Here is a 288,358-nt window from a genome sequence, read left to right on the forward strand (position 1 = left end):
TTGGTCTCTTTCTCATTAGCAGACAGAAAATTGTACCTGTGAAGGTAAAAATTCACTGATGTCTATGACTTCTGCTGGGGTTATAAACCATGCATTTCCAATTGGTAAATGCTAAGTAATTTCTCTGAGCCATTGCATTAGTTTTTCAGAATTTGTGGTTTACAGGTAAAGAGGAAAGACTATCCTTTTACCTGTCATGTCAACATTCACATTTGAGCAACTTACAATCACAGATTCAATGCCTCACTGTTTTTTATTTTTTTCTCCCACACAACTACCTCTTTGAAAGAGTAAGGGTCATTTAATGTCTGTGCTTTACTAATAATGGGTTGTGTGAAAAACAAAAATTGTCAAGGTAAAGGGTATGACCTCCTCTAGTCTCTCTTTAGTCCTATGTTGCAGCACTGTGCTTCATTTACCTTACTGCACTTCACTGCAAAAGCTAATTACAGTTAAAATTAAACTCTGTAGAGTGTGTCCCACTGCCTTTTAGCTGCTAGACACAAAGAAGAGGCTGATTCCTGTGTATTCACCTCTTGTTTAGAAGATTCATGTTTATCTAATGTGAAGTCAATATTATTGTCCTGAAAAGAGTTAGAGTATTGCTAACAATCCATCAGGGAGTGCTTCTTTATAGCACTGACGCTATGCTCTAGTGGCTCAGAAACCATTTAACAGTGCTAAGACTCTGATCTACCTTGGTGTATTAACACTCAAACCATCATTTATCTCTTCTTAAATGTTTAACAATAAAATAGTTCGTGTTTAACAATCAGATATTTTGTAAGTGGAGGGAAGGGAAAGAATGAAGTACCAATAGAGGCAATGGAAAAATACAGAGGAACATGAACCAAACTCCTTAGGTTTCCCTCTATGCAACACATATATATATAACATTTATTCATATATATTCATATATAGCATAGGAATCAGGAGGTCTGGATAGGTCCATATCACCTAACTTTAAGTGTATAAATTTATCTGTGATTGAACTGGAAGCCCTATGCTGCCTTTATAGTGAATGGAGAGAACTAGACCTCCAGAAAGTGACTTATTTTAGGATGAGAGAAAAGCTGCTTTAGATTGCTCTTTTTTCTCCATTGGCCATAGACGAACTTAGGCTGAGTAGCTGTGATTTCAGAATTTAACTTCCAGGTATCTAAGTTAGGGCAGGTGAATCAAAGTCTGGATGTCTATTGCTTGCTCTGGCTTTGTGAGCATGGACAAGTCACTGAATTTTCTTTGTGTAATGTATAGTCTGGTGTATAACCATTATCTTTGTATTATTCTGTCAATGATATTGATATTCTCCCCTCTAGACCGTTTATGAAATGTTATATGTATATATTTACGTATATCTATATCTATATCTATATATTTGAAAAAAAACCAAGGAGAGAGACAGTAGGACACTGTATACTGGAAGAAAACAATTTTTATATTAATACTGATATGTCTACATGCAGAAGACCTATAGAAATGTTTTCTGTGCTTTGTTGCACATGATAAAGTGGGGCTGAAAATACAAAGGCTATTTCAAAGGATTAGCCTATGCAGAATTTGGCAGAGTACAAGAGAGATGCATGTTAGGTCCAGGAGCAGGTATGTCTCACAGCACAGTATGATGCCATTATGGCTTAATGGAGTGGCCATGCCCTGACCTGCCCTTCTCACAACTTCAGTTGCCTGCTTTGGTCATCAGTCCTTTGAAAAAACATTTGAAACACAGAGATATTCCTCTAGTGGGGACCAGCACAATTCTGCCTCTTTATACAAGTTCAGTTTTTCCACATCTGTAGATGTTGTGCACTTGTGAAGGGAATCTGTATTAAAATTTACTGCAAGTAAAAGATATAGATATTTTAAATTTAGCTCAACGCTAATTTCTAATTAGTTCTGCCCTTCTGATACTGTTTTATTAATATAATTTTTTTTTTTACAATTTACAATAAAACTATCTTTGTTCTTTCTCCAAATTAGTGAGAAGAATTGAAATACTTTTTGGGGTTTTGTTTTTGGTTTTTGTTTTTGTTTTAAATACAGCTGGATTTTTCTTTTTTTATTTGCATACTGGAAGTAGTGTCCTAACCTCTTGGCTTTCTCATTTCCAGTAGGAGAAACCCAAGAAACAATGAGGAAATAAGGCTTTGACTGTGATCTCATTTCTCCCATTGTACCTCCTTTAAGATCATTAGAATTACTCCCACTTTACTGGAACTGCTTTGTGTGAGATTAAAGTCAGGCTTCACTGCTTTGTTTTAGACTGTAATTTTTTTTAGAGACTTTAACTTTACATTGTTTATTTTTGCTGTCTCCCCATTTGTTTGTTCATCTTTCCATCTGCTGTTTAAAAGATTTGACTAGAGTGGGAAGATAAAAAATTACAATCAGCACACAAGCTGCTCATGTTCTGCTGAGGAACAAAAAGCAAGACTATTTTTGGTGGCAAAAAAACTGTTACAAAATAGAGAGATATTTTGGTTTTTTTCCTGTTAGCAATGCATTAGTTTTTCTTTTAGCAGATAATACTGTTGCATTTATTCTTTGATTTTAACAATGTCACATTCACAAGACAAGGTCATTTAACATGTGTTTAGTAGGCAAACACATAAAGCTGCAAGATAGCATGTAATGCAAACTATTTTCAAATTGGGTTTGGGAATTAGAATGATAGAATGAATGAACTCCAGATTTAAAGAGCAAACATTTAATGTGGCATGTTCAGCATTGGCCAACTTGATTAGATTAAATGCCATATTTTCATGCAAGGTGTAAATATTGAACTATAGCTCTACGCTGTTGATCAAAGCTGTTTGCTTGGCTGAGATGATTAAATAAGGGTTAATAAATATAACCTCTGTTAAATCTTCTATAACCAAATTTATCTCTCAGCTTCACCTACCGTAGAATTAATAACTAAAGCTGGCAATTGTGAGCCAGAACATTTAGGCACAATATCTCTTGAGCGGAGTGTTTGATATTTGCTCAGAGCAAGAGTTGTAATTGATTGACAGCCGTAGCAAATGAACTAGTTCTCATTTACTCATCTGGGCAGAGAAAGGGGCAAGGACAGTCTGACCATCTCATTCGTGGTATGCCAAAGTCTGATATATGGATTAGTAGTTGTGGGCCATCTTCTGCTACGATGGGTTGTATAAAAAGGTACAGGACATTTGCAGATACATTGATGTCTTTGATCAAGTAGTACCTGAAGAAGACGGCTCCCACCTTTTCCAGAGCAGAAGACCCACTGAGGATGAAAGGTGTGAGAAGGAGGGGAAAGACAACATGACTACATATACCCACATGACAGTATGCATGGGACAAGGCGCAATGCCACCCAGGACTAACAGACTGGGATTTTTTTCTGTGATCATGGAGGAAGTTTCAGCTGACAACTGTAACTTGGTGTGTATCACACCAAATCATGGGTTTACCTCTTACAGCTTCTGAGGCTATTTGACCTTAATTGGAAAAGCTGACTACATCTTACTAATGAAAACCTATCTGGAGGGCTTTCTTATTCTTGAGCTGCATAATTAAGACAATTTAGCATGTCTCATTTAGCAGGCAATAAGCATCAATAGGCAGGGAGAGACAAAGCTGAAAGGTCATGTTCAGTGTCCCTGGCTACCTTTTTGCTGTGCCCAGCTATGTTCCTTGAGCCCATATTGTGGTCAGTTTGGCCCTCTTTGTTTTCAACATACAAGACCAGACTTCTGGAATTTCTGTTTACCTATCAGTGGGTTTCAAAGAGGCCTTTCTGTCACTGTTTTAGAGTTTGGAAATCTAATCATACTCTACCGATCTTGACAGAATTTATCATAAGACAAATAATTACATTAGAGTGATGGATGAACTATATCAAAAAAGATGATAAGCAAGTGCATACTAGTGCTGCCTGAGATATGCAAAGATGGAGCATACTGCATGACAGCTCACCCCAGATTGTAGGATAGAAGAAAGAAGATTAATTATACGGGATAAACCAGCATACCCAGAATTTTACAAAGTTTGTTTCAGAATTTGCGTTTTAATGCTTTGGTTGGTGTCTGGTACTAATAGCAATTTTCTAAAAATGCATGTGCAAGCTATTTTTCATCCTTGAGGACGGGACAAATAAAACAAACCGAGAGGGTACCCTTTATCCAAAAATCTTCCAAGACCTTCTAGAAGTATTAAAAATTGAATTGCTATAGTAGCACAATTTCAATACAAAATTTTTCTTTCCTGTTCATGCAAGATAGTTTTATGGAATAATTCTGGATATTTGAAAACTACAAAAACTAAACAAAATATTCTAAATCTTAAAAAGTAGTTAATAAAAAATCCTGCCTGATAAGTACAGAACACTTACCTAAAAATCAGAAGAATGAAGCAAAAATGCAAACAGATTTTTGCTGAAGTCACGTTGGAAACATGTGACATTAGACCCTGCTGTGGAAAGGATGGTAAAGTATGATGGTGAAGACTGTAAACATCTAGTAAACAAATAAATTATCTGTGTAGAGTTATCTGATGATAGATAATGTATGAATAATAGACTTATACACAGGGGTTGCTCTAATGTTTTTAGCTAGTGAGAACCCCTCCAACTGCCCTACTGTACAGCCTCAGTGCACCTCCTGTTCCAGCACGCACCTGTTGCTCCAATTTGCAGATGCTGCCCTGGTGTGTTTGGTACCAGGGTTGGTGCCAGCATGTGTGCTGTCATGCTTAGTGCTGGAGGGAATAATGCTTAGGAAGATGTTACTAAGGGTTAGAAAGCTTCCCTGAGTGTGAGAGCTGCCTCTGGTTTCCTAATATGTATAGAAAGCACAATTTTGGTTTTGTAAATGGGGATTGTTTTCTATATAATAACACAAAGATAATTGAAACATATAGGCATGTCATGAGACTGAGGTACTGTAAGAACCTCCATTAACTCAAGTCTCTATGAAAGGATCAAAAATTGCTCCCCCACCCCAGCAGATTTCTGAAACCCAGTCCTGGATAAAGGTATGAGGAGAAAATCAGTGGAAAAGACCCACCCTTTGCAAACTTCTTAATGGTCTGAGTTAGAAAAGCGACAGAGTATTAAATTTTTGTTTAAAGAATCTCCTAAAATCTCCAGAAAAAAAAATCCAGAATATCAGACTCTTCCTGGAAATGTTAGGCATTCTGGCTTTACCTGGGAATGGTATTAGAACAATTATGACCAAACTTTGGTGTCAGATATAAAGTATTATATGGGAAAAAGCAGTGTAACTATGACATAAGTGAGTTCTGTTATCATAGCAAATTGCTTCTTACCTCCTGCTGCTGACTTTGATGATGTTGAAGGTGCCATCAAACTTTGCAGATCATCTCTGCTAATTTTCCTCACCCTCTCTTAATGTAAAAACAATAGATATTACTTCCACTGAGACACCTTGTGCCATCTGGAAATACTTAATGTATGCCATGCCTTCCTTGATCTAGTGCAGGATGGAACATGTTTTCTTAGTAGAGTCATGTCTTTCTCTGATTGCCTCTCTCTGGATCTCAAGCTTTTTTACAGAATCACCGAGGAGGTGAGGCTGGAAGGGACCTCTTAAGATCATAGAATCATAGAATTGTTAAGGTTGGAAAAGACCCTTAAGATCATCGAATCCAACCGTTAAACTACCACTGCCAAGTCCATCACTAAACCATGTCCTCGAGCACCACGTCTACCCTTCTTTTAAATACCTCCAGGGATGGAGAGTCAACCACTTCCCTTGGCAGCCTGTTCCACTGCCTGACTGCCCTTTCGGTGAAGAAGTTTTTCCTAATATTTAACCTAAACTTCCCCTGGTGCAGCTTGAGGCCACTTCCTCTCGACCTGTCGCTTGTTACTTGGGAGAAGAGACTGACCCCCACCTCGCTACAACCTCCTTTCAGGTAGTTGTAGAGAGCAATAAGGTCTCCCCTCAGCTTCCTCTTCTCCAGGCTAAACAACACAGCTCCCTCAGCTGCTCCTCATAAGACTTCCTTTCTAGACCCTTCACCGCTTTCATTGCCCTTCTCTGGACACACTCCAGCACCTTGATGTCCTTGTAGTGAGGGGCCCAAAACTGAACACAGTACTCGAGGTGCGGCCTCACCAGTGCCAAGTGCAGGGGCATTATCACCTCCCTGGTCCTGCTGGCCATGCTATTCCTGATACAAGCCAGGATACTATTGGCCCTCTTGGCCACCTGAGCACACTGCTGGCTCATGTTCAGGCGGCTGTCAACCAACACCCTAGGTCCTTTTCGGCCAGGCAGCTCTCCAGCCACTCCTCCCCAAGCCTGTAGCGTTGCATGGGGTTGTTGTGACCCAAGTGCAGGACCTGGCACTGAGCCTTGTTGAATCTCATACAGTTGGCCCCAGCCCATCGATCCAGCCTGTCCAGGTCCCTCTGTAGGGCCTTCCTACCCTCCAGCAGATCAACACTTCCATCCAGCTTGGTGTCATCTGCAAATTTACTGAGGGAGGTAAAGATTATCTAGCCCATCCCTCTTCTCAAGCAGGATCAGCTAGAGCTGGTTGCCCAGGACTGTGTCCAGTCATGTTTTGAATATCTCCACAGATGACAAGTCTTCTGATGCATCTTCTCTACTCTCCACAGTTGTAATGCACTTCTGTGCCCGTGGTGCTGGGACTTATTTTGCAAGAAAATCAGAGTGGTTTTGTTCTTCCTCATCTAGGAAAGTGAGGATTTTTTGGGGGCATGGGGAACAGGAATGACTAACAGTCATCCTGCTGTGATTTCCTGCATTGGATAAAATATCTCTTAAAACTGATTCTAGGCCTTGGGGAGGTATGGAAGCATGGAAATAGAAAAGATGAAGGAAAAACCACCAATTCTACCCTCGGCTTTCCTCAAATCCCCTGGTCATTGTCCAAATAGGTAAACTTTACCATGACAGTTGGTATCATGCTGTGTCCAAGGGGCTTACTCAGTCCTGTTAGCCCAAATGGGACTCTGGTGCATGGCATTATGAATTTGTAACAAATTTAAAGAGAAGAGTATCACAAGTATCCTCATTGTGTGAATATCCTGTTTGTGACTAACTTGATTGCTTTGAGGCACCTCTTGCTTGCTGTGATGGTATCCTGATCTGGCCATTCCAGACCTGCAAAAATGTCACGGGTGACCAAGCCCAAGGGAGCGCAGTCAAATATACTCTGATGCTATCACTGCACATGGTGTTTGTGGAGAGGCTCAGTGACTTGAACTCAGTCAAGGGAAAAGGCTATTCTGGTAGGGAGTGTTAGGGATATGTTGCTTTGCTTTCCCAGGTTGAGTTTAGATTCTAAACCTTACACATCACAAGTAGAAAATGCTTTTTGGGTTTTAGATAGGACAATATACTCCATGCCTTGCTTCTCTTTTCTGCATGAAAATCTGTTTGGAATATTGTCTGTGCACGTGCTGCGTGATTCAGCTATGACAAGCCTGGAAGGGAGAGAGTGAGAGATGAGGCACAAAGGTTTAATGGCTCCGCGGGAACTTGGCAGCTTGTTAAGGCAGCGATGTGTAGCATGGGCAAGTAAAGTCAGCCAGGCACAGCACAAAGCATGCGTCATAAAGCCAGAATTTTGATTGGGAAGATCTGGCATCCAGGACATGGCATTATTCCCAGAAAGACAAACAGTTACAACGTGAAAGGTCTGCAACAAAGGCTTTATTTTCTGCAGCCAGGACAGCCTGCTTAGATTTTGACAAATGAACCAACGTACGTTGGCCTGAGCCTGCATACGGAAGAGGACAGTGATATTGCAGGGATAGCTGGGGCTATGATCCTGGAGTTGCCGGATCAAAAGGGGACAAGAAGGGGCAAAAGGAAAAGCCAGGGAACTAAGTTAAGGAAGCGCATTCAGAGAGCAGCACACAAAACAACGAAGCTGTGCAAACCCTGCTGTGGTGACAGCAAAATTGCATGAGAGTCAGACTAACACCCATGTACTGGCAAAGTAGCCAGGTACAAGTTTAGTACTGGTAGCACTTTTGATCCACCCTAAACTAAATCAATGAATGTGACAAAAAGATCAGGACTGGGGAATCAAGGTTTCTGTTAATTAAAAAAAGGGAGGCATTGGCCAAAAAAATATCCAACATAACTACAGTTCTTTAGGTTTTAGAAAGTTTTCATAAGTTTTTTTTATCCTAAAAGAACAAGTTACAGAATGGCACAGTACTTCTGTATGCATAAGAAGGAAAAATCAAAGAAATAGGAAGAGGAAATCTTTTCTTATAATTCTTTTAAAAAAGGAGAACAATGATTATATTTACAAAAGAGCTGTTTTCAGTGCACACAAATTCAAAAGGACAGGAGGGAAGACTTAACAGTGGGCCTGTGCTATTTTAATGAAATGCAAATGACTACTTTTAACATATGCACCTAATAATTCAGAAGGTGTTGTCTCTGATGAGACCTTCAGGGCAATTTCACAGGAAAGGTGGAATATTTCTGTCGCGTAAGAGGACTTCATCTGCACTTCATTCACTGAAAAATATAGAGATGAAAAACTATCCTGCAATCAAAGAAAGGAAAAGAGCTAGATAATGGAGCTAAAGCTTGTGGGTTGTCAGAGAGACTAGATTCTTTATGAAAAGGCTTACAGTTAATTCCTCCAGGCACAGTTCATATTCCTGGCAAGACAGCCAAACATAACGCGTGCATAAGTGTAAATGAAAGTGCAACTGGAAGTGATACAGACACACACATGGCCACACACAAATACACATGAGCACTTGTGATAAATAGACTATACAAATACATACTGTAATAATGTGATATTTTTAGCAGGTTTTTGTTAAATTCTGAGCAGGGTTCAAATCTGTCATAGAGGATTAACATTATGAGTCTAAAAGTCCTTTTTGTGCAGCAGGATATGTTCTTTATTCACTGCCTAAATTAAAAAAAATAATATTATGACACTGTGTTCATGCAGAAATTTAACCCAAGATAATAGGATATGTGAAAATACAGGTTTCCTGAAGCCATGGGAGGTCTTCCCATGGCCTTCCCTTTCCAAGAGGGGTGCTGGATCATGCAGATAAAGTTTGCCAGGGTTGAATCCTAATATTTGGCACTGCCGACACTGTTAGTGGAGCCAAACTGACTCTGTACAGCTTTACACAGGAGGACTCAACTCCAGAGACTCCTGATCTGGTCTCCAGTTTTAGGTACCCCGAAGGCTGCCGCTGCCCTGTTTTCTTCAGACTTTTACCTGTGACAAAGGAGAGTCCTCCTCTCCTTTAGATATGTTTGAATCACTTTAAAAGTAGGAAATAAAACCAGTTTTATTCTAGCAAAGCAAGTGGTTGAGGCTTTTTTCATGACTGGATACAAATTTCAAGCCTATACCTGACAGGGAGACCTTGGACCTTGTTCGACAGACATTAATGTAGGGTGCCTCTGAGGTATCCTTCAGTGCTGGAAACCATGGAGCCAATTCAGCTGCTAGTCCATCCATGGTGAAGATCAGATATTTATGAATAGGTCTCTCATTCACAGCTGGGGCTACCAGAATTTTACTGCATCTTTCCCTCCACACTAGAACCTTTCCTCTTTATACTTTTTATTTACAGAGACATTACTGTGGCTTTGATTAGAACTGCACATTTGTGAGAGTGCAGATGAAAGATTTGAGGGGATTGTGTATGGCTTTTTCAATAAATTAAAAGTCTTTGATGTGTGGATTCTTCCTTCTAAGTTTTCCTTTCTGAGTGTGCAGTAAACTGAACTACAGTGTAACCTCACTCGTCTGCCTTCCAAGAGGGTGTGATGTGCACTGATGGTTTTCTTCATAGTCTTATTCTAGCTCAGAATTATAATAAGTATCAACTCTACAACATTTCTAATAGAATCAGCCACTTGTTACTTACTGCAGAAGGCAGGGATGGTATACGAAAAAGCAGGTGACAAATTTGACATTTAGAATGCTTTTTCCAAATTGGATCACTTGTTTGCCCTTTGTCACATTGGGTTATTCTGGCTGACACAGGCCAGCTGAAGAGATAAGAAAATCTCTCACTTCTAACTGGAAAAAAAAAAAGAAGAAAAAAGACACTGATAACAGGTATAACAGATAGCATCATATTTTATTATTAAGTTAGAAGCAGCACAATTTGAATCAATTCCATATTGCTGCTTCCTTTATGCTGTATATGACATTTAGCTTCACAAGAAAGAAAATAAAATGATAAAAAACCAATGTTGCATATTTAATGGACTAAAAATTTGCTAAGTGATGATTTTTGAGGTATATTGTAAAAATTTCATATAAACATATAAATGTAAATGGGGAATTGTTAAGAAGCAGTGTCTTCTCAGAGATTTGTTTTTCACCTTATTGAAACTTTATCAATGATTTAGGAGAAAACATGACAGTTTGCATAAACAAGTATATAAAAATGTATAACAAAATGTAAGCAAATAAGAACAAAACTCATGCTGATGCCTATGCGTGGTGGGTTGACCCTGGCTGGATGCCAGGTGCCCACCAAAGCCGCTCTATTACTCCCCCTCCTCATCTGGACAAGGGAGAGAAAATATAACAAAAGGCTCATGGGTCAAGATAAGGATCACTTACCAATTACTGTCACGGGCAAAACAGACTCGATTTGGGGAAATTAGCTTAATTTATTACCAATCAAATCAGAGTAAGGTAATGAGAAAATAAAAATTAAATCTTAAAACACCTTCCCCGCACCCTTCCCTTCTTCCCAGGCTTAACTTTACTCCTGATTTGTCTGCCTCCTACCCCCGAGCAGAGCAGGGGGATGGCCAATGGGGGTTGCGGTCAGTTCGTCACACGTTGTCTCTGCTGCTCCTTCCTCCTCAGGGGGAGGACTCCTCTCACTCTTCCCCTGCTCCAGCATGGGGTGCCTCCCACGGGAGACAGTCCTTCATGAACTGCTCCAGCATGGGTCCTTCCCATGGGCTGCAGTTCTTCACATACCGCTCCAGTGTGGGTCCCTTCCACAGGGTGCAGTCCTTCAGGAACAGACTGCTCCAGCATGGGTCCCTGTGGGTCACAAGTGCTGCCAGAAAACCTGCTCCAGCATGGGCTCCTCTCTCCATGGGTTCACAGGTCCTGCCAGGAGCCTGCGCCAGTGTGGGCTTCCCACAGGATCACAGCCTCCTTTGGGCATCCACCTGCTCCGGCGTGGGGTCCTCCACGGGCTGCAGGTGGATCTCTGCTCCACCGTGGGGGACACAGTGGGCTGTAGGGGGACAGCCTGCCTCACCATGGTCTTCCCCAGGGGCTGCAGGGGCATCTCTGCTCCAGTGCCTGGAGCACCTCCTCTCCCTCCTTCTTCACTGACCTTGGTGTCTGCAGGGTTGTTCCTCTCACATATTCTCACTCCTTTCCCTGGCTGCAATAGCTGTTGCACAGTTTTTTTGCCCTCTTTCTTAAATATGTTATCCCAGAGGCGCTACCACCATTGCTGATGGGCTCAGCCTTGGCCAGGAGTGGGTCCATCTTGGAGCCGTCTGGCGTTGGCTCTATGGGACGTAGGGGAAGTTTCTAGCAGCTTCTCACAGAAGCCACCCCTACAGCCCCCCTGCTACCAAAACCTTGCCATGCAAACCCAATACACTATGGTATATGGAGATTTGGTATTGGGGACAGTAACTCTGAAAGGAATTGAAAATAATTCATCCTACCTAATTGCAGGGGATAGGAGATTATGCTCTCCTGAGGTTTTTTTCAGCTTTGTATGTCTTTGATTCTACAGAAATGCATGATTATACAGAAAGAGCTCCCAGTTCAGCACTGTAGCTACAAGAACTAACATGTTCTTCAAATAATTTAACAGGGAAATACTTTACTACAATATAAAGTAATATTACAATATTATAATAGTTTTCCAATATAAACAATGCAAAAAAGATATTGATAACTTTGAGAGGTTTTGAAGAAGAAGCATGAAAATTATCACAGCATTGTAAGATGTGCTCTTAGTAAAAGATGCATTGGCCATTATGGATATATTAGAGCTGACTATCTCGAGTATTTTGAACAAGTACATGCTTTGGAATACATCCTTAAAAAGTCTTTATATTGCTTGTAGAATATTGGTTATCTACTGTTTTATGATAAGCTAATTATTCAGTATTTCTTTTATGGTGGATCCCAGAGACTTAGAACATACTATATACATACACATTTACATATATATATATACACACTTCACTATAAGAGTTGTGCAATCAAATAGTCTGAATTCTTTCTCACTCTGAAGGGTGAATCTGGCTCTATTGAAATCAGTGGTAATTTTGCCTTTCACTTCAGTGGAATTGGGATTCCCTTCCCAAGAAAACCTGCATGTATTATTTGTATGAGTTAGAATAATCATGCTTTTTATAAGTGCCTTGTGCAACTGCATTGACTATGAATTTGATAACCTTTTAACAGACCTGCTAGCTCATATACTTGCTATAATGTTAGGTTTGGGGTTTGGTTTAGTGTCTTTTTTAAATGAGTCCTTTAAGAAACAAAGACCAATCAAAATGTGCATGTCTAAGGCTTACACATTCATGGGTTTGCTGATAGTCCCAATTTACACCATCCCCTTTTCCCACTGCTTATACCCAACCCCACCGAGATCTTGAAAAAAAGTTTTATGCAGCCATGAAATGAACTGGAGCAGGGAACTGGTCTAACAAATGCATATTCCTTTTTCCAGGAAAAACAGAATCTGGAACAAGCAGATGAAGAGTGAGGAGACTGCTGGAGCTAGCCTCACATACAAGCAGTATTGTTTCCAAATGTACAGCCTCACCTCTAAGGCACTCAAAATGATGTTTGACTTTCTGTTAGAGGGACACTCACGCTTTTAAAAAAAGTAAACAATGTGGGGCTGAGTTTAATGGCAGGGAAAAAGGGCAGCCTGGATCCAGTTCGAGAGATAGGACATACGCTGAATGAATACATGCCATCATCTGTGGAATTTTTTAGATTTGAAGAAACACATTTTGGAAATAAAGAAAGGGGATGGGGGCATGCTGCTATTATTGGGAGCGTGATTTTGTATATGGCCCAACATGTTGGCTGTCATACTGACTATTAACCTCATTGCAGTCTACAGCTTCCCAAAGGCGGGCAGTGGAGGGGGAGGTGCTGATCTCCTTTCTCTGGTGACCAGCGAGAGGACATGAGGAAATGGAATGAAGCTGTGTCAGGGGAAGTTCAGACTGGACATTAGGAAAAGGTTCTTCACTGAGAGGGTAGTTGGTCACTGGAACAAGCTCCCCAGGGAAGTGGTCACAGCACCAAGCCTGTCACACTCTTAGTCATATGGTTTAGTTTTAAGTAGTCCTGCAAGGAACAGGGAGTTGGACTTGATGATCCTTATGGGTCCCTTCCAACTTGAGATATTCTATGATTCTATGATTCTAACTGTTTTCAAAGGCATAAATATTTGAATGAAAATGGGAGGTAGAAGTCTTCGGAGGTGCATAGAACAGCAGAACAACTTTTTAAAGGACAAGAGGTTGAAAGCAGATGCAAATATCTCCTTATGACTATTTTTCAAAGAGAATTTGTTGCAGAATTCTGTTATCCAACTTTGTACCTGAGCACTTTCCATCCAAGTATTACATACCAGAAAATAGCAACTATGGCTCTTCTGGTTAATCACCTGAGAGGCAGATCCCTCAGGCACTTTGGTTTGCAGATGCTGTGTGAGGACTGTGTAGAGGACTCCCTAGGGAAGGGCAGGCATTTTATTCTGTCATTCTGGTCTTATGACATTATGCAAAGGAAAAGCAATCCTAGCTTGTTACTGGGTTTTCAAAGGAGCTGTTGAGCTTTGCTGTCTTCTCAGCCAGCACTAACTCCTGTTCAGTTCAGTTGCACCCCTCCCATTTCTTACATTCAGGACAGGGATGAATTACTTAGAGCTTAAAAATCCATACACTTTAGGACAGAAGAGGAAAAATGGAAGACAAAATGAAAGAACCCTCTCATTGCTATCTCTATGGTATAATTTTGTATATTAATTCCCTCTCTACCTTTCTCCCCACTTTAAAACACATGGTAAGGGTCATTACCAAGTATGAAATACCAGTTAAAGGTATATTTGGTACACCATTATAGCACAATGTTGTGCAGAAACACATATTTTCTAAATTGCAGCATTATAAATTGCAGTCTGCAGCTTATCTCAAATTGATTTCATTTGTTATTTTTCCAAGATCCCTTCTAGAAGAAATAAAATCTTAGAAGCATTACCTGTAATTGCTATTTAAGAATTTTAAATTGACACCGCACTTCTAGCTGAGACAATTAGTTGTGTGGAGTAAAACTTCAGTAGATATAGATATAATTCCCTTGGCTTCACTGGAGCTGAAACAGTGATAGCTAGCTGAAGATCTGTCTCATAAATCTATAAAATTTCAAATAATTATTTTTATGAACTCTGTAGTGAAGCTTATCCACATGTGTTTTTTTTTTTCCAGAGGAGTTCTGCTTCTGCTGCTAATTTCTCATATATCTTTCACATAATATGTTCCTGCAAGTCTCCTTGGATAAGGTGATTAAGTGTTTGCCAAAAGGTAAGCCAGTGAAGACAGTTTTTAAGGCTGAATGGGTGCTGTTCTGTATAATAAATGCTTTAATAAAAATATTTTAGTCATTGAAACTGTGTGGAGATTCAGAAAAGCAAAGGTATAGGTTACCTCAGTAATAGTGCAATTTTTTCTCAAGTTTTGGGACAAATCCTTTTCTTATTCACCCTAGTCCAATGCAGCTGTCTGTGCCATCAAGACACACAGCATTAGGAAAGCATTAACAGGACAGTCTGGAGAAAAATGACAACAGAATGAGTCTGCTGTTTTTCAGAGGCCTTGCAGGGATCAGTACAGAATGTAGCCTTGTAGCCGTGTAAATACAGGAGCAGGAATGGGTATAACGCCAGAGAAAGAAGACATTGGAAAGTTTGTGTATACCTCACTTTAACTGTATGAATTTAGAACCGTAGGCATTCGTGTCATTGTCAGTGGACTAAAAATTCTTCAGTTAGACTAAGTCTAGCAAGATTAGACTAACAGTAAATTCTTGGCTTACATACAAGGTTTGTTTCTTTTGCCCATAGCAAGATTTTGAGTGCAATAACTTCTTGGGGATTCAGGCAACCTGTCCTCTAACTCAGATGAAAGAAATTGATAACATGGTACACCAAATATAGATTTTTTTTGAATTTTCTTTCCTGCAAACAGTTAAGATTAACCTTCATTTGGCTTGGACTGAGAAAAATTAAAGAATTAGTGCGATAATTCCAGATTTGTAAAGGAGAGAGACCAATCAACGACTCATAAAAATTGAGTGCATTATATTAAATTATTTTGTGCACACATTTTAAAGTGACAAAACTTATAGTCTTACATTATTTCTTCACTTGCCTCAAGCTAACATTTGTTTAAATCTTTTATGAGTCTAGCAACTACAAACATCTCACCAAACACTGTAGTTACCCTATTACCAAGTCAATGTCTATATAATTATAGACGGCAAATCCCAAGAGATGCTGTTAAACATATGTTTAGCTTTTTGTGCTCTGAACTGTTCTGCAGCTTTCTTCTACCTGAGAGGCTGATCTCTAGTGTCACTGAACTGCTGTTCTCCAATACTCTTTTTAATCAGCATTTTTTACTTTTTTATCTCCATCTTTCCTTTTGAAACCTTAAGCCACTAATTGTTGCTCTCTCAATAAGACATTTTTGCCTATGTCTTTACTTTCCTTCTGTGGGGCTGTAGCTCACATGTTTTTTCACACTTTGACAACAGTTTTCTGTTTTCTCCAGTCTTTTGTACTTCCCTGGACTGTGGAGCACAGGTAGCTCAGCCCCTGGGCTCAGGGTTAGTGGCCACCGTCCTTCATCCCATTCATGCTGAATGCCAAGATGTAGGTTGAAATCATTTTTTTTTCTTTTGTGGGACTCAAAATTATATCTTTCTGTCTCTCTGTGAGACATACATATGAATGAAGCAGCGTGTATAGAAATAACTCCTCCCTCTTTGGTTTTTGAAGCCTAATTCTGGGAGAAGATCCACAGCTGTGAAACCTGGCTGAAGGCAGCATCATCCTTCAAAGCTGAGCACATTATCACCTGCAGAGTGTGACCTTCTTTTTGACATTTTCTACTGTTGAGCTCAGGCCATCCATTGCTTGACTCACTGAACTCTGAGAGTTATATCTGGAGGCTGGCAGGCACAAGCATGTTGTAGGCAGAGACCCGGTGCCCAGCCTGCCCTAGGATACCAGTAGGCAACAACACTCTTGAAAATTACACCCAGCAGCACTGAGCACAGCAACCCGCAATCCTTGATCCTTTCCTTGAGAGTCTAACCCTGAACTAAGTATGCAATTAACTAAATGGGCATGTTAGTAATCATTTTGGGTATGGAATGGCCTGGCTTTTGGCATGCAAATATAGAAAACACACATATGTGTGGTTTGACACACACTTTTTATGGCATGTGTGCGTGTGTGTTTGCACCCCTTAATGATTTGGTCCGATGTTAGCTGTGGTACATCACAGTGATAATGCAGAAATTCCTCAGAAAATAGCAGGAGGTATCCAATTCAAACTAAATTACAATTATAAGCCTGCCATGATCTTCATGGAGCTTGGGCTGCTTTATTAAGTACCCACTTAAATTTACACCAGGCTAATAATGTATTTGCTCAGCTTGAGATTCTCCACAATAAGGAAAAAATGTATTACAAAAATCTTTGTTTTAATTTACTCTAACAATTTCCAGAAACTGCTGGAATCTCACAGGTATGATCCAGGATAAATTGCTGGGGCTGTCACTGCTAATAATGCACTGGAAACACTCTTAAATGTAGATTTAATTTAAGGTTTCTGTTGGCCACTAAGGATTTTTAATTCTTTGGATTAAAAAGAAGAACTAAATTCCGTACTGTTACTGAGAAGAGATATGTGAGCAGCCTCTTCTGTGTTCATTAGGATTCATCCATAGCAAGTAATAAAACACTATCACTGGGCTGACAGAGATGGGAAGGGCTGCCATAGTCTGATGTGTTAGAACCTGATGTATTGGGCCATGAAAACAAGATCTTCCTCCAGAGCTGCTAGATGTGGACTGTAATTTTTAGAAGAAACTGGTTTTGTCTTTGTTAACAAGCAAAATTGCTTTTGGATAAGACTTTTCAGTGAAAATTTGAAAATAGTTGTGTAAAAGCTCTTAAATTTTCAAGGAGAATGATGTAATTGCTAGGGTTGGGGAAAACACTTCAATCTTTTGGTTGGAATTTTTTTACATCTGGGAATGTAGGGTAAATGTAGAATAACCACCATAGAAATAATATGAAGGTTAAAATAAAAATTTGAAATTACTTAAATGATTTTTTTAATTGATTTTATTTGATTTGGATTTCTTTCGAATATTTTTTATTCACAATGTTTTTTAATTTTTGAATCTTTCATCCTGGTTTGGAACTGTAGATGGTTTTAGAATCCTCCAACTTTTCTACGTGATTCTTCTTTTAGCTGTTGCTCCTGCAGCATGTGAACATATCTCCTCTTTTATTAGTGTCTGTTATCTATTTCATAAGCTTTTAAAGAATAGTCAGCTGATTTCTATTGCATGAAAAGTCTTTCTTCATTAGGACTTCATTTTAGAGAAGGACTTATTACACTCAGACATAGAAACTGAATGAAGTCAAAAGCTCATTGATAAGGCACCTGGAGGAGAAAAACTAAGTGGGTAGCAAAGCAGGAAGAAAATGAAATTCAGTAAGGCAGAGTACAAAGTCATGCACTTAGGGACTAATAGGAATTACTGCTGTAAGCTGGTAGCTTTTCTTTTGGAAACAATATAGAAAAAGTGAGTTGATCAGTGGATCATTATACAGAGATACAGGTGTATTAAAGTCATTGTTGAAGGCGCCAATGAGACATCACCTGGCTGTTGGGTGCAACCCTCACTGCTCGTACTCAGGAAGGATGAGTTCTAACACGAACAGGTTGAGGAAGAACTACGACGATGATCAGAACAGAGATGACACTGAAATAGTCTTTTTAATTTAGCAAAATGAAAAATATACTAGGGTTAGAGCTGCATATTACTTAGAATCATAGAATGGCTTGGGATGGAAGGGACCTTAAAGATCGTCTAACTCCAACCACCCTGCCATGGGCAGGGATGCCATCCACTAGACCAGGTTGCTCAGGGCCCCATCCAACCTGGCCTTGAACACTGCCAGGGATGGGGCGTCCACAGCCTCGCTGGCAACCTGTTCCAGTGCCCACTCCTTTGATTTATCAAAGAAGTGAGTACTACATATCAAAAAGATGTAAGAACAAATGTGCCTGAACTGTCTGAATAAATTTAAGCTGGACTTCTGAAACTTGTCTCACCATCAGGGAAATAAAGGCCTGGAGTAGTGTGACGTTTTGAAATGGAGCTCAACATAAGGAGTAGGACTGTTTAATTTTGTTGCTTGTTCAGCAGGAAAATGAATGTTGATCCAGGATTTGCTATGCGAAAACTACTGTAATTGTAAGAACAATATTGCAATTCTTTATGCAAAAGAACAATTACAACCATAAACTTTAAACTTCAGAGTGTCATGAATCAGTTATTGACACATCATGACATTTCCTTGATTCCAGAGAGATCTGTCAAATCCTTTCAAGATTTCCTCAAGAAGCTAGTAGCACTTTGTCTTTAATGAAAACTAAGTTTCTACGGTAATGTCTTGTCTAGTCCTTTCAAAGTAACAAACAATTTTGTCTCTTTCCAGACTCAATCCCATTGCCCTACATCAAAGCAGGGCTTTTCTTCAGTCAATGATAGGTTTGTAGGGGACTGATCTGCCATCCACCTGCTTAAATCTGTCTCCTCGTCCTTAACGCATGCTTTGCTTTGGTCTTTTATTTTATTGCAGTGACAATACATATATATTCTCTACTTGCAGTGGCAACATATATATAAATGTGTGCATATTCATATATTCTCTTCTTGCAGTCAAATTGCATCTTCATCAATGCCTTCATCTTCTCAGTGCTGGACAGCTAACAGTGAAAAGCATTAGCAGTTTCCATTTTTTTGGCTGGCCAGCCAGAGGTCAGGAATGAAGAGAGACCCTCGTCCTCTCTGTCTGCAGTGTCTGTAACAAAGACTAGGCAGAGGAGAGTCCCCTCTCACAGCTGACCGTGCTCAGCACTGGGCAGAAACAGTGGATTTCCATGCTTTTTTCCTCAGAAACTGAAAGGATCCACCAGTCAGCCAGCCCCCTTCAGCCTTCTTACTGTGTCTTGCTCATCTATTAAGACTTTTTGGGGAAAGAGAAAATGAGGGTGGAGAGTGGGATGGCTCATTTTTGCTAATAAGAATACTAGATATCAAATGGTGAAATGCATGCTGGTGTTCCCAGCTTGTAGATGTCGGTTTTTGGTAGATTTCAAAACATTTGATGATACTTTTTTCATAAAAGACCTATCTTGGAGCATTTGGTGAGGTGAATTTTAAAGAAAGCTTGTTTTTCAATCTCATCATTCAGGGGAAAAAAAAAAAAAGAAAATAAAGGAGGATGTTATAGTACTCTAGAGACCAAAGTACTGGTTGGCACATGTGTATGTTCTAGTTAATCTTTTTAAAATGTCACAATTTTTAAAGCCAAACTCATGATTTTTAACTCGAATACTTTATGTGACTTGCTAAGCAAGCATTTGTTCCACTGGCTCCACTGGTCCATGAAGTAACACGAAGGAAACAAATGAAGATTGAAATGTATAAGCATGTTTTAAAATGCAGCCTGTGTAAGGGAAGAGTGTCTTTTCTGTTTACCATTAGTAACACAAACAATGCAAGATCGAAGAATGTCTGGAGGCTGTCTCCAGTAATCAGCTATTCGGTAGCAGCTGATAACTCTCACAGAGAAACAAATGAATACCATGTCATCCACATATATTTGGCAATTAATATCACAGCATTAGATTTCAAGCAGTAACTACAAATTTTGCTTCTTTCCTTTATTTCCTTTATTCCTTCCTTCCTTTATTTCATGACAGCAGTATCCAGCAGTATCCAGAAGTGAGTAACATATACCTCCATAGTATTGTGGCAAGGTAATAACAAGCTGATTACTTGTTTGGGTTGGCCATGTAAAATACTGCTGAAAAGGTAACATTTTCTACTGACACTCTAGTGTTTTGAATTCTTAATGTAATGAACTTCTGGAAGCTCAGACTGTACATTTTCCAGCTGTAACTGGCTTTGAGAAGAATAACTACTACCTCCTTACTAACAAATATGTTAAAAAGGGTTATACACTGGGTGAAATTGAGTGTTACTCCTACTTTGATGCTTTATCATGGAAAATGCTATGAAACGTGTATAGACTAAAGCCACCCTGTTAACTTGTTAGTTATATATTGAACGTTGCATGGTGGGATTGTCATGCAAATCTTCTACCTATTCTATTATCCCACTCGACACTAAAAAGAGCCAAATATTCCAGGTTGTGAGTCTCACAATTTTGTATTATCTTGCTTCTTGGAAAACTTTTAAATGAACTTCATTTGCAATATATTGTTCATCTACAAGCTCCTAATTCCCCGACATTGTGATCGCTTCCTTATTTTATCCATCTCTAGTTCCACCTCTTTGGCTACTAAAGTCAATTCAATTGTTCAAATAAAAGTTAACTCAGAGTCCACTTACTGCTGGTGATGAAGAAAAGTAAGTCTAACTTCTGAAAACTGTTGTATCCAAGAGAACAGATAAAACAAAAATCATCAAATGCTCTTAGTATGCAAGTAAATAGATACTAGATTTATTAAGATAATTTATTTTATATCATAAGGTCACCTGCCAGAAAAATAAACATTGCAGAGTAGGGAACCCAGGTCTGTATTTTCATGATTTGTGAACTGGCTGCTGGGGTAAAAGTCAGGATTTCCCTAAGGCCTTTTGCAATATCTTTTAGCACAACTGACAACTATATGGAAGCACTATGTGCTGCCCCCTATGTCCCTTTTTATCTATTTCTGTTAGTTTCATGAAATCATCACATCATAGAATAATTCAGTCTGGAAGGGATCCCAGGATCTCCAGTCCAGCACGCTATTCAAAGCAGGTTGCTCAGGGCTTTATTCAGTCTGGTCTTGAAAACCATCAGGAATGGAGATAGCACAGCCTCACTGGGCAGCCTGTCTCACAGCCTAACCATCTTCACATGGGAACTGTTGTTTTGTTTTTTTTTTTCTTTCCTATAGCTTCATTTCCACATTGTTTCTTTTGTAAAACCAGACGTTAAATTTTCCCAGGGCCAAAAATACTGTAAGAGAAAGGCAAAATAAGAGCATCCAAACTACCATTCCTTAGATGAATGGCAGTGCATAAAACCCCACATGTTTAAGGTTGAAATGCTCTGAAAATATTTTTTGTGTGGTTCAACAAATTGAAATACATTGACCTGAATCAAACAACCCAAAACAAAGTATTTCTGTGGTTTATGGAAATGGGATTTGTGGCTGAATCTGAATGAAATATTTTCCTCAATTTTTGACAGCTTTGACAAAAATGTGTACATTTCTGTAGCAGAAGAAACTGCTTTTAAGCCAACTCCTTTGGACAGAGCATTTAGGAAAAATATCAGAAAGACTCTTAGTGACAAACCACTTTCTCTCTTAAGACCCAGTCACTGGGTTTGAAAATTTAAATAGTTGGGAAATAGGGATATAGTGTGGCAGTAAGTTGGACTACTGGAGTCTCATTTTATTAAAATATTAGACAACGACTGCTGTCTTCAATCTGATTTATTTTTTTGTATGTTACAACCTTCATTTGAAATATTTCTAAGTCTTTAACCCCTTTTCTGTGATATTAGTTTGCCTTTTAAGCTGAAGTAGTACAGAAACAAAACACACCTTCAAACAAAACCAAGAAAGTAATCCTTCACCCTGAAATAAGCTTAATTTTAAGAAATATAATAATTTATTGATCGTTCCATTTATGAGGAGATATAATCAATGGATGTCATTTTGCGAAAGGGTACAAGACTTTCTTTTTTTATACAATTTAGTTGCAATCCATCGAAAACCGTCTCAGGAAGCCAGTATTTCAAGTATTGTGCAGCATATAATCATTATTTTAAAAAGGACTCATCATACTGCTTGGATGAAAAATTCACACCGAACAGACAGTATTTAATGAGTAAATCAATAATGTTCATTTCAGGAAAAAATTAGGTATAGAATATAGCTAGGGAAGATAATAAAACAAGATCAAATACTAAATCTCAGAACTGATGACCCATTAGGGATAATGCAATTCACTGCAGTATCAAGCTGAAGTGTATTAGGAAACTTACATCATAAAATTTGCTGTGTAAATGCAAATTTAATCTAATTTGTCATATGATTAAAACTCAGAAAGGAATTCTACTATAGTGTAAAATAACAGTACTTCAGCAGAGCTATGCTGGTTAAGAAGAAGCAGCGTAAAAGGTTGGTGCTCATTATTAATAAACTGCTATATAAATATATCCTATTGGTAAGGGAGAAATATACAGGTCTGCTCTCAAACACAGTTCTGCTATTTAAAGATAATGCTCGATATGATTTAGCTCAGAAATATACTTTGTTGCAAAGACCACCTTTTCAGGTAAGTGCTTTTTTTTTTCTCATCTGTGTTGCAGTAAATAGCCCTTAGAGAGCTGTACTTTGGGAAAGTGGGAGAAGGAGGTTTCATTTCACATGGGATTCCTCCTGAACATCCTAACCTGCAAAAATCTTGCCTATTCCCTGAACAACAACAAAAAAAAAAAGTAGAGTAAGAGCAGTGAAACTTGCTGGGTCTTTTAATTAAATCCCATTAAAATCATAAGGTAACAGGAACAATTTCATACAGGCACAAAGCTGTTTTTTTCTTCCAGCCATAAAGAAGACTTGTCCTCATAGAAGAACCATCCAAAGCACAGGTTGACTGTGCAGGGCATGATAGAGAGAACTGACTATTAGACTTCGACGTTCACACTTCATGTGCCCTACCTGTGTCTTAAACAGCTTCAAGCGTTATCTCATTTTAGTTTATATGGGTGTACACATATCTGCTGGTGCATATGCTTCCTTTGTACTATCACTTGAGGGTCAGCCGAGAGATACAATTATGAAAATCTCTGGGTAGGGGAAAAAAAAATCTATACACCAGTAGGAAAGAGTTTGAATTGCTTTTGAGTGCTTAGAAATTCATACGATAGTAACCTCCAAAAATACAGGAGTATATCGACACGTCTCATGGAGAACATGATAAATGCTGCCAGCATAATTCTTAAAAACAAAATGTTATATAAATCACTCTCTGTGAGTGGTAGCACTATGCTGCTGCTGCTGAAGCACAAGGGTTCAATTGGTATATACCTGTAACTGCGTTATCTGAGCGTTTTAGATATTTATGAGGACCTCATTTTTGGAGTATCTGCACTTTGCCTACTGCTGCACTAATATGTAGGTGTCCCAGCTGAGATCATTGACCCCATTTATGACTTTTTTATTACCATTACTGTTCCTAAGATGTTGTCCATAAAGGTAAGATACATGCTGGGATCTCATCCTTCTGCATAGTTAAGTATTCAAGTGTTTGGCCGTTCATCTGTTCATCTTGGGTAACCGCAACTCCTTGACTGTGTCACAGGGCATGAGATGTCATCTAGGACAAGTCAGACAACAGCTATTGTTGAAGGCTGCCTTAGACTCTGATTGTATTTTCAGAGATGTGGGCCGAGATACACTAAAAAGGCAAGGGGGAGAGGAATATTGTCACATTATGAAATTAGGTGTAAGAAACAGTTGTCTCCTGTTTCATACAAACTCCTTGGGTTGGAGCTAAGGAAGGAAGGAAAGCCAATATGGTCCTAACTTCCCATCTTATGTCTGGAAGTCAAATGCTGGCTGGGGATGTAAGTTTTCAAGGACTCGAATCCTTGTTGGTAGCATGACTTTCTTTTAGGGAAGGCAAAACCATAACTTATTCAGAGAAGCAACCCATCACAAGTGGGGTCCCGCAGGGATTGATATTAGGCCCAATGCTATTCAATATCTTCATAAGTGATCTGGATAACGGGATTAAGTGTAGCCTGATGAAGTTTGCAGATGACACCAAATTGAGTGGGGAAGTAGACACTCTGGAAGGGAGAGCCACCCTGCAGGAAGATCTGGATAGGCTGGAAGAGTGGGCTAACAAGAACATTATGAAGTTTAACAAAGACAAGTGTAAGGTCTTGCACCTGGGAAAACATAATCCAGGAGTGCGGCTCAGACTGGAATCCACCTGGCTAGAGAGCAGCTCCGTGGAAAGGGACCTGGGGGTTCTGGTGGACAGGAAGCTCAACATGAGTGAACAGTGTGCTGCTGCGGCCAAGAAGGCCAATAGGATGCTGGGTTGCATTGAAAAGGGCATCACCAGCAGAGATAAAGAAGTCATTATCCCTCTCTACTTGGTGCTTGTCAGGCCACACCTGGAATACTGTCTACAGTTCTGGTCCCTGTTATACAAAAAAGATGTGGACAGGCTGGAGGGGGTCCAGAGAAGGGCCACCAAGATGATCAAGGGTCTGGGAAGCCTGCCGTATGAGGATAGGACGAGAAAGCTGGGTTTGTTCAGCCTTGAGAAAAGAAGGCTTAGAGGTGATCTCATCACCACGTACCAGTACTTAAAGGGGAGCTACAAAGAAGATGGAGACTTCCTTTTTACAAGGAGTCACATGGTGAGGACAAGGGGTAACAGGTACAAGTTACTCCCAGGGACATTCCGATTGGACACGAGAGGTAAATTTTTCACAATGAGAACAGTCAATCATTGGAATAATCTCCCCAGGAAAGTGGTTGACTCCGTTACACTGAACATGTTTAAGACTCAGCTGGACATGGTGCTGAGCCATCTTGTCTAGATTGTGCTAGAAAGGTTGGACCAGATGATCTTTGAGGTCCCTTCCAACCTGGTATTCTATGATTCTATGATTCATGATTCTATGACAGTTCGGGAGGATGAGGAAAGGATGGGTAACTCAAACTATTAGCTCATTTTCAATTAAAACAGTAACCCTTGAATGTTAGACAAGAATAATTGTTTTGTTGTCTGTTGTCTCTTATGAAATACAAAACCTGTGACAGGATCAAAAGAGAGGTTTCAAAATTCCTAGTGTAATTGAATGAATTGGCGGAAAGCAAAACATAGAGGCTAAAACCATCTACTCTTCTGTACATATTACAGCTGTATGCAACATTTATAAACAAATATAATCACAAATATTTTTCTCTTACTCTTCAGAGATGCAATTTATGTATGTTCTCCCATCATCAGTTGTTGCTCCAAGCTAATCTGGTTATTGCAGCTTTGTGTAAAGTATTACATTTTCTATTTTGGCAAGCTTCAAACGATCTTTCTGATATCATTTACACTTAAATATTTGTTTATCTGAAGAAGCTTGGAATAAATGGTGCTCTTTTTTAGCAGGATGTGATACTATGCCAATAATTTTGATACAAAAAGAACTAAAAAAATATGAGTTTTGAGTGACAATGCAAAGTTCACATAATAAATAGCAAGTTTTCTTCATATATAACACTAGAGGGTTGTCCTGGTAATTTTTCTAGGTATTAATTATTGTAATAATTGCTCACCTGCAGAAGTCATTAGGTGATAGACAACCTATAGTTATGCTGTACCATCATGACAGGGGAGCCTGAAAGGATTAATTACAGCATATTATACAAGCAGTGGCATCTTTGTCTATTGTAGAAAACTGTAATCATGTTTATAGTTGGCTCTTTTCCTTTTTACTTGTAATTTTATGACTTGCGTAAGTGTGTTCTTTGCAAAATACGAAGAAAAATCCCCTTTTTAGTAAAATAGTCTTCTAAGCTTTTTAACCTGTAAGCTGCCTTTACTCTGACTACTGTTACGAAAGTATCTTTTTATATCCATTATTCAATTTTCCCTCTTTGTTTTGGATTTATTGGAGTGACCAGTAGGAATTTAATTCGTATTTTTCAAGCTTAGTCTTGCACTCATTTTAAGCAAATTACTGGCTAATTCTTTTCCCTTCCTCAGAATCATCACCTTTCTGTTTAGCGTGGTTTCCTTTTGGAAGTAAGCTCTAAATGATCACTTTGTCTGTCATCCCAGCTTAAAACATTGACTCTGTTCCACTACAATAGATGGAGAATTTCAAACAATCTTAGCAGAAGGATTGGGAAGTTCAAGATTTTTTTTTTTTCTGGCAAATTTTAAGGACCTCATTTAGTCTGTTTCTCCTCTTTGGGCAAGTTCATCTTCAGTCACTGGAGGGTTTATTCACTTTTTTTCTCACATCTCTAGGTATTGCTCTGAAAACATACCTTTTTTGGTAGGCTTTTTACTATTAAACTGGCTTCCTACAGTCACAAGGTTTGCATAATCATTCTGTGTTTCTGTGCATCCCCTGTTAATAATTTCAAAGCTGCATCTCATGTGTCATCAGTTCAGATTTTAGCTGTCCTCAATGCATGGGCTCAGCTCTACCTTTTTGTCATAATCGTAGCATATCCTTTCGTATGGTTGCGAGGGTTGAAGAGGTCCTGGGAAAGCATTATCTGAAGGCAGCCAAGCCATGAATGTAGGTGAAAAGGAATATAGAATATGCATGACAGGAATATGAAATATGTACGATTCTCCTTCTTGGAGGATTTTATGGTGTTCAACCAGGAAAAGCCCCCGTTAGAAACAAAAGGCTTTTTTGCTCATAAATTGCATTAATCTGTTCTTAAAATTTTCAGTTCACAATGTTCATGCTGTTTTTATGATATTTTAAAAGATCTGACTGTTGATATCACGCTGATAATGTGAAACTAAGAGCTGAACTCTCAAATTTAACTTACAGCTGTTGGAAATATCAATGATGATGTTTGTGACACAGAAAACTGAAGGACAGGAGATTTTCACCATCTCTTAGTGAATCCCTTGGAGAAGTCTGGAAACATTTTTCTCAAACACAGGCTCAGATGTCTCTCAGAAGCTTCTGCTGATGAAGGTGAGTCCTTATTCATCACACATAGTAAGAGGAGTCCTTACTCATTACATGTGGTAAGAGCTAGGAGGTCAAACTGCATAAGAATTTTCACTTTCGTTTTTCTGTTCTTCTTGGTGTAACTTTCCTTCACTGATTAAAAATAGTCCACTGTGGGGTTTTTTGGTTTTTTTTTATTTTCTGCACTGCTACTCAGTTTTAACTTCCATTTTTTTAAGAAAAAAATTTCCTTAAAAGGAAGCAGCACATGAGAACAGTAGCTGTCATTCATGGCTATCAGGTGTTCACATGTCTGTATGTGTATTAATACAACTGTATACCTAAAATTTAGTTTTCTTTGATTTAAAAAAAAGTGAAAGACTCCATTCAAATAAAGAACTTTTCATTGAACACTTAATACTTTTCAATGTTATTTCTACTTTCTTAAAGTGTTGTCACAGGTCATTACATCTTATCTTTTGTTTTTAAATTAACATCTTTGAGAGGCCTACTATGCTACTATGCATTTTTTTTGTCAGCACTCATGGATCTATATGTAGAAGTAGGAGGGCAAGGTCCACTGGGAAGGTTTGGAAGTGGTGAGTACCTTCAGCTTCAGCTTGAGACAACCCAAAGAAACCTGATTTCTGGAAAATGTTGACTCTGACATGTCTTTCTCCTTGAGCTACCTCAGACTGATTTATCCAAAGCAGGTTTGTTCATTATCACTAGTCATTCCTGAAATCTTATCCATTACACCTGGTAATAGAGACTAAATTGTTATATAAGCTGAAAACCTGACTTTTCAACAAGACTTTGTCATTTCCTTGGTTCAGAGTGCAACGGACGTACAAGCAAAAGGAAAATGATACTGTGAGAAGATCAAACAATTTTTATTTTAATGTTTGCAATAGAAATTCAGTTGCATTGCAACTTGTTAATTGTTTCAAACAAAGAAAATCTGTAATCATTTTTAGAATACAAAAATAGTAAAATGCTTTCTGAGCTTGGAAAAGCTGTTAAAATTGAACTGCCTGTGGGAAGGGTTTTCATTTCTGTCAATTAATATTTTAGCAGAAATCATTTCATGATTAAAATTTCCAAAAGTTTCTATTTTCAGCACAAAGTGCATACTTTTTATTCATAAAAAATGAAAGAAATGTCATGGAATCATAGAACGGTTTGGGTTGGAAGGGACCTTTAAAGGTCATTTAGTCCAACCTTCCTGCAATGAGCAGGGACATCTCCAGCTAGATCAGGACCCCATCCTAGAAGTTAACACTTAAAAGTGAATGAAAGTAATGCTACAATTTAAGTATTAAAACTTTTTACTGAGCCCATCCTCACTGAAGATGTATTAGCTAGTAACTAACAATTAACCCATGACCATTGTAACACTTTAACCAATATTGTGATCTCTTCAGCTTAATATGACAAAATCTATTTTCCAAAAAACATTGTTGACAAAGTATTTATACACTTACTTAGTTCTTAATGAAAATAATCTCATGTCAGCTAACCCATTGTTTTTCACAAAATTGTTGTCAGGATGGTTAGCTTATTTAAAAAAAAAAAATGGAAATCATCTCTGTAACAGAACTTCTTCAGCACTCCAAATACAAAAGTTCAGAAGCATTTGCTACTTGTATGTGTTTTTTTAATATTCTTTGACATTTCTATAGTTCTTTTCTTTGATGTATACTTTCTGAAAATAGGACCAAAATTGACTAGCATTTCAGTCTGTGGCATAATTCTAAAATACAATACTTAATCTGAGCTACCACAAAGTTTAATTCTGCCTCAGAAAATCAATGTTCTCTTATTCTTATTTTTATCAGAATTCTAAAACAAGGCATGTCAACATTGTCCCGAATTCTAGAGCAGGTAATGAGGTATACCTCATCCAGTGAAATTACAGGAAGAATTATATAAGAAAGCTGTAATTACTTATATTGGATTTTAGCCAATGTATGCAAGTTAATAGTTTTATGAAATGAATCTTAGAAGCTTTAGTAACTTGAAAGGGTTTAGAAAATGGTTTTTTATATCAGAAAAAGTGGTATTGCTCTTAGTGCCATCCAGTTCCCTGCAGAAACTGCGTTGGAGAGAAATACCACTAAATGGCCAACTTCATTTGCTGTGACACCTAAAAATTTTATGAAGCTTTCCTACCTAGGTCTTAAAGTTAGCCCATGCTTATTTAGCTCTTTATGAGAATTCAGGAGACTATATTTACAATTACATGTTAACTTACTATTTACTTTCTATTTATAGAAAGTATGTAGAATAAATCACAATTAAGAAATTTTGTTTATGTAAAGAGAACCCTGCTATTTTCTTTTGGCTACTTAAAACCCTAAAATTTGTATGTGTTCTTGACATTAATTGGACATGGAATTATTTTTATTTTCACTGTTAAGGTACTGCAGTGGAAAAGAAGAAATCTTGATCTTATAATTTATGCTAAACAAGTTTTACTGTAGGGCACCTGAGGGGTGCCTTTGGCTGGAATGCTCATTTCCCTCTACATTGCAGGTTCTAGGACATCTCTAGAGCATCACAGATCCATGTAGTGTACATTCATGAAAACATTTATCATAACAGTATTTGTTGTACCTCCCTCAGAACACTTTTTCCATGAACCACTTTATAAAGGACTTTGTTTGTCCTTCCTTAAGAACTACAGTGATCTACCTTCATCAGAAAGCTGAATGTCAAAATGGCCATTTTGAAATACGTTCACTACGTTCCCCTTATGCTGGCCTTAACCTGGAAATTTGAATATTAGTTTAGGAAGGTCAACATTTTCATTAATTTTCTGCCTTGCATTTATCTCAGTACTAGGCATAAAATCAAGCACCATTTTAGCTTTGCAAAATATGCTAAGGATCATAATCTGCACTTTTATTTGCACAGATAAAATCTTACTGATATAATCAGCATTGAGCTGTCTGTTAGGACATATACCTCTTCCCATCCTTTTAGTGAGACTCCAGCCAATAAAATACTGAGATCTGTGATAAGGAAGAGTCAGAAATTATTAGTTGAATATAAGCATGTTCCTCAAAGTCATATACAAACAGAGACCACAATCTTTAATAAATAAAAGACTGAATTAGGGTTTAGCAGCTACACATACAGCCCTCTGGTTTTTATGTCTTTACCTGGCTTGATATGTAGTTGTTACATAATGGCTGCTCAATGCTTCAAATAAAGAAGTATTGACCTCTTGTAGTGCAAATATGGCAAAATCATAAAAAAAACCCACATAAGTGCAGTTGGAACTAATTATTACTTTTACTGACATGCTCAGCTGATAGAGTGTAAATTATGTTGTAGTCCACCACATTTCTACAAGACGATTCCTCCATGTCAAGAAAGAAACAAATAGTTGGAACAGAACAGTATGCTGTTTCTTCTATCCTTTGTCTCTTCTGGATAAAGTGAGCCTTTTATTTTCCATTGTTCTTAAGCTAGAATTTCTGATGAATATGAGGACAGTTTTCTTCTTTCTATCCCACCTAGATCTTTGAGCTTCAATCACATGACAAGAAGAGTTGAGTCTCTCAAATCTTCAATAAAGATTAATTTTCTGATAAAACTGTATATTTTTACCAACATTCTGAAACAATTTGTTATTCTTTGTGTAATAACTTTGAAAAATAATGAACTCATTTATTATGTTCATATTCTATCAGAGTCCTATTGTAACTGGGCATTAAATAATATGCTATTAAAATAATATTTTTTACAGATTCATATGCCCACTGTGGAAAAGTGTGTCTTTGTCTTAATGGATAATGTCTTATCAGTGCCAAAAGGAGTTAAATAATCTGATTTTTCTATTTTCTGATTGCTTCCAGAAATTAATTTTAAATTGTGTCATAAGTAAATGGAATATTTATAGCTTCTTGCTTGGAGTATGTCTCCCTAGGGTGAATATGTGTGAGGATGTGGGAGGAGAAGATGAGAAGATTAATATAAAGACTTTCCAATAATCTAAAAATGAATGAGTTCATGCATTCTTTTCATTTTCTTCCATTCTGTACCTGTGGCAAGATTATTCAAAGCTATGAATGCAGGCATGTGGTTTAAAGCATGTTGAGTAATGTGAACTGGCAGATGGGGGAGCTTTGCTACAGCGGCAGGTCAGGGTGCTGGGATGGTATGAAGAGGAGCTGCAGATGAAGGTGAAGGAGAGGCTTGGGTCACTGCTTGGGTTCTTTTTCAAGTAGGGGAGGATCTGAAATGAAAGCATGGAAAACAGAGGTACTCATAAAATCTATTCTCATTTCTAAGTTCTGTCACTTCCCTGGTTATTATTTCAGGTAATTATTTAAAAAAACCCAACAACTCTCCGTGCCTCAGTTTCTCCAATTGTAAAATGGGGCAAAGGTCTGCTTCCGTTCTTAATTCACCCATGTTGGTAGAGTAAATTGCTGCTGACAGTTGACTGTGACAATCTCAAGTGCAAGGTGATATGAAGGTGATATTCTGCATGTCATTATTTAATGATAACACAATATACAATTTTAAGAATGGATCCTTTTCCTTTGTGTCTTGCACACTGTAAATTTAATGTCTCAGTGCTTTCTTGGTGGTATAGGAGCGAGAGATCCTTCATAAATCATAACTGTTGTCTGAATAACATTGTCAGCCTTTACCCTGCTCCTTGATGGGAACAAATTATTTTTCTATTCATTTTCTCTTCCCATAACTCCACACAGCATAGCCTGGTTATTAGATCAGATACAAAAGTTTGCTTAATTATTATATCACAACTTGGTGGGAGGAAATTAGTACCATGATCTTCTAAGTACTGTTAGAGTACAAGGAGAAAATACTGATCAGTATGTACTAGTATCGCAAAGAATTTAACAAATTGGTACTGGGAGGGAGAAGTCACCACACGGTGCCACTGCCATGAGGCAGATATATAGAAGTAAGTATTTCTTTATTTATTTAAATCTCACAGGGATTTTTGTTTTAATGAGGAATGGGATTATTCTAGGAATTAGTACTGGATCTCACAGGTAGGACTGTCTGATTCTCATTTCTGATTACCTATGTGGCAGTACTTGTACTGATACACAAATAAATATCAGTTTAGAATTTAGCCACACCTTCTTTTACTGATTTCTCTTCTCTTTAGCAACTCTTTGGTAATGTGATAACGTTACTGTTTAAAAAAGGAAAACACTATTAATAAACATGTAAGTCTCTAGGACCTATTTTTCTGGACATTTTCTTGATATACTGAAGACAATCTAGTAAGACCTTGAGAGACTGCAATTTACAGGAACATGGGTGCGTAGTGCTCTGCTATTTCCAAATTTTGGGGAGATGGTAGGTAGAAGGAAAGAAGATACAGAAGATAAGAAGGGATGGTGCCAGAGCTAGAGAGAATGGTAAAGCACTAAAAACCCCAGGCCTGGGCATTACAGTGAAAGTATACACACATACATAAGGGGATCTCATTTCAAAACTGTCATGCTGTCCTTTTCACAGCCACACAACAGGATGACTCTGTTCCACCTCCAAGGAATGGTCTGAGCCATATTTTTAACTCTTCAGGTTTCAGAATTGGAGAAAGCCCTTGGCTGCCTTTCGCTGTTCATGGCCTATTGGGAGTGTCACGGTTTGTGTGTCCTCCACATCTCTGCACTGCTCATCATGTCTATGGGGACTTGGCAAGGACTGAGTCCCTCCAGGTGCCCCACAGTACAGGCAAGTCAGGGTGAACTCAGTCACTGCTTTCTTTGGATTTGCTGTATATGTAAAAGCAGAACGTCCTTAACTTCCCAATTTAACCCTGATTAACACTTAATGACAAAGGAATAAAATATTTATTAAATGAGTCTTAAGGCCAGGCTTTGAACTGCAACAGGAGAAACAAAGCGTTTCAAGCACAAAAGCCCATAATTTGAGTGTACATTTGACAGTTTCTATTTAGCTTCCCTTACAGAGGAGTTCCCAAAATGCCTCCTGGGTGCCATAACTAAGGGTGTGAGTCTGCAACAGCACTTCTCTGTCTGAGAGATGCATTCCATTCCAGATCGCCTTGATCTCTCTCTAGTTTCTTCTCCATAACGCGGCAATTTACAGATGGGAAGACTTAAATGTAACAGTGATCTGTCTCTCATGACTCCCACGTTCACTTTCTAGGGGTGGATTAGGGAAGCTAAACTGCAGGTGTATCCAGGTATCAAAGCTGATTTTAAGCCTATCTTTTCCTGCACCCTATCCCATGAATCAGCTACTGCAGGGAGAGGCATCCTTCATCTCCGCCTCACAGGCTGCCTGTCATCCTGCGGTAGATGGCTTTCTTCCAGCAGCTTTGTGCTGCAGAATTTTGGTGCTTAAGAGCTGTTCCAATGATGTAAATAAGCCTAACCAAACAGAAAATATGTTTTACTTTCTTGGTAAAGCTATATGTAATCATTTTATTTATTTAGCAGCTAGACTCTGCATTCAAACTTCAGCTCAACATTTGACTGTAATATATTTGTTTTAGTAGTTAAACAACTGCATTTGCTTTAACCCAAATAGTTGGCCCTGTACTTTTCAGAGATGAGCTAAGATTGTTGGAGCTCTGAGACTTTCAAGGTTCACTAGGGTGACAACATCCATAAAATGACATTTACAGGTTTGATAAGCATAATTTTTTCATAAGCAGTTATTAAGAAAGCAATGTTTAAATACCAGTTTGTTAAAGAGGACAGCAACAAGTCTGAGATTTAGGGAATATAACAAAAAAACGCAAAAGTAATTTCTGACTCTATTCAATTAGCATATAAAGTTCACTTTTTTCAGATTTCTGTAAAAAATAACTTGCACTGTGATTGCCATTGACATCTACTTCTAGAAGACAACAAAGGCCATATCCCATTCCTGGTGAATGCACAATCACAGATCAACAAAAGCTTTTTTTTTTTTCTTAGCAGTGACGTAAAGTTCAACCCCAACTCATCTGAGAATCTGCATCAATGCTGGTCTTTTGTGGTGACTTCATGATGAGAAAAAGCTTGGCCACCTCCCAGTGAGTACAGATTCACTATATTTGGTGCAATCTGTCTATAAGAAATATCGTAAGGCACTATGTTAGGCCCTTATTATTAATCAGGGATGTTATCACTGGTGTTCCATACTGTACTGCAATAGTGTAAAAGTATCATATAAACATTTACAAGCAAATGGCTTTTCTCTAGTGATCTTTCTTTCCTCATCCTTATTTCCTTTTCTGTTCTTCAATTCATACGTTACTTTATGTCCTCGGTTCTTGTCCACTCTAACCAAGTGTTTTCCTGTACAGGTCATTCTGCCTAGTGTTGTCCTTTCCTGCTTCCTCCTCTCCCCTGTACATATTTCCTACATTCCTTAATCTCCACTGTTACTTCTCTCCAGTCCTAGCCCCCAAACTTTCTGGCATTTTAACTTGTCTTTTTAACATGGGACATAAATGAGGAAAAGTCAAGTGGGAACTATTATCATGGTTGTCTGTATGTTACTGAGCTGATTATCAGAAGGCTGTATCTAGTTCTTATATACACATGTAAAAAATAGCAGTGAGAAATTGGAAAATCAAGCCATTAAAAGGTTCCCTATCCCTACCCTATCACAGAGAGAATTTATCTTTATCAACAAGAAAGTTAAGAGATTATTTCATTGGTTTGCTGGCAGCGTAGTGGAAGTGTTCAGGTGTAAATGGCTCTTTATTATAGCAGAGGTTCAGTGGATGGAAATAGAAACCTGGAGCCAGAGCACCTGTTTTAGTGGTAGAGGTCAGTTAGCTGCTCAGTAAGCTAACTTCAGCAATCTCTCACTAATATATCAAGTTGATATAAATTATATTTCTCTTACTCTGGTGATCACCCATTGATGAAATAGTGAAGGGCAAACTGCATCAGAGGGATTGTATATGGAGACTTTTTAATATGATGGAGTGTCCATTAATAACCAAGTGACTATACTTGAATTCCCTTTCCACGTAATTTACAGTGACTTGCAACAGAAATAATGAAACCCTCTGTTATTGTAATTAAAAAATTAAATATGTAGTTTAAAATAAAAAATTCTTCATCCACAATCAAAGCACTAGAGGCCAAATTTTTATACCAATTGCACAATAATTTTGGAACAGCTGTTCCAAACATGGGGAACATGGGAAAAAGGGTTTTACTTTTGAGTAATAAACAGTGAAATCTTGACTAACTGATCAAATCTTTCCTGACCTTAAAATAAAAATTAAGGCCAGTTAGTTAAGTTTGTTCTTAGCCTCTTTTGAGGCAATTTTCAAAAAATTATTATCTAAGAAAAAAACCCCAAACACTTAAAACTAGAATTATGATATTTACATCTTGAAAGTTAATTCTGCACATAGTATAAATTAAAAACAATGGATCAAGCTTGCCAGGGTGCTATTAAAAGGCAGTTTTCTTTACCTGACAGGTGACTGAGAACGTAGACTCGAGATCAGTAAACTTGAGTACATCTATGTTAATCCACAGTAACAGAAATCATGCTTATGTACCTTCTTTTAGCCCAATCAACCAATTCCTTAAGCAAACACTTAATTTTAAGCATGGCTATAAGTCTTATTGATTTTATTGGGACTTAGGCATATAATTAAAGGTAAGAATGTGCTTAATTAACTTGCAAATGTTCGTATCTTTTTATCCTTGTCTTTGCTAAAGTCAGCACATGTTGCGTCTAATTTTGTTTGCTTGTTTTAATCTTGAATATTGCCAGTTGTCTCTAATATAGCAAAACTATTCATCATGATATATAAAAATCTTAAACATTTAGGATCCTCATTTTATTTTAAATTATTGGAAAGGAGAAAATTTCTAGAAAGTTTCTTGAGTTTTTTTATTTAAAAGAGACCACAGAAATAAGAAAAATAATTTCATTTTACTCAAGAGTTTCCTGTTTTGCTAGAGGTTTTGCTAGAGGTATTCACAAGATTCATTTTTCAAAACAGACAAATACAGATTTATGTATTACAAAAAAATGGAAAACTTAATGACATCATTACGAGTTTGATATCTGATGATGGCTGCAAATTTTTCTCACACAAGCTTTCAGTGGCAAAGAATTCCATCAATTTGATGTATCAGTAATTTATCTTATAATTAGCTCTAGAGAGCATCCAGTCCAGGTGGCACGGCAGCAGTTCTGACTGAATACCACTTTTCACCTACCCATGCAATGGAGGGTATTGTCTACTCTTTGGTGACAAAGGCAACGTGCATAACCTGCCACTCTTTCCCCTGTGAATTGATGCCTGATCAAACTGTCCGACTGTATAACGTTGTAGTTTAATCATTGTCTTCCAGCCACAAACAGAATCTACATTCATAGACTTAACTAAAAATTATTCGCTACTACCTGTCTTGGCTGAATTTTTTTAGTCTTTTGTTAAAAATATTAGCACTTCAAAGGCATTTTGCCACTTTTATTCTTGCTGAACAAGATCTTAATCTCAATTTATTCCTCAAGTCTATAGGTTTATACACACAAGTTAAAATGTTGGTAAAATGTGTCTTTAATTCCATTGATGACTATAGGATTATTTCAAAGGAAAGTGCCCTCCAGCTCCTGTGGTATGGTAGATTTTGTCCTTCAAGGAGTACCTCTGCAAAGAGGTCAGATGAATTCCTAGAGTCTGGTCAAAATATTTATGAAACAACCTTAAAAAACTCAGTAAGATGTTGAGAAATCTTGTACTAATGCATCCTGCCTGCTGGGAAGGGGACAAAAGTTATACAGGGTGTTAATTTGTTATGTAGAACAGAAATGACACAGTGAAAATTGGAAGTCTTTTTACATCAAGTGAAATATGGGTTTTGCTCAAAGATACATTATAGCTACCCGCTGAGTACAGGGAGATATCTTACTGCATGAAATTTTGGTGCAATATGTTGATTTCTGAGTATCTTGCCACAAACTACTAATTAATATAAAAAGAAAGGTTCTCTCAATCTGTAATGGACTAAAAAAAAGCCCACTAAAATTACTAGTGAATGGCATTTCAAAGATGATAATTAATTTTTGCCCTGAACAAGACACTTAAAATGTTTTCAAGGACATCACGTCTTCAGGCTTTAAAATATCAACTAATTATCAAATCAATGATCATTTGGGAGAAAGTAATGAAGTATGGAAAATAACCACTTCAAATTATATAAGTCATTACTGTAAAGTATTTAAAACTGGTAAGTCATTAGCAAAGAGATTTAATATGTGGGTATTAAATGCTTTAAAATTTTGATAAAAAAAGCAAATTGCATTTTAATTGTCATAATTTCCTTTAAAATAAGTAACTTGCCCTTTAAGCTCTTTATACTTATTTATCACTTGTTTATTTTTCTAAGGAGGTATTCATTCATTTATTCAAATTATTTTCAGCTTTTTTAAAAAGTTCACACCACTTTATGTTAACGTTAAATATTGGGAGGTATGTGAAATAGCCAGCAGAATGACTCAAAGTTCAAGACTGGAATTACTTAAAGATACGTTTAACTCTAAGTTCGTGGCTAGTCAGCCCTTTGGAGTTCAACATATGCATAAATATTTCCAGGTTTGGGAACCTGTTTATTGTATTTTAATATTTTTATTTGTTTAATAAACCATTGATTTACTGTGTCAATACCTTCAAACCTTGCTACACATTTCAAAGCAACTTTCCTTGTGTTTCTTTTTGCAAATAATTTATCCCATGTTTGCTCATGAATGCACAGATGTGGAGATACGGAGTGAGGGGGAGAAGGAAGAGGCAAAACAATTTCTAGGGCTTTTCTTCATTATGATCTTTCTTTTCCTTTTGCCTCTAAGGAATTTGTCACTAATACAGTTTCTAGGTAATGTGATAAGTGTTATCACCTCAGGAATTTGCCTGAAGTCCAGCCTATCTGGTGTGCTTTTAGGAGTGTAGAAATTGAGCCAAGCACTTGCTAAAAACAAGTAGACTCCTTCACACTGTCTCCATGCCACTTTATCACTAGGAAAAAAAAAAAGATTCCGTATATTCTCCAGTCTCCCAATTTATCCACTTCCTATCTTGTATGTACACTGCTGTGGAGCAACCCTTTCCTTTTTATGAATTATAGGAAATAAAGATTCTTGTCATGGGACACATGCAACTCACAGACACAAGCAACATTCAGGGTCTTATGTATAGTAATGAAGGAGCTACTACATGCAAGATCTTATCACACTTTGGGTAGACAAGTCATGAAGACTGCTTTTTCTCAAACGCCAGCTGGCTTCTATACAACCAGCTGTACATCACTGAATATAACCTACATATTATATATGTAATAGGTATACAATAGCTAAACTATACACCCCCCTATAAAACAGTTTTAGTCACATACTATGCATATTCCAAAATTTCACCAACTTTGATAGAAAATTTGGGAGTGCAAGTGATAAGGAAAAATCTGATTTAACTTTTTAGACAAGAGAAGTAAGTAGGATGGTGGCAAAATTCGCTGTCATTACAACAAAACGTCTCTTTTCTGTCTCAGAATGAAATGGGGAAATAAAGTTTTTTCTCTAAACCTCTCTGCCTCTTTGTCCAACACTGCTAGTTCTCTGCCTCTCATGTTGGTGGTTTTAGCCCTGACTTGACTCAGACTTTCTATTTTCCTCAGTTATCCTTTAAACTGTAAAGATCTGTTGCAAAGTCACTCTACATATTGTCCTCTGGTTCAGATCCATGGGAAAGACAGCTGCTTAAGATAGCTAAATTAAAATATATATATTCTGTATATCATACATGTTGGGAGAAGACTTTGGGCTTATAATGAACGCAAATACTATTTTTTCCCTCTGACAAGAGAAAACATCTATTTGTGTGGTCTGTCTAGATTCCTCCATAATCTTATTATAACACCATATTTGAAACTTCCCAAAATACCAGTGATAAATTTCTCTGTGCACATGGGAAGAATCAATGAAAGAAGGCTGAGGTATAGAAGAAAACTTAAAAGTTGGATTGTGTCAAGATGATGCAGCTGATTATAAAGTATGTGCACTGCCATGTTGTTCCAGCAGTAAATGATTGTGTTTCCTACCTAGTAGCAATTTACACCCAGGTATGCCTGCAGTGGATCACTATCTGTCCTCTCACACCATGCTGTCTTACTCCTCCTACACAAAACCTCTTTTACCCCTATTGCTCTAATGAGACAATAAGCAGGAATAACCCCCTTTATTCCATCAGACATTGGCTCACAATCCAGGTGGGTAATGAATAGGGTTATAATCCTGTCTAGATCCAAGGGGCTTGCTTCAGAAATATGTGTCACAATCATAATGTGAACCCAAATCTCCCACAGCTATCCCTGTGTTTTAGCCCTACTAATAAAAACTGTAAGGAAAATTTGCATAGTAATGTGCTGGTCACATTTGCAACATCCTTAGTAATAATGCTAGGACTTCCTGGTAGCTATCTTGAAAAGGAATTACACCATCGTTTCCCTGACAGATTGAGAACAAATCAAGCAGCATAAAATTTTCCCTTCCACAGTGTCAAAAAATTTCATTACAAGAGGAAATCTCGAGCTTCACTCAGTGAATTACATTGTTGCATGTTCAGTGATTCTGTAATTAAAAAAAAAAAATCAATTTCCATTGTATTTTATTTTATTAGGTAGTAAGAAATACATTAAAAATTGTAGCTCTAAACTTAAATATCGCAATGAAAACATATGCTATAAAAATGTAGTTCCTGGCTTTGCCTTTTCTGTAGCTTGCTTGTTTATATTTTACTTACTTTGAGTACTTTTACGAATGGTAAGGAAAGATTTTGGATAAACTGCTCATCCAAACCTACTGAAGCTCCTTTAATCTGATCTTTTGTGGTATCCAGACACAACGTTACCTCCCCAGTCAACCCCAAATTACTTCCAACTTTCAAGTAGCTGCACTGTGGGTGACCATGAAGGTCATCTTACCTGCTCAGCCTTCTAGCTGTACTTCTAAAACTTGCAAGATTATGAAATGGCCTAACAGACCTTTATTACTCTCAGCCATTTGTGCAAGTGTCCTCATTTTGTCAAAAAAGTCAGGTGCAGATTTTTGCTTCTGAGAAAAGAAATTTTTACCCCCTACACTGTGACGGGGTGTACAACCAAAATGTAGGCAAATCTTCATTTGGTTTCATTGTCTTATCATGAGGAAAGATTTGAAAGTGGCCCTCCCACACTGATGTTGAATGCCTTCAACAGTTCCCAGGATGCTACTGCAGAACCAGTGGGACTGGATGCACCATGGGAGCTTGATATTCCTTCATCTCCAGCCTGATCTTTTGAAAATACCTTGCCAATGAGATATCTTGTAGAAAACTCCTATGGAGCAGTGTTTTCCTCCCATAATTTTTCTCCCACCCTAATATGAATTAGTGATGAGTCTCTCTGAATTTCTTGCACACTGCTCCAAAGGTGAGCTGTACTGCAAACTGGCAAACTGAGGTGCCCTCTCAGACACCAGAGCCAAATCAGTTATGTCACAGAGTTAAATGAAAAATATATTTGAAAAGGCAAAACTGAGCTGTGTTGTAAACTACTGCAGCTACATTTACCTTCTGCTTGCTTATATCACATTAGAACTAGATCCTAAACTGTGTGTTAAACATTGAAAAAAAGTTCCTTTTCATGCCTTACCTTACAAGCCAGCTCTTAAGTGGCTGTTTAAGACAGTGTTGATTGAGCAGTTAGTTTCAAGATTCTCCTCTGAGCGGAAAACAAATAGTGGTCCTCTGGAGATTCCCAGGGATTCCAGAGTAGGTGCTGCAGGGATCAATGCCACTTTCATTACTGTTTTCATGGCTAATCAATGAAGCACATACTGTGATTTAACTGTAGTTCTGAACACACATGACACAACCCTTGAGGAAACAGGAGTATAATGCTCTAGGATGTTCCTATTCTCTGCACTGAAAGACTGATCTACTGAGTCAAAAAAAACCCATCTGTTATTACCTAGCAAATTTCCTCCTAAAGAAACATGTGCTTCAACAGATTGCTTTACTTCACTACTCTGAGAAGATTAAAACAAGCACAACTGTTTAGATGACAAACACTCTGATACTCTTGCAGAGTGTTTTTGAGATATAAAAATGATATACTCTAATAAAAGGTTTTTGTGGATAGTTTTTCATCTGTGTGGGGCTGGTTCTTGTTATGTTTTGGTTTTTTTTTTTCTTCTGCATTTGTAAGAATAATAAAGAGCCAACTCAGAAAAAAAAAAAAAAGTAGAACCATTAATTAGGGGAAAAAGCCTCAGTCAGACTGCAATAATTGAGAAATAAGTCTCCGGAAGTCACTTTAGTTGAACAGATTTAAGGTGAGTCCAAGATCATAATCACACAGGGGTATTACTATTGTTATTCCATTAGGAAAAAAGTGATGAATAAAAGTTAGCTTTTTAAAATGACTATAGCTGGAGCTATAGGTGATTGAAAAGTCAAGTCACATGCTACTGATGTTCTCTTTCATCATTTAGCAAAATGACAGCTGTGATTAGAAAATCAGGGATTAGGCTTTGTCTGTTTTCTAATGTGTAGCAATATTCTGCACCTTGTTATACCATTCTATAAAATGGATCGCTAACAGTAAAAGTTGAGACCGGGTTAATTCATATTGTAAATATAATTGGACAGCCATAAATTAAATGCACTGTATAAATGTCAAGTACTGCTAATACTGCCAAGTATATTTGATGAACTTGGTAATTAAGGCAGAATTTTTCCTCTGGAAGCACATTTTGACATCTAATGTCTGGAAAGAAAAGTTCTGATTTCTTCTTCAAGATGTCTTCCTCACAAAATTGCATGATGCTTTCTGATCTCAGACTCATTATTCCTGGTGATGGTTTGTGAGGATGTGTCAAGGACCAAAGAGCGCCTGCTGATTTCTAGATTCTAGATTCTGGCCCTGAGAACATCTCATTTTGATTCATAAATTGAATAAATCTGATATGAAAGTTACTGCTAGAGAATTATTATGAACCTCTACCATATCTTAATTTACCTTATTCCTTGTCTGTTTTGCTTGGTTTTAATATAGAATTATCTAGTATAAATTAAAGCCAAACCATCTCCCATATCTTGAACTGAACTACTGTGTACCTCTGGGAACAGATAGGTCACAACAATAAATCTGAGTTGGAAAGTTGTGATAGACAATAAAGTTTGGATTTTATCTAAAGATATGGTAGCCTTGCCAGCCTTAGCTGAGTGATCAAATAATCTCATGAACTCATGTGCTCAGTATCCAATATCTTCCCTTCTTTTTGCTCCTAGTCTCCCAAAGTTAACAGACAATTGATACTGCACGAGTAAATCAGTGTAACAACAGGAGGTCTACTTGCTATGGACGCAGAAGTCTTAGGCTTTATATTGCTAGCCATAGGATCACATATCAAAAGCATAATCCCTCAAAAAAGGGGATACTGTCTTTTAAAGTACAGCAATTTTAATCATAGGTGATGAAAACCAGCTAATAAATAAGCTTTTCTGGTGACCATGAAAAGCATCACATGATGTTCTTTTATGTATTGTGCATTAAAGAAAGATCCCTTCATCACCAAAGTTAATTTCTGTTTTTATTGAAAAGGTATAACCAAAAGAAAAATGAAAGCATTTCTAAGACTCAAATCCTACATGCTTTACATACTCACCAGAGAAATTAACAAGACTGACATAAACTGCAGAGTACACAGAAAATTCCATGCACAATAAACAATAATAAAAAGTTAAATTATATCCCCTCTGTCTTGCAATGAAGAAGACTGTGGTTCTCTTATGTGAGACTGAAAAAAAGAAAAAAAAACGAAACCCAAAAACAGCCTGGGGAAATGTTTTTCTCTTAATTGAGAGTTTGGATACCCTTTCTGAATGTTCACTGTAGTTTTTAACAAGCTGAATAAGAAGTAATCCCAACTGAGCACCACTTTTAGCCCCAAGCAAAACAAAACAAAACAAATCTGTATAAAAAGTGAAAATGCTAAGAGCTTTCTACAAAGAACCTTGTTCAAGCAGGAAAAAAATTTTCCTCTGCAGCCTCAAATCTGAGCTTCTCTCCTTCAAACTGGGCACACTGACAAACAACTAAAGGAATTTCAGTTATCAATAGCCTACTGCAATTGCAACACATTAATGAGGATCTGGTGTCATTCCCCTAGTCCTGCTGTGAACTCAATGTCTCAAGCACAGTGCACGATGGTATTTCTTTTGCAATCAGCATCATATTATCCAGTGTAACATCAGCATCAAAGGTTAAGAAGCTTCTCAGTGGAATTTCTGATTTGTTCTCCAAAAGTTATTCATAAACAATTGATAACTATTTTGCCCTTTCCTTTGTCTTACTAATGATATTAAAGTGCGGAAGTATGAATTTTGATAATGTTCACTAACATTTCGTACACCAACCTGAAGTGAAGTGGAATGGCATACTTACAGTTATTTTTGTGTATCTATCTCATATATTTCTTTAAATGACCATCAACGGTCCTGCAGCAATGTTACCTCTGGAAATGTTTCCATGGTGAGTGCAGGGAAAGCTTCCTATCAGAAATACTTAGTTTTATTATATGATATAGAAACCAAGATAAATGGTAAAAAACTAGTCTATGGATACTGCATTCTGGGAATTAGAGTAAAGACTTAAAAGGCTTTGATGTGAAATTAAACTAATAAAAGGTTATTTCATGTGACAAAGTGTTAGGCTCAAAATCCTATTTATGGTCAAAGAGGAAGCATACCTATTCTAAATTCCAGAATTTATTTATTATAACCAATATCTTAGAAGAGTCTGATCAGTATTAGTCTGGATTTAATTGTTACAGAAAAAGAAAGAATAATAATGCAGTTAACATTTTAATACACACACTTTCTAGGTTCTACTCCTTTTCCTGGTGTTATGATCATCCTTCCCCAGCTCTTTTGATCCACAAGGGCAGTGCACTCATCCTGGTGGTGGTAGTGGGGTGGATGCTACAGTGAGTCATCAGCATCTGGACACCTTTGCCAAGAGAAGCATTTCTAGCCTTGCTGCAGTCTCTTGCTCTCCATCTTTACTTCTCAAATATTGAATGACAAGTGCTAAATAGTTGCCCTTTATTTTCCTCACAGATTTCTGTAGCATTCAGTTATCATATACTCTACTAATCTTGGTATATCTCTAGTTATCAGCTAGCTAGTTGGATGAGCGTAAATACATTTTGGTAATACCTGCAGATACCATTCAAAGCACAGACCCTGGAGAAGTTGTTGTGAAACCATCATAGCAGATCAGCTTGTCCAGTTAGGCATTCACAGGGTCACACCGCTGTGAACACAGCCAGCCCCCACAGCAGCTGACGGAGGGACACAGAATAAGAACTTTAACCAGGTCAGAAAGAGCCAGCAGCCATACCCCTTATATTTACTATATTTTAGACCCTTTAGGAAGGCAGTAATGATCCCACTGAAGTTTATCAAAGCTTACAAAAGCTAGCTCAAGTAGGTGAGAACAGTCAATGGAGGTTTTCAAAACAGCATCACCAACCCTCAGGATGACCCTCAGGAGCCCTGTTGAGTTGCCTGAGGGTCTCTACCACTGTGGAACAGCTGGCTCCCCTCTGAATGCACTCATAGGGAGACCTCCAGTTGATCCTTGGGTCTTCCTATCCATACAAATGCAGAAAGCTCAGTGTGACTGGCCCCCACATGTTGCAGGGATTAAAGCAACTTCTGTGTCTCAGCCCTAGTCCCTCACCATATTCATACTGAGAAGAATGCAACCAGCTTGGGATTTTTAGTTTGAGAGCTTCCCATTTTTTTCAGAAACCACAGTGGCATACTTACTTTAAATCCACATCAAATCAGGAATATGTGCCAGGCCCTCTAAGCTCATTAAAGCAGTTATGGAAGTGGTAGATATGCCTAAAGAACTTGTGATAAGATGACTAAGTTATCCCATGTATTTTGAAATGTAGTATTGATACTTCGTTTAAAAGAAAATCCACATAAGGATCATATCTTTACGTGTGAAATAGTGACTTCAGTGTTCAGTGAATTAATTGCTTCATATTTAAAACTGATAAATTCCTTAGATCGGTCCTGAGTTACACATAAATTGTTAATTTTGTCTTTATGTTAAAGCTACAAGACAAAAAAAATGTGTTAACATTAATCATTTGAGCTCCAGCTACTGAAACAGAAAATTCATAGTTGGAAAAAATAATCATTTGTCCTTTTTCTGCTAGACTGTACATATTTTGCTTAAGGCTGTGTTGTGTGGCTTCAAGCATGCTGAAATCAGCAAAAGTAAAAAATTCTAATAATGTTACACGCGTGATTATAGAAATTTGCTCCCTTCTAACCTGCAGACTTCGAAAATTAATGAACTGTATTAAAAATGCATTGCAGCCTTTGAATAATTTAGAATAACACAATAGTACACCATGAATTGAGTTTCTCAAACAAACTTTTTTTTTTCCTGGGAGATCAGAGATTAAATAAACATGATGCTTTCCCTGTATTTAAATAAGTATTACAGTTATTTTGTATAGGATTTTAATTTGATAACTTATTGCAGTATACCTTACTGAAAATTGTAGTTCACTACTTAGCTCATAATTAATATAAAGACTTAAATGTAGCATAATTCCACTGAACCTGGGAAGAACATAATCCATGAATAGTAACATTCTTTTTGCTAAAAGTTATTTAGAAAAAACATGTGAATTTTCTCCTTATAAACAGGTCAGTTGGCTTAAACTCTTTAAGTAGTTTTGTTAAACTGTCAGAATGTCTTTTCTGATGTCTTGCCTGTTTAACTTGCTTGAGTAGGAATGTGATAGCAAACCTATTCTCTATTTGTGGATCTTCTTTCTATTCTTATCCATACATTGTACAATGGGCCATCCACATGTTGTGACAATAGGACATCCATCTGTTTCTCACGTGAGTCCTGCTCCTCTGTAATCATTTATTATCCGTCCTTTTGTAAGCAATGAATGCTTTACACTCCTTACAGATATATTCACTTTTGATTTTCCATATTATCCTTGAAATTCTCTTGTAGTGCAATTAAAAAAAAAAAAAAAGAGCAAAACAACTTCTTAGTAGAAATGTCCCATGCATATAATTGAACTAATAGAGCAATAGTAATAGCACTTAGCAGTAGAAAAGTGAAATAATAATGTGTTTAAATTCACATTTTAGTAAGCATAAGCAGTTAAAAACACAACGGCCTTAATAATATTGACATTAAACTACAGCTGATCTATAACTTCTGTATGCTACACCATTATTCGTTATGAAGGCTGGTCTACATTCCTACTGTTAGATGTAGTGAGTGTGTGCATGTGTGTGAGCACGTGTGCATCCACCCACTCCCACCATTAAACAGTTTCCACAGGAGAACACAAACAGTGTATTTCCTTTCAGAATAGATTGAACTAAATGGTGGTTACCTTAAGCATAACTGCTGTTCTCTAAAGCCACTAGTTTCATGTAGAGCTATGGCTATACTGCTTCATTTTTCAATAGACTGTCTTCCATCTAGACTATATTTTTTATGATACCACCACTGTGGCCTGCAAAGATCAATCATGTGTGCACATTATGGGAAGTACTTTGGTGCAGTGCCCAGCAGGAGGAATACTTTGGTTCTTGCTCTTAACCTAATCTAAGGATCTTATCAGAGGATTCCTGCAGAAGAAACAATCTTTTGCAGGACATAAAAGATGATTGTAAAATACATTTTAGAGGTATCTTACAGATACGTAGACTATTTTAATGCATAAAAGCAGAGAAGAGTGAAAATCACAGTATATTAGTTAAAATACTATCCAAACCATTACAAATATTGGGCAACCAATATGGGACAGAACTGTGAAGGAAGTGGTGTTTCACAATTTTATATACAGTGAAAATTTTCTCAATTATAAAAGCATTACATATAGTGTACCTTTCTTTTTCAACACATACTTCAGGCTAAACATAACCATGTACAAATTTAGGAAGAGAATTTTGTATTATAAAATCACAGATCTGCCTCACAGGAGACTAAAATTATTTCAGATTGCTTTTTTTGTGTGTTCTGCTTAGAGGCATACTGTACATAATATGAAACATGACCAATGGTTTGATATACTTGTTAAGAATGTCAAATAGCCGTTTTGGGAAACTGCTGTTACCCTGGAGACCAAACGTAGACTTTATCTGGACAATTTCAACCTCTTGTGGAGTATATGAATCAGAACTTGAACAACCCCCACTGAAAAATACAGTAAGAGGGGTATAGAAAGTTGGATAAATAATAATTGGTCTAAAAATCTCAATTTAAAGTTCAGGCTAATCAGTCAGGGAAGAATTTGTCTCATAGCTCTGGTCACCTGAGCTAACCATCCCCTGCACTCACTTTATAGTCAAAATAGAAAATCAGGCACTTCAAGCATCATTTTGCTAGACCTGTTTTGACATTTTCTTTAGGATGACATGAATAGTGTCCTAGATTTCATACGTAGGATTCATTTCACTTAATGCACAGAAATTTAAGGCACTCTATAACTGAACAAAAGGTTCAAGCTCCAGTTGCTGGACACCTCGCCAATGCAATCAATGGAGTCTATGATGTCTAATGAGCCTTTGTGACTCTGAGGCAGACACTTATATCTGGTCTACTGAACAGCATTCTAGGTACTATTTACTGAATTGCATATCCAGCGCACATACAGACACCTACAAGTCAGCATCTAATCTGCAAGCTGAATGTGACTAAATTAATAGTAGTAACTATGAAAGGAGTCTACTCTGAGTAGTTCGTATGTACAAGCCACAGTGCAGACACCTTTGTTGAATCAAACCAGTTGCATCACTGGTGGGCAATTAAATTTTATGCAACTGTCTACTGTTTGATTTGCCAATAATGTCAACCTTTATGTGCTGAATGTCCACCTCTCCTTTTGTCTAGAGCCATATCATATTCATATACTCTTTGTATTTTTGGTTGATAACTCTCCTAGTTCTCATTCTAAACAATCTCTTCCATTATCTTTTCTCCTCTGGTATCTGTTCAAAACGAATCAATAAACAAAAATTACCTTAAGATACAGCTTAATGTAATTTTGAGAATATGGTGTAACTATCCAAAACACGTTAGTTCTTGCAATGCAAAGACGACTTCTCTTCTGCCTGAATTGTGAATTAATGGATTGTGGTTTGACTACAGGCCATTGACTTTTCCTGCAATTCGTTCTCTATCTCATTTCTTTACAGTATATCTTAATGGAAGCTGAAGATGTGGTAAGAAGGTATGAAAAGAAAATCTGCTTTATGTAAGCAAAGTTGTCTAGGTTTTCACGCAGCTTACATACAAACTGTCTGCAAATAGTCCAAGTCTCTGCTTTGTTGCAGAAATCAGTCATCTGGTCAAATAAATTTCAAATTAAAGTAGGATCACCCTATTGTCATTCTAGAGTCATTTCAACAAAAGTATATCATATGCATAATATTATTATAATATATAATATATAATATATAATATATAATATATAATATATAATATATAATATATAATATATAATATATAATATATAATATACGATATACGATATACGATATACGATATACGATATACGATATACGATATACGATATATAATAACATTATAATATTATATATTATATTATGCATAAATTATTAATTTAATATTTCTCTTTTTTAAAAATGAAACCACAGCTGCATACCAGACTTCAAGAAAGGAACTAATCTTTCAGTCTCTTTTTGAACAAGAAGGTGAAATACATGTACTGGGTCTGGCTGGGGTAGAGTTAATTTTTTTCATAGCAGCTTGTATGGGTCTATGGTTTGGATTTCTGATCAGAACAGTGTTGATAACACATTGTTTTTCAGCTATTGCTGAACACTGCTTACACAGTGTCAGGGCCTTCTCTGCTTCTCACACCATTTCACCAGCGAATAGGCTGTGGGTGCACAAGAAGTTGGGAGGGGACACAGCTGGGACAGCTGACCCCAACTGACCAAAGGGATATCCCATACCATATGACATCATGCTCAGCAATAAAAGCTGGGGGAAGAAGGAGCAACCAGGGACGTTTGGAGTTATGGTGGTTGCTTTCTGAAGTAACCATGTGGGGCTGAGCTGCTGGCCAGGGTTAACCCACCACAGTCCTTTTTGGTGCTCAACTTATGGTGAGACTCTATTATTCTGGAGTCCCTTCAACTTCCATCATCCACAAATAACCCTATAGGGAACAATAACAATCTCACATCTCTGATATATGTGTTGATTGTATTTTGATTATTGAAGAATTTCACAATACAGATAGTTCTTTTTTTCATCTATAACAATAGTTGCCATTTTTCAAGGTCTGTCTTTTCAACTAATTGCAAACTAATCAACAGGATTTCACTGTGTATGGATGAGTGGTCAGTTTGAGCTGTATTTGAGCTGTACAACATTTCCAACTGTTAAGAAGTCTGCTTAAAAGAGTAATTTTCTGCATGTTTTATAGTTTGCAAGACAGTTTGTATGCTGTAGTATTTAATGCCCTGACTCATATTGTAAACATATTATACCAAGTGCCTTGTAGCCACACAGTAAAGGAGAATTTCTCCAAAGAACTTTTGTCTATAGACAAAAGGACACCCATTTTATAGATGGACAAACTGAATATAGAGTTTCTAGTGGAAACTGGCCATATTTAAGTTGATCCTTAAGCACTTCTAAAGGTCTCCAGCTTGTGTGTTTTCTCAAGATCACAGGACTAAGTATGTGAACTGAATTCCCCTCTCCTGAAGGAGTGACCGAGATCTTAATTGGGTCACTACTGTTCCTTAGTGTGTCTGAAAGGCAGATGACAGTAATAATCTCTGCACATGTTCTTCCTGGTCACGGATGGCACTTTTACCGTGACAGAGCTAGTTGCACCTGCAGTTCCAAGAGCAGGAAGAAGACAAAAGGTTTTTCAGGATATCAGTTTATTTATTTCATAAATATTGGCAACATCCATAACATTTGCATTGGTTAGTCCTTCAGTGTTTTTTCCATATACAATGTAAATATTTTCTACATGTATCTGGTTTTAAGTAGAGGTCAATTTTCCTTCTATGCCCAAAAGATTTTGAAGCATTTATTCTTTTATGAATCACTATTCCTCCTTTTGACCTGCTGGAAGGTTGGAAGGCCCTACAGAGGGACCTGGACAAGCTGGATTGTTGGGCTGGGGCCAACTGTATGAGATTCAACAAGGCTCAGTGCCAGGTCCTGCACTTGGGTCACAACAACCCCATGCAATGCTACAGGCTTGGGGAAGACCGGCGGGAGAGCTGCCTGGCAGAAAAGGACCTAGGGTGTTGGTTGACAGACGCCTGAACGTGAGCCAGCAGTGTGCTCAGGTGGCCAAGTGGGCCAATAGTATCCTGGCTTGTATCAGGAATAGCGTGGCCAGCAGGACCAGGGAGGTGATAGGGCCCCTGTACTTGGCACTGGTGAGGCCGCACCTCAAGTACTGTGTTCAGTTTTGGGCCCCTCACTACAAGAAGGACATGGAGGTGCTGGAGCATGTCCAAAGAAGGGCAACAAAGCTGGTGAAGGGTCTAGAGAGGAAGTCTTATGAGGAGCGGCTGAGGGAGCTGGGGTTGTTTAGCCTGGAGAAGAGGAAGCTGAGGGAAGACCTTATTGCTCTCTACAACTACCTGAAAGGTAGGGAGGTGGGGATTGGTCTCTTCTCCCTAGTAACAAGCGATAGGATTAGAGGAAACGGCCTCAAGCTGTGCCAGGGGAGGTTTAGGTTGGATATTAGGAAAAACTTCTTCACCGAAAGGGCAGTCAGGCTTTGGAACAGGCTGCCCAGGGAAGTGGTTGAGTCTCCATCCCTGGAGGTATTTAAAAGAGGCATAGATGTGGTGCTTAAGGACATGGTTTAGTGGTGGACTTGGCGGTGCTAGGTTAATGGTTGGACTTGATGATCTTAAGGGTCTTTTCCAACCTTAATGATTCTATGATTCTATGATTCTTTTATTTGCCTATGCCTATGTTCAGAACATACCAAATACAAAGCTAGATGTCTATCCAAAGTGAAGATATCAATAGGAATGGTTTATAAACTCAGACCAAACTAAATAGAGCAACTCAGCAGCAACTTCCATTTTATGAACTAATAAGTATTGATTTCTTACAAAAAAATTTACAAATTTTCAGAAGTGTTCAGCTTCTACTAAAAAGGGAAAGGGATTGGAACTGATAAATAGATACTAGAGCATTCTTGAAAGTCTGTTTGTTTCATGGTAATTGTAAAAATCTGGCCTTGCTTAGTTAAGATTTGAGGATCCTTCACCATCCTATCAATGATAAAATTCTGTTGCTAAAAAGAATTTAAAAAAATCTGTATAATTTCCTAGCAGCTTGCAATCAAGGGGAACTGGGATCTGTAATGTGAATACCTCCGACAATTCTTTACAGATGATAATTGTTAATTATCATCACCTGTTCAGAATTTCAGTTAAGAGGGTACTTTCACTAAGGATGCTGACTTTTAGAGGGTGTTCATACTTCTTTCGGAAGTTAAAAATAAATCGCATCAACTCTGTGATATTAGGGCTAGACCCTTTTTACTTGAAAATAGCGGGGAAGCTGGTTTCTCTAGGTTTCCATATATGGGGAGAAATCAACACATCCCAAAAGCAATTCAAATCTCAGTTTTTTAATACCTGTCACAGTGATACGTGTTATGTATCCCAGTCTTAGCTGAAGCTCTTGGGTCTTACTTGAAGTAAATATTATCCAGTTAGGGCCTTCACTGTAATGCTGTGCCAAATTTTTTACTAATCAGAATCTCCACTAAGATTTCAGTAATTTATAAAGCACATATATAGTTAAGTTGTTGTTGAAGGTCTAAATGTAGCTTTACAAAATCTAACTCTAAAAATGGGAATCCATATTAACAACCAATTTTAAATCTGGTGAACTGAGACATGAAATGATTTCATTTTTTGGTTTGGTTGATAACAGAAAGAAAAGCTTCTTGAAATGTAATTTGGTCCTTAAAAGTGCCTTTTCTTTTCCTCTCTCACTGGCTCCATATATAAGAAGAAAATTTGTTCTAGAGGTCTGAGCTCAGATCTTGCAACAATAATATTAAAGAGCTTTGCCATTGCCGTGCAATAGCACTGGATCAAGCACATAAAAGGCAACTTGGTCATGAATGAAAAAGAAGGGTTATAAGCCTTCAATCATAGATCAGATTTCTATTAGTCTAAAAAGATAATATTTATGGATAAGATATTCAACAGGAAGACTATCTTTTTCTTTATATATTCAAACACAAGTGTGATTTTCTTTAAAAGATACATTGATGTAGCATAAAAGGAATAAAATAAATGATTGTAGTTATTTTTAACTATGAATCAGTTAGAGATTCAGCATAAATCTGAGGAAAGGCTTTATGGTTATCCTCAGATTCTTCTAATGTTGCAAAGATCTGAAAGGAGGAGTTCAGTTCATGTTCATATTAAGCTGAAAGTGAAATGCATTTAAGAAGAGAGTTGCAATGCAGGTTGAATGAAAGACCCCAGGAACCGTGGACTTCTGCTGTCATTTGCACAAAGATAGTTTTTAAAACCAACAGCTTAGCTCTTCTGGAGTTAAGGTAAAAAGAAAAAAGGAGTCCTTAAATTAAGGCCATCAGTCTAGAGAGGATGTAAATACAGTCTGTCAATGTAGTGAGTGTTTTTCTTTGATTCAGTGAAAATCCTTCACCGGGGACTCTATTTTTAATATGTGAGTAGTTTTCTGAAGTCTGTTTCAACCAGAACTATACATCAGAGTGTTGGCATGTATATAAAGGTTACTGGGTGGTGGATGGAAGCTGCTAGCAGGATGAACCTGTGGCTTGATATATATATTTATTTTGAAAATGTAAGAAATATCTTAAAAGAGCAAGAAAGAACTGGCTAGATGAGAGCAATTCACCTGGTATATAATTCACCTTGATGCCAAGTTTAAAGTGTTTGAGGCTCTTCAACAATTTGTGAGAAAAGAAATACTACTTACGTTACTGAATGGTATGGATAGCATACATCTGTCCAGAGACCTACCACAGAATACAAAACGACCCTGATTAAGAATTCAGCAACTTGTGCAGTGAGCTTGCCTTTATCTTGTTCATCATGTTTTAGCTCTGCAGAGATGACTTCTTTCATTATCCTTTCTGCCTTTCCAGTTTAACTTGACATAAACAGCACTTAACACTATAAAACATCCTGCTCACTTCCAGCTAGGATTTTTCCTGAGTTCATTTGTTTCATTTGTCTGTGGAAGAGAGAGATGGAAAGGAGAATAGGAGGGAGGCTTCTGTTTTTAATTATTTAATTATTTTATTATGACTATTTAGTCAATGAATTTTTTTAGTGACTAAGATGTTTTGGAGCATTTTTTGGCTCACACAGTGATTTAATCTCATACAACACTGTGCAGGCAGGTATTTTACCTCTTATTTGAATGAGCATGTTTGGGAGTGCTAACATGAAAACACAAAGATGGTTTTTTGTGACAATTTGTCCTTCAGTAGCATCAGATATGTTGAAACACACAAAGTATTTTTGTTCTACCATTACAGAATTGCAGTAGAATAACAAGACCCTTTCTCAAAGGCCCTTTTATTTGCTCTTTTGAAATAGCATACAGTGTAATGTTACTAATGCAGGCTGTAGGATTTATTACATTGTCAGAGAAATGGATGTAAAAATCCCTTTGTGCCAATGAAAATAAACTTTATGCTGAATAAAAACATACAAAAATTTCATCTTCCTTTTCTATGCAAACAATATAGGTCAAGTCTGGCATTGTTTGCTACATGTTGGTACTGTATGTATTATTTGCAAATAGACATGAAAAGCTAAAGAAAAAACATGATAGACTGTAAAAAATGATATTTGAAACAGAACAAGAAAAGGTGTATAGGAGTTCATGCAGACTTATACAAATTAGGAGCAACCTTATGAATTATGAGGTATAGAAATTGCCTAGTTGCTAATTTAAAATGATAACAAATTTAATAATTTTTTAACATAGTAGCTGATAGACATCTACAAAATATAATTGAAAAATTGATTAAGAAGCAAATGTTTCTTCTATATACATTTTACAAAAAACCCTCAGTTACACAAGTGAAAATCTAAAATAATTTTAAGTTATTCTGGCATGAAACTAAGAGTCCAAACTGTAGTGTGGTGTTGTCAATACATAACAGACTGTGAGACAGTTATTTCTTTCCATGGCATTTTGTTAGCCCTGCTTTTCAGTACTGTATAATTAACTTTCTTTGAAATATAATAGACATGTGTAAATGAAATCAAATGAAATGAACACCTATGTGGCGACATTTTCTAATATAATCTTCATCATGACCTATTGCAGTCAGCCCACCCACACAATGATATTTTTATTGGTTCTTATGTTGTTATCAGAGGTGTACATGATTATATGGAAAATATTGGCTCATCACAGATTACTATAGGCTAATATAGTTCTTTTATGATTCATAAGTCTTTTCGAAAGGTTTTTTATTTCATATGTTATGGAGACAGCATTAAAAGCACAGATCCAATGCTGTTAAATCATACATTAAAGAAATTTTGCTACTTATTAAAACATTTAATGGGGAATCAATGTTTTCCCTCCTAATAGCAAGGAACAAACAGGTGATTTTACAGAGAGATTTTTAAACAACATTCTTTGAATTAGCACATGCATTATTGCATGTTTTATACTACAGAATAAAAAATAAGAACTGATGCTATTCAGTTAATTGACAATTCGCCTTGACATTAAAACAGTTTTGTATGTAGAAAGACTTCTGGATTTTTCAGTATTGGCATTTATTTATTATGCAAAGACTAAATTTTGGTTAAAGATATATCAGCTTTTAGTAGTCTTTATCCTTTATCATATTTTATACTATGATATTATACTCTATGAGCTAAAAATTTAGCCATGTAAAAAAACCTAGCTCATCTTCAGATCCATACTGATTCATACCAGAGAGACTCTTATGTGCACTCACCATTTTGATTGTCTTGATCTAAAAGCAGAACTTTCATTCAGTATGTTTATGTAATAGTTTCACCCCAGAAAAAGTATTCCTAAATACTAAAACCAAAATAATCTCATTTAGTGATAAATTTATAATACAAAGCAGCTCGGTGTTTCTGATTGCAAAAATTCTTGAAAGTTTAATTAATCCCATTTAAATTGCCTTCAGCCCTATTGATCTCAATAGGATTTTTCCATTAGAGGGGTTTCATCACAAAAAGTATATTACAAACTGCCTTCTGCGTGATTTCTGGTTGTTCTTTCTGATGCGTATTTTATTTACTTTATTCTTTGAAAATAATATCAACAATACCAGAGCAATTTATCTCTGAAACAGGGATCATGGGATCATGTGGGTAAAGAAATCTGGATATGTGGTTGGAGTTAACCATAATTACATTGCTGATGCTACCCATGGAATGAAAATAGCTTTTCAGTAGGTGTATATGGTGGATTGCTCACCACAGCAAATACATTTAATTGACTCGAATGTCCATGACTCATTCACAGCAAATTTGGTTTTAAAAGGATTCAGCATATGATGTTTGAAAAAGGGTTTTCTTAAGTAAGTTCCTTATTTTCAAATCTATTTCCCGTAAAGTTAATCAGATTTTTTTTCCAACAGCATACCTTCATATTTTTCGTTTGATTGATCCTTCAGCAAAAGAACCTCTAGGGGCAAACACTATGGCTTAATTTTTGGATGAGCCTCCAGATTTACTTCACTATGTGGAGGTGTTCCCCTTCCCATTCCACCTATACAGAGAGCTCTCCTCTACCGCAACCTCACTTTTCCTCTTCACATTTGCCTGTATACTTTTACCCTACACTCTATTATCAGTCTTGTGCATGTTAAAACAAAAGATTATCCTAACTCCCAGGGGCAACAAAATTTTTATCTTAATCCAGATTTTTTAAAATCTGAAGGGTCTTACACATATGGGCTTTTGCAAAGGTGGGGAAGGTTGCTAGGTAGGCATAAAAGGAAGTTGTCTTTTGTAAAATTCTCTCATTAACTGAGGATTTGATACGATAGAAGAACTTATAGTCTTCATTCTAAGAATCTTTAATTATCTTTTTCTAAGAGAAAATGGATGGGTTGGCAATTTGGGAAGAAATCAAAAGATTCAGTTTCTGTGAAAATTATTTTTGACTAAGAAATATAACAGAAAGTTACTCAAAATGGAGATAGGAAAGGCTTTTAACTAGCAATTAGTCATAACAGCTTTTATTTAAAGACACATTCATTCTAAATACAGGGCGATTTACAGCAGCCAAAGTTCTTTTTTGTATTGGTATCATTTCCTCTGTACATAGAAAGCTATGACCTTGGATCATATTTAATAGATTTTTCACTTGGAGCTTCCAAAGACACCATCAATTTTGCATCATTTCTCTCACCAGCTGCATTTTTGTTCACAAGGTTTACCGCATATGCATGGATAGTTATAGTCTTTATTCTAAACATGACAGTTTGTCCTTTTACACTTTGATGTTTATTTTGACAAGACCAAAGTAACAAGCAATTCCCATTAAAAAAAAAAAAAACAAAAACAAAAACCAAAAAACCTCTTGCAAGAGCAAACTCAGCAGCATTGCCAGCCCCTACATTCACATTTACAAGAAAACTTGACTCACTTGTTTGAAGAGAGCTCTCTCAATACAACTTAAAAATATAAGTTACGTTCCTTTCCCAAACTGACAGTTACACTGCTATTTAAGGAGAAAGATTATTTAGGTTCTACTGTTGAGGAGCACTTAAAATAATTCTATCTGCTATTGAGTTTTTAAAGATGTATTTCCAAACTTAAAGTTAGAATTTTTTTTATAGAGTAATAAAAAAAGAAACAGCATTCACTTTTGTTTTCTTAAGGATGGTCTTGCTTGGTACATTTGAAAACACTTTGGTCCCTACTCACAGAAATATTCAGGCAGTATCATGGGAAGTATGTCTTTTCTCACAGTCACATATTGGAGCTCTGTGGCACCAGAAATAACTCTTATGTTTCCTGAGATGTAAGACAATGACCCATCTCCTGGATTTCACTTTCTCTCTTGAGACAGGACCTTTTTCCTTATTGTGTAAGTCAGTGATAGGGCAAAAGAGTGATTTATGATAGGATGCACCTGTCCTTGCCTAAGTTTAGCCATTTAAAAGTTCATCTTATCCCAAGGTAGGTGTCTCAGAGAGGTGCTTATCTGCCTCCATTGACCTCACAACAAGTCTTGATGAGTCACTTAGATTAGACATCATTTCACTGACAGGTAAATGTGAGACAAATCCTAACCTCTAACTCTAAAACACTGCAGTGTCAGCCTTTGTCAGGACCCCACTGTGAAACACAGTTCACTCTCCCAGTTTTCAGACTCGTATAAAACAGTAAGTGATGTAGAATAAGATTTGTAAAAACAAGCACAGTAATGGGGAAACCTATCTATTAAATAGAAAATCACTCAGTTTGTCAAAGTAGAGCCTGGAACACATAATGATTACCTGGAGATGCTGGCAGATTTACAAGGCTTCATCCCAATATGTACTCAGATATCTAAAGTCAAAACGGACAAATTTCAAGAGCATAGTTTAAGAGTTTTCCCAACAGTTCTGTTGTCTGGTGTTTTAACTATGATTAACACTGCTAGGATAGTGGATGAAAAAAGTACACTACCTCTTCCTCTGGCAGGTTTTTTTGTGCAAAACTCAACCTTGTAGGCTTGATTCTACAATGAGTACTGCAGTCTGGGTCATGCCAACTTTATGAACTCACTAAGCCCAGCAGTAGGGTTGTAGTGCTGGACTGAGGGGATTCTTAACAAGGCCTTTGGGTACCTACAAAGGCAGGTATCTACCTCATTTTTGCATATGTGTGAGTGTGTATAACAGATGCATACTTAAACATGAGAGCCATGTAGCTATTTAAATAAATTCATGCTGCTGTGATCTGTGCTGTGCCCCTCTATTTTGTTCTTCTTGATTATAGTTAAGGTATGGAAATTAATTATGGATTACACATACACATGTTCAGAGTCTGAGCCCTTTAGTTGACTTCTAGAAAACAAACATTTATAACATTACATTGATCATCATGGTGTGAAGTTTGTTTTTGGGGTTTGAGTGGAGATTTTGTTTATTTTCTTACTAAATCATGAAAATATATAATTTAGAAGAAAATATTTTCTATACACTAAGAGTAATGGTAGTTCACAATTAGTAGAATTAGAACACATCCTGTAATAGCTAATGTTTTTTTGCTTCAGCTTGGTAAGTGGAGCTTAGGATGTGATGGGTGAAAAAAACATTTTTCATGATATTTCAGAGTGTAGCCCACTACTGTAGTAGAGTTGTACCCAAGAAGCCAACTGATGATGGAAGAGAAAAGTAGGTTTCATAATCTGGGTTTATGAAGATGACATGAAACTGGAAGTGGTGTCATAGAACACAATAATATAAATTTCAAGGTGCTGTCTACATTGAAAGAATCTACATGATAAAGCAGCAAACTAGAAGGAAAGCATGGAAATGTAAGGCACGTTCACAAGTATGGCCACTTAAATACAAATAAGCTGCATTTTTAAATTAAACTGGCTGTTTACCTGGGTATTTTTAAATAGTCTTCTTTAGGGTTTTCTTTCTACACGCAAAATAATAATAAAAGCTTTGAAGAGGGCTGTTTTGGAAGTGATCAGGTAAACAGCCAGCTTAACCCCCAATAAAGTCTATATAGCTATATATATGTGTGTGTATATATATATTTTTTACCCTTTTCTAGTAACTTGTCAATTATTGCCCACCTATTACACTCTCTTTTCTGAGTTAGCTCCAGTTAATCAGATGCTGATTGGGGATTCTAGAATACACTTGCTGATGATTATGTGTTATTTTAACAGGAGAATGACAATAATTTCCTGTAATGCCACTTGTTAAGGTAATTATGCTGTAATTGCCTTATCAAGGTGTCATAGAGGAGAGAGGAGAAACTCTGAGATTTCACAGCTGCTGTCATGCTTTGGTAAAGTGTTACCTTGAAAATATATTATCAGTCATCAAGCTAAATTTCTACTAGTTGTTTTAAATCAGAAAAATCTGTCTCGAGTGGGGCATATGACCTCTGCATTTGATGTTTCTCATTCTGATAATTAGGGAGGATGAATTATCTTTGTTTTAAGGCATAAACCTAACAACAGACTTGCATAGGTAGGAGCAAATAAATGCAGATTCATGAAAGTGCCTTTGGGGTTTTCAAAGGTGAGAAGCTGCTTCCCATGAAAAGATAGACTTCAAACTGTAATCTTGGTTTTAGAGTAGATACAGCTACAGTTACTTGGATATTGCTTCTGCTGTAGAGAGAGAAAAGGGAAGTGAAATAGAGAATGTGATAGGTCAAAAGTAGGAATATGATAGGTCTCCTATTTTGTTTATTATTTATTAAAGACTTATGAACAGCCTTAAAAGAGCACTTACTTCAGACTTACTGAGATCCACTTGCCAGGAACTGCTCATCAGGAACAAAAGCTTGAGTTCTTTTTCCCTTTGGTCAGAAATACAGGACACCCAGCAAGACTATAGGATACATCAAGTGTCTGGAATCAGGGCAAAATCCAAGTAAAATGTACTTGTTAACTGAATTCAGACCAGAGTTTGCCATTTACACTGCCTAGCTTTACAATGATATCTAAAGCGATTTTTTTCCCAGACTGTTTAATCATGCAAGAGTGAACCGGGAAATGTAAATAATGCTCATGGAATATACCCATTATGCAACTGATCCTGCACTGCCAGCTGTTCATGCGGCCACTCATACTCATGCCAATCTAACTCATAGAGAAGAAGTGACTACTTCAACTTGAGATGACTGACTGTCCTTTACATGATTATTAGTAATGATAAGGTCAAAAGTAGTGCAGAACTGGGCTCATGCAACCTAACTTCTTAAAGTATTTAGCTTCACATCTGATGTCAGCAAGAATTAAGTGCTGTGCACCTTACTGGATCTAGCCCAAGTGCATACTCTAAGAACAGCAAATAAATGTGCATATATTTTGTACATTTGCATCTGTTTCATACCGTCAAGGCAGCTGATGCAGTACCATGGTAATGATTATATGAGCAATGCACAGATAGGTATGCTAGCTTGATTAATGTCAGATCTTGCACTGAAACACTTCCCCAATCAGAAAACGGAGAAACTAAATTTGGAGGATGAAAAATTTTTCTCCTATTCTTCCTGACATGTCTTTCTATCTCTCTGAACTATTCAGAGATGTGCTGCTAACAGTGTAATTTTCTGGGTGAAGGTTCCATGCAGAATATCTGCTTCAATTCCTTGGATTATATAGTGCAAAATCCAGTAAAAGAAGCATCACTGACAGTTTTGAATCAAACTTAGCAAGCCATTTGTCAGCTGGAGAAAAAGAAAGAGATGCATTTCTAGCAGTGCTGCTGGGACAATTTAGCTGACCCATTTGTGGAAACTAATACTCTGCCAAATTTGCAAGGGCGTGCACTCAAACTGATGAAATTTCTCTATCTACTTGTAACAGGTTAACTTCTCAACATTAAAACTAATCACTACCAAAACCTCAGAGAATGTCTGAGAATGGGAAAGCGACCATGAGGTTACAGCATTTGTGACTCTAATAATAGGAAAGAATGAAAACAAGAAAAAGAAAGAACAGAATTCAGCAAACTCAGGAATTACCAGAAAGGCTCTTTGGGGAAGACAGCCTGAGGAACAAAATGTGAATTTGCATCTTTAATATGTGGAACTAAAGGCACAAGAGCAATCTATATATTCTGAGACATTCTCAGGCATAAAAGAGAAAGAAAAGCTAATGGTTTTCCCAAAATTTTCTAATTATCTGAAAGAAAGAAGATATTTTCCAAAAAGTAGAAAAAAAAGGCTCACAATCAAAATAAACATAAGGAAAAAAACCCCGACAAACCAAAACCACCAGGTAGGCCTAAAATGAAAATGGACAATATGGAAAAAGGATTGTAGATAACAAAAATAGAAGCAAAAATAAAAGGTTCCATAAAAAGATTAGAAATAAATGTAAGCCAGTTCCATCATGTGACTGGGAAGGAAAGAAAATAAGGCATTTCATAGAGAAGGCAGAAATATTCATAACTTTCTACCCTTTAAATTTTTTAAACAAGTACATAAATAAAATTAGGGCCTGAAACTTAGTATATCTCTAAGAAAGGGAATATGAGAGGAAAAGACTGTTGAGAAGAATATTAGCTAAATTAAATGTACTCAATTTACTTTGATTATACTCACTTTTAGCCCCAGAAGAAATTAAAAGCCTAAGATATTAAAAAAACCACTGAGTTATTGTCCTTAAGAATGCATAAAGAATGGGAGATGTCCAAGTGGACTTCAAAAAGATAAATATATAATAAAAGAGGTTTGGGGGCATCAGAACTTTCTGATATATGATAAGCCAATTTACCTTTTTAAACCTTCAGGAATACCAGAACAACATGGATTTCTAAGTGTAGCTGAAGTCAGACATGATCTGATCTCATAGTTAAGTAAAACAATAGATGAGGTATATCTTACCAAATTCTTTGATACTGTCCTATATTGTATGCTCAAGACCAAAATACAAATATATTAAGTTCATGTGCAACTAATTAAAAAACCTAACCAAGTGTTTACCAGCAATGCAACATCAGACTAGAAGAATATTTCAAGAGATGTCTCAGATCTGGAATGAACCATGTTCTACTGATTATTTTCATTAATGACTTAGAATAAAGATTGTATTTCGATACAATCACATTGTTCTGAGATGCACAAGTAAAGGACACATGCTGCAACAAAGGAAATTCTGATTTAATGTGAGGGAATATTTTTCGCAATAAACATGGTCAAAAATGAACAGGTTGCTCAGCAAGGTTGTGGAATCTCCATCCTTGGATTTATACAGAACTTGACTTGACCCTGATAAACCTCATCTAACTTTGAACATGCTCTTGCTGGAGCAAGAGGTGAGAGCAGAAGTACTTCTCAACGCAAATTATTCTTTAATTCTACAATTACATCAAAGTTTTGGATGAAAATTGAAAGAAAACACAGAAAGTTTGGAATTAAACACAACCGTGATAAATTGGCAGAACCATTCATAATTAGTAAAAAAACCCTCAAAGAAGGTGAGCACAGAAAATTACTTGCGGGAAGGAGAAAACACTCACAACTTTACAATGGGAAGAGATTTCTAAGCAGAAGCATGGCAAAGGATTTGAAAGTTAGCTTCCAAAAGTTGGTCTTTTCAAAACAAACAAACAAACAAACAAACAAAAACCAAAAGCATCAACCATGAGGCAAAGTTTTGGCTTATGACCTAGATGTCTGTCCTTTGAAAACAAGAAGTCAAGTTCTGTCCTGGGCTATTCTGTTTGCAAGACAGAAAACTAGTTGTAGAAAACTAATGGTACCATTCTAGCTGGCATTTCTGAGGCCTCGTGTTGAGCATTCTGTCTGGTTTTAGAAACATTATTTTAAGAAGATTAAAGACAAATCAGCAATAGTTCACAAAATATCAGTGAGAATGCTGAGGCTGTTAAACACACTTTGTGAAAAAGGTTAAAGGAATTTTTCTGAAGTCTTTTAATGAGAAAGTGAGGATGATTTTGGTGTACTTCCAGTACACAAAAATCTCCTTATAAAGAGAATACCGGTGTGCTATGTACCTACTATGTCATTGGACAATAAAGCAAGAATTAATGAGCATAACATGCACTTAAGAAATTTTTAGGTAAAATTCTGGCAAAGATAAATTCTAATTATAAAAATACTTAAGCACTGGAACCGATTATTGAAGAGAGTCATGGAACATCACTAGCAGATTTCTAAAAAGAAGTTAGACAAGTATCTGTCAGTGATATAGTCTGAGAATACTTGATCCTGCCTTGATATGGAAGGATAAATCAGATAATCTCTTGACATATATTCTATGTTTGCAATGCTGCCGATGAATAGTTACCAATTGTTTTTAGTGGAATCAAAAAAAAATGCAGAAGGAACTGGCATTCACATAACGCTCTTTCCTGTTTAGCACCATGAAAACTTCATCCATCCGCAGTCAGATGTGGTTCAGTGACAAAAACAATGTCTCTGTCTCAAATGGTACTCAAATGCAGCCAAGATGGGGAGAGCCCACATGAGGTTTATCACCGCCCTTTCTCACACACTTGTTTCACAAAAGTCTCACCCAAGGCTGCACTGTGGCAGAGTTGACCCGAACCACAAGCCTCTGCACCTCACTCAGGGCCCTGACGTTGCCTTTTCTCACTATGCCCCTCCTTTCAATAGTTGTTATATTGGTCTTCTGATGACTTTCCTCTAAGCCATAAAAATGGCACAAAAGAGGGAGGAGAAGAGACCTTAGATATTAACACAAGAGCACGAATTTATAACCTGATGAGCAACAACCACATGAAGGCTGCAAATTAGAAGAACTCATGAAAAGATGGAAAATGGGAGACACTGAGCATAGTCACAGGGAGCACAGTGAGGCAGAGATGCTGCGAGCAGGATGTGGTGGGAAGACACCAGCCTTCTGCCAGGATGGAAGGGTGCTGCCATGTCCAGCCAGGCTGGCCTTGACAGCAGCACTCCTCCCACCTCAAATTCCTGGCTGGTAAAACAAGTGGTAGAGGGCTGGAAGAAACAGATCAGGGATGAAGGACAACAAATGGAAATGCTGGGTTGTTTAGTTTTTGTTCCTCTGTTTACACAATTTTAATTTGTTTTAGTTATTAGCTATCAGTTATTGATTTAGTTAAGATGCCCTCCTGGGTATGCTTGTATGTCTAATTGACAGCATGTACTTTAGTGAAAAAATTCAGGATGAAATGAGTTACACACTGACACACGCACTGACATTTAGACCAACAGAAATGCATTTCTAAGGAAGCACGTTCTTTTAATACAGTATTTGCCCACTGCTGGCTTTATGGACAGAGATACTGCATTGCTCCTACATTTCTGTTAAATGACATAAGCCATCATTTTATATCATGATGTTGATCTATTTTGCTTTCTTGCTTTTTGAATATTTGATGTCCCTGGTACATGTCAAACCAGAAATTTTCTGAGATGTTTTTTTTTTATATTCACTTTACATTTACTTTGATGCTTTGAAGCTTCATAAATATATTTCAAGTGTCAAAGGTTTTCAGATAGGGGATAGAGGTCTTGCTAGTTTTAAAACAGACAGCTAGAATGCAGATATTTTGCAGCCAGAGGATAGAAGACCACTGGGATAGTCAGGTTCCAATAATCAGAATATCCTGACAAAAATACCCCTTGGAGATATGTACTGGGTTTTGCTAGAATAATACTAAAAATATACAGTATTCCGATGAGGACAACTAACAAATACTGACAAGGCTTGGCCTTGTCTGAAGGAAAAACATGTAGTGATTCATTTCTGCAGGAAACCCTTCTCTGTGCTTTAACAGTATTTGAACACTAATAAGATTTAACATCCCCTGCTTGTGTGGAGAACTGCTTAGAAAAAAAATATAGTTTTGATTTTCCTTTCTTGCAAAAATGCAAGAATGGTTTAAAATCTGAAATATGGTCTTTTCCTGGATTTTACATAGTTTTGAGAGGGGACAGAAGGAACATTTGTAATTTTTGTTTTGCTAGTAAAAGAAATACTATTTTTTTCACGTAGTCAAATTTTTATGTAACTTGCCTAAGGAGGGAGTGACCGACCATCACTCATCTTCTCTCCAGACTATTAAAGAATGCAATAAATACAAAATCATGATTGCAAGCTATGCACATCTGTTAAATTAACTAAACAAAACACAAACTGAGCAGGGTTGAAAGTGTCTATAACAACAGAGCATGTTGCCTGAGGCTCAATGATTCCATCTGAACACAAGTGCAGTGTTGACCTCCCAGAGTTTTAATGTCTTTTACTTCACCCTTGAACTGAATAAAGGCACTTAATCACTTGTCGGAGGCTTCTCCAGTTCTCAATAAAATTTTATCTTGCTGTTATTCTTTATCTTTGTTCTAAAACCGTATGTAAAAAAATATCAAAAAAATAGAAAACCTCTGGTTAGTCTTAAAAGATGGAAAATTATTCAAGAGATTGAAGCAGACACTGATTGAAAATAATGTCTTGGTTGTTCATTAAGAACAAGATTTGCAACAATAACTGCTAATTTTTGAGGTGGGATGTTCAAGTACTCCTTGAGACATTTTAGAGATTCAAGACATTCATAGGGCTGACCAGCATGATATTTTATGGCTTGAATTCATATAGTGCAAAAGATTTTCTTCTTATTTATACATCATGAATCCTTTGATCAATTGTGAAAACAAGAAAAAAATGTTTGTTTGAAGTCACAGTTGCCCAAGCCGGTTGATTGGAGAGTGAATGCATGGATGTGAGTGGAATTGCGTATTTGCTAGCATTTTCCATCATGTAGTTCAGCTGAAGAGATTTAAAGAAAGATATTTGTAGTAATAGAAGTAACCTGAAATGCAACTGTGTTAGAAGGAGTATGCTAGTATAGCAGAAATGTATACTTGCAAGTTAAACATGTCTGGGAAGATTCCCAGGTACTGAGGTGGGCTGGAAGGGCTCATGTCTAGCCTAATATCCTGCCTGAGCCCTCCACAGCATTGGTGTTGCTGTGAAGACTGTCTTCTGGGATGTTCTGGTCTCCTGAGACATGCCAACAAACTGGTGGGTTGGGGGGGACTGGTGGGACTATGCTGGTTCGCACATGGCAAAATCATGCCATGGAACACCACGCTAGATGAAATTTAGACATTCATACACCTTGCACAGCTGATTTCCATATGCAGTTGACTGGGGCTGATATTTAGGGAGAGGCCATTGTAGAAATAAAAGCGGCAAGTTCTACTAAGAAGAGCTTTGTCAGAGTCCCGCATCATAGATTTGTAAATTACTGTTCACTTGCTTATTTAGTGCTGATGTAAGTTCTCCTTCGTTCTTTCACTTCATTGATTAAAATGATTTAGTCTTGGATTAGAAGTTTAAAGACATAGATGCTGATGCAAAATATGTTCTCCAGTATTTAAAATATTTCTCCAGTATTTCAAGTGGTAAAACCAGACCATTGACTTCTAAAATTAGAAGAAGAAGGCTTGAATGAGAAGAAAATTCAGTTTTATGATAAATAGGAGGACAAAATGAATTCTTGACTTTATTTTGTTGTGTTTTGCAGATACCTGACATAAATGTTTCTCTTAGATTGCTCTTTGTGCCTCTTGCTTTCTCTCAAGATTCAGTTTGATCATCCCACACCTTAACCTACCTGTCCTTCTTGTGGACATACATCCATACTGGTAAAAAGGATAATAAAGGAGATAGACTTCATTGAAAAGGTTTTTTTGCACTACCTGGAAAAATTATTGGATTCTGGTAGCAAAGACACCTAACCTCTTCCTTATTGCTGTCTACCATTGTTGTTCCATATCTTGTGAGCTAGGAAACAATAAAATGATAACATGGTGTTCCCCCAACTCTGTGAGATTTTCTCCTTTACTATACATCAGGGAGGCCTGACATAATGTGGCACAAACTTTCTTTTCCCCTCTCAAAAATGGAACCCCTATACCTTGTGTCCAAGCTTTGGGGATGGAATGGTGCTACATAGAAACTTAATTAGTCCTTTGATCTGGGTGATAAACTAACTGTTCATTTCCCAGTAACAGAGTATTGATGTTTAGCTGGCACAGATGGACTCACTGACAGTAACTGCCTGGATTTAAACTAGCAAACCTCTCTCGCAGTGTCCTGGAAGGCCACTTCCAGGTCAGAGTTAGCTAAGTGGTATTTTAGGCTAGGACAAAGTGTGATTCTTGCTTTCTCCTGAAAAGAAAATGTTCTTTTCATCCTCTCTTTACTTGTATTCTTATTGCTTATTTATTAAATAACCCCACAGCTTTGTGCTATAACTATGTTTAGCTTTGGGGGATTATCTGCAATTTGTTGTTTGTTACTTCAGACACAACAGCAAAGAATTCTGTTAAAAATGTTATCTTGCTGTGTTTATGTTTCCTTAAATCAATGAGGAGTCACACTGCAACTCAAACTTGGAGTATGAATTCAGCCCAGACAGAACTCCTTTGGTTGTTACAGTTCTTGAAGTGAACAGAGCTCCTAAAGCCACATAGATGCATTCTCACATAATTAATTTCAATTCTTTGTCTCTTGTAGTGAGGAAAAATGGGCATACTGTTTGTGAGTGCTGGAAACGTACTTATTACCTTTTTGCTGGTTTATTATCTAGAAGTTTCGCTGGTTTATTGACATCTTTGTTTCATCCTTTCATGAGTTTGAGCTCTATAAATATTAAGGTAGAGATACACAGCTGTTATTTAACGTCATGATTATCATGATTTTTTTTTTTAAAAGATGAGTTATATTTTTAATAATTTTCTTTGGAATTTCCTACTGTTACATATTCCAGTGAGCACATATCCTAATGAAGGCACAACAGACTTAGGGAAAAAATAATGGAAGGTGTTGTATTTATCTATTTTTCCTCATCCTTCCTTCATAAAAAATTGATACCTAATGAAAAGCATCATCAATATTTCAAACTCTTGAGTATTTCTCATTGAAGGGTTAACAAAATATATTAACAAATATATTAAATTAAAGCCATGAGCTGGGTTTGTTAGACAAAAAAACCCTCAAATGCAGTACTGAGTACTTCTATACAGAGCATCTTTCACAGTACTACAGACATCTTATTCTGCTGTTACTATTCAGATTAAGCACAGAGTGATGCTTTGAGATCACGATTGTCGATTTAAGAACTTAAAGTGGAAATTAATAGAGATTTGGAGCATCACTCCAGATCTTAAACCAAAGACAGAGTTGAGGTTCCCTCATTTGAAAGCAGAGAATTATCTTTCAACAAGCTATTCCATATTTCTTTTCAGACAAAATCAGTCAAATTTTCTTCCTTGAATATCTTTTACTTCTTATTGCCTGTGCAAACATATGCTTAGCTCCTAGCTGAGTACTCGACATTGATTTAGTTACCTTATCAAATGAGGTGAACACATTCTGTTTACAAAGAGTTTTTCTATGGCTTCCAGAAACATTAACATCTTATGCTATAATTACATTAAAATATTTGAAACTGCCTCATGCTGGCTATGAGTTCCAGGGCTTTGTTTCCTTTTTTGCCAGAGTTTTCTCATTGTTACTATACCAAGATTCTTAAATTTGCTTTGCATGACGTGATAGCATCATGAAAACAGAGCTGGACAAATTACATGGCCAAAGCAAGATGAACTGTAAGAACTGGCGTCATTTGAACAGGTCTCATTTTTCTTTTACTGCTGGAAAAAAAAAATAACAACCTTGTAATATTTTGCTTTTTCATCTGTCTTTCATGTCTTACTCCAAAACAATGGAGATATCTTAAATGCATCACAAATCCTGTCCTTGAATACTAACGCTTACATAAGGAAATGAGAAAATCCCCATCCTCTGTGCTTCAGTTTTTGTGATAGTACAAGGTTATGTTGAGTAACTCCAGAGATTAAATCCTGAAAAAAAAGATTATTTATTTGAATTACTATTGCACTTACTAATACCAATCCAGACCCCTGGGTGACAGATGCTAAAAAGACACTCTTTGCCTTCAGGAACTTAAAATATGGATTTTGACCAGACATAACGGGAAGAAGTAAATCAAGGAGGAAATTGAAAAGCAAGTAGCAGAAAAGCAAGTAAATCATCTTACAAGGGATATGTGTCATGTTTTACAGTTTGCTTAACCACAACCAACATTTTTTAAGGGAGCTCTTTTCACAGACTTTTTTTACTAAGAAAAGGGTTATTTGCATTATATGGTAAAAATTTGTTGATTTCTAGTTGTCCCTGGAGTCCTAATTGTATTGTTGTTGTTGAACCCTAATTATATTGTATTATTATTGTTGTTGTTGTTATTATTATTAATTTTGATATTATGTAGCTTATAGCTAGCTTCAAGTTTAGTCCTGTGTTGGCATCTGAACAGTAGTTATCAAGCATGAAAGCACCCTGGTGCTAAAAGTATACCTCGCTTTTTGCTGACTCAAGATGAGAAGATGATCCAGCCTGGTAATGGAATTGTAAATACCAACTTCTTTTTCTCTCTGTGGCTTTCAGATATTAGCTAGGTGTGAGCTAAAACCTGTGCTGTTGTTAAGCAAATTGGTCCTCCAAATGAATCTGTGGCTTTCTGAAGTTAAGCAAAATCTTAGAAAAGTTTTATTCTATTGAATAAAAAATGTAGTGATATCTCAAGTTCTTCCTAAACCATGTAGTCAATCTCACTTTTGAGGAAGAATAAACAACATTAAAAACCGTCTTAGCGTGTTCACAGTTTATTCGTCAAGAAAAAATAATAAATCTACTTCCACCCACGAAATAAAAACAAACAAACAAAATGCATTTTCAAACACTTTCTACTGGAGACTTGTTTCTCAGAATGTTCCATCTTGTTAATGTGTATGGGTATTTTAATTGTTCAGAAGAAATGAAGGGGAACTAGTTACCAAAGGAGGTGTCTCTTTCTTCACTTCTCTAATTTTTCAGCAGCTTTGTATATAATTAGAGATTGCTGATGCAGTGATTATTGTGAAATAAAAGAAGCTTGATTGCTGCACTATTATACATTGAATGAGGGGGAAATCATTTGCCATGATTGAATTTACTAATAAATATTTAATGGAATATTCTGTCCTAACATATTTAAACAATACACGATGCAGGGGGTGGTAAGTGTTAAGCAGAGCAATTTTAAGCTGTACATCTTTTTTTTTTTTTTTATTTAATTGGACATCAGTCTCATGTCATAAATACTTTACTTTGAATAAACATGTCTCCTTGTATTCCAGTTCATACATTATGAATTGTGGATTTTCATTCTCAGCATTTATTTTTTTTAGCATCCTGTTAGCTATAACTTATCCTCTGCATTTATGAGAAAGCCAAACACAAAATAATTCACTTAATTTTAAATTTAACAACTGCTTTCTTTTTTAACTTGCTAATACTATCTCTCTGAACCAATGATTTTTTAGATAAAAGAAAGGAAAAACAAATGTACAGTTACTGAAGATTTAGTTTAAAACAGTCCTTAACCATGTGTTTATCTCTAACTTCATATCGAGTGTCAGATCCGTTGAGGACTCATTATGGCATTTTCATTTTAGACTATTAACCCTCAGAGCAGTATCCAGGCCCAAGTTTGGTTCCTTGTGAAATGCATAGGAAGATGTGGCCTTTCATTTGGCAATCCAAGACAGACCCAAATAAAAAGGACCTGTCTAGAGTATGAAAAATGAAGTACATTGGTGTGTATGAACTTGTGTTCCTGTTAGGCATCTGTATGAAAGATAACATGGAGCTGCCTTCAACTGTTCATGCTCAAAGGTCCTCCATATATTCATATCAGAGGCCAAGAAAAACACTGCTTTTTCCAAGAAAAAACTGGTGAAACTATTCCCCCTTTTTGCAGTGATCTAATTCAATAAATAAAGAAGGAGAGATTCACATTTGTGTTCTGTGACAGTTTACATGTCTCCAAGTCCATGTCTCCCCAGGAACTGTTTTAACCAGCAGGCTGTACACATGGCTGAAAAATTACTTGTACACCTTTAATTGCCTCCAGGCCCTTAGGTATTAAAGAATGAAAGATTCCTCGTGCTGTAAAAAGCAGAAAAAGTTTGAGTCTGCAATCCAGTAATAAGGGCTCTATTTCAGGAATGGCAGTTTGAGCCCCCTTGGGCTGCAAGGGAATTGAAACTATGGCTCAGTCCTCCTGGGCAAGCCTTGCAAACCAGTGGCTCCGGGATGCTCTTCTGGCAGTCAGCCTGAAGCCAGGCTGATGAGAAATGCAGGATGGTCCACCAGAGATTTGGAGGATTGTCAGCAGTCCACTGGTCCAAAAGTGGGTGAAATGCTTCATTAAGCACTGCCACAATTGCACCTCTCCCCTTTCTTTGGGGAGAGTTTTCGGTAGAAAACAATGGCATCAGCAATTTGGAGACGGTTTCAGCATGTCAGTGTGTACAATACCTTCTTTGACTAGGACAAAAGTTTGCTTTTTATTATATGCCAGTTTTATCAGTATTTATTATTTTGAAAGAATTTTTGTCTCTTACCACGTTTATGAGATATTTTCAGTGAGCATAAATCATTCTAAAATGTATTTGATGTGAATTCAGATGAAATTAATGAGATATTTCAAAGACCTGATGTATTTAGTTAGTGTGTTTTGCACTTACAAGCAAAAGCTACATATATATATATATGCAACTGTGTGCTGGCATGAATGGCAAGACTTGGATGAGCTTCTCATTATATAGGAAAGTCACCATGTGAAAAAATCAGTTTATTTGATTTCACAGATAAGTATGTCTCTGTGAGAAGAATAAAGAGACATAAAGCAAGTCAATCAAGAATAAGAAAAAAACGACAAGCAAAATAATTTATATTATCACCTTGACCTTTAAAAAGCTGGACAAGGCTAAGTTTTAGCACACCCAGAGAAACCCCAGCCCTAGAATTCTCTTAATTCCTTCCTGTAATCTAAATCCAGGAGCCCGCATATCTGTTTTTTGTTCTTTTCCAAAGCTCTATGCTAGAATTCTCCTTAGATAACACATCTATATAAATATCATTATATATACACATATCCATGTACACACACTGCATGACTTCTAGATCTATTTAGTCTTTTCTCTAGAATCTATTGTCTTACAAAACAGATCTAAACATTGTTTTCTCATATGCTACCTGAAAATCTGGCCAAGCAAAACACAGATTTTTTTTCTTGGAATATTTACAAATATTTTTCTTTTTTTTCTGTTTATCGTGATTTTATGCTTTCTGACTTTATTGCCTTCAGTATCCAGAGGCAGCTTGTCCCTTGGATGTTAAGATTTGTAAGAAAGTAAACTTTTATTAAACCACTTGATAAAGATGGAAAAAACAAGCATTTGAGCAGCAAACCTTACAAACCTCGTGTCACACTTTTCCTCAGCCATACAGTTAAAATCAAATCATCTATTGGATTGTTGTTGATATGTTGTTTTCCAAACACAAATACAAAAACATGAGGTCATTTGTCACCACGCTTTCTTCTTAAAAAATTTCCTTATGTGTTGTTCGATTAATGTATCCATTGATTTTCCTCTATTTAAATTTTCTCATATATTAAGAATCAGTTAACTTTTGTCTTAGTATTCTTAGTTAACTGACCTTCACTTCTGTGGTTAAAATCAGAGCTTGAACCTCTCTGTTTCTTATTGTGCCAACCGAAATGATCAGGCAGCTAGTTTTAAAAGCCGTCTTTCTGTAATCAGTTTTTCATTCTTAAAATGTAAATAGTTGATTTTTGAGTAGTTAATTTTTCAGTGTCATAGTAATTTTTTAAAACTAAACTAGAGGAAGAAGTATTTTTTTAAGTGAGCTGAAAATATTTCTGTGAAAATTTTCAAAAGCATTTAATATTATTTCAAATGAAGGGTTTTTTGGAACTTCTGCAAGTGCTTATATTTTTTAATATTCAATTTTTTTCCTAAAAAAAGTAATTGCAAAATAAAAAAAAAACTTGTTTTGAAAATAGGTTTAAAAATTCATTGTGTATGAAAAACTGTGGAAAAAATGACAGTTTTGAGGAGTGACTGGTCAGCCTAAATCCTTGAGACTTTTTTGACCAAAACATTCTGTTAGCATTATTCAGTTACATTTATAGTTTCTTTGGCCAACTACCTGAATTTCACTGCTGTTTTCTTCAAATATCTTGTATCTTTGTCCAGGATTTTTATATTTTTTAGTTTTACAAAAGCTCTTCTTCCTTAAAAGCAATTCTAATTCTATTCAAAATAACATTTACACAACTACTTTGCAGTTTTGGGGACTACACTATCAATGCTTTTCCCCAAATGCTCCTTCAGAAGTTATTTATTCCCTCTCTACCTGGATTTATTCTCTCTTGACATGGCTGACAGATGTTGCTATAAAACCAGATCCCTCCCTGTAATTATTATTAAAATGAGCACTGTCTCGCTCCTGCCCACTGTCTCACTCCTGCCTTTTTTTTTTTCCTTTTTTTTAATCACTTCACTTCAAGATTGAGTTATCCAAATGACCTGTGGCAGATTAAAGTTCTTGGTTATGGGCATGGCTCCTAAAGTAACAGCAGTAGTGTCCTCTGAGCATTTCAGAGAATGCTTCATCACCTTGATCCTCTGGATGGTAAATACTTCATATAAAAGCATTTGGCTCCCTGCCCCAAAATATGTCATTATAAACAGGCTCTATATCAATTGTGCATGGCCTATCAGTCAGGAGAAATGGCTGTAAATGGCAGTGTGAGTGAAGCGTGAGAACCTGTTGTATGAACTAATCTGTGAATAAAAAAAAAAGTCCTGCATTGGTTGTTTACCATTCATTGTTGGAAACGCAAAACACTGCATTTCAAAATTTCAGTCAAAACTGAAACTTTGGAAAAGATCTTCCAGTTGTATCTCATTCTAAAGAAGACCTGAAGAGTGAAAAGTCTTTTCAGACATGTCATTACCACTGCCACATCCCTATCCCTGCAAACAGAGGTACCACAGAGTTTCTAGAAAGATATTGTCCTTTAGAAGTGCTGGTTCTTCTTTTTACCCATCATACTTCCCAGTGACCTACTACTGCCATGTCAAAAGCAGTGCTGGCCCCTACCAAGCCATGATTCCCTTCTCGGTCAACTTTTTGGAGCATGCACCAAGTTTTTATTTCTTAGTTCTGTGGCAGTCAGCACAACAGACCCCTGGTCAATCACTTCAACATCATGACATTAACACAGGTAAAACACCACTAGTGATAACAGATGCCTCACTCTAGTGCAGAATGCAGGAGAAACACATGACACTTACCTAGTAACTAAATAAAACAGCTGAAACCCAGTTCCAACAAATTTCTCCACTCCCATCAAACTCAATAAAAATAAACCCCTTTGGTAGGCACTTGCTGAGGTGTAAGAGGATACTGGTAATTCTGTGAAGATGATTAAATAAGTGGAGGCTGCTGTTTGTAGTACTGTTATGCACCTTCTGGGAAGGCCAAAAGGGCAGGACTATATATTTTGAAAATGTTTTTCTATTGTTTGGGACCATGGACAGCCTCTGTTTTGCTCTGCGGTGATTTTTCTTTCTTTTTTTCCCTCTCCTTTCCTCTCTCTTGCTTTCTATCTTTCTGTCTTTCTTGTAATACAGATTAACAGAAAGCACTCCCTTTTAAAATAAGATTTGCAACATTGGTTCATATTTCCTTTATGTTATTAATGAAGTAAAATTCTATTCTGATTTCACAAGCCTGGATTTTGAATAAATTGAGATTAATTTTGGGGTGATGATGAAAACTTGATTATTTCTACATGCTGACATCATGGTAATAAAAATTTCATTGGACATAAACTTTTGAGGGACTGTCTGTCTCAGAAATAAGATTATTTTTTAAATATTTTGCTTGTGATTCTGAAATCATACCATGTTGTATTGTGTTTTCTGCCTTAATTTCTTTTTCATGACTAGAACTCTTGGTTTGAAATCTACCCTCAATGCATCTCTGGTGACACTGATCTAATTTCTAGCATACATTGACTAATTCAAACTCTTCCATTTACTATGGGTTAACCTGAGAGCTGGCAATCTGCCCCACATGAGCATTCATTTCTGTCTCCAGTGTAAGAGGGACAACCAGAAGCTGAAATAATCCTCTCCAAGTTGAAAGTCTCCCTGGATTTCCTTCTTTCTCTGGAAAGGGGGAAAGGAAGAAACAAGCTCCATTATTCTTATTCTCCCTGTATTAATAAGCTGTGGTCATGTCTTCTGCTATAGAGCTCCTTATCCGAAGCTATCTCAGTTTACCTGCTGTGTCAGTTGAAAGAAGTTTATTGATTCCCTTCGTTTGAAATCTTAATCCCACCAGAATCAAAATCTCACATGTATACATAATTTTGAATGGTAATATTTTAGTGCAAATTGAATAAACTCAAAGCTAAGAGAGAAAGGAAAACACTTGTGTTTCATTTTACTTGACAATTTATAATATTTAAGAATGCTCTCTTTTACATTTTCAGCACTGATAATATTTCCTAAATTAGTATAATCTTTGTAAACAGACTAAGCTTCTTAAAAGTACAGAAAAAGTAGCTTACTTTTGGACAAGGTGTCACTATGCAGATCTAGTTTCCTTTTTCACTCTGCTTAAGGTGATTTTCTGCAGAATTATTTTTACAAGATCTTATGCTAAAATTGTAAGAACATGGAATATATTTTTCTGCATTTCCTGACCTTTATGTCTCACAGGGATTGCAAAGTCTGCTTGATATTTAAAATAATATCCTAACGTCAACTACGCCATTATTTCCAACAAGTTAAGTCAGTAGCATCAGCACTAAGTGTTTATCTTATTTCTGTCCTTTCAGCAGCAGAGTTCAGCTGGTTACCAGTGACCTCTGCTATTCTGTATTCCTGCCAGATAAACATCCACAACCAAAACCCTTCTCATTAGCTTGTCTTTACATTCCAGTGTTTAAAATTAGCACCTGAACACAATTCTGTGGGGTCTATGGGGAAGCAGCTTCAGGTAAATCAGCATTTTGTACTGTGCATGCTGGGTACAGGCTGGATCAAGCAATTATCTTAGTAAGTGGTCTTCCTTGTTTATTCAAAACAGAGTCCTTCCCATTTTATTGTTAATCTACTGTGGGATTCTAACAAAGTCTGTTTAAAGTAGCAGTATCTTGCTCGTAAATATTTTATTACTTCAGTAACAAGAGACTTAGAGTTGAGAGAATATTTCCTGTTAGATAATTTAATCAACTCATAACCTCTCTTAGGTTTCTCAGTGTTCTTTGGATATGTGCTCCTTAGCAAGAGCATGTACTAAAATGCTACTATATAGTCAGATTTTATTAGACAATGGAGCCTTGACAGCAGACAAAATAAAGATGGTAAATTCACAATGACAGCAACGTAAATCAACATGTATGATATTTGGCATTCAAGGGAAAGATCCATGGGAAGGAAGAATTTTCAAAAGGCCGTAAGTAATTTCCATGAATTTAAAATGTTCTCACAAATCTGCTATAAAGGCAAACTTTTATTCTACTCCATTATAAATTATCTTGTGGTTTTTATGTCAGTGTGGCACTGTAGAAACTTAAAAATAATATATCATTATTAAAAAGCAATATATTATATACCAAACATTGCTAAGAATTTAGAAAGATAGTCTAATTACACTAAATGTCAACTGATTTCAAAATCATGTTTTTTAAAGACATATATGTAGCCCAATATTGACAGAGATATTCAAAACTATCAAATAGTTGACTAAGGCAATTTATAAAACCAATGCTTTTGAAGCATTTCTAGTTTATCTAGGATTTCACTATTCATGTAAGTTTTCAATCACTTTAAACTAAGATTCAAAGTACTATAAAATCTTTACCTAAATTAATTCTAAATTTCATTATAGAAGAGTCTTTTATCTCCAAAATTCCTGAGATTTTAGACGATTTTTTTCTTTTAATATTCAAGGTTCTACATAGGTAACACCAATACTTTACCTGTTGCATAATGCTGAAGTTACTAATGTGATTAGTTTTCCCAAGCTTCATTTGTGATTCAAGTTCATAAGTTGCTGTAAATTTGTTAGTTCAGTACATTGAATGATATGGAACATGTTTTAGCTATGCAGAGGTCTTTACATTGAGTAATTAAGAGAAGCACTTAGCTTAATACTATCAAGCTATTACTGAAGTTAACAATATATGTACAGAAGTAATTTCACTAAACAGTAGGGCTGTTCTGAAGTTTCCCCATAACAGTTTTTTGTTTGCAACATCCATTACAGACTCTGTGGATATGATGTAGAGAAAAAGCAAAAGAAGACAGAAATATGTTATGTCTGTTTTCAGTAGTTCACTTGATGCAAAATAAGCATGATTCATTTAAGCTAGCTTCAAGGTATCTTGCCATATAATTTAAAATATCTTTGCATACTCCTACATCAATGTTTGGTTATTTTCTATATTTCACTGTAAAGGTTACAGAACACTCCATATACTGAAGACATCCCACAGTTACCAGTTTTATGTGATTGGGCTTTACATTTTACAGCAAGGTGCACTTCCCATTGTTTCTCTTTTTAAAACTATTATCTTCTTCGAAGATCTTTCAGAAAACAAAAATATACCAATTTATTGACTATCATTCTATTTAAAATGGCAGTAGAGTGACATATCTCCCTTGTTGGATATATTCAAAAGCTGTCTGGACACGGTCCTGGTCAACTGGCTCTAGGTGGTCCTGCTTGAGCAGAAGCGTTGGACCAGATGACCTTCAGAGGTCCCTCCCAACCTCAACCAATCTGTGATTCTGCAATTATTCATAAGCAACAATTTTCTCAAACTACACTAGCTTATTAAAGATATAATTAGCTTTATTTTTTTAAAATATGGCTTTAGATATGTTAGCAGAATTCAGATTTATTTTGGCCAGCAAAAATATGAATAATTACTTAATATTAATTAAAAAATTGAATCTATCTCTATGACAGATTTAGAGGCAGAGGAATAAAAAATAGATGAGGGGAATGAAAGATTACCTTGCAACTCAGCAAGATTTCTTTGCTAAACTTAGAGTATTAGCTGTCCTTTATTGCTCATCCTAAAACTTCTCTGTGTGATACACAGAAATAACATCTGCTGTTTGGATTGCTCTAGAATGTTAAGAGAACATTACACTGACGTTCTTATTTACTTATAGGCTTAAATAACATTAATCTTTACCAATGCAGCTCTGTGTTTACTGTACTGTTGGTTAAGGGTATAAGCCAGTCACCCAAACCTAGGAATCCAGGACCATTTTAGAAGCTTCCATGTGTCCTGCCTGGCCTCTGGCTGCTGTCCCAGGAGGGTGTGTTAGGACTTGTCATATCTGGCAATCCCACATAAGCATTCTGTATTTTCTAGGGAATCACCCTTTATTTTATAAATAACTATAATGGGAGCTGACATATCCATCACGTGGGAATCCGCATGTAGATGGCTACATGCAAGTGTGCTGAAGCTCATCTCTGATAATACTCATATATGCTGAAGCTAATTTATTTTCTATGTCTGCACTAGAGAATGCAAGAAGTATTGCTGGTACTTAAACTTAGCAAACCAAATTCAGATTTAGACATGAAGAAAAACTATCTCACAAAATGGATAGTTAATGACTGGAATAGATTGCCTGAGGAGTTTAAGGAGTCTGCCTCCTTGGAGACCTTTAAGAACAGGCGAGACAAACATTTGTCAGGAATGAAAGATATAAAGCTAATCTAGCCTTACAGCAGATTTAGACTAGATGATTCCTTCAAAAGACATGGACAAGATGGAATAGATACTCGTTTACCAGTCTCTGGTGCCCTAAAATCAGTCTCCTCTACCTCCACTTTTGACCTTAATATATATGTCCTATACTATATCTCTGTCCCTCTGTTTTATTAGTTAGAGGAACCTGCCATGCCACATGCCTCTCAAATGTAGCTGTCTGAAAGTTGTCTACAGTATGCAGTCATCAATAATCAATCAACTGTGATATTGTTTCAGCTGTACCTCAAAATCATTGTTTAAACAAGCTTTGAAAAAGGATGATGCTTTAAAGATGACTATGGAGTGTGCAATACTCCAAATGCAGTTGTCTTTTATGGAAAATCTGTATACAAAAGTTGTTTAAAAATATGCTTTAGAATTGCCACATAAGGGTGACCTGGGGTAGGCTTTTATTCTCTAATTGAAAATAATATCTAAGATTATTTCAGCATTCTCAATTCCAGTGTGCTAAAACTAGTCTTTTCATTTAGAATCTCTCCATAAAATAGTGAATATGCTGACTGATACAAGTTCTGTCTTAAGTCTTCATCTTCCCTTCCTGACCAACAGTAGAGAGCACTGACTGGTCTGTTGGAAGCAGAGTTGGCTGGCTGGTGGCAGTGCATGATACGAGAACACATACTGCACTGACAGGAGCTCAGATAGTGAAGATCTAGATCATCTCTAGCCTCTCAAATAATCTCTGCTTTACCACCAGGCCAAATGCCAAAAAAAGTGGGGAATGTAACCTGGCCTGTGGAACTCTGTCAGATGTCTCCAAGGCAATGTGACACTCAAGTGAACTCTGAGCAATGCTCAAAAGTTTCTGAAAAAAACCGAAACACATTTAGTTCCTGTTTTCTTGAAAAGATATAAATGAGGTCTTGTTACATCTGACCGTCTGCAAAAATATTTACTGGGACTGAATTCCATTTTCTGATGTTTTCTGATGTGAAAGAATTTTAAGAATTTTTTCCAAGCCCAAGTAATTATTACACACTCTAAGTACCATGCTCTATGATTTAGTATAATCACTGAAAATATATTATATCACATCACGCTCTTCTGCAGTTTTCATAGAACAGATTTTTCCATGCTGCTATTTTAAGATTAACACAGTGGAAACTATGGGATAATTTAAAATACATTTATACATAGTGAAGACTAGACAGTATCGGTAATATGTCAGCTCCATTTTGCAAGACAGAAAGGGCTCATGGTCTTAATATCTACAGCAAGTAGGGAAGGAGCTGACTGATGTCACTGCAAGGCCATTTTTGATTCTCTTTGAAAGGTCATGGCAACTGGGGAAGGTTCCTGAAGACTGGAAGAAAACAAATGTCATACCTGCCTTCAAGATGGGCAAGAAGGAAGATTGGGAAAACTATAGGCTGGTCAGCCTACCTTGATACCAGGGAAGGTGGTGAAATGAATAATCTTGGATACAATTCCCGAATGTCTTAAGGACAAGACGGTGATTGGGAGTAGTCAGAATAGTTTCACAAAAGGGAAATCACACCTGATCAACCTTATAGGCTTCTTCAATAAAATGACTGGCATGGTGGGTGAAGTGAGAGCAGGGGATGTTGTTTATCTTGACTTTAGCAGGGCTTTCAACACTGTCTCCAATAATCTCTTTATTGACAAACTAATGAAGTGCAGACTTAATAAGTGGACAGTGAAGTGGATTGAAAACTGGCTGAACTGCTGGGCCTAGAGGGTTGCAGTGGCATGAACTCCAACTGGATGCCAGGCACTAGTGGAATACTCCAAGGGTCAATACTGGGGGCCAACACTGTTTAACATCTTCATTAATGACTTGGATGATGGAACTGAGTGCGGCCCCAACAAATTTGCAGACAATACAAAAGTGGGAAGAACGGTTGATACACCAGATGGTTGTGCTGCCATTCAGAGGGACGTTGACAAGCTGTAGAAATGGCTGACAGGAATCTCATCAAGTTCAGCGAAGGGAAATACAAAAGTCCTTCATCTGGGGAAGAATAACCCCATGCACCAGGACAGGCTGTGAGCTGACTGACTGGAAAGCAACTTTACAGAAAAAGACTTGGGATTCCTGGTGGACAACAAATTCATCTAAACATAAGAAAAAAAATCTTACTGTTAAGTGTGGTCAAACCTTGGAACAGGTTACCCAGATAGATTGTGGAGTCTCCATCCTTGGAGACATTCAAAAACCAACTAGACCTGGCCCTGAGCAACCTGCTCTAGGGGACCCTGCTCTGAGCAGGCAGTTGGACTGGATGACCTCCAGAGATCCTCTTCAACTCCAACTATTCTGTGGTTCTGTAAAATGGCAGAAAGCACTGAGTGAGTGATACTTAAGTATTGTAAAGTAAGACACAGTGAAAGGTAACATGTAATCATCACTTTGACAGCCAATAATTTTGTGTGATATGCAAACAGTCATGTGATGCAGTGACTCTGTTTTGTCTACCTTATTCAAAGGATTTGACTCTAAAATAGCACTTTTGGAGCACTTTCTTTACTTTAAAGTAGGTAACTGTAAAGCAGGGAAGAGAATGAACAGTGAAGATTCTTGTTAACAGAGGTGGACAAAATACTTTAGCCTCTAACATTCCTTGGTACTGAACACAATGTTGATTTTCCTGTTCAGAGGAAGCTTTTTAAATACGCTGCCTGGTAGTGAACTTCTGACCTCTAAACTTCACAATCCAGGATAAGATGTCCAAGTTCACTTCGGCGATGTTATCCTTTTCAGAGATGCTCTAGAGAATTGCCATGGTAACCCAGGCATAATTGTGTGAATACAACTTTAGATGAATTCCTCACAGACGTTTCTGAGGGCATTGACGCACAGTGGGTACTAGTGATCTCACCAAAAGCAGAATCCATCACTGTTTGCACACAGGAGCTGTGTAAGACTCCCACTATCGTCTATCACAAAGATTGACCTTTCCTTGATGATAGGCTCATTCTAGATCTGCATTATGTGGTTTCGCAGAATTAACCACATCTGGGAAGATGTCATTCAACTGTTTCATGCCATACTGGGAGAAGGAACACTAAATGTGACTACGTACAATATACTGAATACTTCCACATATTACATAAGGGCATTGCTTTCTTTGATAAATAATAAGAGAATTATGTGACCAGAAGATTATATTCAAGGAGTAAAGAAGGGAACTGCAATGATCAATCAAACGGACAAATCTGGCATGTGACTTCCCTACATGGAGGGGACAAAAAGTTCATTTATTTAATATTTTCAGCCTGGGTAGGTCTGAGAAATGATGCTCAGATCGAGGTCTGTTATAAACACCAGAATTAAACTGCAAAAAAAAGAGGACTTCGAAAGAAAATCCATGATATTTTGATGAATAAGCAGTTGGGAGAAATACTGCTGGAATTTGCAGCATCCAGTAATAAAACTTCATGAAGAATTTCTACTAAATATACATATTTTTCCAGCAAAAATCACTGCTTGACTAATAGCTAATTCTATTGTTCGTTTATAAAAAAGATACAAGTAATCTGGCGTTGCTGATTAACTAGGACCAGTGATTACATCTGGAATATGTTCAATATTGACAAAGAAAATGTGGGTACAGTAGTATATATTAACATTTTAAAAGAGTTAATTTTCCCAAACCTAGGCAAATTGGGAGTTATGAACGAGACTGCCTTGGAAGAAACACTTAGCTAAAAAAAAAAAAAAAAAGTGAAATTTGAGAGTTATGCATGGCGAAGAAAAGACTATCTCATAATCCAGAAAGAACATAACTTTGATTAAAAGCTTATTTGTTTCAGTGGTAAAACCAAGAGCTAAATCAGAGGCAAAAGAGAATACATCAAAAGTTAAAAAAAAAGCAGGAAATCATTAACAATCAATAGAAATTAAAAGTTATGAGATAATTAAAATTGATTTAAAAAATCTGAAGAAACTCCATGGATGGCAGGGCTTTAAAAAAGCCCACTTAAAAAAGTGCAAGAATAAACTTAAGAATATTATTTCTCACTGGTTTTGAAAATAGACAGGCCATGCCTGCTGAAGCTATTTTTTCAAAAGAATTATTCAGGAAAAGATGTAAGGATTATGGTGAACAGTGTAATTGTAAGCAAAGAGTGTGATGGTGATAGTTGGTGTATAAAAAGGGAAGCATCAAATACTTTAGTGTAGTCAGAAGAATTAAAACTAGAATAAGATACTGAGTGTAATTAGCCTTTGATATAAACTTCAAAGAAGGTGGCAGGTTCTCTGTGTCTTGCATGCAAAGACAAACAGAAGTCACTGGTCTCAATGGAAAAGTTAACATGCAAAATAAACCATCTTATGTTATACAAGAATTCAATCTGGCACATTTAATAGACTTTCCTTGGTTTTGGTTCTGTGAATCTTTTCTGTATTTCCAGTTATTTTTCTACTGTGCATTGATAAAATGGGTAACTTTTCCTTTCACTTTCACAATGCCAGAAACTGTATGTCTTATGTGTTGGAGAAGGACCACAGACAACCCTTTCTAGATCAGACCAAGACTATCAAACTCTTGTCATATCTTTATGTTTTTCATGTACAGACCATTGTCTATGCCAAGGTTCATCAATCTGGATTGTTTTGAGAGAACGCTTTATTTTGGCTTGTTTCATATTTTGCAATGCAATTGGTCTTTAATCAATAGACTTAGCTTCATAGAAGTATTGCTGAAGGAATACCTTCAGAAAAGTTCAAAAAACCTCGAAGTTAAGAAGCTACCTAATCTTTAAATTAGGGTCTCAGAACAGTCATGTCTGCTGCTGCAGTTATCTATTACATTATTATTATATTAATTATCATATTAAAGTAGTATATTTTATTATACTATTATATGTGAACTTATGGTGATTCAGTACCCATTTTTAAGAGAGTGACTAAAGAGTGTGAATTTTTATTTGCAAGTGAGTACAAATACATATTCTTACATAAAAAATCCTACATAAACATGTAAAGGTAAAATTCCCTCAAAAACCTTTTATTGTTTTAGGACAGCAATAGTATACACACTTAGTATATCTACTTGTGGCATTATACTCTATTTATCGTTCTTTGACGAGAGCACTGCATTAGCAGGTATGCACTTCCTTGATTTCACTGTCAACCATAGAGGAAAATTCTATTTCTGAAACATACAAAGTAATTTCAGTGAATGCTTAACTTCTGCAAACACACACAATGCATCTCTTTGCTTATAACTCAATATTTTTCTTTTCTTAGTGAAGTCTCTTTCACCTCTCATCCTCCAGTGTCCAAAAGAACGGAAAAATAAACCAAGATTTATGCTACGAGATGACCACTGTTGAAGACTATTTTGTGTTTTTCCACAGGAGTTACTTTTTACTGCTGAGTTTTTCAGGAAGAATAGTTTGCAAGAGGCTATTCACATAGGTATACCACTGCAGGATTGCAGCCTTAGTCTGCTAATCTTTTTCTGATCCTTTGTATCCTATTACTAGCATTTACAGAAAAAAACCAACCTGTACAGACATGTAAGAAGTAGTACTTCTTTCTTTTTTTTAAAGCCACTTACACTTTACACTTTAAAAATTGTAAATAGCTTTATTTCCTGTTAATGGAGTAATTTATATAGTACCTACTATCTACATTGACAGCACTTTTTATCCACTAGCAAATGTGCGGCATTTACTGAATCAATTACTTGAGTTATGAAGAGGAGCACAAAGCCTCATTGCCACTCCATTCTTCTCAATAACAAAGGAGAAAACACATTAAAAACTAGCATTGATGGGTTGTTGTGAGATTCAGTCAATGAGCACTCCCAGAGTTGAAATTAAAAGGCAGTTAGGAGAAAATTGTTTTCTCTGGTCATCAGTCACAATGTGAAAGGCCTTTTTCACAATGATTAATTAAAAGCTGAAAAAAGACTGAGCTTTAATAAAGTGTCTGGATGGGTTTTTGGTAGCATCATGAGTTAATGGACAGTGGCTTGCCTTGACTAAGTGTTATTGCTCTAGTCCATAATTTCATCTTGAAAATGGGCAAGGGAGTGAATCTTCCTCTTAGTAATTGAGTATTGATTTGAAAATAAATGGCACTGAAACTCCCACTGAACTGTCAGGATATATTCTGGACAGCACTGACAAGAAATGGCTTTTGGTTGGTGTGAAAGTTATGGATCAGCTTGATACTTAAATGCATAGAGCTCCACTGCAATCTATCTTCTGATTTATCAAGTTTCAGATGGTCAATATATGACATTGCAGAGGAAATAACATTTATGTGCCTGAAGCAAGAATAGAGAAACATTATGGCCTTCTTTTTGAAATGTTTCCTTCAATTTGTGAAGCTATTTAAAAAACAACAGCAAAACTTTGGTTGATGCCTCAAATAACTATTCCCATGTATAGACGTTAATCTTGGAACTATTTTAAATTTGCTTAGCATTAAAGTGATTAATTTAACATATGCACATTATCTTAAAATAACTGGGTGGGATGCAAGTGATGGCAGTATGGACTGTGTAACCTGAGAGATTATAAAACTGACAGTCACCACCTTTAAGGCTTTAAGTGCTGTAGTCTGTCGACTGTATTAAAAGGTATATAACCTACACTACAGAAAGTCTTAAAACTTTCACTAGTGGTATAAAATTGACATTGGATGTAAAACTAAAATACTATAATGAAAGGTTATAGCAAGAAAACAAAATTCAGTCAGACTTTTTTAACCTAGTAAAAATAAAGCAGAGTTTGAAAGGCATTTAAGTGCCAATCTGCCAATGAAATTAGCAGGTATTAAGCATTTTAGACACTAGAGTCACAGGGGTCTTTACTCCCCTCTGAGGTAGCTCTAAGCTATGGATGGCAATAACTTTCCATTAGATGTGAGATCACCAAAATGAATTAAAGAGTTAAGCCCTAGGTTCCTCAAAAGAAAGTGAAAAGAGCTCCAGATACAGATGCTGAATGGGGAATCACCTAAACATAGCCAACAAGAAACAAGCACAACTGTATCTTCACAGCTTTCACCTCAGTGAAGACTGCCTTTTTTTCCTTTTACAAAAATGATAGAACCTCATTAGTTTTGTTGCAAAGCTTGATGGTACTTGCCCTTCTGTGAAAGATTTGTATAAAAAATTGTACAACTGATATGCGTGTCAGCTACAGCTAGCATTGATAGCATGGATAGCATACACCCAAGAAATGTAAGCTCTCATTTTCTAAGTCCTCCTCTCTCTGAGAGTTCAGACTCCCAAGTCCTTCAAGGCCTTCTGAGCCCCACTCAGTCCTTCGAGGAAAAACTTCATTGGGTATGTGTGTGCACGTGTGCATGTATGTTCAGAAATGATGGCCAGATTATAGGGTCAGGAAAACAGAAGGGAATATATCTCCACAGGACATTGTGTATGAATCTCACATAAAACCTAAAAATTTCTGCTTTCTGAATGAAAAGTCAAAACAATCTAACAATCTGGAAGAAATGAAATGTGCTTTCCTTTTTCCTATTCTTGACTGGGATTTTACCCTGTTTTTACTGATCTTAATTATATTAGACAAATATCTGTGGGAGATCTTCTTTGGCTACAACTGACACAAAAAACCTCAATAAGTACTTTGGCCTTGATATCATTTGTCAACAGATGTTCCTATCCACTGAGCAATGAACATACATTTTACCTGGCATCATTTTACTGTTAATTTAGAATCAAGCCCTCATACACTGCTTTAGAAATTCACTGTTTTGCCTTGATGGGAAAAAATATGTTTATTTTTTTATGTACTCTATAGGTTCTTGCCTGAGAATATATTTTACTTGACTTTTCCCTACACACACTCATTACCAAGCTGCACAGTTGAGGAAGTTAAGGGATATGGAGTGCAATTCCTTCAGAGAACATGGTTTGGAGTTGCTTATGCAAGTCATGGCATGAATGGAAGCATTGTAATACTGATTTCACAAAAAATAAAGTAAATTAACAGCATTAATTGTTTACAAGTGTGTTCTGTAAAAGACAGAAACTGGATGATTACACATTATCTTGCAAGAATGGAATTTACTTTATTTAAGTTATTAATGATAAAATAGGTTACTTTGAATGCATTGAGAAAATTTCCAGCATATTTAACTGAATCAAGTTAACATGCTAAAGCAACAATAGTAAAATGCAAATCTTAATTAGCTGATCATCATGATGTCTTCTGAACTGTATTTTACTTAAACATTATATCTTATAAAGAGCTATAAAGACAGAATGAGAACAGCAGAGATCATCTGTTGAATTAGAAACAGAAAAAGGAAATATTTCCAGTAGGTCAAGTTTGGTAAATCTACCTAAGTATATCTGCCAGATTTAAGCAAATCCCTGATATTTCTTAGTCACTTACAGTATATGAATACTTCTCTCTTGCCTGAATTTGTCTTCAAAGTGCCTTCACTAGATAAACACTTTCTTCTATTCCCATTTCATTTATTGAAAAGTTTGGAAGAGCAAAATTAAGGCCCAAAGTTTTGGAAATATTTCTTAGGGAAAAGCAATGGGTGTTAGATGCTGCTTGGTGTCTAAATATATAAAAAAAAAATTGGTCACAAGCAATTTGACCAAAACCACATAGGATGCCTATCAAAATCTTATTTCCCAAGTACTCAGCTAGTACTTTAATTTCAGTAAGCTGTAGTGGGTATGAATTCAACCACAGTATTCATAAGAAGAAAATTTGGAGAACGAGAATTTTGAAAACACAGATGGACATTATTAATGGGTGCTACAACTTAACTCAGGGTTTGTTTGGATCAAGTTCTACACTGGATTCAGAATAGACACCTCTGAAGACTCCAAACTGACTTCTACAGGTTTCCCTTCTCCTTTTCTTCCTTTTCCTTCCTTTCCTTAGTTTTGCAGCAGTGAGAGGACTGTTTTCTGACTCCAGTGTAGTGGATCACTAAGGGTAGTAATGTAGAAAACTGTAATAGAAATGTGAATATGCAGAATTAACTGGAACATGCAGTGGGGAAAGGACAAAAAGAAGTTCCTTAAGAAGAGCTGTAAGAATGGCATGTGTAAACTGCACCTAGATCAAGGTTACAAGGATCCCTGTACAATTACATGCAGCATCTCTGGACACCTAGATCAGAAGACAAAGAGTAATGAATAATCCTAGTGACTCACAGAGGAGGGACAGGATGGAGAGAACAATTTCTGTCAGCTTCTAAAGTGTACAGGAAAGGCATATCCAAAACAGCAAGCACATAGTCCCCAACCAAAGATGAGGTCGGAAAGCAAAATGAGATCCAGTTAGTTGGAGTTCTGTGTCCTCTGCGTCTCATGAGGAACCTGACGACAACGCTGGGGTGCGCATCCCACTGACTGAAATCTAGACGGACTTTGAGTACACATGCATCTCCACATCAGTGAGGGCCTGGGGGTATTAGAGTGTGTGAATGGGTGAAATCAGTTTTCACTTTCAAACAAGGTCGGGTGCTCAGAGTTGCTACATTTTTGCTACAATGTTACAGCAGTAGTTCTTGCAATGGGGGAAGGCAGTTGCTCTTGGTTTTCTGGTTGATCCTCGGAGGTCACACAGGGTACAGTGAGTATGTGGGCACACCCACTAATTCTGTCAGTCTGCTCTGCTTATATTTGTGGCTAGTGACAGTACATTTAAAAGGATGCCTAGAAAGACATTGTTTTCACAAGGACTTGGCAGGTTTTTCTATTCAATTGTCAACCATCTTAAAGGGGTCACGAAGTCAACTGTTTCCACTCACCAGCACAAGAAAAAGCAAACAATCTTGTTTTCATAAGAAATCCTCCTTTCAAGTTTTTACTCATGACACATACATTTGCAATTGGCAGTTTCCAGCATTGTCTGTTCCCACTGCAGCAGAGAATCCAACAGGACAAAGAAATCACAAGTTAGACATCACTGCAGGGCTGGCTCCAGTTTGTGAACAAATAGCAAACAGAGCAGCAGGAATCATATTCAGTGCTAACTTACAAACAGATGGTAGTGATTTTTTCAGAGCTTCAAATTTTACTTTATTGTGCACTACAGTCTAGAACAGGAATGACTTTTTCACTCAGGGATATGAGAGAGCATTCTTTGTTCTTTCACCATTTACAGCCCTGAGCTCTTTTACATTCACATCTCAGCTTTTACTGAAGGAATTTAAATCAATAGCTCTGACTTCTCAAAAATATATTGTACTCTTGTTTTGTTAGCAAGAAAGAAGGGAAACAGGAAAGGGCACGTTAGAATCATCCCATTGCTGTTCTACCACTGTGAACAGAGAATTTAAAATTCACAGGGCTGGAAAGATAGCATACTTTTGTATGGATCATGATCCTTCCACAGAACCAGAATCTGAAAATGCAATTTTGCAAGCAATGTTGAAATTAAGTATGTACATGTGTGAAGAAAAGGGAAATATGTTTTCCAGTTAGCTCCCTTTAGAATGCAAAAGATATCAAAAAGAGAAAACAATATTTGTTTGAGACACTTTTTTTTTGGTTTTTGTTTTTTTTTTTAATAAAATATTTCTGCTATATGTTTTAGAGATTTTCCCTTGGGTATGCAGAAGTAGAAAAGGTATACTTATTTTGGAAACATGATTCCCTGACTCCAGCTACAGACTATGTTGAGTCCTAACGGTTGAATAGTTCTGTACTGCCAGTGCAAGTACCACAAGCAAGTGCTGATTCATGAACACTTAGATATTTTTGCTTGATGACGGTGACCATAATGCAGATCATTGAATATGAATTGAACATGGCATAGTGCAAACTGCGAATTCCTGTTATTAGAGATGGCAAATTTTTGCAGAATAGCTGTCAATATTGTTGTTTATCAGCTGGATGGCCAGATGTTTCCAACAGACTTAACTTGGTACTCATATGGGTGGTTGGAATATCTGAATCCTTCTGTGACAGAGACCTCCATTTTACTCGGATACAGATGAATTAAGCTTTCTTCATCAAAATATAACTTCTATAAGATGAACTTACAAAACACTTGAACACTTGAAGTTCTCAAGGCCAGGTTGGATGAGGCTTTAAGCAACGTGATCTAGTGGAAGATAACCCTGCTTATGGCAGGGGGGTTGGAACCAGATAATATTTAAGGTCCCTTCCAACCCAAACCATTCTATGATTCTATGATTCTATGATTTTATGATTCTATGATTCTATGATTGTGTGACCTAACTAAGGCCAATATTTTTTTTTTTTATTTTACATGTCTTACTTTTGCTAGAAATACAAGACATCATAGAAGGCTAGTATGGAACAGACTAGTGCTACCTGAAAATCTGTGAGAGTTTTACTTTCCCAGGACTTGCTGCATAACATTGCACTGTGTCACCCACCAATTCTGAGAAGCACAATAGTTTGTAATGTGCTATACTGCCTATAGCTGTCTCTTTGACAATGTATCTTAACATCATAAGATAGTACCTTAAATGGAGATACATTTTTTTTAAAGAAGTTCGGCAAATTGTTTTTGGCACTAATAAGATTCTTAATGAACAGCTGCCATATGTAATTTTGCAGTGGCTCAAAGTGACAACTAACAGTTGTTAGTACGTAAAAAAACCCAAGAAACAAAATGTAGTTGTTCAGTCCATTAGTCACCAAGATTATCAGTTGAAAAAAAATCTCATTTTAGACAGAATGAAATGTCTTTATTTTTTCTTAATCCTTTTTCACACTTATAAAATTCATATTTAAGCAAATTGTATTCTCATATTCTTAGACTGAGTCTGACAGATATAATTAAAAAGAAGAAATCTTCTGGTGAATGAACCAATGCTTTCGTAAATCTCCTCTCCCTTGCTTAAAACTATTTGTTTCGAGATATATATTTTCATGTAAAGACAAATTCCTTTTACTATTGTTTTATGACTGCTTTTATGCAGCTAATTTTTCTGAAAGATTGAATATTGACAGTAAAACATTCAGGATTTGTGACAGAAACATCCTGACTATATGAAATGCACATTTTGTCAGTCATAAAAACCTCTCAATAAAACTTCAGCTACATTTTTTAGCAGCATGGTTTTTGGAGCCAGAGATGAATTAATGCACGCATTTTGTGAAGCAGAAAAGAGTATTACTACTTCATCAATACCAATCACAGTAGTTATCATTTTGAAGTTTCCTGTAAGTAGAGTAATTTTTTTGTGTTAATAGAGAATTATAAACCCAAGGGTCAAGTTGCTTCCAAGAAGAGAAGAAGTCTAGGCAAAATACAGGGATATCCAAACTGTTCCATCATGAGAGTGCTTCTTGCTAATGCCAGAAAAAGACAAAATGGAGCAGCTTGAAGCCTGATACACCATGGTAGACACTGGAGACTGTGGGAGCCCACAGGCAGGGAAGATAACCCGTTGTGACTACAGTTATGTCCAAACCTTAAGCAGGCCTTGCATGTTCCACAGCCAGTGCCTGACAAGCTCTTCCTCACTTCTGAATCCATGCAGACATATGTGAATGGGCCAGACAAGTATTGTTTATGCCATCCAGTTTTCACAATTACATTTTCTCTCCTTGCTTTAACGTATTTTTGCCCACTCATTCTGTAGGCAGCAGCTTTTTGCAGCATTGCAGTGAGTTCAGTCAATCTGTAGCTCATCCCACCTCTACCGTATAAACAGCACTTGTGGCTTACAGTGTCTGTGTTCAGAAAAAAAATATTCAGGTGGGTAGCAATAGGCTTTTATAATATCTATAGGTATCTCGTACATACTATAAATACATATCCATCCCTGCTTTTTGATCATTGATGATTTTTAACTAATTGCAGGAGCATCAAAGAGTGCAACTAAGCAAATTTTTTGAACGCCATTTGTTAACAATCAATAAACTATTAATTTCTATTATCTTGTGTATTGCCACAGGCAGGAACATTGCTCCTAATTTTAACTCACATGGAAACACACTGATCTTTTTAAAGCAAGACAAGGCTTGTAAGTGATACCTTTTATGACCAAGTAATACAGTTGGAAAGAAAACAGACAATGTTTTGGACACACAAGCCTTCTTCAAGTTTGAAATAGAAGCAGCAAACTTCAAGCAAAATACTTCTGAGTTTTAGAGCTTAAGAAGGAATTTTGGCAACATTTGCAATAACAGGTAAAGTACTGATAAAGTTGAGAAGTGGATGTTGATGTGTGAGTGTACTCAGCCAGGAAGTGAAACAGCAGCAAAGACAACCTGTGATGACCTGAAAACGATGATACCTGAAGTAAGTACATTAAAGGATGAAAACAACAGCAGTTTAAGCCAAGGTAAGGCAAGTAAGTATGGTCTTACCTCTTTCCTCTATTATTTTTCTCCCTCCTCCATGCTTCTGCCTCCTTCCTAGCACAAACATTAGCATTATTGTGAACTGGAAGAGCTTTAAACTAGATTGGAAGGGGGAAAGGGGTAAAACCAGGCTTGCTAGAGATAAGCCTGGGGGCAGCACACCGACATTTGAGGGATGGTGGGCTAGTGAGGTCCTTCAGTCTGCCATCTCATGGAGATGGAGATGGAGGGGATGGAGGGGATGGAGGGGATGCAGGGGATGGAGAGCCATGCATCAGAAAAGACACAAGGGCTATGGACGTGTTAGAAACCACAGAAGCACCTGAGAATGGTCACGTAGGAACTAGGGCTTCTCTCCCCAAAAAGGTGGCAGGAGCAATAGCCCAACTGAAGTGCATTCATGCCAATGCACGCAGCATGGGCAACAAACAAGAGGAGCTGGAAGCAGTTGTGCAGCAGGAAAGCTATGATATAGTTGCCATCACGGAAATATGGTGGGATGACTCTCACAACTGGAGTGCTGCAATGGATGGCTATAAACTCTTCAGAAGGGATAGGCAAGGGAGGAGAGGTGGTGGGGCAGCCCTGTATGTTAGGGAATATTTTGATTGTCTAGAGCTTAATGATGGTGATGATAGGGTTGAGTGTTTATAGGTAAGAATCAGGGGGAAGGCCAACAAGAAAGATATCATGGTGGGAGTCTGTTACAGACCACCGAACCAGGATGAAGAGGCAGACAAAGCATTCTATAAGGAGCTGGGAGAAGTCTCACAGTCGCTAGCCCTTGTTCTCATGGGAGATTTCAACTTACCAGATGCCTGCTGGAAATACAATACAGCAGAGAGGAAACAGTCTCAGAGGTTCCTGGAGTGTGTGGAAGATAACTTCCTGACACAGCTGGTGAGGGAGCCAACTAGGGAAGGTGCCCTGCTGGACGTCTTGCTTGTGAACAGAGAAGGCCTGGTGGATGATATGACAGTTGGAAGCTGTCTGGGGCATAGTGATCATGAAATGATAGAGTTTTCTATTCTTGGAGAAGTAAGGAGGGGGTTCAGCAGAACTGCTACCTTGGACTTTCGGAGGGCAGATTTTGACCTGTTCAGGAGCCTGGTTGACGGAGTCCCTTGGGAGTCAGTCTTGAAGGGCAAAGGAGTTCAGGAAGGCTGGACATTCTTCAAGAAGGAAATGTTTCAGGTGCAGACCGTCCCCATGTGCTGTAAGACAAGCCAGTGGGGGAGAAGACTGGCCTGACTGAACAGAGAGCTTCGGCTGGAACTCAGGAATAAAAGGAGAGTTTACAACCTTTGGAAGAAGGGGCAGGCAACTCAGGAGGACTACAAGGATGTCATGAGGTTATGCAGGGAGAGGATTAGAAGGGCCAAAGCCCAATTGGAACTTAAACTGGCTACTGCTGTAAAAGACAACAGAAAAATGTTTCTACAAATACATTAGCCACAAAAGGAGAGCTAAGGAGAATATCCGTCCTTTATTGGATGTGGGGGGAAACACAGTGACAGAGGACAAGGAAAAGGCTGAGGTACTTAATGCCTTCTTTGCCTCAGTCTTAATAATAGTCAGACCACTTGTTTTCAGGGTACCCAGCCCCCTGAGCTAGAAGACAGGGACAAGGAGCAGAATGAAGCCCCCATAACCCAAGGGGAAATGGTTAGGGACCTGCTACACCCCTTAGACATACACAAGTCTATGGGGCCGGATGGAATCCACCCAAGGGTACTGAGGGAGCTGGCGGAGGCGCTCACCAAGCCACTTTCTATCCTTTATCAGCAGTCCTGGCTAACCAGGGAGGTCCCAGCGGACTGGAAGTTAGCAAATGTGATGCCCATCTATAAGAAGGGCTGGAAGAAGGATCTGGGAAACTACAGGCCTGTCAGCCTGACCTCGGTGCCCAGAAAGGTTATGGAGGAGATCATCCTGTGACCATCATCATGTGGCACGTACGGGACAACCAGGGGATCAGGCCCAGTCAGCATGGGTATATGAAAGGTAGGTCCTGCTTGACTAACCTGATCTTCTTCTATGACAAGGTGACCCGCTTAGTGGATGAGGGAAAGGCTGTGGATATTGTCTACTTAGACTTTAGTAAGGCCTTTGACACTGTCTCCCACAGCGTTCTGCTGGAGAAACTGGCTGCTGGTCAGTCTCTTCTCCCAAGTAACAAGCAATAGGATGAGAGAAAATGGCCTCAAGTCCTGCCAGGGCAGGTTTAGGATGGATAGTAAGAAAACTTTTTCACCGAAAGGGTAATCAGGCACTGGAACAGGCTGCCCAGGGAAGTGGTTGAGTCCCCATTCCTGGAGGTATTTAAAAGACAGGTAGCTGTGATGCTTAGGGACATAGTTTAGTGGTGGACTTGACAACACTGGGTTAACAGTGGGACTCAATGATCTTAAAGTTCTTTTCCAACCTAAACGATTCTATGATTCTACGATTCTATGATTCTAATTCATGGTCAGTGAGAGCTGATTTCTGACTAACTGTGGGTCACACTGTTATGCTGAACATTGGAGTTTCAGAAAACCATTCAGGTGCCTGTGCCCCACATCATATTGGTTCCTGTAATATAGCTAAAACAGAAAGGTCATTCAACCAGTTCACAGGACCTAGATGTGGTTACTCAGAACAGAGAAAAACAGTAGATGACTTAGTGGCACTAAAGCTGCCCTTCTGGAGAAAGATCAAACCAGCAGTCTTAAAACAATTGTGTGTTTCTATCTCTATGTCTTATTTGTTCTCATTATAAGGATTGTTTTTTCATTATAAAGCATATTTTTCTGAGTGTATTTCAAGCTTAGCATGCATTAGGCACAGTAATAAATGTCTGCCTTAAAAAAAAAAACAGAAACAACAAAACAGTAACTTGATGTGCTGCATAGAGGTTACCGTATTAAGCTTTCCCACCATGGACAGCTTTCCTGTCGTTGCTGTGCTTTTGCCTATAACTAGCAAAAAAAAAAAAAAAAAAAATTATTGACCTGATGTACTAGAAAATCATCTTACCTCTTTAAAATGGAGAGGAGTTTCATAAACTACTTTCTTACAATAACCAGGCTCAAATGCACAAGTAGTATAGGGACAACTCTTACCCAAGATCAGAAGTGATGGGTGCCCCACTCTCAGCTTCTGGCAGAAGTCCCCCACCCCGCAGGCAGCCACGTGTTCTATTTGCCCAGAAAGTTGCACCCCTCCTCCGATCACATGGTCTCACATGTTCTCAGGCCACCCTGTGGTTGGCTGGCAGGAGCAGCCACCCCTTCTTGCTTATCCCAGAAGGAGGACAGAGCAGGAAGTTCCCCCTCCAGTTCACAAGGTCCACTGTGTGGTTTCAGCCACCATTTTACAGCCAGTAGCCACCATTTTCACTAAAGTCATGCCCCATGTGTTTTTATACTGCTGCGTAATCGGTGCTTATGTAGAGGGAAGGGTCAGGAAGAGGGGAGTGATTTCTGGGGCAATAGGTACAGTGCCCAAAGCTCTTCATCAGGACAGCTTTGGGGTCTATAACTTGCCCTTGTCTGAGGAACAAACCTGCCTGGCCCAATTTTCAGGTTGTTCTCTCAAATGAATTGAAACAGACTGTCACTGCTGAGATTGTCTGGAGATATTTCCCTGCACTGCTGTGCCTGTGATTCCTCTTTTTAGTTCATCTGACTCACATGATCATATGTTTATCTCCTCTATAATATAAATGAAGACACCATCATGGCTGTAGCAGGCTGTGATTGTCTCCTGGAATTAAAAATCTATAAGTTATTTTTAAATGCCAGTAAAATGCTTAACACTTGAAGAGCATTAGTATGGATACTGTCTAGTTGCTTTGAAACAGATCTAATCATACAGAATAACATTGGTCTAGTCTTACACTAGCACTGATTGCTGTTTTGCTACCATGGTAACTTGCAGCAAATATTAGATTTAGTACAATAATGAAATTTTATTTCCATAAAAATTCAGTTGGAAGGATTTCTTGCAGGTTTTTCCATTTGCAATTTCAGTTTTTAAACAAAAGATTTGGGAACAAAATAAAATTTTCCATATAATTTTTGTTTTGAATCATCATTTTAATTAAATCCTTATTTTAGGAAGTAAATTAAATGACAATTCAAAGAGATAAAAGTCACTTCAGTGTGGTTTTACTTTGGCACTGATTTTTTTCCCATCCGTCTGCTTCCATGAAATATTAATTTCTTTGTTAATTTTTCTGAGAAGCAGGTGAAGGACCAGTCTAGTATAAAGCTGCAGTAGAAGAATCAGCTCCCTGTTGCCACTGCTAAGAACCATAGCATTCCTGGGAGGGCACCCACGAGGGGGCAACAGGATCCCTGCAACTGGAATAGGTCAAACTTTATCCAGATAAGAACAGTATTTCACACACATACATTAGTACCTTTTGTTACAGCAGAGTTTTTCTGAAATTCCTTTTAAAAGCCATTCTGTGTATAAAACCTGCTGGTGGTATAAATATTATGTTTGCAAAGCGTCACAGAACAAACTTACATTTCAATGGTCATATTGCGCAAGAATGTGCTTCCATGGAGTTTGTCACTGAGATACGAAGAAAATAACCAAAATCAGGAAAGTTCTGCACTGAATTATGTCTGTGTGTTTTGTAGTGCTCAGTCATAAACTTTCAGGCTTCATCTTACAAACACTTGAAAACAGAAACACGTACATGCAATAAAACCAAATATTGGTTAATCTGCCCTGTGAAACTATCTTTCCTCTGTCTGTCAGAACCACCTTAATTTCCATGTAGTGAAAACATCACTAATTAACTAATCTGATTTCTAATCCTTTACCTTTTATTCCCTTTTGCTACCTTGAAGGATTCAAGGCAGCACTTTTCCCTGTCACTCTCCCTCCCATACTGTTGCCATTGGAGAGGTGAGCAGAGCTGCCATAGCCATTGTCCGTTCCCAAGGATACCTGAAGGAAACGTTTGATTCTTGTGGCACTCTGGTCACACTGTTTTGACCTCTGGCTTCCTGATAAGACAAATGCATTGCATTTTCAGGCTTCCAGGAAACTTGAGGGGGAATTTTTTTGTTTTGGTTTGGTTTTTTTCCCCAATGGAAAAAGACTTTTTCACACATGCACACAAGATTGATTTCTGTCAATAAAATAGCCTTTTTTTTTTCTCTTTTCTCCCCATCCACCCTCCAAGGTGAAGTAGGATGGTTAAAATCTAAAATATTTCAATAGGGGGATTGTGATGATGTTTCAGGGGAGTTTTAAATCACTCACACCTCACTTCATGGCCAGGCCCCAAGTGGACACTGTATCTCTTATTATGGGCCATGAATAGGAAGTCTTGTAGTACAACCATCATTGTTTACTGCAAATTTGGTTCATAATTTCTCATGTGATCCATGGCAACAAACTCTAGCATAAGACTGGTATAATTGATTGAATTTTGCACAAGAGGCTGATAAATTGAGGGCAGTGCAGACATGAGACAATTGAATTAAAAAAGCTTGAGGTGCCCCACCATTTCCAATTTTAAATATTGTATATTTTCTCTAAAAGAAAAAAAAAATCTAGTTTCTATATAAAAAGGTGACAAAACTGACTTCAAAAGTTTTCCCATTGAAGTTAATTTGTCCATGTCAATTTTCCCCCTCTCCCCTACTGCAGGGTCTAGTTTACATGCAAAGGACTTAGTGCAGAGGACAGAGGAAATGGCAGCATGGGGGAGGCATCCCTTTCAGGTCTGATGTCTGAGTTGCAGGGAGAAATGATCTTTAGTATTACTTATAATTTCCTAATTTTCCTCCCATTGGAGCTGTGTTTAAATATTTAATGTGAAAATGCCACAATTCTGTCAAATCCAATTTTTTTAGTAAGTTTTCATTCATAAGAAGTACTCAAAGGCTCAAAGGAATATATTGGAGGGAATGAAACAGGTTTATGTTTTGGGTTTTTTTTTGTGTAAATATGAACTTAGACATGTATTTGAAACCAGCACTGTATAGTACTGTATGCCATCGTATGCCTCTCCTATCATATCAATGTTAACAATAACATAATATACCACAGGGAAATATGGCAGCAAAAGATAATTGACCTGCCATTTACTGCCCCCTTTTGCCTGCAGTGAAAGACTGGAAAAATGCCAAGCACCAGACTGTTGAAGGACCTGTGTGATTGTAGCAAAAGACACCTTCTCAGTAAAGGCAGATTGTCAGGGGCCTACAAACATCTTTTCAGTACTCAGTAACTTTAAGCAATTTGTCTCAATTCTTTACCACATCAGATGTTTTTAAAAAGACAATTTATTGCTTAGGCTTTACAAAATGGAAGATGTCAATAAAGGGCACATGAGAAAACACCTACTTTAAGTGATTTAGGCTTCCTTTCTTTTCCTGTTTCAGGGGTCTTGCACTGGGACTTAGGAAAGAGACTAAATAAGATCAGAGAAAAAGAAAAATTATTTCTTGTTTAGTCATGTTTAAAGAAGTAAAGTCTATTCCTTTGACGTCTTCTGTCATTTCATGTAATACTTCTTTGCTTCATATATCTTGTCCCAGACAAGTCATTAACTTCAGTTCGCTCATGTAGATAGTATACCGATGAAAATAACATATACCAAGGACAATGCAGTTAATAAAGCTGAATGGTCAATTCAGATGATGTGAATGAAGGCAGTAAGGATTTTAGGGCAGGCTTCATTTTATTGCCTCTGGCATTGCACAAATATGAACATAATGGCAGCGTAGGTCATGGCAGGCAATAGAAGGTGCATTTGCTTTGTAAAAGTATTTACAATTGGAATAGTAATTATTGTGACAATAAAATTTTCATGATTTAATATTTTTGTAAACTACTTCAACTTGTTACTTTCTTATTTTTCTGATTTAATGGTCTTAGAATGTATCTGCTCCTAAAAAGATTCAGCAATTTTAAATTATTATTTATTTCTGTATTTAGTGCTTAGAAGATATTGCTGGCAGTAAAGGTTCCTAAATCTTTTGTCAGGTGTAAAGGAAGCACTCAAATGCCATATTAGATAAGGATTTATCTGTGCTTTCATACTTGTGCACATGTAACCTATCTTAAAAGAGGTGATCCGGCCTCTTTCTGTCATGAGCATGTCCTTATTCACAGGGAAAGATAAGGACTTCTGCCAACAAGCTGAATTAATCCTTTAAATCAAGCAGTACTTTGCTTGAACATTTAACGTTCACCATCCCTCACAAGATGACCTGTGTGAGAAGTTGTTGGTCTCTTCTCCCAAGTAACAAGTGATAGGACAAGAGGAAACGGCCTCAAGTTGTGCCAGGGGAGGTTTAGATTGGATACTAGGAAAAATTTCTTCACTGAAAGGGTTGTCAGGCACTGGACAGGATGCTCAGGGTAGTGATTGAGTCCCCATCCCTGGAGGTATTCAAAAGAGGTGTAGATCTAGTGCTTAGGGACATGGTTTAGTGGTGGACTTGGCAGTGCTAGGTTAATGGTTGGACTTTATGGTCTTAAAGGTCTTTTCCAACCTAAACAATTCTATGATTCTATGATTCTAAGTTGCTTCGTGCATGTTCGCCACCCAATTTTGCCTCTAATGCTAAAGAAGGCAAAATATCACCAGATTAATATTTTTCTCATATTTTTATATGAAATTGGGTAGCTGTCCATGAAGCGAATTCATACAATGTGTTATCTCCTGTTGGAATCAAAGAGACCTTGCTTGGTACAGCTGTTTTCCTAGCAGGTTACTCCAGGCTCATGGCCATTTCTAAGTGCAGATTAGTTTCTGTATGAGGTGCTATCATATTTAGGAATACATAAGGATCTATGAGAATGAAAAATGCTGCGTCAATTAATTATGTTCTTACTGTTTCTCAGCAGCAAAAAGCTAAAGATGACAATGAAGACAACATTTCCTTTAGTAGATTTTAGCTATAATAATCTAAGTGATCTAATACGGAACACACAAAAACTGTTCTGTACATGATGTTGATGTCAAAATAAAACTGGTTTAGGTCTATGTAAAAATAGAACGATAATCAGCCTTTAATGTTTGACATTGTCGGGACAATAATATAGATTTCCTATACGAATGATGAAGATAGTAACACTTTAAGCAAACTTGGTTCAAATCATTACTGTTATTCTGTTTGTGTGCATATATAATACACATTGACTGAAATCAAGGTTACTAGTGGGAAACCAAAGTGCATTATTGACTGCTGAAGGTCACTTTGCCAATCAACCGGGCCATAGTTTTTTGATCCCCCGACTTCCCTCCCTTCCAGCTAAAAAGTTTGCTTACTATGCACTTTGGTTTTTCTTCTTTAATATTTTATTCACCTTGGTTTTGTTGATAATACTGTATTTCAGTTTATTACGATTTAGATCATACAGTATTCTCATTAAACTGAAGAAGTTTGCAAGTAATAAAATTTACCATCTTGAGCAGAACATGCCAAACCTTTCTGCACCTTTTTCAATTTCAGCTTCTTTTTTTGACATTAACTTTTTCTTATTTTTCATTAGAAGAAGTCCAAATATATATACTTATGCTTTGGAAAGATCTTTAAAATGTGTATGTCTGACAACATGTCTCTCAGCACATATTTGATGACACTCAGAAAAAACAGGGACTCTGCCAGTGATGTTGCCAGGATCTATGTAATACAGCAAACCAGATCCAAACAATGCATAACAAAGCAACCAAACCAAGCAGCAAACAAGAAAACATGTACATAAACCACATAGCATGTTACGGCTCAAAATGTTACTTGAAAGAAATGACACAATGCCATTGTGACACTATCAGTCTCTGTTAAATTGCTTGATTCTACTTTCCCTGTTGTGTAACCTGAAGACAAGAACTTTAAAGGACATATTTACACTCTCTTACTGATATTTTCTAATCGTCTCTTAGTTCTCTCTTCCTAGAGACAGATTTTTTTTCCTGCTTGCTACCTTGGAGGGACATGAGAATGGCCATAAGGAATCAGAGCAAATGGATTCCCTGAGCTGCAGGTTTTGTCTTTGTTTAACATTGTTTTTTCTTCTGTTTATACCTCTGGCATTCTACTCAAACCAAATCAACAGAACACTGACAAGAATTAGAAAGCAGAAGTGGAAAAGAGATGAAAAAGGTTCGCCATTACTTCCTCAAATTCCTGAAATATATTTGTCCATGTATTGCTAGGGAGACCCATTCCCTTAATTGATGAGATGCAAGCTAATCAGCCAGCTTTGCAAACTCGAACACAGATTTGTCCTAAATGGCTTGTGCACCAAAGCTGATTGACAGACTTCTCTGCTTGGACCTCCCTGCTTGCAGTGATCTGGACTCCCTACATTGTGCTATGGAAAGTATCAGTCTAAAATCATCAGCAGAAGAAAAGCTGGAGAGTTCTTCAGGGTTTAGAGATCGCTTTTGTACCCATACAAAGTCTTGAATTTAAATGAGGTCAGATATGCAAGAAACAATATTTGTAGAAATATAATATCATTCATTAGTATTGTTTTATAGTGCCAAGCCAGATTTATAGGACTGCCAATCCATTATTTTTAAAGCTGATCTTTAAGGTACACTATTCATTTAATGCAAAGCAACAGAAAATACCAATGTGACCTTCACAACATATTAGACTTGCTAGAATGCAGAGGCCTATGTTCTAAACTAAACATAGAGAATACTTTTTTCTTTGCTGTATGTCTCCTCCTCTTCCTTTTTTTTCCCTTTGGTACCTATTTAGATAGTGCAATGAAGTACCACGTATACTAATAAAAGTTGTTTTGTAGCACTTGGCATTTGGAAGTGTTTATAATGGGTCTTAGAAGGATTTAAATATTTTAAGATAACAGTAAAAAACAAGTCTGCATTATCAGAGGTAAGCTGTTAGAAACTCTAAGGGTATTTTCACCTTGTAATGTTGCCGATAATAGATTAGTGTCTAAGAAGCAAGGAACTTAGAGAGGTATTACATGTTTAATTTCCTACTGTGGGCATGTAACTAATGAATTAAAGTACACAGAGATGTCTCTACTTTGAGCATAATCTTGGTTTCAAGCAAAGTCTCTCCTCTGCAAAGTCATTTTGTTAGCTTAGGATAGTGGAGACATAGACATATTTCCTCACATAAATAATTGTTTCTTAACCATGAAACTCTGTGAAACTGCATTTCCATATTCACTAAGTTTCCACTCTAAGCCTTTGTTAGGGAAAGATTATAAGTTGTAGAAGTTTGTTCTGAGAAATAAACTTTGGTCTCTTGTTCAGGTCAAATGAAGTTCTGTACTAAGATCATGACCTGATTAATGCAGAAATTCTCTTAAGTAATGACTGTCTACTACGAGTAGGCTGGAAAACATGTTTGCAATTATCACTTTATTAGTCAACAGAAGAAATTGTTTGATTTTAGATAAATGAGAATAATCCTTACTAGCAGGATTGGAAATATGTCCAGCACACTCACTCCATCCCACAAATTTTAGTGGGATGGGTACAAAGAAGAGCCTGAGCCTCCTTCTGGCCTTGGCATCCCAGGAAAAACTTGAATGCATCATTTTTCTGTATCCCTTTTTGTTTCAGTATGTAAAGAGTTCCACGGCTTGTCTGTCTAAATATGAAACTTGAAATGCATAGCTGACTGTTTGCATTCATATAAGGACAAATTCAACAATGTTGTTACTGTGTTTTTTATTGTGTGATACTTTTTAAAATGCACAGTTCTGTCCTTTCTTTCTGGTATATAGCTTCTCATAACGTCAGTAGGGGCACATGTTGGTACAAGCATATGCTTTTCAAAAAGACATGGACAAATAATAAACAGCATGAAATATGTTTGTTTACATTATGGTTACAGCAGGACATACGTGTTTTGATGTTTGCTATGGTGACTGGTTGTTGAATCATCTAAGATTGCTTCTATTCCTTATTGAAAGATTGGAATGGTTTTAACCAGAGAAAAAGAAAAGAGTAGTAGGCATTTCATTACATTCTACATTTTATGTGAGAAGAGAGTCTTACCTTCAGCTGCTCCCATTAATGAGACTGCTTGTTTCCAAGCTGTGCAAACCCCAGTAAATCAGAAATTAAACAGGTAGAAACAACTGTACAGGAGAAAACAACCAATATATTTAGGAAGATAATATTCTCTGATTTTCAGTATTGTCTATACAGCTATTCATGCTACCTAAGGACTACTGTAATTGTCATATTTCATTTGATGTTAAGCTGAATCTTTGTTTTGCTAAAATAAATATGCTGCATTTTGCATTTTTTTTTATATTGCTACTTAAAACATATTACCTTGAAGTTAAAAAAAAATACAAAACAAAGTGATGGTGGACTGGTTTGAGAGGGAAACATTCAAGAGCAGAGATGGAAGTTAAAGATGGTGTCTGACTCTTTTGGTGGGTAGGTCTCCTTTATTCATTATTGTGTGCTTTGTTTTGTTTTTAAATGGAAAATAGAGCAACATCAGGAAATCAGTATCTATATCTAAAACAGTATCTGTATCTATATCTAAGCATGTGATGATGAATTTTCATAATCTTGAAGCACCATAGGTTAGCCACTGAGGTGTCACAGAAAATTTGTCACCAGCTTCTACAGAGTGAAGCTATTATCCCATGTTCTTGCCCCTCAGCACTATTACAAATAACAAAAACATCTCTTTTTTTTCCTTAATTGACAAGCTAGATTTAGAATAGGTTATTCAAGAACAACTCAAAATTGTTGAAATCAACTTTTTATATCCACTTAAAGAACAATAATTTTTCAATAATTCATTTACAAGAATGTTCCTTAGAAGTGGATGCAGAAGGGAAAGTAATTTCCATTTCCATGATTTACACAATCAGCTATAGTCTGTGTTTTCAGCTTCTACAGTGTACTTCCAGTTTCACAATTCAAGTAGAGCAATTAGAAATAATAAGTGCAGTCTCTGAGACAAAGTGTTAAAAAAGACTGGGGATGGATCTTTTCAAATTCTCTCAAAATATTTGGATTTTTGCTTATTCTAAATAAGCCTCTGAACTCCATAAGCGTTGGTCAGGCCAATTCAAGTGCCTTGTCAAATTCTGACTTTAATTGTCACCTAGATTTGATATCATTGTCCACATACAGCCAGGCTCAAATCCAGTCTTTTATTCTTCCTTCAATTCTACAGTAACTGGGGTTAATGAGGAAGTGTGCAAATTATTACTAAAAACTGCAGAGGTCATCCTTACAGTAGGCTTTGATCAGTGTCTTTTTTTTTTTTTTAAGTCCAGAAAGTGCTTGCTCCAACAAGCTTTCATAAATAAAAAAGAATTTTCAGTGTTACTATGTCTTCTTAAATAAAAGGAGTTTCAATTTTTTTTAGTGTTGGAAGTTGTAGAAAAAAAACTATTCATAAACTCTCTTGGATGAAATTAAATAGAAATAATTTGTTTTCTGTTTGCTAAAATTTATTGCAACTTGTTCAGCCAGAAGCTCTAGCAATTCCAGATGAGGTAAGTGGTGATGGAAGGAGTGAATAGGAAAGTGTCTTGCTTTCCGTGTGAAAATGCAACCGAGTTTAGTAGCTGCAACTAGATTTATGAGAGAACACTGTCTCAGTTAACCATACCCCATCTGCACACAATTCCTATTGACTGTATTAATAGGCACTATTCCCATATTAATCTTTCTCACAGCTGTGGTACCAGGCAGCTAAAACAAGAGCTGCAAAATTTTGTCATGCTTACAATGCATGTTCCCACCCCTTCTCCACAGGCAGCAGTTGTCTGACTTTAAAACAGAAAGGATAACAGCAAAATGTCTTGGGAGCTGGGACACTGAGAACAGCTGTGACAACATTTCAGGATATGATGTGACAATTTTCAAATATCAAGAACTACTTAAAGTTTTACCCAAAGTAAGGGAAAGCCTTAAATTAAATTAAAGACTATATTTCGGCAGTTGCTAGCATTTTATATTTTTGTTCAGAGATTCTGCCCTGCAGTTACTAATAAAATAATTTAATAACTAATCCTGAATTTGGGATCTTTATGTATGAACACAGGAAACAGCTTGTTGTAGGCTTGATTCAGCAGTAAGTCTGTATTTTATGGATCATATTTAAGACTAAGTCGGCGATTTTGCAAATAACTTTGTAGAAATATCCAGTTCATTTTCTGGTTCCATTGAAATCAGTAGATGCTCTTCCATTCATTTCAGTGGTAGCAGCAGTTTTTAACAACTCTTTTTTTTTCAGTTTTTATCAACTGTATTTTTCATTTGAAGTAAAGTAGTATTATATCACTGCTTACATGGTTCAGTTACAATAGTCATTGTACTGACCTTTCAACTCATTCTTGATTTACTACAGTAAAGTTTTATTCACTTTTAATAATTACTGTTTTCTCATTTATAGTGATCAAATTACACCTAATGTTTCCATTTTGCAAGGTAATTCACCACCCCTGCACCTACAATGTATTCTCCATGAAATCTGATTAAAACACACAATTGACTTTTGATTAATGCTTGCAGTATTTCAAAGGACCACAGCAGGAGAGACAGACAGTACAATTTTGAGGCAATGTAAGTACTAGCTGACCTCAAAGCTTTGAATCATGAACAGATTTTCTGAATTTCAAATCACATTACAGCTGTGCTGTGAAAAACCTGTCAGTTTGCTTACCAGCTGGTACGTATTGTGTCCATGCAGTACATTGCTGTCTTCTAAGATATCAGCATGGCCTGTGACTCTGTACTTTCTGTTTGCAAGAAGGCAGAAATTTTTCGAGTTATCAAAAATGAAGGCCAGTTGCTACAGTTTTTACTTTCTGTGGCTACAAAAAGATTTATGAAGATTATCCCAGAACAATAATTGTGCTTTCTAACAATGCTGGTTTAGGCATACAGAATAGTATTCCTATACCGTGGTATAATTCTTAAATGTTCTGTTATGCTGTTGTGACAAGTATCTCAGAGGCAACCACATAAAAAGTGTAGACCTGTAAAATATATGAATGTCTTTAATATAATCTCTAAATATGTTAAAATTCACTCTAAGGGGGTGGCAATAAGGTACTTTAAAAGTGAAACTGAAATGTTCAGTAGAATTGTGAGAAAATTGGTATGGTATTAAAGGAACTCAGTCATGAGGTAATATTGATTCCCACAACATGTTGCTAATCCAGAACATTTTGGCATGAATCACTTTTAGATTAGTGAAAGTTCTTATTCTTGCAAGGTGATGGGTACCAGTACAGATGTGTAGCTTTCAGATTGACTACAGAATGGTTTAGATTTAAAACAAGAATAAGACATGATTACATTGGACTACATGCTAAACACAAACAAAATTAAATACAAGTTTAGAATAAACTGAGCAGGAGTGAAACAGCAGATGTGTCTCTTACCTTGTGGTTACTGGGCTCCAGAACCTTATATATTCTGGCAAGTCTTTCTTAATCTCATCTCCTTCTGCACTGAGCAAAACAACATACATACTACCATCACGCTTGGCACCACAATGCACTGGAAGAGAAAACACACATATCAGGAATTCTAGAAGGCAAACACACCAACTTTTTTTTTTTTTTTTTCTTCTTCATTGGCTAGTCTTCCTAGTGGTAGTCATCTTCCAGTCCGCTGCCTAAACGTAGGGCAGACTCTTAATCCTGGGCCACAATCATTTCTAGAGGAAAATAGCATACACTTAGGAAAAAAGCTTGGAACTCAAAGATCCTCCTTCCACTGAAGACTTTGGTAAACTCTGTCTGCTCGCAAAACTGAATGTAACATTTTACCTCAGCTTCACCAGGCTGCTTAGAGACTGGAAATTTACAGCTCTGCATTAGCCTGGGAGCTTCTCACCTCTCAGGTGGTGGGCAGTCTGCTTCATCATCTTGGTAAACAAATAAGATGAATTCAGAGATGCTTCTGAGGGCTTGAAAGACTCTGTTGGAAATATCACGGAAGGGAATATCTCCTGTCCCAGTTTAGCACACCTGAAAAGGTTATAATCCCTGTAATATTCAGATGGACTATCTAGAAGCTTTTGCTTGGTCTTTCCTAGTGATGGAACTCATATTTACATCTACAGAACATTGTCTCACATATTTAATTTATATTTGTTTGGGTTTGCTTTTCTTTAATCAACTAAGAAAGTCAGTTCTTTCCTAGGACATGTGTAGTTCAATCTTTTAAACAAACATAGGGAAATATGCTGGCCTTGCTGCAGACCTTGAGAGCTAATAAGCTCCATCTTCACTGGATCAAAGGCCCAAGGACACCTCCATCGGGAAGTCTTTTACTTACCATTTCTGTTAGAGGGATGTAGGCATATGAATTCAAGTAGCTCCTCATTAAATGCTTTAATATAACAGCAATGAAGGCTCCATATCTATGAACCACTTCTGAAATATATCAGCATCCTCACCAACTAGAATAGTACTGAGAAAGTGCTTTTGTCTTTGTCTCTCGCTTGTGGCATAAAAGGATCACTAATTATTAACCCCTTAAATTAGCCCTTTACAGTGGAGGATCAAGGCTTTCTTATATAATTTTCTTCAAGTGATTTTTCTGTGAATTTGTCCATTAGTTCAATGTTGTCTCTGCCTTATTACCTGAGATTTTTTCTAGGAACTCATATCTGGTCTACATCAAGACTGGATAAAAAACTGTCCACTAGCAAAACTTTTCAACAGGTTATCTAAACCAGAGATTTGGATATGAAGGCTCTGTGCTGAAGAAACCATATTTCAAAGTGCCTCACAATGTCTTTTCATGTTTCTATTCTCCAAATATTCAAATATATATTATGAAAAAAAAACTCTGAATGGTACTGCATTTTTACCCAGCCTTGCCTTGATATGTAGGAAATAGCAGCTCCTCCTTATTAAGTGGTTAATAAATGTTGGCTCAGAAAAAAAAAAAAAAAGCTGGAATTCCTTTTCTTGGAACAAATCTACAAATCTTTAAAAAATGGTAACAACCTGGACATTTTGTATGTCCCAGGCAATTTTTGCACTCTTATAATCCCTAGCTTTGGAGACTGTTGCTTGGCTTCCATTGCAAGATGGTGAATGATAAAAACCAAACATGATGGACAGCAGACTATATTTTATCATTAATCCTCACATAAGCTTTTATCAAACATCTTAATCTCAAACTACTACAAACATTGAGAGATTCTTTAAACAGAACTACAATGGTACCAATTCATGTTGAAAGGCATGAAGTTCTGAATTTTTTTCATAAAATAATCTGTATTGCTTATACATTTCTGTATTGCTTATACATTTCTTCATCATTTCACCATTTTAAATGGAAAAATGTGCATGGAAGAAAACAAGAAACAAACCATATTTACATTACCAAATTTATCCAAGAATCTTTCTGGCATAGGTGCCTGTGTTTTAAATGCCACCATATTTACTTACAGATCTTTTTATACTTTGGGTGAATTTATTGAATGATGGTTACTGTGTACATATCTCACTGTCTTGCAGACAGGAGGAACAGAAATATTCTTCATAATTCTGAACTTTATGTGTTGACAATGTTTAGTAGTTACAAATGTTAAAATATATCAGGGACGGTGAGGGATTTACTCTGTCTAAACAAAGTGAGGACTGCAGAAAGCCATACAATTTCTTCCTGAAGGGATGGGTGGGAAATAGCTGGTGGGATTAATGGAGGTCTAGAGATGACTGTTCAGCTGTTGTCTGAAAAGTCCTCTCCATTCAAGTTCATCTGCTAATATCCATAAAATAGGGTGGAAAAAGTTGCTGACAATTCCAAAAAGACTTGGTCTAACTGATGAACAAGCTTCATCCAAACTTCATTTATTCCCCTCACTCAATTGTATTCAAGCTGAACAACACTATGGTGTGTTTCTACTCTGAAGACTCAAGCAGGCTGAAACTTTTCCTCCTTTTAAAAAGAACAGCCTACCTGAGATGCATGTGATGATTTTTGATGGTTATCTTTTAAGAGATTCTCTGCTTCTTTCATGCTGACTGAACACATTTGAAAATGCTTATGAAGACTGTGTTTGATGTAGATACTTTGAAAGTAAATGTGCACTTAGGGGAAAATAGGTTTCGAAAATATCTTTGCAGTTGGTTTGAAGGGGAATAGAAAAGTTTGGAAATAACATGAGAAATATGTTTCATAGGAAGCATTTCACCTGCTTATGTCAGAGCTATTCAGCATTGATGTAAATAGTTGTAATTTCTCCTAAATCAGCAGAGACCCACAGATTCATACCACATAAACTGGCCAGTAATATCAAAGCAAGACAGAATCAGTGGGGCACAAAAGAAAATTGGGGCTGTTTTACTGTTTTCTGTCCCTAAAATTTAAGGTCAGAGGGTCAGAGGTGATAGCACCTAAATGAGAAATTAAATAATCTCTATAAGAAATTAAGTATCTTCTCTATCAGAAGAAATTGTCTCAAATTAAATTGAATCTCACTACTAGTATGAGGAACTTGGTTCTATATCTACAGAATATCTGTGAAATGTTCTGCAAAAGCTGAACAGATTTCTATGTCATCATTTGACATACCTTGCCTGTAAATTATTATCCTGATACTTGGATTTGCTTTAAGAGTGCAAATGCTTCTTTTCCCAAAGAACTATGTCTAATCAAATAGCACTAAATCTGGAGACATACAGTCTCCTCTAAATCACGATATCCCTTTTGCGTTATGAGAGTCCTGTTACTCCTAGACTCATTCCAAATCTATAATGCATACAGAGATCATGAAGACTGAAGATTTATAGAGACTTCAGGTCTGATACATGCAATGTGCCCTAGTGCAGAGGACTCTGAAAACACAGCTGGTAGTGATAATGTTGGTTGCTTGGGACCACAAGCCATCCTTTCTCATGCTTCACTGACGAGTGATAAGAAAATTCACCTTACATGTGCGAGATGGGAGTCTATTCCTTCTGACATCTAATGAGTCACTGCTTGACTTCTTTCAACTTATAAGCAATTCCCTATCTATAGGCTACTGGACCCAGAGACAAAAGAGTTTCTTAATCCTTTCTCTTTCACCTGTTGTGCTTGGCAAGCAAAAATCAAAGAGTAATCCGGTTAGAAAGCATAATGATGAGTATGGATTTCTGACTTAATAGTTGGGCACTCCCTTGAGGAAGCATGTATTCTGATCAGTGCTCCAGAAATGACCAATGGATAGATAGATAACACAAAGTTATCTACATCTAAATTATCATTGAAATGAGAAGCAGATCCTATGGGTCACCCTCCACACCCAATCTCCTAACAACTAGGCTGGAGAGTTACTTTTATTAGGTTTGGTTTTGGTTTGGTTTGGTTTGGTTTTGGTGGCCAATTACTTGTAGGTTATTCTATGCAAGTTGAGACAGCTTGAATTGGGACACTACCAAAATGATAAATTGTGTCAGAAGTGACCTCACAACCTCCCAAGCAAAGAAGGGAACTAAATCTATTAACAGCTGGGAGCTTTGACCAATAATATACCTGTGTAAGAGTGAACAGACACTACTAGCAACACTAAAAAGAAAAAGACTGTAGTTATGCAGAATTTTAAAGAACTTAAAAATTTGTTAAGGTGTTTATTGTCAAAAAGAACTTGAATCCCATTTCAGTTTTTTGGCTGCATGATTTGTTACATTGTTTTCCACAACCTTTTCTATGAATGAACATGAGATAAAGCAAGAATCCATCATGTACAAGAAGAGGCTACAGGGACAGTAAATATCTACGGTCCTAGTACTGTTTAATTAGGAAACTTTTTTGGTGGCTTTAAGAAATTTTTTCAGAGCTTGATGTGAATTGAGGAATACCGAGCGTAACGAATCGCATGAAGCAGCATGTGTCCTCTTCATCCTCTATGGTACTGCAAATTCTTGATAATGGAACATCATATCCCTTCCCTATTGAGACAGAAGCCTTCCCGGAGTTCACTGTACTCAGCGGTACTCTTTACTAAATTTCAGTTTTGAGCCACTACCTGTTTTGCAGAGGTTTCAGCAAAGAAGAAAAGAGTTAAAAGCTGATGTCAGGCTAAAGACCTTTGTGGAAACCCTGTTAGTTGTTCAAGGTGAAATGGAATAGCTATCTTTATAAGAAGAAAAATTCCATTCAGCATCCCCTGATACTGCTCTGTTCTCTATATCTGCCTTGAGGTTATGGGTATCAACATAGAGAGCTTAACACTCACTATTCCATACACTGGCAGTAATCACCATGTCTCTGTGAATAAACAGAAGAGATATGGTGAAACCAATCTCTACAGACCATGAAAACCTGAATGTTTACTGTCATCTATTGGTATACTTGTGCTAACTCATGCGCACATATAGGTACATATATATATACATAGGTACACATGTATATATGTGTGTGTGTATGCATACATATATACAAATACACACACAGTAAACCAAACCAGACTGTGGACTGCAGAAAAAATAATTGTGAAGTTCCTTACTCTGTAGAAGGTGTAAAGTATCTCACATACAGTATGAAGTGTGAACAGACTTTCCACAGAGTAGCTACTCTACTAAAAATCCAAACCCTTATCTCACAGAAACCCATTTGTGTACCCATGTTGAAGAGCTACAATTTTAAAGAAGATGGTTTGGGCTATCACGTTATATAGTCATTTGAGTGCTGTGAAATATCTGGTAATTCTGACTGAAATATAATATAATCCAGCTGTCTTTTCACGTAAGTGGCGACACGCACTTGCATATTGTGTATTCTGTAGGTATACAAGTGAGAGAGTTGCACAGGTGGCTACGTAGACTTTGGCAGGACTACTTGGTAGCAGAGTGGGTACAAGAATTTGAGAGTCAAGTTCAAAATCAAGTGGGGATTTCAGCCTGGTTGCTTATATCTCAGATTTTTTTTGAGCTATCTATTTCAAATAAATTCACTTATGTTTACATTATTGAATAATCATTCATGAAGAGATTTGAACCTTGACTTCCCATGCTTCTGCAGTGTGCCTTAACTGTTGTCAATGCAACCTACCTCTCCAATTATTTTTCTGATTATAGCTAGAAATTCCCATCCTTAGTTGAGAAACTCCGCTTGATTATATGTGCACTGAAACTTGAACTGTGGAAAGTTTAAATTTCAACAAATTGACATTTTCTGTTAAAAAAAAATAATGCTTCGTAAAAGAATTCCTGACAATTTCCAACCACAAAGTAGAGTTCAGGAACTGACACACACTCGCAGCCTGTCATAGAGGTTATGCTGGAAGTTTCTTTATTTAAAGAATATAACACCTAATTTTTGATTATACATGTGATTTAAGTTTAGAAGTCAAAATAAAATATCACGGTGATAAATAGCAATCTGGAAAGAAATGGCAATAAGAGTGAATGGCAGGAAGAGGTTAAATGGTAAGCTGACATTAATTCTCTACCACATCCTCTATGTGATATAAAAAGAAAATTCATCATCAAGATAAAATCATAACACAAAGGATCAGGCAGGTAATACTAAAGGTGAACCAAAATGCAGTGACAAAGTTCAGATACCTTCCCACTTCAGCAAAGATTTTTTGTGAAATCTAACAAAGGTATCTTTAATTGTTAGTATTTAAAGAGAGATCTTAGTCATTGACAAAATCTTGATCATTCACTGAGGACAAAATTCTTCACAGACTGCACTTGTTTTTTCTGTTAATCCAAATTGAGTTTCAGGGCAGTCACTGCATAAATTCTCAGTCCCAAAGGCTGACAGAATGCTGGGGAAATGCACTTGGTCTAAATCTATTTTCATTTAACCTTGCAAAAAAAGTACATTTTGCAATACTGATCCAGCGTTTAGCAATCATTCTTTTTGTGCTGAGAGTTCCTGCAGGCTGTCACACTGGAGGAAACAGCAGAAGAAACACAAACCACTTGAAGCTCAAATAAAATTATTCAGACTGGTTATTAATTGCCAGTAGTGTGACCTGGCTCACTTTGTGGCTCACAGAAACTGTGTTCCCTGTGGTTTATGCAGATTTGTACAGGGCTGAGTGCTTGCCCCTGCTTCTGCCTTTACCTTTGGAACCATTAGGAAAATTCTTCATATTTCTGTGTTTCTTCCTTTCATAGAAGCATGAACAATGTAATGATACAAGTAGGGTGGTGTTTTGAAAGGATTAGTGTTATAAGCAGGTGGTAAAAATAGCTGATGCTGTAAGATGATGTCAAATTCACTGCAGAGCCAAACAAATATATGTTTGGACAGGTGGATGACATACATTGAACAGAAAGAGCAGATGGAGTTACCTGGATGTCAGAGGATCTCACCTTCTTCCAACGAAACTTTTCAGCTGAGCTTTGCAGTCAGATCTGGGCAAATCTCAGAATTTCTCCTCTCTAAAGAAAATGTTTTTATTCTAATCTGGCACAAAATCAAATGCTTTGCCCATTTTTTTTCTTTCAAGTGAATATTTTTCTACAGAAAAATCTAAATTTAAATTAAGAATTCACAACCCAAGACATTTATAATTCTACTCAATGTGGTTCTTAGGTTTTTTTGGGTTTTGGTTTTCTGTATGCTACCTTATGATATGTCATGATACAATGCCAAGTTAATTGAAACTAAATTATTTAGCATGCAACTATACAAGTTTGAATTCCAAGATGGCAAGAGATTCCTTGGGTTTATTTCAGCTTTTTCCCTCTGACAATTATCAATGGAACATATAGGATTTAAACATTTGGATGGAGTTAGCATTCAAAATTTAAAAACAATTGTCAGTGGAAAAATTTCTGCCATCTCTGGCCAGCCAAAAGGTTATTCACCTCGTATCAACTACTACTCTTACAATTCATTCTATTCATTCCTAAACCCATTTGTCCTTCTCATATACAAACATTCCTTAGGATAGGGCGTTGTTTCAAAATGGTTATTCAGGCTATATGGCATCTTTGGTATGTCCAAATGAATCTAAGAGGGGCTCAGCCTCTGGCTAAACAGTATGCATGTATGCAACTACTGAAAACTCAACACCTTGACGTTTGCAAAACACTGCACAAGCTTCCACATTGCTAGGTGATGGGCCACACATTAACAGTCTCGTCTCTGTTGAGTTGGTCAAATTATGTTTCTTTTTTTATTTTCTTCACCCCCCTTGAAAACCAAGACAGCAATCAGGGCAATGATAAGGGTTGTTTTATCTTTATGCCAGATAGGTAAATCATAATGGTATTTCTTTTTTCTCTTTTAATCTTTTCAGCAAAATTGTCACCCAAAATCTAAGTCAGAGGACTGGGAGAAAGTTTGATCAGTTGGAACTTCTTTGGAAAACAAGGTTTTCTCAGACTTAGCAAAAACTGAAATTTGAAAGGGAAAAATATCCACATCCCAAACTTAGCTGACAATTTGGTAACATCTCAGACACTTTTGGTAAAATAGAAAAATAACTTTAAAAACAGTAGGCCAAATTAACTAATAATTTAGCAGGGTTTTTTATGTCGTCTTTTTAGACTGTCAGTACAATTTCTAAGCAAAAAGAAGCATTCTTAATTTAAAAATAGTGATCTCTCAGTAATAAAGTTTAAGATGGACATCTTTAAAACTTAATTCATGTATGCATTTCTTTAAAAAGCACATTTAATACCACCTCTTTCTCACAGTTTTCAGATAGTGTTATTTTCTGATTAAAAAAAAAAAAAGAAAACCTTTCCAACCACTAATGCATCTATCTTTCCTTACCTTACCCAGCAGCCCTGTTGTCAGATAAATTGCCACTGACTAGCTCTTCTTGTTTAATTTTGATTTGAACATGGTGAGTATGGAAAGTGCACTTGAATGTAGATAAACTTAAGTAATGATCCTTCCTGACTGTATCTGTCTTTACTAAATAATTTAGCATTCACTAAAGCTTATGAACTGCTTCTTTTTTTTTCTATGGTATATACTCAATGTGGTTGTATAAACAAAGCTAATTACATATATACAAAAGCCCTTTTTGAGGGGTAGTCCAATGATCACAGTGCTGAAAATCTGATACACTTGGGTTAAAGTCCTTTGAGTATATATATTACTTGAACTTCAGGTTTCTTTCTGAAGGGCTGAAGCTTCATGACTGTGAGGGTGACATTCTTGGAAAAGTCTGTAATTTCCCTTGACGCCAGGCTTCATTTGCTCAAAATATTCCATTCAGTGATGCCTTCCTTTTTCCATCAGGATTCTGATGTCTTGTGACATTGATGATAGTGGCAGAATAAATTTTGGGGCGTATCTCCTTGATTTATTGCTTCAATATAATATTTTTCTTTTAACATTCATAGCTGTCCCTTAGGAAAAAATCCTTGTATCCAGCTCTGTGTATTCTTCTTTATAGGCAAGCAAAATGCTTAAGATGAAATAAGAATGGGATCCTAGCTTCTCCATATCTTATAATAATTTGGACTTTCAGTTTATCTTCACATATGTTTTGATATCTCTTACTTAAGTATTTCTTACTTTTAACAAAGCTGAAAAGAAAAACCTGTCCCTGAAATTCACCTCGTCTTAAAAGATGCATGCACCTTTTTCAGAGTAAAAGGGCTGAGGTGATAGAATAATTTTGTATGTGCCTTCATAAACATAGGTCACGGACATTTCTGAAGACAGTATATACCACTAAAAAGGACCGGGCAAGAACTGTGAGGTGAATGAAGAGGAAGTAAAGGAAATACTGGAGGACAGGAGACATCAAGGATGAAGTAAGGACATAGAAAGACTGACTTGGACAAATCGCTGTTCAGAGTAGGACGGCAAAAACATCTAACCATCACTTCTTGTCTTTTTCTTTTCCCAAGCAGCCTACAGGTCTAGGTCCTTCAGGCTTTCAAAAATGGCCCTGTTGATGAAAAACAGCAACTATCATCAATCATGCTGATTCAAAGTCAAATACAGTGAAGTAGGAGACTTCCCAAAATCTCATGGCCACTGCATCAAAAGCTACAATAAACATGTGTATGGACATATGCAATTCATCATTTACAATAGCCATGGTACCTCTGATATGGGTAGCTAAATAAACCAAGAATCTTCAATATGCAAACTGAATATACCCAAGTGGATATGTTTATTTTTAAAGGAGAATTATGACTATTCCCATTAGTATCTTTGCAACCATTTTGGTAATGGTTTATCTAGTTTGTGATTATAATTTTTACAGTTAAAAATAATATCCTAGAGGTCATGGAGTATTTAGCAATTAAATCTTCAACCTTAATTCCATTCAGACTGAAAGTGAAAAATTCATCATGAAAACACATTAATTCCAGTTGTATAACATAATTTCCGTGAATGCTTAAAGAATGTCAATGACAGTTTCAAGAGAAGTAGTATCTGTGGAAGTTGGGTATTAAAAGAATACTTGGAATTTTCAGTTATATCACATTTTAATGCATTTCTCTGAGGTTTAATCATTTGTAATGGGAGGGTTTTGACAGTATAGTCTACTTATTTATTTTTCACGTTGCCTGATAGTTAAGAAGCATGACACACAACTCTGTCATGCTGGTTGCCTGTTGATTTTGGGAAAGAGTAGTCTAAATATAATAAGCAATTTTTAATGGTAATGTAGAACATTTAGCCACATGATGTTTAAACTCCACAGAATACATTAAATGGATGCTCTTGTGCAATCACAAAGCAGTGAGGTGGTTCCTCTGCTATTTGGTAGTGCTCTCTGACAGAAGGCTGAAACCAGTGCTTCAGAGCAACTAGAGAAAATGCAGTATCTGGACACGGAGCAAAGCCAACAAAGATCTGAAAAACAGCAGTGCTGTTTAATTAAATATTTTAGGTCATAACTTCTTGCAGACAGCTGTGTGCTGCTTTGTAACCAGCTGATTACTGTTTTATTTGAGTGAACCACACTGCACTGAAATAAGAGATCACATGAAGTATGAAAAAATAAGCTCAGAAAGGGAAAGATGAAAAACAGGGAAAAAGTAACACAGCACCACCTGTGCAGCAGCCAGAAACAGATTCATCTACTCAGTGTACATGGTCAAAAGGAGGTATGTTTGTTTCAGATTTTTTTGCCTTTTAAAAAAAATAGTTAATGGAAACAAATGTTTCCACAAACATTTAGTGTTTTCACTGAAATATTCCTAGGAAGAAATACTCTGCTTTATTTGGTGAAAAATATACCATTTTTCTGATGTGATTTTCTAGATAGTATAAGAAGGGGGAAAGTGAAAATATAGGGAAAAATATGCACCCCTACTTATAAAACAAGCAGGAAGGGAAGATTTGAATGTTATTCAGTACAAAATTATCTTTATCATACTCTTGACATGCAGTCCATTTCATCCCAAACTCCTCCTAAAAAGGGAAAGAAATGGTTTTCCTTCTCCCTTTTCTTTTAAACACTATTGTTGTAATCCTTTTTACATCAGATATTGAGCCTTTTTTGTTATTGCCTTTGTGTCCAGCCATTTTGTCAAAGCAACTAGAGGACACAAAGTGCATACTTACAGTCCTATAAATAAAACTCTAAACCTCCTTTAAAGGTGAAATGTGTGTATATTTCTAGCCTGGATGGTATCAGAACTAGCAGTAGAAACAAGGACGTAGGGAGTCATACATATTTACATGTATTTTTATTATCTCCCTGTTTGCAGGGTACTTACTTTGATGACATATATGTTGCCCTGATGTCTTTGTGTCATTAAAACGACAAGCCTGAAAAATCTCTGAGCTTCTGCCTTTATCTGACAAATACATTTCTCTAAGGTGGACAATCCACTTTCCTTGCAGACAGAACCAAGACGTTCTAGACAATGAGAGCAAAACACGAACTCAGGCACGTAAAGTGGTTTTGAGTGTCATGGCATTAAAAAAAGAGGCTGGCATGGTAGAATGAACAATGTAATGCAGAGAGGTGAGTGAGAGGTTTGGTGGGTTTTTTTTATTTTCTCCTTAAAGAAACAAGATTATTACAGTCTGAAGGATTATGTAAGTAATTTTTAAGTATATATAAATTTAAATTTTTATACCATATGTCTTTATACATATATCATACACAGGTAAAAACATTGAGTGGGAAAGTTTTAGAATGCTCATGTGGCTGAGACCACCACATCCATGAAGGAGCTGTTATCATGCTTCATATTTACTTAATGTTACATCCTACACTAACTTCATTAAGAAAAGGTAAAAAAAAAAATAGAGAAACACTTCATATCTTCATTAGATACGGCCTACTTGTTAGAGAAATATGAAATTTAGAATGCATATATTCCAAAAAAAGAAGTAAAATATTATTGATATAGGTCCTACTCAGATTATACGGAAAAGCACTTCACTCCTCAAGTAGGATCTTAGCCACCAGTACCAGGTTAATCTCACCCCCTCTTTTCCTCCTCACCTGTGTTCTAAGGGTTGTTTCTACATTTTACTTCGACAGTCATTGGATGAATCACAGAGTATACAATACTTAGCACAACAACAGTGGGAATTGACTTCCCTTGGTAAGAATACTTATTTTAAAAAAGATACTCAACAGAGAATATTGATATTAAGAATCAGATACAAATGGTAGCACAGAAAGTCCCATGTTATCTTTTTATTAGCTGTCTTGGGTACCAGGGTAATCTACAGCTACAACAAGCTCATTGTGAGCCACTTTACCCTGCTGAGGTATGAGCTCAAAGTAGTTAGTTTGGTTATCTGTGCATGAGACTGTGGGATTTAACTGGTTGGCTTGAGTACAGCAAATACAGCAGGGTGGGGAGGTGAAGGAAATGAGGGCTTAGATGCAGACAGGTTGCTGTTGTGAAAGACTTTCAAGGAAAGGATGAGAAACTTGAATTGAAGACTGAAGGAAACTAGAGATAAGCAAAGGAATTTGCAATAGGGAGTAATGAAAAAGGGAATTGAAATTGGAAATAAAAAAGTGCTGTGTTCAGAGTATCAGGAGGGGAAGATGAGTGCAGCAGCAGTGCTCCCGAGAGACTGGAGGTGTAGCGAGACAGGGAGGCTGCTGTGTTTGAGATGGACAGTGTTACATTTCCAGCAGAAGAAAAAAGAAATATGAAGAAAGATACTAAGCTGTTACCAGCCTCTGACTCAGGACAGCTGTAGTGACAGGCCAGAGACCAAAAACTGTTGCAAAGGTTCACAGTAAGAGAAATGAATTCAACATAAGAGGTACAAGAGAGAACAAATACAGTATGGGAATGGCTCTTCAGTGGCATCTTATCTTTGGCTTCATAAACATGAAACAGCTGAGGCAAACATCAGCCCATCTCCCAACAGTCTTCCAACATCATAACCCTGCCAGTAATGTTTATCATCAGTACTGCCTCCAGGAAGGAATCTGATCAATAAAACATATTTTTTAACTGACTGCTTAACACAGTATGAACAATGCCATTTAGCACTTACATATCAGCTTATGTTCATGCTGCTGCACACACATTGACTAATTAATCAATAAAAACAAAAGAAGTAAAACCTTGCTTTCTCCCTGTCTAACTGCTGTCACCTGAATCAACGGCAGGTTTTTTTTAACAATTCAATTTAATAAACTGAAGATCTCTCCATTAATGTAGCTTGACTTGTACTCTTGCCTCTTACATGTTTTATATGTGTGTGTGCCTGTAATAGTACTCTTTGTCTGCACAGTATTCTGAATATTAATTTAACATTAGTGTCACTTAGAAAGCTATCGCCCTTGTCTCAGAGCACTCAGGGATGTATACAGTTATGTCTCAGTGACTAAATGTCACAGACACAATGAAAACAGTGAGGCAAAGAAATCATTCATAAGAACAACCTGATTGAAGGAGAACAGGATTTTCTGTAAGGGAAGAACTTTTAGCAATGAAATATCTTTTTAAAAATTAAAAGAACTCTTCCTACGTGCAGGGAAAGGTCTTCAATATTGTGAAAAAGAAGAGAGGGAAGAAAAGAGGTCCCAAGCAGGAGGGAGTGAGTGCCATTGCTCAGGAGAAACAGCAAGGCTGACTGTCAACCTAAGCTGTCACAGTTTCCCATGAATCTGCAGGTTACAGTGTCAGAGTGCAATTAACTGTCACTAACATAGTCTTAAGCATGGCTAAGGCCTGTGCTGCAAAACTCTTTGGAGACCACCTAGATGATGTAGAAATAATCATTTAAATGGAATATCCACGTTCTTTTAATTTAGGGTTTGATCCCTCAGGCCTCCTTCCCTGGAGTAAATCTTTGTGAGAATCTTACTGAATCTGTCAGCAGCCCTTGCCTTGGTGCCAAGAATTGATCTTACAAGTATTTCAAAAGAAGACAATGGTTTTTCATGTAATGTGATGCTAACCCATGCAGATAAGGAAGGTGGATAGGCCAATAAGTAATTAGAAAATCCTTTTTTTTCTTTGTTATTATTTTTCATGTTGAACAAATTTTATTGAATAACATATCTAATTTTTACCTCATATGAATTCCCTGGTGATTTTTGCATGGAACAGAAGAGAAGATAAAACTTCAGTCTCAATGAACTTATCAAATCCTGGTTTCAATTGCTAATGGGAACAGTGAAATGCTTTAAATATGCACACAAATACATGTTTCTTCTCTTGCCATAGGGGTATCTATTTTGGTGCTTCACAGTACAGTGATTATGTGTGTTCAACCATTTTAAAGTGTTCCTCGCAGTGAGAACACAGAAAATTTTATGTCAAGCTGACCAAGATAGTAGTTCGTGATTCTGTGGGAAAAATTAATAGTCCTACATCTCTAATTCTTTAGTGTAGGCTGGCTGCTTTAGGGCAAACCAAACACTCCAGAAAATCTCATCCTATATATTTTGAAGGAGCACTGCTAAAGAAAACAAGACAGGCATTTTAAGTGCTGAAACAAGAAAAGAAATACTCATGAATATGAGTTCCAGGAAAGGAAAGCTCAGACTAAGGCAATACAGGACAGTAAGATTAATGGGTGGCTGGAAGGTGGACTTTAAATGGAGAAGAGTAAAAATGAATAGTTTTCAATATGAAATTGTCTTCCATCAATATGTCAATAAATGGTTCCAATTCAAAACTGAAATTGCAGGCTTCTGAGGATCACCTATTACTAATATTACAATACAGTACAGAAAATATACAGAAAATGTCTGTGAAAACTAAGATTGAGACATTATGTGATACAGGGGGTTTCACCACTTGTTATTTTTGATGCCATTATTGAGTGTATTGCCATTGTTCCTACAAGAATCACAGGCCAGCACACCACTGTGTTAACTGCCATAGAGTTTTACTGTAGAAAACATCTGAAATGTTAGGTAGTTGTAATGATTACAGAAAGTGATTAATTTCTGTGTTGTTCCAGTAGACATCTTCCCCTGTGGACCGTATATGAACTTATTAAAATGATATAATATTTTAAACATTCATGACATCAGGTCATGTAAAGAATCATAGAATCATAGAATAGTTTGGGCTGGAAAGAACTATGTTTGCATTTTATTAAAGGTCTAAGTTTTTACACAGCATTACCCGTTCATTACCAGTGAAAATATTTATTGCTTCAAATACTCCTAAACATAATCATTATCTTTTAATTCTGTGTAGTGCAGTAAGTTCCCAAAAACTAGTGGTTTTAGCATAGTCTTAATACCCTCACATGCAAAAAAACAATAGAAATTGGGGACAAAAATCTGAGTATAAAATAAACACAATCTTTACAAGCCCCCATGATTCCAAACAGTTTTAAAAATATCTCATGGGTGTCAAGGCAGTTTAAGATCTTTACAAAGTAACACTGCTGTAAAGCCATTTGTTTTGAATTAATCTCCTGACAACGGAAGATGGGCAGGGAGAAAGAAGGAATGGTGACGGAGCTGGTAATTCTATCGGCCAGCAAATTAGTTATGAAAAGTCAGGTTACAGGAAGGACTGAAGATCTATTTAATGTATAATTAAATATCCCTTTTAACAAATAAAGCAGATATAATACCAACAAAAGGAAGCAGGAATTGTTTAGTACAAAATATGCTGAATGAAATGGAGATTCCTTTGATGTGAAGGAATGAAACAGATTTCTGTAATCGCATTATCTCAGTCTGAAAAGAAAAGGCCTCCTCCCCAGCACACTGAAATGTAAGAAATTTCAAGAGAGCGTAACAACAAAGACTAGAATGAAACCAAAGTAAAGTCTATCTGTGGATATAACTGTGAAGGATTATAATATAAAGAGACAGTCCAGAGCTGCAGACTGTAATACATCTGAGAAGAATCGAAGCTCCTGGTTTTCGCTTTCCTGGTGATTAAAGCTCATGAAAGTAATACAAATAAAAATGAAGGCAGAGATGTTGTTGCAAAAGGGGTAAAGAATGATAGGGAACTGCAGGTTATCTAAATATTTGGCATTCTTTTGGACTGAAATTATACTTCTAGCCAATATGAAATTGTATACATACGCATGTACATAAATATATATGTGTGTATTTATAAAAGTTAAATGCAGACTTTTGTAACAGCACACAGTGGGAAAAATACTTTTTGCCAGTGTACAAAGCTGCTAGATATTCCTTGAAAGGCTTCTAGTATGAGTGTCTTCTTCTGACCCTACAGTGGTTATGAAATGAACTTTAGGATGTTCTATGAGGTGTATTTGCTTTGCCAGGCATTTGAAAAGAATAAAGGTTGTTATTCTGCTGCTTTTACTTCAGCTGGGTGTGGTGTAGTCTGTGATCTAAAACTGGCTTCATGAATCACTATTCCCAGAGGACAACAGAAAGTCTTCAGACCTAATCCTGTCTCCTGTCTCTTACAGAAGATGTCTTCTGGAAAAATATTCTCCAATGGACCCAAGACTTTGGCTTTTTTTTTTTTTTTTTTCCTTTTTTATAAAAATATGAAATAGTCAGAATTTAGTGACTTCCTAAGCATGCTGCAAAAGACAAAATAATTAGCCACTGTAAAAATTTATATGGCAGGGTGGCAGATATTTATTCCTCAAAAAACCTAAAGCCAGAATAGAATACTGAAGGAGAGCAATATTTTGCTGAACAAGTATTAAAATTAAGATGATTGGCCAATTATTTTTCAAAGCCCAGCTGTATAATTATAACAGCCCCTTCCAGTCTTGAATTTCTATGTCAGGTTGGTACCTTTTTCAGACAGAGCAAATTCACATTTCCAGGGCAAGGAAGGTGGAACAAGAAACTTTCTGGAACTGAACAATTTTAAGAGGCCCTTCTTAAATGATTTTAAAAGATACTAAGTTTTAACTTCAGTGCTATTTACACACCTTAATAGGGTTTCTTTGTCCAAATATCATTGCCTTAGAGCTTCCCAGAAAATGCAGGTTTGATCTTGTCACAAGTTAAAAAAATGTGCTCTATGCATTGTGGTCCATCTTTACTGCTCAAAGCTGAAGTAAATCACTTTCTTTCGATATATTCAGAATGTAACAGAAACACAGCATCATTCAGCCTAAGTTAAAATAAAGCCCTTTTAAAGTCTCTGAGCAATATGACTGCATCACCTGACTGGAAAGATGTTGCAATGTTTCTTCACTCTTTCTACCAGGAATTTTCTACTAAAGATAGATACATAATAGTCAAATTTGCTGTAAATGTTCACTTCACTACACAAAATATAATGAACTTTTTCTGATTCACATCTTAAAGGTTATTTTGCAGTTCCTAGTTTTTTTTAAATCATTCTGTTTTGAGTCATCTAGTAATTTCATATAATTTCTGGAACATATTTAGACAAGCAGGGCACATTCCTCTCATAGAATTTAACCAAACTGCCTAAAAGAGGCAAGTTCCCATCTCTGCTCCTACTTGATTTTCCCCTTTCAGTTATCAGAGAATCAGCTCAGCTTTGTTAGGGCGCAGCATTGCTAGTAGATATGAGCTCAGTTTTTTATTCCAGGCTTTCCAGAAACTGCATGCTAGTATTTGGCACAGCACTAAATTTAATAAATCACAACGCTGTCTTTGGAAAATGAGTGGAAGGAGATCTTCCTTACCCATAATGCATTGTATAGAAACACACTTTAGGCACAGGATTCCTTGAGACTTCGTAAAAGTGATCATTTCTGGCAGCTCCTAAGTTCTTCTCTCAACCATTCCTGACCTAAGACATCCTTTATGTGTTCTTAGTTCCTGGAAAAATCATCATGTATCTAATTTCAAATGCACTTTTTACATTTTTAGGATTGCAGGATTTGGAGTCTAATTATACATATTGTGGTAATGAAGAAAGAACTTATTCATGAGGCATGAGTGCAGAGTGGAGTGAGCAGGAATCCAAGTCATGCTGTAGGTGCCAAGGCATTTGCACATTATGATGCTGCCATTAAGATATTTATTTAAAAATAAATTTAAAACCCCCACAACTGTTTCTGTTTTGGAGCTTCTAGAATATAGTTTAAATGAGCATATTACACTCTTTTTCTCTTGCTGTCTCTCTATATATTACAGAAGTCATTAATGATACCAGGTGGAGATGAGGTTCCAAGACATTTATAGCTTTCCTTCAGGAGAGGTTCAATTTTACACTGAAACCTTAATCAGAAGCTTTTTTAAATTTTCCTTTTTTTTTTTCTCTTTAGTTTTTTAAGTGAAAGAACTTTGATCTTGCATTCATTCAATTATACATGGCTGATGATATTTCAGTACTTCACGGATATTACCCTGATTATAACAGCACTTCATGAGTTTTAATGCAGATTTTAGGACTTCCATTGAAATTTGCAATGTTTTCCAATTTTTAATATTTTAATTCCCTTATTTGATCAGAAACCAATAAAGAAAAAGTAGTTATTATCCTTAATTCTTAAATTAAAACTGTACCTATGCAATACTTTGAAAGCAAAGAACTTCGGTAAAGCTAAAGACAGGAACATAAGTTTTGTGGGCTAAGCTTATCTGTTAGCTTATCTGAAGTTAATAGATTTTTCACGTTAACTAGTAGCACTTTACAGGTTGGCAAATTTCTTGACAAAGTATTGAGCCTAAACTTATAACACCTAAGTTCATTAAAAAAAAAAGTATAGGAAAAAGGTATATCAGATGAAAAGAAAAAGAACAGAAAGCTAGTAATGAGTTTACAGGTTTTGGTCATCATAGATTCACGGAGAGGCAAGACTCTTTAGGAGCTGTGACAGTATCAGGACTGTAATAACCACAGAATAAAATACAGTGGTGGTTATTTGGCGTTAATAGGATTCTACTTTTGTGAAACATGCTGGGAGATTTAGAATAGGCTACAAAGAGAGACAGAATGACACAAATTGGATTTAGCTACTAGTTTCATATGAATTTATGGGAACAATAAAGCAGGTGGAGTCACACTTGACAGTTTTAGGGAATTGAAACAAGGGAGTTCCAAGGCAAAAGCTATATAAAACATACACTTAGAAGCACAAAGTTCACAAAACAACAATAGAAATATGTGCACATCCAAAAGAAAATTTCAGCATTTAGTATTGCATTTTTCTTACAGGCATTTACAGATTTTTTTCTTAAACCACAGGTCAGTAGTATTAACATTTTATGTAAACAAATTGACCACTAAACTCTGTCACTTTTTTGAACACTGCTTTTCCAACTGCTTTATTTATCATTCACTGCTATTATTTGATATTTTATAACACTGATAAAATATTATATCATGTTATCAGTATGTGTTTACTCTGTTACTATAATAATAATGGTAAAATAATTGGGAGTAAATGAAGAGGGAAAAACACGAACGAAGAAAACAGTAACTTAATCTTTTTATCATATATTTCTTTATAAAACAGATTAATGAATTTCACTATTATTTGTCACAAGGCATCCAACACAGTGCCTAACTGGCCACCTGAGAGAGTGATACCTAGGTGGTAACTAGCAGTGTAGGCAAGAAACAAAAATGTGTACAGAAGTCCAAAATTTTGCCCAAGACTAAGACTTTTTCTAACCTTTAAAAGTAAAACATGAGTTACTAGATTCTGGAGAAGATTAATATTAAATTCAGCATTTTCTGGAATAAGTATTGAATACTAAAAATAAGTGCAGAAGAGGTTAGAAATTATGAAACTCTATGTACAAAGCGGCTTTTCCTGTAGACTTATGGCTTCCTCCCTTTGCTTTGTTGCATTCTTTGGAACTACCAGCTATTACTGAGTGAAATGAATAGTAGCAAACCAGCATCCATACGAAATACAAAATCTACATTTTTGCTAACATTTCTGCATAACAGTCTTTCTGACCAGCATCTGGCAAAGATGATGAAACAGAGCTTATTTAAAAGAAGTGAGAAAGGTAGAGGAGAAAAAAGATATAGAAAAGCAGTTGGTTGGAATATTGAGAGATGATCTTAAATGACAATGTACTGGTTAATGTGTACGAGAATTACATCAGCACAGAGATTTTACACTTTATATACATGAACAAAGAAAAGTGAATATTTAATGAACATTCTAACACTCCAGTTCTAACGTTTAACTCAGTATAGCTTATAGATTTCCTTCTTTAACTGGGGTTAAAGGAAATGAGTATATATGTGTCTGTGCATATGTAAAGAGATATAAAAAAGGTCTTGTTCTTGAGTCTATGACCATTTTATAATTATGAAATCCATTCACACCAGACAGGTCAAAGCCTTTCTATAACTATCTTTCTCCTGTCATATATTCAGATTGTTTGTGGGAATGATTTGATACATTTTCAAGCCCTGACAGTAATATGAAATGGCCAATCAAAAGTTCATTATAAATCTCAGATGATGTCCTTTGAGTATTTTAAGGTGGATAAGGTCTACTTCTTCCAAATTGTCTCATTACAACTGTCACAAAATCTTCCCTAACCCTGATGCATTCAAACACTTGTATTAATGATGAGAAGCATGAAATCTGGTAGATTTGGACACTTTTTGACTTGATTGAAGATTATTTGTTAAATAATTCATTCCTGGCTGTCCTCATTTGTTTCTTGCTTTTAAGTTACACATCAAATTTAATTGGGGTTTGTAGCTATTTCTTTTTTAACAACAAGTTTCTCAGTAGAACGATTTTTCCAGGCTCTTCCAGCTTTACCAGAGGTAAACGTCTGGGTGATTAGCTGAAGAAATGCATGATTGAGCCAAGATATTTGCTTGGCTAGGTGGGAACCCGTGAGGCAAATTAAATGACTCCCTTTGCTAAAGCCATTTTAAAAATACATATCACGAAGAAGAATACACTGTGTTCAGGGATTTGAAGGTAGTCAAGTGCCGTCATGTGGAAGGCAAAGAACAGGGGTGTTAAGCAGTGCAGGCTATGTTTGTAGATTAGATGACAACTAGCCCTTAAGACCTGCTGCTGTTGGTAATGCCCGAGACAAAGGAATCCCTGGAGGGTATACAAGTACCATGCATGCTGTGTTTGAAAGACTTGCTATTTATTACTTTTAATTTCATAAGCACAGGATTTTCTTTGCTTTTACTGTCTTTCTTGACAGTCAGATGTGATACATTGGCTTTATACAGGCAGATATTCAGCAAAGTAGCATAGCTATTGCAATGCTGAGCACTGCAACATTTCTGATTTAGCAGCTCAACTCCTGGAGTAAGATAAAGAAAGCCAATCTATGTTTCCAAGGTCTTAGCACATTGAATAGGTAAACAGGTATTAGACTGGGATTCATACAAGGCAGAAAATATGCACCAAAGAGAAGCATGCCTGAAGTTCTGCTTCATAAAATTTTGTCTTACAGATGTTGAAAAGCTGAACACAGAAGAAGGCATTTTGATGAAGGGTAGACAAACAATTGCAAAATACCTCTTTTCCGCCAAGGAAAATTCTCAGTTTCTTTTTCTTATTTTCCATCCTGGGAAAATCAAGTAGGTAATTCAGTTTTGATCATTTCTGTTGTTATGTATCCTTCATATCTCGAAATCAGAATTATATTCAGTATATTGATAAAAACTACATCACATAATTATGAAGTAGGTGTGCTTGTCAATGCAGTGATTCTTTGGGGAAGAAAATATTTGAAAGACTAAACAAAAAGGACTTTTATGAGCCCTTGACCAAATCTATGATTTTCACTGATAATCAAGCAAGACTGAATCTGCTTTTTAGCATATATTTAACTCTTCCATGTGGAAATTGACTTCCATGGCTAAAGTCTGAAATTTTTTTCTCTACATTAGATTGGCACTTGTATGCATAAACATATATATCTGCATGCATGTGCAAACATACATCCCATATTCCACGCACTTTCATTCCTGGTAAATCCTGTTGCTTGAGAGGTGAGTGGGTCCAAACCTTCAGGGTGAAGAAATCTTTCTCCTTTTTAAGTGAAGGGTTGTCAAGCAGGGCTCAAAATGTTGGCTCCTTAGGAGAAACAGCTCTGGAAGTCAGAACAACCCAGGGCTCAACATGAGACCTCATTGTCAAATGGGCTTAGGTGCACATAAATTAAAGAATACCAGGTATGAAGTCTATATTTGATGCTCTTATAAGGGGAATTTTGTACACCACTTAGGTTTAAAAATCAACTTATTGTGATATACAGGAAATTTGCCTAACACAAGGGAAGAAGGCAATGGAGGTATTTTTAAATTCAGCTCCAGTCAGCCAATAGTCTAAGCAGAAAAAAAAAAGGTGTGGGGAACAAAAGGATTCTAAAAGAATGAAGGATCTCAGGTTGTTTATCTTACCAAACAGAAGGTTAAAGAGCATGCTTCTTCTGCAGGAGAAGAAATTTGATAATAGAGGGCACTTCAATCTATTGCACAAAGGCAAAGACAAAATAAGACCCAGAAGTCTGACAGATGAAGACAGTAATGGTAATGCAGCTTTTAGTGAACATAGTTAACCACAGGAACAACTTAGAAAGAATTTTGGTGGGCTCCATGTCAGCGGCAATTGAAACAAGATCTTTCCTCAAGGATGTACTTTACGTCAAGTAGGAAGTATTTTGGGGAAATGTGTGACCTCACATGCAAAATTTCAAACTGGCATGGTCTCTCAGCATGTACCTATAGCATAATTGCAGCTAAGAATGAAATAAGCAGAAGTAAATCCTGTAGATGTTCCTTCTTTCTTTCCAGATCCAAGAACACATCCTCATGACTTCTACACTTGACTAAGGAATATGTAATCAGAAGAATTTGTCTGTGTCTTTTTTTTTTTTTTTCTTTTAATGTAACTTTGAATATGCAACTCAGGAGTATAACATAAATTTGCAAGTTAATTTTTAAATTAGATTTCACTAAGATTTGAGAAGGTGTGACTCTTGAATTTCCAATCATCTGTTTCCCATCTTATTCATGCTCAAATGTTAATGTGATCATCTAAACTTTCAACTGCAATATAGAAATTGTGCCTTCTAACCTCCATTTAAAGAACGAGCACGTAATATGTGTGTGTGTGTGCTTGCACACGCATGTGTGTGTGTGTATATACACACAAACATACAGTAAGATGCAGGCAATTTGTCATTTGGGCTCTGCTTTGCAATACATGCCATGTGGTAGATGCACTCTCTTAATATTTCTAGGAAAGTGGTACGGCTGAGAGTCTGTAATGTCAGTTCTGTTACAGGCTTGGTGTCTGAGTGGGTCTTTCTTTCTCAATGCTTCTTCCCATTCTGCCAGGCTCATCTAATGACCCCTGAGGAAATTCTTCCCCGCTGAAAGCCAAGAAGGGTGTTTTAATCTGTCGCTAATAACAAGTATTTAAAATGTGTTGAAGGAAGGAATAGAAGTTGCCAGTAGTTGCTGTCCCTTTTCCAGATGCTGTTGAGTCTTACACATTCTGTCATCCAGTCCTTCCCAGTAAACCATTACTACTGAATAATAGCCAGACAGCTGATGTACTGTTATCAGTGCCTGCAATGTTAACTCCCAGTAGCCTTGTGTCACTTCATCTGGCCTTTGAAATGTATTTATACTTAAAGTTGGGATGTTTTTGCATTTATTCCTATCTAATGTAATGTAGTGTAATGTATCTAATGTTTAAAATCAGGATTCTTCAGGACTGCCATAAAAAATAGCGAGAGTATTAATTACTTGTGAAAGTAAATACTGGGTTTGGGTTTTTTTTATTAGATGCTCCCCCTGGTGGAATGAAAGATGGATGCTGCTTGGTAGAGTTTATCCTTGTCACAAATTGTCAACAAAGTGATTGTGGATGGGCTTGATCTTTTTTTGTACTCGAACAACACAAAGGAACCTGAAAGCTGGAAGATGAAGTTGCCAGAAGACCTCACTTCGGTTGGGGAATTTTCAGCTCACAAATCAACATAGCAGTTTCTCAGCTGCTCTTTTTTTCAATATTGAGACAGCAAGAATGACCATGATAATTTAAATTGGGAATCTCTATGTACTGCTGGCAGCCCAAACTGTTTTAATTGTCCTTTCATGGGGCTGCTAATTGAATGTTTTTTTTTCCCAAACTTAATTGGGACTGATCAGAATTATAGCATCTGGCAGTTTTTTATGTCCTTGTTCAGTTGTGTTTAATGTTTCATGGCCTCAGAGGGGGATACAGTCTCAAGCTAGTTCCAGGTCATACCTGAGCCAATTGATGAAGATGTGATTGGATCTTTGATAAGTTTAGCTACTAACATCCTTGAAGATCCTTTTTCCCTAATATGATCAGCAGATTCTCTCTCCATCTAGCCTCTATTGTTTTCTGTACAGATACTTATAATACTCATTTTTGTTATGTAGGTTGATGTGCAAATAAAAAGCTCCATCTCAGCAAGAAATTCAAGCCAATCCCAAAGCTTTGCACAAAAAGACAACACAGATGAAGTCAAGTAATTTTTACTTTTTAGCTAAGATTTGTCGAAATATTTTTCACTGTTTGACCAGCTCCACTCAACAGGAGCCAATATCCTCATGTTGTCAGTAGCATGCACAGCTGCACTAATCAGATCTTTCCCTGCACTGCAGTTCCTTTTTTGCTTAGCTTAGCTGGGTTCTTCATCAATAGAGCTGATTGCTATGGTTACAGACTACCTGCTGTATGTTAGGACTTAAGAGGCTGTAAAAGAAAATATTTTACTCCAAATAGGTAAATATTACCTTTTCCTTGTTGGAATCTTGCATACATTTAGTTAAACAATGGTTAATGACTATTTTTTATACCAAAAAATAATTTTTGGAACAACTGCATGGGCATTTAACAATTAAAACAAATAATGGCTTTTAACCAAACCACAAGACTCTGACAACATGGAATATCTTTCTTTTCCTGTGTTCTCTATGATGACCTGAGGAGAACTGTGTAGAGCCAGTTAAACACAGAAGAATATGATATTTTTGTCATTTTCCTTCAGGTTTTTGTTATTGTTTCCTCATGTTTTGGAGGTGGGAATGCAGACGATTGGAATGGTGGAGCCGACATCAATGTGCGCAGCATGGATATTGTTGTGGCAGAAGCTGACAGCAAGAATGAAAGAAAGCATCCAGACTTCCCACTCTTTGCAAGATCAGGACTGTAGTGGTCCGTTGGGTATTGCTGCCAAATATATTTTTTGCTTTAAACAAACCTGCTTGTTGCATCTATCTCCTTACATTCCTGCATGTAAAATTTTCAGCAAGGGGATCAGCAAGGGTTTCAGCAGGGGGAATTTAGTTCATTACCAGGGATGGGTAGAGAAAGGTGGTTAAAATGAAGTAGTTCTGTCTTGTCAACTTTCTCCAATCACTCATTACCAAGGCAACACATCAAACTTATCCTCTTGTCCAACCAAGCAACCTATTTTATAAGTACAGAATGTGAGCTATGAAGATAATTTTTAAAATATTTGAGACCTCTTTTATCAGGTCAAGACCTGAACACAGGAAAGAACAATAAAGTATAAAAAATATTCACAATCATCCTCAAGTACCTCGTACTAGTTCATTTACAAACTGTCATTATATATGTACAATTCAAATTACTTTCAAATTATGTTTAATTTTAGTCAATATATTAATAGCCACATAACTGATTCTGCTTGCAAACTTTATCACTGATTTTCTAGACTGGGAAACTGAAGCAAAATTGTTGATGACAACTCAAATCCTGCAATACTTGAATTCTTAGAGTTTCATACCATGTGTTTGACTTGACGTAAAATAGTTAGAGGAAGTAAAAATTAGTTGAGAATTACGGATTATTCATGTCATAGGATTAAAAAAAAGATACCACATCTTGTCAAAGAAAAAGATATCAGATTTTTTCTTAAAGGAAGTTAATTCTTGTTTTATCTCAGTTTATTTGTTCTATTGCAAAGCCCTCTTTCCTCCCAGTAAAGACACTACTTGTCTCTGTGCTCTCAGTAACTACATCTCATAGCAGTGAACTTCTAACAAGGGAAATGCTGTTTCCTCAAGCTTCCCTGTTGCAATCATTGTAGCTAGAACTTTATTTTCACAGTAAACTAACCTCAAGGAAACCAGCTATGGAGTGAGCAGGGTCAGAATGAAAGCCTTGGCAGCTGGAGATTTTTATTAGTTTTCACAAGTCAGTGGTTCCTGTGCTCCTGAAGATACTGGAAAACTGCAGGACAGCCCTGGAAGGTGTACAGAAAACGATCTACCATTAAGCATTTTGTATGTTTCTCCAAATCAATAGGTGAAAATTTTTACCTCACATTTCTGTTGCAATATGCATTTTTTCAAACTGTCAGGTAATGGAAGGGAAGAAGTCAGAGATGCCGGGATTTGTGAAGTGAAATATAACAATGTTTTATTAAATCACAGAATCATTAAAGTTGGAAAAGACCTCTGAGATCAAAGAGTCCAACCATTAACCCAACTTCCAGGTCCACCTCTAAACCATGTTGCTAAGCACCACATCCACACATTTTTTGAACACTTCCAGGGACTGTGATTGCACCACTTCCCTGGACAGTCTGTTCCAATGCCTAACCACTCTCTCCATGAAGAAATTTTTCCTAATGTCTAATCTAAATCTCGCCTGGCACAACTTGAGGCAATCTGAAGCTAGTTCCCAACATGAAAACTGGCATGTGTAATTGGCAGGTATGTGTAATTGGCAGGTATGTGTAATTTACATTACCCAAAAGCAGGCATATATAGTGAACTATTACTAGTCTACTTTGACTGAAGGAAATTGTCCAGTACAGGCAAGGTCTGATGATCTTAATGGAAGATCAGAAAAAATCACGGATCTCCAAAATATGTACCAATCCAGAGAACCACATCCGATGGTGCAGAACAGCTCTTGCATTCTAGCAGATGCAGTGTGGCAAAGTTTCTACCTACCACGTTATTGGTGTGTCCAGTTCTTATCCCATCCCTGTGGTGTACGGGAAGGAACAGCAGTGTCCTAGTCAGCATGATTGGCAAAGGTCCCCATTTCTGGCTGAAAAGTAATTTTAAAAAGTTGCAGCTGAACACTACAATGTTTCTTTTCAACTTCAAATTTTGAGCAAATGTAACAGTGTCATTCAAATTTCAAAATGCAGTGTTTCTTGAATTCCAACTGTCTAATTTTGTTTGTTAGTAATTATTTAGACATGATCAAATGAGACATTTGATGAGTACAAACCTTTTCTATCAGTGAGAGAGGAAAAAATACATGTAAAATGATGACACTTTCATCAAAATCTCAGACAAAGATGTTTTTGATAGAGCAGGTGTTTTCCTAGCAGAAAAGGTCTCAAGAAATGCATTTTTATTTATACAGTTTAGAAACACATGTGAGTACAAGTCAGTGTTTAAATCAGATTTTGTACCAATGCTTTTGACATTGGTGGGGTTGGTGGGATTACATTCTTTTGTAGTGCAATAGTGATAAATTGTTCTGTCATATTTAAGGAAAAGTGTTAATTCATTTGGAGAATTTCAGTTCAATTTTTAAGCTTGCTTTTGGATGGATGTGAATTTATTTATTTGCAAGAATAGTGCAACTTAAGATGAAAATAAAGAGTAAGGCAAACAGAGGTCAGAACTTCAGTACAGGTAAATCATCCTGGTGCTCTTGAATTCATGTAGTGTCTTTCTGCTGTTGGGCAGTGATTTACATCTCTAGCCCTGTATGTTTCCCAAAGCAGATGTGATTAAACTCTTCCACTTTACTAAATGTCATATATTTTTATAGTAAGTCCATATGTTTAGCATAAGATTTAAGTAGTAGTCTTAAGAATGGAAGAACTGAATATTTTTATGTCTATCAGCTTACCTAATTAATTTATCTCTTAGTATGAAGATAGAAAATATTTTAAAGCTTAGCCAGTTGAGAGGAGATAGAATATATTAATCTCAGATTTTTTTATAATGTTTGCAATTATCTGTTTATTTTACTAATATTAAAGTGTCAAATAATTTCATTTTGCATAAATAAGCACTTGCTAATAGCTCAGTAGAACTAGGCGTAAGTAAACAAACTACAAATTAAAGGTCTTGTCTACAGCCGTAAATCCTTGCAATGTAGCAACATGAATATGCTGAATGTGAGAAAAGCTGAGAAAGACTTAGATGCTTAAGAACCCTTTTGTACATAAATAGCTGTAAGTGCATGCGTACTTTATAGACAACTTGCATGTCCAACCATTCTATGACTCTTACTGAACCCTGAAAACACTCGTGGTTATTATATTTCACATCAATATACAATCATACTGTTATTACAATATCATGACAGAATTATTATATTAAGCATAATGCAATCATTGTAAGTTTATAGTATTATGTATAATATAATAAAGTGTTGTACAAATCAACAGTACTTTAAAAGTGAAGCTATCAAAATTTTGATTGCCCACTCAGTTTCAAGACAGCTTATAAAAATGAAAGCTGAAATTACATGAAACTGTGAAATGGAAATACACTGACTCTTTTACTTGATATCAGCATGCCTGAAAGCTTTGGCTGCATAACATAGTCTTCTTCACTCTGGGCTACTGAAATCTTGAGAAGCAATGGGATGGCTGTTGTCTATGGAGAGCAACCACTGATCAGCCTTCAGAAGGGATGAAATACTCAGTTTCACTTCATTTGCAGGCTACAAGTGCAGTACCTTAGTTATTCTGATTTCAGTTCTATTTTTGACAGGCTCTGCTAATTACCAAATCTTCTCTCCATGTCTCTGCAGCCAGTCTGCATCTATCATGTCAATTTGGGAATTCACTGTGAGACAATGATTTTTTTTGGGGTGGCTGTCCTGATTTGTCATCTTGGTCTCTGACTAGGGTGTTTAGGCATCAATACTAGCAGGCTCTAATGGCACATGTGCATCTGAAGATGGTGATGGTCTTTTTTGACAGAAACTAAAACAAGTCAATAGATAACATTTAAGACTGGTATTTAACAACAGGGGGATGGCTATCTTTTCTTTTCTAAGCAAAGATAAGAAGATATGTTTTATTAAAAGCCTGTACCATTATAGACAAAAGTGTTACCTAATTGAAACCAATTAAAAGTACAGTTTTCATAAGGCATCAGACTTGTACTTTGTAGAGTAAATATTAGAGTGCCATGATACAGAAAGAAGTAGTTCAAAACGAACTTCAGATGCATATCTTGTAAATGAGCCCAGTGGTTTTGAAGGGTTCAGACTGCTCCTTGTCATGCAATTTAAATTTACTAAGAGGTTAGACTACTCATTTCTAGGTAAAAGTAACCCTTCAGTACTAATACAAATATACATGAACACTTGACAGGGAAACCTCTTCTCCTTTCCATAGGAAACTATCTAAAAATGAAAAATAGTTTCCATGACTTTAATTTTAAAATTGGATCTGAGATTTTACTGTTTACAGGTGTTTGTCCTTTCATTTAACTTAGTTTGATCAAACAAATGAACTAGTCTCCTGAAATCCACTAGGTTGCAAAACAGGTTTTAGTTACTTGGACCCTAGCTAAACAGTAAGTGAAAATCAAATATTTACAGCTACATGGGTTTTACTCAGGGAAATTCTTACCCTTCTTGTAAGAGAGTAAAAAAAGACCAAACAACATATTTTTCTTTTTACATCTTCAGGGGTCAAGAAAAATAAAAGGAAGAAGAATGTAAGGACACTCCCAGAACATCGACTGCTATAAATCAGGGATGTATAACTAACTAGCCTACTGTATTCAGTAAAGTACTGCAGGCCACACTTGTTTATGGTGTATGACTTTTAGAGTCAAATTAGATTATTTTGTTTTACTAGATTTTGACAGCTTTTATTAGATCGGTAGGATTTGCATATTTCATTGAAACTGTATGCAGCTACAAATAAAACCACAGGTTTAAGAATGCTGGGAATTTCATAGGAAGGATATTTTCATCTTTAAAGAAAAGCTGTGGCTTTATTTTAACTACAACATTCAGAATATTGTTCATCTTTATGCTCTCAATATATCCCCTTCAACAGTACTTCATAGTATCACTATACAGCAATACGTTCATCAGCAGATGCAATGGTCTTTATGAAGCATTTCTAAAACACCAACCAGCCTCTGTAGCAAAAGTTCTTTTAAAACATTCTCAAAAGAGTGCAGGCAAAAAAACAAACAAACAAAAAAAACCAACATAGAAGTTGGAGCCAACAGCTAAATAATAGTTTTTAAATAGTATTGGGAGCAAGCCAGTAGAACAACTGTTCTTGCACAGAATTCGTAATATGTTTTATCCTGTGCTGAATGTTGTAAACTATCTTTCTAACCATGCTCAAATGTGCTGCAAGCTTATTCAAGAACATAGCATGCCTAAACAGCAGTATTATGTCACCTGGTAATTTAAATTTAGACAAATACTGAATGGCATTCTCTAAAATTCCCTCTCTCTAAAAGATGTGCAAAAGTCTGGATGCACACAAATTTTGATAGGAGAGATGCACAATGCACAGACTTTTTCCTATCATGTCACAAAGGATGCCAGATATATCAAGCAGTGATAATAAAGGATTTGCCTTCCAGTCCTGTGACAAACTGGCCTGTGGTGTGTCCTGTATGTCACAGTGTTTAGAAGCAGTGGAAAGCAGAGTGCTGCATCTACTGTTTTAGATGTTGTAATCTTCTCCTATAGGTAGACTATATCTATGCCATCTTTCAGAGGTGGATGAACGTCTATGGCATCATAGGATAGCTTGAACAGAAACTCTGGAGCCCCCAGTGCAAAGCAGAGCTAGCTTCAAAGTTAGATCAAATTGCTCAGGGATGTGTCCAATCAAGTTATGAAAGTCTTCTAGGTTGCAGAGACCAACCTGTTTCAGTGCTTAACCATCTGTATTATTACTTTTTTATTATATCTGATTGGACTTTCTCTTGCTGAAATTTTTGTTCATTATCTCCCTTCTTTTTGCTTCCTTTGTCCTCTTTTGTCCAGAAGGACTTTCTCCATCTTTAAAACTGTTTTGGAGCAAAGAGCAGCAATTAATTTGTTCCCATTACTCTTCTATAAGCTTATCTGTGGCTTCTCTCTATACATTATATAAACCCAAACTGATGCTCAAGGAATGCCTGAGTAAAAGTCCTTTACCTGTGATAGTGTGGACTCATATCTCTATCTAGTGTGGACAGGAGGGGTACACAGTGTCAAGCCTAGGTGTTTCCATCTACCTCTTCTGTCCCGATGGCACTATTATATTATCACACCATCTTTCATGAGAGGGCCCTCTTTTTAGCCAGTTAAATGAAAATAGGTTTTGTACCCACAAAAAGCTCAGACTGCCAGTAAAACAGAGATGACAGGTTTAGACTAGCTATGGTGATCCTAGATGTAGCAGAATGGACTCATGAAACTAGGTTATGGAACAAATTAAACTTGGAATTGCTTTTAGCTTAAGCTCAGTCAACAGGCAAATACAAAAGGCAAGAGTTGGCACCATATTTCCACATTTCTTATGAAAAAAGGTGGTCACTAGAAGCTCTATTATGTTCATAAAAAACATAGGTGGCAATCCAACTTTTTAGCTGTCTGCAGAGATGCAGGATGTAAACCCATGCATGCATACTGCTCAGGAGATATTTTTCTCTAACAGTCTGTCTTCTGCACAAGATCCTGTTGGAAAATAGATGCTTTTACCTATACTTATGTGTCTAAAGCTTTAAGAAATCTGTATCCAGGGTCATTTCCAAAGGGAATGATTCCTTTGAGCAGAAATTTCATGTCATGTAGGCAAGAACAACCATTTGCCATGTGAAGTCTTCAGAGGTTAAAACTGCCTGAGCAATACCATTTTTGTAACAACTACTGGATTTTTTTAAAACATGTCAGTCCAAGCACAAAAAAATTAGACTTTATATTTTGCAAATTGTTCATTAAAAGATTGCATATAATATTGAGATCATAGACAGAATCTGCATTTGAAAGAAGTTTCAAAATGCTTTTAATAAGGAGGAGGAGAGAAGGAGGGTGATGAAACTGTGCACAATTATTAGTTGAAAAAATATCCTATATTTTCTCCTGTATTTATTCTGATGCCACTTGGGTCTGAATAAAAGGAGTATTACTGGTACTAACATATGGCAAGTTCTGAGTGTTTACATGATTGCTGCACCAATTATTACTAACCTTTTAGGTAAAGAACAAAAGGCGTGAATTTTTTATCCAATTATATGTTTTTCCTTTTCTCAATGGTTACATGAATAGTTCTTTCAAAAGGATTCTTTTTTTATTTTTTTTAATTTTTTTTTTTCCTAGCAATGAAACAATAAGGCCATGTCTTCACCAAGATGTTACATTGATCCAGTTTGTTCTCTCTAATTGCATTGATTTAATGTTATTGAACTGAAAGCTCTTACTACCACTGTAATGAAGTCTTAAGGTGGATTCTTTTATAATTCATACATCCACTTGCCTCTGTTTTTTTTCCAATTCATTACGTCCTTTCTTGTAATATACTGTGTGCAGCCTATCACAAACAATAAACTATGAGCCCAGGGATGCTGCAACTGAGACTAAAAAATCACAAACTCCAGTAGTCCCTTCCAAGTATCTATTATCTTGCCAGCATAGTGTGTACCATATAGTATACTCATAATATGAAGGAGATTGTACCCTATGTGGAGTGTTATAAGGCCACAGCAAGAGTGTTGTAAGGCAGAGCAAATGGGCACATACCTGCACACATGAAGAAACAAAAGCTCTGCCAGTCTTATTCTTTTCTCATGCCCTGGACACTAACCATGACACAGCTTCCTCAAAAGATTGTGCCATTTCCATACAAAGGTCCTGCAAAATGAAAATATCTAACAACTAACAGACTCCTATGGTGGGACTATGGCATCATGCCAAGCTTTGCCAAAAGGCAATTCCTTGTATTTCCTGTGCCATTTTTGTCTACTACTTGGGAAACGCGGTATTTTATCCAGCAAAGCCAGGCACACATTGGCAGTGGCAGTGGTGTCACTCTGGATAAGTTTTGTATCTTGGGTTTTTTTCCTATTACATACATGAAGTTTGATGAATCGGGTTAAGTTATAAAAGTGTGTCAAATGGACAAGGAAAGAATCATCCTCCTAAATGTGATCTTGCTCTATGTGCCATACTCACTTGCTGGCACAAGTGAGGTCTGGGCTGACCTTTAAAAGTGACAGAAATTCAGAACATTGAAGGCCGTTGTCTATGTGGGCTTTGGTCTGACTTTTAATGATCAAATACTGACAAGAAGTATATTGCAAAACCACCTAAACATTTGGTATTAACATTTATTGCTTGTTTTGTTACCATCTTTGCTGTTAGATAAATTGCTAAAAATCCTGGCACTATCATTTATGATGCATTGAAGATGGTGGTGCTGTCTTGTCTGTATCTGTAGAAATCAGATTTTCATATGGGGGCTATTGATTGGATATACATCTATTCCCTGACTTCACAAAAGTCCAAAGACTTTACCAACACATGAATGTGTTCTCCCACAGTACTTCAAGAAGTGATTGATCACTGTGATCATTGTGATGGTGGATTATTTAAAAAGATATATATTCCAGCACTTGAGGAATAAAATTTTAAAAATGCTAAAGGTATGTTCCAGTTGCTTAAACAGAGACACGTAGTGTCATGTGAACCTCAAGTCTCCATTTGGGAAGATATCCACATGGGGCTGAAAGTTATGATACAGAACCTTACCAGCAGTGTCAACAGGCACTAGGCAGCTATTTCTAGGTAACTGAATCCTACCTTGACATCTACTTGTAGACATCAATGTCTTGGCTAATATCTTTGGGCTGTTCTCAAATTCACAATGAGGCGTGATCACCTTTAGGGTGCAAAATATATGACCTATTGAATAGGTCTACTTTGGGATAGCAAGAAGTGGAGTCCAGAACTGTTGGTTCTATGGAGTCGATATTTGCCAAATATGGAAGAATTCTAGGGAAATTGGTTCAAATACTGATCTCCACATTGCAAATAGCATATATGATCAGATTACTCTCACCCTTCTGCCTGCATGCTGGAATGAGAAAGGAAATACTTTTGCCTTGCAGACAACACAAATAGAGTTGTGAGACCGTCAATCATTTTTGAAGGTCCAGTTTACCCTCTGCCCCCATGCATTTTGGAGTCTTTCACTGGGCTGATGTCCAAGAGAAAGGAGGCATTTAACTTTACCCTAAGGACCTTCAAGAGTGTCAGTGATGTGTACTTTGGAAGAGTGATACAGAAGTGATGATGCTGTATGACAAGACACATCATTATGTGCTCGATGTAGTGTCTGCTTCATTTCACCCAACATCTGTGAAACATCAAGAGAGATCCTGGAGGATATGTCTGCTAAGTGGACAGGAAGGACTTGGAAGACTAGAGTTGGCTAGAAGGATGCACTGCAGAATGTCCTGCATGATCATTACAGTGAAGTGCATTATGTTTCTCTGGAAGTTAGAAGAGAGAGTAGGTATGGGTAATGGTAACAAATAGGTTGCAACCAAGAAAATGTTACGTGAGGGGAGCAGGTACTTCATGACAACAGTACTTGATGACTTGTCTTTCTGTATGCCAAAATGAATATATTGAGGGAATATAAAACACAAGAAACATTGTTTCGCCACAAAAACAATAGAAAAGGTCAAACTTGAGAGTAGGGTAACTACATTGGGATAAGCTTTTAAGTATTCACAGATGCCTACGAGAAGTGTGCTCCCCTTCTGTGGAATAAAATATTTTGGGAATATTTCAGACCTGGTTTGACTAATAATTGCCATTCCCAGTATTTTGTAGGACTTTTGCGCGCTTGCATACAGTAAGTAAGAAATGCTGTAAACTAAAGGTACTGCTCTCTCTCTTGTTTCAGCTAAGATTTTTCACTGTGGTGGAAGACACTAAGTATATACATTTAAAAGCATACTGCTTATAGCACAAAGCATATTAAAGAAAACAACATGCTTCTACTATAACTTAAAGATTTCTGTAGAGGCATTCTCAAATGTATTCATTCTCCTGGTAACCATGAGTAAGCTTAAGTCTCTACAGAACTCTAGCAATAGAAATGTTCTACTATAAGGTTATAAAGATTTTATAAACTTCAGGAAATTATTCTTTCTTCTGTGTATGGAGGTTGCTGTAGGATGTGCATTAACAAAGGTAAATTGCATCCAGAATTAATGCTGTTCTACCACAAAAAATGTTCTCATTTTACTAAGGTAATCAATGGCATTGCTCCAGAGCTAGTTGCTATCTGTTTGCTCATGTGCTACATATTGATATAATGTGATTAGGCACCCTTCTGGACAGGCACAGCGGAAGGACACCCTTCTGCTTGCTTGCTTTTAAAGGGTGAGCATATCTCAGTCTTCCTTGAATCCTCTAGGCACTACATATAAATAATATTACATTCCTAGAAAAGTTTATCTTTTGCATCCATTTTGGCTGCTCCTCATCTGCAGAGGAAAGAGGACCTGGGAATTAGTATGAACATACCCAGTGTCATTCTGCAGGGATAGGCCAGGCTTACTGTGCTGGCTCAGTCTGCCTGTTTGGGAAGGTGCGTACACTGTGAAGGTCCCAAGATACATGTTCATGTGGAGTAAATCAGGATTTATGGCGCATGCTTCATGTGATTACTTTGTGAATAGCCTTTGTGATCACTCTGTGAACACTATTTGTGAAAGGCACATGCTATGCCACTGACTATGAAGGAGGCTTTGAAGGCATCTGAAAGCATTTGCTGCAGTATAGACATGGCAAGTCCCTAATCTCAGCACAAGATCAGATACTTTACTATTCTAGCAAAGGGTTTCAAACAAGCTGTAGAATTTCTTTCCTTTCCCTGTAGTTAATAATAAAGAAGTGACATGAAGCTCAATGCAGCATTAGTATCTTTAAGTGGCAGATAAGCAAATGAGCATTAGCTAGTTAAATAAACACACTAAACAGTCATATTTTGCTTCCACAAAGTATATTGAACAACATTGCCCTTTAGGGGTTATATAAAGTGGAACTAAGCTACTACAAATGTAAATTTATTCCTCAACATATTGCTGTTCAAACTGGGAATATTCAGATGTCTCTAAGGCCTTTCTGGATAATTTTATCAGTTTATGGCCACAATACTTCAGGGCCAAATAATAATGTTATTTTCTTAAAATAAAATCAGCTTGTCACCTTAATTCACCCGATTTCAACCTGTTTAAGTTAATATATGGTGTCAGAATACAGGGAAATATGAACCAAAGTTAAGTAATTGATAGTGTCATTTCTAATAGGTTTTTATTGTAGTTTTGTATTATATGCATGCTATAAAATCTAGGACCAGCTTGAGACACTTTTGCAGAGCAAGGTGAGAGAAGCTTTGAACTTAATGAGAGTTTTACAATTAACAACAGTAGAAACAAGATCTGAATTTTATATTCTACAGCTGGAATTTATTCTTTCATTTATTCATTCACTCATTAATCCATTCATTGAAAGTATTCTCACTGACTTCCTTGGAAGCAGCAGTGCATGTTATAAAGAAGAACTACAATAAGGATGGAAGAACATGTAACATAGTTTCAATTTGACATTCTCCATACCATGTATTACTGTTTTGTTAAATTCAGGTTGGATTTGGAGACCATTATGTCTTGATATTTGGTGTAATCTTCAAATAAGACCACCAGGGAAGCTGGTTCCACTCATGTTCTGAATGCCAGAGTGGCATTACTCATAGAGAAGAAAAATAAGGTTATGATTCCAAGCAATGTTAAATATTTTCTTTTTGATAAGCTTAAGGCAGCCAGAGAAAAGAATTGTGTCACGGCCAGACAAGAAGAGAGATAAAACATGCCACTAGTGCCCACTTGCCACCATCTCCTCCCTACACATGTTTAAAGAGGAGAGGACACACTGGGTTAGATGCAACTAGATGATTTTAGCATGACAATAAAAGATTTTATTTTCTTCACATTTCTGAAGTCTGCTTTCTGCATTGGAGGTTAATGTAATGTTAATAGTTATGAAACAGAATAGTAAAGCCCCCTATGATCTTATAACATTGTACGACATTATTAGTTTTAGTACTCAAATAAGTGCAAAAGAAACTTTCCAAGTTTAGAGTTTGTTTAGCCAGTGTTAGCTAATACAAAAATGCATACATAATTATCTACAACAGCTGTGTTCCAGACATTGTCAGAGATAAGTGAAATTAGTCCTACTGTGTCTCACTCTCTATTATGTACAATCTTTTTCCCCCCTAAACTGCAAAGACTGAATAAAAAGGTTAAGTAAGTATGATGGAAAAAGAGTAGAAGATTAGTTCCTCAGATCCACAGATGCAACTTGCAGGTAGTCTAAAAGCAGTTCTTAATTTGAGAAGATCTATGGATGTTAAAAATACTGCCTATAGTTGCAAAAAGAGAAGCCTAAAAAAATAAAGAAAAAAAAGAAAAAAAATAAGGAGCATTCAGGCTACTTAGAGGATTTATTACTTCATGTGACATAAAAATGGTTGTAAGCTTTTATTAAAAGGGGAAAAAAAAAGAAAAAAATTTCCTCTGGTAAACAAATATGTGCTTGGTATCTGACCCTTTTTGCCTTTGACAAAGATATATACATGCAAACAAAAATATTTCTGGTTGCGTTTTCCTCCCATATGTGAGTTTCTCCAGAAACTCTGTTTCCATCATGCATTGCTTTCACCACATACTGAGAAACAAGGGCCAGATTATTTACTGTCCTACTGTCCAAAGTTTTGTTTCTTTGGTAAACTCTGTCAGGAAAACATTAAAAGGCACTAAAATCTGACAACTGCTAATGTTTCTAATGAATTTTTTTTTTAGATGGTATTTATATTCCACAATGTAAAGCAACAGCATCAAACCCAAGTCTTTGTTAAGCCCTCTTACTGTTGCAACCTAGACACAACTTAACTTTTGATCTAGTTGTCAGCATGAATTTCACCATTCTTTTACTTTTTCAAAAAATGTGGATCTCATCCACAGCCATAGTATCTGAGTGCCTCCTGATAGCCCATTCTGGTGCAGTCATGAAGCTGTCAGTGTCATACAATACTCTGTTCTGGGATCTACACTTCAAAAATGATGTTGACAAATTGGAATGCATTCAGGAAATGACCTACAAGAATGCTCAAGGTCTGGAAAGCCTGCTATAAAATAAAGAAACTCTGCAACTGTTTGATTTATCTAACAGATTAAGAGCTGTCTTGATCCTATTCTACACAGGGAAGGTATTTTAGATAGTAGATTAATTTTTAATCCAGCAGAAAAAAGCATGAAAGGATCCAGAAGTTGAAAGCTGATATATGTCACATTCAGCCTAGAAATGAGGTGAAAATATATAATAATGAAATAATTTAGCCATGTGAACAATTTACCTTGGGATGTTGTATATAATCCGTCAGTTGAAGTTCTAAATTTTGCCTTTTTTTCTTTTTAATGATGACCTGCAGTTAAAGCAGAAGTAATGGGATCAGTGCAGAATTTATTGCTTGTGGTTCTAAGTGCCACATTATGCTGGAGGTCACGAGATGATCTTCATTGCCCTTCCACTTTCAAAATTTACGAATATTTCACATGTGGGAAAGGTATTCCCTCCTTTTTCTTCCTCTCCTGAAGAAGTGGGTTTGTTTTTTTGAAGAGCAATTTTTGATAGGTTATACTGACGTGTTCTGTGCCATGCATTTTCATTAGCAATTACTGTAGCAAAGGAGTATACGTAGCAATAGCACTAAAAATGGAGTGTTCATAATGGTTGCAATGGAAGAAATTAAGGCTTGTGGTGTTGCTTGGACCTTGAGAAAGTTCTTTGCTGACTGACTCAGCCACTCATCAGTATCTTACACAAACAAGTGTCACCCATCTTGTGAATTCCCAATTGTGACATTTCCTTGCAATGTTCAAATTTTATATTCAGCAAGTGATTTTTTTTTGGTCACTTAGAAGAAAAAAATACATTTTCAAAGTTTCCGTTTTTCCCCCTGAAGTTCATATAGTAAATGTGCATATCAGCATAGTGTGATTTGTTCACATAGTTCTAACAGCTCACAATAAAATACTTGTGACTCAAAATTTGGGGCTTACCCTAATCAATAAATTTATGCTGTCTAAATACTTGTCTTTAATGTTCTTTCCTAACTTGAAGCCTTGGGACTACATTTCTGGAAAAAAAGGAGAACACACAGAAGTTTCTTCCCAAAGCAACCTGCAAATTTGGCAGAATTCCTTTTACATCCCCGTGGGGGTCTATGCACTTCATTTATTTCCTGAACTCCCTTAACCACATGATGCAAATGTACTTGGTAGGACTTGGTAGTCCCAGACTTGCTTTCTGCACAGCTGCACCCTGTTCTGTAGTTATTTCTCTCCTCCACTTCTCTGTGCTGGCCATTAAGAAACTGTAGGCCTCTTCTTTGTCAGTCCTCTAGAACCAGCACTGACCTGATCATCCCAAACTTGGAGATTTGCTTTATAGCCAATTTAGTACTAACGGATTCCCCAAAAGCTCTTAAGGTTTGTTACAGATTTGTCTTAAGGGGTACAAAGTGGTTGTAATATTCAAACAACTATGTCACTGTCCTAATTGTATAATGTGACATCAATCTGGATGACAGTTCCCTTGCTAGAACAGTATTTTTCATGCTGTCCTAGTGATCTCTCTGGGCTATTTAATAGTACAAATAATAAGGTACACTTTTTAAGTGACTGGGAGCATTCAGCTGAAAGGAGAAAACAGGATGTTCTGAATGTATGCTGAAATATAAGATTTTCCATGCTCATATCTGATATGGAGAAGTGTAATAAAGCTGAGTACTGTTACAAGGAGCTCTAATAGACCAGTGACAAGCTCTCATAGCCCATAAATCTCTGAGTCTCTAAGGACTATCCCCTGACGGCAAATATTGATCACAGCTGCGGACCCTTTTCTAGGGAGAAAGGCAATTGTTTACTGTGTACCTAGAGTCTGATCTTGTCTTTTCAAGGGAGAGGGTGTTATGAGGAGCCGGGTATATTTGGCAGACCAATAGAATTTGCTTGAATACCATTTGATCAGTCTTATGAATGGTGAGTGGAAGCTGACTTGCATTAGTAATTTTATTGTGTGCAATTTATCAAAGGATTTAGGTGACAAAACATGCAATATGTAAGAGGAATCCAGTGTGCCTTGACCCCTCAAAATTGGTATTTAAAATCCACTCGAGTTCCATATAATGACTGAATCTGCCTGTCTTTCAGGACCCAGTGTAAACACCCATAATTCAGTAACACCAGTGCATAATTTAGGGTTCTCTTCTTTAGGAAAGAGGCTACCAAGATACTTAGGACACACAACCTATGAGGAGAGGTTGAGGGACTTATGGTTGCTAATGGAAACTGTGGAAGTGAGTGTCTAATTACATCCTACTGGTACTTGAATGGAAATTAGAAAGATGATGGATCTAGTCTCTTCGTAGTAATGACAGTGGCAAAACAAGGGGCAGTGATCACATGTGGATGCTTTGGAGGTTCTTGCTGAACATTAAGAAAAACTTTCTCCCTGGGAAGGTGGTTCTGTATTACACCAGTTTATCCAGAGCTGTGGAGCAATCCCTATCCATTGAGATTTTCAAGATTTGGTAAGTCAAAGTCGATAATCTATTGACCAGTGCTGTCAACAGAGCTTCATGGAGATGAGGCAGGAGTAGATGACCCCCAGAGATCCTATTCATTTGTCTTAGGACAAATTTTCAGCAGATTTCTCTGATTCTATGAACCTCCATTTTAAAGTGTGTGAGTAGGCAGGTGGAAACCCAAAGAGTTACATCACTTCATCGAAGACAGTACTCAACTTTTGCCTTATAATACAGCTTTATAGCATTCACTCAAGAATTGGGACCTCTGTTCCTTCTGAAAGAAATTGAACTCTCTTTCTTCTACGTAAAAAAATATCCTCACCACTAGACCATGATGAATGTGTTTGTCATCTCTTGTCCTGAAAGAGAGTAACTAGACAGACAGGACTATGAGTATAGCTTACTATCCATAAGTGTATATATTCATATATAATAGAATATGCAAAAGCTTTGGTTCTGGATTAGTGGATATGTCACTAGAAATATCAGAAATGCGGTTCTAGATTCTGTCTTCTGGCACATATAAAATTTTTATACATTAGAGCATCTCCAAATTTGTAGTTAAAAATAAACCAAAAATCAGTATAAGTACAGGAGCCAGGTCTCTAGATCTCCCCACTTCTCTACCTGAATACATCGAGCTCTAGGGAAAAATCAGGCTTTTCCAGTCTGGTTGCCTTCTAGCTAAACAGTGAATCTGTTTTAAGAGGAGATATGGAGATGGCAGCCACATGAATTCATGGATAAGGGCTTTTTTTTCTGTGGGCTGCATAAACTTTATATCACTGCTGCTTACCTCCTAAGGGAATGAAGCTACTTGCATGAAAGGCGTGGTTGTTGGGGAAGCTTCACCTACTATTTCCTAAGAGTTCCTCTGCGGATGTATGTGATTTCCCTATGTACTGACTAAAAACATATAAATTGAGTGGACTAGATTATTCCTTGCAGACTTCCAATACACCCTCCTCTTGTCAGTGATTACACAGAAAATTTGGGTCATTATGTTAGCCAGACCATATCACCTCTCCCTCCCTCTTCTACCTGCCGTCCTCACATACTCATGACCTCCAGGACAAAACATTAGTGAAAACACATCTTTGTAGACAATAGATTATAAGGGAAAGGAGGAAGCTTCGATTCTATTCTGTGTTCTAAAAACTGTTTCTTCGTTTTAAGTGAAACTGTCATTGTGAAATGCGACTACGTTATTCTTGGAGCAAACTACCTCCCCCCATTCTTGACCTCTTCAGGTGAACACCCTAACAAGTAGCATGCGGAGAAACAAACACCTCTGGTGCTCTTATGGCCCAAGATATCTTGAAGTATATTCTGCATAGTAGGACAAAGTCTGGTACAATAGGCACAGCAGACTCATAGCCATGCTAGACCTATATCCAGACTATGCTATAGCTTACCATTTTTCTCACAGGTGAGATATGTGGACCTCAACCTCAAAAAGCAAGGGGGGTTATAGAATCAGTTGCTTCTCACTGGGCAGTTATAAAATACGGGAAGCAACAGCAGTTTCTCCAAGTTTGTTCCTTCTCCACTGTCTTTTAAAAGATATAGCCACTGCAATTGCTTTTGCTAAGGAACTTGAATCTTCAGATTTGTGATAGGTGGTTCTGAGCTCAACTCCTGGACTCAATCCTTAGAGGACTTTGTAAGAGAAATGTCTAATTTCGAAGTCCTTACTAAGCTTATGCAATGATCAGATTTTTCAGACCTTTCAAGTGACAATTTTAGGTACAGAGAATGACCCTGAGCACTCACAAAATTTTCATGTGTAAAGTGGGCACTAACGAGTTTAGATGACTAAACTATAATTAGTTATAGTTGAGCACCAGGGTCAGGGTAGTACTATTAGATTTAGCAGCCTAAATCTCACTTTAAGAATATAAATACTTTTGCCTATCTGGACCTTATACTTCAGGATTTTAAAAAAGCTCAACACCCTGCTGCTCCCAGCTAGAGCCTTGGGTACTCTGCTGGATATTAGCCATTCCTGTGCTATGCTGCACATATATAATCTACTTGACAAGAAGTCGCACTGACTGACCCTCCTTGAGGATACATTAGTCCTTCACTACTTTTATTCCTCCTACCTCTTTGTTTCGCATCGCTAGTCCTTTTTTTTCTCATATTCTCAAATTTCCTATGTACCACTGGTTTTAGCTATCCCTTTTTTTTTTTTTTTCTTTTTCTGCTTTTCTTTGTTGACCACACTGTTCAGTATTAGCCATTATACTGGCACTGAAGCATATTAACAGCACAATGTTGGTTTTCCCTCTCATTCCTGCACCACTTACATCCTCATTATGTGACTCAGACACTACTGATCTGTGAACTACTTAAAACTTAAGTGTTTGTATACTGTTTGCCTTTATTAAAGTAAGACTCCACTTAACTCCTGAACTGGAACCCCTGGCAAACCTCTTAAGACTTCATTTTTAATAAACTATTTTAATAATTAGTTTGCTACATAGTTTTATATCAGTTATTGTACTGTATAGTCACAAATACAAATATCTTTAAGGGTTAAGTTATTGTTTATACCACAACTGTTCAGGAGGATTGGCGGTGAATCGTGTTGAACCATATCTCATTAGATAAGAAAATAAATTGACTTTTAATAATAAAAGCTTCCCCCTCACATAGTATTTTGTTTCTAGTAAAGCTAGATCTTAATCCAAGATGTGCAAATAACTTCTATACAGAATAAAATATGAACAAATAAAACATATTTTAGAGATTGACTGAAAACAGTCAAATCTCTATAGTAACACTATCCTTATTATGTTTTCATGAGAGGAATTTTCTCTCATGAACTCTGATAATAATATACTCTAGCATTTTTTGAAGGTTTTTTAAATATTAAGAAAGTTATGGTAGAGATCATATATGAATGTATTCCTATAGCCATGTACACACACTATGGCTAATGTAAGTTTGATAGGTAACTACATCATTTTAACCAGTGCAAAGATGAAAATCAAAGCTGTCTTGTCCTTGTATGATTTCTCCCAACAAACTCGACATGCCAGATTTTCTTTCATTCAAAGTTCAATCATTACATTGCTATTTACCATTAAAGCCTGGATGGTTAATTTAAAATTTGTTTGGTAGCTTTAATAAAACAGAGCTTACACTCTGAGTTTAGTTGATTTTGTTGTTTTAACATAAAGGACTCAGTTGTACCATGCATCATGAAAAATATGCCTTTTTTTATAATGTGTTTCTCCCTGTTTTTATGAAATCCTGAATCTATGTGCAGAGCTGCAATTTATTAAATGTCATGGATGGGTCATCTGACCAGTAGTTTGAGCAAGAAATTCATATCCCATGATTCTGAAGGCTGAAAGGTTAATACATAACAGATGCTGCTTTGGAGGAAACCATTACAGGCAATGCTTTTCAATCAATGAGATGCTATTATGAGCAATAGAGCCAATTTCTTTTAATCAATGAACCTTTATTACGACATTTACTAAGAGAATCTCTATGCAGTTCTTATAAACCATTCTGCAGTCTTCTAAAAATAATTCCTTTTATTTTTGAAGTCTTTTTTATGGTTTCTCTAGTTTTGCTGGTTTTAAGGTAGCACACTGGATTTACACTCTACTTTCCCAATTAAAAAAGAGAAAAAAACCCTGTGGTACAAAACATGCATTTAAACCTGAGATGCAATAATGGCTGTATGCGAGTCCTGCTAAGGAGTGAGTTGCAGTGAGCACTACCGCACAGCTATGAAATTCTGTCACAAGCAGTTCAGCCCACACACTTTTGAACAGAAGATTTCATTCAGCAGGAGTGCAGCCAGCCTCCATCCTCAGTGCAGACCTAGCTGGAGGCTTGCGTGCAGCGTGCACTATACTTGCCTGTGTGCCATCATCATGTTTTGCACCTTAGCTTCATATTGCATGTTGAATGAAGTGATTTACTGTTTGTTAAGAGTATTTTTCAAATTGAAGAGAGACACCAAGAAAGCATGTCCCTCTTTAGAGACACCAGGAGAGGTAGTAATCTGTCCTACTGTCCATCCCTCTCTCCATTTGGGAATACTCAGTCCCTGCTGGCACTGAGGAATCTTACCATGAGAGCTGGCATGGAATTAACATCGTTTTTTCCCTGTCTTTTAATTTGCAGCTGTTCTTTCTCCTCTGGGCAGAGCATAAAGCTCAGCAGTTTGATCCTGGATGGCTAGCACCCCTGGCAGATGCCTAATATGCAGAAATTAATGTAGTCCCTTTTAAAGACCTCACTTTTTTAACCAGATGAACAATCTTTTTTTAAGAAAAAATGTGGCTAAACAAGGTCAGGAAAATTTTCAACTCAATAACCAGAGGAAGAAGCCAAAGGCTGAAGGGATGGAAGAGTGGACAACCTGGAGACTGTGCTCCATGTTTTTTCCAGGGACCAAAGGGAGCCTGACCAGCCTGTAGTTCCCTGGATTGCCATTTTGGCCTTTTTTTGAAGACAGATGCAACATTTGTCTTCCCCAGTCTTCAAGCCCTTTCAAAAGTGATAGAGAGCAGCCTTGCATGGAAATTTGCAAGTTCACTCATACCCTCAGATGCAGCCTGTTGAGTCCTGCGGGCTTGTGTGGGTCAAGTTCTGCAGGCAATCTCTGACTCCATCCCCATCCATTGCTCCTCTAAACACAGAGGACTGGGAGACCTCATTGGTAATGGCTAAGACAAAAAAGACACTGAATACTTTAGCTTTATCTGCATCTGCTACCACTGGATTCCCTGTCCCAGCAGTGGACTGACATTTTATTTTTTCAGGTTTTTACTGCCAGTGTGGTCGTAGAAATTCTTCTTGTTGCCTGTGATGTTCTTGCAAATTTTAACTGCATTTCAGCTTTGGCCTTCATAACACCATCCGTACGTGCCCAGGAAACGTATCTTTATTCCTCCTTTACAACCTGTCCCTGCTTCCTCATCCTGTGTGTTGCCTCTTTGCATTGGAGCTCTGGCATGAATTTCCTGCTTAGACAAGCTGGTCTCTTGATAGGTCTTACTTGTTTCCCTGAGTATTGGGATAGATTATTCCTGTGCTTGCAGGATGTTATCCTCAAAGACCTGTCAGCTTTCCTGAGCTACTTTGCCCTTCAGAGCTGCCTCTCACAGAATCCCACTGACCAGTTTCTGAGTAAGTTCAAGGTTGCTCACCTGAATTCCAGGGTTTGGACTGCACCATGGTTCATCCTGACCATATTTAGGACCTTGAACTCCACTACCTCAAAGTCACTAGAGCCAAGGCTATTGCTAATTATCATATTCCAAATCAATTCTTCCTTTCTAGTGCTAATAAATATCATGAGTCCTTGGAGTCAGGGATAGACACAAACCAACACCATCTATCCCTTTCTTCTCATCTTCACAGAATGATGATTCCCAGGGAGTGAGGTGAGGCTGACTGGCCTGTAGTTCCTTGGGTCCTTCTTCTTGTCCTTCTTGAAGATAGGAATGACATTTGCTTTCCTCCAGTCTTCAGGTACTTCTTCCAGTCACCATGATCAATCAAAGATTATCAATAGTGGCCTTGAAATGACATTTGCCAGCTCCATCAACACCTGTGGGTGCATCCCATCAGGGCTCAGGCAATGCTTCTGTATCTCTCCCAGGTTACCCATCCTTGTTTCCACCCTCTGTATGGTTTCTTTTTGCATCTGAATTTGGCTAGGAGCTCTTTGTTCATCCACATAGACCTTCTGGCATTTTTTCCTGACCTCATATTCATTGGGATGGACTGCTCTTGAGCTTGGAGGAGGTGAATATTAACCAACTTTCTTGGGCCTCTCTTCCCTCCAGGGCCTTATCCCACAGGAATTTTAGACCTTTGAAGAGGTCAAAGTCTGAGAATATGTTGTTCTCAGTGTGCGACGGGATGCTGTGACTCTGTTGCTTCTCTGTCGAAGTTACTTAAAATTCTTTAGCTTCTCCATGTTTGAAATCTTATTGATGGATTTTGTGGCAAAGCAAACCATTTAAAACCCTACAAAAAGGCCATAGATGTGATTTTTCAGCATAGATCCTTTATAGAGCATATGTATTATATTCTGTATTGTAATACATCCATATTATACCCATATATATGAATATACATGAGAAGTGAAATATGCAAGACTCCCTTGAAAATAAAATTTCTACCCAGGATTTATTCTTAGTAGTGCTGTTCTCCAAAAATATTGAGCCACTTTCTTTTAAGTATGTGGATTTTATAAGAAAGATTTGTCCTAAAAATAGTCATAAAAAAATTATGTTTGCTCCATAATTCTCCTCTGTGCTTATTTCCATTCTGTATATTCTGGAGACAACAGGGAAAATTTCAAATGAGAAAGAAGGAAAAGGAAAAGTGTTAAAACAGTTATATAAAACATGGAAATGAAAATGCTTTCAGATCCTTTTCTTTTCCTCAGGATGTCTCCTCCCATTTTTGTAGCAGTATCAGTCTCATATAGTATATCATCAACTACATGTAGAGAGCTGAAAACATAATTTTTACCTGCACTAAGAATATGAAAAAAGTCAACTTTCATATCCAGCCTTCTAAAGCAATGCACCAGTGTTCCTTTTTATTGTGTGATTATCTAACTGAAGACACCACAGAAGCAAAGAGAAGCAGCAAGAAGTGGAGTTGCACGTACAAAGGAAAAGTTCAGCTTTCATTCAAGGATGTTTGCAAATCACTGGACATCTTGCCAAATGCAGTCTTTTATAAGAAAAGAAAAACAGTCTGTCTAACACATATTAGCAAGGCACCCCAGGTAGGCATTTAAAAAATAAAATAGAGCAACGCAAGAGCAGCAAAATGACATTATTATGTAGCTCTGTAAACTGGCAAGGAATTTACCCTAAGGCTGCCAGCAAGGCTTCCTGATGTCCCTTATTGAATAAAGTGTGCTGTACCGAGCCATGGCTAACAGTTTTCACATCAATATGAAATTGGACTAGGAACTATGTGATCACCATACTTGTCTGAAGGATACCCTCTGGGTCAAGTCCAGGGGAGTAGTCAGAGGAAATTTCGAAGATATGGCTGTAGTCCCTTGAAACATTCTGTAAGGAATGAGAATCCCCTCACTTCCACTTGAAAAAGTGAGATGCTAGAGAACTGCATGCACAATGTTGTATTTCATATGTATAATGTCTTGCAAAACAATCATCACAGTCTGTGCTGGCTTCTACTGTGATCATAGGAAGAAGAAAATAAATAGAATATTCAGTCTTCCTTTGTGGAGCCTTAATTAATGTATTTGTTTTAGAAGACTATTTTAGGATAGAAGATTGATTTGAATACTGGCACCCAATTCCACATATCTGTTAGCACTCACTGGCTCAGTTTTGGTGTCTCTTCCAGAAATTGGAAACTACGTAAAATGTCCTGCATGATCTGGAGTTCTTTGCTCATTTCAGTGAGAGCTATTGCAAATGTAGAGACTTGATGCCATCATACCAGGTGGGACCTGATTCCACAGTTTGAAAGAGGGTGCCAATAACTAGTTATCAGTGCAGAGTAGCTCGGTGATGGGTACATCAGGCTAAATACGTATACATAGAAGAGGGTAATTTGCATGTGAAGGGAATATGGACTTACTATTTACAGAATAGCCAGGATCTTATGGACTGTTTAAATGAATTCAAGCAGGCTCACTATCTAGGAAAAAAACAAAACCAATCAAACAAAAACCCCAAACCCCCGAAACTCTTACCTGTAGGCTTTTTCATATTTCTTTCAATCATTTCCAAAACAGAAACTGAGAGCAACTCAGGCTGCTGGCTTGCAACAGCGCTTTGACGTCTTTCTAACTTAGTCTGGTGGAAGAAGTGACCCATTTCTTGTTAGTTTTCTTACCACTGGTTTCAACATACAGTATATGGTACATATACAGTAAATAATATTTACCCATGCTGGAAATGAATATTTCTAAATCCTTGAAATTGTCTTGCAGTCCTTAATATATACAACATTTTCTGAAAGTCACTACTATGTAGTTTATATGAAGTAAGTAGCTTATCATTGCAAATAACAGGCTATAAGACTGGCAAAAACATTTTCTGGAGCTGTACTTTAAAATTAACATTGAATTAAATCTTTGTATTTATGAATTGCTGACAAAATTTAAAGGTAACATTGGAAGTCTTTACTAGCAGTTACCTGGAGTGAAATTCAGTGTAATTCTTTTTTTTAATCCCTTTGACAATTCATAGTTGTTACCAAAAAACCCCTACAACCTATTAAAACATGTCTTGTACAGTGCTTTAAATAATTTGTAATAAAGTGCAGTTTGAAGCAAAATAATTTGGAAATTTCTCAACACTCTTAGTTCTGCATACAGGACAGCAAACAAGTTGCAAAAGTGAGATTTGTCAAAATTCCATAGAGTTTTCCCCTGCATCAGTTCACTGTTAGGATTGTATTTTATTTTTTTACAACATGATCTGACCTTTCATAATTATTTTCCACCAAAAATCTTGTGGGATACATCAATTCTTATTATAGTCTTTAAAGCGCTTCCTTTCCTATTGGTATAAGTGAGTCACAGACTATCAGCTTTATCTTTTGAACTCACATCGCCCCCCATATTATCTTTGGAAAGGATGATTTTTATCCATTCTTTCTAAAACAGATAAATATCCTCTTTTCTCTCCCTGCTATTCTCCTTTTCAATGAAAGAACTTTCCAGGGGAAAGTTTTTCTCATTAAGGAATTAAACTCAATATATTGCATATATACTTAATATTTCATTATTATAAAAATATTTGAATATCATAAAATATATGGATATTTTTAATATTAATAATATATTTATAATGTGAATAATTTATATCATATATTGTATTACATTTCAAAAAAATATATATTTGTCCTTTCCTGCTCACACCTTGACCTGGGCACAGATAAATGAATCTATTCCTCCAATTTGTCCTATATTATTTTCTTGAATAAATGTTTTACACATACGCAGAATAGCTAGGCCCCATATACTTTTTTATAAAGAAGGATCATTTTATCTAGCGTGAAAGAAGTATCCTTGCCCTCAGCTTAAAGTACAGGAGCTGGATGATTTTAAATTGTAAATTAAAGAACAATCTCAACATCTGCATGTGATACAGAAGTGCTATTTCTTATGCCAAGAAAAAGCCATGCTGTCATGTTCACTGTTGTTTTCAATATTTCATTCTTAAGATGGCAGGACCTAGAGGTGAACGCTGAATTCTCGAATGATAGCTTATAAAACTCCTGATTGCTTTTGCTAAAACATGACTTACTGGTTTCAAAGGATACTACTGCTGTAAAGGCATTTAGCTGATCAGACAGTGAAAGGGAGAGATCCAACCCTCCCGTTGCTTCTGCTGGTAACAGTGAAGTCAGCAAAACTGCACTTTTTACCTTTTCATATGACAAGACAATTAGACTGCAGTTGTTCATGAATAAATGAAGTCATCACTGTACAAAAAGAGTTTGTGGCCACAGTCAAATGCTTCATGAGGAATCACACTCCCAGTACGTTTGATTTGGCTTCCAGAGGTTTTCTCATTTACCCTTCATGAATCCCTGAGATTTGTGAAGGACCCTGGGCATTTGGCAAGCACGCATGTGACAACTCATCTGTGCACATTCAGACCACAGCAGCAGTTGAGTCTCTGTTCTCTTTGGATCAGTGTCACAGCAGAAGAGATTCACAGCTGGACATCTGTCCAAATCCACACACTGCTTTGGACTTGCTTGTCTTCAGCCAGCACCAGTAACCCCTCACACATTACATGATGCTTTATGGACACCTACATGTTTGCCCCCACCTCCCAGTCTGTAAGTCTCTAGGCCTTCAGTTTCATTTGCTTCCATCTTACTGTGGCTAAAGATCCCAGCCTCCAGAAACAGAAGCAGAAAATATTCAGAAGTCCATGAGATAAAAAAAACTACAGAAAATGAAATTTTAGTTGTAAAATATACCTCTTTACAGCTCTTCTAGCACCTACACCTCTGCTGAGATTATCTTCTATGCTTATTTGGGCATCCAGAAATTGAAACAAGACAAGCCAAGGTACTACTGTCCAGTCTACTTTACCTCTGTTAGAATAGTGACATACATGATGAATGAATTCAGCAGATCGAGGCCTCCTGTGGCTAGTCATTATCTACCTGTGTAAGAGTAAAGAATGGTTAGAGATGTCAGTACATTTTCTAGCTTTCTAGTTTACCACCCAGTTCCATTACTTCTAGCTGTCAGGTTTTTTTATGGCCTAACACATGCTTACAATGCATCGTGGCAGGTTAAAGTGTAAAAACTTTAAGTTTCTAACCATCTAAATATTCTTCCTCTTGTCCCATTTTAAAAATGAAAAAAAAAAAAAAAAGATGTCATTTAGCTTTGGTTTTACATTCAACACATGGGGCTGGAGCAAGCAATGCATGCCCTGAGCCTAATGGGCTGAGAGCGCTGAACCACAGTAATTACATGACAGGGGACAGGCAGGAAGGTTTGAAGCCTGGTGAGATGGTTCCCCCTTCTCCTTCTTAGGAAGATCTCAGGGTGGGTGTCCTGGACATTTCATGGCCTGCGCTCAGCAATCTCTCATATTTTATTCATCTGAACATGTTTTCCCTTCACTTTTTCATTCAGTGCCTGTTGACTGATAGTGGAAGGCAGGCTACTGAATTGGAATATGAGAAATGTCCATGTCTACATCTCTGTTGTAGCTGGGCTATGTGCCTGTCAGTCACCTACCAAGGAGCGATGGGGCTTAAAACCTCAGGGTCAACACGGAGTAGCTTTATATAAGTTTATACAGCAAAGGGAAGGAGTAAATTTGGACACGTCCATGGAATTAAACGTCTCCCAGAAATCCATTGTCATTAGTGCCTAAATGCTTCATTAAACCTCCATTTATCCTGGCACTTATCATCTTTGCTTTCAAATGTAGCCTTCAAAGGATGTCTTCAAGCCATTAACAGTGCTGTACTGCACGACTGCACTGTGCTCAATTTACTGCACACACTGTAAGAACAACAAAACTCTTAGTACATTTGCCCATCTAGGAAGCATTAGTTTCATTTAGCCAGCATCTCCACTTTTTTCAGTTTGTTTCTATGTAAAATTCAAGGTATTGTCTCCAATCTTTTAAGCTCTACATGATTTGTTTCTTGGCCTCAACTGAGGCAGCTAACTTAAAGATTGTCACATCATGTTGACAGTCTTTCCAAACTGCTGGACACCACTGTGAGTTGGATTGAATCACTTACAAAGGGAAATTCAGTTACAACAGAGGCTAACAGCTTCATTGTTGAGGAAGCAATGTGAAACACAAAATAATGCCTCTAATGTCTGGTTTTCCTAAATTTTTGATGGCTTAAGTTTCACCATCACTGACATTTACTTAGAATGATCATCAGCTCCCAGTGGAGCATGCATAAGCACTGTCCACCAAGGACTTTGCTGTACAGTGCACACAGTTGCAGACACCTGACCACAAACAGGTGCCCATTAACCATGAAGCAATGAGCTGCAGTGTCATCTGAGCACCTCAAGAGGAACAAGCAGAAGCTGGGGAAGCATAGCTGCACGTTAGCTGTATTCATATACAGATTAGAAGAAATGAAAGACACTGTACCATGATGTCATGGTTTAACCCCAGCCAGCAACTAAACACCACGCAGCCGCTCGCTCACTCCCCCGCGGTGGGATGGGGGAGAGAATCGGAAGAGTAAAAGTGAGTAAACTCATGGGTTGAGATAAAGACAGTTTAATGGGTAAAGCAAAAGCCGCGCGCGCAAGCAAAGCAAAGCAAGGAATTCATTCACTACTTCCCATCGGCAGGCAGGTGTTCAGCCATCCTCAGGAAAGCAGGGCTCCATCACGCGTAACGGTTACTTGGGAAGACAAACGCCATCACGTCGAACGTCCCCCCCTTCCTTCTTCTTCCCCCAGCTTATATACTGAGCATGACGTCATATGGTATGGAATAGCCCTTTGGCCGGTCTGGGTCAGCTGTCCTAGCTATGCTCCCTCCCAGCTTCTTGTGCACCTGGCAGAGCACAAGAAGCTGAAAAGTCCTTGACTAGTGTAAACTCTGCTCAGCAAGAACCAAAACATCAGTGCGTTATCAACATTATTCTCATCCTAAATCCAAAACACAGCGCTCTACCAGCTACTAAGAAGAAAACTAACTCTATCCCAGCTGAAACCAGGACACATGAGAAGAAAAAAAACCTCAAAAAACCCCAAAACCAACACAAAAGCATTCAGTGAAAAATTGTTGTGTAGGTGGTGATAATGAAAGGTTTTGAATATGTGAAAGAGGGTCAGAAGTTTGTTTTCTGTTCTTATCTAGAACTAACTTTTTTATTTTTTTGCCACTCCACAAATGGTCTTTGTAAAAAAACCCATCAAACTATATGAGGAATTTATTTACTGTCTGAATCCTTTTAAAATGATACTCTCTTGAGGACATGTTACAGGTAATAAAGCAGGAGAAAGTGGCCTTTTCTGCAGCAGTAACTTAAAGACAGAGTTTTATGAAAAAAGAGAGAGAAGAAACTCAAAGAATACGGACATTTTTGGTCAGAACCATAGTGAAATAGAAGAAAACATTAGCAGCCATGTTTTTTGAAACACTTTTTTTCCAAGCCAGAAGCTTTACCCTGTTTTTTAGGTGCCTATGATCACATCACTGATTTTTAAGGCCTTACTGATACAGAGTATCACCTGGATACTCAAACAGCCCCATCTACTTCAGGGATACTTGCTTTCATGCTAAGATGCTACTGACACAAAGTAAGGCTTAAGGAACAACCAGCTACTGAGATATTGTTAGTAGGTGTCTAATTAGATTTTACTAATTAGTTCCTATTAAGTTAAATTGAAAGCTAAAAATATACTACAATTAGACACCAGAAATAGAACTAGGGACACTGAAATTATCCTTATAACAATATTGTTTAAATTTGCTGCTAAACTGTGTATTAGATGATAGAATTACAATGTGAAATACTGCACACTTTTAATCAGAGAACATGAAAAATATTTTATTACATTTCAGAAACTGTCTCTTTTGGAATATAGTTCCCATAGAGACTTTTGGCCCAAGGTGCAGTATGCTTGTGTCCTATGTGCAAGCTGCACATTGAGAAGTTCTTTAGCCATGTGGCGTAACAGGCTATGCAAAACCATCAATCATGCTTAAGAGAGGAATGACAGAGCTGGAAAGAAAATGGACATAAGGTGATCTGTGATACTTTTCAGGCTGGAAAGTAATTGGGTACTTAGCATAGGTATATTTCTTGGGGTAAATTTACTGCACTTACTAGCTTTATAAATTGCCGGAAACTCATTGCAAAGCAAGCAACCCAAATGCATTAGCACTGGCTTTGACTCAGTGCAGTCAGAGCCCAGAGAAGTTGGCTATTGACATTAAAAGGCTCAGGATCAAATTCACAACATCTAGTAGTATCTTGATGAGAGCAAACAGAAAAAATTACTCAGCCAAGGAGAGCATATCAGGTATTCTGGAAGTGATACTACTAATGGCAACTCAGTGAGGACTGTGTCAAAAGCTTGATTCGCTCTTCCAGTACATCAACTTAAACAACACTGTCCTGCTACTGATGTCAGTGGACTTGGGCTTGTGTAATGGATGGAGGGATCACGCACAAGCCAGAGCCTGGTACCACCTAAAGACTGCCTTAATTGGGCTGGGGTTTTTTTTGTAGAAATGCTAAGATTCTTTTTTCATTGTTATGAAGTCGGTCTTTTGCAACACTAGTTTTATGGCAATTTGAATAACATTATCCATAATTATCACTGCTATTGCTATTACAATTACTATTATTGTTTGGCAGTCTTCCTAACATAAATGAATATTTTCTGCTGGAAAAGCTGGCGGCCTCTCTTGCTGACACACCAGCAAGACTGCAGTGATAAACTCCAGCAAGGATGAATTGGATTTCTGGTTTTATTAGTTTAGTGTAGGTGACCTAGCCACAATGAGAATTTCTATGAAAGTGGCAGGTATGCACTGACTTAAAAATAGATATAATGTCTATCCCCATGTGACATGTTTAATGTTGACAAAGCAGTGGTATGAGGCAAATGTGAGTTCAAGTTCATGTCTATGTACAAAAGCACTCCCTACCACTTTCTACTGTTGTAAGCTGTTGTAGACAGTTTTGTCTTTGTTCAGTTCGTGTAGATCTCTGTGCACTAGATATTGATCCATAACTGGTGCAAATGTGAGACTGTTTTAATTGAAAAAATAAAAGAAATACTGTATAGGCTTGGCATGCATTGTTTGTGTGATCTGTTGCTGCTAAGCTATAAAGAAACTTTCCTGAAAGAATCTTCCCTAGGGGCAGCACGTTTCAGGGAAAAATTTCAGCTTTTTTTACTTTGTCCTGTTCAAGAAGTTATAATTGCATAAAAGGAAAATTTGAAATGTGAAATGGACATGGACTTATCTACTTAATGCAAATTTTAAAAAATGGATTTTCTAGCAATTTCTGTGGGAAGATTTCAACATCTAAAAAAAGTATGTGCAATTGAAAACAAGGAGATACGATACAAGTTATTTTATAACATCTGCCGGCTGTTCCTGTCATAGTTATTTTTCAACAAAACCAGAGTATGGTAATAATAATGAGTAATGTGTATGTGTTAATGAAATAATTACTGTATATGTATTACCCACCTAGCTCTATGAAGAACAACTGAACAGACCCAGATCATAATAGGATGAACATGAGAAACATGAAGATTTATTCAAGGGAGAAGGGGGAGCAGACGGTACGAGGGCAGGGAAAAGGCTAAGGGGGTTGTCATACACATATCTGGAATACCACAGGCCAAACATGACAGGGCTGACTACATCACTGTAGTGATGTCCATTTTCCACCCACACCACAGGTACGTCCATCTGTGCTATGATGTCTGCAAGACAGATACTGCTGATATGCAGTAGTTCAAGAATAGCACAGGACTCAAGGGGCTGTTCCTCCCTGACTCAGCCTTAATTAGGAAGCCTAATTTTAAAATTGTTTCCTAGGCAAAACTTTCCAGAATATAGGTAGCTAAAACACCCTAGGTTTTTACACCCTAGGCTACTGATATCTGGGAGAGAGAAGCAATCAAAAATGACATTCAAACTGCCTTGGTCATATAGTTTAAAAGTTTTTTTTTAATTATGACTTTTCTCTTTTGCCCTTTGACATTTAACTTCTTATTTTAAATTTATAAAAAAACTTTTTCAAGCTGTCTTCACAGGAAAAAGCTGTTATTGAGAACTTCAAAGTTGTATTCCTAAATATATTAAAAATGAGGAAAAAAAATTAACATTACTTCTCTGAGACAAGCAGTTTTCATTTGGTTTAATAATTATTTTCTGAGAAAAAAATGTCAGGATTTTTTTTTACTTCTTTTGTCAGGTATTCTTAATTTTTAAATTTATGATGTAGAGAGATGGCAATAGGTAAATGTTAAGTTACTACCAAAATAAAACCAAAGATTTTAAAAACAGCATATCCAAGCTGTCTAATGAAAGAAATTATTTAAATCTGCTGGAAAAGTAGTTTAGATTTTCCTCAGTTTTTTCTTTTTTTTTTTTAACTGAAAAAATTATTAATTCAAAGACTTCTATATAAAAAAAATTGGAAAAATTTTATATTCTACAGATAAAATAATTTTCAAAGCTGGGTATATAAGTAAGCAAGTAAAAGGTTTGAATTCCCATTTGATGAAATTTCAAATGTTAGATATTATTCTGTCATGCTTCAAATTTGATCAAGTTTAATTATTTCTAAGCATTTGCAGGATTGTTAGTAAATCTTTGCTAGGTGTTTTGGAAACAAGAATGTCACAGAAGTAGACTATAGCAATTCAGCATTTTGAAGTTACAAATTAAATTTTTCTTGTTGAAACATGAAGTGGTCTCAAATAGTTTTTATAGACATTTATTCTGCATGTGTGTTCAATACAGTGTTAGGGGTGAATAAGGTTATAGGAGACGTGTTAGTTTTGGTATGAGTAAAAAATTTAAGAAGTAAGAAAACAGGAAAGAGATGACTGTAATCTAAATAAAATCTGAGTGCTGTGTGGGTTATCGCTGGAAACTTTGGCTATAAAAGTTTGGCTATAAAAGCATGAGTGCTTTTGAAAAGGATATCTGAGAGGCAGATATCCAAGTTGTCAGATGAAACTCTGTTAAGGGAACAGTTGCTATATGAAATGCAAAAGGAGGGATTAAGGTCATTTAAGTGCTGTACTTAGGTTGTTAAAGATTACATTTTTCTTATTTAAGATACAGTATATGTTTCATTCTGAGTCATGGAGGGACAAAAGTAGGGATATCTAGTTAATGCAAATTGCTAAGAATAAAAACTGGGGGGGGGGGGGGGAGGGAGAGGAATATCCCCACTGCCTTTATCCTAATTTGCATCTGCACTTAAGAAGCAAAAGAGTGAATATAATTGCTTTAGAGGGGTGCAAGTGAAAGAAGCTAAATAAATACTAGCTATGAAGCAAGATTAAAGAAGTTCAGCTTTTTTTCTCATTTAAGAAGAGGAGACTTCACAGTGACATAGCTGAAGTTTCTGAAATTATGAAGAGTGGAGATTAGCAGAAGCAAAGAAAAAACATTAACAGAAAAATGAACTTATAAAATTGGCAAGAGAAAGAGAATATATACAGAACTATTTCAGATAAATAGTGCTATTCCTACAGAATCTTTTACCAGAAGAGAAGCAGACGTGCAAACTCAGAAGAGAGACAGTCTTCTAAGCAAAAAGTTGGTGCAATTTAATATAAAGAAAACCAGAGACTGAAATTTAGGTTTGGGAAATGAGTCTGGACAAACTGATAGCTAAGAGATGCTTTCAGCTAAAACTTAAACAAACTTTTTCCAAAGCCTGAAAAAATAGAGAAGGGTTTTTTTTTCCTCTCCTTACTCATTTTTCCCCAGACATACATAGCCTTGCTTGTCTTTAATATTTGATTCCCAAAGCAGATTTGCAGGAAGGTCAAAATGATCCATTGATATCTACAGTAGTATATAGATAATAGCTGGAAGCAGATGCTCACTGTTTCTGGAAGGATGGGAACATGTTGGGAAGTAGTAGGAGAGAAAATCAATTATATGTAATAGTTTTTTGTGTGAATTAGGAATTATTTTTACCTCATAAAATGCAGTTGGTTTTTACATTCTGACAGCTTTTGTGCGCATGGATGGGCAACTGGATATTATGGGTCTAAATACTTTAATTTTTTATTTATTCTTTGGCTTTAACAGTTACTGCATAGCAAGAGCCACTAATGTGTTCCTGCACAACCTTTCTACACTGGTACAGAACAGTTTCCTAGTAGAAGTTCACCACTATTTTAAAGAGAATGTGTAATGCTGTGGTAATCCCACATCTCAGGAATACCTGTGATTCTCACATCTCAAAAAATGAAATAGTAGATTGAAAAAGATAAAGTGAAAGGTGAAGAGGATGACCAAAGATGGGGAATCCCATATTTTTACAGTAGGGAATATTAAAATAAGTCTGGAAAGTCTCAGTCTCAGTCTAGGAAGAGATGGCTAGAAATATGAGATAACTAGAGGAAAGTAATTAGGGGCATGAGGAGTCTATTTAGGAAATTATTTAGTCACTGTTTTCCCAACAGAGATCAAGGGGATGGAGATGAATTGTATAAAATTGTCAGGTAGCTATTAAAAGAAATGATGTTTTTCTTTCAGCATCACTCAATTACACCGTGGAACATTTTGTCACAGTATATTCTTGATACCATAGCTTAGATAGTTTCAAGAAGTAATTATGCAAATTCTTGAAAGAAATATCCATGAAAGTCTTGTAAACAGAAATGTTAGGAATTCTTTCAGGCAGAAATTTGCTGAAAACAAGGGGAGCATACTGGGAGGAAATCATTGCTCTGTATTTGACTGTGTTTTATATGCTAATCCCAAGTATCCACTCCTACCCATCATCAAATGCAAGATACTGGGCTAGATGGACCCTTGCTTGATACAGTACAACTGTTCCTCAGCACAGTTATGTGGTACAACTATATCCATATATCACTATGTAAGACAAATATTTACCTTTTAGCTGAGTAGAGGAAAAAAAATCACATACAGAAATAGCAAGGCTAATGGCTGTTTGTACATGCTGACATTTTGATAAATACAGTTTTCAATTATATTCCAAAAGAAATGATGTTTTAGATTTCCATTCATTAGTTTGATAAATCAAAGCTATTTCGAAAATGTGATTCATTTCAAATACTTTCTGACATGGTGTAAAAACAAAGTATACTAATGCTGTTTGCATGACAATTTATACCACAAATCCCTTTGAGATTCATTTAAGTATCTCTTTTCTTACCACTTTTATGGTATTTTTGAGTCTTCATTATTTTTCATTTCTGGATTGACTGTTTTATATTTCACTGAAGTTACTTTTTCTCATAGCTTCCTTTGATCACTTTTGGTACCACAGCTAAGAACCATATTACTACCTACACATTTCATATTACGGATAATCCTGCCACAAATCTTCTCTTGATCCTTGCGGTTATCTGCTGCTAGCTCTGTGGAAGCAATTTTTATTTCCAGAATTTCAAGAGTATATACAGCAACGCAGCAGGTAAGACAGGCATGTTACCTTCTCTGCTTGAACAGTCCCACAGTATTCTCAGTTGCCACGTTGATATAGTTGAATCTATTTGTTGTTTTATTAATTACATTCAGTTGTTTTAGCAGAATACTGAGAAGTCAATTACTCAGTCTGTATTCACAGAATCAAATAAAGGTAACCCATAGAAAACATTACCATGGTCTTTTTTTTTTCTTTTTTTTTGCCCCCCAAATACCAAACCTTTCCTGACAGATGTTTGTCTTATTAAAACCTTTCTGTAATACAGGTTCTTGGGCCCTCCCAAGATCCTGTCTGTGGTGTTGAATGGTTCTGGTTGCTAGATAGTTTTCTTCGTAATTTCCAATATAGATCGTCCTTGCTGTGATTTAAAATCCTTACCTCTTACTTTTGTCTAAAAAGTACAAACATAAATCTTTATTCCCCTTTGCCCTCTGTGTAGTTTTTCATATTTCTGAAGACTTGTCATATTTCTCCTGTGTGTCCTCTTCTCAAATAAAACAAACCTAATTCTTACGATCTTTCAGAAAAGTTAATGTTTTCTAGACCTCTGATCATTGTTTTTGGTCTTTTCTGGACTGCCTTCTGTTTGTTTTCACCAGTTTTGAAAAGAGGTCCCTAAAAAAGTTTTGATACAAAATACCTGAGAGAAGTTCCTGTGTTCCAGTTAGACTGAGACTCCACTTGCATTAGGGCTTCTGCCTCGAAATTGTCATAGAATATTGTGGTGACATAAGCAGGAAAAAGGAGAAGAGCTTCAAGATGATAAAATATTTCAAAAATTTTGTTTTAAAGTGTGTTATTTTAAAGTTTTCAGTAATATAAAGCTGCATGTGTCATTTAGTTGAATACTTCATATAGATTTTTCCCTCTTTTTCCTCCCTTACAGAAAAGGCACATTTATATTAGAATGTTTAAATGCATAATAGAAATAGTATAAATAATAGTGAAGTATGTTAAAACACTTGTGTGATTAAAATGTAAATTTATTAAAAACAATTGGAACTCAACTGTGATTTAAAGAAATGACTGTATTGTCATTATTTATTTCTCCTTAGCCTTTATCCATCTCCAACTTAAGGCAAAAAATACCAACCAACCCCAAGAATTGGATAATACCCAAACAACACTTGTTTATAGATGTTATTATTCCATGTGATTATCCCGTTTTACTCTACGGTAAAATTGGTTGTTTCAACCGTGGTCATACAATCGCTTGGCAGGTTGCTGAAATAAGAAGTTAAATGTTACATCTGCATGAAGAATAAACTGCAAGAAAAATTGGGCAGAATGTGTTTGCATGTATAACTTCTGAGAAGTTGTTTATAAGTGATCTGAGATGTTATCAAAAAGGAAACAAATAACTTTATTAATGCTGGAAAGATTTAGAAATGTGATTCTGAAAATATATGTCAGGATCAAAAATAAGGTACATAGAATAAGCATGGTTAATGTACGAGGGATGAGACATTGTTAAGGAGAGAGAAGTGCTGAAATCAAGGAAATATACAGTGAAAGTGAATGAGTGGAGTGCAGGGACTTTGATTGGGAGATACAATTGATGAGGCAGAGCAAGAGGGATTCATCAATAGAGCAGAGCACAGAACAAGGAAGTTAAAAGAAAATCTTTGATACTGTCAAGAAGTATCCTAAATCACTCAGCCTTCATTGCAAAGTCATCAAGGCAGCAGATGGCAGGGACCTAATGAGGCTGGAAAACATCAATAATTGCTTTGAAAGAAGACTTCTGAAATTATACGAAACAGTGAGGGAGATTCCAGGCTTGAGTAGGAGTGAAATACCCTCTGCATAGAACCATCCTACCTACAGGATGTATCCATACCTACCTACAGGCAAGCTAGCCATTAAACTGGAGTAAAACAGTTGTAAATTGTATATATAATAGTATTTTACATAATCTAATTATACAAACTCAATCTCTACTTGAATTATCAAGATAGCATGGAGTAAGTTCCAGTAAGTAACCAGTAAGTTCTCCTGTCCATAATGCACAGTGAATTTATGTAGGACTGTCTAAACAACTAAATTGCAGATTATAAGCATATGGAGATTTAAACAGAGTTGATGTGCTTCAGGATGTATGTGTCTTCAGGATGCATATGTTGCATATGTTGCATAGTCAAGAGTATAGGTAATTTAGGGACTAATTTTTATAGGCATTCAGGTTTTTACTAAAACTGATTTCACGATCAGAGCCCTAGTCTCTCAAATCTTTTTTCTCTCATGTCTCTTGTCTCCTTTGCCTTTAAAGGGATATGTTTCCCTGTGTTGGGGAAACATGTCTTCACTATTTCACTCACTTTGAGTTTTTTTTTTTTTCCCAGCTTTCCTCATCAAGTCAAAGTCATATTAAAATTACAATAAGAGGCAGAGTACAAAGAAGTGACATTAGTAGCAACTTGATTTTAAGATTATTATAAGATTATTTTAAGATTCTCTTCCCTTTCCCTTCCCCCTCCTCCCTTTTCCTTTTCTTTTTTGCATTCCCTTTCCCACACTGTCCATCACCAGCTTATTCCTTTGCCTTTCCTGCCTTTTGATTTTGCAGTTTTTAAACCAGTTCTACTGCCACTGAAGCTAGTACAAATAAAAGGATTGGTCCCTATGTTCTGTAATCCCCTTATAATTATATGCCATTTTTTCACATATGATGTATTAGATATTTTATTTCTATTCATTTCTTATCTTTAATAATATGCGAGAAACAATCTTCTTTCCTTGATGATTATATAATAAAGGGATCTCAAAAAATGCAAGTAGTTTTCATGAAGAAATTTGCAGAAGTTGCAGAAGCTCCCTAAAGGAGAAAGCAGAAGACTGTGGGCAGTGGTGCAAATACCTCATACCCTTCTAACAGAAAACAAACAGCTAAATGAGTGGAAACTGTACAATAATCAATCTCCTATGGGAATAAGATTCTGCTGCATTTCATTAGAGATCATTTCAAGGGCAAGATGAAAAGACAAGACTCAGCAACTGTACACAAGTCAAGAGTGCACTCTGACTAAACTCCATATCTTGCAAAGGGCATAATCCTCCCTGCAGTACCTTGCATTCTTATGCATCTACCCAATGATAAATGAAAAAAAAAAAATCAACATGCAGTACATGGAATTAGAAGCAGCATGACATGCAGGTGTGAAACTTGAAATTGCAGTACAAGACTCTACTCAACTCTTGCTCTGGGACAGCCATGCTGTGCAGTGACAGATAGAAAAAGTAAAACTAAAGGCTGAGGGGTGATCTACAGTTTCTTCAAGGGGGGCAGTGGAGGGGGAGTTGCTGATCTCCTTTCTCTGGTGACCAGCAATAGGACACAAGGAAATGGAATGAAGCTGTGTCAGGGGAAGTTCAGATTGGACATTAGGAAAAGGTCACTTCACTGAGTGGGTGGCTGGTCACTGGAACAGGCTCCTCAGGAAAGTAGTCATGGCACCAAGCCTGTCAGAGTTCAAGGAGCATCTGGATGACACTCTTACTCATATAGTTTAGTTTCAGGTAGTCCTGCGAGGAGCAGGGATTTGGACTCGATGATCCTTATGGGTCCCTTCCAACTTGAGATACTCTGATTCTATGATTCTAAAGAGTTGTCCACAAACAGGAGTTTGATGCTAAAGAGTTGTCCTATGCAGGGACAGGAGTTGGACTCGATGATCCTGTGGGTCCCTTCCAACTCAGGATATTCTATGATTCTATGAAACTCCAACCTGTTTAACAAAAAGCACTTTCATGTTGCTGCAAGAAAGCCCAGATGCTCTTCATTTATTATCTTGAGCTTCTTAAATGATTTGGGATAATCTACATTTGAAATGTTCCACAGGCCCATAAAGTAAATGTGTTGGCTAGAAACACAGCAAAGGGGAATTTTAGACCTAGCCACGTTCAGAGTATGCTAGAGAACTGCTTAGGTTGGATATGAAACAGCTGAGACCCCTGACAAATGAAAAACTCTTTCAGCTCCTGCAAGATATGTGTGGTGGGTTGACCCTGGCTGGATGCCAGGTGCCCACCAAAGCCACTCTATTACTCCCCCTCCTCAACTGGACAAGGGAGAGAAAATATAACAAAAAGCTCATGGGTCGAGATACGGACAGGGAGACATCACTCACCAATTACCGTCACAGGCAAAACAGTTGACTTGGGGAAATTAGTTTAATTTATTACCAATCAAATCAGAGTAAAGTAATGAGAAAATAAAAATTAAATCTTAAAACACCTTCCCCCCACCCCTCCCTTCTTCCCGGGCTTAACTTTACTCCTGAATTCACTGCCTCCTCCCCCCAAGCGATGCAGGGGGACAGCGAATGGGGGTTGTGGTCAATTCATCACACGTTGTCTCTGCCGCTCCTTCCTCCTTGGGGGGAGGACTCCTCACACTCTTCCCCTGCTGCGGCGTGGGGTCCCTCCTACGGCAGACAGTCCTCCATGAACTTCTCCAGCATGCGTCCTTCCCATGGGCTGCAGTTCTTCATTAAGTGCTCCAGTGTGGGTCCCTTCCACAGGGTGCAGTCCTTCAGGAACAGACTGCTCCAGCATGAGTCCCCCACGGGGTCACAAGTCCTGCCAGCAAACCTGATCCAGTGCGGGCTTCCCATGGGGTCACAGCCTCCTTTGGGCATCCACCTGCTCCAGCATGGGGTCCTCCACAGGCTGCAGGTGGATATCTGCTCCAGCGTGGACCTCCATGGGCTGCAGGGGGACAGCCTGCCTCACCATGGTCTTCCCCAGGGGCTGGAGGGGAATCTCTGCTCCAGCGCCTGAAGCACCTCCTCTCCCTCCTTCTTCACTAACTTTGGTGTCTGCAGGGTTGTTCCTCTCACATATTCTCACCCCTCTCTCCGGCTGCAATTGCACAGTTTTTTTTTTTCCCCTCCTTAAATATGTTGTCGCAGAGGTGCTACCACTATCACTGATGGGCTCGGCCTTGGCCAGCAGCAGGTCTGTCTTGTAGCCAGCTGGCATTGGCTCTATTGGACACAGGGGAAGCTTCTAGCACCTTCTCACAGAAACCATCCCTGTAGCCCCCTCCGCTACCACGACCTTGCCATGCAAACCCAATACAATATGTTCTAATGAAAATATTTTTAGCCTTTCCAGAAAGTAACTTGTGGGCTTGGAATGAACAATTAGGTTGATTTGATTTGTGATTTAATTAAACACTGTGACCCTAAGCCAGGTTAAGCCCTGTAACCCTGTAAAAGCAAGATCTGCCATTGGACTGACTTTGGTTCACAGTTCCATGTTCAAAATTTCTGCTCTTTTGGGTTTTAACTTGACTGTTGTTCCCCCCTGCCCCTTGAGCATCTGACTGTCAAATAAACATTCACACAATCTTTTCAGGGGACCATGCCTGCTTCTCATGCTTGAGTATACCTTCATTAGAAACAGAGCTGTCTCCTGAAACTGGGAGTACAGCTTGAAATCAGTGAAGAACAAGTAAGGCCTAAGAAAATCACTGAGTATCTTGTATCGGTGGAGGGATAACTCAGGGAACTGTCCCTGGCCAAAAAAAAAAAATGCAAGCAAACATCGAGGCATAAGAGTGTAGGAAGAAGTGAGATTCATTTCCTGGATAACAGATATAGGAATACTTTTGACATTTCTGTATGTTAGGGCAGATGGGTTCAGAGCAGCTCCAGGTGCAACCCAGTGTGCTCAGAGGGCTGATATTAGGGTACAGAATCATATAATCATAGAATCGTTTAGCTTGGAAAAGACGCTTAAGATCATCGAGTCCAACCATAAACCTAACACTGCCAAGTCCACCGCTAAACTGTGTCCCTAAATGCCACATCTACACATCTTTTAAATACTTCCAGGGATGGTGACTTAACCACTTGGCCACTGGTAGCGGCAGCAGAGCCTCCAGGCTCACCACTGTGCACCCTGGCAACCCCTGCAGCCATAACCCTTAACCAGAGTCAACTCTCTTACATTTGTAACCACAATAACGATGTATGGGAAACAGACTTTAAGACCCCATAAGTCAGCTAGCCTTAAAATGTCATTGCAAGAACAAAGATAGGGTTTTTAAACTGCACTAATAGCATGTAGGTAGCTACTGCTAATCACAGAACCTGTGCTGCGTACCAGGGCTTGTATTTGTGATGCAGATGGAGTCCACCTGGCCAGGTGGTTTCTATTTCAGGTCAGTTACCTTCTGAAGAATTCTATGCTGCACGTCAGAAGCCCTTTCCTCCCTTTTTCAACAGTTATCTATATATAACTGAAATATATATATGTGTACATATTTAGGCTTTTATGATTTTTTTTTACTTTCTAATAAAATACAGAAATCTACAAGCAGAGCTAAAAATCCTGGATTGCCTTTAAAATAGAAATGCTTCCTGGTATTTAGGGGATGAAATAAAAGAATGACATTTCCTCCCCAAATTTATGCCAAATTTAATAAAAAAAAAATTATTTTCTTTTATTTCCTTTTTTAATTTTTTTTTTCTGACAGCCATGTCCTACTTCAGGAATGAAGATAATTCTCTTCTTAACTCAGTTTCGGTAAAGATCAATAGTGAATTGATAAGGCAGACATCTGAAAGACATGCAGAATAATTATGGGCACGGGCATATGATGCTTTGGACTTTAATTACCTGTTAGAAGTAGCCTAGATCAGTTAATAATAATAATAATAATAATAATAATAATAATAATAATAATAATAATAATAATAATAATAATAATAAATATCCTACTGGGTAAAGTATTTCTGTCTTGGCTTTAGCTATCATGCCCAGAATTTGCTTTTTTTAAGTTTTGGATGCTGTCGATTAATAGGCTCTGTTGGTTTTAGCATATAATATGAGACCATTTGAAAGGACAGACAGGAAGTGCAACTGAGTTGTTTTTAGAAAATGTTTCTTACAACTTTTCCTATTGAGTCAAAGTAAGAATTCAGTTCTAGCTATCTGTATGAGTTTTAAGCAGCTCACTGCCTGCTGCTAGAACAACTAATCAAATTAGGAAGATAATGTAACCCGCCCAATCCATATTGCTTTTTCAAATAAAAATCAGTAATCATTCCTAGTATGATTGTAGTTTTCTACAAATGCAAGAAATGTAAATAAAGAAGATATAGAGGAATTTTAATATCTAGCCTTAAGATGAAGATGTCATCAGAAAGCTGTGCAAAGAAAGACAGCAAGCAGAACACTGTACTATCACAATACAAAATATACAGGAAAGACAGGTAATTTTGCTGGCAGCAAAATTTTATTATGTGTTAAAAGGCTTTAAAATCAAAGTAAAGGAAAGAAACAGCTTAACTGCCTCAGTAAGTAGCACAGAATCTGTATGAATTGAAATCTCAAGCCCAAAAAGGACAAATATAGCACTGGCTCTGTACTACCTATTGCCTGACCAAGATGGGGTCATTGACTGTGACATGCTGAGAGAAATCAGGGAGATACCAAGGGCAGAAAATGCAACTGTACTGGGTGACTGCAATTACCCTCATGTAGACTGGTCAAATGTCACACTGGAATGTGAATCAGAGATTAAATTTTTAGGTGTTATCATGGAGTGGCTACATAGCAGGCCCAGAAGAAAACTGCAGGCCTGGACTTGATTCAGAGCAACGTGCAGGACGTGGCTCAAAGCCTCATGTGCAAAGAACTACCCCAGAACAACCACCACAACTGGCTCATATTAAACATCCCTAGAGAAGCAAAAGAAATAACTTTAAGGTAGTTAAACTTTACTAAGAGGAATAATGTGAAAATGCAGAAGATGAAAATGTAGTTAAGATAATTAAATCCCTACATTTAGTTTTAATGTTACCGAAGGATGCCACAGTGGGATCACAGTGGCAGTATAAAACAACTATTGGGAAAGACTTGAGAAACAGTAGAAGGAAGCCAGCATAACTAAACAGCAAATTGAAGCATAATATTAGAATCAGGAAGATGTCATTCAAAAAGGTGAAGTTGCATCTAAATAAGGAAAATAGATAATAGCGATTAAATAGAGTATTTGATCCAAATGATCATAAACTCTGGAAATTTGTATGCAGGAATATAATATAATATAATAAAAAATAATATAATCAGGTGGGCCAAAAAAGGCTTTGTGAAGCTACTAGTTAATGGTATCAAAACCAGTACTTAATCCTTTTTGCTTTATTAGGAATGAAGAACCTGTCCAGAGAGGCATTTAATTTTGTAATAGTTAATGAGTCAGTTGACTGAAGATGCATAAAAATGATTAAAGACATTCATATCCATATAATAAATGTTTTAGGTTTGGATCAAAACATTTCAATAGAAAAAGAAGATAAATACTTCAGGATGAATCATGTGATTTGCTAAAAGTAAAATTACTTTTGACATCTGCATACACCTGAAAAAAAAAGCAGCTGAAAAGAGCAACCCTTCAGTAAAGTGGGCATTTTCAGCCATGACATGGAGCAAAATGAACTACACTGTTGTTTCTGTTAACATTTTGTAACTGTGCACTTTAGTTTTGCCCTTTCACCTTGTTAGCATATCAAGTGTGAAAACTTTTAAAAGTTGTCAGTAAACTAAATCCTATGACATATCCAAAGTCTTTGTGTATATTCTACTCTACAAGGAAAGAAAACACATGTGAATGAATTTTCAATTTTCAAGCAACATTCACAGACACAAAAATCAAAAGGCAAATTCACTAAGTTCTTCACTAATAAAAAATGAAAGACCAATTTGTCAAAGAAAATTATATTGATGACAATTTTGGCCTTTTTTGCTTAAGGTGCAGAATTTTCCCCACAGTTCAGAAACATATGGCCCTCCAAAGACCTCAATTTTTTATTCTTTTGACCTTTCAGATCACTCACAGCCTTCTTTTAATTTATAGTTCTATAAGTTACCGTTATGTTTTACCAGCCGTTGGCATTTTTATCCTTTAAAACTGCACCCTTAAGATTTAATGGCTGCGTAGGTGTGTGTAGGTGAACATCTTCCAGCTCAGTTACTGTTGTTTCTTGGTTACTTCGTCTCTTGGATTTCTGGCTTTGGGATTTGACTGACCTCCTTTTCAACTCAGCACTCTTTCTCCACAGCTAATATTGTGGGAGACATTTCGTTTTTGTACATAGCACATGCCAAAGCCTAAGGAGCAGAGGTCGGTATACCTGGACTCTGTATAACTGAATGTTTTAGCTGAACTACACTGTCTTTTCAAATATGAGGTAAGGTTGCTTTACCTCTATACAACCTTGTATTCTGTTGTTTGGCACTTCAGGACAGCCCACGCTTTTTTCCAGCAAATCAATGTAAATAGATAAGGTGAGTATCTTTGTCTGTTAAAATTGCAATTGAGTTATCCAGCTACCTGGGCAAACAAATGTGTGTGAGAACACAAGGAGTTCTCAAGGAGTAAGAACGCAATCAAAGACCACGAGAAGATATAGTTTTAAAATGTGTTTACTCCAAAAGAAGGTCAGTTTGCCTTAACCAGAAGGTTTCTAACATCTGTTTTACAAGTCAAGCTATTGCAGAAATGATGCTTAGACAACTAAATTATTCCCTCTGGAATAATTTACTTATTGTCAGCCATATTGTTTTGCATATACCCTGCTCTTATTGTGTTTGTACACATTGTACTGTTAAACAGAATTTTCCTCCATATGATATTATTCAAAGTCTTTTGCAGTGTGAGGTTGTAAAGTGACAATGTAGATGCTGTGGGTAACATATCCACACAAGCCACACACTCCCCTCCCCCAAAAAAACCCCAAACCAAACTCCCAAAAACCAGATGAGGTAATGGCATATTCTCTGCTTATGCCCATGGCTGTGATGTTCATCTGGAGCAGAAGTAGCATTTACTGGAATAAAAGTAGAAATTGATACTGTCATTTGGGCTAGGTATCCTTCTCCCATATATTTCCTTGTAAAACTCATTCAAGTTGACTTTCAAGAGACAGTGGAGTTGCACAAAAAGTTATTACCATTTCCACAGTAATCCCCATATGTTATGGTTATCATATACTGAAATATGAAGTACAACACATTTGCAACCTGGATCATACTACCTGGTGCAATGCAGCAAGTGGTAGCAAGTATTTACTTTGTATTAGCAACCTAACGTCTGAATATACCCAGTTATTGAGATATAAGCAGTAAATGTGATATAAGCAGTAATTATTTTGAGTTCACTAGGGAATATATAGTAAAATAAATGAACACACTGCAAGCCATTTGTTGGACAAATGCAGAAAATTTTGCTTGTTGAAGTGATTTTCACACATATCTTTCTAGAATTTTTTTCTGGGGAAAAATCATTGCCGCCTTCTTTTGTGAACAGGAGTAATTTGCCATTATGATCATAAAATTTCTTTTTTTTTAAATTTTGCCTGTATGCCTTTGATAAGCACAGTTGAGGTTAGGACAATTTTGCATGGTGGGTTTTGGTGTAAAGCATACAAAATTCTCTGTTTCCCCTGTGTGTTAAAAAAACAAGTAAAGCAGTTGCAGTACATGAATTGGAATTTGAAGATTCCATCCTCCCTTTCCCCTTCCAGCTGGAAGAGGGAAATAGTTTTTTCTTTCTGTCTTTCTTTCTTTTCCCTTTTTTTTTTTTTTTTTCTCCTTAGGACAGAAATATTTTTGCTGAGAACTATCTCCACACAAAAGCTTACAGAGTCGAATATGATGTCTTGTCTTATCACTTCTGAACAGACTCTGGAGTTTGAAAAGACTTCTGAAATTTGCTTAACTTGCCATTTCCTAATATAATGAGGAAATCAATGTGTCTTGCTTTTAGAAATGCTGGTGGCTTCAGAATAATTCAAGAGTCTGCAAGGATAAGCAGAAATGAACTGCAAGTACTTGCCCATCATTGAAATATCTGAGATGATTTACAGATAAAAATGTGTTAATTTACTGTCATGAGGGAGAATATGTCATTCAGATTTACTCACTAGTCTCAGCGTTTTTTGAATGAGCTAATTTAGATGTTGGGGGCTTCTGAATGAAACCTACAGGCATACCCACCACCGTCACTGCAACTGGGCAGGGCTGCAAAATGCAATTGCAGCAGGGGAAACAGCTCTGTCAGAATGAAATACAGCAGTCAAAAACATGCACTCTCTGGTGAGCAAAGCCTATGCCTTCACCCCCCACAAACCAGCCTTCTCCTGGCAAGCCTTAACTCAGACCTGTTTGCCAGTCACTGGAGGAAAAGGAAAATTGCTAGAGAATGTATGTATCCATGCTTAAAGAGCATGGACAATTCTATGGCCAGTACAGGACAAAGAGAATTCTTGAAAGAAATTAATAGTTTGGGGAAATGCAATTCAAATGTATTTATCTTTACCACGCCATATGTACCTCAGCATTGTTGCTGAGGGTTTGTGGGGGATTTTAGTTTGTGTGTGGAGTCTAGAAGCTAAATTTCAGTTTGACATTCAGGCAATTTTCCAGCCAACTGCTACTGTACAGGATTATTTGAACAAGACTACACTAATTTTAATGAAGTCCAAAGTTAAATTAGATACAGCAGTGCCTAGGTTTAACTCAAAAGTTATTTCAAATGACATTTTACATAGAACTCTTCACACAATTGCATTTTGATCTGGTTCCTGAACCAAAATTTTGTGGAAAAGGTTATTTCAGATCATCTGTTTAGATCAACTTGAAATATTTTGTTTAGGCTTTAAATATTTTCTTTGGGTTTAGTTTCAATGTTCTCAATTTTAAACCAGAAACTTTAAATGTTAAGGGAAGAAAATAGAACACTGACCTTTTTTTCTGTTTTCATTCTTGTTTCAAGAAAAATACTTTCTAAATTTTTTTTGCCCCCGAATTAAATGGGCAGATGTCTAATTATATGTACTTTAAAACATACAGGTTCTTCCTGCTTATAAGAACTGTATCTAACTTTTTCATTGTTTCTTTGCAACAGTCCCCCATTTTGGTATCCTCCCTTATTATATGTTTAGTTAACATTTTTCCATTATAGGATTTGACTATCCTCCTAATATTTTTGGAGAAATTCTATTCTGCCTGTCAACAGCCACTGTTAGAAAAGTTCGCTTTTATTCATCTGAAATCTTTCTCCTGACCTTAATTACACCTCTACTGAACAATCTTAACAGACCTTTCTGTTTATCCTAATATAAGGGCTGTTTTCAAACCTAATCACACTGTACTTTCCCATGAAGACTCACAAGAATGCCAGTCTGTATCCTCAGTGTCTTCTCATTCTCCATACCTGAATGTCTTAGATTAGAAGCTGAAAACAGTTACAGGCTCTAGCATTTGAAATAAATCTTACTGGTTTAAGTTGAAAACAATTTGTAGCCATGTTAGTACGAAACCAAAAACGTGGAATGAAAATTTAGGAAATTATTTTAAAGTAGTTTCAGTGTTAATGAAGTACCAATGCTTATAGTGTGGAAAAAAAGTCAGATTCAGTTCAATCTGAAAGGGTAGCCATTTGGGCTATTTTACAATTCAAGCAAACATAAAGGAAAATAGTATCCTTACCACTAGAGAGAGCTCTCACACTAAAATAATAGAAGTTGCTTTGGGCTCCTTTTTACAGAGTTCGGGAAAAAATGTAAGAAGGAAACAAATGTACCATCTGGAGTCATGATGGGAAGATATGACCTGACAAAAAGAAGAGTCCAGAGGCTGGTTCCAGCTGGACATGGGGAGAGGAGAACATGTTGTGTTCATTCCTCACTGTGGCAGATTCTGCCTCGATCCCACAAAAGGGAACAAGAAATGTTTGAAAGTAATTAGGTTTATTTTTCCACTTTTGGCAGAGCAAACTTGAGTTGATGGGGCATATGGTAGATGCTCCTGTCTTGTCTTCTACATAGGCAAAGCCAAACAGTAAGAACTGTAGTGTGTAGCACCATTTTCAGGAGCAGCTGAAATTTCTCCCCAGAAGCTAAGGATCAAGAACTATCAAAGCTGTTCAAAGATGTTCATGCTTCTAAAAACATGGGAGAAAAAATTGCAATAGCCTTTTTAACTTAGCAGCAGTGAACAAAAATCAGTGATAAAGAGTACCAGGTAAAGAATTGATATCTGCTTTATAGCAAGTTGTGACTGCAAACTTCAGAGCAAGTTGATGAAAGAGTTAAAGTTAGGTGAGACAAGAGAAAGAACATTTTTGAGCAGTTTCTTGAGCAATTTAGGAAACCTACGTACAAGAATTATATAGACTTTTGAGAAAACAGACAGGAAATTTTGGAGGGTATTTTTTGTTATTTAGACCAGTATTTAAATTGCAGTGAAATTGTTCTGTATTTGACTAACCTGCAAGGAGTGTACATTTTTAGTAAACTTTTTTCGGACTAAGAAAGAGAAGATGTTTGGGGAAAGTATGAAAGACTTAGGGTTCCATGTCCCCCTACTTCTCCTCCACTACCCCCACCACCCCCCACACATAGAAGATGAACTTGAAATCTTTAAGTACTTGAAATTTCCATTTTTGTCATTTAGGCTCTATTCAATCCTCTAGAAAGTGGAAATGCAATAAGTTCTATTATGTTATTTAGGTCTTATGTTATTCATGACTTGAAAAGTCATATTTATTTTGGCTCTTTTCAGTTAAACATGTTATTTCAATAAGCTTCTGAAAGATGAGATACCTGGTATTCCCAGGGGATCAGAGGACTCATGATGGTTCTTTGTCAAATCCTGTAATTTTTTCACAAATGCAGCCATGTTCCAACAGAGAGGTGAAACTTATTGCTATAAAATGTGTAGTTATTGGCAGGAAAGACAGGTCAAGGAGTGTTGTTATAATAGTTTATCTATGAAGTTTCTGAATTTGGTATCTGTGTACATTGAAACCCTTTTGAAATGAGTTGTGAATTCAGTCATCCGTGTGACCAGAGACGACTTTGTAAGTAATTGTGTGCAAGGCTGGATTCCTAATTACTCTGAGGTCTAAGGCAATTAAAATAATACAGTTTTCCCCTCCATCAACTTTTCCTGTGTGATAAAAACTTCCTTTGTTTTTACCCCAAACTCTCAATACTCCCTAAGATACAGCAGTAGCCTAAAATAAATTAAGACTGAGAATGCAGGAATTTTCATATTCTCCCAGCATCTGTTTTTCTCTCAGTTTACAGGAAGGTATTTGCGTGTTCACCAGTTTCTTCCAATCTCTTCTACCTGCCTTTTGCTTGGGTTCTGTTTCCATACTCAGCATTGTTACTAGAACACATATAGGAATTTTGTGCAAATTAAATGTTAATATTATAGGAAGAAAACAGGGGAAAAAGTAACTGGACAGGTAACATTAGGTGCCTATAAATATTCTAAGGTCTTCCTAGTTACCCCTACTTCTGAACAAATCATCCCTTCATCAGTTGAATTTGGAAATTAAGAGCTAAAATATTTATTTTCTACATCTAACAACAGAATCGTTACCATTATACTGGAAAATAACCTCTTACCTCAGTCTTCAGTAAAGTCATTCAAGGACAGACGTTCCTTTTCACAATCAATTTAATGCAAGTCATTAACCAAGAAGCCCAAAGAAGTTTATAGACCTTAAAAATACAAATAACAGAGTGTGCTGTCTTTAATTAGTAACACTCCAGATTTGAAATGGTGACCTAGAGGTATATAACTCCGTAGCCCATTACCAATCCCCTGAGCCACTCCAATCTGTTGGAGACCTTCTCCCCCTCTTACTCTTTTAAGTAAGGTTAAGAAACCCAGGACAAGTGTTTCTTTTCCTTTCCTGCTTTCTTTTTATTATCATGTTCAAATGCCTTTCAAAAAAGCTTAAAAAAGCTCCATAGTTTGAGGTAAAATACAAAATGTTTGAAAATTTGCTAATATTTAAGAAAACATGGCTACCAATCCTGTGGTAAAATTTTTCTTCAGGAAATGCATATGATAAATCTTCTTACACTTGGGAATTTTTATATTATCTTGTTTGTGAAAGCAAATATAAAGCAAATACCACCTTTTAGCATGAGATTGATCATCCATTACTGTAGTGTTACCAAACATAATCAACATAAACCCTGATCTCAAAAAGTCATGCTCATAGTTGTTTCCAAGTCATAAATAAGGTGGAAATAAGACTACAAAGATAATTGTAATTTCCTATGGAGATTCTGAGCACTGAAAATATTCATTACTGTTCTTATGCACTTTCACTTAAAAACAGCTTCAAATTTTAGGATTTTTTCTGAGCATTGCAGCACATCAAAAAATGGAGTTTGTAGTCCATAGAAATCCTGGAAGTTGACATTTACTTCTGTTTTGAACAGATCAATCTCAGCATTTTTTGAAAGAAATTATTCTAATATATTGCTTCCAACTTATTCAACACATTTTGTTTCAGCTTTATAATTCTGAATATATCATGGAATATATTACATGTCATGCTTTATGCATATTCTGTTTCCCTCCTTCTTTCATGGGGATTTCTAAAACTGTGCACATTATGAGAACTCACAGACATTCAGTGCTGCCAGGCTACTGTAATTACTCTGTTTGTTAACTTAAACTGTTTTTTTCCTAGTGACAGTGGTAATAACATTGTCTCTCTTGAAGCCATCTGGTATATGAAGTGGACTGTGAACCTCTGCAAGAATTTTCGAACTCCAGCTTAGCAAATCAACCATTTAGGGCTCATCCTCAGCAAATAGTAAGGGAGAGGGCTCCTAACTCCAGAATGGATATGAAAGTCTTCAGAAAGATAATTAATCGTCTCCTCCTGCCCTTCAGAAAAGGAATTTCATTCACTGGGAGGATGCTTGGAGGTCAAATATTTATGCTGTTCCCACCTCAGTCTAAAGAGCACATAATATGAGATGAGAGCAACACCAGTAGTGGGATATAATTAGCTTATGAATTGATGCTGGTACTTTATGCCTAGAAATTGCCTTTATTTTTTTGTTAGTAGACTAGCTCAGAGCACTGTATTGTTATTGCCAACACTTGTGCTGCATACTTCCTGGGCTTAGTCCTTGAGATTATGATTTTTGAATATATTTACACATTAGTTTAACATGTTGTTCTAAATAATAAAATGTACAAGGACAAACAACAGATGTTTCAGATTTCTCCACAAATGCTTTCTCTAGACAATAGGGAGACAAACGCCCTTGGCCAGCTGAAGCAGCTGCCTGAAGGCAGAAGGCAGAAGGCAACTTAAACACTTTCAATAGTGAAACAACGATAACAGAGGTTTCTTTTCTCAGTGTCCTGCATCCTGTCCTTCCTGCTGTAACTGCTTTCAGGTTTTAGATCTAGACCTGACTATTTTGTCTCATCTAGGATGGCTTGTCAGTCAGAGTGCTTTGCTACATGTTTTTACATTCTTTATTCTATATTTTATTTATTCTATGCAGAGTGTATTATTTCCATGTTCCATGATCGTACATTGGCTGTATAGCACTGGTAAAGCCAGCCAAAGGATTCTCTTTATGAACATTTAACAGTAAAGTAAGATTAAATGTATCTCAACACAATGCTCAAAAAGCCTATTTGAATTATGTATATCTGTTTAATTATAGTTTTTCTCCATGAAGTCTTTATGCCAGAAAGACAGCCTCAACAACCTCAAAATTTCTTAATTTGCAAACATTTTAGGATCTACTGGGATAAAAGAGTTTATCTGTTTCAGGATCTATCCTCAATAATCATTTCTGTCAAAAGGAATTTGACATATTATAATTGAACAGTTGTAAACCTGAAAGCAAAAGTGACATTATATTCCCCTTCAATATCAAATGAAAGGGAGTGCACGCTACCATCACCACATAGCTTTTTTAATCAATGTTATTCTTCACATTATTGTTGCCAAGATAGATACACAGTTGCTAAACTCGATACCTGACCCAGGTACCTTCTCAGGGCTAGGAAGCAGGTGGGGACAGGGAACTGAGACAATCTTCCTAAAGAAAGCAATCGTTTATTATTGCTGTATAACAGAGATGGTGACATTTCTCTGGAGGCATCTAGAAGGGTAGTCCAGTTCTCTTCAATTAAGTAGCCAGATTAATTACATTGGATCTTATATATTGTAATAAGTGATCAGAGGAAGGGATTGTGTGCACATGAGCAATATAATGTTTTACTAGAAATAACTACCATATCGTCATAAATAACAATAAAACTCTGGCAGACAACTTCATCCAGACAATAAGATTCTTAAAACTTTTCTGAAGTCCTGACAGAACTGTGCTGTCAATTCATCCACCAGCTTCACCTCCACATCTTACATGTCTTAGCAAAAGGGACAAAAACTTTGCAGACTCCACTGCTCTAGAGCATCATGACAAAATCTGTGGACTGGAGGTACTTCATTGGAGCAAAAAGAAATTGTAAAGTACACAATCCAGTTCAAAATGAAATGCTTATTTTATTCATCTGTTCACCTATATCACCAGCTAATTTTCCCCACACATCAGGAGAATTCTGAGATAACTGAATAGCAAAAAATATCTGAAGCATCAGAAAACGATTCAGGCATAAGTGTAGTAGTACATCAATGTTGATATTAGCTTTTTGTATGGCAGGAGAACTGGTATATCCTGCCATGAACCATGACCCCATTTTACAGGATATTTCATAATGGCAAAATTAAAACATAGTTCATGAAGTTCTTAACTTTCAACCAAAACACAGATCACTGAAAAAGCAGATTGCTGGAAGACAACAAGGAAACACTGAGATAACATGCATTAGCCTGAATAGTCCTGACAGGTAAATCATCCTTATTAGTGGGTACCCTCTCCGATGGGTTCAGTTTTAAATGAGAATTCCTATTAAATAAGAATTGCTTACCCATAATAGATTTTCAGGTAATCTATTGTCAGAAGAACATTGACACTTAAAGTGTAATAAATGTTTAACAAGTCAGTGCTGGACTGATATTTAAAAGCATTTTAAGGCAGTGTTTGCTTGTTCTGTGTTTGTTTAGCAATCCTGAAAAAAAGACTAACTAATTTTATTTTAACTACTGATTATCCCTTTTGTATAAATTAACTTCCAGATCCTTTTCTTATATTGAACCAATATGACTTTAAACAGAAGTCCATTTATTAAATCTTTTATTAGGTCTCTCATTATGTATGCTTGTAAAGATCTTAATAGAGATGTTAAGTAATGGAATTTTACAAGTTCCTAAAATCTTCATAAATCTCCATAAATTGTCTCTTTATGAGAAACCTGCTTTCATTGTGTCTGATTTTTTATTCATATGCAACAAAAATGTTAATATACTTTAATTAAGCTAATATGATTTATCTTTTCACTCATTATATAAGTTAATTTTGTTCTAAAGAAATCTTGTTTTCAAATTCTCTCCAGCAATGTAGAATTAAAGTAATTATAGTTTGGCACAGGAAATTAGTCATAAAGGTCCATGATTTCTAAAATAAATGGAAGTTTTCACAGGCTGGATTAGCCATATGCTTTAGAAAAGCGGGGAGGGGGGGGAATAAAGGAAATAATTTGCAGTGCACTTAGTGCAAGAACTCACTTTTTGGCTACAAATTTGTCACATGATAAGTAAAATGAAATATTAACAGATCAAGAAGTTTGAACTTACCTATTTAATACTTGTCCTTGCTGAGATCATTGACATTTCTTGTTTCTTTTTTTTTTTTATTCAGAAATTGTAAAAATCATAACAATGTAACTACCATAGTTTCCTTCCCAAATCTCTGATTGATGGCAGAATACAGACAGCTACAGAAGTGTGGCTATACCCATTGAAGCTCATGGAAGTTCCCGCACAGAAATTTACTAGACCAATGGCTATATGATTAATTTTATTGTGCTGTTAATGCAATATTTGTAGCACCCTTGACTCGTACCATTATTCACTGAGATCTTTGAAGTTTCTGTGTTGAAGTAGTGAGTTCTTATCAGCGTAACACTGGTCTCATAAAGTGAGTACTGATGAGAATGAAATAAACACAGCAAAGGGTGAGTCTGTGGCAAATAACAAAAAGTACAAGGCTAACTCCATCAGCCTGATAGTAAGTTCAGTGAAATGAACTCTCCTTTGCCTAGAAAAGGCTGACAACAGGGCCATAGTTAGGAAAGTGAAAACACTGCTCGAGGTCAGAGAATGCACATGACGCAGAAAACTCATTGCCAAGGGGAAGAGAACAAAAAGCATCTACAGAGCAAAAGAACTTCTTAATGTATATAATATATTACATCACAATGCACTCAAGAACTAAATAAATTACAGTCAATGCCATCTACATCTACAAAACCCTCAGAGATACACAAAATAGATTATAGTCACAGAATACACTTCAGGAGAGCTGGTCAAGACAGCTTTAAAGATAATCAGGGCTGTTTATGGGATCTACATTGGCCAGTACATTAAATAAAATACTAAGGGAGAAGAAGAAAGTAGACTGGATCCTTCTCCTGACTTTAGGGCAGTTTCCAGCTGCAACATGGTGCTCTCCTGGGGGATGAGATTGGAGAGCAGGAGAGGCAGAAGAAAGAACCTTTGTTCTGATAACTTGATCAGAGTAATGGTTGTCCTGGGTAAAATTTGTCCTGGTCTATCCTTGAGCTCACACTGTTGAGTGTTACACAAGGTTGACATCATCTTACTTGACTTTGGTTGTTTTAAAATTAGGAGTCCCTAGAGACCAAATCATCCCACCTACATTAGACATCCCTTTCTGGAAAACTGAATTGTGCTAAGGAAGTGCTTGTCTCCCTTAACTGATGGTAGTATCAGCCCAGTTAATTAGTTTGGAGCAGAGATTTAAGTTTTGGGTGGATATAAGTAGATTAAATGAATGACCATACATATTCACCCAGAGGACAAGAAACTGTGTGAGGTGTGTTTGAAATAAAGGGGATAACTAGAAGTCTTTCCTAAATAGCAAGTAGCAGCCTCATTTTCTATTGAGAATTTTAAAACAGATACTTGGATCTGGAAGAAGTCAGGAGAAAGATAAAAATATCAGATAGATGGTGTTTTGTGCTGTTCAATGAAATTGCGTACTTTATGAGAGTTAACCCATGATTTTTGATACGAGAGGCTTAGCATGAAATGTCTTGAGATAAGTAAATTCTATAGATCTTCACACATGTCTCTGTGCTTGAATAAAATATCTCAATGCAGAATACAGACATCACCTCCTATAAGATCACCAGTCCATGACATCAATTATGCAATGAGTTTTCCCCTTGAACTTTTTTCCTCTATTATATTTTCATTACTACATTCAGTGTAGGAGTTAGGCTGGACAATTTTCTTGCTGCCATGATGGATGATTATGACATGTTATGAATAAGAGGTGATTAAATATAAACTATGTGTTGTCCATCAATGCAATTATCATGAAGGCTTTGGTATTAATATATTTCTAATTTCCCAGTTCACGGATGAAAGGATCAGCCTACATTAATAGTGCTACATAAAGGGATAATTTAGTAAGATACCTGGTGCCCTAATCCTGATTCAGACAAACTTTCCATTAAAATATGTGGAAATGGCAGTGTGACTAAACCCTTTAGACTAAGGGACAATCATGTCCTATTCATTCCAGGAAGAAGTTTAATTCAGAATATTTCTTCATATTACATTTTAACCTTCCATTTAAGGAATATGTAGAAAAACTGGTGTATAAGTAACATTTTCTTCTTTTTAAGAGAAGCATCATTTATTTGATTCTCCACATCTGTCGTGCATCCTTTGGAAGTGAAGAGAAACAATGGATGAAGAAAGCACCCTAACCAACAGCAAGCAGAAACTTGGCTTGTCTCTGCATCAGCTTGTCAGCTTATGTGATGCAGTCTATTGAAAATCATAATTTATAAAAATCTTCAGAGACTGACTTCATACATTTGTACTTTTTTTTTGTGGAATGATAAGTGTTATTCCACGTTTTTTTCTCCTGTGGTTCAGAGATATTAAGGAGTTAGCTACAAATTCCTGCTTTTTGGCTTTTTTCCCTTCTTGAATAACTACAGTGAATTGTGTTGGACAAGATACAGGAGAATAAGTTTAGTAATATAAATACACAACATAAAATGTTTTATGAATATGGTTTTAAAAACTGATATTTTTATGGCACTTTGTCTCTATTTTTGTTTTTATATTGTGTTCTTAATATGCTTTCACTACAGAATTTTCAGAAAGTGTTAAAAAGCTGAGAAGAGGCAAATTTTAAGGAAAATCTATAGTAAAATAAATTTGATATGGTCAGAACATAGCCTTTCTTTTGCTGGTAGACAATTCAGTGCAGAGCAAAGTCCTTAAAAGAAAGTTATTTTCTAATTAGAGGAGAAAAGGAAGAGACAAGAACATGGGAAGGATATCTTCAACTTCAGTGAGCTATGGGAGGGGAAGGAATAGGATAAGGCTGATGTGAAAAAAATCCTTTTAAGTAAATGAATGTATCTCAAGAGCTGATTTTATTCAGCTAAGACAAAATTCTTAACTGTGGACAAAATGTAGTGATAACAATATTCAAGCCTGCCTATGGCACCTCAGTGAGCCCCCACAAGCCTGCATGCAGGCTCAGCGTGAGAGCAGAGCCACCCTGTTGACCTTTCTTCTTATCAACTATAACTCTGATCAAAGTCTTTGAATTTATGCAGAACAGATGCAGCTCCTTTGTTTTTCATCTTGGATTTAAGGGGGAAGTAAAGACAGAAAAGATTAACATTAGATATAGCTAAACTCAGAGAGAGAGGAATGGCTGAGGTTTATATATTGGCATGGATTTTTTTCACATAGCATTGAAGTAAAATTCAGAAAGGGGAAGCACTCTGGCATTAGCCTAGAATGAATGGGTGTTTGTCTGCCTAGGAATGGGCTATGTTTGCCCTGATCCTCCTTGTCAGTTACAAATTCATTCTTGCCTTGTGTGTTGCCTTTCTCTATTTTTTAAATAATATTTTTGGTCCTTCTTAAAATGTAAAATAAAATACAGAAATAAGTACTTATAAAGAAAAATAATTTGATAGAAATATTTTCTTTCTCTCAAAGAAAATGTTTTAAAGCCATTACTGTACTTAGAAGAAGACTAAAAGGAGAAAGGAAGTGGGAGGAATAGTCAGCAAACAAACATAATTAAGAAGAAATCTAATTCTCATTGAAGCTGAGTACTGTCTTACCAATAATTTCAGTGGATTTGGAATCACATCCCTAAAATAAAGCAGCACTTGCAGAAAAAACAACATGCAAATATTTAAGCATATTACATATATTATCCATTTACAAGCTTGTTCTGTCATCACAGTACACAAATCAAATGATGGTTCAATGCAGATCATTTCAGCCAAATTACATATAAAACATTAATAAAGTCTCATGTGAGGGGCAAAACAAGGATGCTAAACAAATCTGGGAATCACAAACAGACTTTACAAAGTCTTGGTCAATTTCTGGTTAATGGTATATTAAGTAGGAGTAATTATTCAAGTTATAGGTTTCTTTGTACAAATTACAGGTAATAAGCTTAATGTAGATGTGACATAGTTTCTTAATTCTAGCCATTAAGGAAAGTAGATTTAACTTCATTAAGTAACCTCACTTAAATATGACAATAGATAACTTTGGTCATTAAACTAATGACATCTGTCATCAACACTGATATTATCATTATGCCACACATACTTCCACAGTAAAGATTGTGTCAATATTTCTGTTATAAAATGATTCAGGGGTTTGTAACTTGGCTATTTTAAGTAATAGTGAAGGAAGAAAAATTAAGTCATCCCAGGATAAAAGTTATTAAACAAGGTCTGCACCAGTAGTACATGTTGGGAAAGCCTCCACAGTTTATTTGCATGTGGCAGAGCAGGATGACTTTTGATAATATAGAACTGTAAATGGCATTTAATGTATATAAGCCTGCTTCAATCTGTGCTTCAAAAAACCTGTCCTCAGCACAGATCTCCTCAAAAAGCCTTATATAGACAAAACCTGCACTGTTTAAACTCTCTTCCTGTATTCTGAGTTCCTAGCCATCTTCAATAAGAGGATTCCAGTACATACCCAGTATGAAATATTTGCTGCTTATACCTACAGACAAGCATAAATGAAGCACTTAAACATTCTAAACAGCACCTAATAGCTTTTGGTAAAAATATGTGTGATGTGTAATAAGTTTGCAAACTGCAAGTAGCTCAGATAGAGATATCCTCAGGGAATCTCCTGCTGTATATACATTTAAATTTACAGAATAACCTGCTATTCTGTAGCTGAACTTATTAGCTCAGCATTCAAGAAATGCTGATGTTCTCAGTGTAACTTTCATTCTCTGCTATTTTTGTACACTCACTTCCATATACCTTTTTACTGCTTCCTCAGTGCTTATTTCTTATCTGGTAGGAAAAATAAAAATGACTGAGTTTCCCTATCAGTCTCATAGAACTGGCTAGGGCACAGTGGAAGTCAAGCTAAAGAACAGTGAAGATGAGTCAGATTTTAAAGCCAGGAGAAATAATATCACTTGAAACCTATTCTTGTTCTGCAATACAGGATGATGTCTTCTGAATGAAGCTTGAGAGCAGAACACATCCTTGCTGGTCTCCCTGACGCCTTTTGGAGACCCCTTTTCCAGCCCTTCTGCCTAACCGCTGACCTTACTCTGGCATTGCAGCAGCATTTCTCAGTATTTGGTGAGGAAATGGGACTTGGCAACTCTAAGCATGCAGGGCAAATGTGTTCTTGGTGAAAGCAGTTTGAAGAGGTTTGCTGGTTATTGTGCAAGAATTAGAAAAGACAGTTCTCCTTTATTTCTCTCTTATAGCTTGATACCTAACAGTGGAGTTAAGTTTTGTGATTTTTAGTTTTGTTTTTTTGATTTATTAAATAAAGGAAAAGCACACTTACTGTTAGAAATACCACTGGGCTATACCAGCCATGGCCTCCCCTTTTTGCTTTTACTTTTGCCCTTGCTTTCGTAGCCCTGAAGTGACAAAACACAGGAACTCTACAAACAAGTCTTCTCTCTCCTCGTGATAGTTTACTCCACACAATGCAGCCCTGCTTCCACCAGCAGGGCCAGTGAGAAGAATAGCCAGGATCAAAGCCGTAAGGTAAATAAAGTATCAGCAATTCTTACCAAGGGAGGAAGAAGGGAAAATGATGCAGCCTTTATGGTGCAGTAACTGCTGAACTGAACTCTATGCAGAGACACTGCTAACCACAGAGCTTTGCTTAAGGTCGCTGGGGCAACTCCTGCTGCTGTCTGGTGAGCAAGTAGGTAATAATTTATAAAGCAATGGAAAGTACTGCGTATTCATTAAGCTCCCATGTAAATAACAAGTGTGAAGCTGCTGGAATAAAACTGTTATTGTAAAAAAACAAAACAAAACAAAACAAAATTAGAAAGTATTTAAAAATCAAATACAGGGGACAAAAGTCAAAATCAGGGAAAAACTTGCCTATTAGGACAATTAAAGTGTTTTAAGAAAGGGAAAAATCAAGTTATTCTAATGCACTCAAAGGCGTGTATTTTTTATTACCATCTAAGCAAAAGAGGTGAAGATCATGCCAAATAGAAACAGAAACTTAACAAAGTATGTTCACTTTCAGTTTCTAACATAGGAAGTTATGAAGTAAGTGAAAGAAAGGAATGCTTCATTGATAAAAATCAATAAAGGTATGAAAATAAACATATGCAATCCACGTTCAAGTGGACAAGTGGAAATAATTACAGTTCTAGACTGCTGGAGAACTTATTGCTCATTGCTACAGGCAAGAGTCTGTAGTACACAAGGGACTACAAACAGCTCTTCAGATCATGCTTTCTTCAAAGGTAAAATCAAATGTCAAAATTTCTACTTTAACTCAGTCAGTGAAATCACACATCATAAAATGCAGACCTAATTATAGTGTTTTCTACTGAAAGTTTGACAGCTAACATAAAATACAGTTAAATATCAAAAAGAAAGACTTAATTATTTTCTGAGTACAGATGAAAATTTGATGGGAGTTTGCATCCTGATTCATTGAAGACAGGTCTACAATAGATAATGGAGTACATGGCAGATGTCTTCAACACACCTCCATCTCAATCAAACAGTTCTACAAACCTCTGCGTGGTGTGTGCAGACTGTTAGCACTGCAGCTGTATGAACAGGGATTCGTAGAAGTGTAGTACCATGTAAAATGGCATTGTTAATTAAAGCTCTGGCTAGCTCCTATTAGCAACATCTTGGTGCTCTCTGAAACATGCTTTCTTAGGTATTTTGCTTATGTAATTATTTATTTTATTTCAGATATTGGACTCCTTAACAGATGCAGGGGATATCTGGGTAAAAAACCCTCTCCATGTGATTTCCTAGATGTCAAAATCATTATTGTGGAAGCCTTAAAAGCAGGTGATGAAAAATTGCTCTTCCACTTGGTCTCTTTCCTCTCAGTGGCCTTCAAAGCTATCAAAATACTTTTAGATAAGATGATATAAGATCCATCCAGGGCAGTGAGAAATCTGACTGCCACCAACTCCTTGCAAGCAGGACAGTAGCCACACATTGCTTATCAGTACAAAAATCCATAAAACCCTCATGCTGATATCTGAAAAAAACCAGTAAAGAAATGGCTCTCCTACACACTAGTAGGATATTTAGGGTGACCTCGACTGACTCATCTTTGAAGAAAAACATACGTGTCCCTAAAATCCAAAAAAACCAAAGGACTTACAGTTACACAGCATGGATAAATCTGAATTGTTTAATTACTCTGCTAAAGCCTTTTTACTGAGGTCTTTCCATATGGCACTTTATAACATGAATGTGAAGATACTGATGCTATGTAAGTTTTCTCAGATGTTATGAGAAAAAGAGAGGCATGCACATGGCAAAAAAGTGATTGTTTTATGGAACTCAGAAGGCTAAAAACTAATAAATAACAGTGAGACTCCAAAATAAGTACCCATCTGAGCACATTCTCAGAGAACTGCTACCATTCATAAATCACTGAAGTTGCACTATGTGCATTTTATGATGTCAGCAGAGATTCTTGAGTGAATTATTGGCTTGTATTCACATGAATACTACTCTTCACACTATATCATATAAAACACAGATAGCCAAAACCAAAGGAAAAGCTGGAAATTATAGCAACGCGTGCAAGGTGCTTATTCTAAGGAATACCCTTATCAGGGAAGTATCTTCCTAAATATTTTTTTCAATTGTCTGTGATATGAGAATTACTGGAAGAAACTGCTTAGACCCAAGAAGAAGACATACCCCATAGATAATTCAGATCAGTTCTTGTTCTGAAAAATATTAACTCAGCCTTCAGTCAGAGTAATGTATTGTCTGAGGAAAGAAGGAAAATAACCTTGGACTTCATTTCCTGGGTTAAATAATAGCCAGGATGTGAAGAGTTAATAAAGACTGTGCAAGATCATTAGTTCCTCTAAGAAGAAATATATCCAGGTCCCTGTGAGACAGACTGGATGTTTTCCAGATTACTCTCATTACAATTCAATGGAAAATGGAACAATGGGAGGAGCAAGATGAGGGAAATGAAGATAGGTAATCCACTATTTTTGTAAGCATTGTTTTTTACAGTTGTGTTTGCAGTTGAATTTGCAGCAACATTTTAAATTCCTTCAGGGAAGGCTACAAACAGTTTTGTAAGCAGATATGCAAGAACTGGTAACAGGTTATTTAACAGACAACAGATTACTGTATGAGACAATGAAGAGAATGAATTGCTTCCTTTTGGTGGGACACAGAAGATTTAGCATTTTCAGATATTCCTAAACATGCATGTTCAAAAGGTCCAAAACTTTAAGTGACTTTGTTGTATCTATATAAAATAATTTCTTGGATGACGTGTCTCTTTCTTTACTCTCTTTCTCCCTCCAAAAATACTTACTTTTTCTCCATTTTTTTGTCTCTGAGATAGCATGCTACTACATCCATGTCAAACCTGCTTCTTCCAAATCGTAGAGTTACAATAAAAATGTAATATGTGACTCTTATTCAGCATATTACTTTGTAGTTTCAGTGGCTCTGTTAGCTTGTAGTTTCAAACTCTTCTGAGTTTCAAATTTTCTGGTTGGTTGGTTGATAGCTCAAATGTGAATTTTGCCTTGCTCTCCAGAAAGAAAATTCTTATGGGCATTTAAGAACAGATACACAACTTTGAAGTATTTGTTTTGGAAGAATCCTAACACCTACTGAGCAGCTGCCTCCAACTCACATCTTTGGCAAAATCCAAGGAGGGTGTAAATTCTGCACCAATAAACCAGTGTCAGTGAGTATAGCCCAGTGAAACTGAAAGCATAATGAAGCCAGACTGGTTCTCTACAAGAAAAAGCAACGGCTCTTCCAATCTCTTCATTTAAGTCTTTCCCAGCCTGTAAAACATTTTAAGTCAAACATACTAATGTAAATTTACCTAGTGAGATTCTTTTTTTGTTCTGTCAGCATATTTAGATCAGCTCATTTCAACTTTCTGAAAGCCTAGTGAATGAAAATCCAAGGTGTGTTCTAGACAACTTTAATTCTAACTTTGATGTTTGAAATTTGCCAATGGGATTACTTCTTGAGACTTTTTGGAGGTTTTGCTGAACTCAAGAAAATTAATAGGATCAGGACTCCCAAAAGGAGTCTTACATTCTGCATTAATGCCATTCTTTGTTATGACTTACTCACTAATTACTTATTTCCTAATTTATTATATTTGGTTTTTTGTTTGTTTATAGACAAAGTATAAAAGAAACAGAAGAATTTAAGCATTGGAAGTTTATTCCTGTGGTTCAGTCATGGAACTTACATGCCATCATGTAATGGATCCTCTACTAGCAGATATGATTTATTTGGAGGACACAAAAGTGTCTCTGTCCTGTTAAATATTTTTTTTTTTCTTTTTTTTTTACCCCTTGTTCCTCTCATTGGAAATTCTAACAAAATTTTGTGCTGTCTTTACGCTGTGCCTTTCCCAAGAATTTATCACTATACTCAACAACCACACCTTTTAAACAGGATTTTACAAGGTGAACTATATCATCACACAGTGAGGTTTTTAACTTCTGATGACAAATCTTATGGACAAGGTGAGGGGATGGTTAAGGTAACTAGTTTCGGTTAATTTATACATGGATATTTTTTATAAGGATGCTGAAAAATGGGGTTTACAGATTATAAATCTTAGACAAAGAGAAGTCAACCTTATTATATATAAAGACATATGTATTTGAAGATGTTTTTGCTGTTATTTATACTGTTTTAGGTCAGATGCCCTTTACTGTTGACTTTCCTGCAGAACATGTCAGTGTAGGAATAAGAAGTGTTTCTGTTTGTTGAGTCAAGACAGAAGAGGTGTTGTGAACACATATAAGAAATATGAGAAATCAGGAAGGGACAATGATATAAGGAACTGATGCAAAAGGGTACCCTTACTATAACCAGAAAATTTCAGAAAGATGCTAAAGAAGTTACATTATAAATATTATTTAAAATATTCTTGGATAAAAATATTGTCTCGTGTGCTTTTAGAACCTTGGAGAAGAAAAGCAAATAAATGTTTTTTTAAAGAATATTGTATAGCTCTGGCTCATGGTAAGGTGGACAAAACCACTGTAGGATAAAATAAATGCGGGAAGTATCAGGAAAGATATTCAGAGAGGTGAAAAATACGTGTTTCATAGGTGGTAAGAGTGAGCTGGGATGCTGGGTGAATAGGAAAGGTAATCTTAAAAAACGATGGATTTACCAATTGACTGGATGCAAAAAACAGAACTAGAATTTACGCAAAATATCATGGTTCTCATTTGAGATTGAAATGAAAATCTGTCAGATTAAAGATTTTTTAATCTCTTCATAACAGAGATTGTAACTTTTCTAATCATATCCTGCTATAAAATATAATTTCTTTTAACAGATGTTTCAGAGGACAAGAGATTCTTAAGCAAATGTCAGGTCAAATAAAATTACAGAGAATGTAATAAGAGTGTGGTAAAATGTTACTTTTTTTACCAGCTCCACATGCATTCTCAGAAAATTATTTTTTTGCTGTTGTCTCAACCTTGAAGCCATGATGAGGAATGCTGAATGAGCTCAAGGTTTCTGACCTGTGTGTTCAATGCTGTGACAGCAGCAGAGTGTACTGCTGGGGAGGATGGGGTAGCAGAGCTGCTGGGGGACACAGTGGTTTTGGGGCACCAAAAAGCGGTGGGACGTGGGGTTGGAGGGACAAGACAGGTTCAGGAATAGTGAGTCTGGGAGCTTCTGGATATAAAAGGAAGAAGGGAGCACATGGTCTGTGGGAAGAGGGGACTTGGGGCAGGCGATGATGTTACGGGTGATGGAGTGTGCAGGTCTGTCCTCTCCCAGCCCCAAGAGATGTCAAACCATCCTCTTCTTTCCAAATTTTTGCATGATTTTCACCTGCTCTCTCTGTCTTTCTCACTTCCCAGCTGTCTAATCCCACTACAGCAAAGCCAGCCTTTTCCCAGTGAAAGCCACACAGCTGCCTGCTTTGTACATGCCTAAGGGTAGTTCTGCTCAGGCTAAACCTTGAGTGTGGCCAAAGTGAGTTTTGAAAATACACAAGTTCTTCAAAATCTACCCACAGTGGGAAGTTCGTGCATTGAAAGATTTAGGATTACTGTTTAAAATTAACGAATTAATGATACATTTAAATTATTTTAGATCATTCATCCACTTCAGCAGGTTTTACCAATAATCAGTAAAGGTAATGGTCCCTTATAGTTAAAAGTAGATGCTATTTGTGATTGTCTCACTAACCAGCTGGGTTGCTTTGGTAGTGACTGATTGCATAAGGGAAGAACATGAGAATCCTTGTCCCAAATGTAGTTATGATTATCTTCTGTCCTACTTTGCACTGAAATAATAAAATATGATCCAAGACTGTGAAGCACCTCAAGTATAATATAAAGACAATATATTATTTTGCAACTTGAGTTAAAGTTTGCTAACTTTATTCCCACATCTAAAAGGCATTTCAGCTCACAAAGTAAACGATGAAAACTATCCCTGTGTTATTTTATTATTTGTTTCTTTACATACTAAGAATTTGGAAATGTGAACTGTATATGGTGTGAAATGCAGAGATCTCATTTTTGTCCTGTGCTTCTACAACATCTAATGTGATTGGAGCCCCAGGCTGGGTTGGCTGAAAAGTGCCACATCACAGGTGATGTGTGGAAATGGTAATGAGCAACATTGAGAAGACCCAATCCCGACTTCCAGCCCATAATAAAGTGCATATAGTTTTGATCCATTTTTTAATTGGAAATGTCTAACAGTCTTAAATCAACAATACATGACACAATTTTATAAGAAGAAGAATATAAGAAAACTAAACCCAAATCTATTATTACAGTCTTTCTGGCTGATAAAAACAGGTTTTTCCCACTACGTTCTTATAGTTCTGTTTCTGCTTCTACCTGGAACACAAATTTTAGGATATGCGCAATCAGCCTATTTTATTGCTTCTGCTGCTTAAGCTGTGTAGGGTCTGTCTAGGTTGACAGAAAGAGACAAACATGTCTTCTTTTCTGCCCAAGATTATTCCTTCTTACTTAAGGTTCTGAAACCACTTCGGACCAAATCAACAATGTATGAATTTTCTTAATTTTCTTCCTTCCTGTATAGAGACAAAATTGGTCAAGAAGGGATCTGCGGTTGACCTGTGAGCCACACCCTTGGTTAAAGTGGAAGAATCTAAGTAATTTCACTGGTCACATTATGTTTGGAAATTATAAACTGAAAAAAAATCACCAAACATGCACATTTAAATAACATAATCATTGCTTCCAGTTCCATTGAAGTCCAAGATTGCCTCTGAACACTGAGCTCCCATAAAGGAAAAGACCTGGGCCAGAGGAAAACTGGCATTTTTTTAAGTGGGAGACAACACTTGTTTTGGTTTTGAATCTGCTATAGTGTACTGGGACATACTGAAAGGGCATCATTGATATTTGTGCCTGGGTGTCCTTATGCCTACAGTTTTGCTGGGCCTAAAATTACACTTGAGTTAACTTTATACTAGATTCATATTTGTATTTAATTACCTGCTTTATATGTTTGTTTGGTAAAAAATGCCTTTTCAAATGATCACTTGGCATCTAAGATCTTTCATTTCTGCATTTGATTGGACTACTAAATGTAACTTATCTGTAAGTCTAGCAAATTATTACAAAAGCCAGCTGATGGTTCTTACTACATCAGTACTCATGGGCTTCCCATTTATAAAAAAGGGGATTAAATTCCTTCCCAGAGGTAGTGGGGAAAAGTTCATTAATATATAGGTGAGATCCCCAAGCATTTGATGAGAAAAGCTGCCTTGGTGCTGAGAGAAATGTCAAAAGATGTAGTATGTATTTGCGTTGTTATTTTGCCATGTGTATTTTACACATAAATATCCCCCAAAGATTTAAGAATAAAAAGCTGCTTTTTAAGGATGAAATTGCAAAAATTATGAGTAGAATCTCTTCTTAAAGAGCATTAACAATGACTAAGCAACACTTTAAATTCAGAATCAGAGACTTAGGTGCAAGGAGGATTTTATGTGATTAGCTCCCAAGACTGAGATTAAGAACAAATTCATCAAATTCCAACCTCCTCTATAGATTTATCATGTGACATTGGACAAGTTACTTAACCTCCCTTCTTAATTTACAAAAGAGGATCCAATTCTTCTTCGCACTTTCATCTTCCAAAAAATAAATCCTTTGAACAAAGTGAGGAATAGAGATTGATTCCCAATCTTCCAGTTAAGGTAAATTTACAGATGGATATCTTTAAGTCTCAAATGTTTGACTCGGTCCTGATGAACCACAGTTGTAGACGGACCAACACTACTAAATATCAGTTCCATACTTATCATTATAAAATTACTTTGGACAGTATTTTAGCAGCTACACTCCCTTTGCTTCACATGGTTCCCTGTTCTTTTCAAACTTGTACTATAAGGTAAGGGGAATGTGTGTATTTCAGTTTTTAAGGATGCGGAGTAAATTATGGAGGCCTCTGCCAAAAAAGATGAAGACAGCACAAGTAGATGAAAACACAGATCGGAAGACAGCAAATCCTCCATCCCTCTTAATAATTGTGGCTGCAAAATGGCTTAAATATGAAAAACCTTTTTGACTGAATTAACTGAGCTTTTTGAACATATTGCTGATACTTAGAAATCTTAATTAATAGTTGAAAATTATAGCATATATTAGGGAACATTTTCTTAAGAAAAATAATAGACTTACAGTATCTCTGCATGCAAAATTAATTTCTTTCCTCCCATATCTGCTCTGTCCCCTACCTCCCTGGGAACCCTGCCTGTGATGGCGGGAACACAATGTGTGTCCACCTTACAAGGGGATGATGAGAGTGTTGTTGTCACCCTTAAGTGACTACCAGCTGCTGCTATCAAATCAAAAATGGCTGGAAAAATTGAAAGGGACATAAGAAAGTAATCCTTTCAAATTGCCACAATATTTACTGGAAAGAGAGGCTTTCAGGGGAAATCAAGCATGTAATCCTGTAAGCCCTCTGCCCAGTCATAGCACGAACACACAGGGGCACCTATCGAAATATGGTAATGATCACAGTTCTGCAGCCCAGGGAACAAATGAAAATAATGAACACATTTGAAAAATAGGGAGAGATTCACTATTTAAGTCTTTTCCATGGGCTCAGAACAATTGTTGTTATTCATAATTAAAAGCATCCAGCTATATACTTTTGCCTTTTATGCAAGTTTTAGAAGTGAGATGGTAAAAACTCACGACCCAACACAAACGCATTTATAGAAATAGTCACAGCATTATCACACTGCATAATATCGAAAACATCTATTTTATGGCTGCACAATTTCCTCCTCATACTACTGTGCACCAGCAGTAACAAATACGAAAGCAGATCGATTTAAAGTTCAAGTTAAGTTGCATGAGTTCCCCATGGTGAAGCAATTATTCCCTCAGAGGCTCTCATTTTCTTTATCACACCATGAATTCCTCAGACAACGAATGTGCAGTTTCCACCATGTGGTTACTTGCATTGCAACAAAAATCTCAGGAACAGTATTTAAGGACAGACATTTTTCTCTCTATGGATGCTTCCTAGATTTGAAGTTTGATCTCTCTAGAATCAAAAGCATTTATTCTTTGCAAAATCATATTCCCATTAATCTAATCTAAGCCATCCTTTTCCCCTTAAACCCATAAGTTATTTGCTTCTCAATAATATAGATTACACTTTTTGATAAAAACCTGGGGTGTATATAATAATACTATGTATATTAGGTTGCAATGAAGTGATACAACCAATATTTTATATATCTGAGAGTTAGAGAAGATAGACATCATTACCGAACCTCAGCATTATACTCCACTGTATCTCACTGCTCTGCATGGACAACATTGGTTTCAAACCTGTCACCATGCTCAAAATTGAGTTTCACCCTTGCAGCACTCAGCTCTATTTGGACCAATAGCTTCAATCTCCAGCTGTAGTCTTCCTGCAGCCACCACATGGTCTCCATCTTTTTTTCTCTCTCTGTTGTTACTTTTAGGGGGTAGAGCTCTGAAGATCTGTCCTAGAGTCCCATAGCAGGGCAACTGCAGCAAAAAAATTCCTTACTTAAGCCCATCATTTCTAATAGCCTTTCTCGCGGATATTCCAGTTAGGATTTGACCAGAAGAAAAAAAGAGGAAAACAAAGAGAAAAAAAAAACACCATCTTTACAGAGAATTTCCTAAGGTAATAAAAGCAGATCAGATAATATTACATTGTAAATGTGAATGGACTTATCAAGCTTGATAAAACTGATGATGGTTTTATTTCTGGTTTGGTAAAGACATCCTTGACTATCTTCAGTGGTCAAGAAGAGTCATGATAAATCCACTGGCTTCAAGAAACTAATATATTACAAAAATAATACTTATTCCATTAAGTTCACCATTCCTTTGTTTTTCTGCTAAATATTATTTATTTCTTCATCTCTCTCTCTTTTTTTCATTTGGTTGCAGAGTGCCAGAGAACTCACCTGATAAATTAGCAAAAACTATATTAAGACCTAAATTCTGTTTTCATTCTCACATTTATTAGACGTGATATGAGTACATTCTTGGAGATTTGATTTACATGAATCCCTTCTTTCTGACAGGAAAGTAGCTGAAGTTTTGTTTTTTTTTTTTTTCCTTGTGGTCATATTCAAGCGTAATAAATACCACTTTTGCATAGTGTTTCCCAGTGGCTTAACCAAGACTTCTGGAGGCAACTAGCTGATATGAAACCATAGACTCAAGGGATTATGTGGAATTTGGGCACCTGAACATGAGTGCAGGATGCTGCACAGTAACCTTTTGTGCTGGTATTGGCTGCAGTAGTGTTAATTTTCTTCACAGTAGTTAGTATGGGGCTATGTTTTGGATTTGTGCTGGAAACAGTGTTGATAATAGAGGGCTGTTTTAGCTATTGCTGAGCAGTGCTTACACAGAGTCAAGGCCTTTTCTGCTCCTCATACTACTCCACTAGCAAGTAGTCTGGGGCTGCACAAAATGTTGGGAGGAGACACAGCTGGGACAGCTGACCCCAGCTGGCCAAAAGGATATGCCATACCATATGACATCATGCACAGCAGTAAAACTAGGGGGAAGGTTGGCTGGGGGGCCACTGCTTGGGGACTGGCTGGGCATTGGTCAGTTGGTGGCAGGTGATTGTTTTCATTTGCATCACTTGTCTTTCTTGGGTTTTATTTCTCTCTCGTTGTTACTTTTTTTTTTCATTTTTTTTATTATTGTTATAACTATTATTTTATTTTATTTCAATTATTAAGCTGTTCTTTTCTCAACCCATGAGTTTTCTCACTTTTATCCTTCCAATTCTCTTCCCCTCATCCTCCTGGGGTGGCAACTGAGTGAGCGGCTGTGTGGTGCTTAGTTGCCGGTTGGGGTTAAACCGTCACACCTTTCTCCCAGTAATCTACAGTAAAAGACAAGAATGGCTGAGGGGTGGAACAAGGCATCTAGAATCAAATAAGGGTAATATTTGTAATACACTTTTTTCCTGAAAAAATTATGCATACACACACATGCAAATATATATATGCATACACTCATTGATTAATTTTCACATTTTTGTATGCTATTTTTTATTGTGTCGTTGCCTATAGATAAGAAAACCAAATAAAGTCCCGACTAAAAGGTGCAGAGGAAGAACGATCGCACCAGGTAGAGTTTCAGTGAGAGGCAGTATCAGAGAAAAGACTGGGATTTTGCTGTCAGATGTGGCACAGAGTGTGTACAAGCCTGGGAGGAAAGAGTGGGAGAAACTGTGGGGAGTCATGAGGGAGACAAGCATGGCAGGACAGAGCTGCAGAAGGTTATGAAGGAGAGAACAAGAAATTCAAACCTAGCATGGCAAAGGAGAGGGTCAGCCTGAGAGCCATAAGAAAGATGTTGTCACCTGAAAGTCAAATTTCACCCTCAGTATTATTTGAATTACTTCAACAGAAATATCACAGGTATTATGCCCTCTCCATCACCACTTAAATAATTTATAAAAACAGATCATAGAATCATAGAATCATTAAGGTTGGAAAAGACCCTTAAGATCATCAAGTCCAACTGTTAACCTAGCACTGCCAAGCCCACCACTAAACCATGTCCTCGAGCACCACGTCTACCCTTCTTTTAAATACCTCCAGGGATGGAGACTCAACCACTTCCCTTGGCAGCCTGTTCCACTGCCTGACTGCCCTTTCGGTGAAGAAGTTTTTCCTAATATTTAACCTAAACTTCCCCTGGTGCAGCTTGAGGCCACTTCCTCTCGACCTATCGCTTGTTACTTGGGAGAAGAGACTGACCCCCACCTCGCTACAACCTCCTTTCAGGTAGTTGTAGAGAGCAATAAGGTCTCCCCTCAGCTTCCTCTTCTCCAGGCTAAACAACCCCAGCTCCCTCAGCTGCTCCTCGTAAGACTTGTTCTCTAGACCCTTCACCAGCTTTGTTGCCCTTCTTTGGACATGCTCCAGCACCTCCATGTCCTTCTTGTAGTGAGGGGCCCAAAACTGAACACAGTACTCGAGGTGCGGCCTCACCAGTGCCAAGTACAGGGGCACTATCACCTCCCTGGTCCTGCTGGCCACACTATTCCTGATACAAGCCAGGACGCCATTGGCCTTCTTGGCCACCTGAGCACACTGCTACACTGCTACTACTGCTATAAGATGTTCTTATAGATCCGTCACTAAAATCAGTATTTGCTAGTGGATAATTTCTGCTTTAGTCCATCCGTCGCCTGCTTCTTGGCTTTGTAAGTAGGACTAACCAGTGTATGCAATTTTCTACAGTAGGAAAAATGGACATATTTACTGCTCTTCAGAAAGAAAATCTGTCACTTCCACATTTCCCATTAAAAGAAAACTTTAAAAAATAATTTGGGAAAAAAAATATTTCAGTTTGGTTGCACAGAAGTGAAACTTAACATCTTACTGCTCCCTGGGGTAATTCCCTGCCATAGAAGACCAGCATCCCCATGAGTTACAGACGAGTGATGGAGCTGCAACATTTGCAGGGGCCCAGCTCCAGAGCAGGCAGTAGAAGGGTTTATCATATCTGCCCTGGCTGGCAGAAGTGGCCTGAAACTATGTTTCCTTGAAATATGAACTCCCATTCAAGCTCTGCTTTGGTGAAGGTGCATCAAAATCAACCCCTTTCCATGCAATACTGCTGTTTTGACAAAGCATTGTTTTCCACAAAGAAGCAGTTTGCTGAAAAATTCCTGACAGGTTTTGTTCACAGGACTGAGTTCAATAAGAGCAGATAACTGTTTTCCGCTGGTTTTTGTGAGGGAACTTACATTTTGACAGTTTCATGATACTTATTAGAGAAAAAAAAAATCTTCAAGGAATGTTATTTTTTCTTTTAAAAGCATATTTGTCAGTCTTGTTATACTGAAGGTACAATGGTGGACAGCTAGGTCATAATATGCACTAAATCATAATGTTATTGCAAATGTAAGTTATAAGAAGAGACAAAAAAGAGAAAGAGCATGTGTGTCATTTGGAGTTACAGCCGAAACTACAGCTTATCAGCAATTTGATAACTGGTCAACCAGCAGTGCTTACTAGTTCATGACTGTTATCTACATGTTTTCTCATTTATTACATGCCAGCTGAGGCCAATTTTCAGCTGGGAACTATAGCAGCTGTCTCTGTGGAAAATAAAAGAATGTCACTTTAAATTTCTTTGCAGCATGAAAGAAATGTCAGCTTCATGCTGGAAATGTACAGTGATACACATTTTTTCTGACCCGAACACGTTGCATCAATTCATGCTCATGAAAATGTCATTTGTGACTTGTTTTTTTCTGCTTTTTAAGCAATTTCCAACCTAAAAAACCTGTCTGATCTAGCTGCTCAGTGATTACAGTGTAAATTTAACACTAACCTCTTGCACAAAGTCCTGAAAGCTTTAAAGGATTTATATCTGTGATGGTATAGTTTGCTATTGAATAAATTTTGATAGAGAAGACAAGGAAAAAAAGGGACGAAGGAACAAAGGAAGGAAGGAAGGAAGGAAGAAAGGAAGGAAGGAAAGGAGGAAGGGAGGGAGGGAGGGAAGGGAGGAAGCCAGGAAGGGAGGAAGGGAGGAAAACCTGTTTTCTGTGCTTTTTCCAAATTACATCAACAATTTTCTACATTTGTAGGCTATTTTCTTCTCAAATGATACAATTATTCAAGCTCTGTGTTTTTAGCTGATTTCTGGCCATTGACATGTTTGATCAAGTTTAGAGTCTTAGAATTATTAGAGATATCTGATCTTTTAATAACTATTTCGGGAACTATTTGCCTATTCTTCCACCATCATCAGCCACTATCCCTAGAGAGGATAAGCCTGATACAGGACTAATAAACTAGTCTTATACTAAGTCACTATCCAGCTCTGAACAGTAGTAAAGAAACAAAAAAGGTCACATTTCATCAGGTTTTAATTTTCCATTCTAATTTACAAAGAGACTCATCTCTGTATTCTTCACAGAAGTATAAAGCCCTCCCTACCTCTGATAATCCTTTTATGCTTTCACATTAATATGACAGAGTACAGAATATTAATTATTAAATACTGCTTATACAGTGCTGTAAATATACACTGCTTTACAGAACTTAAGATAAGCAATGGCTCCATTTCTAATGAGCTTACTATAATTAAATTCATTGTTGAATCTACATACAAAATGTAGCTAGGAGTCAAACCACACAGCAAAAATCTTTAAACCAGGTAGAGGCACAGATGCGAATCTAACTTGTTCCTGGCTTATGAAAATTTGGAATAGCAATTGTAGACTATGATTAAGTATTTACTCATATAATTTATTGAACTTTTTGGCTAAGCATTTATAAAATACTCAGATAGATACTTGTGGATGTTGCACATTATACATATGCAGGTGAGCTGAAAAGCTGACCCGTGATGCCTAATGGTCCGGATTATCTAATATGTGTAATGTTATTTTACTTTTGGATTAATATGCTGGGTATTAAAAGTACGTAATGGTATCCTTAGCATTGTAGGCAAGTTATTTCAAATCAAGATTCATCCTACCCTCAAACCTCGAATGACACAAATACCTTTCCCTGCCCATATAATACATCACAGCTGTGGCATAGTTGTGTGCAATATGTTTCTGTGTTTGAAAAGTGGTACCCTGCTAGGAATCACTTTATAAATTATCTGTATGCCCTTCTGGGACTTTCTATGCTTACAGGAAAAAGGTATAGGAAATGGGGTACAAAAGAACCAGAATGAAAAAGAAGAAAAATCTGTAATGCTGAATCGTGGCCATAGACTGATATTTAAGAATTTACTGGATACAGTAATGCACAAAGGTTAATAAATTTATTGCTTTTCAAAATTAAAAGAAAAAAAACCCAGCTGTCTCCTATTCCCAAAATCAGATTAATCTCTTCTCAAATATAACCTCACATACCATTTTTTAGATTGGCAATCATTCCATCAGAATGACCTCATGTATGGGAAGACTTTCATCATGGACAGACGAGCAACTTCTTGAGAAGGAATCCAGTCTCTTCTCTACATCATGCCCATGAGGTTTCTTGAGGTGAAAAGCTGCTCAGTTGGGTGCTATCTCTAATTTCTTGAGATCAGCAGAGCTGATCTACAACTGCTTCCAGAGAATTTGGTACTCCACTCACTTTACTTGGGGTAACAGACCTTCCTCCTTAAATGTCTGCTCTTTGGGTGGTTCAAGGTTAAAGACAGAAGCCCATAACTCTTTGCACAGCAGAAGGAATGAACTAGGGTCTCCGGTCTAATCAACCTCCTCTCTTATCCCAGCTGTATAGATCACCTTATGCTCTGCTCTAGCATGGCAAACCAAACACCATCACACCACATAGCTGCACTACTGACTGGCTCTATGACCAGCTTCTGGGTTGGGCAGATAAGGGCAAGAAAGATAATAATTTTTAATCACAAGTTACAGCTGTCCTCATTTTGATATAAATCAGCAAGCTAGGGATAAAAGACTTCGTACACATACGCTATCCACTTTGCTATGCATGATGCATTAGCCAAACTGCCAGGGGGAAAAATACTAATTGTTGGTTTCATCAGTAAAGCTTGGCAACATACTGTTAAGCAGGGATATTTGAATATTAACCTTGAATATACAGGAATCTACTGTCGTACTCCTAAGTATTACCTCTATAATTTCTGCAGGAACCATACAGCACTTTTATTTCTAATGGATTATCTTTATTGGAAGAACTTCTAGATTCCCAGTGTTAAATACAAATTAATGCTTTTCTTGTTTATTTGCAGCATATGTTCCTTGGCTATAGTACATGACACACTGTGTGTTACTTCCATGAAACAGATGCTGCAAGGAAACAAAAAGGCATGAATTTATCTTTAGTGTTAGAAATATTGAACTAGCAGAAGAATACTACATGCAGAATCAAAGTATCTTTGATTTTCACTAGCATTGCCAATTGAAAACCATTTATATCATAAACTGTGGTATAAAGATGGACCCAGCTTTAGGAAGTCTTTATTTTCAATTAGCTTAAGCATGTTGTAAACCATTTAACTTGACTTTTTAAGATTTTTATGTATTGACTGTGCATCAATATTTAATCCTTTATTTTGTCAGGAATTTACAGTATGATAAACTCTAAATCCAAAGAATTAACTTAAATCAACTAAGATCTATCTGACATATTTAGACTATTAGATTTTTGTAGTCATTTTGAGAAATTATTTTCTGAGACCAGATACTTTTGTGTCAAATAATTTCCTGTGTTTTTATTAATGCTGTTGTTATTACTTACATTTCACTAGCATTGATGTGGATCTCCTTGAATGCTTATTTTTAATCTCTTTTGCATTCAGCACAGAACTCATCTGCTGCTCTAAAAGACTTATAATTTATCTGGATTGTCATGTCTTCTCACAGCATCAGGCAAACTGGTGGGGTCAGTGACGTTTTGATTGCTGTTAGCCAGCAGTAGCATAACCTAAGCTGATGTCTTTCCTTATTTACAGATAGGCCAGTATGAACCAATAGTCACATCTTATCACTACTAGCCTCTTGAAAGACAAGTAAGGAAGAAAAATGCTTACGTGTTCATTTTTTCATGAACTGATTGACCAGCTGGAGGAGTCGCAGGATTCCTAACAAACAGACCATCCAACTTTTCTTGATTCATCAAATCATGACAGGTTTTTTCAAATAGTTTATCACTTTTCAGTAAAAGATCTTCATGTGAACTTGGCAGGGAGTACCATCATATTTCCTTTCTGAAGGCTTAGATGAATTATATTACCTGACACTTCACTAAAGCTTTCTTTATATACGTAAAGAAATTTTTTTCCTACATCAGTATTATTCAGCCTGATTTGAAGAAAGTTTCTGTGTGAAAGGGAAGGATGTAATGATTTTCTGTATCCCTAAATGGGTGCTATCACTGTCTAACTTGCATGAGATAAAATACTACAAGATGTTTCGAAATTAGAAGGTGTTCTCAAATACAAATCATTTCCTTTTTTATTATTTGCTATTTTTTTTAAGGATCCCATCCTTATAGTTTATATGTAGTACCAGTGGCTTGCTGAGCAGCTCATCTGTCTTTGGTTCGGTACCTCACAGGATTAGGTATGAACAGCTGACCATACATCTATGCATATCCTCATTGCAGGAATCTCACTGGTTCCAAGGAGAAGTAAAATTGAGAAGTGATTTTTTATGCTCTGTGCATTTATGACAGTGGGTTTGCTCAGGAAAGAAATCCAGTGTAATCTCAGTCAAGAGTTGAGGAGTGTAGAAGCTAATATAGAATAATAGATTTATTTTATTTTATTCCTCATTCTGTTAAGCATTCTACTAAATATTTTCAGATTGCTAAGACAAAAACAAAACAACATGAAAATTTAATTGCTAAGTAACATAGCAGATTTCAAGCTCAAAATGCTTCACTGTCTCAAATTCTGAAATCCTTGTACTGGAAATCAAAATGAACTCATGAGCAGTCTAAAACTCTGGAGTCACCCTTCTAAATATTCAGTAAATTGTGGAAAAAAAAAATGGCCACTCTGGAAAAAGAATAAGCATGATCAAACTAGAGGATACAATTCATTTGTCATCCTCATTAATAAGTAGATTTCTATAATTTATTTATTATGTGCAATATATAAACTTTCAAGAAGAACATAAATTAAATGTGCACTTTACATAAATGTATTGGTCTAAGCAAAAATGATACATTTTTCTATTTCATCAGCCAGAAGATGAATCTTTAAACTTTTGAAGAAACAAAATGAAATACAGCCCTCTCTCAGTGTTGCTTACCATATCATAATCCTGTGCAAACTATCTGTATATAACAGAACAATAAAACTGAACTTTGATTCTTGCAATCACATCGTACTTGTTTATTTAAAGGTCAACCATTACTCTTAGAAATAAACCCATTAAAATGTTGTGACATAAGGATGTAAATTACAATGCGTCTAAATCTGAAGTTATTATTTAAACATCAAATGACACTGAAGGCGTGACTAAAAACTAAATAAGATTCATCAGTATTCAGCTGGAAAATCAAGATCAGAGAGTGAGTATGGTTTTCTTGAGCAGTCTGATACAGTTGGGCCTGAAAATTTGGAAACTTCATGAGACTGTGTTTTAAAAAGCATCTGGTATTTTCTCATATTCAGTTTCCTTTTTAAGACATGGATGGTCCTCTGAATGTGGCTTGGCTGTAGCCAGCCATCTCAAAATTAATTAGGTAGGAAAATTAAATGAAACAAGGCCAAAGTACCTCTGTGTGAAAAATAACAGTCAGAACAATATATCTGTACTGTATCAATTTTAAATGTTATCTTATTTTATCCTGATTGCTCAGTGGATATATTCATCATCTTTTTATTAAAACAACCTCAATGGAAAAAATGAAAAGGATTATATTCAAAGAGTATGGATAAAATTCATACCTGAAAGCAAATGCAGAAGACAATTCACTGTCTTAGAAGAAAGTCATGAGGGCTTCTGTCTAAGCAATGGCAGTGGATCTGGAGATTGAGTTTACAAGGGACAAAAAGGAAAGATGAGTTCAGACTGCAACAGATATAGAGACAAGGTGCTTAAAGGAACAAGGGAATGCAATATCTGTCATCAAAGTGTGAGCTAGTAGCATGTCACCTATTTAGTCTAGTGAAACAAAGGCTGAAGAGGGTAAGACTGCTGTCTATAAAGCCATCTGGAGAGGGTTTTAAGCTCTGGGGAGGAAGAAGATCTGTTTAAGCAAAAGGATGTATAAAACCATGACTGTGAATACATTTAGTCTAAAAATGTAAGAACACTCAGGAAAGTCAAAGTTCAAAAATGCATGTATTTAGCAGTGGACATAAAACATAAGAGGAAAGCCTTGTATTACTATAAAAGAGAGAAACAAAGGAAACTGTTACTTTGCTGTGGCAAGAAAAAATGTCAAAAGATGATGCTGAGACCTTTGTTGTTTTTCTTTCAATTTTTTAGTGCATTATTTTGGCCATTGAACAGGTCAATTGTGATCAGGTGACTAACACACAACATCGTTGACAAAGATGTCAGACTCCTGTCTGGAAAACAGAAAGAACAGTTTCAGAGCAGTCAGGTTATTTAGTTATTTTTCAAATGGCTGGACTTGATAAAATTTACCAGGGCTACTTAAAGTGAGGTGGTTTTCTTTGAGAACTGAGAGTGGTGTCTGAGCTTCCAAATCCAACCACTCTGGTTGTCTTTAAAAGTAGGTGTGGTAGTAAGAAAACCTAAAAAAATCAAGGCCATGGATTTGGCTGGCTTATTTTCAGTTCCTGGAAACAGGAAATATTACAGACAATTGTAGGCTATTAAAATGACCTAGACCAGTGGCAGCTCTGATATTTGTAGCTGGTGTGGAGTTGCAACAGAAAATTTTGTAATAGATGCATATAATTGTGTGAATGTGTGTGTTGAGTGCATGTGTGCACATAAGTCAACAAAGATTTAAGAGGACACTAGCAAACAAAACAAGAACAGTGTAGATTTCTATCTAGATAATAAACCCTAGCCAAGCCTATTAAATTATTATACATAAAAAAGAGAAAGAAATGGCCATTACCTTTTAATAGACCTTGTCAATGCACCATTTTCATTAACAGCTCAGGTTGTCACATATCCTCTGTTAAGTTTGGGGATAAGACAGCAAAATGCCCATGGAGGGCCACTGTGCAGAAGCAAGACGGCAAAGAACTCTGCGGTGCATTTGTTGATTTTATCTGTCAACTCAGAAAATCTGCTTCATTTAATCTCCTTGTAACAAGGGGAATTTAGGGACACAGTTATATGATAAATTCTCACCAGTCAACTAAAAAATTATATCACAGGACACCAGGGTGTCCACCAGTTTAGGCACTCAGTCCCATGTGTCATATGCCTGACTCTGCCACCTTGGGGCTGGCCTGGGAAATCCCCAGTGGGGTTACAGCACCAGCACAGTGTACTTTCTCCCCCAGCCTGTTGTGGAGCTGGGCTTGCTTGGAAGTGCACCATCTATGCTAAGCACAAGGGAAAAATAAGATTTGGAAAGATTTTACCAAAGGTTATACAGTTCTGGTGGGGATGGACATCATTACCCCCAAGGTAAGAGTCACCCTTGATGGAGATCATAACAGGAGATGATTAGCTGCCAACACAGACTTGTCACGAAAAAGTCACATAAAGCCAGTCTAATTTTCTTCTACAATTAGTAAAAAGGACAGGTAAATAGACAAGTAGTAGACATACACATGATGCTAGTAAGACTCTCAAACTGTCTCACAGGATATGCATTTAACTAAGTTAAGACAATGAAGTCTAGATGAAACTGTTATTGGATGGGTGCAAAACTGTGTTGTAAAGCTATTCTCAGGGTGTCTACAAAATCTTCTGTGTGGGGGTTGTATCACAAATGTTTGTCTACAATTCAGTTGATGTAAGGGGTAATAGTTTAATTAATTACTCAGAAGACGTCATTCGTTTTTCCATGTGTGTTCGATTAAGATGACGTCAAAAAGTTGAAATGCTCCGAGTTAATATAGAATGCAGTTTAATATGGAAATGTGAAATTCTATCTATAAGCAAGAAAATTATTTCCGTACATATGGGATGAAGAACGAATAAATAGCTTACAATAATACCAAAAGAATTTGTGTGTCATATTGTGATCAGAAACTGAACTTATGCCAATTATGTCTTACTGTTACAAACATTCAAATACCATATTGTTAAGTTTGAGCACAACACCTGATGTGAAAGAAGTAATCTTATATTGTTTTCATGCCTTGATGAGCCTCAGTGAGAATAATGTTCTTAGTTTTGATCACTACACTTTACAAATGACAAGACCATCTGAGAAGAGATGAGATGAAAGCAATGAGGATGCCCAGATGTCTACAAAAAGTGGAATGCTACAAGGAAAGTTTGAGAAAACTGGAGTTATTTAGGCTAGAGAAATTAAGATATAGAAAATAGATGACAATATATGAAAGATGCATACAAAATACAGAGGAAGAGAATAAAAATTTCCTGATGTTCACAAAGATGAAGAAGTATTTTACTTAAAGCAGCAACAAGTGAGGTTTAGGTTAGCAATTAAGAAAAATGTTCTAACCGTTCATACAGGTGAAGCACTGAAATAGATTACATTTAAAGTCTCCAAAGTTGAAAGATTTTAGTAATAATTTAAACAGATATCTTTCAAGAGTGACAGAATGTTGTGGTTTAACCCCAGCCAGCAACTAAGCACCACGCAGCTGCTCACTCACTACCCCACCGGTGGGATGGGGGAGAGAATCGGAAAGGTAAAAGGGGAAGACTCGTGGGTTGAGATAAGAACAGTTTAATAACTGAAGTAAACCAAAAATAGAACAATAGTAATAGTAATAATAACAATAATAATAAAACCAAATAATAATACTACAATAGTAATACAAAGCAAGGGACACACTGTACATTAATTGCTCACCACCCGCCGACCAATGCCCAGCCTGTCCCTGAGCAGCGATCCCTGCCCCCCGGCCAACTCCCTCAGCTTATATACTGAGCATGACGTCATGTGGTATGGAATAGCCCTTTGACCAGTCTGGGTCAGCTGTCCTAGCTGTGCCCCCTCCCAGTTTCTAGTGCACCTGGCAGAGCATGGGAAGTCCTTGACCAGTGTGAGCACTACTTAGCAACTACTTAGCAACAACTTAGCACTACTTAGCACTACTTAGCAAGAACCAAAGCGTCAGTGTGTCATTGACATTGTTCTCATCCTAAACCTAAAACACAGCACCATACCAGCTACCAAGAAGAAAATTAACTCTATCCCAGCTGAAACCAGGACACAAAAATACATTTTATTTTCCCTTGGAACACTGGTATTGCTTAAGCAAAAATACTTTTCAGAACTGTTTACCTATGGAATAAAAAAAGATACTAAACAGTAAGATTTGGCGTACCTTTCCAAGTAGAGTCATTGTGTCAAAAGCCTCAACCATTTTAAGATAGTTTGACACGTCTGTGAAAGACGGTCATGCTCTTGATTTTGGTTTTTCAAGTGGGTAATCAGGGCAGTTGTGCAAAACCAGGCTTTCATACCTGTTGTCAGATTCATCTGAAGCCTACTGAAGACAGTGGAAAAATTCAGACTTCACTCAGGTTTTATCAAGCCTCCTCCAGTACTTTATATCTCAAGCAGTTCAGTTGAAGCGAGTGTATCAACCTGAAGAGTATAGGGCTATTCACTCAGCATGTGAGTGGTAGCATTTGGCCTTGAATGATTACCTGAAGATCACTTCAGTTTTATGAATATGAAACGAGTGAAAGATGGACTTGAGGCTAGAAGTTTAAAAGGAGTTTCAAAGTGTAATGACCATATCCCAGTGACTTTCAAAGGAACTAGAACTTTGTTACCTTAACTACCTTTGGGCACCACATGTCACACAAGCAGTGTAAGAGTTGAGATTTAAGATGCAGGATGTCTGGAGTTCTCCCTCTCCTTTCTTTAGGATCTGCAGACACACAAAGTCCAGCTTAATTCCATTTCAAGAATGCACCAAGTCAGTTCAAAGTAATTGCCTTAATGCCTGTTCAGAAAGGACTCACGTAGGTACACACATTTCCTAGCAAAATTGTAGATTGCAGTGGTAAACTGCAAAGATCTCAAAACATCAACAAAAGGTTTTGGAAAGTTCCAGGAGTCTTCTATAGCAAAATACTCTGTCTTAAAAATTGTTAAGAATATTTTTTCATTTTTGCAATTAATTTTCAAGTGTACTTCCTAATCTGAATTTTATTTTCTAAATACAGCTCATCAGTTCTCACATTTCAAGATGTGTCTTAATTCCAAATATGAATAGATTTAATTGTGAGTTACTTGAAATGTTCCATTTTAATTTAATAAAAATTTCCAGCATTTTGTGGTTATTTTCCATTTAAACTGGGAACTACAGAATGCCATCGTCCCATATCATATGTCCAAACAATTTATTTGTGCTGTGTTTAAACCCTCTGTAGAAATTGTGTACCACCTTTTTTTTCAGGGTTCATCAAGTCTTATTCTTGATCAGGCATTATTCACTGGTGATGTGATTTAACATCACCATAACATGGATCCTATGACTACACTGCATGTGTTTTATTTCAGACTGCCTGTGATCTAATCTCTTTAACTCAATGCCTTTAGCAGCTGAAGCACATTTGATGTACTCCTGGACAACATCTTCCAGTCCAGCTTCATGCATAAGGAATTAACTTTGTGCACTCTGAGATCACTCTGTGATGTGAACAGATGTAAGAAGAACTGGAAATTCTCTTCAAAAATGCATGCCTGGTCTGAAATAAACATTAATGTACAAACACCCTATGAAAGGTGATTTCCAAGTGTAATTTTTTGTTAAGCACGAGAAAAATATCTTTGGAAAAATGTCCAAGGGAAATTAAAAATGAGATTTATGTTTTCATTTATTCATTTATGAAACACATAATTTAGAGTGAAGGGGGCTAACTGTGTTACAGTATAGAACAATGAGGCCGTTTTCAGTTGAAAACAAGGATTAGTAATTGCTGTAGATATGTATAAGCTAATGTGTGAATTCTACAATGTATTATAGAGAAGGTAATTAATGTAGTCAAGGTTGTGATCAGTGGCACAAAGACCAACTGAAGATGAATCATCAGTGGTGACTCTCTGGGGTCAAAAGTCATGAACATGTTGGAGTGAGTTCAGTGAAGGGCCATGAAGATGATTAGGTGATTTGAAGAATTTGACATATGAAGAGATGCTGAGAGAACTGGAGTTGCTCAGCCTTAACAAGAGAAGGCACGGGGGGATTGGTGGATCTCATTAATGTGCATAAATACCTGACTGGGGGTGGGGATAGAAAGATGACAGATCCAGACTCTTATTGGTGCTCAGTGTCAGTACAGGCAGCTATGGGTACAAACTCAAATATGGAAAATTACATTTAAACATAAGATTTTTTTTTTTTTTTTTCTGTGAGGGTGAGTGAACATTGGAACATTGCTTAGAGAGTTGTGCAGTCTCCATTCTTAGAGATATTCAAAACCTGACTGGTCATGACCCTGCGAAACCTGCTGTCACTGGTGTTGCTTTGAACAGGGGGGTGGACTAGACAGTCTCCAGAGGCCACTTCCAACATCATGCCTTCTGTGCTTTTGTGATTCACTAAGTGCTTTGTTTCCTTTGTATCAAAAGGGGAAAAAATTTGTGTGTGTTTGCATTCTTGCAGAGCACATTGTCCAGGAATTGTAACTTCTATCTAAGGGTAACTGAAATTCAGAACACCTGAGAGTGTATTTCCCAAGAAAATTATTGACAGTGTAGGTACCTTAGCTAACATTGCAGTGAGATGTGTCTCTGTTCGTAAAAGCTTACTATGTGATGTATTGACGTTAAAAGCATTACTTTAAAACAGGGGCCTTTCATCTCTTCTCTTTTAATATCTGTTGCTTTTGAATTTGCAGTGACTGTAATGTTTTTGAAAACTGTCTTTTGCTTGTTTGAAGTAATCTAAATTCTATCTATTATTTACTTGCATTTGTGCTGTTCAGTAGTTAACAATGATGTCTTCCAATAGTCAGAGAAATCCTGTCTGTAACAACTACTGTTATTTATATTTTTGATATATTTTCATTAGCTTTCAGTACAGCAGCCTAAAACTTGCAGCACTGTGAGTACCTACTTTATATTAATACATAACTAAAGTAGCTGAAAGGTGTCTTTCTTTACATTTACTATATCCACAAGCTATCATTCTAAACATAACCTCTTGCTCCATGCACTTCTCATCTCAGTAACATTTCTCTCTCAAATGTTGCCTGAAAAGCCTATCACAAAAGCCAGCAGCAAAGACATCAATAAAAAGTTAGAGCTTTTTAATGAAGCACTAGGGTACACTGGAATGGACTATAGAAAGTCTACATGATAACTATTGATTATTACACTTTGCTTTTTACCCTTCAAGGTTCTAATAAGTCAAATACAGAAAAAACAGTTGTACAAATATTCACAGTAGGTGATAGAAAAGGGACCTAACCCTGACCTAAGTAAATTAATTAGAAGGTATATCAATACACTTACTAATATCAGCCTTACAAGTTATTCACAAGTCATTCACAGAAAGTTCTGAAAATTGCTTTTAATGTTGAACTTTTATGTGATTTACTACTGTTGGATGAAGCCTAGAGGATTTGAGACCATACATTGCTTTGTTTAGATATCTAAGCAGTCTTGCTCAACTTGAGGCAAATTCTTACATGGCCAATCTTACCATTGTTAAGAAAATGCTTGCAGGCATAACATTTTAGAAGGAACTTTTTTATGAAAAAGATAATGTAGCATTTGCTGAAGAAGAGATAGCAATATGATGCAAATACTAGAAACATTTTATAAGTAATCCTTTTTTTAAATTCAAATTATTTTTTTATCTTATGTAGAATGATCTAAATAGAATAGTCATTATTACTGCTTTAGTTAGGTTTCAGAATAGTACACTTGCTTATTGGCGTATTAAAAACAATGTGATGCCAGGGGAGATTTGCCTTCATTATTCCCCAATGGACAGCCTCTGTTTTCAATTACACCCATGTATCTATACAGCCATTTAAACAGACACAGAGAGCAGAATTTTCTGCTAGATTTGTTAAATAAGACCTCAATTCAGAGGAAAAAAATGCCAACTTTTAAGCAGATTCTTTAAAATAAGCCTATTTCTAATGTATGTTAATTTGGACAATGGATGATTCATGAAATAACACTTTAATTATTTTAGCAAGAGACTTGACATCTTATTCTTCATTTTCATGGCTGCTATTTTGGTACCCCATGTATAAAATTTAACCTTTTGGAAATCTTTACTGTACAGAGACTATAAAACTAGAAAAAAACAGTAGGCTTGCCCCTGAGAAAGAAATCTCACCAAGATGTATGCATCGCTGGTTTGATCTATAAGAATTGATAAAATCACACTACAGTTGCCTGCCTGGCACTTACTCTACTCATTGCCTCCTTCTAGTTTTCCTGGAGGTGAAGGATTGCACTGGGCACTGGGAAGGATACTGCAGTTTCCTCAGCCTTGCTGCTCTTGGACTGCCAGGCTGGCAAGGTGGGTGCCTGATGAATGCTGCCAAGCACACTGGGAAAAAGCCAGCAAGTCTTCTCAGGATCTCCACTCCAAGGGGCTCTTAGGAGTCTGGAAAAGAGCCTGTTGTCCCATCTTGAAAAATAAAAGTTGATGAGACTGCAGATCAATTACAGAACACATGCCAATTAAAAAACTTCAATTTAAGTGTTGTACGTTATCAGCAAACCAGTGATAATCAACCCGTAGTCCTATTCCCTTTCCTGACCGATGTCCAGCCTATCTCCAAGCAGCGATCGCTGTCTCACAACCAGTTCCCCCAGTTTATATGCTGAGCATGACGTCATATGATATGGAATAGCCCTTTGGCCAGTTTGGGCCAGCTGTCCTGGCTGTGCCCCTCCCAGTTTCTTGTACACCTGGCAGAGTATGGGAAAGCTCAAAAGTCCTTGACTTAGTATAAGCACTACTTAGCAACAACTAAAACATCAGTGTGTTATCAACATTATTCTCATCCTAAATCCAAAACACAGAACTATACCAGCTACTAAGAAGAAAATTAACTCTATCCTAGGCGAAACCAGGACAGACCATGATGAGTTTCAAAAGTAAACATGGATTCCAAGTTAGAAGCTATACCCTATAAGATATATTTGCAAAATTCTGTGAAATAAATTTCAAATTCAAATATCTTCCCCTGAAGGAATTGAAGTAAAGGCATAGTTGTTTGTTTGTTTGTTTGTTTGTTTGTTTGTTTGTTTGTTTGTTTGTTTGTTTTTCTCAGCAGATTAGTTACTCCATTTTTAAACACTTCCCCAGAATTCCCTATATTCTTCTTTGGGCAAAGAAGAACTGGATGAAAATCCACTCCTATTCTATGCATTTATCTTCTAAATTGATCCCTGGAGTCAAACACAATCATTTGGGGTGCACGCTTTCTGTGAGAGTGTCAACCTTTGGTCAGTTAGACACTAAAAGGCTGGAAAACAAGGGCACCTTACATCATCTAAATCTAGCCTCTTTTAGTTTAAAACCATTACCCCTGTCCTATCACCACAGTCCCTACTAAAAAAATCTGTCCCTATCTTTCTTTTAAGCCACCTTTAAGTGCTGAAAGGCAGCAATAAGGTCTCCCCAGAGCCTTCTCTTCTCCAGGCTGAACAACCCCAGCTCTCTCAGCCTTTCTTCATAGAAGAGGTGTTCCATCCCACTGATCATTCCTGTGGCCCTCCTCTGGACCCTCTCCAACAGGTCCCTGTCTTTCCTGTGCTGAGGACTCCAGAGCTGAACGCAGTACTGCAGGTGGGGTCTCACCAGAGCAGAGTAGAGGGGCAGAATCACCTCCCTTGACTTGCTGGCCACGCTGCGTTTGATGCAGCCCAGGATATGGTTGGCTTTCTGGGCTGCCAACGCACATTGCCGGTTCATGTCCAGCTTTCCATCCACCAGTGTCCCCAAGTCCTTTTCCACTAGGCTGTTCTCTATCCATTTATCAACCAGCCTGTATGTGTTCTTGGGATTGCCCTGACCCAAATGCCAGCACCTGATACTGTTCTGGCAGTGGATGGTTTTCCATAGCCTCAAACTTCATGTAAATGTAGAAAATATACAGAGAACAACACAGTGTCATACTGATAACCTTATATTTTGATAAAGAGGGTGTAGACACTTGGCTGTGTAGCCACTTAGCTATATTTTACCTCAGGGAAATATAGAAAGCCATAGTTTGCACGTAAAAGACCTGTTGTGATGTCCTGTGCCTGAATCTTCAGCACCCATTTACTTGGCCATAAGTATACTAGCAAGGTAGGTCATCTGGTGCTGTTATATCAATTCTACTAAATTATAATACTTGGTAATTCTGGGGAAGTATGATACTCGCTGTAGTACTCAATGATGTGCACTGGACATGAAAATGAACAAAAAGTATGAGTGAGTCAAATCCTCCTCACCTGACATCTCTGACAAGGAGCAGGAGACACACGATTCTGATTTACTCCATGTTTTTCCTACGACGTATATACGAACATATAATTTACCTGTTTGAGTTAACGAGGGTGTAAATTGTTGGGTATTGTAATTATCATTATATATGTAATTATATATAATTATGTAAATATATATACTTTACTATGCAGATAGCTATACATATAACTATGTGTACTATACCTGTTGTTTTCCCATATTCTACCTATACTGTTCATGTGCTATGCTTAATGTATGTCTGTTACTGGACTGAGGAACACTGGATATAGTAAAAAGTGATAGTTAAATTATAATACAGAAGCTCTGAGAATAAGAAGTGCCAGTTTTAACATTCCAATAAAATGTGTGTAATTTAATAAATTATAGAAGACCAATTCTAACTCTATCTAGCAGTTGTATCATTGCTTTAAATAGTCTTATGCTTATTCTTTCTGATCACACAAACTTAAGAAGGCTGGGCTGTCACATCAAGGAAACAGTAAACTGGGCTGGTTATGTGGTGGATCAGCTGTTTTTCAGATCGGATGTAAAACAAGACCTTGTTTTATAAATTTCAAAGTTCTTATGGCACTTTATGAGATGTAGGTTCATGTCAAAATACCAAAATTGGACAAATAAATATTGTAGATCTCTTTTCTCTCAGATTATCAGTTCACATTGCAGTTTCTAATTAAAAAGAAACCCTATACCTTTAGGTGCCTTGAAAGGTGTATCATCTGAATGAAGGTGATAAAAATCTTGTGTCTTCTGCCTCATACAACTCAGTTGGTTTATTTTAAATTTAGCAACTAATATTTATAAATCTCTTGGAGATTCTTTAATTAAATGTGCCATGCAGTAGCAACCAAGTACCATTGCTGAAGTTGTTCTCTTTTAGTTTGGCAAATAGCATTCTCCTTTAGTTTTTCATTCAGAAAAAGCCAGTGTAGATGAGGTGTACTTGACTTCTCACCATTAGAAATATCAGTCATGTCATCTATGTCATCATTAAGAGCTCATTAGAGAGATTACTGGTTCCATACTTTACTGATATTTATTGGTAAAACAGAAAACATCAGGCAATTAGAGATGAGGTATAGTGAAGACAATTGTTTTTGTTCTCATCTATCTCAGAGCAGATGGTACATGAAGGCATTTGAATTTCAGTGGTGTTGTAGCAGGTGAAGAAAGGTTGTACAGAAGCGAGGAGGATCCATAATTAATCCTGTGGCCACAGGAACCTTTCACATCCGATGAGCTACTGCAGATGTTATACAAGATAAGTTACTTTACCAGTAGATCTCCTTAGCCAGCTTGGGTTATTTGCCTGCATTAGACCTCAGAGGCTGACATCTTCTTGATTCATGCTATGGCGGCGTAGGTTTAACCACAGTGCAGCTTCTAGAGAATATATTCTATTAAAATGCAGTGGTTTAGCAATGAAACAGATTGGATTTGGGCCTTAACCAGCTCCTTGGCCCCAGGCTGTCTAAGCACTAATATACAACCATATGAAATTGAAGCTAACGAATGGGGCAATCAAGTAGAATATGGTGACTTATAAATAAACATCAGCAAATCTCCTGAACAAAACTCTACCCATGAATAGTTAACAGACATAGTGCTTTAAGAAAGAGCAGGAGAAGTATAGAGTTGCCAAATAGAATTGTTCAAAAGTTACCATAATTTGCCCTCTTATGCATATGTATTAAGTATTATATGAAATCTATGAATGTACACAATTTTCCCCGACCCTCTCATACCATTTAGTACATGGAATGGATGATGTTTACTTAATGAGCAGCTATTCAAGGTTTTGTTTCCCCCATGTGGCCCAGGCTTTATTTATTATGGGAAAGTCAAATCTGCTCTAAAGGCAGAATTATTAATTTTCTCACGGTCTAAGCCACTCTCCAAAGAAGTACCTTCATGCTTTACAGACATGGGGTTTGACATAATCTTGTCAGGTTTTTAATCCATTGTCTACTTTAAGATGGTCTTGAGAAGACTTTCCTCTGGAACAAAAGTAATATTTTAGTTTCAATCTTACATGACAAATTACCAAGCCAAGGAAGAGAGAGTGTACAAATTTTCAGTTTTCATAATGAAATCTGCAAAAGCAGAAAAATCTGGAAAAGGTGAAGTACATGAGGTCATTCCGTTAGGGAAATGCTTCTCAGGGAATGAAGCAAGTGTCAGGCAAAATTAAAAAAGGAAATGCAATCAATCTTCCTACTGATTTATATTTATCCTTACCTAATTCTGTATATAATTTAAATTTAAAACCATCTACTAGCTACTGTTACAATTTCCATCCACTGGAAATTAAAATCCAGTTGTTTACCTCATGCCAAATTATTCTATTTACAGATACTTCATTTATGATTAATCAGAAATTGCAATTGCGTGAGCTAGGTATATTCATTAATAATGCACATCAATGGAGCCCACTAATCCCAGCGCACAGATTTTAATGACCTCAAACTCCCTCACTGTGTGTGTGCATGTATTTTGCTTCCAAACAGGTTTTTTTTTTTACCTCACTTCCTACTCAACCCTGTAATTGGCTACTCAATTCCTAATTAGCTGCTATGACTACTTTTTTCTCTCTGTGTGAACAGAAGCACTGGCTGGTTCCAAGCAAGGAACTGAAGAATTACAGCTATTTACTGGCAGTATATATTTCATATCACTCCCAGGAAAGACATTAATTTGCCACACATAGGCAATCATTTTTGTCGAGTGGCCTTATTATGATTATTATTTGTTGTATACTGTTCTCAACACTTTTCTGCTAAGATCTGGGCCTACCTAAATGACCTTGCAGTACACAAGACCACTCCACACCCAGAGAGAAAAGTCCTTTTTCTTTTTGACGAGTGGTTCGGAAAAATTAATTATAGACATCTACATTTTCTAACTTTACTCTGCAGAGAAAATTCTGGTTTTATCAATAAAGTTAGGCACTTCACTGGAACAAATTAGAAATATGTTTGGTAACTGAATGCTTTTATTGTAGTTTTGGTATGCTCACTAAAGATCAGTTTTATGTTTTAAATTCTTAATTAACATGGCTTTTATTTTCTTAATAGTTGGTAAAAAAACAGTGATTTTTTTCTGGCTAATAACAGAAAACCAATGCCAAAAATAATATAAGAATCATAAATACAGGAAAAACAAGGATGTAAACAGTAGAATGCCTTTTGAATTCTAATTGAGTTTCTACTACAGCCAGTTGGTTTCAGTGAAGTTACTGATTTCAAAAAGTCCTGACCGGTGTCCTAAAAACCTTTCAGCAGTACAGTCTAAAATTGTAAATATGAATATGAAAATAATACAGGAGTTGGAAGAAACTTTGTGCACATTAATGTACTTAAAGAAAACTGTACTTCCACTTATGACCTTAGCCAGCATAAAAATTCATGTATATTTATAGCACTTTAAAAAGCATGTCCCCTTAGCAGCAGCAAGACTCAATGGGAGAATTCATGGTGTAATACCATAATGTGCTAATAGCAACACCTATACCTGGCTGAGTCTGCTAATTGTATCCCTCTGGATATGGGGGCCTCATTTGAACACATTCAAATTGTCCTAGACTGCATATGCCTGGAGCTATTCCAAGCTCATTCCACTTCATATATGCTCTAAAAATAAACTCAAGAGTATTGCACTTCCTTCATTTAAAAGCACTTACAAGTGGTATGCTCAGTTTGGGGATTTAGTAATGTGAAATACTACAGGTACAGTGTAGTTGCTTTCCAGACAGCTTCTAGGTACAACTCAGGAATGAGGCAATTAACTACCTATGTAATTATGCTGAGTACATTCACAGGGCAGTGAAACTTCCCTTACAAACACACATAATCCAGATGACCTTAGTGTCTTAGTACGGTGGACCTTACTGTCCTGTGATGTCTATCTCACATGAAGAACCTATGTAGGAATAGGTTACTGCTATTGTTATTTTAACATCTCATTTCTCTGCATTTGTAGCAATGTCTTGAGGCTATTAGCTAAGTAGTTGTACTCCACTTGGCATATTAAGCTTACATATATTAAGAAATTCCTCCCCAAGGAGATGTGAGGCAAAAGAGAACAGGTGAATACAAGGAACAGCTCTGGATACTGGAGGGACTGCTCTGTGTCATCAGCTGCAGTGACAGCACACTGGCAACACAGCCATTACTTTTAAGAAGGACAGTTTTCATATCAGTGATTTCTATGGCTTTTCAGTTGCTTGACGTGTAAAAGCAGCATACAGTATAGTGGGCTTCATTAGCTGAATGGTTAAAGTGCTTAAAATATTAGCTAAAGAATTGCTTAATAGAAATATTGCAGTAGTTCCCAAATATTTTTGTTAACTTTTCCCCAAAATAAATGGATTTCTTAAAATCCACTTTGGACAGATTGTCCCTTTTTCTCACACTTGGGAAACTGTGTATGAAGGAACAGGGGAACATCAATCTTAAACCAGATAGGCAGAGATACACACTTGATGCACTCTGATAATGCAGGATCAAGAGGTATGATGTTGGACATCCATGGCCCTGAGCTGTGGAATTTCCAGCTTGAAAAGTAACAGCTTGAAGGTCTTCCAAGAAACTGGAGGAAAAGAGGTTGAAAAGTGAAAAAATACAAAGGGGTGGGGGGGTGGGGGGGAAATCCCTAATAGAAATGGCTTCTTCTACCTTAATACATAAAAAGCTGAGTTTCCTATCAGTTGCACAGGTGTAAATCTCAGCTGTTCCTGAAATTGCAGGACTGTAACTGACAGCAAAATTTGGTCCAGCAAAAATAGTTATATTTTGTATTGTAGCCACCTTACAACAAGCACTGTCCTTCAGTAACAACCCTTTGAAATTGAATGTTCTCTTGCTACCTTTTATCAGAGAACAGCAGCCCACCAGAGCTCTCTGCAGTTTCCCAAGGGTGCCTGCAGACATTACAAGACATGAGCAGGTCAAGGCACATTAAAACATGAGAAAATCCCAGACAGATCACACCCCGAATTTGTCTAATTGTCTTCTTCAGGCAAATGTTCTTGCATAAATTCAACTTCGTGCACACCTGCCAGCAAGTTTGTAGAGTAAAAATAAATCTTTTTTCAGTGATGAATAGTAAATCCAAATAAGATAAGATAGCCTGGAAGTACAGCCACATCAAGAATTTCTTAGTAGTGCTGCTGATGGGGAGAACCATACAAGCAGAATCTGAAACACCACTTAGAAAGGGAACAAGTAGGACCATGAAATGGTTAAGGCTATTTTTGCAAGTGTTTAATATTTGGGTTTTTTAAGCCTTAATTTGCCTGGGCATAATTAAATGGGCCTGTTTCTGTGCAGGCTTTTACAAACTGTATCAACTTGTAACATTTTCAAAAGTGCTTGAGCAGTATAGGACTCATTTTTGAAACAGACTTAAGCTCAGATTTAGAAAAAATGCATGGGTGCCTAAAGGGTTATAAATGAATTTTTGACAGGACCATTCCATTGAAGTCATTAGTGTAAATGACAATATAAAAGAGCATTCACAAAAGCTAACTTCAGCCTAGCAAAACTCATTTCCCTAGCCACCCTGCATAGTCAATGGGAAAGAAAACTCCTCCAGAGAGTTATCAGGAACAGACGATGTGTCTGTATTAAGGAATGCAGTGAGTGCGCCCAGCCTCTGTTCTGGGGTGAGACCAGTCACCTTGCTCCATTCTTGAATTTTCCTGGGAAGAAAACATAATTCAAGGTGTTGAAAGGCCCCAAGCACTCAAAAGGAGAAGGGAACCATGCTGGAGGGCTGGAGTAGGTGAAAAATACTTTAGATTATGAATGCTGACAGGTGGCAGATAATTGTGTGTACGTGTGAATGTCTGAAACCGAATGTTTGAACTCCCAAGCACAAGCCTACTGCCTGCTACCTACAATGGGTACAGGCTGGTTGTGAATTTAGATAACACCTGGGACTGGAAAGAAGTGACTCATACTGAATCATTTAGTTGACAACAGACATGAGGCAGGACCACCAGTTAGGAGACCGATCAGATGTTGTGCTTCTGCAAACAGAGTGTTCAAATGGAGAAAAACAGGCTAGAAAGTGGGGAGAAGATTCTGGCAAAAGAGAAGAGCCTAGAAATGCACCAACAAACATGCTACGATGCCTAAGATTGGTAGCTGTGGGCAGCTTCACAGCATACAGCTGACATGACTGCCAAACTTTCCCAGCAACGGGAAGTCAAGACTTCAGTGAATGTGGCTTTGGAAAGTGTGTGGTGTGTGAAATAATCAAGAAGGGTAAAAGCCCTAAGCTTGGAAGGCCTTAAATAAATCCCAATATTCAAATCCATACAGGTTGTTATTCATTCTGCCTCACCCATGACAAGGGTTCACCATAAATAACCGTGCCGGATCAACAGGCCTTTCATCATCTTCTGAAAAATGTTTTCAGTCTTGATGGGTGACAAGGGTGCTCAGCAAAGTCAGTCTTTGCTCATGTCAGTAATGCTCTGCATTCAGAGGACAGAGGGGGAGTCTCAAAGCCCATAATGCTAAGAAATGTAGACTAAATTCATAACAATATTTGGAACACACTCTGAAGTAGGTTTAGGTCTAGCTTTGACATTGGCATAACTAAATAAATTTCTATCATTATTTTTGTTAGTGATACTTTTTCAAGTTTACTTGCTTTCAGCTGCAGAAAAAAAAATCAGTTGATTCAGGTGATTTGGACTAGAGATCAGGGATAAGCAACAGGAACAGTTTCAGTTTCATATTCTTGTGAGGTTTGTTTGTTTGGTTGGTTGGTTGGTTTATTTTGTTTTGAGGTTGTCCAGCTATGGTTTTTACTTGAAGCTTGCCAGGTTAAATTACCTCAAAACCAAACTCTTATAAAAGAAGGGATCAGATCTTGAGATGCAAAACTATGGACTTTTGAACAACTTTGCTGCTCTCTTTAGCTTATCCCCTGAGATTTCCACCCTCTGTATGGTTTCCATAATTGCAATGTTCAATCATCTCATAGACATTATTTCACTGTCTTATTGACTAAAATTATGCCTCCTATTCATATCTGATAATGGTTCTGATTTTGATTCATACAATTCAGACCCTTCACAGCAGAAGCAGAAAAAGAAGCACATTGTAATTATTTTGCAAACCCTTTGTTGCTGGTGTCACTTTATCTCTCATCCCTGCATGCTCTTTTTGTACATAAACATCCCATAATATATGCTTAGTATTGGAAACAGGGAAACAGCTATGGAATGGGAGTCATGTTAAAGTCATGCATTTTGACCTAAGTGGTTTTTTATCACCAAAACCACTTAACTGAAGTTTTTAATTTTGTCAGTCATTCGTTTGGGGTTAGATCCTTTCAGCTGCAGTGAGTTTATGCCTGAAAATGTGGTGCAAACTCGCTCAGAACTGACTGTTATTCCAGTTTTACCCCCCTGGCATGCTTTCTCTCTTCCGTTTAGCAAAGAAGAGTATGTACTTTAAATTAACTATTTAGCTTTATGCCACATAAAAATTCATGTGTTAAGTCACATGTCTTGTATGGCTAAAAAGGAGCTAGAAAACACCTGACAAATTATGAAACCAGCTAAGTATACCTATAACATCCAGGACAAATACTGGCATTTAAATCATCCAGGGAAGGTAACTCCAAGTAGCTTGATCTGGGGTCTCAGAAACCTAGCCAAAAGCTTTTTCTCATTCTTAGATGGAGCCCTTATTGAACTTAGACTTATTCCTTCCCCATCATCTTTAAAGAATGACTGACTCCTTCTTTTTACATACTAGGTTGCTATCCCTTCTTTCAACTTTTTACTCTTATGTGTTTCTTTCCTCTAGGATGTATGATTCATTTACATATTTTTTAAAGTTGCCAGAATTAGACAGATATTACAATAGTTGTCCAACCAGTTTCTAAAGAATAGATATGGTACCTTTTTCACACCCTACCCCGGTATTAGATTTTTATTCACCCAGAATGAGGCTTTTCCTTTTGGCAATAGCATTATAACATTGACTGTTATTTTGCTACCTATCTGCTTTAAGGTCCGGAAGGTTTTTTTTATATATTATATAGCCTTTTCTGGTTTGTATATTTTTTCCTCCTTCCTCATGGAAAGCTTTTTGTTGTTTCTTTGTTAATTTAATTCTCTTGATTTTGGATCCTGTCTCTTAAGTGGCCAAGTTTATTTTTAAGCTCTGACTCTTTCTTCTGATGTCCTTTATGTGAAATAATGTCACAATATTCCACAGGGCGGAGAGAAATCTTCTGCATAAAAGCTGACTGACATAGTTTTTATGCCCACTTTGCTTTCTGGGTGTAGCTCAGATGGTATTCCTCAAGGGAATTCCCAGTAGTGGAGGAACACAGACATAACATACAGGCACACACATGATGTTTATAATCTCAGACCACTTTTTAAACTCAGTGGAAGTTAGCTCTAGTTCTAGTCATTGCTCTGCTTTATGCGTATTTTGAGTGAGTTATGTGTTTATATTGTGCAGAAAACGTCTTTCTGTCACAACTAACAAATGCCATACTTATGGCTGCTGCGTCTGATATCCTTGTTATGAACATTATTACATGCATATTTTGGCTTGATTTTGGTGTAACCATGCTGATAAGCTCTCTCTGTTGGGTCATTTATTTTCTATTGTCTTGTTTATGCCAGTTTTAATTTCAGGTTATGGTGGCAACAGCTTGTGCTGTCTGAGGCTTTACAGCATCTAGTGCATGCTTATATAGTGGGAGTGAGGGAAGCTCAGAGGTAAAGCACTATCATGCAGAGGTTCATTTTCTAGCTCTGCAGTGCTGTGAGTGGGAGAGTCAATATAGGCATAGGCATAGGCATAAATTGCCATCACCACCCAGAGCTGCCTAAAAATAAAAGGTGTTCAGCTAGTAATGCTGCATGTATAACTGCTCTTTGTAGTAAGAAAAGGCAAAACCAGCATATGGCAATATGTCGTCCTATGGACAATATAGTTGAAGGCTGATTTACATTTAAGCTTAAAGTCAAAAGCATGAAATAGGTCTCTTGTAAAAATTATATTAGTGCATATGTGAAATGTTTTATCTTGATCTGATGCAGATAGAATACACCCATTGATTTTACTGGAAAAAATCCAACTCACATCACTTGGGGAATCTGCCCTCTTATCAGCACTGAACATCTGAGAGGCATTGATGCCTACTAAAATTAATAAGAATTACTGACGTACTTGGAAACAAATGCTGTAGAGTTGCATTATTTTAACTTGCTACTTTTTTTCTTTTTAATGTGTTAGCTAATCTTATTAGAAGGTCCATCAGAAGGACAATATCCTGTAACGCAGCAAAATTTCATCTTTTTATGACAAACACTTTAGTGAAAACCACTTTTCCTCTAGGAAAGTTATTCTACAATGTATTGAACAAGATATAACCACTTTCAGTGAACTGAGAATGACATTGTGAAGTATCATCAGAAAAATATTTTTCAACATTGCCATTTGTAGTATTTGATATATGTTCTGAAACTGTCTGGTTTCACCAAAGTTGAAAAAAACTTCCTAGAATTTTTTTCCGGAAGAGAATGTCATCACCAGTAATGAAGTATTCTTTTAAAGTTTCTTAAAGTAATGCATTTGCACATATTTAATATTAATCAATATCTAGCTTTTGGGAAGAGAAACACTGAACAGAGATGAAAATCTCTGAGCACTGTTTATGTAGCAATGTGTAGGCACAGTCATGAGTGAGCAGAGCATGACCTTTCCAGCAGATGGCTCAGCCCGTAATGCGGGTTTTTAAAGAGACACTTCAGGAACAGATACCCAGATATCAGTCTCTTCCCGTGTCCTTGGCAGAAACATTGCTGAAGATGACTAAATAGCTGTTCCAACTCTGGTACAGAGTCGTGTCAGCTCAGCTTAGCTCTTACCACAAGCACAGGCTGATACAGTTGTAATAAAATGGCTTCTTCCATTTAAGGCAAATTTCATTCTCCTCTGATCAGCAGCAAGGGGAGTAGTTAGTGTTCATCAGACCTTTGAGTTTTAGAGGTAAAGACCTTTCTCTGGCCTTATGCAGCTTATCTTGGATTCCATATATTAGTAGTTAAAAGTCCATTAATCCTAACTGAACGTACTTTACTAGAAACTTTGAAATAAAAAGGCAGGGTAACTGCTGAACAAAACAGAGGGTATCCACTTCTTACCTGATATTCCCCCTGACATTTCAGTATTCAGCCTCTCTCAAACAGTGTAGCTGCGGCAGCAGAGATAGGGAGATATGGAGTGACTGAGTCACCTCTGACATTTATTTTGAGTCTTGAAAGCAGTATTATGCATTTACAGTGCAGTCATTTTTCAAATTGAATTTATCCTTGTGGACTTTTCCAGCTTTCTTCTTATCAGGTGATAAGACTGTTCTGAGTTTTGCCCACATTTATTTTCCAGTCATGCTTCATAACCACTTGAATGTCTCCCATTCAGGAGGAAGAGTTTTGTTAGGGCACATGGACCAGTCCATCTAGCTGTGCCTGTGCCCAGGAAAAGGCAGCAAAATATTCAAGTCACTGATGCTTTGGCTTAGCAGTCCATCACTGAAGAAAGCAAACATTATTAGTGCATTAACTTTAGCGTAATACTGAAATAAGCGTGTATACAGTATGTGAGGAAATTTCAACCCGCTAATAAAAATCAAATCATTTGGTTTGCTTTAAATTCCTTCAGATTATCAGTTGGTTTTCCCACTGAGTAATTTTCTTCTTTTAATCCAACAGCCGCTATCAGCAGTAGGCAACTGATTCATCCAACTAGTGTTTTCCTGTAACTGCTCTGAATTAATTCTGCACATCAACTTACAAACAAATTCCAAATATGCAAGGAGAAGGTTCCCCAATGATATGAAACTTTGCACAAAAACATATGAACTACACAAGATCCATTCTGTATTATGCTTAATATATTACCTACTATAGTACAATAATAATACATTACAACTGCGGAAGTAGCAAAAATTCTGATGTCACATGTAAAGAAGCTATGAAAGTCTTGTTAAACAAGGACACCTGCTGTAGTTTTCTAGTGTCTTACCTTATTGATTTTTAACTTTCACTGGATGTCTGAAGTCTTGCAACAAGAGTTGTGGTATTGAATTGGTGACAGAGCACTTTCTCAGAACTTCCATCTTTTTTCTTCCAGTACTATTTTCTGTGGCAGTATTCTAATTATTGGATGTAAATCCACAGCAAACTTTATACCATTTCGTACAGCAGCGTGTGCTATGACGAGGCAAAAAACCAGTCATCTGTGTAATATTATGTTACCCACTATAGCATATGCAAATTATACAGTGAGACAAATGTATGTACTGTTTGGGCTAATGTGTTATGAACATTTTTGGTTTCTTGATGTTAACATTCAAACCCAACAAATTAAAGGGGGAATATATTTCAAGTCATGGCAAATCTCTGGAAAATACCTTTCACTTGAAGAATTTTTAATTGCTTGCTTGAACCAAAACCCTATTATATATGGATTAAAACTGAAGTCTGCCTATATTTGTGTGAAGCATGGTGTAGATTTTCACTGCTTTAATACATCAACTGAATGTCTCATGTCACTCCTGAAGAAAAAGTCCATCCTGCTTCTGTAACTGAAGAGCAGACATTGCCCCATGCCTTCTCTGCCCCTAGTCTGGTCTCTCAGGTAAACTATTGTTCTTCCTATAAACTGCCTAATCAGCTTTGGGAGGTCAGGAAGAGAAATCAATCAATTTATAAGCTTTTTCTTTCTAAAACAGTTATTTATTGCTCCTGATTATAACATGTATCATGATATTAATATTTTACCTTTGTACAGCACCTTCCATCCCAATGCATTTCACAAGTGTACTCTTAGAAACGTACCAAACCTGGAAGACAGAACAACCTTTTTCTGAGAGCTGCAGGCATTTTAACTGAGAACACTTACTATTGAGGCCCATATATAGTTCATGCTTTGCTTCTGCTTCATATCCAAAAGATGCTGCACAGAATACATCTGCTCAGTCCTCCTGCATAAGGGAATAAGCTGCAACAAAAATATACAGTCAGCACTTTTCTCTACGTTTCAGGAGGCCCTGTAGGCTTGATTGAAGAGTGTTAATAGACAGCTTCAGTGGACAGAGTAGATGGGCTCTCCCATCTACTGTGTACAAAACAGCCAAGGGGGCACAGGTCCTCTAACATCCTCTGACATCTCTTTTAATGAGCCTTTCACAGCTTCTTTGCATGTGAAATCAGAACTCTTACTGCTTCTCCTGCACAGCTGTACTATAATTGTGGATGTTGTATTACTGATATGTTTTTGTGCTGGGATTTCTAAGACAGTTTTCTGATTTGAACATCCTTGAGTATACAGATCTAAATCTCAGTTCATGTACACGAACAGTATGTGTGTTTCACATATTCACAAAATTTGGTGGAACACCGTCATTTTCTCTACAGGGTGAACCGAAAGAAATTCTGTGAGTAGCATAGCTAAATCTGGTTTTCTTTCCCATGTTAACCCCGGGAGCCCTCCTTGTTTGCCATGATGTTTTCACCAGGAATCAGATGGCAGTGAGGAGCACAGTGCCCAGTTGAGCTGGCTGGGGCTTGCCTGATAACTGTCCAGCAGATTGCTGACTCACACAATGCACAATGGTTGTACTCTGCCTGGTTTTCTTTCATGGTTAGCAATTAGACTGGGTCAATATCATCAGTGCAGCTACCAATTTTGATGTAGTTTGCAGAAAATAAATTATCATTGAGACCGCCATACATGTCCCATTTTAATGTTCCTTGGAAGTTCCCTATGAACACTGGATTTCACAGCAAAGTCTAAAGTTTTTTCCACCTTATATATGTAATGACCAGAAGAACACAGACTTAACCTAGTGGAGCAAGATGAGACAGAAGAAAATTAAGCCTATAATCTAAGGCCTCTGCCTTATTCCTGGATTTCATTTGGATGCCATACCTAATATTCAACAGGTACTCTTATCTGCTTGCCTTTTCTTTTCCCAGGCTCCTGAAAGACAACTTTTTGCTACCTATATCCTCCCAAATATCTTCTCAGTCAAACACTCAGAGACACTCATAATGTAAATGTTCTAACTCAGAGTTTTAATAATATACTTTTTCTCTCATTATTTAACCCTACATGATTTACAGGTATCATTGGATTTTCAATCACAAAAAACCACAGTGTGCTAGAAATGAAATCATATTAGCTCCTTTTAGACAGAAATATGAAAGTCTGAGTACTATGGCTCTGATGGCTAATCTAGAATAGGGATTGAACCCTCCTGGTAATGCTACAATCAGAAGGCTGCACCTTCTCTTTAAAATGCTTTTTCCACCTTGTGCTTTTCCTAAATCCTTTTGATTAGATTGTAGTGCAAATGCCACACTTCTGATTTTTGTTATTGGACTATATGAACATAACCAGTTTCTTAATTTATGTTGTTAAACATTTTGTGAGGAAATTGCCTATTGTGTTTTGTTGTGGTTTTCATTAATATAATGTAGCTCAGCTTCCTCTAAGATTAAAATCAAAGATGAATAACTTTGTGCTCAGCTAGAGCACACCATTTGCTAATTCATCTGAGATCAATAATGATTAAATGAATAATTTAGTGAACTACTGTGCACCCTTTTTGGCTGCTTTATTTCCTTCCACAAGCTACACATGTTATTTGCAACAATATAGAGCATTGGGAGAGTTAGGGGAAAAGAAAGACTTTTTTTTCCCTTTATTTCCCTTTATTTTTTTCTTAGTAAGCAGAAAATGAGTTTGTGGGGTTTTTTTGTTTTGAATACTTGACTGAAAACCTTTCGGGAATTTAAGGTCTCAATATTATTTTCTTTTAAGGCCCTCTTTGGACTTTCGTTTTAGTTTTTGCTTGACAATTGCTTCTATGCTGCTCATTAAGATGCTGTGCAAACAAGTGATTATGAACAACATATGTAAGGTTGCCAAACACACACAGTTTTATATATGCATAGTGATTCTAATATGACCAGAAAGTTGTCAGACAGATTGATCTTTTATAGCAAGTCCAAAATGCCTAAAAGAAATTATTTGGACTTGAGTGTGAACAATCAATCTGTAAAAAACAGTTATCTGAGTGACCTAAATTAAGAGGCACAGGTCTTTCCAGGTATTTGGATGTGAGGCCTCTGTTCAGAGTCATTTTAATCAGTAAAGACTGAAAAGGTCAGTCATCTCTTACCTTTTGTATCCAATCCCAATCTAAAATGTTTCTTAGCCAAAATCTCATGAGTGATCCAGCAGGTATTCTCAGACCACATGGGAAACACAGCAACTATACCAGTTCCCCTCACACCCATAATGACTCTTTTATTTTTAGTTTGTCTTAAAAATTCCATCAAAGAAGAAAAGGACAGAGATTTGCATTTGTACAAAGGTCACCTCATTGGGTCAAATCATGGAATTGAATAGTAAAAGATCTGTCCAGTGAAATCCTCTTCCCCAGAGGAAATTAATGCACTTTTTAGTTCTCTCCAGGGAAGTATTCACTAGGAGGTTTTTAATTATGAGTGAATTGAAATTATATTTCCAGACTTATGTTTCTATATTTTCTTCTAACAACTAGTCTGTGGGTTAAAAGGGAGGGGGAAGGGAAGGGAGGAAAGGCAAAAAAATACTATAAATTTTTGAAAGCGCATCAGGTAATGGATGAATGAATGAAGGGATGGAGACATTCATTCACATGGCATTTTGGCTGTTCTGAAGCTTGTTCTAAGATATCTCAGAGACCTTCCTTAATAAATAATTTAGAAAGGTTCCTTCTGCTAATGTCACTTCTTTACTGCTTTTCTTGCAGTTATTTTGATGACTTCTTAAGGATATACTTTCAGGATTCAAGAGATAATGCAAGTCTCCCAACTTTCATCTTCACTTTAAAGGAAGAAGAGATATCTTCTAATGCTTATGGCGGCAGATGATAACTAGAAAGTGTTTCTTTAATGCTTAGAAGCCAAATATCTCTTTTTTAATTGGCACATTTTTAAGGGTAGTCCTGTGGGAAATGTGAAAAAATGACACATTAGGATTGCCATTTGGGATGCTGTGGTTATTTAAGGCATATGCTGGGACATTTGATAAAAAGCACAAGGGAGATTTGTGTCTTTCTGGACTTATAGGTAGGTGAAGGCTAGGCAATATACCTTAGGACATCCTAGACAGCACTTGGATCCTACCTTTAGGGAAATGAACTGAATCCATCACTTTTAGTGTAATTAGGCTGCAAATTTTCTCTGATCTATTGGATTAACTGCTTAAATTGAGGCATCGGATTTTCCCTCCTTTATAAAAAACTGAGAAATCTGACTGAGGATTGTGTATTTCACTCTGGCAGTGAGTGAAACACTAGCACCATAATCCCTGTGTCCCTCCTCGATCTAGGCCATGTATATGATACACGAAGGAAAGAATCATCAATGTGGAAAAGAAGCCCTATGTTGGTGCAAATGGCTTTTACAGTCATTGCAATTTATTCTATATTAAAATCTGCAAATTTTGCCTTTTCACAGACAGTTAGACAGTAGGAGGAACTGGGATCTAGTATCCAATGCTAATGTTATACTTTGTCAGTATTAAGTAGAAGGTTATTGATTTGAACGACAGTGTTGCAGGACATGTCATTACCCTGTGTCAGTGAATTAAAGCAAACAAAATACCTGGGAAGAGAAAACAAGTTTGGTAATACTACTGGTAGTCATAAGGATATATTGATTACATATTAACACAGTAATATATATAGTTATATGCGGTATATTAATTTCTACATTGACATTCCTAAATATTTTTAATATTGGGTCTAATTGTCCCATCATACTTTCTGCTTGGTATCAGAATATAGGGACTTTTTACCATTGGACAATTTGGTATAGGTCTTTTTTTCCATGTGTCTGCATTTGGGTTTTTTTGGATTACAGAAAAGACAGAGCCAAGGTGGCCCTGTAGCTGATCCTACTGACTACATGCTGAGCAGAACTTGTACCTACAAGGGATTTTTTTCCTTGGGCTATTTATGAACATAATGTGACTCAACTGTGTTACTGGCAAATTATGAGTAAGCAACTTCATTTTAAACTTTGTATTACCCTTTTTGTGTCAGTGACATGCTCTCTTCTTTGTGTTTACTTACCCATATTAGGCATTCTCAGGTGTAAATCTGAAAATACATTTCATTTCAAAACTGAGCTATGTTGCGAAGCGATGATGAAAAGAGCCCATGACATGTTTATGGTGGTGATTTTTTAAATGTCATTCACTATGCAGCATTTTTCAGTGTTCTACAGACATCATTTCACGCGATTCACACTGGGCAGTATATTTTGGAGGCATTTTCATGTCCCTCAGCTGGTTTGGGTTTTCTGGTGTCAGATTGTTTTCTTCGTGAGGAATTCCTTTTATAAACCCAGTGTTTTTCTTTCCCTGGTGGCAGCACTGTCAACAACCCTATATGTCAGCCTGACTGAGGTATTTACAAATTGTTTTAGATTTGCACATTAACATGATGCAGAATAACCTTTTGCATCTAGTATCAAGAGATATATTCTTATCACAGACAACATCCAATAAATGCATGAAGGCACTTCTTACGCAGCCGCTGGCAACACAGGTGATGCCAGATAGAACAGCTCCACTGGGGTAGCTATAATCTTTTCATCTCTGGTTTAAAAACCTCTATTTCTACTGCCTGCAAATGTCAGATATCTAACTAATACTTACAGAGAGATTGATACAGGCAAACATCATAAGTGTCTTGTTTATTTAGAGAACAATCTCTGAGAAATCACTGGGGAAAGAACTCTTACAAATAGTACTAAAACAATAGATTTGAACGACTATAGTGGAAAGATTCCTACATTTATGTTAAACAAGCTAGCTTGCATACCAGAAACAGTCTTTCTGTGCAACATCAGGCTAGGAATAAGGGTGATTTACTTTGCTTCTTGGCAAGATATAGGGAGTATACCAAATTTTCTGGTGTGATGAATTACTATTTGGTTCTCTCACATAAAGCTAAGTAGGTCATCCCTGCACTGAACTGCAACTACAGTATAGACATAACTCAAGAAAGGGGTATCTTCCTAGAACTGATGCTTTTTTTTTTTCCCCTCCAGTTCTAGTAGTTGATTTAGAAAGAGACAGTATTTTTCATGTTTGACCTCCTCATATCCTAAGACAGACATATGGAATAGTTAAGTGATATAGCAAATTTTCTAATGGATTACCATATCGATGGTAAGATCAAATTTGTCTTGATATGATAAAAATATTATTTGAGGGGTTTTTTTATTATTTAGTATGAAATAGAGTGAGGATATCAATACCATTTCATATGCTTTAGCAGTTTAGTAACATACTCCCTGAAAATTATTGACATAATTTACGCCATAATTCACGCCATAATTCATGACACTGTCAAGTATCCTCCATGACAGTTGAGCAACACCTGGAAATAGTTGAAAATAGATTGTTTTCTACAGTTTGGTAAGATGTGTCCTCAATAAAATAACAAGGCCTCAACAACTATTTTTTGGTTGCAATGTCACTTATAAGGACTACCAAAGGAGAGCTACATTAATTTTCAGCTCAACTCTGAGAAGTGAGTGAAAGTTCACTGTAACCTGTAACCTAAAACAATGAATGTCAATAAAATCAGTATGACAGACAGGGGCTAGATTTCATTTAATCCGATTTTAACTGCCCAAAAATTAACTATCTAGTCTAAATTGCTCTGTGGTTAATGGAGACAGTTAAGCAGCCCAGGAAGGGCAGCATGGGTAAGAGTGGTTCCTCACAGACCAAAATATGACATTTAAGGTAGATAGGATGAATCATCCTGTGGAAGTGCCTGTAGAAGTACTCACTGTCTGTGGAAGCTGGATACGAGCATGATTCAATCACCTAAATGTTTGTGTCTAGTGCTGTTTAAGGCACCCTTACAGGGAAGACATTATGTCACTGGATTTGCAAGTAATCCAGCAGTAGATCAGACAGGAGACCTGAGAGCATCTCAAATGTTAGTGAGTGCAAATGATTAGCAAACTGAATCAAGACACTAACTTTTAAAAAGCCAAAAGTAGAAAAAATAGGCCCGAAAGAGTAGAATAGTTCAAAAAGTATCCAGTAATCTAATCCAGAGCTATGCCAAGATTATAACTGTTAAACTAGAAAAAGCACAGATCTGTGAGCCAAAATAACAGAGTTATATATTATAAACAAGATACAGGTTAGAAAAAATAATGATGGGGAAAGCCAATCCACCTCCGCTCTCTTCTTACAGATTTTTCTGTAGCGAGTTTGTAAAGGCCTGCAGATATTTTATTCCATCTAAGAACTCTCAGCTTCAGTGGTGAGCCTCATTGAGCAGACCTGGGCAAATAACACTACCACAGATGGAAATTTCTTAGTGTTATGACCAAATCAATAAAGAAACAAACCTACTACATGCAAAATGTGGTTTTGTCTTTCCCTCTTTCATGGATCTGTTCCACTTTCTCTCCTTTCCTTCTTCTGCCTTTTCTCTGACTTTTTCATTTGCTTTCTACTTTAACTGCAGACCAGCATTTTCCCTCCAGCTCTGTCCAGGTCCAGAATGACCTATGCAGGAAAGGGACCTAATTAGAGAAGATATATTATCTCTAATTAAGAAGATGATCTAGGATTCTGCTCAGATTTAGACATAAAGTTTAGAGTGTGCTTACTGAGCAGCCCAAAGTCCCTGTAATTAAATTACAAAATTTGACTACGTGTGGTAACAGATCCATTGATTGCTCAAAAATTATTTTGATTTCAACAATTATTAAAAATGAAAAATTATCACAAATACAGGAATATAGAATCATAGAATCATGGAATAGTTTACGTTGGAAAAGACCTTTAAAATCATCAAGTCCAACCGTTAACATAACACTGCCAAGTCCACCACTAAACCATGTCCCTAAGCACCACATCCACATGTTTTTAGAACACTTACAGAGGTGGGGACTCAACCACTTCCCTGGGCAGCCTGTTCCAGTGCTCAATAACCCTTTTGGTGAAGGAATTTTTCCTAATATCCAATCTAAACCTCTCCTGGAGCAACTTGAGGCCATTTCCTCTTATCCTATCACTTTCTACTTGGCAGAAGAACTTCCTTTCAGGTAGTTGTAGAGAGAGATAAGGTCTCCCCTCAACCTCCTTTTCTCCAGGCTAAACAACCCCAGCTCCCTCAGCCACTCCTCATAAGACTTGTTCTCTAGACCCTTCACCAGCTTTGTTGCCCTTCTTTGGACACTCTCCAGCACCTCCATGTCCTTCTTGCCATGAGGGGCCCAAAACTGAACACAGTATCCAACGTGCAGCCTCACCAGTGCCGAGTACAGGGGGACAATTGCTTCCCTAGTCCTGCTGGCCACACTATTTCGGATACAAGCCAGGATGCTGTTGGCTGCCTTGGCCATCTGGGCACACTGCTGACTCATATTCGGCCTGCTGTCAACCAGTACCCCCAGGTCCTTTTTGGCCAGGCAGCTCTCCAGCCACTCCTCCCCAAGCCTGTAGCGTTGCATGGGGTTATTGTGACTGAAGTGCAGGACCCAGCACTGAGCCCTATTGAACCTCATACAACTGGGCTCGGCCCATCCATCCAGCCTGTGCAGATCCCTCTGAAGAGCCTTCCGACCCTCCAGCAGATCAACACTCCCTCCCAACTTGGTGTCATCCACAAACTTAGTGAGAGTACACTCAATCCCCTCATCCAGATCATTGATAAAGATATTAAACAGAACTGGCCCATCAACAGTATGATGAACATTTTGGATGTTACTAACAAAAAGTAACATTAGGAAATATTTAGTAACAAAATTACATATTTTTACAGAAACTTTCAGTTTATTCATCAAAAATTCTTCAATGATTGGAAAAGTAGTCTTTGAATGAAGATTTTGCAGGGGATTAAATGAGTATAAAGAAGAACCAAATCTATTTAGGACCCTACATCCCTATTCTTACTGTTTGCTGGAGATGCAGGCTATTAAGGATCATTCAGAGCATTACAGTTAATTCAGCTATTGAATTAATAGGATTTGGAGACCCTAAACTCTCCAAAATACAGGTCCTAAATTACTTGAGGGGTTGGAGGAACTGTACTGCTAATATATAACTGTCAAACATGCTTTGTATTTCTACCACTTTTAAAAACTACAACATTTGATGGCCTTTCTAACCAGCAATAAACTCAGCCAAAACTCAGCCAAAACTTCAGAATAGGCCAGCTAGTAGTAGAATTCAGACATCTCTCAGTCTCACCAGGGAATTGACTTTTGCTTGCTAATTGCTTTGGTCTCCTTGATATGGTTCCTGCTGTGCTGCTTATAAGCCTGACTGATATCCTAGAAATGCCTTCTAAATGACTTCCTTATCAGTGACAAATTCTTTTAGCTCCCTGGAGGAGCAAGGAAGAGAGTTGTTTTATCCTTTTTCACTAGGATATGAAGATTACTACTGCTTTTCCAAAAATTTACACACCAACAGACCAAAATGCAGATATTATGGCAGACGCTTATTTCAATGCTCTTTTCCATGATGAAAATTGTTTATTGTGGATTCAACACTGCGTCTTACTCAGATCTCTTTGAGAGAAGCCAGGGGCACAAAATGAAGAAAAAAATGTTGTAAAAAATGCCTGCATGGTATAGATGTTGCTAATGCCTTGTTTTGCTGTTATTTGTTTAAGGAAATGGGATAGGAATAAAATTGAAAACAAAGGCAGTGATGGAAGCAGGTGCAGTGAAAGGATGAAAGAGGAAGATAAACAGCTTTGAGGAACTTCAGGTGAGGAAATAGAAGGAAGAGAAGGAAGTGCACTAAAGAAAACAGTTAACAAATTCAAAGGAGAGAAAATTTAGTTTAAACTACAAAAACCCTCAGAAGGAAACTGCAGCTGTTCCTTCTTAGCCATCCATTTCTCCCTTTATAATGTATTCTTCCTTCTTCATTCTGCCTGTTCTTGAAACTGTTTTAAATGTTATCCTAGTCTTTCACTATGAAATGATATTTCCTTTACATTTGTTTGCTCCCTGAATCTTTTTTGCTCTCTGTGTCCTGGATTCAATCAAAGAAAACCTGTGCAATCTACTAGGTGATTATGGCATTATATTATTTTTCCCTTCTTTTTTGTTGCAGGAACATCCAAGTTTGAATTCTCCGTGAATGATAATGGAATACCAACTTTGGAATAGTCTATATAGTGACACTGAGAAATATGGGTGTCCTGGTTTGATAACGACTGGGAATCTGAAAGAAAAATTTAAGGTTGTACTGAGGGATCAGAAGATGAAGCTTTTAATTGCAGTTGACACTGTGTCACAATATGAATGGAAGTTCTTACAGCTGTATGATGCCTTTTGTATTCACCTGTGAGGAAAGATATTTCTTATTTCTCAGTGAAGTTTGGTGACTACAAGTCATTTGTAGAGCAGAAGATTCTCTTTCCAAATGACAGATTTTCAGTGACTTAGCCTTGCAGCTAAACTGAAAAGGAGCACTGTGATACTAGGTGGAAACAGTGACAAGAACATAAAACTGGAAGGGATTTACTGAAGCTTCAAACTATGCCTCCTTCTTATGTGTATGACATACAGTCCTTTTCACAAACTCCAGCACTATCCAGTTAGACATTTTTGGCTGCACCAAAGGAAATTCCTTTCCTCTTGCAGCATAAACATCTCCATGACAAATGTGTACCTTAGCATTTTTATGCCGGTGTTGTCCCTTAGCTCAGGTAGTTTTATCCCATCTATGGTCTTTACTTCCTTGATATGATGGCCAAACAGTCCTTGAACTTCAATCTCCAGCCCCTGCAGCTTGACTTGAAGGGAGAATCCCTTTTAGCTCTTACTGATGAGGAATGGAGTTTAAAAAAGTGAGCAGTACTGATTATCTTCAGCAGAGGTCAGTGGTGCAGTTTATTATGAAACCGGTTGTCCCAAAAGTGCACTGAGACCCAGCTTTTCAAAACTACTTACTTAAACCAGGTGGCCTAATGTTCAGAACCACTTGGCTTTCAGAGTCGTCAGAGATGAATGGCCACAAATTCAGCACACCAGGTTTACTGATACAATCTCTACTCTTTAGTTAAAAGGGTTTTGGAAGGTTTGGTAACCAAAAAATAGTGGAAATTTCTTGCATGTTCTATTCCTATGACATGTACCTAAGTTTCCAGACTCTCACTGGACATGACACTTACAATTTGCTTTCTCTGTGTTCATAAATGACAGCCTTCAAGATTCCACTGTGCTTAGCGTTAATTTATTTACTGTTGTGACTTTTTGATATTTCATCTCTTCTTAGTGAATGCAAGCTAGGCTTTTGCATAGATTAGATTTAGTTTTGTTCTTGATGGTGTAATGGGGAATAATGCCCACTGGATCACTTCTTTCTGCATGAGAATCTGAGTGCTGGGCAGAACAGTTGTCAGGAGCTTCATCCAGGTGTTTTGGAGGGGCCTATATCTGTCCAATGAGTATAAAGTGATTTTAGGAAGACCATTCCGTTCTAGTCTAAGTTACAAATCTAAAGCTGAGTGTTACAAAGTCTTCCTTCTCTGCTCCTGGCTCTTTGAATCACATTTTCTTTCTGAATTACTGTGAAGTCTTCAGTGGACAGCTGTAGATAAAATAGGCAACTACTTGCACAATACTTCCCAAAAAGTAATTAGAACATCAGTTTATAGCCTGATACTAAATTAAGCATAAGGAATTTCAAACAATGCAATACATGGGGGTTTTCTGCTATTTTTTCATTATAATCACTGCACCAAACACAGAAATAGTAGTTAAATCAAACACTATTTATATTTCAGTACTCAGATATAAATATAGGAAATGCAGACCAGATCATGTCTTTGGTCTAAGCAAGGGATCAGAAAATGCAGGTCTTAACTTTGTCTTGCAGCCTTCAGAAATTGTGGTGGGCTGGAGGCTCAGCTCCATGCAGAGAAGTACACAGGCTGCACCAGGAGGGATTGTGGTGGGGCACTTACTCTTACGCTGCCTGTTAAGTCCAGGTCTGATTGTCAGGCTTGGGGAAGGTTTGTAATGATCCCAAGGGTGAAATTAAGACACAAATGAGGTCATATGCTGCCAATCAGACGTTTTATTAGGTAAATATAAAAGAGTAAAGCAATAGGAAAGGCAGGAAATATTAGGAGGAAATTAAGCAAGCATTCAGAGAGATAAGCAAAGGATAGTCACCACCATGGATCCAGCGGTGTCCCGTTGGTCCTCAGTCTTCGGTTTTTCGGTGGTGGATGGCCACACTCAGGTTTCATTGTGCCGTCTTTTATCTGGTGTTGGAGAGGGAGCTTGCCCTCTCGTTTCCTTTTGGTTACCCAGGGCAACATCACGTACCCAACACATGCACATCTACTGGTGAGGCAAGCGGCCTGACCGGATACCAGTTGGTGTCCTATTCTTGGTGGTGCCTGATAAGCCAAAGAATGGCCTGCTGCTTCAGCAAGTTTGCAAAAGTTTCCTTGCAAGACGGTGCTACTTGATAAGCCAAAGAATGGTCTGCCCCTGGGTCTTATCAGACAAAAGAGTGGTCTACTGTCCGGTCTTATCAGATAAAAACACACAAGCAAGCTTTGAGACAATTGTTCTTAACACTTCAGTCTCTTACACTGTCTCAGGATCCTTTTGGGCAATGTAAATCTTTTATACTTGGTAAGCATAGCTAGTGCAGCCAAGCTTCAGGAGTCTAACAAGGAGTAATCTGTTAACACTGCGCATCAGAGAAAACCACAAGTGCCAAAATAACTAGTTGAGAACCCACATTGCCTTCTGAATTTGGGTCATAAATTTGGGTTCACCTATCAGTTATACATTTCCAAGATAATCCAATTAACTGCAGTATGATAACAGTGCAATTCTTTGTAATTATTACACAAATCCAAATAAGAACTAAGTTTGTTCCATAGACTTCTAACACTAGAGTTCACCAGTGAAAATCCTTAATAGCTGTACAGGACAGTGAATTTGTTCCAGTGTACAAGTGTAATAAAACAACAATGTATAACCTCTGCTAGAAAATATGCTGCTCTTATCTAGCACTGCTCATCAGCAGGCATTTCAATCCCTAACAGGAGATGCAGGTATTAGTGTTGGTATTTTACAGGTGGAAAAGAAATTATTTTATCAAAGTCAAGAAGCAAGCCTGTGGTATAAATGGGACATGTTTGTAGATCTGACTCATCAATCCACAGTCCTGCCATATACGATGTCCTGTAGGCTATGCCAGCTCTGTTAAGTAGCTGTTAGAGTAGACAAGCAAGCACCACAGCCAGCGTTTTTTAAGAGAAAAATCTAAATAAAATATATTATAGTAATAAAACCAATTAGCAGCTGTTATCCTGAGGCAACAGTAATGAAGCCCTCACGAAACAGGCCTTTATTAGAAGTAGTAACAGTAATCATAAGTTCAAGTTTAACTAAGTGAGCCATTAAAAGTGGAATGCTGAAATGAACTGAACCAAATTACAAAAGTAAAACATGCCTGGGGCAATGAACAGGTTTTTAATTTGTTTAACTTCCATCTCTCTGGTGTCTGGCTCTAAAAAATTGTGTGACAAAAGACTCCTTGCTACATTCTAGTCTGAATGCTAAATAAATTAGTAATAGCAGCAGCAACAGTAGTACATACAGCCTATTCATCTCCCACAGTGCTAACATCACCAGTCCTCTCTGCCTTTGCTCTTTGGTTTTCCATTATTCAGAGGAAAACACAGGGCCTCCAGCTGTAGGCAGTCATGGAGACTTTCATACAGTAAAGAGGCACTAGTCCCCATATTCAGTCACTATTTGTGATAACAGAAGATTCTAGGCTCAAATTTAGCAGTACAATCACACTGAAAATTTCTTGTACCAGCCCTTTTCTGATTTTCTTCTTCTGGGCTGGCACTGTTGGTGTGAAGCACTGGGTGTGTGCCACCCCTCTGCAGGCACGTCCAGGCAGATCTGGCATCTCCTGGACACTGTACAGGCGTGTGTCATTCAGAGCAGCCTTAGGACTGCTCCAGGATATTCTCAGAAACTGTCAATCATCAGAATGCAAAAGAAACTTTTGCAAACTTTTCTAGACCTTTTTCAAACTTCTCTAGACCACAACTCCCTATAGAATTTGTATTTTAGCTTTCTCTAACACAAAATGGTAGTTGTTTTGCAGTATAGTCATAACAGAACTGTTGTTTTGTTCATATTTACTTCCTTGATTTTAATTCAAGACTGGGCTTAGCTCCTATAATCCTGTTTTGCTTTTGTGAAAATACATTTTCTTGTGTACCAAAATATTAATGAAAAACACTACCAGAGAAATAAAGGTAACTATGGTTTTCATATAGCATCTCTAAAACTACTTTAAATATTGTAAATATCTATTTCCATCACCAGGCATACTGAAGAAAGTTAACTAGAAAAAAATGTCATAATGACTTTCAAGGATTTACTGAAGGCAAAAAATTGCATTTTATAAATCAAATTCCTTAAAAACGCTGACTTAGTTTCAAAATCATTTTCTCTACTTATCTACTGAGTTTCTCCTTGCTGTGCTAGAAATTGTACAGTGAGCTTTATATGAACTGTGAAAATGGATTTGTGATTTTTAAGCTAGCAAATCTAAACCAAAATAGTAGTTGCCATTTAAAAAAAAAAACAAAACCCCTGCATCAACAACTTCTGATGTTAAAAACAACAATCAAATTTGACAAGTCAAAATCTGATTATTACAAACATCATTACAAAATGAGATTTTCTTATTTTTTACTTGATTTATGAGTCAGTGAGATTGTTTCCTCTTGTGAAGAACTGCATGCTACTCTAAATGTAAATAACATATAAAATCCATTTCTGCCTGGAATACTAGGAGTTACAGAAGCAAAACCTGAAAAAAAGAGTAGAACTGATTAGTTTGTCAGGACAACTTCGTAGCATAAGTTGTCATAGTCTATGTAAGAGCGTAAGAACTGCTGTACAGTGTGTGATCCAACTGCCCCCCTTCTGGTGGTGGTAAATACTGGACACACAGGGAAAAAAATATGAAAAAAGGGCAACTTAGCTATATACCTCCTAGTGTCTGGCAAGCAATAAGGTAGGGAATTCCTGACTGAGATGTTGCATCCAAATTGTCTCATTGAACAGCTACTACTAGATGTATAATTGCCTACTAGTTTTTTTCCAAACCAAATAAATAATTATTTTTGTGTGTATGTTTTTTTTTTTTTTCAGTTTCAAGTACCTAAAATAGCAAGTGTAAAAATCCTGGGACAGTGTTGGACTATATTAGAGGAGGATGGATACAGCAAATTGAGGTGTAGACTTCTCCATACTACCTCATGTGAGAAGTTTCTAGAGTGAACTTTAGCTGGATTTTTTTATTGGAACAAACTAAGAGGTTCCTCACAAAAAGGAGGTTGGGAATGAAGTAACATTTGTGCTCAATGGACACTGTAGGAAATTAGACCTGACAATGCACTGAGGAGCCATCATTTGCCAATGTAGTTGTACCTGTAAAGAATATTTCATTGCTTTTTCCCATTCACAGGGAAACCATAGAGCCTTCTGACATTTCAAGTTATTCAGAGACTCAGTGAGTCTGAAAATATCTCACACAGCAAACCCTGAGCTAAAAATGTCCTGCCATGCCCCTCACAAGTGAGGTTTTGTGCCCTACATGATGGCAAAACACCCAAGAAAACACTAATCTGTGAAGCACAATGTGTTCTCTGTGTTCAAAGAAATCACCGTTGTCATCAATATTGAAAATTTCCTTGCAGGAACATCATTCCTGAGAAGGTGAGGATTTTTAAGTTTTGCCTTTTCAGGAAAAGTTCATTGTCTTACCACTGGAAATGACCCTTAAGCTAGAACAGATCTCATTCAATTCTGTTGTTTCTTAAGGGACCACTACGCGCATCATCAAAAATTGCCAATCTCTGCATGTGGGTTGCTATTTTTTTAGCATTACACATGGCAAGCAAAGGCAAGATTTGTATCTTGTAATTCTGACCTTTGTCACAGTAACACATCTGAATAACCACTGTGTGTACATGGCAAAGTGGTAGAGTTAGAAGCACTTCTGCATACTTCATTCACCAAATATTTGAACTGTATAATATTTTCCAGAGCATATCATTTGTACACATTAGAAACTACAGGGAAATATAATTACAAATTTGGCATAACAAGTTCTGCTTTTGATATGTGCCTACAACTTTCTTAAATTTAGGTCTAAGTATTTAGACAAGAAGTGAATATAAATGAGCTAGCCAGCAGGTGCAAGTCAAATGATGAAAAGGCTAATGAGATTTTGATCTTTCTTCTTTCAGTGAAATTAAATTTAATTTTCAACTACTCTGAACATACACTTCTATTTACCTTTATTTATTTTTAGGAAATTCTGTGAGATCCTGATTATAGCAGTAGAAAGGAGGTGAAGATGTATGCCAATATTCAAACTGCTACAATAAAATGTATTTAACACACATGGTTTGAGAATAGAAATTGCCAAAATGGATTTGATCAATAGTTCTTCTACAATGTTTTTCTATTTCTAACAGCATCCTCTACAAGTCTCTTCAAAAGAAGTTAAAAATTGGACAATAATTTTTCTATAGATGAAGTTTCTTCTTAACTTCCTCAGTTAATGGTTCACTTATGCCCTGAGGAAGGCCTGTATTTCTTTTCTAAAAATATTATTTTACATCCTATCTAAAGTAACTATGGATGTTCTCATTACCCTTATAAAGGTTTAATCCTTTTTTAATTCCTGCTAAGCTCTTGCTCTGAATGCTATATTGCGACAATGGGTTCTAATAATGTATTATTGTGTCTTTGACTATTTAAAATCCCTCTTAGCCCATGTTTCCAATGTACGTTTCACCTGCAATTTTTTTGCACTGCAGGTTTTAATACCAGAGAAACAGTTATTTCTTTGAAAGCCATGTTCTACTAACCTCTTGAGTCTTGCCCATTTAGATATGCACTTTCCTCTTTCTTCCTTTTTAAATTGTTTTAATTTTATTATTATTTAAGATTGTTAAAGGAGAGGTGGGTTCAGTGGTTAAAGTATTAGCTTGACCAGTGTTTCCTTGTTGTGTAGCTTCCGCCCGTATGATCCTGAGCAAATCATTGAGGAGTTTTGCCACAGTGACTCACGTGTACAAAAAGAATAGTAATATTTTCTGCCTTAAAATGCATTCAACAATGCCCAGCGTAGGCACTACATAGGTAAGTGCCTTCAAAAGATAGTGTCACTAGTTTTTGTAGGTTTTTGCTTTGGCTAGTTTCCTTTTTTTTTCTTATTTTAATCCTCACTTTTTGTTCACAGTGTTTGTTTTTATATGGTTCCTTCACTGATGTGTTGAATTTAGTTATATGATAAGCACTATTACATAGAAACTTAACTATATTAATTAATGAAACAACTTCTTTGTGTTACAGTATATGACAACGTACCACAACATTCTGTGTGGTATAGAAATATAGCTGCTTCAGAAAACATTTAGAGTATCAGGAAATTAATTTACATTTCATCTAGTTGACCACTTGACCAGTATATATGTGGGTGCTTCAAGGACTTCATGATTACTGTTTTATAAAATGCTGTCTTCACCTTTGGTTTCTTTTCTGGGTGATAAAAACTGAATGCTTCAGTGAATTCTTTGCTGAATTTTGTTTGAACATTGGCTAGGTTAGTTATTTAATAACAATTTTGGCAGAAAATATACTTGTCTGATGACCATTTCAGAAAGAGTTAAAATGGTTATACAGACTAATCAATACCATTCAAATCCAAAAATAAAGGAATTATCCAGAGGAGGCCAACCTGATACCTCTCCTCTTAATTACTTCTCCTCACGTGAACTACAAATCAGATATTCTAAGAAATATAAGAGTAATTTTATGCATGAATTGCATATTTTTTTTTTTCATAGAAAGATTCATATTGAAGAAACAAAGGTCTTTGTTCCCCTAGGTAAAGTCAAACAGGGCATACGTCTCATTTGGCCTTTTTCTAGTTACAGTGATTTAGTGAAATCATTATTTTAAGTAAAAATTCTTATTAAATACTGCATTTATATTACAAGGATGACTCCTATCTACACCTTTAAGCAGCTTCATTACACTGTTAGTTCTGCTTTGTCAGTATTTCTGTGTTAAACTGTTCATATGACTAATTAAAATGTGATTCTAAATTCTATTTGTTATTACTTCTATTATCTTTCTTATAACACACTGTCATAACATGTTTATGGGTTCTGTAAGCTAATCTAATTTAATATTTTGCTTGTAAGTGAAATGCCCTGAATAACAACAGCTGCCCTTGGAATGCTGATTTAAATATATATATACACACACACACACACACCCCTCTCTCTCTCTATATATATTAGTAAGACTGGTAGTTTTTAACTAATTCTAACCATGTCTCCTTGCTGTCATTCCAAAGAGGCAAATCTTTCCAAGGATGACATACTCAAATGGAGATGTTAATTTGTGTTCAATTAAAGGAAGAGAATTGCATGTATGAAAATCATAACCATACTATCAAATTCAAGGGCAAAAGGAAAACAAGCATATAAAGGAAATGTATTTTGCTATTTCATGTTGCTCATGTTATGGAAAAACAGATATAGTCTTCCCTCTTCCAGGAGAATATTAAAAATATTAAATATATTGAATATACTTTATTTCTTGGTTGCATGGCCTTTAGTGTGTGGGCTTTGCATCTCCAGCATCCTTAATCCTTTCTACCAGGCAGCACTGAGTTCCACTGTCATTTTTCTCTGTCCTGTTTATATTTGTTCTGTCTTTGCAGGCTTCATTGGAGCCATAGATTTGAAACTGATATTACAAAATTCGAAGTTAATTTAGACTATATAGTACCTTAGTTTTGTTCCTGTCTTACATAGTGTCTTCAAACCATGATCCTTTTGACTATTCCTGACTTAGATATTCAGAAACATAGGCAGCCGGCCCAAAGGGGCTTGTAGTTTAGTATGCCAGAGAGTACCTCTTCTCTAAAAAGTTGATTGTCCTCAGTTTTAGGTGGCAAAGTTTCCTCTTAATGACTCAAAGTAATACACTCTATGATTAAAGGTTGTTTGGGAGTTGGCAGAAAAGCAGTGATTATGCAATGCCTTGTAAGAATATTTTGGGTGCCTAAGAAACAATTATTTAGTTTTCTCTTCACATGAACTGAAACATCAGAGTTCTCAAAGTCAGTAGAAATCTTTGCACCAAAGTTCACAGAATAGGAACATGTTAGAAAGAACAACTGTTAGATTTAAAAAACCAATAAATCAATCACATTGAAAGGCACAGAAAACTGAGTTTTCACCAAGACTATGGAGCATTTTGGTACGTATTATAAAGAGGAATCTAGTCAGCAGTTACGTTTCTTTTATCTGAAGAATTTTATTCTCCTCCATTGAAGTAAAGATCAACAATTCAAATACAGCTGAAAATCCATTCAGTATCTATAGCATATATTTTCCAACTTTGGTCTATTCCCAGTCTATTGTTGTCATTTCTGAGCATCTTGCAGTCATGTTTTGAGCTAGGTGTGTAACACCTGACCATTCTGTAGGTGTATTACAACCCCAGCTATCTGTAGCCAGAGGACTAAGTGTGTCTTTTAAAACAACAGTAAAAATGTAGCCTTGTAAGGGACTTCCTAGTTAGCAATGTCATTTTTTCGAATCATCTTGTACTGAATGAGCAATTTGTCTCACAGAAAATATCTAGACACACATTATCTATCATATTATATCCCTTCCTAAGTTTTCCATTGTTAATGCAAGTGCGCCACTTCTTAAACTTGAAGAAGCAGTTAGTGAAAGGTGAATTTCAAATTCATTATAAGTGATAAGACAAGACCACCTAGAGAGTGCTATTATCATGCATTATACTAGGCTACATTATACTAGGCACTATGGAATGATATTTACCACAGGAAAAGCATATCCTGCCCCAAAGAACTTGCATTAAATAGGTATGATAGATACAATTAAGGAAAATTACCTTATTTCAAAGATAGGGACTGTGACAGGGAGAAAGCAAAAGCTGTTCATCAGAGATTGCAAACCATTCGGATTACAATAAAAGCTTCCCAATTAAAAATAATACCTGCACCGTGGAAGATAAATTATGTATTTGTATGTGTTTATTCAGTACTGTGTTACCCTCTCTTGAAGTTTTATTGTGACTTTTGATTTTTCCTGTAACATCAGTTTTCAAGATTATGCGATGTGTGTGGCTCAATATGCATATAGTGATTGTAATGTATAGATGTAATAGCTGGAAAGAAAAGCTCAGTAATGTGATCCAAACATAATCAAAAATCTAAAATAAATAGAACCATTAAAAAAAAAAAACCACACAAAACACCTAATTGATTTGATTAGCCTAACGCCAAAAGAAGCATATTAGAAGATGCTTTCTCTCAAAAGATAAATACATTTTATGGCATGTACTTTCCTGTTCTTCACTTTTCATAACATAACCGAGAATGGCAAATACAAGATCCTCACAGAAGTTGACTGAAGAAATAAGAAGCTGACAAATGGTTAATTTTGGCTGTCCTGGATATATGATTAATTGCTGTAATGTACAACATCTGGAAAAAAAAGTTGAATGCAGATATTACCAATTAACCCACAATCTAAGAAGCAAAAATCCACAATTACTAGAACACTACACAGTCCTTGTAATTACAAGCTCAACATGAGAGTCTGGTGTCACAAGAAAGTGAAATCCTCTAATTAGCCAGGATTTGAAAAGAAAAAACAAAATTGAAATGTGGAAGGTTAGACAGGAAGAAGCAACGTTGTAACATTATATTGTGAGAAAATGACAGGACTTAGACAACCTCCAATAGTCCATATGTCTGGATATGTGATGTCTCCATTGGGAATTTTGTCCCAAGTTTATCTGTAACAACAATAACAGCAATAATAACAATACCACCTTTGAAAGAGAGCTTGCTGTCAGTCCTGCACAGGTAAAGCCTGAACAATTAGTGTTGGGTCTGGCAGGGACAGGTTCTTGAATAACATTTTTGGTATCTTACATCAAGAAAAGGAAGTAAACCTGCACTGGTTTAGGCTTAGTGCAATAAGAATCTTTTTATTACATCTGTTTCTCAGAGATCACATCACAACAACTTGATTTGTTTTGGCTCACTAATAGAAGGTCATGTTTTAAAGGCAATGAAATTTGGTTTTCCTTCAAAAGACTGCATAAATAAAAGTAGCTGTAGAGAAAAAGACACAATATGGACTTCTTCACTATGAAATTTAGCTGTTACTTTCCATTAAGATGCATAGAAGAACTCATTAGTTTACAGGAAGTACCTTCAAAGTGTAGTTCACTAATGGATGTATAGTACATAAAAATGTAAACCAGTGCAATTTCTGTGAAGCTATATAAAAGCTTTTATCAAATACACTACACAAATAAATCACATGAAGGAAGCAATGCAGTATAGTTGATGGACAGATGATTACTGCATTTCTTCTTAATCAGGACCAATTTCTTTTATTTAAACATCTATTTGAACCAGATAATCATAAGACATGATATTCTTCAAAATTAATTCTCCCACAAAAAATGTTAAAATTTAATCTCCTGTGTAAAATAATGCATGAGGCATGTCCAAGACAAAAATATCTGTGATTTCAGAGGGCCAAGATTACCGCTTCTGTTCTCAGAAATACAGATAACTTTTGCAATATACACTAGAAAGCAGAAGTCTGCAGTCCTAACATCTGCCTTAGGAGGGGTAGCTCTTATCCTAGCTCAGGATTTTAGATCCAGACTTTCAGCTGGAACATACAACTTGATTTATTAAAGAGGCACTGGCAATTTTTTATTTGTTTTCTTATGGGGACAAAAGATATTCAATGGAATATGGATATGGAATGAAGAAACTGCTCAGATGAGAAAGGACTTGCAACTTCAGACCATATTACTCTGTGGTTATCATTAACTTGTCCTGGATTTGTTGAGCCATGGTATTTTCATCTGACAGACTCTATACATCTAATAGTCTTCCTTACAAATGCTTACACATATTTCTATGCATTCCAATACATTTTTTAAGAGAGATTTTTCCTGGGCTGAATAAGGCATTCTATTTTATCCAAATAAAATAGCTGTGTCTGAAAGGGAGAATGTAGTTAACTGTAATAGCATATCTAAGTGGCTCTGAAAAAAGAACTCATTAATTTGTAGCTCAGGCTCAATTTGCACTGAAATATTCATGCAAATCTGAAGATGTTGTCAGTAAAACATCTGGCTTGAAAACAGAAATCACCATTCACTATACAGAAGTGGTTGCTCATTCCCATCTCCCATATGATTCTTTACATGCTCAGCTTGGCTTGATTATACCCTTCTTCTGCTTCGTTTCTGTGACATAGATGCATTGGCAATGATTATGAGGATTTTCAAAGCAGAGTAGCTCTTGTAGCGCTATAGGCCAACTTGTTTAGCCTGCAGCATGTTTGTAATGCTCAGGTTGATTATCGCTTCTAACAAAGCAGTCCCTAGTGACTCTCAGCTTCATTTGCATATATTTCAGACTGTTGTAGGTACTGAAATAAGTAGTAAGTAACCTTAAGGAGAAATTATCTTAATTGGTCTACTACTGCAGTGCCTACTACAGTTCAGCACCTTTAGCTGGAGTTACATACCTCCTCATATTGAAAAATAAAGCACATGTAGCTCTCAGTTACCTGTGTCTGGATTGCCTGAGTTATGTCATGGGACTTTTATCATCATGATATGCCTGTGTTATCCAAACTGTGCTTGGGTACAAGACATGCTTAGCTGGAGCTATATTCAGATCTGAAGCAGCCAAAAGGGACTTACTACCTCAGGTCAGCATTAGCTGTAGAGTCAGTAACGCTGCTGTCGTTTCTTTATATTCTCCACTATGCTTTAGTGTATGATCTTAAAGCCAAAATTAGGTTTTACACAATCTACCTCTCTGCTTTGACCAGGCTGTTCTAGTACTTCTTTTCACATACACACACATCTGCACTTTGTCCCAGTGGGAAGTACTACAATGCCCGGAGGTGTTTCGTGCAAACAGAAGATGCACCTGAGGGAGTAGAGTTGTCGACATCTGATCCAGTTATCTAGACTCTGCTTTTGTTCCATGGAGAAAAGCAAGTGTAATTCACTTCATCTTAAAACAGATGACCAAATGCTGAAAATTTACCTTCTTTGCATACAAAAACTCAACTAATGATTAGACTGGGGTGATTATTTATGTCATAACAATTGCAAGTTAGGTGGATCCCTGACCTCAGAGTCAGGAAAGTGCTATATACTAAACAGAAGTCGCTGAAATTGCACGGTAAAATAACAATTCATAGAAAATGTAATTTTTTCAAAACTTTCTACTCTAACAGAGACTAAACTTGTTGTCGGTGTTTTTGGGGTTTTTTTGTTTGTTTGGCTCTTTTTTGTGTGTGTTGTGTGTGTGTGTGTGTGTGTGTTCAGATTTTTATCTGTGATTTTAAAATATACACTGAATATTTCGGTTCCAGTTGGTCTGACCAGAATCTCTTTTTTCCTTTTTTTTTTTCCCTTGTGTATGTCCTTAATCTTTTCTTGACTCAGTTTTTTTAATTATGATATGATATTTTGTAATGATAGCTGTCAAATATTGGGGGGGGCCCTATATAATTTCTTGTAAAAATATACTTTTTATTTATTTCCTTTCATTTAACTTTTTTTTTCTGTGAAAGATTCCAAGATTCTGTGAAACTGTTGAACACTGAAATACTTTGACCTAAAATTAATAATGTTTTGCCCCAAACAAAAATATACCAAAAAGATATCAGACCTCATGGGGTTTTTTAATTCTAATTCTGTGCTTCTCCTTTCCACCATTTTCACCTACTTAAGTCTTGAACTGTGATGTGTGATATCCCATGCCAAGGTGGAATGCTTAAATCTGATCAGAACAGAGTAGCTACAAGTATTTTCCAGTATACTCCATTGTTTGTATGCCTATTTTATCTCTACTGTTTGGATGCTGATCTTCAGTAAAAGAGGCAAACGATGTAGTTTGATAGCATCAGTTATTATAGAAACATACAGAACATACAAATCATCTTGCTGGAATGGAAAGTTGTTTCTTCTCTATCTGGACCTCTATCATGGAGTAATCGTCTGTGTACAAAAGGAGATGACATTTTCAGTTCAAACAAATTTGCCACAGGAAGACATGTTTTTTCAGCTCTCTGTGAGATTCTCTGATCACATGTAACTTAAAGGGCAATCCCTTGTCCATTATTGAAAGGATCTTGATTTGTCACTACAGTGGACACTTTTCCTCTACTCTGTGGAACATTCCATATTTCATTTATTTCCATCATATGTAAAGGAGAGACTTTGTAAAGCAAAATTTAGCAATCTAGCAATTGAGCAAAATTAAATTGAAGTCTTTTCAGAAAAAAGCATCTTTTTTTCTGTGGTTGCCAACACCCCATATCATGCATATAGCAATAAATAGTCCACATATTTGTTGGTTTCTACACAGCTGAAATAGAAATAATTCATTATTGTCTCCTTGAATATTTTTAGACAAAAGAGAAATTGCATTAGGAATATTTGAAAAATAAAAAGTGATTGAAATATATTGCTATTAAATTTGAAAATGTCTTATCATTTGTAAATGCCAAATCCAAGTTTGAGAGATACCATTTAGTCTGCATATAAAAAGCACAAGTTTGTTTCTAGCTATTTGTCCACCTTATTTTCTCATAATATTGCAAAGTAAGCTATAGATAGGTCTTCATCTGATTTTGTAGACTGAGTGACAAAAGCTTTCAATTACCTTTTCTTAAAGAGCTTCAGAATTGCAGGACATGGTTCATTTTGCCAGCTCTGAACACAGAGAAATATAGATGTGTTCCCAAAGGATGTTTATCTTGAAACCATGCAGTTGAAAGTATCTTAAAAAGCTTTCTAGATATTAGAATTTACTTTTGTACAGCATGAAAGGCCTGCCCAGTTGTAATTTTTCATTTTCTCCTGAATTGATAAAAATGGCAATGTGAAATATTATTTTTCTTTATTTCACAGTGTGCTGAATTTGTTTTAGGCATTATTAAGATTTTAAACATTATTTTTAAAATTAGAATACTCTGCTCCTATGGGTGCTGAAGTTTAGAATGCAATGAATTCATGGATGTGTAAGTTAAAACACTTGATGACTTAGTCTTTGGTCATAAATGTAAATAACTCTTGTCTAAAAACATGTTGGGGCAAAGCAGAAACAATGAAAAAAGGTTTTCATTCAGTAGTGCATAGCAGATCTCAAGTAGCCCACTTCACATTTTGATTCCAGCAGACAAACTAGTTTTAACTTTATTGGGCCACTTTCTCTAGGGAAAAAAAAACCAACAACAACACCACCCCCCAAAAAAACCACCACCACCAACAAAAAACCCCTCAAATTAAAATCAAATCAACCATAAATATTTGAGGTGGTTTAAGTTACAAAGGATATTTTTTTTATGAGGTATATCTTATAATGAGAGGCTTATGCATTCTGCATGATTTTGACATTGGAGAACGGTTTTCTGTTCAGTGTTCAAAACCTACTTAACTCACACAACTGCCATATAGACCATATTATTTCAATAACAAACACAGAAGTGAAAACAATATGTTCTTTGTGTATATTTTATTTTTGAACAGACTTCAGAAATCTGATAAATATTCACTCTACAGCCAGACCATCATGTTTAACTTAATTTCATTTGTTCATATAAAATGTTTTATGTATTGATGAAAAACCTGAATATATAATAATATTTTATATAATAATTATATGCATTGTATACAAATACATGTATTTAAATTGACAGCAAATACTATTTTTAAATAGATTGATGCTTATGATGACTCAATTATATTTTGTTATTTGAAAAGAAAAAATGGCTAGATGTTAGACTGAAAGAAATAGTGTTCTAAAGCAAAGTGCTTTTTCTTACTTGCAATGTAGATCACTCATCAGACCTATTTACCTTAGCTGTCTTTAGCAGTCACAAATTACTGGGGCAAAATGATTGGCTAAGCTTCACTTTTTTGTGTGTGTGAAAGGTTGATTGGAATAACTTCCTGGATCTGTGACTCCCAGGGAATGCACTGAAGTTATGAAATACTTGTAAATGTGCCAACAATCTGACTGAATTCAGGTATTGCTGCCATAAAAGATTACCAAATCAGAATGGACACATTATGTACTTAAATTACATTAATGAGCTTTAAAGATGTAACAATATTTGGAGAGTATGAAAAAGACAGTATCATAGAAAGGAGAAGGAAGGAAGAACAGAAAATAGCTCTAGTGTATGTGATGTGGCAAGGGATGAACGCTACTTCCAGCAGCAAAGCAGCAGGGCAATAAATTCTAAGACATTTCAGCTTGCAAAAGAGAAGTGAGCTAAACAGATCCATCAAAATGTGCCTGCTGAGGAAGTGGGAAAATGTAACGGTAAGTAGATCTCAGCTATGGGAAACATGCTTAACAAGGCATGTAGTGGCAGGGCTGTTGAATCTGCATCAGCCTTTACCTCTTTGTCTGCGGGTAATGGACACAAGCGCTGTTAGGGCCATGAGCATGGTCATCTGGAGCACTATTCCCAGGCCAAATTTGTACTCTTCTCCATCTCCATTCCCAACAGTGCCTTCAGTTAAGATGTACACTGGTTCCAGAATTTAGCATGAATACACATACATATACAAAACTTCTCTCTTTTTATTTTTTCACTAAAAGCTGGTGCACCAATGGTACACACTAGTTAGTGGCAGGAAGCCACTTCACTCTCTAAATTCTTCTCAGAAGTACTTAGGCACCGACCTCCAGTGCAGCAGTACATTTGTGTTGATGAATCAAAGTAGATTCTCTCACCTTTAGTTTCTCATCTGGAATTTCTTGCTACGGATTTCACACATGTTGGTTTTGTCTTTTTCCTTCTTGATACAAAAAGTGAAGAAGTACCATCTTGGATATATATCTTCTTTTTTGTCTTTCAGTTACAAATTATAGCCAAGTTTTTGACATTTAGGTCAAGCATTCCTTTAAAAACTTGACAGGAAGAAGAGATAAATGTATGCTAGAAGTATATATGTTGCATTTCAGTTCCTCATGACAAAAAAAGGAGGCGGGGGAATAACTTCACTACATTTTTTATGTCTTCTAATGCCCCAGGCTAATAAAATAAAATGCTTTTTCTAAAGTGTAAAGCTATTTCTTAATTCATGCATTTGTAATGTTTCCAACATCATTAAGAACAGATTTCTAAGTCTGCCCTAAGTCACTGAGCATTTCCTTTCCATGACAAGGAATCTCGTAGAATAAAATAAATGAATTTATACTGTTCAACAACTAATGATACCAGAATGAAATTGCTGGAGAATTTTCAGTACTTAGGTATGTATTTTCAGCTCTGTGCTTGTATGTATCAGGCCTGCTAATAGTAACAGCAAGTATGTGTTTATTTTTGGCTTTGGAAGTTGAAAATCTTTCAAGTGAAGAACAAAGACATAGGTGTTAGTGCTCATACTTGGCAGGGAGAAGGAAGGAATAGCCCACTGAGGCTCACAAAGACACCAGAAAAATTGGCAGTGGAAAGAAACAGAGATTTGGCAGAGGGCAAAACCAGGAGAGAATATACTTTCAGTGCAGCTTAAGAGGGATTCAGCACTCAAAAAAGAAGCCAAGTGCAAAGAGGACACCTGAATTCCTTGAGACTGCTCTGACTTTGAATGAAAGGACACTCAGAACTGCTGAAGGAACTTTGGTACATACATGTGTGCCAGTATTATCCATATATGTTCTTGCTAACATGAATAGACTTTGATGATTGAATCTCTTACAAACTGTATACATCTGCTTGCTTCCGCTGTTAGGTACTCTGGGATGGTATGATCCTCTGCCAGTACTGGAGGTCTTTTTTGTACACAGCAAGCAGGCATGGCCAGCTGTGAGACTGGACATCAGAGAAATTCTCTTCCCAGACTTTAGGCCATCAAAGGACTTTCAGATTGTTGTAGCTGGGTCACATCCCAGTTAGTTAACCAAAGGAATTGGTGATTCAAAGCCCTGCTCAGCAGGATGCTTGAGCACCTTCTGAGCTTCAAGTGTCTGATCAATGTCACTGTTTAAGATGGGAAACCTCAAATGATTAAAACTGGCCCTAGCTCAAGCTTTGCTAACCAGGTCCTCAAAGAACATGGGCTCCTGGTAGCACTATCAAATGATGGCTCTTACTAGAGTAATTATAACTTCATTTTTTCTCATGCCTTATTTAAAATGCAGTTATACTGATTATTCATATGCTTATAATGAGTGTCTTCCTTAATCAGTGCATGGTGGGTGAGCTCCCAAAAGTGCCACATCTTCCTGTGCTCAGACGTAAGCAGGAGGGAGGTCCCAGCTGCCACAAGTCTTCACAGCATCACAAGTGTCTTCCCGGTGTCACTCCTGGCATCCCCTCTGCTGCCAGCCAGTTCTCAAAATGGGATGGAGCAGTTAGAGATAAACCTCCAGCTGCTTCCCAGCCCCTCTGAAATGACTACTGCTCAACGGGCTCCCAGGTAGGTAGGCTCATGCAAAAATATTACAAAAAAACAAAGCTATGAGCCAAAGTTTGAAGTCTATATGTTGTCTGTGTCCTTTCTCACTTGCAATTTATAGAGTCAACAAAATGCACCTGAGAGGCAGTCTGGTCTTAGGCACATGGATGTAACTGGATGTAAGTGAAGTGTGGGTCTCATCCCTCTCCTCCTACCTACACACTGAATATTTTGCACTACTCCTATCCTAGTTTTGTTACCTGTGTGAAGGGTGAACCAGCAGTTGTCTTACATACTTGTTTCTGAAACCAGGGCTGTTGAGAGAAACATGCAACTTGGGGACATCTGCTTAAAAAAGGAAACCTTTTCTGCTGTGTCATCTAGGAGAGGAGAGAAACCATCCCTTCCAGTACACCTGGTGACTTTGCTTTCCTTTTCTTCCTCAATTCCCAGAAAGTAAAGAGTGCTACGGAGCTGCAGGGCTGTACTTTGGAAGCGAGGGAGAGGGCTGGTGGCAATCTGTGCTGCTGACACAGTGTCACAGTGTAATGAGGCATGTTGTACCATCTCAGCAATGCGTCAAGCCTGGGAAGCTTCAAATGGTTTGGTTAAACTGCCCTAAAGAATTAAACTGCATGGAAAAGGGTTTTATAGTCTTCTTTTGTTCTTAGTGTTTAGAATTGGGTTGCACAAGCAAAACAATCTGTGGGCTTGAGACGTTATCAGCAGGGGCTCTGGTACATCACCATGGTGCACAGCATCTCCCAGAAAAGTCAGTAGTTTGGGGTTTGGTCTATTATAATGTCTTACACCAGCACAAGTGTATTATTACAGGAGAAGGCTGGATTTCTGGCACTTTCCCTGGTTTCACATTGCCAGCTGTGTCTTCATTTTCAGAGATTTCCTGCACGTTCTGTATTTGCTTCTAAGTAGTACAATATTCCCTGCAAATTGGGTACCACAGTTATATTTTGCCATTTTGAAGCAGGAAGTGTATGTTATACAGCATATTTCATTTAAGCATTTCTTAAACTGGTATTAATCAAAGGTGTTGCAATATGTGCCAGAAGTCTACATGCATTACGCTATTTATAATAAAGGGAAAAATTGCAGGAGCTGGAGAAACTTGCCTGATATCATGTTGGTGGCAAAATTACAGCCAGGAAGAGGGAAAATGTGGGTTTTTTTGCATGATAATATCCTGCAACACAGGGACTCCCAACCTTCACAATCCTCTGAGACCTCATGGGGAGGGACTGATGGGGAGATGGAACAGTGTCCCTGGCCCCTCCACTATGGGACATGTGTGTGCCTTACAGGCAGGCAATGAGTCAATGGCAAGCCTGTTTGTTTTCAGATACCAGTTATTTGTTTCATCTTTCTGTGCTTCAGTTTGTCCTCCTACACAAGTCCCAAGTGTCGTAGAGTTTCATACATCAAAAGAGGTTCATGAAGATCCCCCTTTATCTCCCTTTGTCATGCAAGGGAGACTACTGTTTTTTCTAAAATTGCTAGTGCTCTAAAACTCACTTGGCCCTGTAAAGCTTGATACATGGAAACTGTATAAGGCTTTATCCATTAAATACATAAAATGCTTCAAGAACATCAGATGTCAACCACAATAGAAGTATAAAGGATTATTAATTGTTGCTTTACAAGGGTACCTGGAGGAGTAGTTTCAGTTGTTACATTTATTACAATAGTTTGAAAAATGAAAAGCATTATGTAGGGGATAGGAATTATTGTCCTTATACTTCAGGCCAGTCAGAAAGATTATTTAAAAATTAATTTGTTCAACAGTCTACCCAGGGAGCATGTCACAGTGTAAAGCATTCTGCTCTTACATGCGACTCCTTTGAATTTTGTATGCCCAGGAGAAAGCACCAACTGTTTATGCAGGCACAATTACATTAGTTCAAATTGATTTACACATCCACAGGCAGAAAGAGCAGGTTCTTGATGTCATTTTTGTCAGGAAGCAGCAAGACCAGGCTGCTCCACAACGCAAGGCAAGCCGGGCTGGAGGTGACAGCAGGGCAGTGCCCTTGCCGACCAGGGATACTGTCACACACTGCCCAGGCAAGAGTAGCAGAGCACATCCAGCAACCTTGACCAGGTCCAGACAGCAGTCCTGATCACTAGAGAAGTCCACAGTGGTAAGGGAGAAGGCTGAGTGAGCAAAGCAAGGGTTGGACCAGCAAAGTGCAAGGCACCCTCTTTACCATGTTCTTTTGTCAGTAGTCTGCGAAGTTACATCTGAATTTACAGTATAAGGTGTGTTTCATCTATGTTGGATAATTGTTGTTATTGCTAGCACTGGTTTTACCAAATTCCCAGGGCTGAAGTCCTTTGGGGACCAGTATGTTTTTCTAGGGGTATAGGCAGTTTGCATTGTACACAACAAGCACCTGTTTTTACTTTCTATTAGCTACAGGTATATGTAAAACAATAAGTGTTATACCACAAAAAGTCATACAAAGCTAACCAAAAGCTGAACAAAAATAGGTAATAGCCACCTGGCTGTTAGACAACTGCAGCTAGACTAACTAAAATAAAGCTTAAGGCAGGCCAAGACAGATCCAAACAAAACCTGACAAGTCCTGGAACTTCTGTTTTCAGTTTACTATGAAGGCTATGGCCTGTTGCTAGCAATGGCAACATGTATTTACTGGGTCACAAGGCTACACAGAACACTTGCAGAAATAACACCTGCAGCCAAGTTGTCCATTTCTGTTTGCAACAAAAGAAAATTTTTAACTTTTCCTGAAATATAATAAAAAGAGTGCATTTTGTCTTCTAAAGAATGTCAATATAGTCACAGATCCAAAGAAACCCATTTTAAATAGAAGGAAACCAGTATTATATTTTTAAAATTGTCAAACTATAATAAGTTTATTCAAATACTTATACACATACAAAGCCAACAGAATTGCTTACATGAATAAATTTAAAATGACTAAATTACTAGGTCTGGGGACATAAAAGCTTGCATTCCGTCCTCCCTCGAGTACTAGAATTTATTCCACTTTATACTAGCCCAAAAGAATCAACGTTTTGCTTTTCATATTAATGTAGGAAGGAGGAGCTCCTTTTTTAAGGTGTAATAATAATTTCCAATAATAATAATAATAATAATAATCCTAAATAATAAGAGTAAAATTCTGTTAATGCAGTTTTGCATAAGGCTTTACTGACTGCTGTCTATCTGACTTCATGACTGTTCACAGTCCTGCAGGCACTATAGTATGTTTGCGAGTAATAGTGCTAGTGGCCTCCTGTCTTTTTCTATAAATGCTTGAATTGTGAGGCATCTAACAATGCAGTGGTCTACAGAAGCCTGAGATCTGTGGGAGATCTTGGGTGCTTAAGTCCATAGCCATGATGCTGAGAGTCTAGACTGAGCTGCAACTTAAACCTGAAGCTGATAAACTTTGTAGGCAGCTGTTCTGCCTTCAGGTTACACTGCTGTTTAGAGATGTTTTTCATGCATGTCCATTAATAACTTGACATTTGGCTCCCACCTTGTGGATAAGAACCTTAATTTTTTATGCTATTTCCAAGGCCTCTCTATCATTATGTAAGGTCTTTCTTACATTACTAATGCACGTAATATGCATTTATGGATTTTTTTTGCATAGGTCAGAAGCCTGCACTCCTATTCCTTACACCTCCTTTTTCTGTCCAGGTGGAAATTATTATAGAGCTGAACAACCTCAGCAGGAGGGATGGCAAGCTCCCATACCCTGTGCTCACTTGCAACCCTATGACAGAAATGAGAGATGTGGTTTGGAAGGTCCTCAAGCACAAAAAGAAAGGACCTCTCTGTCCTAGGAAGTGTTGTACCGGCTGGCACTGAAAGTGCTGCCCACTGAAAGTAAGTTTGAATTTGCCCTGCACATTTATGTTCTGTTTGTTTCAAGTTTTCACAGGCACAAACTTTTGTTTCTCTCTTATACTGAATATGTTTATACTCAAACTTAAGTGGCAATGTCAAGAGGCAAGTCTTTCAACTGAAAACACAAAATCAAATCATTCTGCTTTGATCACAAAGCTTTCTCCTCACTTTTAAAGTCATTCTTTGGAAAGAAAGGACCACCACATTATTTGCACTTCTCTTGCTTCATGTGTTCTGTATGTAACTGAGAAGGTTAACATGTAATGACAAGGAAGCAAATAGATCTGTTTTACCACTTGACCATTGACAGTTCTGGCTGATGCTGAAATTCAATCTACAAATTAATTTTGCACTTTAGCACTTTACAGGTTATTCTTATGAAGCTCACTGTTGCTAGCCATACATATTTCAGTCAATTTTTTATACTTTTTTGTGACTGACTAACTGCTCAAACCTAAACTTTGCAAATTTAGAGTTATCTGTGAGACCTCACTGGTCACAAGTGTGCTAATGTAGTAATTGATAATTTCCCAATTACTTGTTACCATCTTGCCTGAATTCCAATGGTAATTAAATGAGAGCCGATGTAATTATACATGTAACCATTTCTTTTGTTCAAAGGGAGCCCTAACTGGCTAGCGGAAGCTATTGCTAAAGAAGCAAACTCCTCTTCCTATGTCTCACGTTTCTGTCTGGCTAAGCAAAATTTTCTATCCAATTATGCTTTAATTACATTTGCTGTCTCCTTCCTCTGTAAGAAACATATTTAACAGTGAAAACTACATTCTTCATCAGCATGGGCCACTTTTAAATTTTGACTTGATATTAAAATTCCATCTGCTTTAGGAAGTAAACTGGTTTAGCACAATGTACAAAACACTTAGGTGTTTATTTCTGTGCTTCACGTAAAGGGCGGGCAAGTCAGAGTGGGAGAAAGAGGCCAGTTTGTACTTAGGCTGCAAAACCTACAGGAACCAGCCCAATGATCATAGTCCAAGCAAACAATAATATTTCTGTCTTTTTATTATCGCTTTCAGAAATGTGCCACTTCTCCAGCTATTAATTCCCACCTCATTCCTGTGAAACTCTCACTGAAAAACTTTGTGTATAACCCCACACACATGTTGTATGGCATGTGATGTAACGAAAGAGGACGCATGAATGAGGGCAGAAAACTAAAACACATGAGTTGCTAACATAGTAGTAATTTTCTCCATTTGTAGCTAATAAATCTTCATCAGTAGGTTTCTGTCCCTGTACCCAAGTGCTCATTTCTCTCTGTACTGGAGATCCCACCCCTCCTAGTTATGACAAATGTTGAAGTAATTGTATGTGCAGCTGCTGTCTAACAGAGGGGTAACAGCACCTCTGAGGAGAAGGACTGGAAATAGCAATTTATCTTTTGTTCGCTGGGGTTTTTGCATTCATTGTTGGATGCATGAACAAGTGAAAATAAGAACCCTCTTGGCAGTGGGGCCCACTTCAGTAATGGACATGTTAATCCTAATTTAGTTCCAGAACTAGAACTGCAAATGTTCTGTAGGAATCCATGGCTGTGTGAAATGAGCATAATATTTCCATCTTCAAGATGGATAATTAGTTAATAAATGCTGCTAGGGGAAAGAAAAATGATAAATAATTTCCCTGGGATGTCTGAGGAATACATATCTAAATTTGTATATTGACAAATTCCTTCCTTAGAGAAGGAGAAAATACATCATCTGAAGTTTTGGGTTTGGGTTCTTGGGGGGAGGAGGGGTGTGGGTTTTTTTTTGTTTGGGTTGGGTTGGGTTTTTTTTAACTTAAACCATTACAATTAAAAACAGGAAGTTCTATGGGGTGGTTTTCTTGTTTTTGTTTTTGTTTTTGAATCCAGGTGCAGAAACTACAGCAATTAATATTAATCTGAATTTGATTATTTGACTCTTCAGCATTTCATTGGATTATGTTGACTTCGTAATTTGATTGCTACACAGATGTAAGCTGTGCTGATTACATTAAAATATGCAAAGGAAATGAAAAATATTACCAAGCAATGTTCAGAAAACGGTTCTTCCTTGCTAGCTGTAAAGACTTCCTTTTGGGAAGACAAATGCAAAGGATACTAGCGATTATACTCTAATGCTAGCCATCGCGTTAGAAATAATCTCTCTATGTGGAAGCTAAGTATTTAGCCTGTAATACTTTGTTTCTGGATTAATATGTGTTATATAACTAATAAGAACTTAATAGATGTGAGATGTAGAATATGCTAAAGTATGATATTAAAAAGGTCCAACCCATAAAAGAAGCTCATGCATTGTGCTACTGCTTCCGGAGGATTTCTGAGGATCGTACACATTAAAGTTTACACAAACACTCTGCTATGTCATCGCTTAGGAGTGTAGTAACTAATAACTGCTGTATGATGGTTCAGTCAGAAACCATTCAGTCAGTACCTGAGCGGTTCTCTGCAATGAGTTGTGGGGCCATCATCTAGCACATATTCCTCTTAGACTGAACAATGTTATGCTGTGGGGAACTGAGCAACAAGGAGGTTCTTCATATTCCTGCTTTTGTGGCCATTAAAAGGTGCACTCATCTCTCTACTGACTGCAACAGTCACTGAGTGGGTTTCTGATATACATAAATTCTGTGTATGATGGGACACAAAGTGGCCTTTGTGTTCCTTCTGCAAGTAGCTTCACCTAGAGCTATTTTGAAAGCTTTATCTATTCCTAAGTGAACATCATAGTGGAAAATTTAAGTAAATGTTTTCCAACTTTGGATATAGAATAATTTTTCACTCATCCAAAATATTTTTTCAGTAATATTTAGTTTATCACCTGTAAGGTTATATTTTTTACCCACTGCTTTTTCCACTGCCTGTTTAAGTGCCCAAAAAGAGAAGGAGAAGTATGGAATAGAGTGGAAATTTAAAACTTTTAATTCTGCTTTTGTGCTTATTTGAAAACTGAAGAGACACCCCCCCCCCAACAATAATAATAAAAATATTCACCCACAGTTTTTCAAACAGCTCCTCTTGGTGACTGAATTCATAAAGAAAGATGTAGCCCTAGTTGGAAGACTGAGTCTGCCAGATTCGCATCAGAATACTCCTATTGATTTCAGAATGACTGCTCATGGAGTCATTCTAAATGAAGAACTGAACTGAACATTCAGTTTTTAATGAGGAAAAAAGCACAAAATGTATTAAGATATCTAAAAGATTATCCTAGCTTGGAGATGGTTTATATTTCATCTCTACTGGGCAACCTGAGGCACAGCCCTTCCTCTGTGGCTGGGGGAGCTGCTTTGCCAGTCCTGCTGCACAATCCTCCTGCACACAGATATGCTCATCCCTTCCCTGGGAGAATAAAAAGGAAATTGCAGCTTGGGACTCATCCTTACTGAATCTTATACGCAAACTGGAGTGACTGTGATAGTGCTTTGTCCACAGTGAGGACATCTAAAACTCTGCCAGTGAAACCAACAGCTTTAATGTGTTTTTTTTTTTTTTTTTAGCTCAAGCAATCCCTTAAGAGCATTTTTAATAACTCAATAATCAGCTACATGCATAGACTTTCTAATTGCTTCTACAAGTTCCTCTGGTGTCTAATATTGTACTAAACCATGGTAGTAGGATTTCAGTTACTTATGCAAAAATCACATCTGCAACTGATAGAAATATTTATCAGTGTATTCACTAAAATGAAAAAGCACTGAAGCAAGTAATAACATTTAAAACAAATAGGAAAGCACAAATGAAAATGAAGCATCTGAATAATTACACAATATGTAGCGCAGAATAAATGATATCAAAATTCCACTTCTGTTTCAAATCAATAATGTTGAAATGTGACAGGAATTTGATGATGGTATGTAACTAAAAATTTAAGCCAGTCAAAATATCTTTGCAACACATTCATAGACAATCAAATCTTTGCAATTTTTTCTTAATGAAAAGCAATTGGTTTCTGTAAATGATTAGCTTATTTTACAGCCACAATAAAAGAACATATGGAACTAGACAAGAGTCCTATACCCAAGTTCAGCATTTTAATTTACAGAGCAAAGAGAAACAGTGTATTGTAATATTTTGCAATCACTTCTTAGTCAGGTTTCAGTGTGTGTGTGGTGATACAATCCCAAAGGATATTTGATAAAAACACAGAAAAAATGAACGATGTAGAATAAAGCAGATCTGTAATGGCCAGTGCACAGCAACATAATGGTAAAACAGGAAGAATAACTAGTGAGAACAGTCCTAAAAGAAAGCTGCTCTGTTCCTAAGATACCATGCTAAAAATGAATGTTGCTGTCCCATCACCTGAAAAAACCTGAGACAAATTAAAAGAAAGGTTGGAATGCACTTCTGTGTTAAATGTTTTATAGTTCCTGAAAAACATAGAATGTCATCACCTCACACATTATGTCCTAATGTATAAAGCTGTATTTCCTGCTGACATCAGTTATAATTCCCCTAAAGTCAGCATAAACTCCAAGAGAGAAAACTTCCAATTAGTTTGGTATAAATACTGACTACTTCGTTGTCTTCTCTTCCTTACTTTTTTTTTGTTGTTGTTTTTTGTTTGTTAAGTTTTACCTTCTTCAGGAGGATATGGAAATAGTAAAAGGAGAGAGAAACTTTTCAGAAGCAAAGAATCTTTATCTCTGAGAAAGCAGCAGCGAAACATTAAAAAGAGAACAAATTTAGATACAGAGATGCAGCGTTTAATTTATGTGAGCACACTGGAAATTAGCTTCTCTAGATAATTTAGGAAAGGAAGATTCATATAAGCCCAAGGATAAGTAGGTCTTACAGATACCATTTGTCCAGTCATAGCTGAGATACAGGCCCTGCAACTTGCTGCTACAACACCATATGACCATGTGGAATAAACAATTCTTTTGAATGCTTAGCAGGGATTTTTTTTTCTAAACCATTTTAAAAGTCATGATTGGAAGCAAGACAATGAGTAAACAGCATGAATGCATATTTCAGAAGTAACTCTGCAGCAAATATTTCCCTAGGAGAAAATACTAATGGCATGCTATTGCTGAGGGTTTGTGAATGTATAGAATATATACATAGGCAACACACAGGCAGGGTTCCCTTCAAGAAGAGGTAGGCTTTTTGATCATTTATGTCCAGCTTGTCTTCTTGAATTCATCTTTAATTCTCTTTCAAAGCCCTACCCTGCAATTATTATTACTTATGCTGTCCCTGTCAAGCTGAAACCCACTCAGCTGGAAAAAAAAAAAAAAAAATCCTTCAAAGTACTGTACCTTAACTTCAAATCTCACTCAAACTCTCATGGTCTAATTTGTTCTTCTTCACAAAAAACTGTCAAAGCACATGACTGGTAGAACCTGAGACAGGGCTATAGAATCCATATAGTCACATAGTTGCTCAGAAGGCCAAACTAAAGGACTGTATTCAGGAAAATGATATATCGAAGACTGTTTTTATATTGGCAATACAAGCAATATTGTCAGGCTACTATAACCTAACTGCTACTGCACATTCCCTGAAGTGTGGCAGTTATCCATAAGCATATTTTTATTCCTTTATGAGTTAACACAAATAGCTACAATTTATTTGTCTGCAGACTATGTTGAATGACTTCATTTTTACTGTGGGCTCAAAATGTTCATTTGGAAATTTACTTTAGCTCAGTTAATGCAAGATTAGTTGTTATGCATCAAAACTTAATCATATCACTTATTGCTGAAGGCAACACTTTCAGAATGAACATTCAAGTATCTTCCAGGTGACTCAGCTTGAGCATCTGTAGCACTAAACTGCTGATTTACTGTGATATAAGCAAAGCACAAGAAGTTCAGGGGGTTTGCAATGATCTCTTAAACTGTGTATGGGCTGAGCATGCCTCTTCTTCAAAAAAGCCAAATATGGCAACACAGTGGCAATATGGTGATTAGTTATACCTTTCTATTTTACAGTAATGAATTATGAAGGCCATTTATTCAACAAGCTCCTTTTGAAGCTTTTGTACATGATTGCAAATGACATGTGTGACGTCCAGCAGTCCTTTCTTTTGCATAATGGTCACAGATTATACTAAGGAAGAGTAACGTGGAGGTAAAGTGACAGCTCCAGTCACTTAATGAGAAGTTTATTAAGAAACTAGGACTGATTATCAGTTGCAAATTAACCATAATGTGAGTAATCAGCAGAGATGTCACATTGGTGCAAGAAAAATGATAAACAGAAGAATGTTCATCCCTATGCTAATCAAAAAGTACCTACAGCTCATTACAGAATGTCATTTGCAAGAACCTAGGAATGCAGGCTTTGGGAAATGTGTTTTTGGAAAATATATTTGGCAATATTACCACACATACCTTTAGACTGTATTTAATATGCCAAAGGAATGTAATTTTTATAGAGATTCAATGGATTCTATACATGATAAAAGCTATTTTTTGCAATATATAAAAGCTTGATTGGATTTTTGGACCTCTAGACTAGACAATGTTTTTGAAACAGCAGGAAAACAAATTGTGTTGTTTTAAATGCATTATTTTGCCAGTTCCATGAAAACAATTGTAAAATGTATGCAAAATACTGGGGAAAGGATGTTGGTTTTTTTGAAATTTGCCTACTTTAGATCACTTTTATTTAGACACTAATGAAATTAAAATAACAGAATAATATGGCACAACCTATCATTGTTAAGCCTCTATTCCATTTTATCCCATTCTTCTGTCTATAGCCTTGTCTTTATCAGTCTTTCCCTCGATGTTTGTTCCAAAGACAAAATCAGTGACTGAATCTTGGATTTTGTTACAGAAATTTCTCAGTTAGATTTTTTCCATGTAGGTATTGTGTTATTTGGAAATATTTTTCACTTTCTGTATTTCAGAGTTTGATAGGGAACAACTGACTATGTGTCCAGTACCCTTATACCAGACTATTTGTACCTACCATCTAAAATGAAACAACAAATTTCCTGAGTGTTCTTGTAAGCTTGGCATCACTAAATCACCTCAATAGTTTTTCAGAGCTGAGATCTGTAGACATGTTTCTGCATTGGCTTATTTCAAATAACATGATTATTTCAAGACCTGCCCAGGATTTCCATTGCCATCTTTTTAAGTTCAGATGAGACTCCTAAACCTACCTTCTTATAATTAATGGGGGGGGGTAGCTTATAATTCTTTTTAAACCCTGTTTTCACTCTTTGATTAATAAAAAAAAATAAATAAGTTTTCTTCAGGTTGTAAAATTGTCAGGTTATAGATATCAGAATCAGGGTGCAGACTGTTCCTGAGAATACAAAAAAGATGTGATGATTCCTAGTGTTCTGAATGCATCTTTTGGGTGTAAGCAGAGGAAGAAATACTACTAGAAAAATGAACTTTTCTTCTGAAATGACAGCTGTTTGTTTGACAAAAAAAAGTCAAAATAATCATTTTTTCCCCATTGAGGCCAGATGTTTCTATAGAACACTTACAAAATAAATTTTTAATCTATGAAACAATTTGTCCATGCATATTTCATCCCATTCTAGGCCCAAATCTGCTCATTTTAATCAGTTTTCATCTTTATGAAGCTTAATAGCATTCAACAGACCCAATATGTGACTTGTATGTGGGACAGATCATTCTTACAAAACAGATGTGAGAGTCTCCAGTAAGTGGAGATCTGATAAGCAGAAAAACATGCAGTTGGCCCTACGCAGCAAAACCAGCCAGACACTTCAGTTGTAACACCATGAAATATTTACTGGTTTTAGTTCTATGATCTAATCAAGTAACTAGATTTTAATTGTTGCAAGGTATTCATTTCATGGTTCTCTTATGCATCAGGGATTCACATTTTTTCTCAGCTACTTTGACACTTCTGTAAGTGTCAGCGACTCACAGACAGCTTTGGTGAATCAACAAGTATCATGATGTGCTACCTTGATCCAGAGTTCTCAGGAAAGCAAGAAAGCAGAAGACAGAAGCTAGGGCACATAACCCACAGGGAGCTCATAGCCTATGGGCAAAGCTGTAAACCGTGGGGAAACTGAAAAGGCCAAAGGAACAAGGAGAGAGCAGCGCTGCGAGTATTGCAGAAGTCACAACTCCTCCCTTCCAAAGCATTGAGCAACTTTAATATCCGTTTCAGTGCGATAAAAGTCAGTGGTTTACAAATTGTAATATCAAATTTATGGCAATAAAATGGCCTAACACAGTGTAGATCTGTGTGTACCAAAAGCTAGGGAGGAATTGGAATGTGGTTTCCCTTTAAAGCCTTTTAAAGTATATTATTTCCACTGTCCATAAACAAGCCAGTGCTATAGGCTTTTGTACACAGGTGGGAGGGAAACCTTGAATTCTCATTCTGTCTGGTACCCGTCCTATCAGAGGCGGGTCCAAGCCACACAAATGGGATCCTTTGTGCTCTCCCCCATCACTATGAACATTTTCAAAAGACTAAGTGAATGTGAGCATTATGAATAACGTAAACCCAACAGCACTAATGTTAGAAGCCAATATTTCCTCCATGTCACACAAGGATAGACACAGTCCCAGTTTAAATGGTAGATCTGTGAAGGCAAAAAATATCATATGACACAGATGCTGATGCCACACCAACAAGAACTAATAATGTTTGTGGCAAAGTCCTTCTGTGTCTCCTAGTATTTCTACAAACTGGCATAATCTGGATGGCATGCCATGAGAAAAGAGAATTGTTCTATTCAGTGACCTTAATGAGATGTCAAAGGGTTAATAAGAAAATTAATTTATCCTTTTAAGCTCAAGAAGTAATTAAAGTCTAAGGGAAATCTGTATCATAATTGAAAATGAGTAATGAGCAAGTGGGATGTGAAGGAAAAATGAGTTTCGTAATTAAGACAGGAAGTTCAGTATAACAAGAAGGAATAATGTATTTGTCACCTATGGCACAATTATATCATGCTGATAATAAGTGGGAAAGCTTAAGCTGAAGCAGAACAATACAGCTGGTGAATGAGGAGGTGTTAGATAGTGACACTGCATCCTCAGCTGGCAAAAGAAACTACTTTGGGGACAAATAATAGGTAGGCTCCTGATAACATCAGGGCTTTCAAATTAATGAAACCAAAATGCATTAAAAAGGATTAAATAATAATTGTACTAGCATTTATATTAAAGCTTCTGAAGTTATTAGTTCTTTGAACTTTAAGAAATGGGTCCTGAATTACACACCAGGAGCACCTGGGCTACTATTTTAATAGAATGCGCCAAAATTGCTCTTGGTATCTTTCCCCCAAAGTCAGTAAAGTCACCCCGGTGATGAATCTGGTTCATTACCTTCTATCTAAAATTTTCTTATCTGAATTTTTATTCTGAAAGTTTGAAAAACAGGAAATTCTCATATCTAGAGACATCCAAGAGGTTATAGCAATTCAGAAGGCAGAAAAAAGCTTATGTATCTTTGTGTCCTTTATTCCCCAGGTCCTTTTCTGCCAGACCGCTCTCCAGCCACTCTTCCTGAAGCCTGTAACATTGCATGGGGTTGTTGTGACCCAAGTGCAGGACCTGGCACTGAGCCTTGTTGAACCTCATACAGTTGGCCTCGGCCCATCGATCCAGCCTGTCCAGATCCCTCTGTAGAGGCTTCCTACACTCCAGCAGATCGACACTTCCACCCAACTTGGTGTTGTGTGCAAACTTACTGAGGGTGCACTCAGTCCATTCATGCAGATCATTGATAAAGATATTAAACAGGACTGGCCCCAATACTGAGCCCTGGGGAACACCACGTGTGACTGGCCGCAAGACAGGTAGAAGTGGTGCTTAGGGACATGGTTTAGTGGTGGACTTGGCAGTGTTAGGTTAACGGTTGGACTTGATGATCTTAAGGGTCTTTTCCAACCTTAATGATTCTATGATTCTATGATTTTCCCTTGCAGTTGATGCCAATGATGCCTAGATGCACTCAAGACATGAAAGAAATGAGTAGGATTGAATTCTGAAGATGACTCTTGCATTTCCAACCCCCAATATCATTTACTGTATTGTTTAGGAAGATACACTTAAGGCTTATACAGCAGACCTAAAATTAGCTCTGCAAGCACTCTTTGTTTCTTCGGTGTGCAAATGTATGGCATGATTTCCTTCTACCTTCTTTTCTAAATAGGTTTTCTTTTACAGGCAAGGTATTGTTAAAAGAACAAAAATGTAAAAGCAAATATAAAAGCAAAGAGCATGTTGTCAGCCATCAGCTTTCTTGCAAATATGAGACCTTTCAGAGATGGGAGGATGGTAAGTAGCACTGAAGAAGAACATCATGATAAATCTTTGCATATGTCCAAGTCCTGTATTTTGGTCCCTTCTCCAGTCTTTCCAGCCTTCTTTTTAGGAGGTTAAGACAATGAAAAATTTAATTTAAAATCTAACGTTAGAAATATATTCTAATAACCAGGCAGCTTATTCCCACAATTTGACATCCTCTAGCTACTGTTTCCAAGAATAAATTTGTCCACACTTCAAGAAAAAACAAAGGAAGGCAGAGACCTGAGTGTGTCTGGACATTTATGCCGACTCGCGTGGTACTGGAAGAGAATAGTGACCTTTACTGAATAAAATGAAATCAGCTTTACTTTTCCAACCACCTATTGCTCCCTTTGCTGAGCTGAAAAAAATACTGAGTTGATGACATGTTTTCTTATCATAGCTTGAGCAATGGAGGACTGAGTTTCAGTGAACACGAATCTATGATGAATAAGCATTATTTGAACACATATATTGTTTAGCACATCAGTGTCCTCTCTCAAAGTCCTCTTTCAAAGGAAAAGCAGGATTGTTTTAGGTAAGCACATTCATGAAGTGAATCCAAACAATGAAACTCATATCCTACCAAAACCATAAAATTAGAGGCTGTTTTATCAAAACCATGAGCCAAAATAAGTACTCCAAAGCAAAAAACAAAGCAACAGTACATGGTAGTAACCATAAAAATTATTTTCCTACTCCTCTCTAGTGCATTATTTGAATTAAAAAATATTGAGTTTATGATGAAGTGTTCCAAATATAATGACTGTTATGTACATTCTGCTTAAAAAATGAGATCAAAGACAACCTGAAAAATAAAGAATACAAGCTATGCTGCTTTTCTCCATAGCACACAGAAAAGCTGAAGAGCTAACCACTGAACAAATGGAGAGAATAGTCCTGTCCTGTCCTGTCCTGTCCTGTCCTGTCCTGTCCTATCCTATCCTATCCTATCCTATCCTATCCTATCCTTCCTCATCCTGCATGCTCCCATCCACAGCCTCAAGCATCATGAGAGCTATGTTCTCTAAATGTTTCCACTCAGCTCATATTATTGGTATTCATAAAGTCTCATGTGATCATGATCTTCTACACTCCAGGAGCACATATTATGATATATATATATAACCTGTATGTGATAGAACCTTGCTTTTCAGAGGTTTTGGAAAAGAGCTGAAACAAAATGTGAAGTTCTTCAGCAGGACTCATAATCCAGATTCACTTATTTACAGAGACAGAGAATTTTATTTACCTATCAAATTATGCTGCAATTGAAGCTTATCACTTTAGAGCATCTTCCCCTCTGTAGAAATGTACCACTGAGGCTTCTCAAAGCTACACATGCTCTGGATATACATCTTGTGTCCTGTGCAGCTCTGGTCAAGGAGTACATGTAGCTGAATTGCCTCCAAGTTTAGTTATGATGTGTGTTTTGGCTGGGAAGATCAATCATCTTTCCCAAGAGCTGAAGGATGATTTGGTCTTCCTGACTCTTCTCTACCCTTCTTCTGCGAGAGGAAAGAGAGACCCTCAAGAAGGAGGTGTCTGCTCCACATTTTGAACACAAACAAGAATGAGAAAATAAGAGTTGGACACCAGCTGCTGTGCTTGGAGCTAGCATGGTCATCTAAATTAAATATCTCCTGTTTCTACTGAAAACAATGGCAGCATTGCCATTTGCATGGACACACTGAGCACGATCACAATTGTCTTTCATAAAGTAGGCACATAGCAAGCCCAACTGCACTGCTAATGAAGAGCAAAGTGCAGGTAAATGAGGGAGAAAGAGTTTCTGAGGATGTTATTCTGCAGTTATATCTAGTGATGTTTTTGCTGAGGATAACACTTGTTTTCTTCACAGCCTGATTCCATGACAATTATTTGTTGGAGACATACAAAGAAATTCCTATTTATTTCTCAGTCAGCCATCTGACCCGGAAACCAAGCACTGGCATCCCTCAATTTTGCCTCTTGAATTATCCACCCAGCACTGAGTTCTGTTGTACTCTGCTAACTCTAATGAAAATAATTTTGAACAGCAAGGGCAAAATTGTTGCAGTGATACAACACTGAACATGTTAGCATATGTTACTGCCCCATGTATTGTCACAGAGCAATCCAAGCATTGGTGCTTAAGCTTCCTTATCCCCTTTCCTGCCCTCAGACCTAAAGTATCTTCTTGCCAAAGGCACTCTAGTCACACAGATCCTTGTGCTGTTTACAACACCCTACATCATGCTGAAGTGAATTATACTGATTAAAAAAAAAAATGCAAAACAGGGGCTGGGATGGTCCCTGGGGAAAAAAAAAAAAAAAAAAGAAAAAAAGAGAAAGTCAGAGCCAAACGTGCTAACAAAACCCATCTTTTGGGGGATCTATTGTCCTAAAGAAACTCAGATAATGGTTTATTTGACTGCATGAAAGAAAAGGAAAATATCTGGGATTAATGCCTATACTATTGTCAGTGTGAAATTCATGGTTTACTGACTACTTAAATTACCTGGCACACTGCTAACCCTGATTTTAGCTTTGTCGAGGCAAGCACCTGTCATTAAAGGGGCAATTAATCTACTGTTCTAATTTAAAATGAGGTAATGACAGAAAAGAAAATGAGATGTGTCATCTAAGTGCTTTCACACTCAAAACCAACCAAGTTTCATGATTCACAATAACATCAACAGAGAAATTCTTAGCAGGCAAACCTTCATATTAAACACACATTGCCAAAAAAAGGTTCTGTCTTAATTGTTACTCACAGATTAGACTAGTTACACTAACCTGTAAAATACCACACAACCTACTTATTGCTTCAAGCATTAAAGCTGAGAAAATGGTGTTCAAACAGAAAATACTGACCGTTTTGGACAGAAACACTTAGTTTTCTTTATGGTACAGGAAAATAATTATTAGATGCAAAGCATGCAGTAGCTAACCCCAGTCTTACTGGGGAGATTCTTATTCTTAATTTACTACTGATTTAAATGGGCTACAGATACAATATATACCACAGAGCAAAATTCTTGACGTTTTTTCCAATCTTACAGAATTTTTGTCACACTACCAGGAGCTAATAGTGTTCAAATACAGTTGTGGTTTAGTAAAGATGGGGAAATCTGGACTTTCATATCTGCTTCTAAAGGCACTCAGCCAGAGCAAGGAAATAATTTACTCTACATCAGAAATTTTTTATTGGCTAAAACAAAAATCAGATAGCAAAAAAACATTGCTCCTTTCAAAAAGTGTTGTTTTGTACTGTGAGTACCACAAATTTCTAATGGATAGGAATGGGTGATACAATTCGATACTATTCCTAATAAAGGAAAATAAAGCATATTGTACTTTTAGTAAAAGAAAGTAAATCCTACTCTTTCTGCAGTGATAAATTTACAAGTGATCTTTACTGACAACAACAAATTACAACAATAAAGCAACTTAGAAAGCTACAACTGTGATATCTCAGTGTGGCACAATGACTCAGCCCCTCCCTGGGACCACTGTGGACAGTCACAGAGCAATGGCTGCCGAGAAACCTCCTGAGATCAGCCTCAGACCCCTCTTCACCTCAGGTCTGTGACCTTTTTCCTTTTGCTCTCCAGTTCATCCACAAAACTCTGAGCATAGCCACAGAGGCTGCTTCTCAAAATTCATACAGAGGAACTTGATTATCTTTCCCCAATGTGCCACTTTCAAATTTAGAAAATAAATGTAGAAAACATATTAAGTTTCAACAAAACAACTCTCTTCTCTGCATTGCCTTGACATCCACATGAAAATGAAGAAAATAAATTTAAATTTTTTAATACATCAATGCATTTTTTAAGGTTGTGTCAAGGCAGGAGAGGAGGAGATGGCTGCTTTTATCTAGACCCAGGTGAACAGGATTAGACGTTATCCATGCAAGGTCATAATCACAAAGAGTAGAGTTTTTTATTCTGTCCAGAGAAACTTCTAAAACATCCTAGAACTACCTTATTCTGAGCTTTAAAAACTATTTCAACAAAACACAAAAGCTCTGTTTTAGAAAGAAACCAGGTCTTTTACCAAGAACCTCACTAACCTCACTTCAGAATGGATAGGAAAGGAAGGAGAGGCGGTGGGGCAGCCCTGTATGTTAGGGAGTGTTTAGATTGTCTAGAGCTTGACAATGATGAAAGGGTTGAGTGTTTGTGGGTAAGAATCACGGGGAAGGCCAACAAGACAGATATCATGGTGGGAGTCTGTTACAGACCACCCAACTAGGATGAAAAGACAGACAGAGTAGTCTATAAGCAGCTGGGAGAAGTCTCACAATTGCTAGCCCTTGTTCTCATGGGGGATTTCAACTTACCAGATGCCTGCTGGAAATACAATACAGCAGAGAGGAAATAGTCTCAGAGGTTCCTGGAGTGTGTGGAAGATAACTTCCTGACACAGCTGGTGAGGGAGCCAACTAGGGAAGGCACGCTGCTGGACTTCTTGCATGTGAACAGAGAAGGATGTGTGGGTGATGTGACAGTTGGAGGCTGCCTTGGCCATAGCGATCACAAAATTATGAGTTTTTTATTCTTGGAGAAGTAAGGAGGGGAGTCAGCAGAACTGCTACCTTGGACTTCCAGAGGGCAGACTTTGGTTTGTTTAGGAGCCTGACTGACAAAGTCAAGATGAACAAAGTTCTGAAGGGCAAAGGAGTTCAGGAAGGCTGGACATTCTTCAAGAAGGAAATCTTAAAGGTGCAGGAGCAGGCCATCCCCATGTGCCGAAAGACGAGCCAGTGGGGAAAACTTTGGAAGAAGAGGCAGGCGACTCAGGAGGACTACAAAGACATCGTGAAGTTATGCAGGGAGAAAATTAGAATCTAGCTACTACCATAAAAGACAATTAAAAATGTTTCTGTAAATATATTAACAACAAAAAGGAGGCTAAGGAGAATTTCCATCCTTTATTGGATGCGGGGGGAAAAATAGTGACAAAGGATGAGGAAACGGCTGAGGTACTTAATGCCTTCTTTGCCTCAGTCTTAATAATAGTCAGACCAGTTGTTCTTGGGGTACCCAGCCCCCTGAGCTCGAAGACAGAGGTCAGGAGCAGAATGAAGCCCTCATAACCCAAGGGGAAATGGTTAGCAACCTGCTACACTCCTTACACATACACACGTCCATGGGGCCAAATGGGATCCATCCAAGGGTACTGAGATAACTGGTGGAAGTTCTCATCAAGCCACTCACCACCATCTATCAGCAGTCCTGGCTAACCGGGAAGTTCCCAGTCAACTGGACGTTAGCAAATGTGACACCCGTCTACAAGACGGGTCAGAAGGAGGATACAGGGAACTACAGGCCTGTCAGCCTGACCTCGGTGCCAGGAAAGGTCATGGAGCAGATCATCTTGAGTGCCATTATGCAGCAAGTGCGGGACAACTGAGGGAAAAGGCCCAGTCAGCATGGGTTTATGAAAGGTAGGTCCTGCGTGACTAACCTGATCTCCTTCTATGACAAGGTGACCCACTTAGTGGATGAGGGAAAGGCTGTGGATGTTGTTTACCTGGACTTTAGTAAAGCCTTTGACACCATTTCCCACAGCATTCTCCTGGAGAAACTGACTGCTCATGGCTCGGACAGGCGTACTCTTTGCTGGGTAAAAAACTGGCTGGATGGCCAGGCCCAAAGACTTGTGGTGAATGGAGGTAAATCCAGTTGGCAGCCGGTCATGAGTGGTGTTCCCCAGGGCTCAGTATTGGGGCCAGTCCTGTTTAATATCTTTATCAATGATCTGGATGAGAGGATCAAGTGCACCCTCAGTAAGTTTGCACACAACACCAAGTTGGGAGGGAGTGTTGGTCTGCTGGAGGGCAGGAAGCCTCTACAGAGGGATCTGGACAGGCTCAATCGGTGGGCCGAGCCCAGTTGTATGACGTTCAACAGGGCTCAGTCCTGGGTCCTGCACTTCAGTCACAACAACCCCATGCAACGCTACAGGCTTGGGGAGGAGTGGCTGGAGAGCTGGCTGGCCGAAAAGGACCTGGGGGTACTGGTTGACAGCTGCCTGGACATGAGCCAGCAGTGTGCTCAGGTGGCCAAAAGGGCCAATGGCATCCTGGCTTGTATCAGCAATAGTGTGGCCAGCAGGACCAGGGAGGTGAGAGTGCCCCTGTACTCGGCACTGGTGAGGCCGCACCTCGAGTACTGTGTTCAATTTTGGGCCCCTCATGGCAAGAAGGACATGGAGGTGCTGGAGCTTGTCCAAAGAAGGGCCATGAAGCCGATGAAGGGTCTAGAGAGCAAGTCTTATGAGAAGTGGCTGAGGGAGCTGGGGTTGTTTAGCCTGGAGAAGAGGAGGGTGAGGGGAGACCGTATTGCTCTCTACAACTACCTGAAAGGAGGCTGTAGCAAGGTGGGGGTTGGTCTCTTCTCCCAAGTAACAAGTGATAGGACGAGAGGAAATGGCCTCAAGTTGCACCAGGGGAGGTTTAGGTTGGATATTAGGAAACACTTCTTCACTGAAAGGGTTATCAGGCACTGGAACAGGCTGCCCAGGCAAGTGGTTGAGTCCGCATGGCTGGAGGTATTTAAAATAGATGTAGATGTGGCACTTAGGGACATGGTTTAGTGGTGGACTTGGCAGTGCTAGGTTAATGGTTGGACTTGATGATCTTAAAGGTCTTTTCGAATCTAAATGATTCTATGATTCTAACATGGAAGTTGTAACACCTGAGTCCTTATAAAAGACAACCTCTACTGCCAAGGCCACTGTTTCAGTTATACACTGGGGTGAGTCATGACTCTGGAGTTTCTAATAGCAATGCAGGCAGGGTATTTGTGTGTAAGAGAAAGACAGGTAATTAGTATGTGACACTGTCATGCATTAACTGCAAGAACACAGAAAAAAATTTCTACAAGCTGGAAAGAAATAGATATGGGAGAGAATCTAAAAGAAGGCTTGAAGAGTTCTATAATTTAGCACTTAAACCCAATGAATTGTAATGGAAAATTCAATGGGACTTCTGCCCCTAACCCTCTTTGCTCTTTTGAATTTTCTGTCCCAGGAAAAAAGGTTGTTGCACTGTTAGGAATAGTAATTATAAACACAAATATAGATTTAATTTGATATCTTAAAAAAAAGATATCTAGCTAAAACAAATTCTCCTTTTCAAGCAGATTAACACATTGATTTCTTACCCTGCCTTAGGAAAGATAGACTAATCCTTCTGTAGGGCATTATATTGGGCAAATCCTCACTTGATCTTTATTGAGTTGCCTAAACAGAATGAGTTCTATGTGTGTAAATTACTCGAAGTTTTAGCTGTTTATTCAAAAATATGGTAGTCTCTGTAACTTGTTCTTATTTAGTAAATGATCAAGTTTAATACCTAAGCAGTAGTTGGCTGCATCTGGAAAATCAGCAGGAACTATGAGGAGTGATGTGCAAATGCAGATGAAGAAACACTCCTGGACATAAAGGACCCACCACATTGACAACCTTGTTATTGCTGCTCTACTTAAATGATAGCATCTGTCAAATTCTTTTTGGAAAAGTACTAATAAGTAGTTAGGATATATCATATGATTATAAAATACTGATAAATATATTACGATTTTAATATCAAAATAGGAGTAAAGTAACAAAAAGTTGTCAAATCAGTTTTAAAGGAGGGGGACCTACATCAGTAACATTTCACCATAGTTTTGCAAAGCTACATACCATTGAATTCCTGACATCAGCAAGGGTCAAGGTGGGTGCAGTGATCCATCTGTATGAAGATTGTTGCTAGGTAAAAATCTGAAATTATGTCACTTTGAGTGTATATATGTGTGTGTGTATACGTGTATTTATATGTGTACATTTATGTGTGTATAAGCATATATGTATCTATGTGCTTATACACACATATATATGCACATATACATATATATCATATATAGATGCATAAATGCATACACATACATATATGTATACATGTATGTATACACACATATGCGTATCCATACATGTATACATGTACATACGTGATTATACATGTATCTATATATGTACAAATGCATACACATATATGTGTGTATATATGTATACATATGTACACATATATGCACATATGTGTACATATGCACATATATATATCCATGTTTGTAGATATAGGTACATATTCACACACATATATATAGGAAAAAAAAAAATATATATATTTCCTATTGGAAATCCTTTCGTATCATTACAGAACGGAAGTTGATATTGTTTCCACTGGAATTTGTCTAGTAAGAAAGAAATATATTGCATGCATTTTCTTTTATATTATTCCAGCCTTCCATCACTACCACCTCCAATTTCTGTACCTGAGAGGAAAAATAATGGATATGAGGAAACCACAAATAACAAATATAACAAATGTAAAAACCCTGTTTTCTTCTAGAAAATGGGCAAAAGTGACTGTAAATAAAAGAACAATGTATATACTTAGATATATAACAGTACTTATTCTCGAAATGTGATCTTCCTAAATTTATTATTTCTGCAAGAAAATATGACAGCAAGAAGCCAGCTAGAAGCAGATAATGGACTATCTTCAAGGAGGATCCTTTTATTCCTCACACAGCAGTAGGTGATAAATGGTTCTAATGTCAGTGCTTACTGTTTTCTTCTGGTTTTATTTTTTCTTTGCAGCATATCTCAAATCAGAGACTAATAGCCCCCCAAGATAAGATACCTTGACACAGCTTCTTTTGATCTCCAGTGGCTGAAGCTATCAAACACCTGTCACCAACATGAAATGGAGAAGGATGTAGATATTTTGCTCCTTGACAAGTGTTGTATTTTTTTTCAGATTATTAAAGAGAAGAGACTGTTATAATGAGATTTTTCTCACAGATATGCGTTTGTTTTGGACTCTTGCTTACAAGAATCTTACCTGGCTAGCTCTGAAGCTGTTCTACTGAACCTCAGAGTATGGGAATGGGCAAAGAGCCTGAATAGGTCGTGACCGAAGATGAACAGCCAAAGTATTGTACTGACCTATTTTTGACTCCAGAGATGCCTAGTGAACACCTGTCATCCTGAATTTTCACTTGAAATTAGTAATTAACATATCATTTTAGGGTCATCCCACTTCTAGGAGAATTTTTTTGCATCAGCAAAACCTCTTTGCAGCAAACAGAAGGAGGGCATCTACTTGAAAGACCTGATTATTGTTCACTCAGTGTTCAAAGTCTGAGCTGTCTCTGATGACTCAGATAGATAGGAAGGATGTGCTGTTGAGAGTAAAACTTGGATTCAGTGCAGAACTCAACTGCTATGTGTCTGCAGGCAAATATATTTGCATTTTATCCTTTGTTCTCTGTCTGTTAGATGGGAGTAGTTTTTGCTTGCTTTGTAGAATTTTTGTGAAGACAAAATTTATGACTTTGATATTCATGATGTCATATTCTGATGCTGCATTGTTTAGGGGCACGAGCACACACAGCCGTAGTACGTAGGAGACTTTTTTTTTTGTAGGAATAAATTTTAATAAACAAATTCTATTCATAATAATACAGGTGAAAATTGCCATGTAAGTGAGCAGGGGACCAGTAAAGAAAGAGCAAATGGATATATTACATTCCTCTGGGAACTGCTAAGCAATTGATGGAAATTTTATACAAAAGGAAGAGAATCGGGAAACACTATAGTAAATATGAAGTCATACATTCTCCTTAGACTTCAGACAGATTTCGTAGAAATAAATGATTTGTTAGGAATCTATTTCCACAGATCTAGTTATGAAGATACTGCTTTAGGTTAGATGTGAGACAGTTTTGGATTGGCAGGTTGCACCCTAGTAAAGAGCACGTGGAAAAATTGAGCACAGCCATTCCTAAACCTCAAGCATTTTTTCTATCTTTCCTAATTAACAGCACCTCTTAGAAATCTCAGGAACTTTCGCTTGAATGTTAGATCAGTTTCAATTGGAAAGGGTGGTTTTCCTGTAGTTGAGACTACAGTCGCAAAGGCAATTGTGCTCAAATTCCTGAAAAATTAAGAGCTGGACAAAGGGTTAACAAAAGCCTTCACCTACTAATCACTGAATAGAAGTTCACTGAATAAAAAATATTGAAAAAAAACCCTAGATATATCTGAGACAAGTCATGTGTTCCATATTGCCTGAGGGCTATGTTTTTCCTTCTGTGAATTGCTCACCGGCAGGGGTGTTGGAAATCTGTAATTTTGCACTTTAACATATTGAACACTGGTGACTGCCAACTTTTAGGCCAGGGGAAGTCTGGATGGCCCAACTAGTCCAACTAGTTAAAATTCATTTGGTAACCTAAGGAATGCTATCAGGATTCTCTGATCATGTCATGCACAACTTGCTTCTTCTACTTCTAGCTGTTACGTCTCTCCCCTCCTGGGGAAGAATGGGTGATTTTTTTTTGTTATAGATAAATTGCTAACTTAATAATGCCTTATGTATCTTAGGCTACTGACATTAGTGGTGAACAGCACTCAAAACCCAAAGTGCTTTTCACATTGCAGGTCTGCAGTTATACATACAATGTAAGGAAAGAGGAAAGGGCGGTATGGTATATCTAAGAGAACCACAATGAGCTGAAGAAAAAAATTGACAAATGGAATTAATAATAATTTTAAAAATAATTCTTTAAATAAATCTTAATAATGATTTTTTTATGATTTATGATTCACTAAGACATGTCACTTGTTACTGAGAGCATTTTAACAGCTACTGGGATCTTCTGGAAGACTGAAGATGGAGGGATTTTAGAGATTTCACAGGCTTACTGGTTTAAAATATAAATGAAATCTATTCTCGTTTGCATAAGATAAGCCAGAAAATTTCACCAACTAGCCACAGTTATTTTAGCTCTGCGATATTTTCCAGAGGGTGATCTGAAATAAATGCCTCTATCTCTGGTTTGACAAATCATTTATATTAAATACCTCAGTCAAAGGTTTGCTGGCCATCTGTTCTTCCTGACGTTTACATGAAATGTCCTCTGGTCATAATTTGCTAGTTATACTCTGACTGGACCAGTAAGTGATATGATATGGCATCTGTTATTTTGATCTCAGAATAAAAAATTAGGTTTTTTGTAACAGGAACACTAAATATCTGAAGTCTTATAGAGAAATGACAAGTGTGAATTTCCAATTAAATTATACTCTCTTAAGCAGATGTGATGTTTTGAATGGAAATAAAGAAATTGTTCCCACAAACTTGATCTTCTACTGGAAATTAGCTTCCTTGATATCTGCTTTCAAGTGATTTTCTCTCCAGGAATATTTTAATGCATTTCTTTCTTATGACAAAATTTACCTTTTCTTTTCTCTAAACAGATTTTAAAAAATTCTCCTTATTCAAGCTACAAGAAGTTTGTCATGTAGCTGCTGATTTTAGTAACCACCTGAAACGAAACCTGAATGAAAACTGGCTTATGTGAATAAAAGCTTTGAAATCTGTGAAGGAAACACACAGTTGTAAATAAAATTAAAACCAATTATATCTCTTCTAAAAGAAGTCATCCCTCTTTAACTTCAACAAGATCATCATGAAAGACAGAAAAACATCCTTTATTCCTTGAGATAGGAATCCTAGTAAGGAAGGCCTTCTCTGTAATTTTGATGCTGTGGGGCAGCTAAACAAATAGATTAGTGAATTGTAAGCTTCAAAGGGTTCAGTATTACAACCAGGTCTAAATTTCTGCAGACACAGGTCATAGGATCATCCTATCAATGTTTTATACATCAGTAGCTACAAACATGTAAGTCAGGCCTGTTCTATGCTCTACTTCACCTCTTTAAACGTATAGTCTTTCAACCTATTTCTTTAAGGTAAAACTTTCTAGTAGGTTCTACATATTCCAAAAATTAGAAAATATATATGTTGCACAAGTTGGAAAGATAACGGGAAGAATTTTTTTTTATTGTAACACGTAAGAATTTCCTAAGATTATTTTCTTTGTTTCTTCTTTTCTTTGGCATCTTAATAAAGCCATTTGGGAATAGAATGTTTAATGAAATAACAAGGAAATTTTGCTCTTGAGATGCCTGGGCATCAGTGAATAGCAACAAAGAAGTCTGCGAATATCTTTTCTACCAGGAGTATCGGCTTCTGTGTTTACACTTGCGCCCGGGAACTGCAGCTTGGTGATGCGTGCTGCTCAGAAACCGACACATTGTGTTGTTTTTATTGATAGCACTTGAATACTTTTTCACTTCCATATGGACAAAACACATCACAGATTGCCAAATCCTGCTGTGTGCACTAGGTTGTAGACCGAGCTCTGATATTGTTTTCCTCATGCCTAAAGTAACTCAAGCACAGTCTCCACATGAATCACACTGTCCGTGTTGCTTCGCTAGTTCGAAGTGTGACACAGTATATATATCAAATGCAATTTAGATGGTGTGTTTCGATATTTCATTGGCACAGGAGCTAAGAACAATAGAATTGTCATAACAGAACTGAACCAATGGTCCATCTAGTCCAGCATCCTGCCTGAGGCAATGGTTGCACGCTTCAGAGGAAAGTATGAAGGCATTGGCATGCACACAAAATTTAACCATGGAAGGAAATTGCTTTTTGATGCTGTCTGTTGCTCAACTAATGCTACAAAGCATGAGCATTACTTGTCCCTGTAATTGTTATCCTAGTCAGTGGAACTGTGCATGATAGTCTAATTTATAAATGTCTGATCTTTTTTTGAAATGTGCCATGCAATGTTGTGCGGGTTACTGTGAAAATATATGCAGTGTTGCTGAGATTAATTTTTTTCTTTCCATTTATTATTTTTTAAATGGGTAAAAAATCTATCAGTAGATGGTGCTGTTGCGGAGAGCTGTGTTAGTTCTGTGCAACCCAACATAGGGGCATATTAATTCTTTAAAGGATGGTTTATTGTCAGGTGTAACGCAGTCCTTTTGGTTTAATAAAAAGAATACCAGAAAAGTTGACTCTCTTTCTTAAAGATGGCTAATTTATACATTTTTATTTCTTAGTTTCAGCTGCAGCTCATGGTCAGTGACCATGAGCTACCAAATGTTACTAGCCAAAATGTGATGTCATGGCTAAATCATGTGGCAATGATTTTCCTGTCTCAAAGTGGATGAATAGAAATTTTGTGTTCAACAGACTAGCCGGATTGTCTCAATATTTTCCTACACCATAGCATTGAGCAATAAAACTCTAAACATAAAAATTTATTCAGCAACACATGTTTTCTACTCCATTCTTGTGCTGGAGAAATTCAAAATCATATAATACCATGGATCATACATATATATAATATTTATACAGTTATGGTTTTCTAGGTCAATGGGTCTCAGACCTGAGGAATTAAAGGGCAGAAGAGGAAAAGGTGGCAATGGCAGGCAGAAGAGAAGACCTCAAACACAGAGCATAGGAATTCACCAGAAGTTCTCAATAAGCTAAAATAGTGATGAAGAAAAGACAACTACTGGACATTATTAAATATCTGGTAAATAAGTGCTTTGACAGAAGACCTCTAGGTTGTAGCTATTCTCTTCTGCTTGCTCTGTTCCTCTAGATGAGACTGCCCCCCTCATCTTGCTGTGTCCTCCTTACTCTGCAGTCAGCACAAGAAACTGTCAACCTGTCTTCTCCTTCCTCCCCCAGTTCAGTAAGTGATCAAAAGTCACCAGTGGATTGATTTGAAATGAGTGCCTGAAGGACAAATGTCATTCCTGTCTGCTGATACCAGCATGTAATAACTTTTGGGGAGAGGTGTGGGGCAGGTTAATGCCTTCTGCAATCTCTTGAACTGCTGTTGTGGGATCCAGCAGAACCCATGTGTCAGAGTTCAATGTCCTGGGACTCACTATTTTATGTCAGGATGAACTCTTGCTTAAGTAGTAATCTGGTGAAATGGGAGAAAAATCCAACTATAGGGACACAACTTGAATTGTAAATCCAAGGTATTTGTAATCAATTCTCTTTCTACACTCGAAGAGTCATGGAGGTGCTAAACTATTGCTCTGCATCAAGTAGAAAGACTGCAAAGGAAAAAAAAAATTTACTTACTAACCAAAACTAGCACCAGCAGTTATAGAGACACAGATTAACAAGATGAAAGACATGTAAAAACTGCTGTAAAAATAGCAGCCAATCTGCTTTAATTCATTCAAGTCACAACTGTGAAAATAATGATTATCAAATTCCCTATACATTTAGAATTCACAGTTTTTCTAGATGGTCTAGAGACAGATAGTATCTTGTAGTAACGAAGTTAAAATGAATAGAAGAATCAGAGTAATTAAACTCTGCAAAAAAACAAGCTTACAGAATAGATACAAAATATGTGAATTTCATAATCTGCAATAATGGATGCCAGAGAGTGAGTGTATTCATTTTTTTCTGTCACTGTCTGAATCAAACTGAATCTTGGCCAGGGAACATTCATTGAAGTCTAGCAAATCTTCACCAGTCACAGGTTCTCTCCAAATGCTGATTTCATGTCATATGTAACAGATAATATAGCAGAAGAGAACTAGTGGGGGGAGACACTTAAATGATTTGTAGATTTGGCTTGGACAAGTTCCGCAAAAGACAAATGCTAGACAAGACTTGTTAGATCTATTTGGACTGCACATCTCACAAGAAAAAGATGTTTTTTAACATGACCGCTGTTCATTGTTGATACTCTTTGGTTGCATTGCAAGTTCTATTGCTCAATACATATAATGACTTTTTTTTCCAAAAGCAAAGTAAAGTTTGATTTTGATTCTTAACAACGTGGGAGATATAGAAATGTGACATCCTTTCCTTTCTAGTATACAAAAAGCTTTGGGATGTGTATGTGCTACTTTAGGCTGCATTCCTCTAATTTGGGTTTGAAATCTTAAAACATGGGCAGATTCACATCTGCATTCAGATCACATTTGTGTAAATCATAGGACATGTATTTCTTCATTCCCCTAACAATCACTTAACTATGTTAAAAACAAAGCAAGTCTTATTAAATTTTTGCTAAATTCTTTATATCTGTAATAACTTTAATCTTCTTTCTCCTTTCCCTCCACTTGTCCCTACGAACTACACAAAGTAAGGAGTGTATTTTGTTTGATCCTTTAACGACACATATACATCCATATTCAGTTTCTCTTACAGCTTCTTTTTAGACACAATAAAAACTTCCTAGGAATACAAAGTTTGGGACAAAATTGACTCTTTCTGATACTTTTTTCTGGACACTTTCCCTTCTTCTAGTAAATAGTGAAGATCTTAAATAATCACTTCAGATGTAGAGTCCCTCCCATCTAAGGCTGAATTTTCTAGTGTCTGTACAGCGTACTGTCGGTAGATGTGTTATGACTTTAAAATATTTGGAAAGAACCATTAAAGAAAACTCCACATTTCATTTTGTGCTATGATCATAGTTGGAGAGTAGTTAAGAACACTGTACTCCAAATTTATTTATTAATGATCTTCATACAATCTGTGATTTTTAAATATATATCTGCAAGATTTTGCAGACACAGAAGTTTATGTGGATATGGATGATGCCTTCAAATAAATATGTATAGCAGGGTTTTTGATTAATTTTAGTCTCATAAAGGGTTATCACTGATCTGAATTACGGTTTAGTTTAAACTACAGTCTTCTGATATTTAGAGATGCAGATAATAGACTGTTATTCCTCAGGGTATCACTCTGATTAAATTGTACATATATTACTTTTTTATTAGCTTACCCATTGTAACATTATTTTTATGTAAAAATTCTTTCTAAATCTGAAGCTAGGTGGTCCCCTGGCTTCAGACAATTTGGATAGTCCCATGTTTATTATGTAAAAATAATGTAATCATCAGATGTTTATTATAATTTTGTTACTGACCCCATTCTCTTAAAGCATATGGAATATCTATTTCACAGACAAGATTTCAGAGCTGGCGTTTTTTATTGCATCTTTGTAGTATCAAATTTAACTTAAAACTTAGCATTGCGGGTTTAATGTGATATTTATGGAAGGACCAAACCTTCATACGACTGTTACAGTCACTGAGTTCCAGAGGGATCTGTTTTTAACAGCTTTCAGAAAGTGAAATCTGGCTGTTATAGCAATGTTCAAGTAGCTATGGTGCTTGAACGGTGGCAACTTCAGAGCTTTTGCAAAGATTAGATGAGCTTCACTGCAGACTCCCTTGGTTGACATTGCACATTTCCTCATAGCATGCATACTGAAGCTGACCCTAACCACTGACTTGTTCAACAGCCAAGATATTTTATTGCCACAATTCTTTCATTTCAATCTATGTTAGCAGCTATCGTCCACCTCCTTCATCTCCCTTCCTCCTCCTTCAACATTCAGAAGACAAATATTCTGACCACTGTTAGGATTCAGATTACGTCTCACCAAATCACCTTCCTCATCATCTTTTCTCCTTCTGTTTGTAAGCTTTTGAAGTTCATCACTAGTTTTCAAGAAAAAAAGAAAGAATGAATGTGATTAATATGTTCTATGTGATAGTGACATACGAGACTCGGCTTTCAATGATCAAATTCTGCCCATGTTATTTAGTGGCAATAATCTATAATCACTATAATGTATAGTGATTTCTTGATTTCTGGTGTGGCTAGATCCTTCCATATAATGTTTTAAAACACATCAAGGAAAATTCTGGCTTCTATGGGTCAAGAAATAGAGAGATTTATTTCTTACTCTTTTTTGAATTGGAGTCACTACATTGCGTGCCATGATATACCTCTGGAATACATCATGTAAGTAACATACAGCAACATTTAGCCATCTTTAAGATTTATTTTCATTTATCCTGTTAGCTTCCACTAGCATGTTTTTCTCCAGGATAACAGATTTATTCCTCCCCCCCTCCCTAGGATTGGTAAATCTCTGAATTTATACTCTCATAAAAGATCCTCTACTGGTTTAAGAAAATAGTTTCAGATTCCTGTTACATTAAAATAAATGATTTTGCCTATTTTTAGATAAAGGGTTCTGTCATGGTTGAAACAGAAGCACATCACTGGTCCTCTTTGGTATTGTCCTTTATTGGATTCACCCATACTTCAATATGCAGTCACATAGCTGTTCTCACTCTTAATTTTGTACATTAATGAAAATGGAAAGTTACTTTAAACTTCAAGTTTAAATCAAAATTATTTTTAGTATAAATTGTATGCACAGATTTCTTTGATCCTCCATGACATCTTTTCATAGAGCATTAACAT

This window comes from Nipponia nippon, unplaced genomic scaffold (genome assembly GCF_047370975.1).
Source record: "Nipponia nippon isolate SJK-2023a ecotype South Korea unplaced genomic scaffold, ASM4737097v1 scaffold_1, whole genome shotgun sequence".
NCBI lineage: Eukaryota > Metazoa > Chordata > Aves > Pelecaniformes > Threskiornithidae > Nipponia > Nipponia nippon.